The sequence below is a fragment of the Ambystoma mexicanum genome, chromosome 2q, assembly GCF_040938575.1.
Source record: "Ambystoma mexicanum isolate Mex_15411 chromosome 2q, UKY_AmexF1_1, whole genome shotgun sequence".
Taxonomy (NCBI): Eukaryota; Metazoa; Chordata; class Amphibia; order Caudata; family Ambystomatidae; genus Ambystoma; species Ambystoma mexicanum.
Genome location: NC_090924.1, coordinates 120,480,982 through 120,769,339, shown reverse-complemented (window position 1 = coordinate 120,769,339; position 288,358 = coordinate 120,480,982). Strand labels below are relative to the sequence as shown.

At 46.1% G+C, this 288,358-nt stretch overlaps 1 protein-coding gene across 2 annotated transcripts; it reads right to left on the bottom strand.

Moving 5' to 3' along the window:
* Positions 1–80,905: 80,905 nt before the first annotated feature.
* LOC138569222 (uncharacterized) lies at positions 80,906–246,898 on the bottom strand. Of its 2 annotated transcripts, XM_069647013.1 has the most exons (9): positions 246,419–246,875; positions 231,074–231,094; positions 212,518–212,565; positions 211,558–211,596; positions 187,675–187,743; positions 160,959–160,997; positions 131,861–131,902; positions 82,341–82,475; positions 80,906–81,544 (listed from the first exon to the last, which is right to left on the bottom strand). In XM_069647013.1, the coding sequence occupies exons 1-9, from the start codon at positions 246,738–246,740 to the stop codon at positions 81,318–81,320; spliced, it is 942 nt and encodes a 313-aa protein (XP_069503114.1). In that variant the 5' UTR covers positions 246,741–246,875; the 3' UTR covers positions 80,906–81,317. The 2 variants fall into 2 exon arrangements, with proteins under 2 accessions (XP_069503114.1, XP_069503115.1); XM_069647014.1 differs by lacking the exon at positions 131,861–131,902 and having other exon boundaries at positions 246,419–246,898.
* Positions 246,899–288,358: the final 41,460 nt, after the last annotated feature.

The following is a 288,358-nucleotide window of genomic DNA, read 5'->3' as shown; positions in this document are numbered from 1 at the left end:
ACCGTGCTCACAGAGACCCTCCAGGAGAATGCTGCCGCCGTCTTCTCCACGCAAATGACCAGGACGGCACTTGCGAACAAGAAGGCCATATGGGCCCTGGTGGCACAGCGGGTAAGTGCGGTGGGGACCGCACCCCGCAACCCACAGCAATGCAGAAAGCGATGGGACGACCTGCGGATATGCGTCCGTAGCATACTTTCTGCCAACCGCAACATTGCCACAGCCACCGGGGGAGGATCGGAATCACCCATCAAGTTGACCCCCTGGGAAGAAATCTGTGCCTCCACCATAGGAATGGAGAGCATAGAGGGAGTCGGAGGGATGGAGAAAGGAGTGCAGACATCCGAAGAATCAGGTAGGTGGCCCAAATAAAACAATGCCAAAACCACAATGTCCAATCATGTGAAGTACCACGTGCCCACATAGTGCAACAGTAACACATGTCCAGGAGAACGTCCACATACATAGGCCTGATAGCACACTTCAAAACTCACATCAAATACATAAATAATTAAAAATCCTAAAAACACCCTCTACACGTGCAGCAGGCACACCCTAACTGCAGGCTGCCAAACAACTGCACCCTCACTCCACACACAAATGAAACCACCTCCAAGGCCCCGACCCAAATCACCCTCAGGTACCACCCCAATGCATGTGATACATTGCCATTCCAATTCCCACAGACCCATTAATAACGCTCGCCCTCCTTTACTCCACCACAGGGTCCGATCCAAACGACGAGCTCCAGGACACCCCTACCAGCACACCTGCAAAGAGGGCCAAGACCAACGGCCAAAGACCCTCCACCTCAGCTGCACGCATCAAGACACGGCAGCAGCCCAAATCAAGTGGCAGCACAGAGGAGGGAACTCCAACAGGCACCCCAGCAGCCAGCATGCCCACAACACCACCACCACAGGTCCCCCCAATGGATGCCACAGTAGGCACTGCTTCTGGTGGCAGCAGCACCATAGGTGACACTGCATTAATGGCAGCATGCTCCGACACAGAAAACGGGGATGTCGAAGTCATATCCATCCATGACCTGTCCCAATCCCCCTGTCTGTTCCATCCCGTACACCATGAGGATACCACGCAGGGGCACCCACAAGACGACGACTGGCCATCCCCCACAAGCCCTGTGGCAGGGCAACATGAGGCGAACAGCCACTCTGTGACACCACCGCAAATGGCCATGGCCCAGCAGAGGCAACAGTCCCTCGACCAGTTAATCGTGCAACAGCAGCAACTGGCCACGCTCCTCAAGGACCATGCCGATGAATGTGGGGGCACTAAGGCAGACATAGAAACATCAACTGAGACACTTAGGGCAGAAATGGAGAGAAGTACAGAGACACTAAGGGCACAAATGGAGAGTAGCACCGAGAGCCTGAGAGTGCAAATGGAGAGTAGCACCGAGAGCCTGAGAGTCCAAATGGAGAGTAGCACCGAGAGCCTGAGAGTACAAATGGAGAGAAGCACCGAGAGCCTGAGGGGAGAACTGCATGCGACGTCCAAAGACGTATGTGCCGAACTTGCCGCAGTGCGCCGTGTGCTCACTGAGCTCTCACAAACCCTTAGGGACATGCATGGACGTGAGCAGGCAGAGACATCATCCGTTGCAAGTTCCGTCCAGGGCAGCCCCCAACGTAGATCTGGGAGGAACCTGCGCTCCACAGGCAGGGGTGCCCCTGATACCCGCAGAGGGGGCTTGCAATAGCGACTGCCCACTGACAATGAGCATCTTTGGACACTGGTGTTCGGGGGGGAGGTAGGAGGGTGGAGGGGGTGTGTTGGGCTCACTTGGGTGGCGGGTCGATAGGGTGTTTAACATGATATCACATATGCCATAAACAATGCACGATCAACCAATGAGATGTGTGGACATTGATCTTTGTGTACGAGGCCATTATAGGCGTACAGTCCATATTGTGCATGTACCAGACACACACAGTGCCACGAGTCCCGTGTCCATGTATCAGCCACCAGGCGTGAGTGCTAGAAGCATGCATCTATGAGATGCTGACGAATGTCACGGCCCTCCTGTGCCTCGCAGACTCCATGAGGTGCTGCCACATCCCCACCCTCATCATGACCATCTTCAGGTGCTTGCAGTTCTGCGTCAGGGGGCATGGGCACATTTCTACGTACGCACATGTTGTGTAGCATGACACATGCCATCACCATCTTTGCAACCTTCACATGGCGGTACAGGAGTGCCCCGCCAGACCTGCTGAGGCACCGGAAACGAGTCTTCAATAGGCCGAATGCCTGTTCTATGACTACACGGGTACGTGAGTGGGCATGGTTGTAGTCCTCCTCATGCTGGTCCCGTGGGTTCCGGACTGGTGTGAGGAGCCATCTCTTCAGTGGATATCCGGCATCACCTGTATGTGGACGATAAACGAATTATGTGGAATGCCATTGCTACGTACGCACCCCCCCCCCTTCCTGCCAGGTCATTGCCGCATCACAAACCCCACATCATCATGCATGAAATGAGACTCACCGAGTAGCCAGGATCTGTTCCCTGCGTGTCGCTCCATGTAGCGTGGTATTGTAGAGTTCCTCAAGACCATAGAATCATGGGTTGATCCAGGGAATCGGGCACAACAATGTGTAATGATCCTGTTGGAGTCACACACCATTTGTACATTCAGAGAATGAAATTGTTTTCGGTTGCGGTACTGGGCCTCCATGGCATGTGGGACGACCAATTCCACATGGGTGCAGTCGATGGCACCAATGCAACCCGGTATGCCGGCAAGTGCATGGAATCCCACTTTTGTGTTGGTAATTTCCTGCTCCGAGCGTGGTAGAGAGATGTAGTCGTCTGCGTGCTGCAGGAGGGCATCGAGCACTTGCAATAGTGTCCGTGAGAACAGTGGCTGTGAAATGCCATGCAACTGTCCGACTGTGTGCTGGTAGGTGCCTGTGGCCAGGAAGTGGAGTACAGACACCACCTTCAGTAGGGGTGGGATGGCGGTTGGGCTATCTATCATGCTGACAAGGTCAGCCTGTGTCATGTCCACAATGGCGGTTATGGTGTCCCGGTCCAAACGGTAGAGGGTGTGGATCTGCTCATCAGTGAGGTTGAACGGATGTGCTCGAAGGCATGGGATTGCGGGCTGCCTGCGTGGTGGTAGTGGCTGTGCTGGCGGCCCTTGCTGGCCCTGCCTTGCCCTCCTCCTCCTCCTGCGTCTCCTCCGTGCGGCCGGTTGTAGTTGGTGTTCGTCTTCTTCTTGAAGTTGGAGTACTTGCAGTGCTATCAGGTCCCCCAGGGCCAACATAGCTAGTCCTGCCGGTAGCATTTCGGAGTGGGTGTGGTTGTGGGAGGAGACTGGGTGTGCAATTTATGTGTTTTCAGGCTGTATGGCCTCCACCTGTGGTGATTCATTCCGCCTGTGCAAGCTGCTCTCCCCTTTGGGCGAGCACGTCCCGCACACAACGCTGCAATTCGACGAATGGCATCTTGCTATTACAATCATGTATTTGTACCCGATGGCAGTGTAACATTGGTTGATATGTTCATTCGGCTATGGTCCCATTGTTTCACATACTATCTTTGCAGTCGCGAACAGACTTGTGAAGGGTCAGTGGAACGTAGTACTCGAGTAACGGTGGACCCTCATGCATCACTGTACCGAGGTTCAACGACGGGCGGGGCGTCCCATTTGTGAGTGAAGGCAGTTGCCATTTTCACACACAGCCGCACTAGATGGATTAATTTGTGATTTCAAGCGGCCACAGATGCCTTTTCGACGTGATGTTGCAAATGAGGAATTCGAAGGGCGGCGCTTTCGGTTTTCAGCTAGCGGCGAGGAGATGCCCACAGGTCTGACTGCAAATATAACGTTCTATTGTTCAATGTCCTTGGGACAGGGGCCATGGCGAGGATGCAATGATTGATATGAATAGTTTGGGATGCGCAATAGCGAAGTGGACGATGAGGCCGGACGTTCCCAAATACATGTTACTTCACAACACTGGAATTACGGGCTGGGGCACAGTGGATTTTGCAGGCTGCATAACGCACAGACTCAATGGAAATTTCACATGTTATGTGAGTATGGAAACAGGCGTTTTCATTACGGGATGAGGGAATGATGAATGGATGCATGGACAGATGATTTGATACAGAGTTTGCCATGTACAGGGCTTCTTGGAATCTGTCCGCCTCCCCTGCGCTATGTGATGCAGGGCTGCCATAGTGGGACCATCGTCTATCTGGCCTTGTTGAGCCCTCCCTGTCTCGACGCGCCTTCAGACACTTGTGTCTATGCACGTTACCAATCCCATCTGATGGATTCTGTTTTAACAGACGCATGCACAGGTACACTCGTTTGTGATGGTGTTTTCACCTCGATATAGATAGTTATGATTCGCAAGTGGTTTTTGGGTGGTGATGATCCTTTGGAGTGGGCTAGCATGCATATGGCTGTGGATTTGGTGTGATCATTGAAGTGAGTAATTCAAATGTAGTTCTGATGGCCATACTATTCTTTTTCATTTCATTTGGTTGACAGGTATCTCCTCCCCTTTTGCCACTGCCATCTGTATGCCACTCCTGCAGATGGATTTTACTCCCGACACCTGCTGCTTCGTGTTAATCAGTGGAGCAGCATTACGATCTTATGGGACGATCGCCAATGGGCCACATGCCCTTACGCAGTACTAGTGGCTAGGAGCAACATTTCGGCCTTTCAGCTGGACTAGTGCCTCCCTATTGGGACGGCCCTGCGGTTCTAGGCGCTTCCATGTTGCCTTTTCGTACGAGAATGTAGCCCCTGTGTACCATGAAGGAACAGGGCGTCACACAAGAAGTAGCTGGTCATTTATTGCGGATGCAGCCCACAATGGTGAAATGTGTTTTGGAGTTCATGGCCTAATGGCTGTATGGGCTTGGTGAATTTGTTGTGCATTAAATTTCTATTCTGATATGGACCGTGTAGCGTTCTTCTTTGCAAGTGATGTGGCATATTCCTATTTGGGGAGCGATGTATTGTGAGGAGATCTGCATTGGGTTCCAGCTTCGGAGTATAGTTGCGTGGTACTGTGCTGGGCGCGTTTGCCTACGAAGCCCAGTGAGGTCAGGGATAAGGACTGCCAATATGACTGTTTTAATGATGTCATGCTCAGGGGCGGGGGATTAGCTTTTGTGTAACAGATGCCGGTCAGCCAGGTGGATTGGTGGAATGATGTGATTTTCGGAATATTGCTGGTCACAGGTGCCTGTGTTTGCGTGCGTTTCTTGGTGGGAGACTGAGGTCATGTCCATTGGAATAGCTTCTGTATTCGTGCCATCTGTGCCCTGCAGCTCCCATTGGCCCCTCTTGAGATTCATTTGTTCGTTGGCAGGCATGGATGACTAGTACATTTCACTGGTTGCATTGTGTGACTTCATTGCACCTACGGGGAGTTGTACAATGTGGCCAGGGAGCGGTGTACAGGCACTCAGTGGGGCCGTTTACGGTTGGTTCGCGATGCCGTACTTCTCACCAAGCGGGATGGTACTTTCCGCCGTGCTTGATGGCGTTAGGTGCATGTCCGCTAGGGTCAGAATTCGCGTACCGTTGCGCCATGGTGGTAATTACGGTTTGGCATGGCGCGCGCGCGCGTACTTGGTGCAGTTAGCGTTGGCATTCACTACGGTGTCGCTAATGGCATCGTACTTTGCGGTGACGGGTCATAATCGCACCGAGCGCTATTCGATGGCGGTATTGCATTTCCGCCATCGTTTTTCAATTTCCGCCAGGGTCGTAATGAGGCCCATTGTGTGCCTTATATGCTCTGCTCACCCCATTATTGCACATGTCTTGTTCATTACGACCATTCTGATACTATAACCACTGTGTCAATATTGTTATGTTTATGTTGAATCTAGCTTCAGCACTACTATGGTTATTCTGAATCTAGATTCTTAGGCATATCTTAATCCTAGTATACTGTGCTTACATTGTCCTTAGCATGCCTAGTTTACGTTGAAAGGTCCTACGCCTAGACATGTGTGACCACCTTGCAACCAGTTATTCATGCTGACTACCTATTTGTGGGCCTACCCCTACTCCACTTCTAGCCTTACGAAAGTATTATCTGCATTTAAATTTAATCTAGATACCTGGTATGCATTTAAATTGAATCTAGATACCTGTGCATTCTTCATTCTAGCTTACTGTACCCACATTGCTCATAGCATGCAATTTCTGTGAAAGGACCATATTCTGACACGAGTAAACATCTGGTAACGAGACACCTGTGAGCCCTTGCACCTATTCTGCCTCCAACCTTTGAATGTATCACCTGCACCTAATGCGAATCTAGATACCTGTACATACGTCATTCCCAGCTTACTGTGCCTACACTACTTATAGCCTGTGATCACTCTGAAAGCTCCATTCATAAACATATGTGATTATCATGCAATTAGCCACAATTGCCGACGTTGAACGTGCACTAAGCCTTTGCACCCATTTGGTCTCAGCCTAGTGAAAGTACTATCTGTGCTTGTCTCAAATCTAGATACCTGTGCACACCTGTTTCCAGCCTTATGCCCACACTGCTCATAGCCTACGACCTGTCACTACTGTGAAAGCTCTACGCCCAGACACTTGGGCACAGCTCTCCACACACTAACTATGTATATGCCCACAATTTATACTGTCCTACTAAGGACTATCCTATACTTACTTAGCACACTAGCCTCTACCATGCCACTGCCCAACATACTCCCTAGTTCTAATGTCTCCACCACAGGACCCTGTAGCCTCCTCCTAAGAAACCTTAAACTTTGCGCCAGACTGCCCAAAATCTATGAACTGCCAGCCAAATCCCTATACCCTTCACATCACTTTATCTGCAACCCTAGAGGCCGTCAACCTAACACCAAAACCTCCCTGCACAAATCCGCTAACACGCAGCACCCACTTCAACTTAACAGACGACTCACTCGAGACCGTAATACCCACCCACTACACCACCACAGCACCCAGGCATTACCTATGGAGTCCATTCAGACCAGCATAAAAGGAGCTCTTATAAATTCCCGATCTATGGTCGCCCATGTCACAGAAATAGCCGAGCTCATCTTAACAGAAAAAATGGACTTCCTTGCCATTACTGAATCCTGGCTTCACTCAGCAGCTGGCCCAGCAATCATGTTAGCCATTCCCAAGGATTATTCTCTTCTAAGATTAGATCACACTACCTCCCGAGGCAGTGGCCTTGCCATAATTGCAAAATCTAGTCTAGCTTTGAGACTCACCCCCCCACTAAAGGTAGACTCTTGCGAATCCCTCACCGCTAAACTGACCATCTCAGACACCCAGACATTCTCCATTCACCTTATTTACAGACCCCCTGGCCCACTCGGTTCTTTTGAATAAGATCTGACCAACATCCTCTCTGACAACCTCAAAAACTCCTCACTATGCCTTCTCCTAGGAGACTTTAACCTTGGATTTAAAGACCCTTCAGATACCAACGCCACACAGATCAATGAGTTCCTCGAGGAATTATGGTTCACCCAAAAGGTAACAGGTGCGACCCATACCAAAGGTAGGACCCTTGACTGGATAGCTGAGCACAACTGCCAGACTTCCATCACCTCCATAACACCGCAGCCTTGGTCCGACCATTGCCTGATCTCCTTCTCCCTAGAAGCTGCAGCTCCCTTACTCACCGATATCATAGCTCCCGCCACCCACACCAGAAACAAAAAGAACATTACAGCTGATAAACTCACTCCTCTAATTCTTCCCATCCTGAACTCTGTTCCCGCCCATGCAAACCCATTTACCTTAGTAGAAGAATACAGCAAAGTAATGCTATCTGTGCTAGATGCCATAGCACCTTTGAAAATCAGAAAGAGCAAACCGAAAAAACATGTTAATACATGGTTCTCTCCTCACCTAAAAGCAATCAGACTAGAGAAACACAAGAGTGAACAAATCGGGAGACCAGAGCTGTCTGACACTAATAAAAACAATCTTATTAAACTAGCCTCCCTCTACAAAAAAGAAATCATCCTTGCCAAGCAAGAGTCATACAACATGCGCATCTCCCAAGCCTGCTCTAACACCAAAGAATTGTTCACAATCCTCAAAGAAATAGAAACGCCCATCCAAGCTCCTGACACCTGCCTCAAGGATAAAAACTGGTGTACCAGCATACAGAGCGCCTTATCTAACAAGATAACGACCCTCTAGAACAAGAGTAACAATAAAAAAGAAATACTCCTCCTCTCCCTTTCTCCCATTAAAATCACTGTCCCTACTCCAAATAAAATACTGGCTCCCCCACCCTTGACCACCGTGCCTCCTACCCCCCCACACTACACCTACTCCCCTCTTCAACTTCAAGAAAGTATCTATCTTAGAAGTTGAAAAAGTCATCCTAACCCTCAAACCGTCCAACTGCCACGGCGACCCTTGCCCAGCACAAATTATAAAGGATGCTACACGTGACCTCTCCCCTTTCATTACTAAACTTATAAACGCTTCCTTTTCTACCGGCATCATTCCTCACAACCTGAAACAGTCGTGGGTCCTACCACTTCTCAAAAAACAAACTCTTGACCCGTCTATACCTACTAATTACCGCCCCATCACCACAGTCCCATTCCTGCTAAAAATCCTAGACAAGATGACGTATCTCCAAATCCAGCAATTTCTGGAAGGCAACCACCTTTTAGGAGTACGTCAGTCAGGTTTCAGACCTTTACACGGAATGGAAACTGCACTTATAGACCTTAAAGCACAAATAGATACCCTGAGAGACAATGGCAAGACAGCTCTACTACTGCTACTTGATCTCTCAGTGACGTTCGACTTGGTCGACCACAAGATTCTCTGCAAACACTTGGACTCCGCTGCTCACTTCTCCCAAGAAGCCATAGGTTGGATTCAATACTTCCTGGACAACAGAACAATGCAGGTCTTCTCACCCTCAGCAGCTGCTGACCCTATACCTATTACCTGCAGTGTGCCCCAGGGCTCCCTCGTCTCGCCCACATTGTACAACATCTTTACAAAGCCCCTTTTTGATGATCTAGATGGCTTGGGTATCACCTACACTAACTACGCAGATGATACACAGATCCTCATTCCATTGACGGGAGATTATAATAAGGATTTGGCTTTTGTGAACAGAGTGTACCTCATCATCCAAGCATGGATCGCATCCCATGGTCTATGCCTGAATGATGACAAAACGGAACTCCTCATCCTTGGCACCCCTGCTAACCTTAATTAATTAGGCCACTACTATTTAAACTTCAAAATTGACAATAAAATCATTACACTAGCCAAGGAAGTCAAAACTCTTGGATTCTACTTAGACTCCACCTTAACCTTCAAAAAACAAGTGAACTCCATGGCCTAAACTACTGCTTACACTTGCAAGTTAATAAGAGCTGCCAAACCATTGCTCTCATCCAATAACTGAATCACCCTAGCAAGAGCACTTGTCATATCCAAACTAGATTATTGCAATGCCTTATATGTAGGGAGGGGCGTGGCTTAAGAGCCATGTAGAAGGACGTGTTCCCGAAGGAGCTCCGCCGATCCTTCACTGATCCGGATAAAAAGAGCCCAAAGCACTGCAAGCAACACCCAGAAACATCAGACCGCGTACATGAAGAGGCCAGACCCGCCCGGAGAGTGCCTTTCCCTCACCAGGTGCTGTGACTCTGATGTACTGGAGCCCGAGAAACTAAGACGGCCTGCCACGACGAAATCCAAGATGGAGGGATGCTAAAGACAAAGGACTGGAGCGGGGCTGCATCCAGCTAGCACATCGAGACCCGTACTGCTGCCGTGCACGGACCGGGACTGGCGGAGGGGGCTTGAGGCATATCGGATGTGTTGCGCCTGCGGGGAAGCGTACAAACTGTACTGGCAGCCGTGATTGACAGCTTGAGGGCGAACACAAGCAAGGGAGAGGAATAACCATCGGAGCGCCTGCATGAAATGGAGCACCAGAGGGCTCAAAACGGAACGAAAGAGCTCTGGGATTATTCGATGGGCACACCTACACGATCACTGTGACAAAAGGTCACAGAGACACAGCCTTTGGACGTGCGGCGCAGTGAACAAAGAACCGGGCACAGACACGAAGGTACGCACAGCGCTGGATCAGGCTGGGGTCACGAGTGCATGGCCGGCCCGGGGTGATGCTCATGACATGTTACAGGTGCCCCCAAGACCATGGGTGACAAAGGGTGGACGTAAGAAAGAGCGCGTCGCCTGGATGCAGATAGGAGCAGTGAGCAACCCGGCCGCGACCACGGGTGATTCGGCAGCCTGCCTGAAGGCATAAGCCAGGACGGTGCGCAGCGCCTCCCCCGAGCCAATAGGGGGGGTGCTTGCTGCATGCCTGGAGGCGAATACACAGTGCATTACAGCGCTGGCTTGAAAGAGGCCCAACAATTAGATCCAGTTTGGAGGGCCACTGCTGGTGGAGAGAAGGGGTCCGCCTGCAACAGCGGGAAGCCCATGCACGGAGAGAACTGCAGGAGAGTAAATCCGGACCGGAAGGGGTGGATGAGGGGTCCCTGCTGCAGCCCCAAATAAAGACATTTTCAGCGCCGGAAAGGTGTGGTGCCCTGCAGTCAACCCCAAGGGGCCCACAACAGCACAGTTACACCTACAACCCCGCAGGAAGTGATAAAACAGGCCGGGAGGCTTGGTGCACGCCCAAAGGGCCCAATAGATCATTGGGCCGTGGGGACGGGTGCGACTCTACTGGCACCAGGGGACCGGTACGGATGAGCCCCCCTTGATGGAGGACTATAAGAGGCGGACATAGGTGCCGGGTGAAGACGGTACACTCTGGCCCACGCAAGTGACAGAAAGAAGGGGGAGTGGGACACACCCAGCGGATAGCAACGCAGAGCACAGCACAGGTGGGCAGGCCGCACCGGTAACCAGACGGCATTCAAGGCGGAAGAATGCCGATCCACTACGACACCCGGCAAGGCCCACAATCACTTGCGGGCGCAGCCATTGACCTACACCAGCAGGAGCTGGGGCACATAGTTGAAATAGCACTGCCAGGGCATAATCATGTGGGAGGTCACGATCCACTCCAGACACAGATCCAGCCTACCTGGGTCCCCTTGCCGACCGGGGTTTGATCCGTGGGGGTGCTCGCACACGCAAGCCCCGCAACATTAAGATGGCCAATAAACTGGCTAAAACAAAGGGCAAACAGCCCACGCTAGATGAATACACCAGAACATCGCCAGTGGCAGAGGGGGCCAGGAGGAAGGACAGAACCCCTACAGTGGGCACGGAGGCCACGGGTAGGGATCAGCAGATCCTCGTAGCAATCGCAGACCTGAAAGTGGCATGGGAGACCAAACTGGAGTCGCCCATGGTCGAGCTGAAGGCTTACCTGCAGCAGACCATGCTGCTTACTTGCCTGCCAGTTGAGCCTCTGATCCTCTTCTGTTTGGAACTACTTTTCCTGTTGGGTGGGGCAGGAGCCACTCCCTAGATTCAGAACACTGGAACTCTTCTGGAAGGCAGGAACTCTTTTCTTACCTAGGCGTGGCTGTGGAAGGAGACACGTAAGCACTACAGGAGGCTATTTAAACCACACCCGATGGATGAATCTTGCTTTGCGTTATTCTGCATCCTCTGCAGCAGAACGCTCATCGTGTCTTCTGCATCTGATCCTGGGCCTAAAGAAAAAGGCTTACCATCCTGAATCCAGTCTTCAGCAACACCTATAAAGACAAGAAAGAACAGGTTAGCATTACGGTCTTCAGTGACAGCTCTTCACTTACCTGGTCCATCGGCTGTCACCAACGCCTCGCGCTGCATTCCGGCATCTGAAAGACAAAGGCTTACCTACTCTTCGTGCGCTCCGGAGGTCTTCACACTGCATTCCGGCATCTGAAAGACAAAAGCTTACCAACTCTTCGCACGCTCCGGAGGTCTTCGGCGCTGCATCCCGCATCTGAAAGACAAAACAAGGTGCGTTTAAAGACATTGGGGAACTTTAATACTCACGTGCCATTACTCCTTTCCACATCTAACCCAGTGGGTATTCCGGCACCCTGCAGCCGCTCCGAACTTGTACCTGCAAAATAAAAAGACAGTTAGAGCGCATCGTGAAGCAGGCAACAAGCGCTTACTTACGTGCTTCCAGGCGCTTCTATTCATCACACGGGCTCCATCTTCAACTCACTTCAGCCCGTCATCCGCCATCGCCGGAACCCTGCAAAACAAGAAACATCATTACTAAAGACTTTAAAGACATTAGAATTACTCGAAACTTACCGTTCGTGCAGTAAACGACGGACAGCAGTCCTCTGAAGTCAAGAGGCCTGCTCCCCTTATCCAGTGAAGAAACTGGTTACAGCACCCTGCCCCGAGGCAGATGGAGAGCACGGCGTTCACTTACCTAAGGTGAGAGCGTTAACCTTTGGGGTTCTACAGGAGAAGAGAAAGGGAAGAAGAGAGAGACATTCAATAACCCAGTTCCTTAATCCCATATTTTCTATCTGCAGACATCTTACCCTTCAAGTCAGACATACAGTGCACAGAGGTCCAGCCCAAAGAGCCAGCCGTGTATTACACATCACCTTTGCAGATACGTATACGCCCAGTCAAGACCGGCGCCTCTACGGGAATCAGGTGAGCGTTACAGCGGAGGGATTATATCGGGGGGGACTTTAAATGGACAGGTCGGATAGCAAGCTAAGCAGGCCCACTCCCACCCCCTCTGCGAGAGCATTACAGGCCCTGCTGGGAGACTTTGGGCTGGAGGATATCTGGAGACAGCTAGACCCGGAAGACAGGCAGTACTCACATTACGCAGCCCCACATAACCTGCAAACGAGACTGGACTATATGTTTGTTGCTTTGGAGCTGGTAGGAGAAATGATAGGCTCGGAATACAAGGCCAGGGTGCTTTCGGACCATTCTCCCCTGGTGCTGGAATGGAAGCACCAGCCCCCTAGAGCGAGAATCCCGACTTGGAAGCTCAGAGCCGAGGCCCTGCAAGACTCGGGATTCCGTGAGGAGTTGAGGGAAGCGATTATCGAGTACTTCGACCTCAACACAGGAAGTGTGCAGTCAGAAGGAACCTTATGGGAGGCGTTCAAGGTGGTAGTACGGGGTGCAGCCATATCTAACACCAGAGGGCTTCAAGGGGGCATAGAGCGTGAGATGCAGGAGACAGAGAAGGAGCTGGAAGAAATAATGCACAGGGGGAGCGCCTCACAGGAGGATGCAGAACGGGTGAATTTGTTACAACAAACTAGCAGGGAGCAATGGGACAGACTATGTAACTTGAACTACAAAAAATACATCGAAAGGCAACACGTGGGGGGTGACAAACCGGGAAGGCTGCTAGCATGGCTATACAAAAATGAAACACCAAGACCAGTGGTCAGGGAGATAGAGGGGGAAGATAGCCAGACATGGGATACCCAGGAGGGAGTCAACGAGGGGTTCCTTAGATTCTATAAACGCCTCTATGAGGACACGGGGTAGGAGATGGGCCGGGAGATTCAGGAAACACTGGAAGACATAGGTTTGCCTAAACTAAACGATGAGGAACGGGAGGACCTCGATGCCCCAATCACACTAGAAGAATTAGAGACAGTGATACAGCACCTACCCACGTGTAAGGCTCTGGGGTCGGACGGGCTCGCAAGCGAATTCTACAAGACATACAAGCAGGAGGTGCTCCCCCCGCTGCTTGCCATGCTAAATGAGGCGCTTGAATGAGGGAGGCTGCCGGAGTCCCTGAGGGAGGCGGTGGTCATTCCGCTCCTGAAATCGGGCAAGCCTAGCACAGACTGTGGGTCATACAGACCCCTATCGATGCTCAACCAGGATAGCAAAATCCTTACTGCTACGCTGGCAAACAAGCTCAAACGAGTCATAGGCAAACTGATACACCCCGATCAAACAGGCTATGTCCTGGGTAGGAATATAACCGATAATCATAGAAAACTCCACCACATTATTGAACAAACAGAGAAGAACCCCGGCGAAATGGCAATAGTCTCGCTGGACGCCATCAAAGCCTTCGACAGTGCGTTGGCCGTGGTTGTTAGCGGCACTGAAAGAATACGGGATGGGGCCAGGGTATCTGAGGTGGGTCAAAATGGTATACAGCTCCCCGATCGCCAGGGTTAAAACTGGTGCAACAATCTCTGAGAAGTGGCTACTTAGCAGGGGCACTACACAGGGCTGCCCCTGGTCGCCCATGCTTTATATCATTGCTCTGGAACCACTGGCAATCTGCCTCAGACAACAGTATGGGGAGATAGGGATCCCAACGAAGGGAGGATCGCATCTCATATCATTGTTCGCCAATGACATGCTGCTATACTTGCGCTTCCCAGAGGAAAACCTACAATATGCCCTGGAGGTGATGGTACGCTATTCCACCCTCTCGGGCATAGCAGTAAACCCCAAGAAATCAAGCATGTTCCCCTTGGGTAGATACAGGGGGGCTTTGCATAGGAACCTACCAGTCTTGGCGATACCTCGGCAGACCAGGACATTCCGATATTTGGGAATCGACAAATATCACATGGCCGAGGAGGAGCACAAACACAATACGGAAAGGGCAATGGAAGGCATCAAGAACAGCATGGGGTTTTGGTCCAAACTACCTCTAGCCATGGTGGGTAGGGTGGCCTTGATCAAGATGGTGGTCCTGCCGAGATTGTTACACTATTTAATGAACATCCCGTACATGCCCCCCAAATGCTTTTTTGTGAAACTCTGTAGCTTATGTAGGGGCTTCATATGGCATAACTCCAGGAACAGGGTGGCCCTTTGGAAGTTGCAAAACTTGTGTGATAGGGGGGTATAAATCTACCTAACTTCGAGATATACTACCTGGCAGGACAGCTCCAGTATGTGGCCAGGTGGCTGTCCGAAGAAGAAACGGCCGAATCCAGGCTTTTGTGTAGGGATACCGCCCCCTTCTTCTTAAGAGAGGGGGTGTGGTTGCCCAAACCAATGTTGCAGGGATGGGCGAGACTGCTGACACTGGGCTGGGAAATATGGAGCAAAGCATGGCAAAGAGTGGGAAACCTGACCCCATGCTCCCTGCAGGTGCCGTTAGTGGCACTATGTGGGAGGACCCGTAAATCATAAAAAGGATACGCAGATACTGGGAGCCAATGGGCCTTGTGACCCTTGGAGATGTATGGCAAGAGGGGGAGGCACTGGAATTCCAGAGATTAATGGAGGATACCGGGGTGCACACAGGCCAATATATCACCCACACAAGAATTGTCAAACGGGTGCGAGAGAGGTGGCCAGGGGTAGTGCTAGAGGAGCAACATGATACGGCCATCGAGACAATGTATGCTGTATCGGAGGGTGGGCACGAAATTTCCTGCTTATATGAGTTACTGATGACTAGGGTGGGCAAGGAGTTACTCCAACTGAGGCAGGATTGGGAGGAGGAAGTGGGAGAACCGATGCTGGATGGACAATGGGATAGGTCACAAAGGTACCACAAGAAGGTATCCCGAAATGCGAGGCTGCGGCAGATCGAGTTGTATGTCACCCACAGGGCATATATGACCCCTAGCAAAATTGCCAGATTTGGAAGTTCAGTGATACAGAAGTGCCCAAGGTGCGGGGAGGTGGAAGCCGGGATGTTAGACATGTTTTGGGCTTGCCTGGAGGTAGGAAGATTCTGGATAGCGGTTAAGCTACGCCTGGCCGGAAAAGGGATTACACTGGAGGTGGAGTCAGCGTGGGCATGCATGCTGGGGAGTTTTGCCAGACCACGCTACCTTAAGCACATTAGTAAGATGAAGGACCTGGCCTACATCCTGGCTAAACAAAGAATTGCAATGGGCTGGAAGGCAGCCCAACGACCTAGAATAGAGGCGTTGTGGGCTGACCTCCTAAAGTGGGCAGATGCAAAAACAGCAGTCTGGTATGAAGCAATCAGTAGGGGAGGGGAGGAGGAAGCGGGACCCCTGATAGTGTGGAGACAACAGGTAGCCACAATGGTGGGACCCTCCCAAGCCGAACTTAGTGAGGACGACATGAGGGAGACTGATGAGGAGGATAAACCCAGTGACACGCAAGCAGTTGGCACTGAATCAGGGGCTCAAGTTAAAGGGGGTCAGAGGGGGGAGGACTGTGACGCACTACCTGTGAATTTAACGATGTGATACGAATGTCCTCATTGTTTGAAATGTTTGGTTTGTTGTTTATAAAAAATAATAAAAATTGTTTTTAAAAAAAAAATGCAGGGAGCAACAAATACATCACTAATAAGATCCAGATTCTGCAAAATAATGCCTTGAGAGCAGCCCTCAGTATTCCCAAGAAAGCCCATATCTCCAACCTCAGGAGATCCAACAATTGGCTCTCTACCAAAGACAAAATCCTCCTTAAAACAGCATCCCTGGAATACAAATGCCTACACCAAGCTGCCCCACAATACCTCATTGCCAGATTCTCGAGACAATCCTCTAACCGCCCTGCGAGAACAGTCAACGCCAATCTCCTACAGGTGCCTAGATTTAAACATACGAAGACTGGTGGAAGTAGCTTCCCAGTCAAAGCTGCCTAATATTGGAACTCGCTCCCACCTACCTTAAGGGATGACTTACCTTATCCACGCTTTAGATCCAACCTTATCCAGTGGATCAAGGAACACAACATCTAATTCTCTACCACACTTTCACCACATCCTCTCCCTTGTTTGTACATATTGTATATAACTGTCTCTCATTGTACATATTGTTTATAACTGTTTTTGATGCTTTTTGCTATAATGTGTATATAATGTATGATATTTCACAGCAATGTAACCAAAGCTGAACAACCCTCTTCATGCCTCTTGCGCCCTTATTCCCTCGGATCTGGTGCGCGTTATAAATAAATAAACAAAAAAAAAAACAAACAGTTTGGTTTCTTTATCGGTTTTCCCCTCAACTCACCGGCTGTGATGAACCGCTTAGGTTTCTTCGTATCTGGAGCCGCGGCGGTACCACAGTAGCAGAAGTCTCCCTAGGTCCTACTTATCAGCGTAGGCACGCTCCATGTACCGTTGACATTGGCTGCAACACACTTTATTTATTTGAATTCATAAAGCGTGCATGTGGCCCTGGGGCATCGTGGCGCTGTTACAGAAAATGCACTTAGATACAATGATAAAAGTACAGTACAAGAGTTGTGAAGACATTTACACAATATGAGTATGCAGGTTCCAGGGTTACATGGGAACTACCTAGAAATGTTAATGGAGGGAAGGTCTAGTTGAACAACTTGGTTTTCAGAGATCTTCAAAACACTGTGAGGGAGGTCTCCTTCCTGAGAGTGAAGGGTAGAGAGTTCCAGTTTTTTGGTGCTAGAACAGGAAAGCTTGCACCTCCAGCTCTGGCTCTTTTAAAAGTGGGCACCATGAGCTGGTAGGAGTGCTGCACCCGCTTGGGTCTATGTGAAGTTGTACAACTAATTCTTTCATATAGGTACAGAGGTGCAGTGAGGGAGAGGCACCTGTGTGTGACAGTGAGGGTCTTAAAGAGTATACGCTCTTCAACTACTGTGAGCCAGTGGACATCATGTCTAGCCTGGGAGATGTGCTCCCTTCTAGGAATGCTTAGTGCCGCTCCCAGGGCATTACTTTGGGTAATTTGCAGTTTGTTACGGTTTTTGGATGAGGTGCCTAGGAACAAAACGTTACAATAATCCAGTTTGGCCCCAATGGAGGCTCTGGCTATGGTGAGGCAGTTTTTAGATGAGAGGTATCGTCTAACTGCATTTATGATTTTAGTAGTAAGTGCTGCTGACGATGAAATGACACTGACTTGACACTTCACTGAGAGGGTGAAATCGAGGTAAACTCCCAGTGTTTTGACTGAAGCAGAGGCCGGGATTATGGTTTGGCATCTATGGCATCTACTACTGCTTTGAGGGTGGTGTTGTAGAGTTCTATCAGAGCCAGGGGATAGTTGGAGAATGGGGGCTTCAGGGCTGAGGCCTCTAGGAGTGGCAGGATCCTCTCTTTGGTGAGGAGTTGTGCAGATCTGGCCAAGGCCGAAGGCACTGGTGAGATCAGTTTGGTGAGGATTCTGGTTGGGATATGGAAGTGAAAGAGGTGATGGTCGGTCCACGGGCGTGGAGTATTACAACTGATATCTACTGCGCAGTTGTGGTCAGCTATCCAGTCTAATAAGCGACCTTTCGTATGAGTGGGGTCAGTGACTCTTTGGATGAAGCCCATGTCAAGGAGTGCTTTGGTGAAGGCCTTGCCTTGCTTGTCTTTTGGATCCTTGAAACCAAGGTCGAAATCTCCTAGAAGGATGGCTCTAGTGTTGTTTTTTAGGTTATCCCCTAGAAGGTGCAGAAGATTTCCTTGAAAATTGTGTAAAGGGCCAGGGGGGCGATAGATGATACCGAGGGTGATAGAATAATTAGGGGAGGGAGAAAGTTTAATGGATAAGGCATCTACGTTTTCACCTACTGATGATTTTATTTGTCTAGTCTCAATGGATTCCTTGATGATGAGGGCAACACCCCCTCCCTTATTGATGGTTCTGTCCTGACGTAATATGGTATATCAATGTGGGAGGGCAAGACAGATGGCTGAGCCTGAGGCTTAATGCAGCCAAGTTTCAGTAATAGCAAGAACATCCAGATCCAGGTCTGTAATCAATTCGTGAATCTCAGTGGCATGTGCTGGTAAAGAACGTGCGTTAATAAGAGCACATTGGAGTTGGATAGGTGAGATTTTAGTTATATGTTTATTTCTCGAGGGGTTTAGAGAAATATTAACCTTGTTGACATTTGGAGGAGCATTAGGCCTGGGTTTAGGTAGAGAATGGGGAAGTTGTCTTCCTTGCTTCGGTTTGGCGTAAGTTGCCGTATGTCCAGAGCAGGCTCCTAATAGTTGGTTTCTCAAGTGAGTGGGCATAGTGCATGTGAGGAACTGGGAGGGTTCTAGTGGGCCCTTTGACTTATCTGGTCTGCTAGTTGGAAGGTAGGAGGGGCTGTACAATACTGTAGGTGTCAGGACGGGTGGGGCAGGAGGAAGGCAGAAGAAGGAAGGCAGGAAGTGCGTAGGGGGAATATCTTCTGAGTTTGGAAACTTGTGGTCCATATTGGAGAGCAAGAGGCGCAACGTTCACCAGCAGGAGGGCTCAGAGGATGGGATGCTGATCCTTGGTGTTGGGAGGTGGTGAAACACAGAAAACACTTGGGAAGGTGATCATATATTAGGTTATAATGGCTAGTAGCTGTCAAAGTTGTGTGCTTGACCGGAGTTGAAAGCCTAAGTACTTTATACACAAGCAGTTAAGACATTAGGAATAGCAGTACTGACAATATGCATACTATGGCTGCTAGCTAGGCGAGTTATGACCAAACAGCGAGATAACGGTGCTTTGTAGTAGTAAATACTTTAGGCAGCACAAACAGTTATTCTACAGCGCTGCGCTGTGTATAGTCCAGTAAAGCAAGTAGTTATAAGTAGTTTTCTCAAAGGCAAAACACAATACAAAGTACTGGTATTGATTTACATGTTGAAACACATACACGTTCGCTGGATACAGTTGGTTGCATGTTTAAGCAAGGCATTCACAGTAAAAAAAATAGCAATTTGTAGAAAATCGGACGTGTTTGTAGAGTTTTGATATTCGAACGAGGGGCATGTCAGATAGCCCACATCGTTGTGTGGGCGGGCCGCCATTGTGGCCCCAGGACATAACGTTCCGGACATAACGTCAGGGGAAGGGGAGGGTCGGGGATAGTTGCGGCAGTTGCCGCCTGAACGCGGATAAAGCATGTTGTGCGTACACCTGGCTCCTGCATATCATTCAGCGCACGCTCTCCCTGGTGCCCGTGAGCCACTAGAGTGGAACACAACAATGGCGACGAGTGGGTACGTGTCCCACTAACACCGTGCAGAGCTCTGCAGCCGAGCAGTGAAGCGCGTCAGCGCGCCTCGGACACAGCATCAGCGGAAACAACGTGGTGCAGCCCCTCGAGAGACAGCAGACCCGGAAAAGAGCCCAGGTGACCCACGCCCGACGCTCCATACAGTTTGATGAGGCACCCGCATGAAGGCAGCGTGGAAGCACGGGGCCCAAGGCGAGGAGCGTTGGAGAAACCCGCCCACAACACGAGGTGAGGTGCGCTCATCCCCGGCGCGACGTGGAGTTGTGCAAGCCGCAAGGCGATAGGGGCCACACAGCAAGGCAGCACTAGCATAAGCACCACCCCTGATCGGGGCACCAGAATCTCGAGCTTGTACCGCTCCTATGCAGCAGGCATTCCGCCCCACGTGAGGATCGAGGCAACAGATAAACCTCAGAAAGCATCCCACTCCATACGTGGGCTGAGATAAATATGAATCTCAAGCAACGGGGGCCTAAATTCACGCCCCAAAGGAGCACGACTCCAGCATCGACACCATTTATCTACGCATAGAACCCTTACATATCTTCCGACATGTCGGACTCGGCGAGCACCACAGCCTCATCCTCAGGAGGGGCAGGAACGGCGGCAACAACATTACCAGGAGGAACAAATGCAGCACAGGACAACACCCAACACACGCAAAATGAAGGGGGTGCATCCCAAGTCATGCACATGCCAAACCCTTTTGAAATACGGGATATCTCGAATCTAGGTCCCCGCTGGACCATATGGCTCTGGGATTTCAAGTTCTACACCGGTGCCATAGGTCTAACAGATGACACGAGACTGAAAAATACACTATTCATGGCAGAAGGACCGGAAGTAAGAGATATCGAAGGGGAATTACTCAACGTAGACACTGTCACATATGTAGAACTGCATGCCAAACTATCAGACTATTTTGCACCGCATACCAACGTTGATTATGAACGCCACATGTTTCATACGACCAGACAGGAGAAGGGCGAGTCAATAGACAATTTTGTAATGCGCCTCCGCATCAAACGGAAACATTGCGAATTCCACAAATACTCCAATGAAGAGGCACTCAGGTCGCAAGTCATCGCAGGATGCCTCTCACAACCATTTCGTAAACAACTTCTACAGAAACAGAGGTCGCTGGAAGAAATCCTAGCACTGGCCCGTATGGAAATGGCAGTGGACTCACAACTGGACAATCTAGGAAAAGTGTCACTACAACAGCACAGTGATAACGTTGAATCAGTCAACAAATTATACTCCAACCCCACTCAAGGAAACAAACGTCACGAGGCCACGTGTTACAAATGTGGATACGAATACCCCCACACGGGGGAATGCCCCGCCATAGGACAACAATGTGCCGCACGCGGAGGAATGGATCATTACCGGGCCATGTGCAAAAATGCACCGACACACACGCCGAACAAACACCGGAATCAAGACAGGCGCTGATACATCCGCCAGAGTCTGCCCCGAGCCAGGGGGGAAGTGACAGAAAACCCATGAGAAGAGAGGACGGTGACCGCAAAAGCCGATACACCCGCGAGGACAGACGTTCGTCGGAAGACACGAGATGCTCACACAGAAGACGATTTGTACGGTACGTTGAGACCCAATCACCCACAAGCAGTGACACCCTGTCCTCAGGGAAAGATCAAAGGAGGAAAGGCTACGTGTGGGCCATAAAAGACAACACAGCAGCCACCCAACACAGCCCCATACTAACCCTCCATGTGAATGACACCCCGCTACAATTTTTGATAGACACCAGAGCGACGGTTAATATCATCAGCGAACAAGCATACGAGGCACTGGCATCGCAACCCAAGATCAGGAAAGCCGCAGTAGACATATATCCCTACGGCTCCACGATCCCCCTGCCGTGCAAAAGCATGATCACAGCCTGATGCACCCATAAGGAACACACAGCGAAAGTCCCCCGACATATTCTGAAAACTGAAGTCAACAGCGGATGCTTCCTAAGCTTCCGGACCGCCGTAGACATGGGACTAGTACACGTCTTATACCAGCTGATGGCGCATAAATACTTTGCAAAATCCGATGCAATCGAACAATCATTCCCAAAGCTATTCACCGGCCTAGGCAAGTTGAAAAACAGGAAAGTACACCTTCACATAAATCCAAACATCAAACCGGTTGCCCAACATTATCGAGGGATTCCGTTCAACATTCAAAGGCAGGTGGAAGAGGAACTTGAAAAACTCATCAAAATGAACGTCATTGAACCTGTGTCGTGTCCCACACCATGGGTATCACCCACCGTCCCGGTCCCCAAGAAATCACTGGATGGGTCCATACGCCTTTGCGTGGACATGCGCAGAGCCAACACAGCCATCGAAAGACAAAGGCACCAGGCACCCAGGATCACTGACATGATCCATCTCCTTCACGGAGCGAGGATTTTCTCAAAGCTAGACCTTACAAAAGGCTATCACCAGATCGAAATCGCGCCTGAATCCCGATATATCACCACATTCGTTACCCACCTCGGTCTTTTTCAGTACAAAAGACTCAGTTTTGGCATCTCCTCCGCCGCCGAAATCTTTCAGGAGGAGATTCACAAGGTGATAAGACACGTCCCAAACTGTTGAACTATTCAGACGATGTCTTAGTATATGGCAAATCACAAGAAGAACACGACTTGGCACTCCACAGAGTGTGTCAGGCACTTGATGAGGCAGGACTAACGTTAAACAAGTCGAAGTGTGAATTCTCAAAAAGATCTCTGAGATTTTTTGGACATATTTTCTCAGACAAAGGAATGAGACCAGATCTGGAAAAAGTCAAGGCACTCAATTCAGCCGCCCCCCTCCCCATCAACACCACAGACCTCAGGTCATTTCTGGGCCTAGCTAGTTACTGCTCCAGATACTTGAAAGATTATGCCACCGTCAGTAACCCGCTATGCCTGCTCACACGCAAGGACACACCATTTGTTTGGTCAAAAGAGTGCCAAGAGGCATTTGAGGCGATACGAGAAGCCATATCTCAAGCCGAAGACATGGCATACTTTGATGCCAGCCGCGACACTGAACTGATCGTGGATGTCAGCCCGGTGGGACTCGGCGCCATACTGACTCAAAAAGACCCTAAACACTTATACAACACCCACATAATAGCGTATGCCAGCCGAAGCCTGACAACAACGGAACAGGCATACTCACAGGCGGAAAAAAAAGCCTGGCGGTAGTATGGGCCTGTGAGTATTTCCATCTCTTCCTGTTCGGCAAGGAATTCACCATTATCACCGACCACCAGGCCCTGCTCACCATTTATGGAAGTCCGAAAACCAGAATGCCGCCGAGAATAGCCAGATGGGGTCTGCGCCTACAAGACTACAGATTCACAATACTACACAGACCGGGGAAAGAGGAGAACCCCGCAGATTACCTCTCCCGCCATCCGGTAACCACGACCGCGTCCCAACCATCCATAGCAGACGCATACATAAACTACATCATACATCACCTACAACCGCTGCCAATTGGATGGACAGAGCTGTCGGCGCAGTTGGAGTCGGACCCGGCACTCCGCATCGCAAGGCACTGCCTGCAAACCGATAAGACGACTCTCATGAGACAACAGGCCAGAGGAGAATCAGAAACCACACGTGAGGATGTCAAATGGTTCGACCAAGTCCGAGAAGAATTAACGGTGGTAGAGAACAACATACTATGAAAGGGCTGCAAAGTCATCCTCCCGAGAACCCTCCGGGAGAGAATAGTACACCTGGCCCACGAAGGACACCGAGGCATGGTCGCCACGAAGCGCCTCCTTCGTCAAAAAGTGTGGTTCCTGCAGCTCGACCGCCTGGTTGAAACCGTTGTAGGAAGCTGCCACATCTGTGCCCAAGTGGCGCCACCGCCACATCCGAACCCCTTACAGACATCATGTCTGCCGAACAAAGTGTGGGAGGAGTTAGCAGTAGATCTGTTTGGACCGCTGAGTAACAGAACACACGTGGTCGTGCTCTTGGATGAACATTCCAGATACCCCAACGCCCAGATCGTGGAGAGCAGTGCAACATCAAGCGTCATCCCAGCACTCGACAGAATGCTCTCAGCCTATGGCATTCCCAAGGTCATAAAGTCGGATAACGGTCCTACATTCACAAGCCACGACTTCCAGAAGTTTGCAAACTACATGGGGTTCCAACATCGACGAATTGGTAAGCGGGTTGGGCCGCAGTCTTTCACAGTCTTAGTAAGGTGATAGGGAAGGTGCAAATGATAGCCAGTGGTATGGTCACCACATGAGTGGGATGGATAACGACCCTTTAGTAGCTGGGTGTAGGCGAAAATGGGCAAGGCAAGATGTTGCGCATCTAGAAGTAGGTATCAATAGCAGTACTTATAGTTCTACGAGGAGATAGCGCAGGGTGATAAGGTGAGAATGCGGGCGTCTTGGATGGGCAGTGTGTCTGGCCGATGGCACGATCGGCCCGGACAGGCACAGACAGGGGGGCCTTAGTCTGAGGGGCCTTTGTCGTGGGAGATCCGGCTTCCGCCTCCGGTTATGTCTGATAGGCTAAGAGGCCTAGCATAAGCAGGTTGCCAAGCAACCAAGATAAACAAATTAGTGCGTCTTGTCAGAGTATTGACCATCTTTTTCGGGGCTAGAACACTTGCTCTCGAGCCACGGAGTGCAAGCTCCACATGGTGCAGCCAGCTGTTGTAGGCATAGCAGCGGCTGGAAAGGGCTACCTGTAAAGTAGTTGAGCGGCACTTGTAGATGGTAATCAGCCGGTCACTCGATGCTGATGATCGTGGGTAGTGCTGCTCCTGCAGCAAAGGCGATGATGGTGCTCCGGCAATGAGGCTGCTCCTGCAGCTATGGTGAAGACATTGGGGCTCCTGCCCTCGCAGAGGTGTGTGTGCACTTGTGTCATCCGCAACCGCTACCGCGGATGGCGGCTCCTTCCACGTTGGAGGCTCTCCGGCAGGTAGAGCCATTTAGTCCTTTCTTTGTATCTAGTACCTACCACCACCAATCACAGCACTGCCGGCAGTTTATCTGTCATCCAAGCCCGACAGTCGCTGCGTTTCAACCGTTGCTGGCGCTCTCTCCAGCGGCTCGTGTTTTTGCGCTCTCCAGCGTTGCCCTCTGCTAGCCTCGACTTGCAGCGGGTCTCCTTTGCTTGCTCACTCCTCATTTTTGGTATAGGAGTTCTTTTCCTCTTACCTATTTCGCTGTTTGATTACAGCGGCAGTTTTTTGCTTTTGCAGCATTTTGTACTTGCCGATCCTTCGGCTCTTCTTCGTTTTTTCTCTTTCTAGACTCGCCGCTCCGGCGGCGGGCGTGCTATTTTTATCCTTTCGCTTTGCCGCTCTTTTCTCTCGCGGCTCTCCAGTTTTCCTTTTTTCTCTGTCCATCAGTTTTCTTTTCTCTTTCTCTCACCGCTCCCAACTTATCCGTGGCCTGGTTCCTTCCACCATTCTTTGGAGCATTGGATATCCCTCCTGAGTTCTAACCAGTGGATCACGCATCAGCTTCCAGTTCGATTCGTCCCACTCCTCTTTACCAGAACTTCCTAAGGGTTTTTTCCCACTTGTGGGTTTTTCCCTTTCTTGTCCGGCCTGTTCCCGGTCAAGGGGTCCCAGGACGGCTGTCCAGTCAGCGGTCACTGTGGCTTCTCACCGAGACAGGCAAGTGCTACCTAAAAAAGAACGGGATTACCTAAGCCGGCGAAACCTACAGAACACCGGTGACTCTGAGGACTCGGGTGAGGAGAGTGTGGAGGGAAGAAAAGAGAAAGGGGAGACACAGCTTTCACAGCCACGTAAATCACAGATTGAAACGCCCTTAAGGACCAAGATGTCTGCCGAAGAACAAGTCCAAGAATTATGGAAGGCTTTTCAGGCCATGTCACTGGAATTACAGGGGGTAAAGTCGGAGAATGCCCTTCTAAAGCAAATGGTAGCGGTCCGGGAACCCTCACATCCTCCGGAATTGCCTCCTATGACTCTTTCGTCAGGAAGATTTGATGGCTCACCTAAAAGGGTGAAGGAATTCCTGGAAGCCTGCAATGTATATTTTACCTTCAGACCACACACCTTCTCTACAGATCAAGCCAGAGTAGGTTTCATGATCTCCAATATGACAGGGAATGCTTTAGCCTGGGCTACTCCGCTAGTTACGAGCAGCAATGCTATTCTACAGGATTGCTCAGGTTTCCAGAACCTATTGAAACAGACTTTCGAGCGACCTGAACTATCTTTTACTGCAGGTGAGGACCTGCTGGATGCACGACAGGGTGCACTGGATGTGCTGTCATATATTTCCTCTTTTAAGACACTGGCGGCAGGAGCAGGATGGTCCGAACAAGCACAATACGCTGTATTCCGAAGAGGGTTGAGAGAGGAGATCAAAGATGAGTTAGCCAGATCTCCACGCTCTCCCACATTTCCAGACTTACTTGCTGCCGCGCTCCACATTGAATACCGTCTCCAAGAGAGAAGGACAGAACGCAGGAAACAAAGAGGACCAGGAAATCTCATGAACCCTCCTTCACACTCTCCTTCTGGACGATTCACCTCTACTCCAAGCGAAGAACCGATGCAGATCGGAGCTACCAGAGCACCTCTATCGTCAGCGGAGAGAAGGCGAAGAAGAGAAAATGGGTTGTGCGCCTATTGTGGTTCCGATCAACATGTACTGAAGGACTGCTCTGAAGTACCGGAGAAGAAGGTGGGAAACGATTACCCTCGGCGCCAATAGGGACGGGCAGCCGGGGGTATTCAGATCTTTTTCAGCGTCCCTATGTCACACTTTCGGTATCAGCGTCAGAATCCCAAGAGGATTCCAGACTGATGGTACTATCTGTTACCTTGAATTTGAATGGAAGACTGGTAGAAACATTAGCCTTATTGGATTGTGGAGCGGCCGGAAACTTCGTGGACACTCTGTGGGCAGACAAGATGGGGCTCACACGGATAGTACGGAAGGTGGGTCAGAAGGTAGAAGGAGTGGACGGTACACCTTTGTCATCCGGATTAATCACTCATACCACTGAACAACTCTCCATGGTCATCAACCAACACACAGAAAACTTGCAGTTCGACATCATTAGAGCCGCACATTTCCCCATAATCTTAGGCATTCCCTGGCTGCGCAGGCATAATCCGTATATCGACTGGACGGAAAATCGACTAAGCTTTTGCTCTACTTACTGTTCGGTACACTGTTTTCCTCCCGATACCAGGGCGGATCAACAGTCTATCAGAGTTCTCTCCAAGGATCATATAGGTATTCACGCGCTTCCTAGTTTCTGTGCAAGATATTTCGGGGTATTTCAAGAGAACCTTCACGCTCAGCTACCTCCCCATAGACCAGAAGACTGTGCAATCGATCTCGAACCTAATGCACTGGTACCATTTGGGCGCATGTTCTCTCTCTCTCAGGCCGAGAAGAAGGCATTAAGAGTCTATCTAGATACCAACTTGGAGAACGGTCTTATTAGACCTTCGAAGTCGCCTGCTGGCGCCTCCCTGTTCTTCATTAAGAAAAAAGACTCGACTGATCTTCGACCCTGTATCGATTACCGGGGCCTCAATAAGGTTACAATCCGTGACCGGTATCCCATGCCACTCATAACCGACATTATTGAGGCAGTACAAGGGGCTCGAATATTTACAAAATTGGATCTCCGAAATGCGTATCATTTGCTTCGCATCACCGAGGGGGACGAATGGAAGACGGCTTTTCGAACTCCATTCGGTTTGTTTGAGTACAGAGTAATGCCGTTCGGCCTAGTGAATGCACCGGCTATATTCCAAAGGTTCATGGACAGGCTATTCTCTGATCTGCTGTCAGTCTCAGTCATCATCTACCTCGATGACATTCTGGTTTTCTCCCCTACCCAGGAGGAACACGTTCAACATGTCACACAAGTACTGTCTCGCCTTCAGAAAAATCAGTTGCTAGTCAAGAGCGGGAAGTGTAAATTTGCAGTATCCTCAGTTCACTATCTCGGATTCATTCTTTCAGAGGAAGGGGTGGCCATGGACCAAACCAAGGTGGATGCGATTCTGGATTGGCCAGCTCCTACTTCAGTCCGAGAAGTCCAGAGATTCCTAGGACTAGCCAACTACTACCGCAGATTCATTTCGGACTTTTCAGAGGTAGTATACCCGATTACGCGCTTACTCAAGAAGGAGGCTATTCCTTTTTTTTGGTCTGAGGAAGCAGAGAAAAGCTTCAACTTTCTCAAAAGATTGTTCTGTACTGCTCCCATTCTCCAGCATCCGGATCAATCAAAACCTTTTGTTCTGGAAACGGACGCGTCTGCGGTAGCTGTAGGAGCGGTGCTTCTCCAGTTTATCCAAGGAGCGGAACACCCCGTAGCCTACATGTCAAAGACCCTTTCTCCCAGCCAGCTCAACTATTCGGTACTGGAGAAAGAACTTCTGGCCATGAAACTAGCCTGCGAAGAGTGGCGCCATCTCCTGCTAGGAGCCAGACATCCTTTTCTGATTAGGACCGATCACAAGAACCTCAAGGTATTACAAGAATTGGAATGTTCAAATTCCAGACAGGCCAGGTGGGCACATCACTTCGCACAGTTTGAATTCCAAGTCTCGTATATCCCGGGATCCCAGAACAGTCTGGCGGATGCCTTATCCCGCAAAGACTCTACCAAGGAACACTTGGAAGTAAAGAGGGAATCCATGTTCAAACGCAACCAAATTCTGGCCTTGGTTGGTTCTTTCCTCAAAGAAGTGAAGACTGCCCTCACTCAGGAAAGACTTCAAATACCCCTACGTAACACCTCTCCTTTTCAACAAAGAGGTGACTGGTTATTCTACAAACAGAAATTTTACATCCCCACGGGTCCTCTTCGTTCGAGAATTCTAAAGTGGAGTCACGACTCTCGCTCGGCCGGCCATAGAGGACCTGAGAGTACTTTGGAACTTCTCTCTAGAACATTTCTTTGGCCAAATGCTAGAAAGGAGACATACGAGTATGTCAACACTTGTCCAATTTGTGCCAGAGCCAAGTACCGCCTAGGAAAACCATTGGGTCTGCTCACTCAGGTCGAACTTCCAACGCGCCCTTGGGGTCTTATATCGACCGATTTCATAGTTGATTTGCCTGTTTCGGAATCCTGTACCTGCATCATGGTCACAGTAGACGCTTTTTCAAAGTTGGCTCATTTTTCTCCCCTTCCTGGTCTGCCCACTGCTGCTAAGATGGCGGAGATTTTCTCTCGAGATATATTCAAGCTACATGGTCTTCCCGATAAGATAATCTCGGATCGGGGAAGTCAGTATATCTCAAAGTTTTGGACCGCCTTCTGCCACCGTTTGGGCATTGAAAGAGCTCTGTCTTCAGGTTTTCACCCAGAGACCAATGGTCAGACGGAACGCCTTAATGCAACACTGGAACAATACTTAAGGTGTTATATTTCTCAACATCAGGACAACTGGGTATCGCTGCTTCCCACAGCGGAATTCTCATACAACAATACTAGACATTCCTCGACAGAACTCTCTCCTTTCTACTGCACTTACGGGGTTCACCCTCGTGCAGTATTTCCGGAGGTTCCCAGTTATACTAACTCCCCTACAGTGGAAGAGGTATTAGGAAATATCAAGGAGGCCCAAACCTCTGCTATGCGGAGTTTAGAGATTAGCAGAAGACGGACGAAATCCAGTGCCGATCAACATCGGAAAGAATGTCCTGTTTGGAAGCCAGGGGATCAGGTGTGGTTATCCACCAAGTTTCTACCTAGATGGACAAGGCCTTCTAAACTGTCTCCTCGTTTTCTGGGACCTTTCACTATTCTCTCTAAAGTGAATCCTGTAGCTTTCCGCCTTCGGCTTCCTTCCTCTCTTCACCGCATTCACCCGGTCTTTCATTCCTCTCTTCTCAAACCTTACCATCCCGATCTTCACCAGAGAACCATCCCCAGATCTATACTAGCAAAGTCCTCGGAGCCTGAGGAATATGAGGTATCTAAGATCCGTGATTCCAGGTATTATCGTGGACGTCTTGAGTACCTTCTGTCCTGGAAGGGATACCCGGAGTCGGAGGACTCATGGGAACCGGCTTCTCAGGTTCATGCACCAAGGTTATTGGCTACTTTTCACCGCCGCTATCCGGGGAAGCCTGGGGCGGTTAGGTGGGGAGGGGGTCATACTGTCATCCGCAACCGCTACCGCGGATGGCGGCTCCTTCCACGTTGGAGGCTCTCCGGCAGGTAGAGCCATTTAGTCCTTTCTTTGTATCTAGTACCTACCACCACCAATCACAGCACTGCCGGCAGTTTATCTGTCATCCAAGCCCGACAGTCGCTGCGTTTCAACCGTTGCTGGCGCTCTCTCCAGCGGCTCGTGTTTTTGCGCTCTCCAGCGTTGCCCTCTGCTAGCCTCGACTTGCAGCGGGTCTCCTTTGCTTGCTCACTCCTCATTTTTGGTATAGGAGTTCTTTTCCTCTTACCTATTTCGCTGTTTGATTACAGCGGCAGTTTTTTGCTTTTGCAGCATTTTGTACTTGCCGATCCTTCGGCTCTTCTTCGTTTTTTCTCTTTCTAGACTCGCCGCTCCGGCGGCGGGCGTGCTATTTTTATCCTTTCGCTTTGCCGCTCTTTTCTCTCGCGGCTCTCCAGTTTTCCTTTTTTCTCTGTCCATCAGTTTTCTTTTCTCTTTCTCTCACCGCTCCCAACTTATCCGTGGCCTGGTTCCTTCCACCATTCTTTGGAGCATTGGATATCCCTCCTGAGTTCTAACCAGTGGATCACGCATCAGCTTCCAGTTCGATTCGTCCCACTCCTCTTTACCAGAACTTCCTAAGGGTTTTTTCCCACTTGTGGGTTTTTCCCTTTCTTGTCCGGCCTGTTCCCGGTCAAGGGGTCCCAGGACGGCTGTCCAGTCAGCGGTCACTGTGGCTTCTCACCGAGACAGGCAAGTGCTACCTAAAAAAGAACGGGATTACCTAAGCCGGCGAAACCTACAGAACACCGGTGACTCTGAGGACTCGGGTGAGGAGAGTGTGGAGGGAAGAAAAGAGAAAGGGGAGACACAGCTTTCACAGCCACGTAAATCACAACTTGAGCTACTGTTCACGGTCTTACAATTCCTTCTACGGAGGTCTCATGGGCCTGGCTCGGCAAGGGCAAGATCGCGTCTCTCCTTGTCACCTTCTCGGTTTGCACCGTCTTTCTCCTCCTCTTGAATTGCTGTGTCTCGATAGCTGTCTCGTTGTGCGGTCTGACTTGCTCGTATTGTGCTCGCATGCTCCACCTTTTATCCCTGTGGGGAAGGGAAAGGGCCGTCAGGTGTGTGTGGTTCTGGTCAGTTGCTGACTTTGCCTGACCCTTGTATTGAGACATGTCAGGTAAACGGCTCTGATGTTACTCCGTTGTCTTTCGTGCTCTGCGCAAGTGTTTGTGTAGGAAAAGGGGGGGGCAGTGGTTTTGAATGTCCTACGTGGTAGGATGGGGAAAAGATATTGAAAGAAGGGGATATCGCGTCTCACCCTTCGGTGTCCCACTCCCCAAGGACCCCCCATCCAGGTGATCCTCCCTCACTGGTCCACCCCCAGGAACTGGATCCAATAGTGATGGCCGTGTCCTGGCCACCTGGATGGCAGATCCCCGGGGACTAGCTAGGGAGACACCTTTTGGTTTCTCACAGTTTTCTCTCTTGTTTCCATTGGTATCTGTCATTATAGGACCTATTGAATGAGTAGCGGCTTGCAGAGTGGCCCCTGCCTCTTCCAGCCCGACCAAAAACCTGTTTGTAGAACACTTTCTTCAAAATGCTGCCCTTTGGCTGACGCAGCTGCTTCTTTCGATGTGGCCAGCTCACTGAGTTTTGGGCCTATCTTTACTAGGATCGACCTCCTCCTCTCTGTCATAGTCACACTATTAGCATTGCCCAGTAAACATGTCACTCTCTGGGCCCATCCATACAGAATTGTCTTGTCAATGGCCTCTTTCTTCTCTTTTGCCTCCTCTGCCATTTCCATAATTTTTGTTAGTGGAGCAATCACGTTCAGCATCTTGTCCTGGCATGAATGCAAAGACCTGTCCAAACCTTTCTTAATGTCTTTCACATATCTTCCCATGAATGTAACCATTCGGTCATCGATTTCCACAGTCGCTGCTATCCCCTCCTGCAGGTGTGGCCCTGGACATTCTGCCCTTAACTTATTCCTAGCTTCTTTTGCCAATGGTGTCCCGAGCCGTTTCTTTATATAAGCTGCTATTCTTGCGGGCGGTTCCCATTCTGAGGAACGTGGGTGCATTAAGGCGTCCGGGTAAAATTTGTCCCCGGCCTCCTCCTCATTGTCCTCTAGCATCTTTTTCTTGGAAGCTCTTTTACATTCCTCTTCATCAGAGGAAATTATCTCTACTTCCTCATCTGATGATTGGCTTCCCCAATCATCCTCTTCATACTCCTCTGCACTTTCAGAGGTTTCATCTTGCCATCTGAGCTCCTTTGCTTTGGAGATCACTGCTTTCCTCTTGCCCTTACCTTTTTTGTGGTGTGCCCACTGGGGGTCCTGGCCTCTCTGGCGTTAGAGGCTTTCTTTCTTCCCCCTTTCTCTCTCCCCTGTCCACTTGCTCCTCTGAGTTCCTCCATACCTCCAGAGAACTTCAACCAGTCATCCATGTAAGACAACTGGTGGGATCCATGTCCCAGACAGGTGCCCAGAGCCTGGTGTAACACCTATCCCGACTGGTGTTACTTCCTTCCTCGCTGGAGCTGGACATCTTATTATCAATGACTGGGAGGTTTGCCACTAGTATTAAAAAACAGGGTCTCTTGGGTCTGCACCCATCCAAATTATATATCTAATAGGACAGAGCAATTTATGCAGTGAATCAATATTTCTGTGTTTAGCCCTTCTATTCATGTGAGAATGTCTCACTTTCGTGTGTTCAAAAACAATCTTTTCTGCCACTGAGTGGTGCTGCAAACCACTCTCTCGAGTACGATTTGTTCATTAAGTGTTGATCCTGAAGTGAACGCGGTCCGCGTTCTATGAATCAATTAGTTTTAATACGCTCATCGACTCTCTCACTTCCTGGGGTGCTTCTATAAGGGTCACAGAAGAAGATTGTTAGCGCCGGAACTATAATTTGTCCCGTTGTGCTCCGGTCACTTCCGTGACCGCATTGCCCCCTTACAGCTAAAGTAATGTGTTGTGGCCACCGGAACCTTTGTGTCTCGTCAAGTACCACTTCCTTCTTATAAAAAAACTCTAAAATCTCACCTAATCTTGCGGATATGCTCTGCCAACTTCTAGCCTATGCTGCGCTCACATGCTACATTCTCTTGGCTGGCAAAACAATATAAATTAAACACATTTAACCTTTGAAAGAACGATAAAATGGTAAAAGCACTTGACTGGCTGCCCGAGCAGCAAAGAAAGAGGAGATGTTAAGATGGACAGAGACTATTGGTTAAAAAAGGTCACATGTTTGGAAGGACCAACAACATTAAAGACTACAAAGAGTCAAAACATATGGATTTTGTAGTTTTCTCAAATTTGTGATGTTTATTGTTATTGTTAATGATGCTGCTCGAGAAGTAAAGTTGAGAGTCAAACATAATCCTAGCCTCCGGGTCTTGACATAGAATTCAATTATATTAATCAATTGAACCGAGACAGTCTCTATTATATGGTGTCGGTAAGGACAATTCAAATACGTTCTTTAATATAGAGAAGTGTATGGTTTATTTCAAAATCATTAGAGAAATAGTTTATCTCTGCGGGTGTGCTCCAGTGCGTACCAAAAATGGAGAGTACGATGGATTGTAATGTTGCTACTGAGAAGAGGCTTAGAGAAAGAAATATATGTGAAGAAAGGACGAAAGTAAGAGGGGAATGGAAGGAAGGAGAAGGGAACCCATCTTAAGTGAACAACAAAGTGGTTCACTACTGACTCTGAAAGGTTCTTCTGAGGTGTTGATAGGGTGTGATATATAGATAGGGTCCCTGTGGTGCATTTGACTGGGTGAGTGTAGTGTTAAGTTACGGTCCTGGCCAAGCATGACACTGACACTGGTGTAAGAACAGGAAACATCTTTACCGAGTTCCAGCTCCTTGTACAAGGCATAGGGATAGATTTAGGGCACATCGGGTAAGTTACACGGACAGACATCCACCAGCATCCTCTCTCAGTCAAAAAAGCACTAAAGGCATACTTATAAAAAGAATACATTTTGTATCAATTTCTTCAGTAAGTCTGGTCCTTTATGAATATACTCAGAACAGTGGGGAGGGAATTAGAATTTACAGTAAAGTCTGTCCAATGTTTACACAGGGAATTTCTTTGTATGACAGCATCTCATGCAACAATATTATGAAGCGGTTTACTGGACAAAGGGGAATCCTGCAGCATAATACAAGAAGTTTCAAGGTGAAGAAAGTACTTACCAGTAATGTTCTATCTATGGATTCTTCTCCCACAGATTCCTCATCTTGACAGATGGCTATCCAGTTTCAGCTCCTTAGAATTTGTTTTGACAGGGGGAGTAGTGCCGCTCGATATCGTCATCGACAACTCTCTCGTATACGGGCATGCCATTTCTCGATCGGATGTGACATTGGGCATCATATAAAGGAATGTACTATACCCCCACACCTCAGTTCCCCACCTTTCCCCCCAGGCTCAGCCTGAGAGAGGAACCATGCAGTAATGGAGAAAGGCATATAAATAAGCAACACAACAACAGCAAACAACCATTGTTTGCTTAGCTTAATTTTCCATATCTCTCCCTTGGAGGCAAAACCAGAACATATAGGACAGTATTGTCAGCCAACAGCTGTGTACAGCACTCTGCTCCTCATGTCATCACCCACAGCATTTGACCGCAGAATGGGAATAAGACTAGGGACTTCCAAGCCAGGTAGGCTGGGAGGGTGAGGAGGAATCTGTGGCAGACTAATCCATAGAAAGAACATTAGTGGTAAGTCATTTCTCCTTCAATGGATTACATTCTCCCACAGAGTCCTCATCTTGATAGACTCCCAAAGCAGTAGCCATGCTGGAGGAGGTTTGGAAGTCACACCAAAAAGCTCAGGAGGACCGCCATACCAAAGTGCGTGTCTGCCCCGGCTAAGTCCAAGCTGTAATGCTTGGTAAAGGTGTGAAGAGAAGACCAAATGGCCAATGTCTCTAACTGGTACTCCCTTTGGAGAACTCAGGAGGCTGCATCACCTCTGGTAGAGTGGGCCAGAAGCCCTGCTGGAACCTCCTTACCCATTGTCTGGTAGCATTCAGAAATGCACACAACTATCCACAAGAGATATTTTGTTTGGTAACTGTGACGTTGCACAAGGTGTCGTCACTTCTCCCCAAGTAGGAGCACTTTTCCATGAGGCTAGTGAGGTTGTGCCGCTACCCAATTCTCCCCGTAGAGGTGGTTTAATGCAGGGGGACCTCATGGGGAGGATCTCCCACTCTGGGGATATGGATGACCACCTGGGATACAGCGCATTGAATGTTGGTACTCCCCAACATTCCCTAACCCTGCTTAATGTCCAGAGCCACTACATTGAAAGCAAACCTATGTATTGTATTGTTGTAACATAGGACCTAAAGCCAAACGCACATTGGGAGCTCGAATATGGATGCTGCATGTGCCGTAAAAAAGAACGTGCATTGAGCAGGAGCAGCTTCAGTGCTGACCATTAGAGCTTTAACTAATATTAGTCTCTATATCAGCCAGCCTGAAGTCCACAGGAAAGATAGTGTCTGCGGGTGCTAACTGCAGAATAGCATTGCGTGACAGCCTGTATGACCCGCCCTTAGACCGGATGGGCACAGACGTGCTTGACTTTGGCACGACTTCGACACCGGAGGCGCTCTCTTGCAGCACCCGACCGCTGCACTGTTAGCGAAGCTGTCCAGTTTAGCAGCACATGTTATTACCTCAGCCAATCAGCTGGCTCACCAAATAGGCAGTGAAAACAGACTCAGTATTAGACTGTGCGTGCAGAATGAATCGGGATGCCCTGAGACCAGGCACCCTCAGCCATGGGGGTCTGGCAATACAAGGAAATAGCAGGTATTAAAATAAAGAGCCAAAATAATAAAATATAAAGTTGTTATGCGTGCAAGTGATAGGCGCCCAGTCACGTGCCACGGCCCGGTTAGAAGCCTGGAGCCTGAAGGGAAATAAAAATGTGAAGCACAATATCAAAGAACCAAGAGAAAATCAATACAACAGTTGGAGGCTCACAAGCCGTACTGTTCATGTCCAGTGAGGCTCCCAGAGAGAGAGGAGCCTGCGCTCCATGGTAGCTAATCAGCTGGCTCACCAAATAGGCAGTAAAAACAGACATAGCATTAGTCTGTGCATGCAGAATGAAAGTAAAGTACAGCAATCCTTGAGCCGAGCCTCGGAATGTCCTGAGGCCAAGCACCCTCAGCCAGGGGGTCTGGCAGTACAAGGAAACAGCAAGAATTAAAATAAAGAGCAAAATATTAAAATATAATGTTATTATACATGGGGGTGAGAGGTGCACAGTCACGCGCCATGGCTTGGGTAGAAGCCTGGAGCCGGATAGGCAATACAAATGTGAAGTGCAATATCAAAGAACCAAGATAAAATCAATACAACAGTCAGATGCTCACAAACTGTACCGTTTCTGTTCCAGAGTTGATGTATGATGCTGTCCCGGTAGAAACTATACTCGCTCCAGACAGTTATAGGATTGGCAGATACTACTCTCACCAGGATGAAAGAGACATTGTGGATGGATTCTATTTTTTGTGTCTTCTGAACCTTCTACCATACACTTGAGCACAAGGATGGACTATATTAGGGTCATGTCTGGTTTGTACCTAGCTGTGAACTTAAGGTTTGAGCACATGTCATTATTTGACTGACTTTTAATAGGAGAGTTAAGATTACTTTAGATTTAGTTTCATAGTCTTTGTCATGGCATTTAGTTCTGTGGATATCAGCAGTTCTGTTTCCACATGTGTGTGAATGGGGACGATTAGCACATTGATGTGAGGCAAATGCATCATTCAGACTTGATCCAACAATAGCATATCTTTGGTCTTGCCAGAGTGGTTCAGGGTATGTCTGTTAGTCTCAAGGGTTGGAGGGAGTTATTTGTCTAGAATGCTGCTGGATCATTGTGCTTTCTCTGGACTGGTCAGGATATATAGATCCTTTTCTTCATTGGTCTTCCCATTCCTTCTTCACTAATTTCAACCATCACTCTCTAGCTCTCTAGCAGCTCTTGGTTTTCTGGGTGGATTTCTGGCTCAAGATGGGACAATGGGAAATCTCAACAAGTTCAAGCATTACTCTGGAGTTCCTGGTCCTTCTACAAGGTTAACTTTCCTGGCACTGGGTCATCTCCAGGTTTTCCTGGTGGGTTCTTCTCCCTCCAACTCCACTCTGTACTCCCAGTTAATGAGAGACTCTCCACTCTATTTAGTGTCACAGCCAGGGTAGCCTGAAAGGGTTCCCTTTAATCTCCAGCGGTTTCTCTTTTGGTCCTTTTCTTCTTTTCTATCCTTGGTATCTTGTTGATGAGGACCCAGTGGTTCCTTTTCCCTCCAAATTGGCTTCCTAATAGTTCCTAGACCACTCAAAACTAGGGAGTAGGCTTTCTTGTTTCCAAGAGTGTCCCTCATCATCAACAGAACTTTGTGCATCATTTACTGTTGCAATACAGTCAGACTTTACTGTTCCCATGCTTAATTTGAATGGACAAGTCAAAAAAGTTCCCAGCTGGCAAGAGTAAATCAGAACAGCAGAGACCTCAATTGCCTATGGTATCTCTACTTCGGAGTATGTCTCAATAAGGGCTTTCCTTTTTAACAGAATCCAGTGCTCATAGGTGCTTTAGATATTATACCATTTTGCCCATGGTGATATCCAGGTTGGGTCCCAATACATAACCAGAGAAGGTTTAGGACTGATTTTCAACATGTCCTTCTTTGACTCACACCCATACCAGTGTGGGTAGTGCCATCTGCACTATCAGCCAGGACCTTGGGGGATACTTTAGGTGGCATGGATCAAACATTTGTGTCAGGTTATCTGGATTCCACTTCTGACATCATGTATGACATATGTCACAGATGTCACAAGAATCACTCCCAGTATCTGAGGTGGTTACAAAGGTTTTTATTGAAGACTAGCTGTCCCCGGCGATGCATTGCTGTGGCTCAGTCTGGTTAAATGGAAAATAAAGAAAAGAGAAAGTGCAAGTTTCTAATATGTTCAATTTCACAATGCTTCTGGGTATACAATATTTTTGTTGTTCCACTGTCTGTGCAGATATAGAGATTGTCTGGTTTGCCGTGTCTAGATCTAAACCACACAATTCTAAAGATTGGCCTGGAGCTTGTTGATGGTGATTGCAAACGCAAGTTGGCATGAAAGGAGCGGTTACGATTTCTGCGCCGAATGACTTCATTTGGAAGCATGAGTTGTATTTCCTGATGTTAAACAGGAAATGCTTTGCTTGCTGTATATACCACTAAATCAAAGTTTTTAATGGCTCTGGCGGTTCTCCAAGTTGAGGCAGTTTAATCTTCCCGGCAGCGCAACACATTCCTTTTGTTTCTCCAATAAATTTCAGAGCATTGCAATAAGGACACACTTCAGTCATAGTGCCGATGAGAACATGCCGGTTCAAACTATAATCCTCAGCTGGGTTTTACTGGAATGCAACACGAGTCGTATTTGATGCTGATCTTCTGTTTCTCGTTGACGTCTTTCAGCCACTCTCAGTCTGTCGCGTTCATTCTGTTGAGAACGAAGCAGATCTGAAGCTGCAGAAGGCGATTGCCGTGCTCGCAACCGTGCATCCTGAAGTCTGGCTGCATGTCGCTCTGCTGCTTCCTTGGCACGTATTTGAGCCATTCTAAATCGGAAACATTGGGCTTCATTATAACCCTGGCGCTCCAGTAATGAAGGGGGCTGGTACGGGACCGGCCCCCTTCATTACTGGAGTGCCGATTACGAGGTTCCCTTTGCGGGACCCCGATCAGACATCTGGTAAAACCAGACATCTTTCCGGGTCCCGCGAGGAGAGGAGGGAGGTAATAATGGGACATTCGTAATGTGCCCATTATTACCTCCCTCCCCATTCCCATTGAGCCCTATGGGGGCTCAAATGGAAATGTGGAATGGTTCCTTCAAGGAGGAATTACCGGGTCCTCCAATGTTGGAATGACCCGATTATTCCTCATTGAAGGAACCCGGTAATGAAGCCCGGTTTGGAGGCAGCCATGGTGCTAATAGTATAGCATCTGTTGCTTTTACGTCCACCAGATGGCCATGTTTTTCAGTAAAATATTTAGTATAGCGTGTATTCCTTTTACGACCAACAGATGGTGCTGTTTTTCAGAAAAAGCATGTTTTTACCTGTCACATGTGTGACATCTATGTATAGTAGGTATATAAAAACACATGCCTATTCAAATTCAATGTTGTGTCAAAATTTCAAAGCAATCGGTGAAGAACTTTCGGAGATTTAAGATTTTGAACAAATGAACATTTACATTTTTATTTATATATAGATTGTGTTGGACCTATGGCCACCCCCTCTCTCTCTCATCTGGTGCATAAGGAAGTGACTCTAAGATTCCAATGTGAAAGAACAGCTTCCACGAAGAAATGAATGCACTTTGTTAGAAAAGCAAGTTTATTGCATGCTAATGTTTGGGAGGGGCTAGTCAGTTATTTGGAGCTGAAAACAAACCTGATTCTCTCATAATGACAAGGATTCAGCTTATATAGTTAAACAATTTACATAATCAGAAATATTATGTTACAAAGTCAACCCGCAACCCCCATTGGCTAACTCTAATACAACATAATTTAATCCCCCTAGCTCCAAAACCCCATTAGCTACATTCACAAAGTACAACCCCTTTGGCATGTGATTGTCTTTCAGTCAGTTATGATGTACTCCGCAAAATATATTTATCATTCACGAATAACTCAGTTTATTATCCAGAACATGGGGAAGAAACCCATTGACCCAGATGGTGATTGTGTAAGGCTTTCCATGAACACTTCAAGGCAAGGGGAGGCATAGAAATAAATAAGAACTCATTTGAAGCAGCAGTAAATCCTTATCTTCCCATATACTCCGACGTCCCATACTATGTCCCTGCATTCCTTTACAAAATCCTATTTGCGACTGCCATCTCAAGTCATACAGCCTTTGCATACATTCTACGTATTTCCCTAAAAGCCCATAAACCATTAGCTCTCAATTTAACCCTCCATGTAACTGTCATGATCCCAGTCAGTGAGCATAGTCCTCATTCAGGCATTCAGGCTAGACAGGGAAAATTATATCAGTCAGCAGTTCAGAGGTGGGTGTTAGCCTGGCACATATGGCATTTACATCATTCACAGCATATGCTTGCATAGACTCTAGTAATGTTTAACAGTAACTTTTATACACTAAACATGGCCGCTGCAAGAGCCATTCACAAATTGCAGCACGTTCTATTCATATTGCAGAGGGAGCTACTTAAGCCCCGCCCCCGCTTTATATTATTTATATTTATATTTATATTAGTTGGAAAGATAGTGGAACTCGTCAAGTGACTGAACGTCACTCTGAGCCAATGCAGTTAGGCAGTGTTCGGGGTCCCATTTCTAAAGAAGAAAGAGTCAAAACACGACAACAGAATGTATGCCTCTATTGTGGTTCACCCGGTCATCATTTGCGTAATTGTCCAGTGAAGCCGCCGTGGAAACCAGTGGGAGCCGTAGACAAGGTGGACAGGAATGTAATAAAGAATGAACTGACAGAAAACTCCAACGCCCGACAAGTGTAGAGGTCGTCTTGTGGAGCCAGAACAAGGAAATTCAGATCTCTCATTTCGTTGTTCCAGCTATCTTCAGTAGTGACCTTCAACCTTCCAAGATATATGCTCTGGAAGCATATGTGGACAGTGATGCGATTGGGAACTACATGGATTAAGAACTAGCAGGCAAGATGGGTATTGGTATACACCCAAAGGCTTTGGTAGAAAATGTCACCGCAGTGGATGGTACTCAACTGATATCCAGACCAGTGACGAAGTGTACTGAAGTTTGCCCATTGCTCTGCCAGGAGGGACATCGAGAAAAGATCTTGTTTGATCTGATTACTGATCTGCAGTTTAAAGTAATCTTACAAATTCCATGGCTAGAGAAACATAATCCACAGATTGATTGGCATGCCAGAACCTTAGTATTTACTAAGGAGTGCAAACACTCCTGCTACATTCAAGACAGAAGTTTTGGAAAAGAAGTTCGAGCGATTTCAAGAGAATAACCCACTTTAGGATTAATTGGAACCCTTCCACCAGATTATCAAGATTTTCACAAAGTTTTTGAAGAAGAACAGGCCAACGTGTTGCCTCCACATCGGCCATATGATTGTCAAATTGATTTAGTCCCTGGTTCAAAAACCCCATGCTGTAGAATATATACCTTAACCAAACAAGAAAATATTAATTTGAAAACATATTTGGATAACTACCACGCCAATGGTTTTATTCATCCCTCTAAGTCCCCCATGGCGTCTCCTCTGTTCTTCGTGCCCAAGAAGGAAGGGGACCTTTGTACGTGCATAGACTATCATGCCCTAAACCAGATCGCAGTTAAGAACCAGTACCCCCTTCCACTCATTCCAGTGTTAATGGACCAAGTTAAGTATGCCAACTTTTTTACCAACCTGAACCTTCGAGGAGCTTACCACTTAGTGAGAATCAAAGAAGGGTATAAATGGAAAACGGCCTTCCGCACCAAATACGGCTTATACGAGTACCAAGTTATGCCCTTCGGCTTATGCAACGCTCCAGAGCTTTTCAGAACTTTATGAATGATGTTTTACGCAAATTGCTAGATGTCTGTGCCGTAGTGTATTTTGATGACATTCTAATTTATTCAAGCTCGGCCCAAGAGAACATAACTCATGTAAGTACTTATGAAACTACGGCAACACAAGTTATTGTCAAGTTGGAAAAATGCTCCTTTCATGCAACCTCAGTGGAATTTCTAGGATTCATCCTGTCACCAATGGGAATTCAAATGGATAATCGAAAAGTTGAAGCAGTTCTGAATTGGCCTTCCCCTACATCAGTGAAAGGAGTCCAACGTTTTATAGGATTTGCAAATCTTTAGACGCTTTGTTGCAGGATTTTCCCAACTAGTCCATCCAATAACTTAGTTATTGCAAAAGCACAAGACATTCTCCTGGACCAAGGAAGTGGAAGAGGCTTTCCAGACCTTAAAAAAACATTTTACCACGGCTCCCATTTTGAGACATCCACAACCCGAACTACCATTTGTAGTAGAAACTGACACGTCCAGTGCTGCAATGGGGTCTGTATTATCCCAGAAAGATATAGAAACCGGACAACTGCATCCAGTGGCCTTCTGGTCAAAGAAGTTTTCAACAGCAGAATCAAATTACAGCATCACAGATAAGGAATTACTAGCATTAAAACATGCTTTCAAAGAATGGAGACACCATTTATTAGGGGCCCGGCATACTGTCACAGTTTTCACAGACCACCGAAAACTGAAATATTTACACAATGCAAAGGCTCAATCATCCTGACAGCTCCGCTGGGCGTTGTTTTTTTGTGGAATACGATTTTATTATAACTTACCGTCCAGGAGTATGTAATGGTAAGGCGGCTGCCTTGTCACGGATTGGTGAGAAAGAAGAGGTCCAAAGTACTGACCCAGTAAACATAATTCCAGAAGAAAAGGTGCTGGAAGTCACTGGATCTACCGAAGAAGACCTAAAGTCACAGATTCTCCTCAGCATGACCACTTCAGAGGTAGAGGCATGGAAGTCTAAAGGACCAAAGGTTTGCATTCAAGAAGGTTTACCTTATTTCCAGAGTCATCTTTACCTACCAAATCAGGAGCTACAAAAGAAGGTCATGGCAGATTACCATGGAGCCACACTAGAAGGCCATCCTGGAATCGCTAAACCCACAGCCAAGATCAAAAGACATTTCTGGTGGCCAATATGGCACAAGGATATTATAGATTTCATTCAAACTTGTGGTATTTGTGCTCAAAACAAAAGCTCAAAGCAGAGACCTGCAGGACTACTTTAACCATTACCTGTCCCACCAGCACCATGGCATACCATTTCTATGGCCTTTATTACTGTGTTACCCCCTTGTTTGGGTTATAATACAATCCTTGTAGTGGTGGACTTGTTTTCCAAAATAGCTCATTTCATTGCCCTCAAGGGACTTCCCATGTCATCAGTCTTAGCAAAGGTGTTCCTAGAACAAATTGTGTGGCTTCATGTATTTCCATCTACAGTGATCTCCAATAGAGGGAGTCAATTTGTCTCTCAATTCTGGAGGAAATGTTGTGAGCTGGCTAAAGTTGAAGTACGTTTATCTACAAGCCACCACCCACAAACTGGCGATCAAACTGAGAGAACCAATCAGACCCTAGAACAATACCTTCAATGTCTTCTCCACCAGATAGATTGTTCTTGGGTGGATGTCCTTTGGGTAGCAGAGTATGCTTATAATAACTCTGAACATGCCTTCCACAGGTTACACCCCTTTCTACATCCTTAATGGTTCACATCCTCGAACCTCTACCTTCGATCCAACCGAATCCTTAGAGATGCCAGCAGTACAGAATCTTCACGAGAACATTACCCAGGTACAGAGAGAGGCTCTGAGACATTTAACTATAGCAAAGGAAAGCCAAATGAAATTTGCAGATACACTTTGAAGAAAATCTCCAGAGTATAAAGTGGGAGACAAGGTATGGTTGTCTTCTAAACACATCGCACTTAAGGGCCCACGTAAATTCCAGCCTAGGTTTCTGGGCCCGTTCTCTGTGAAAACCATCGTCAACCCTGTAGCAGTAAGATTGACCCACCATCTCACATGCAAATTCATCCTGTATTCCATGTTTCTTTGTTAAAACCAATGAATCCAAGGACCAGACTACAACCATCACCAAAACCCCTAATCATAGAAGGTGAACCAGAATTCTTAGTGAAAGAAATCTTAGATTCCGAGATTGTCAAAAGGAAATTATTCTACCCAGTGGATTGGAAAGGGTTTGGTCAACAGGACAGGACTCGGGAGCCTAGTTCAAATATGCATGCCCACAAATTGCTTCAGAGGTTTCATCAGAACCACCCCTCTAAGCCAGGATGGGAGGGACCATCCTTGGCACGGTTATTGGGGGTGGGGTGAACTGTCATGATCCCAGTCAGTGAGCATAGTCTTCATTCAGGCATTAAGGCTAGACAGGGAACATTATATCAGTCAGCAGGTCAGTATGAAGTATGCATCTCTCCCCCCCATGTCAGTCAGGTAAAGTATGCATTGGTACGTCAATCACCTACCCACTTCACATTTCCATGGCCATGACATGAGACTCACTGAGTAGCCACCCCACCATAGACTCCATACCCTGGGACTGACTACTGTCTCCCAAGGCATGTAAAGTCACCATTGGCTTTACTAGTCCCAAATTATGAACAGAAACCAGTACAAACCATCTTATTGTGGACGTACTGGTCGGGGCAATTCGATTGCCCCGGAGTCTGTTAGTCGAGGGGGCACGTCTCTGTCCCCCCTGATCGGGTTTTGGCTGGTGGCAGCGGATACTACTTTTTATATTCGACCGCAAATATATCTCTATGGGATTTTCCCATTGTTCGAGGCTACCAACTTTAATTATTTAATTCTCATAGCCTCAAACATACCGCCAGTTTATTTATTTAATATTAATTCGCCGGTTGGTATTTTTTGCCAGAACTCGATTCTAAAATGGCGTTTGTGTTCTCTTCTGTGACTCCAACCCAAGTCGAGCCCTTTGTTCCACTTTTTGGCGGGCTTCTCCACAGAAGCCTCCAAAAGTGGTGCCACTCTGTCTGGGTACCACAGAGGGTGTGGGAGGGGGTTTAGGCACCCTGGACTGAGTTACCTTGGTAACTCAAGTCGCACTCTTGTGTGATTGGCCCAAGTGGTGAGCCGGCCGGCTCACCACTTAGCATGTTTGATTGACAGCTAGGCTGAGTGAATGGGGGTGTGCTGCATAAAAGCAGGGCTTTTGGGACTGGAACTTTAGAAGTAGCCACAGGACCTGAAAATCCGACGAGGTAAAAGCTGAGCTGACCTGCTACGACGATACCACCGGTGGAGCCCTGCGGAACCGACTCACCACTTCCCGATGACAGAGAAGATCTCCCGGCTGGAGAGTCTTCTTCCCCTGACTGGGGGCACAACCAGTTTACCTTCTTTTCCTCGCATCCCAGGACGTATTGTGGTCGAATTGCCCGTGCCAAGCACCCCGGCAACCGGATAGCCACTTACCACTGGACCGCGAATAAAAGGACCGCTCCTTTTAACTGAGAACTCCGCGGCTGGTTTCTTCCCTGGCAGTGCAATGGACTCCTGTCTTCCTCCCTGACGAGATCCTCTCTTCCCCCGGATGAAGCACCGACTTGCATCCGCTGCCAGGAACAACTGCCCCCGCTAGAGTATTCTCACCACTTTAAGGTACTGTGTCCGCCAGGCCTCCCTTTCTAAAGATTGCTACAAGGTAATAATAATCCCTTAACCTTCTGGACTGGGCTGGCCGCCTTGACCGTCTAACTGGTCCCTTTCTTTTGGCCCAACACTTTCTGAACTGATTGCGAGACTTTTGGGCACTTTGAACCGTGTGACCTTTGACACATTTCGACCGGAGCCTCTTAAAGTGGGTCTGGCCTTGTTAACTTTAACTTGACGGTTTTAACCTGCCTTCTTCTCCTACTGTGTTCTTCCGAAAGTGTTGGGATCTGTTTCTATCTTTGCTCTGCCTTTCTCTCCCTTTTAAACCAATTGATTAGAGTGCCATCTTCGTTAAGCGCTCACCCCTGTCTGAAAATAAGTGTTGCTTTACTTAAGACTTGTCTAACTAATCGTTGAAGGGAGTGTGTATCTTTTAGTGGCCGTGTTTTTGAACTGCTTGATATTAGTGCCAGTGTGTTTTATTAGATGTGGTTTTAAATAAATAATTATATCTCTTCTACACCAAGCTCTGGTCGGTGTTTGTTTGTTCTACTGTGTTCTTTTGACCTATTGTGAATACTCTGTATACTGCCTAACTCTTCTTGAGGGAAGTCTGACTGCTCAGCCACAGCTACCAAGTGAATCTGTGTGGTACAGACTGCTACCAAGTGAGTTTACTGCCAAACACCTATAGTCTTAAATCTTTTGCAGTGGTCCTAGAGGGAACTGCACAGGTTTCTGCCTAACACTTACAGTTGCGGTACGCTACCTCCATGGCATGTGGGACCACCAATTCCACATGGGTGCAGTCGATGGCACCAATGCAACCAGGTATGCTGGCCAGCGCATGGAAACCCACTTTGGTGTTTGCGATCTCCTGGGCAGACCGTGGTAATGAAATGTGGTCGTCTGTGTGCTTGACGAGGGCATGGAGCACTTGGTTCAGCGTACATGAGAATAATGGTTGTGAAATGCCATGAAAGTGCCCCACTGTGTGCTGGTAGGTGCCTGTGGCCAGGAAGTGGAGCACGCACACTACCTTCAGTGGGGGGGGGTGGCGGTGGGTGTTTCAATCATGCTGACAATGTCGTTGTGTATCATGTCCACGATGGTGGTGATGGTGTCCCGGTCCAAACGGTACAGGGTGTGGATCTGCTCAGCTGTGAGGTTGAATGGACTGGCTCTGATGCGTGCGATTGGGGGCTGCCTGCGTGGTGCCACTGGCTGTGCTGGTGGGGCTTGCTGGCCCTGCCTTGCCCTCCTTCTCCTCCTGCATCTCCTCTGTGCTGCCTGTTGTTGTAGTTGTTGTTGTTGTTGCTGTAGCACTTCCATTGCAATCAGGTCCTCCAGCCCCAACATTGCTAGTCGTATTGGAATCTTTGTGGAGTGTGACTGGGTGTGGGAAGGGGTGGGGTGTGCTCCTTTTGTACTTGGCCAGTCTGTATTGCCTCCACCTGTGCTGATTGTGTGCACCTGTGGCAGCTGGGAACACTGCACATGGCCATTTACGGTTGGTCCGTGATGGCGGTATTAGCCCCATGGCGGTAAGGTACTTTATGGCCTTCACAAGGGCGTTGAGAGCATGTCCGCTTGACTTGTGATATTCCCCACTTTGCGCCATGCCGGTATTTACGGCATGGGAGGTCGCGTGCCCGCGCGCTTGGTGCTGTTAGTGGCACCGTTAACTACGGTGCCGCTAATTGCACTTTCTCGGGTCATAATCGGACCTAGCGGTAAGCGATGCCGGTAATCCTTTACCGGCATCGTTTTTCACTTACCGGCAGGGTCGTAATGAGGGCCTATGCCTCTAAAATGCCCCGAATCTCGTAGAGTTAAGCGGAAGAAAGCTCTTACCCTGTGAGAGCGGCTATCACAGGGAATAAGCTGCCTACAGATCTACTTTACCATTAAAAAAACATGAAAACTATTATTTTCTCATAAAATTAAATCTGCCTAATCTTCCAGACTACATTGCTATGTGACCCAAGACCTTTCTCCGCGCCCTGACGCCTGTGGGCTTTGGCGCTTTAGAAACAGATAAATAAAAAAATAAAAAATATTCCTCACTCACACCACAAAAAACTTGTCATTAATCCACATTAAGCATTCTTACACAGAAGATAGCATATTAATAATAATAAAATAATAAAATGCAATACCATGGTTCCTTATCAACGACTTTCCTATGCTTGGGCACTGAAGGACTGTGGTGTTTTGCACTACACCACTTTTCTCTCTCTCTCTAGTACAGGAATTTCAACTAGAACACTGGCTACAGGAAGGCTTCTTTTCACTACTTTAACTACCAAAAATAATAAACAAAGAAAGAAAGATGGAAAAAAAGGACTTACAACATGGAACAATTCATCCTACCGTCATACCCATAAGTCAAAATCTCTCACGTTCATTCAATTTCAATTAACTTCCTGACTCCAAAAATACTCAACAGCCCCTCTGGCTCCATACCCCTCTTGTACAATATAAAAATACTTTTTTTACTTCTCCCTAATTGGTTTTCTCAAAAGAATGCAATCGTGTAAAATAGAAGTCCTCCAAAGCTTTCTCAAGTAGTGCCCTTTCAAAGAATATGCATGACTGGACCGCGGCAGCTCCAGCTGAGTGAGCACACAGATCTTCAATTCAATTGGTGCCTGCAGCACATTTCTTTGTTGTGCCCCGAAACTGATCACTCATAGATAAGAGCCGCAGTCGAGGGTGTGCAGCGGGGCATCTCACAGCAGAAAAGCCTGGAAATCACATCGGCCGGTCACCAAATGTAAGGAAGTGACTCAAAGATTCAAATGTGAAAGAACAGCTTCCATGAAGATGAATGCACTTTGTCAGAAAAGCATGTTTATTGCATGCTAATGATCAGGACAGGCTAGTTAGTTCCTTGGAGCTGAAAACTAACCTGATTCTCTCTGAATGACAAGGTTTCTTCTTATATACGCAGTAAGACAATTGACATTATCACACATATTTTGTTACAAAGCCATTCTCTAACTCCTATTGGCTAACTCTAATACAAAATAATTTAATTCCCCTAGCTCTAAACCCCCATTGGATACATTCACAATGTATAACCCCTTTGACATGTGATCTTCTTTCATAGTCAGTTATGACGTACTCCACATAATACATTTATCATTCATGAATAACTCAGTTTATTATTCAGACCATGTGACAGAAACCCATTAACCCAGATGGTTATTGTGCAAGGCTTTCCATAAACACTGCAAGGGGAGGGAGATAAATAAATAAACACTCCTTTAAAGCAGCAGTAAATCCTTATCTTCCCAGATCCTCCAGCATCCCATACTATTTTCCCTGCATTCCTGCACATATTCCTATTTGCAACTGCTATCTCAAGGCAGATAGCCTTCGGCATACATTCTACTTATTTCCCTCAAAGCCCATTAACCATCAGCTCTCAATTTAACCATCCATGTAACCAGACCTTTCTGGCCATCAAAAAGCAAGCCTTTGTGCTCCCAGGGAGATTACACTTTACATCTAAGAACTCAATCTGGCCATACAATTCTAACAAATAGCTTTCCATTCCATTCTCACCTTCAGCCCTTTGCAGTGTTATCAAAACTGACCATATGTGGTTTGCTTCCTACCCCCATCCATGACCTTGGTTATCCATCTCTCCAAACAAGGCAAAAACACATTCTTGCGAATCCAGGTGCTCTCTGGCCAACAAAAACTCCAAGCAGATGAAACCTGCATTCTGTGATGTCTCTATCTACCCACAATGAACCCATATTTCCCAGTGCCCTAAATATGTCTGCAATCTAAACCATTGTTGAATTCCCACGTTAGTTTCTCCTTCAATTAACTCCTCTATCGCATGCATAAAGCGCCTCACTATATATTTCTCAGCACTACGAATTGTGCAATGCAAAATACATTGTATCCATGCTACAGCTACTCATGTTGCTGCCAACTGTGACTCTAAAATGTCTCCAACTAAAACACAAAGTTTACACTCATTTCAGCTCTTCTAACTACAATGAACACATCTAACCCAGCCCACCATGGCCTAGTACAAGGTACTTATTGTGAACCTCTTTCCTGTGTTAGGACCTAAAACATCTACCACAACAGGTCTAGAAGCTCCACCCTAACACAGGCATCTCTGACACAATGTAAAAGATACAGAAGATTGACCCCCTATAGTCCAGTTCTATGTTCTGCTGGCGGTTAGGATCTAATAGTCAAATGCCTTATCTCAATAAACTACTGCAGGAAATTTCAAGCTATCCCTATGCTATCCTGCTGTTAGTGTCATAATCAGATTTGGGATGGTGCCTTACCAATATCCTGTTGGTTTCAGGCTCTGTGTAACACGCTAAGTTGCTCCCTTTCCTACTCTTCTTCGCTAAGCCTCACTCCAGCCACTAATCTCCTGGCCCTTCGCTGTTTGCGCTCCTTTGTCTTGCCTCCACCCTTTGATATTATCCCTTTATCCACTACTTTCTACTCCCATCTCCACACTATCGATCCCTCCTCAAACCCACTACTCCTCCATCCTAATACAACTCCTACCTCCAAACTACTACTACTTCCTGTTCCCACTGCTCCCTCAAAACCACTACTCCTCCACACACAACTTCTCCTACCTCCTACTACTCAAGCACCCTCTTTTCATTCAGTACCATCTGTTTAACAACCACTCCTTACAGTATTCGTTGTACACACTCTTTAAACAAACACACACACTCACACTGGAGTATTACTGCCACACTCTAGCCAATACATCACCTGCTCAACAAATCATCTGCACGGTCTCCACTCCTTCCTCCCTCTTTCCTGCTGGTCTCTTGGTCGTCCTCCACCTTCAACCTCAACCAAATAGCCCACACATCCTCCTTCCATCCCCCTTTCTTTGCCAGGATTGGATTGCTTTCCCTGGCTAATCTGGCCTGGTCTTCCCCACCCGGGGAGTGTGTGTAGAGTTAATAAAAAAGTAGCTAAGCTCCTGCCACTTTTTCCGAACGGGTTTGCTGCGTCCTGGAGAGAGCAGCCTGGTAAGGCAAGTGTTCATGTTCATATTCCAGACCTTGTTTTGAGTCGTCCCAATGATATGATATGATAGATTATTCATAATATGCTTAATACCCAGAGGTTTCTAAGCGCAGACCCGGGGATCGAACCTATGGTGCTCTGCGTCGTCTTGCTTCCAAGGTGAGCTTGTTGCCCCTGAACTATCCTCCCGAGACTCAAATCCCAAGTTAAGTTCTTTGGGGGAGGAGGAGTATTGATCCCTTTTGGTTCCCTGTGGTCTAGGGGCCTTCTGTGTGAAATGCGGGCGTGACAGTGTTGCTCGCCAGCCCCCTGAGGTCCTCTCCTTTGCCATGTAAGGAAGCGGTGTCCCTATATGGCTTTCTTTCTCGCTATCAAGGGACACTGCACCCTCTGGTCAGTGATTATACCAGCATCTCTGCTTCTCTTCTTGTTTACGACACACTAGGCCTCATTACGAGTTTTGAGGTAGCCATGCCCTTCACAAGGGCATGGCTACCCCCAAACTCGGGTCCGGGTCCCGCAAAAGGGGACTTATCGGGCCATTCCGACCTTGGAGGGCACGGTAATTCCCATTCGCGGGACCCAGACCCGGTACGTCCCCATTCCCATTTGAGCCCGCATAGGGCTCAATGGGAATGGGGAGGATGGTAGCAACGGTACCATTAATAACGGTACAGCTACCATCGTAGACTGCTCGTGGATGTCGCTCTGCACGCCTGTTCTGACCAGGCGTCCAGAGCGGCCCCCGTGAGCAAACTCGGAATGTTGCGGCGAGGTAACAATGGCACTGGTAACACTACCGGCGCCGCTGTTGCCTTACCGCAACACTCCTAATGAGGCCCACTCTCTCTCTCTCTCTTTGCAGCCAATCACTCCAGTGGTCTGGCAACAATTCAGATCTCTGTTTGATGGTTACTTTTGCTTCCTGTTTCGTGTGATGCAGCTATGAGAGCAACAGAAGGACACTGGCTAGTATCAGACATTTGAAGGTGAGGCTGGAGACAACAGTGATCTGCGTCAAAACATATTGGCAACGGGGGACAGGAATTGGTGCACTCTCAAATGCCACCATCCATCTCGGGTAGGATTGGCTCTGAATTTCTCTCTGATAGGCCTCCCGCCCCTAGCTGAGGAGGGTTCTCATCCACTCGTGACAAGGCCAGATTACTGGCCTTGTCACGCATAGGATCAGAGAATGCATATGAGCCAAAAGTACAAATTATTTACTTTCCTTGTCAGGATGAGGATAAGAAGAACTATAGGTATTAGGAGTTTCAAACTAGAAATGAGACGCACCGTGGGTTAATTCAAAGTGTCTCAAGAGTCTAACTATGGCAAATCCGGACCTTCCCTACGGTTCCCTAAACCAAACAACAGTCACGGAATACAGCGCCCAGCACAGTTCTTGTTTCATTCAATCTCAGGTTTATATTACTCAGTTTGCTTCTTGGTAACCTCAGTCCTGCGGTTATAGCGCTCTAGTTGCTTTTTTAGCAACAATCACCTGTGTGAAAGTACTTTCTGCTTGCTTTATATTGTCATGGATAGATCTTCTTACCCTCTAGCCGCAGATATTTCTCCTGAGTCAAGTGTCTCTCTTGGTCTGTCTCGCCAAATCTTTGAGGTACAGCTCCTAGCACTCTCTCCTGGTCTAGCCTCACACAGTTCCTGAGGTACAACTCTCCGAAAGCATTTCAGTGTGCACCCCTCCTCTCTACAGCCTCTACCCTGATCTGTCACAGTTCCTGTGGAGCAATGATCTCTTTTGTAATACTCTTGATCAATATGATTATTGCATAAGGTTTCTTAATGATGGTTCCCTGATTGCTCTAATTTCCTACAACATGACTGTTTTTTTTCCATCTCTTCACTTGCTTCCTCTTAGCTGTTTTCCTAACTCTCGAACTGCTGCTCAGATCTTGGGCTCATTTTTTCCCTGTTGGTGAATGAAACTAAATAGGGGTGATGTAGCAGTGGCCGAAGACTTAAAAACCCATTTGCCATTAGTGAGGCAGAAGAAAAATGTCTGCCCCACAGTTCTGCAGCACTGTGCAGATCTCCACTGTTCGATGTCAGCTGGTAATATAGGCGAGTAAGGAGTCTAACTGCATTAATTCCACAATTGATATTCAACCTGAAAGAAAAGGCTGTACTTGCGCGCTGGGATACTGACTTAGCAGGTATGCGCCGACACCAGCACACGTTCTAAGCAGCTGTATGTATACAAGAGAACAGAGGAGAAATTCTGCTTAGTAAATGGAAAAAAAGGACTCACTCTAACCAACATGTGCATGCATAGGCTAATGGTTTTGAACAATATTTATCCTCAGGAGCCAAAACAAGATGGGCTAGGAACCGAGGACAGCCTCTGGGGAATCCCCCATTTAGTGATCTTAGGTAGAAGACCACAGTGTGGGTAGACATCCCTGATCTCAAGAGCCCCATTAAACCCAAAAAGAGTATTACCAAAATTGACTGTCACAAGGAGTTGAGATGAGGGTACTCTAAATGCCCAGCGGACCATAAACAGAATAGGTCCCGGGACATGTTTTTCGAGTGTGCTTGATGAAGAGCTTCTCAGCCACCTACAGGAACAGGCCAGGAAACATTGATGTGGGTCGGAAGAGGGACGACTGAGCTCGAGAGCCTCTTCTGGGTCTGCTGTTATGTAGTGTTACTAACTAGGGGAAGAAATTGGGCTAGCGTTCTTATTTATCATGAAAGCCCAAAAAACAGAAAGGGTCTGCCCTTTGTCAGGCCTGGGCTAATACTGTGATTAATGTTCACTTGGACGAAGCAATTTAAGTGACTTGGTGCTTTGTTTGGAGTTTTTTTTGTCAGATATTCATTGGCTGATGTATGGAATAGGTAGACTTCCTCAAAAGGAAGATCCTGGATGTTGTTGTGCGCATCCTCCGAGAATTGTGCCACCCTCATCCAAGCTTGTTACATAGTTTCCAGGATGATGCCCACTTCTATTACTGCTGCAATCTGTATGTTGGACTGTACTTTCCATCATGTCAGAAGCCATCAGCCTTGCCCCCAACAGAGGGATGTCAGACTTGAAATCAGAGAGATGCTTCCATAATCTGATTTGTGCGGCATTGGCCTGCCTTAGATTGAGGGAGATGTTCTGATACATTTCTTTTCAATTATGTCTTGTAGATTTTCTTCCTTGCTTACATAGTGAGTGCCTCATTTCAAAGGATAGTGATAGCCACACTGGCTATTTTGCCTGAAGATGTGAAACCAGCCTGTACTATGTTTGCTAACACGTAGGGAGGGCTGGTCTTTTCAAAGTAGCATAACACCAAACTCTGTGAAGCCAGGTTGTCCTAAACACCCAAGGTCAGAAACTGGGTCTATGCAAGATAACCATGCAGCTGTGAGCATTGAAAACTCTTTCTCACCGGTAGCATGAAAACAGCCCATTAGTAAACTCATATAATTTGGCAATGAAAAACATTCTTCTAAAATATGAATGCTAGCAAAGCAAATTCAAACTTGCGGTAAATGCTTCATTATTATATTTGCCATTCCATTTTGTTTTCTTCTCCAGCACATATGAGCATTTCTTGACGGAGTCAAGGCCTAATAGGTCAAACAAACACACGCCACTGTGACAAGATCTGCCAGGTGAGGGAAGGAGCCCATCCCCAACACCCTTCCATGGTGCCGGTGTGTGGGTAGACCCCCTAACAGCCCCACCTTACCTGGATCAATGGCGGTGCTGCCGCCGAAGAGGGCATCTGTCTCGGGAACCTGCAGGTATCGGCGGTGGGGCTTTGTGGAGCCCTGCTGCAATGCAGAAGATACCATGAGTGGACGTCACAGGAAACAGGCAGCCAGCCCTACACCGGCTGCCTGAGGAACAGGGGCAGGATGCGCCGCTCAACGGAGCGGTGGATCGAGTGGCACCAGGGGTGCCACAAAGAGCAACATCGGCCCGGCCTCCACTGGAGCCTGCATGCGAGGAACCAACTACATCACCAAAGATGGCATTTTTCCAAATATTTCCTCCAGAAGGCCTTTTCATATGCAACCCTTCTAGCCAACTAGGTGGCATATTATTGCAGAAAGCCCTGCAAGGAGGACAGACAGTTCCCTGAAAACTATGGCCACCTTTATGTTATAAACGCAGAAAACAGTAGGAGGCAAGAAGGGGGTGGGGTATTTAAGTGAGTGTGTGTGAATGTTTGAGTGTGGGTTAGTTGAGTGAGGAGAGGAGGTTGTGTAGGACATCAGAGACCAGAGGAGGTGAGAAGGACAGGAGAGCGGAGGCTATTGGAGAGAGGGGGTCTGCAGAGTGGTAGTGTGTGAGAGTGGAGAGTGCGAGGAGTAGAGATAGAGTAGGAGTAGCAGAGTGTAGTAGGGGCAGAGATAAGTAGCAGTTTGAAGTAGAGACCATAGTTAGCGGTGTAGCGATTGAGAGAAACAGGCAGTAGAGTGGTAGTTGGTAGTAGAGGGCGATAGTGCGCACTAGTGAGTAGAAAGATAAACAGATTGCCAGTAGTGGTACGAGGTAAAGGTAGTAAAGGGAGCGTGTTAATAACGGAGTAATTACAGTAGTAGAGGGAAAGTAAAAGAGTGACAAGGAATGGGAGAATAGGAGTTGCTAGTGGTAAGAGCAGAGAGAGAACTATTTCAACAGAAGAATAGCAGGAGGCAAGGTAGCAGAGTGGGAGGAAGGAAGAGAAGATAACAGAGGTAGAGGGGTAGTTGGTGGTATGAGCGATAGTAAGAACAGGAGTAAGAAAAGAAGATCAAAGGGTGGAGGTGGAAAGGTGGAGTGAGAGAGCTGAGGGGCAGTGACATGGTAGGAGAACATAAGCGACCAGTATAGTGAAGGGTCAGGTACCAGTGGGTGTGAGAGAAGCGAGAGTGACACCGGGAAGAAGGCCCCACCCCCAACTCCCTAAGACTACTAACCGGGCTAGGTTAGGGAAGCCTAGAAAATCCCCAGGGAGTTAGTAAGCCGATGTTTTAGGGGAACCACCACTAGGCTAAGGCAGCAAAAGACAGCCAGGTGCTACTGTTGCCAAGCACTAAAATCCCTGTTAAGGACGCCCGGGCTAGAGACGTGGGAAAGAACAGGGAGGACGAGACAGACAGGGCGGCCCTAGCACCAAATCTCACAAGAACATCTGGTACACCCACAAGACACCTTTTAAGAATGTACAGCCTATCTATGTGTAAGTCATCAATAAAGACTTACAATTACATTCCTATCTAAATTCCTAATGTAAATTGTTGCTCCATTCAGTCTCACCTTTGACTGTTAGCCTATGCAGGTCACCATTGCTGGCTGCTGTGAAAAAAGGCACAATTAACCTTCCAGTCTTGTATGACAAATAAATACTGTGAGGAGGAGTTTGGTGAACATGTACCTACCAGCACCAATCTATCCTCTAAAGAGAAGACCAAAGGAACATTGCTCTGGGAACAGCATTGACACTAATAATCTGACCTCAGGCCCTTGAGGGTCAGACCTGGGTAACTGCCTGTCTAAAGACCTGCAGAAGCAATAACGAGTATCCGAGGCCTAAGCAGGTGGAAAAGGCCTGCATGAGGACAAAAATAAATAAGTAAACAAAATGGGCAAGCAGCATAAAAAACTGAAAGAGAACATCGAACGCACAGAGAAGGACTGAAGCGCTGTTACATTGTTCCATGTAAAAAAAAAGAACAAAATAATGGGGCTCTGCCATTTTGGCTCTGGCCCCATTCAAAGGAAAGGGAACGGGCCCTAGTGTATGAGGAGTTTGATCTTACTCAAAATTGGGAGCCGTGTATAGGGAGACCGATGTGGTTGGTGATAGGCCTTAGCATCTCATATTTTATGCCGAACTGTACCTGCTGAGATCATATGTGTATAGGCAGCCTCCAGACAGCACTCAGTGGATTGGGGAGAGGGTTAGCAGTACAGTGGCCTGCCTTTGCATCACTTTCCCCGATAAAGCTGCGGCTCACAGCGAAGGGTATAGGCTCCCATGCCTTTGCATCAGAACCCGCAGAGAGCTCGGACGTGTTACGGCCAGCATGGTGCTCAAGGGAGTCCAGGCCATCTTGGTGTTTCAATGAGTAATGGCCAGCATGGCACTGGGGCCGAGGAGGGTGTTGGAAGTTTATGCTGTGCTTGGGCCAGGGCGCCAAGTTACTTTCTCCCCTGTACGGCGGCATGGGGTCTTGGGACCATATTAAGTGTAGTGGTTTTGGATGGCGTGTGTTCCCTCTTATTAGGCATGTGTTTTTTTAGTCACAGCATTGACCAACATTCACTTCATGGTGAATGGTATCGAATGCAGCAAAGAGGTTGAATGTGGATCTTTTTCCAGGATTGTAGAGGGCCATTGTTAACTTGGATTGTGGCAGTCACTGTGCTGCATTGCAGTCAGAAACCAGATTGGTAACCCTGTAGGAAATTGTTCAGTGATCCTTGTGTGCAACTGGATGGTGACAGTCTTCCAAACACTTTGCCAAGGAAGAATGAATGCATGATGGGACGAGAGTTGGCCAGGACATCGGGATCAAGTATGCGTTTCTTATACTGGCGGTAGTGTCAGTCCTATTTCCAGTAAACCTAGGAATGTGGCTTGTGTGAGGGATGCATTGATGTTGAGAAGTGGTTAGGTGTTTTACTTGTGATGACCTTCACAATGGAAGGAGGATGTTGCCTCCCTAGACGGTGGGTTTGAGGGCTGTGAGAGAATTGGTTAGGTCTTTTGGAAAAATTGTCCAGAATACGGTCCATCTTGATATTCTGTGGGTAAGACATTTGTGGTGTGTTTGGAGCTGCCACCAAATGTCCTTATCTTGTCTATGATTACTTTTTTGATGGTGGTGCAATTATCAGTGGATTATGCAATGGCAGGAGGCTGATAAGGTGCTTCACAGCATGAAAGATGGCTCTACTCTTTTTGCTTTGGCGGCAGTGAGGAACTTGCCTGCTGCAATGAGGGTTCTCAGCGAGGTGAGGTCTTCTTATTGGTGGGATTCTTTACAGCACTTTGCTTGTTTGCATATGGCACGATAACAGTCAATGAGTTTCAGTATGCACCAACGTTTGGAGGGCATATGCTTTATGAGTCTGAGTTGCACTAGTGCTTAGGTGTTGGTCTCTGGTATGGGGTCATTTAGTGTGCTGAGCTGGGTGTTAACATTCTCCGAGGTGTCAGACGTGCAGAGCAAGCTGATGAGGTTTCATTCCGGTGCATCCATAGGGAAGTTCCTGAAAGAGCAGTTGTGTGTCTTGGTGGGATTGTCTCTGCACTGGTGGGGTGGAGGTGTGTGTGCTGGACCAGGATGGTTCTGACTGCATGGTCTGTCAAGTCCAAAAGGTAGGGTAGGTGGTGAATACAAAGTCAAGAAGGTTGCCCTTCTTGTGGATGGTTTTTGATGTTGTGGCTCCCAGGCAGGCTGGAGAGTAAGAGAATGATGTGAGTTGTGTTGTTGATGGATTCTTTTGTGATGAGGTCCCATTTCATCGGGAAAGGTCTGGTTGGTTTGGTGTGGTTGAAGATCAGTTGGAAAGCAGCTGTCTGAGCGCGAGTGAGCAGGAAGCGGCAAGTGAGCACACTGTTGGACGCCCTGCTGATCATGTTAGTGCACCATCCCGGAACTAGAGCGACCCTTGTGCCGCCCGGGTTAGCTTCCTTACTAACCTTCCCCTTTTATTATTTTACGATTTTCGTTTGATCTTGTCTACTATGAAATGAACGTCCTCTGTCCTAAGAGGAACTAGTTACCAAGGCCTCAACTCTTGTCCCTACACCACTTCGTCAGTTTCCACGCCTTCTTGTTCTGAAGATACTCGCCTCATGGTGGTTTCTGTTCAGCTGCATCTTCAAGACCGAAAGATAGAACCCCGGCTATTTCTACCTATTATAAGATTCCGCAGATCAGCTCTTCAGTGGTGTCACGATTCTCTAACAGCTGGTCACAGGGGATGTGCTGGTACGGTGGAATTCCTCAAAAGGACATTTTATTGGCCAAAGATGCTCCAAGACACAGAAAGCTGCGTTAGGACCCTCCTGGTGTGTATCCACAGCAAAAACCAAATTCAATGACCCCTGGGTCTTTTGGAACAGAGCCCTATACCGCTGGGTCCCTGGACCCACATCTCCACTGACTTTGTGGTAGAACTTCCTCTTTCACAAGGCTGCTCTTGTATTATGGTCACCATTGATTTCTACACCAAAATGGCACACTTCTCTCCATTGCCCAGCCTTACTTCTGCACCTGAGATGGCTGAGGTCTTTCTTAGAGACATCTTCCGTTAACATGGTCTTCCTCAGAAAGTAGTGTCTGACTGAGGAAGCCAGTACACCTCCCGTTTTTGGAAGGTGCTTTGTGGTCGGTTAGGGATCGAACAGGCTTTGTCCTCTGGCTTTCATCCACAAACCAACTGCCAAACAGAACGTTTGAATGGGACTATGGAGCAATACCTCCGCTGCTTTATAAACCAACAGCAAGACAACTGGGGATCTATGTTGCCTACCGCAGAATACGCGTAAAACAATGCTAAACATTCTGCTCTGGGAATGAGTCCTTTTTTTGTTACCTATGGAGTACATCCCCGATCTGTAGTTCCTTTGTTACCACCCTCTTCCAACATTCCATCTTTGGAGGAACATCTTATGGAAATCTCCAAGGCTCACTCATTAGCCACACAAAACCTACAGGAAGTCCACAAAGTACCTTCCCCGTTGGTTTAGGCCCTCCAAGCTCTCTCCGAGATTCATTGGGCCCTTTGAAATAATCTCTCAGGTTAACCCGGTGGCTTTTCGTTTACGGCTACCCAGTTGTCTTGGTCGCATTCATCCTGTTTTTCATTCCTCATTGTTGCGTACTTATTAACATGTCTAAACGTCAGATTCCTACTCATGGATCTTCCACGAACATACCTCCAGATGAATATGAGGTCTCTCAGATTTGTGACTCGCAATACCGTAGAGGAAGGCTGGAGTATCTGGTGAGGTGGAAAGTCTATCCCATTTCAGAAAATTCCTGGGAACCTGTCTCCTTTGTTCATGCCGCTCTCTTAATGCGTAGGTTCCACCGGGCCCCTCCCGGTAAGCCGGGGTGGTGCAGTTTAGGAGAGGGCATACTGTCACGAGACCTGGGGGTTGGAGGCTTTGAAATCGCTGGCGAGACGTCCGCCATGGGATGGTGCCATTACGTTTTGGCGCAGTCTAGTCTTTTTCCATTGTGGCTGCCGCCGGTTCCTTTATCAGGTGTGCTTCCTGGGGGCTTGTGCGTTGCAACTTTAGGTGTTATTTTTCTCCTGCTTGTTGCCTGCGCTTTGTTGTTTTTCTCCTTGCCAGTGCTCTGCCCTTGCTATTCTTTGCAATCCACTCTTTTCTGTTTCCTCTTTTGCTAGAGCGCTCTCGCATTCTGCCTTTGTGCTGTTTTTTTTCTTTCTTTCCTTGCTCCGCGCTCCTCGCCTTCGTGAAACCATCTTCCACTGAGCGCATTGCTTTCCAGCTCCCACATCCTTGTGCTCTCCTCGTCTTTCTTTCATTATCGTTACCTTCCTTCTATTGTTTGCTGCTCCTTCCTTTCGGATACCTTTTCCGGTTCCGGGAAAGTGTTTCCCGATGTTCAGCATTCTCGAATGACCGCTGCTCAGCGCGGTTTGCTCACGGGCGGCTGCCCGTGTGCTTCCTGAAGTCTTCCCTTCTTTTTGCCGTTTCGTGGCCAGACTTGGCCTTTACCCTGTTCTTTCTCTTTCTTGGTAATTACTCCTGTGTCATACTCACGAACAGACTTCAACTACCAGCCTTCCTTGCGGATTAGAAGTCGAGATCTCCTACCAGGGTTTTTTTTATGCCTAACAGCTTTTTCCCCTTTTTTGGCTGCTCTGGGAACGGAGTCCCTGCTCTGCTTGAAAGGCGGTCAATGTGGCTTATTTTCGTGGTAGGCTGTATCTTATAACAAAAAAGGGAGATTCCATCAAGAAGAAAAAAGAGAACCAGAAACCGTAACTTCAGGTGAGGAGAAGGAGGAAGAAGGGGAATGTCTTACTGTTTCTACCTCTACCGAAGAAGGGAAGGGAGAACCCATAGACAATCGTGACAGTGTATTCCATTCCAGGGAGGTTGAATTCCTGGGATATGGTTTGATGCCAAATGGAATCAGGATGTGCCGCTCTAAAGTCAGGGCAAACCTTGATTGGCCTATACCTGATTCGGTCAAGTCCCTACAGTCTTTTCTTGGTTTCTCAAATTTTTATCGCTGGTTCATCCATTTATTCTCTGCAGTAGCAGCCCCGTTGATCGGACTAACCAGTGCCAAACGATCCTTACATTGGACTCCTGAAGCTCAAGGCGCATTTGAGACCTTGAAAAAGACATTTTCTTCTGCTCCTGCACTACAACAACCCGACCTGGATCTCCCGTTCTTGGTGGAGGCTGACGCTTCCAGTTTCCTGTAGGGGCCATCATCTCTCAGAGGTGTCCCGGCTCCAACGAAGTTCCTCCTGTGGCCTTCTATTCTAGGAAGCTGGCTCCCTATGAATGTAATTATACGGTGACAGAGCGTGAACTATTGGACATAAAGGACACCTTCACTGAATGGTGACACCATTTATTGGGGGCTAAACACAATGTCACCGTTTATTCAGACCATCGCAGCCTGTTGGCTTTCAGGACCATGAAGTGTATCTCCGCCCGACAGGCTCATTGGCATATCTTTTTTTCTCAGTTCGATTTCCTGATCACTTACCGTCCGCGCCTTTGCCACATGGGCGCTGACGCGCTTTCCTGTTCGTGCTCAGACACCCGCGTTGTTGAAGGCAATGCTCCCTTGCTTCTACCTAGTAGGGTGGCCTGTGCTTGTACTCCTCAACCTCCCCTCAAGAAACTGCTTCAGGAATGGGTGTCTGCCAACACTGACGAAGTGTCGGGAATGAACCTGGACATCGTTGAAGGCCTGCCCGACATTCAAGGGAGAATCTACATACTGCCTGCGGAGGCGTGGTCCCGTGCTCTGCTATGGTCGCATGATTCCCCGATTGCAGCACACCCTGGCAAACAAAAGACATTGGAGCTCTTGCATCGCTGGTCCTGGTAGCCTTCTATGTCCAGGGACATCATCAATCACATCTCTTTTTGTGCTGTTTGTGCTCAGTGTAAATCCACCCATGGCAAACCCGCGGGACTACTACATCCTCTTCCCGTACCGCACAAATCCTGGTACATGATCTCAATGGACTTTATTGTGGAGTTGCCACGGGTCCAGGGGATTGGTATGGTATGGGTGGTTTTAGACTATTTCACCAAGCTAGCACTGTTCGTCCCGTTGAGGTCTACCGTCGGCTCCAGTCCTGGCCAATTTATTTCTCAAACATGTTTATCGCTCCTATGAACTACCTTCAGTCATTGTCATGGATAGGGGCACTCAAATTACATTGCACTTCTGGCTGGCCCTATGCTTTTCTTTTTCAATTGCTGATCGGTATTCAACTGCCTATCATCCACAAACCGACGTGCAGACCGAACGCTTGAATGCTACACTTATCCAATATTTACAGTGTCTGTGCCAGAGTTATCCAAAGACATGGTTGTCTGTTCTACACTCTGCGGAATTTGCCTACAACAACTCTGTGTATTCCACTATGGGTGTTGCTCCGTTTCTTGCATTATATGGGTGTCATCCTCGCTCGCTGCCCCTGGAGCCTGACATACCTGCGGATAACCTTGCCGCTCTTGCCTGCATCAGAGACTTTGCATCCCTGCACAAGGATATCCGTGAACACCTTCTGCAGGCTCAGGATCTAGCCAAACGCTTCGCCGACATGCACCATTCACCGGCGCCCGTCTACAAGGTGGGTATGCGCGTCTGACTATCGACCCGGAATCTCCGGATACCAGGGAAGAGGTTGCTCATCCCATGCTATGTTGGACCATATTTTATCACATCCCTGATCAATCCTGTTGCAGTGCACCTGGCCCTTCCTTCCTCCTGGCGGGTGCACCCGGTCATTCACATATCATTGCTCAAGCTGTGCCCACCTGGTACGCGCCTACCTTCCCATCCGGCCCCTGTTGTGGTGGATGCAGCCAAGGAATATGAAGTGGCAGCTATCTTGGTCATGCGCATGCGAGATGGCACTCTGTATGCCTTTCATGCCCCTAGTGGGATGCCTCTGCCTTTGGGGGTGAATACTGTTAGAAATCTGGGTTCTCGCAGGCCCAGCACCTGTTCCCAATCTCCACCGTCTAATCCCCATGCACTTGTTTCATCGCGCCGACACAATGTTGCTGCTCCTTTCCTTTAGCGTTGGTGGTTGTCCTGGAGATGGGCATTCGCCGTTCTACACTCGCTGAAGCGTTATGCCATGAAACTGCGCTGGGCGCTCATCTGACTGCAGCAGCAGTTTTTCATAGAAGAAAACGCCTCTAGCATTTGTATAAGAGGTGTTCCCACACGGAGCCAGCTACTTCTGATTGACTTGTGCTTTCCGGTAGCGTCTTGCAAATTTTCATTGATCTCCTGATAACCTTGCCTGTTTTCCCAGACTCCCTTGCCTCCTGATTTATTGCTTGAATTCCATGCCCGCTGCTGAAACCCTGCCTGTTCCATCGGACTGCCTCCTGCTTACTGTTTTGTTCTTGGTTGCGCCGCCCGTTATCAAAACTTGCCTTTATTTGAATTGCCTTCCCCTCATTGTTTGAATTCTGGTTGCTGTTTGCACTCCTTGACACGCCTGTGCTGCTTTGAGGATACAGACTTCTCTCCTCAAAAACAGGAGGTACCAGTGCTTTTTTTACCGCATTTCGTAGGACTGTCTGTTTACTAAACCCGGTCTGGGTTACTCAGTATTTTCTCACAGTCTCCACAGGGACTTGCTCTTTCCCATATCACTCCTCTCTGCTAGAAGTGGCTCTCCTCTGGATATTGTGCACACTGTTGGACGCCCTGCTGATCATGTTAGTGCACCATCCCGGAACTAGAGCGACCCTTGTGCCGCCGGGGTTAGCTTCCTTACTAACCTTCCCCTTTTATTATTTTACACTTTTCATCTGATCTTGTCTACTGGATAATAACACCATTGTCTTCAGCAGTCAACTCCAGTGACCTTGTCTTGTATTACACTGGTAAGAAACACTCTGTTTATCCTAAACCACAGTTCCTCATGATAGGGCTTTTCCATTAATAATATCCTTGTGTCCTTACTTGGGTACTTGAACCTTGAGTCAGCTGCCCTATTATTCCGTAATCGCTAAGCAACATAGCTACATTGTGAGAGTATTGTCAGCCTTATCCTTGGCATTCATTAACCGCTTTGTTTTTCCTTTACAGCTTGATATTATAAGTGGTGTGTGCTCCCCGTCCTTTCGTTTGATCCACACCTCTGTCTGGCCTTATTCAGAATATAGCTGTTACTCACCACCCAGAGAATGAGTGTAAGGCAGGAGACCACATCTGTATTGCTGCGGGTTTGATTGAAGGAGCTTGGTTGGGGCCTCCAACCGAGCCTCCTCTCTGTGAGGGTAGAGATCTTTTTAATGATATGACCCTCTACTGAGTATCACAGTAAAAAGAGTCTGATCACTCAAAAGAGCGGGGAGAACGCACCACCATGAACCCAGCTGAAAATAAAGAAGTGATAAGTATGATGTAAATAAACATGCATAGAATGAAGTTCAAGACAATGCTGAGTATACCTGGGTCTCTATCAAACTGGCTGCTAGTGGCACAGGTTTACTACCTATGAAACAAAATATGAATATAAGACCTGCTTGGGCAAACCTACAGATATGAGAGGAAATTAAGCTTCTCTTACCACTGGGTGTTTTAGGCTTTGTCCAAAGAAGACAACGACAGTGCAAAACAACAAACAGGTAGGTTAGGGAGGGTTCTATTCCCGATCGGCACGAGGAGCTCACTAAGTACGGGTTGGTGCACACCCTGCGCAGCGTCCACTTGTGCACTTTGAGAAAGTCAGAGAAAACAAGTACCAATGGTAGGTAGGTGGTGTAGGTTAGTAAGACACAGAGGAGTCCCCAGCTAGTAGGGTAGGCAGGAGTGGCTAACAGTAAATGGAGGAGCCCCAGGTGAATCACCAGGCTAATTGCAGAACATCACAGATTAATGTGGACACGTACACTCACTGAGAGAAAACACTGTTCAGACGTGCCCTGTCTGAGGATGTGATGGAGGAGCCCCAGGAAAAGACAGGTACTGCACGTAATGACAGAGAGGAGTATCTGTGTGCAGCTACACAAGGAGAAGGCAGGCACAACGTCAGGCAAAAGCAATCCAGTAAACAGGTAAAAAGTCTTGGCAACGGGCTGGCAGCTATGGATCCGAATGTGAGGCAAGAGTAACCAGTGGGCACGCTGAAGGGTCTTGGTACACAAAAGACGCACTTCTCCAAACTGACTCTTCTTCCTGGAGCATGTGAACGGTGAAGCGCGACAGCAGCAGAGGGGTGTAGAGAGAGGAAAAGCTCTCTCATGTGAGGAGGCCTGGGTTAAGGAATAACCCAGGCTCTTCAATCAAGCTGATCAGGCCGGAATTCATACTCACCTCTTGTTTCCGCATCAATCCCAGTCGGTGAGTAACAGAATGGGGATTTGAGGGGGCCAGGTCTCTGTAGTAAAGAGTGAGACTAGGTCGTGAGTGGTGATGAGATCAGCAATGTATGCTGTATATAGTATCACAGAAATAGTAAGATAAGTATGAGGTTGCGTGTATGTTTTGGAGGTGGAGTGTGGGTATTGATCATTGGGATGTGGATAAGGTTTTGGGGTTCAAAGTGCAAGGGAGCGGGTTGCCGGCTGGGTGTTTGCATGTCAGCATGAATATGTGAAGGGGTGAGTCATGTGTGATGCACATGCTGCTGGTTTAGCTGGGAATGAGTAGAGCAGGGTTTCTGGCCCTTTCTAGGTTTCAAGAGGGCCAATAGCAGTTGCCCTAGTCGGATCTACGTGATCTGACCGCGGCTGATTTTCCTGCAGCCGGAAAGTTTGCATGAGAAATGTGGGAACCACCAAAGGTTCGCACATTTCCCATGCGAACACACGTACACAACACCTACATACCCATACCCTCTACCCACACCCACAACACACCCACAACCCCCCCACCCACACCCTCAATACACCCCCACCCACAACATAAACATACCCTACTTACCTTTTTCTTCAGGTCTAGTCCCAGCAGCATCAGTTACCTTTCACTTCCATGATCGGGAACCGGCGCCGGAGGGTCCTTTTCTTTTCTTTTTTTTTTTTTTTACAGCAGGGGCTACAGGGGTTTCCCCTGCAATCAATGTTCCCTCTAAGCTGTGCGCATGTGCGCTTGCCGAGCTACCTTCTGGGTGCCGCTCAGAAGATTTTTATCAGCGCACACAAGCAATTATCACCTACGCAAAAAGATGCAATAAGGCACAAGCCACAGCAATTACCTGACATTTGCTTTCTCCTAAAATAACTAACTAGTCATGATAATCTGGTGTAGCTCATTTGCATTACCCTACTATCCAAGCGTAACCTTAAAAACCTAAAAACAGAATGCAGCCATAAGACGTAAAAACGAATATGAAAAAGTGGCACCATGAACAGAAAAATCTAAAGATATGCTTGCACACATTAACCAACTACGGTTGCCTCCCTACCCATAAATCCTATGCTTTAGTCCACCACGCACTTACTCTAACTTCTACCCCAAAACATATATAGATATTACCAGATAACCTTGACTCTTCCTCTCTTGGCTCTGCAAAAGGTTACCAGACATGCACCTACATCCACTTATTTTATGTTTGTTGTAATTAGCATTCAAGTACCAGAACAGCTGTTATTCATTGTGCCTTATAAAAAGTCCCTTTATGGAAGTATTTCCAGCGACTACCCTGGCACCCCTGAGATGTGTCCTGCATGCTGCAACATGACTCATGAAAGGACTCTGGAAATTCAACCCTGAACCGCCTCTAACAGCACTAGCTCCCGCTGTAAGTCTGTATCATCTTCAAATCCTGTTGCATCATCTACAAGGCTGTCACCCTGAAGTCCCCAAGCTACCTCAGTGAGAAACTCAGCATCTCCAGAGGTCTACGATCCACCAGAAGTAAGCAAATATGCAGACTTTAATTACGATGGAGCAGGAAGGAAAAAACAAGAAGAACAGCCGACACTGACTATGCTCCTAGACTCTCGAACCTCCTACCATCAACATCAGGCTTAGCCCATTGCTGCTACAGTTCAGGAAAGAGTTCAAGACCTTCCTCTTCAAGGAATGGCTCCTCTGTAACACATGATATGATATGATCATTTATTTATATGGCGCCTATACACAATGTGTTTCAAGCACAAGGGACATGGGTCCACACACCCTCCACTCCCCTTTGTACCTGAGACTCTGATCTTCCCCCCACCGTCTCCTCCCCTGGTTGCTTGTAGATCTCTGGCTGCAAATTGGCCGTCGTTGCCCTCCCCTGTTAGCTCCCACTCCCTTGTCTCGGTTTCCCTCACTCTGCAAATATCCCAGTGAGTGTTTCACTTCTACACTCTCATGTTTTACAGTGCCCTGTCAACTAGTATTGGAGGTGAGCACAGGAGCTGGGAAAGGGTACGGGTGAAAGGGCAGAGGAGAACACTCCTTGTGGGTGATGAACAAATCAGTAACTTTCAAAAACCAAGTCAGTTGTTTTGGCAGTAAAGTACAGTGTAGAAAATGTGTTTGTTTGCTGAAGGAAAGGAAACTAGTAACAGTCCAGAGAACTGCACTCTGTTTCTTTCTATGCTCAGCTGCTGAGGGCATTTCAATTTAAACATGTGTTCTGTGTTTACTTACTGTACCATCCCCCTGCATCTTGTTTAACTGATAACAATTAATTACAGAGGGACGCCTAGTTACAGAAGAAGGCTCTGAAGCTGTTGTACATCTGAACATTGATGCTATTAACCTAAAAGGCATAAATATGTGATTTACTTCAACAGCGCTCTATAAGAAACCTCAGTAGGTCTTGTTGAATTTTGTCTAGGCAGTTGTGGGAATGGGTGAGCACCACTATAGGCTGTATGTGCGCAGTCATTTAACTTCCTATGTCATGGTTACAAGCAAGGCTCTTATAAGAATTTGCTTCCTACTTAGAGTGGAGCTTTGTGGGCAGAAGCTAGGGGTTGGTACCTATGTGTTCATAGTGTTCATTGTTTCCCCTTTTTGTTGGGCACATTTTTCTTTTTTTAGGGATTAGAAATGGATGGTGTATAGGTCTATTAGCTGTAAGGCTCGTTTTCAGTAACTCACAGGACAACATAATGTGGGTAGTAAGTAGAAGCAAGGGAATTTTCACCATCATATACTGTGGTGCTGTTATTCTGATGGAATTATCATCCTTACACAAATTATGAGAAGCATGTTCTCATGTGGGCCTTGAATTACTTCATTAAATGTGCCACATGAACTATTGGCATGTGTTCTGACACATTCCTTTTAGTTGCCTTTATTCCATCTGCAAATATTGTATCCGGTCTGATTTTTGATATCCACATCAATTATGAAAAGCAATATTTGTTTTTTTGTAATACACATGAGTGTTTTTCCAGTGACATAAAGCACCCATTTCTGTCTGCACAGGAGTACTTTTGCTAGCTACTGTAGCACATCGTGAGGTCTTGAACTTGTTGACGAGTTCTCTTTATTATCAGATATATATATATTTTTTACCTATTTGTTCGGAAAAAGTGTTGTAAAATGCACCTTTTATGCAGATTAGTAAAGAATTGCAATGGTTTGGAGGGGGCAATTCCTTTATAAATTCTCTTCGGCGATGGTAGCTCGCTAACTACGCATGCTCACAAAGTGGCTTACATCGTGAATCAAATGCGCACATGGAAAATAAAGTGCGCACGAAAAGGCAACCAGTTCCGCACATAGAGAAAAATAATTAGAGGGAACATTGCCTACAATCCCTTGCTCAGTATAGTGTAAAGTATGTGTGTGGGGATTGTGTGTGCCTATAATCTAAGACCAAGCTCTTTGGACAGCTGAGACCTGCCCGACCATTCTTTAAGAGGGACGTTGTTGGCAGGATATCCTATCCCTTGGAGTCGTATTTACATTGGCAAAAGGGAAAACTAGCACCCAAAGGGCTGCACATATGCCTCTTCCAAGAACAGAGAGCAATCAATGGAACTAAAAGGATATGTTCTGAGTGTCAAATGGACTCTCAAAAGGGAAGACAAACTGGTGCTTGCAATGACAACTCAAGAACTTTCCACCAGCATGCTAATGGATAGAAAAGCACTTGGTTATGTGTCCACCTTAAACGTCAGAGTGCTTATGCAGGAAGAGGTGTCAGTCACACGAGAAAGGTAATAACAAGATGCCATATTTAGTACCAATGACTCCCTATATTCACTGCATATATACCGCTCTCCTGCTCTGACCATTATGCGATTGTTTCTTCTACAGTTAACAACAAAGATGGTGTAACCCAATACAATACTCAGATTCTCTTATAATCATCCACAGACCACCTTTATCCATGCACAAATTGATACATCTATTATTTGATAACAATATGCAGCACCTAACCTAGGTGGTCGACCTTCATAGTGGTTTCGTTAAGGCCTGGGGGTATCTGGAGAAGGTGGATGCTGGACAACTCTCTCTCTCCCTAAATGGTGAAAAGACTGAGGGTCTGTCTCTGGATTTCTCTCCAGGCACTCCCTCTTGCAGTGCTGAATCCACCTTGGTTCTCAGCCCTGGTCGAGGCGGTCAGGAATCTGGGGGTTATCAACAGCTGGTCGTCCTTCTCCCCCCTCTGGCTGATGCAGTTGTCATACCTGCACATTATCACCTACTGAATATCAGGACGTGTAGCGGGCTGCTTGCTGAAAGCCATTGTAGATTGCCAGTGGAATTAGTGGCTCAGTGTACGCTCCAACATTGTCTGTGTCTTTATTAGGGACTGTGTAAAAAAATAAACATTTGGAAAGACTGCAAGCTGTATAAAGTATGGCCACACAGTTTGCATTTCTGATGAGGAATCATGAACCTGCAAGCCAAGCATTATGGGCTAGCTTCCAAAGGAGGATCACATTTGTGCCCAGGTTACAATTCAAAGTTGAAAAATTCCAAATTGTATTGCTACTATTTGCCAGATTTGGTTGAACATTTTGTCTGAAACAAAGTGTTTCGTTCAAGCACTTCCAAATTGCTATGAGGGATTTTCAGAGATCTCGCTTAAAAGGCAAATCTCCAAAGCTTCTATGATGTTGCCTTTGGAGTTTACTTCCTATTGGTAATAGGAACAGTTCTTGGTTGGATATTTTTAAAATGAAATTAAAGCACCATTCATTGGCCCAACGGGTACTGGTTTTATGCTTGGCGACATATGGTTAATTCTCGATAACGTTAGGTTGTTTTTTGTCTGAGTTTGTTATTTTTGTTTTAATGTTTCATATTTTATGTTTTGTCATAATAATTTTGTACTGCACCTTGAAACTGGAAAATTAGTGCACAAGTCCGGAGCCGGTACTAGGACGATGGACCACACTGGTTAAATGCTGAAGCCATCATTACAAAACATCTCAGCCCGCGTTGGCGCGCATGATGAGGCTTTCAGTTGATGAAGGTAAGCTGGGGGTTGGTGGCTTAGGTGAAAAGTGCCAGGTAAAAGTGGAGCAGTGGCTGGGCAAGAAGCGGCTTTTGACTGTATACTGGATTTTGCTGACCATTGTTGAAAATGTACAACATCCTGGCTATAACCCCCACTCCTCTTTTTCACTTGGGACACGCGCCACCGTTATTAGGCACCTGTTACATTTATTACATTGATTCCAATAAACTGCCTGCTGTAAAGGGCATTTGATTGCTGAAACAATTTCAGCAGGTTAGTAGGGCACCGGAGTTTGAACAGTGGGTGTACGATTGGTGAAGTGAGGTTAAAGGATGAAGGCAAGCATGGTCAAGTGGAAGGAGGATGTGGCGCTGTCCCCTGCACATACACACAAGATCAAAGATAAAGCCCTCATTCAAAAAGCAAATAACCTAAACACAATTAGGTTATTTGCTTTTTGAAAAGAAACACTGTTGTTTTAACTTGTAAGTAAATAACCATTGACTCTTGAAGATGAATCTGGTGAAGGGCACAGAGAGAAGCCCGTTCAAATGAGCTGATGTTTTTTAAAGTTAAACTGGTGAGAACGTTGCTGTTGTTTTAAAAATAAAATACAGATGCATGAGCTAGCCCCCTTCAAAATATGTTGTGTGGTTCCAGACGCACACCTCACAACTCTTACGTGCCTCCCTTCAGTTGTACTAATGAAGGGTCGCCTATCGAATGCCAAGTGGTTCCCATCCTAGTTTAATGACAATCGTGGTGTATTTGTGGACTTGGGAGAAGAACAGGAGAACTTGGAAGATTCTCCACCAAAAGTATGTGATGTGCCCTGGCAAAGGGAGATTAGGGGTACATGATATTCAAAGTGAGAAATTTGAAACCATGAAACTGGGTTGCCAGTGCACCCACATTATTCAAGTCGGTTTCAACAGAGAAGTTGTTACACAAATGTGGGGAGGGCTGAAAGTGCTTAATATAGGAGTACACTATCGAAGTGTGGCAGAGAAGAAGAGAATGAGCAAAGAGAGGAATTTTGCATAGGTTGTCCCTGTACACTCAGCATATTGACAAAGGTACCACTAATCAGACTGCCTGTCAGGAGAGTGGGTGTGCAGAATGTGCCCCAGCCCAGGAACCTAGTCTGTGGGAGGTTTGGAACATTTTATTAAATATGTGATGCGGAGGTAGTGCAGTCTGTTGCAGTCCACTCTGCTTGAGCTCCTGAGTCTATCTACAGTTCCTGTCTTTTGTGGGAGGACCCATAAATACTGTCTGAAGCCGCGGAGCGGCCGCGGAGCTAGCTGCAGAGGAAGTGCAGTCTGTTGCAGTCCGTGGTAGGACTGTCGGACTGCCCTACAATGGAGGCCCGCGATGCTGAAGAGACTTTTTCACTTGAGACCACATTAGCTGTTGGAGACGATGAGAAGAGGCGTTGTCTACGTAACTCACGGCAGGGTCAGCCTAGTCAAGCTGTCTTCCCTGCCCGTCAGGCTCCGAGACATCGCCTTCCATTGGCACCAGGTCTCTGCAGAGACGCTTTGCACCGGCAGGAGCCGTGCGTGGTGGCAAACCCATAAACAACAAGTTCAATCAAACTATCTGCAAAGGATTGCTCAACTGAAATCGAACAGTGCCCTATTTCATCAATAGCCACAATCATCTCTAATCCTACGTCCATGCCCCACTTCCAACTGGCGGCTAAAACTGTCTCAGGAGGTTTGCTTGATCGACTTGCTGCTAGCAGCCGCCCAGTGCTGCCTGCCGAAGGGCGGCCGGCGAGGGAAATGGCTGCCGCGACCCAAGGCGCTGTGAGCGCAAATCCCGAGGCGCCAAAGAAATGGCCATGCACTGAAATGCTTGCTACAACAATCCCTACCTTGGGGAAGACGCTCGCTCCTCGAGCCCCGGCGACCCCAGGTTTGGATGATCCTTCTTCGGGCGGCGGGCTACCAAGACCCATCCCGCCTCCCTCCCCTCACCAGGGGGAGAGCCCGTGAGGTGTGGGTGCGGCTCCAACTGCATCATCGGAGCACTTAGTGGTGGCGGCTTTAGTTCACGCTGCCCAGAATGAGGCTCTATTTCCACCTCTAGATGACGCAGAGCAAAATAAAGGCGGAAAGAACGTCTGCCCTGACGCTGGCAGTGCAGGAGGCACGCTCCACCCAGAGGACTCTGCCGAACAACTGTAGAGGAAGTCACGCATCTCCCCAGCCAGAGCCAACTGTAGAGGAAGTAAAGACACAACGAACACCAACATTAAAAAACAAAAACAAAAATGTGGGCAGAAATAAAAAGTATACACACTCAAAAAAGAAAAGATCTGCAAATCCACCAGTATGCAATCATAAGAAAACATCAGAAAATTCCACTTCCAAAACATCGATATGCAGTTCCTTAAAAGATTATTTTTTACAGACAAGGAAAGAGAAAATATGACATTTTAGAAGAACTAACAGACGCAGAGATTCTAGACGCCATAGTGGATCCTTCACTGGGGCCAAAAGCACTCAAAACACCCTTTATCCCTAGCAAAGGCATTACACCAGAAACTGCACACCTTCTGGAAGTCTTCCCGGCACCACCGACTTGTCCCTCAAAGGAACCCAAAACGAAGTCGACTTCTGCTTTAAACGATGCCACTGGCCTGACTACCGAAGAAGCCCAGGTGTCGCCTGAGCCGGTGCCTTCAACCCTTCATTCTGTAGCAACCATAGTGATCTCTTCACTGCCATTGCAAACAGACAAATTGGAGTCGATGTCTCCGATCAAAGTGGCATCACTGAGCCTCCGCCCGTAAGCTCCTATACCTGAGGAACTCACCCTCCTACCAGCTCAAGAGGAACATGGTCAAGCCTATCCTGTGCCACATAAAGTTCAAAGCAGAGCCTATGTCTCCTTAGCTAGGCCATGAATATCATTCTCCAAAGAAGCTGCCACCTCCTCAGCAGTGCCTTGACCCTGCCCAATTTACGCCCCGCCGAAAAAGCCGGGCTGGAGAAACTTCATATACAGCATCAAAAGAAACACTGACAAAGAAGCCTGACATGATAACAATAATGTCAGCCATCACAATAGCTTTAGCGCCATTTTGAAAATTGTATGAGGCTCTAAATGACACCTTGAAGGACCAGACTACCTTAATTGCTATGATGCACACCAAACTGACTTACCTTGAAGGCTATATTACAGCCAAAGAAAAGGCTCACAGAGAGCTCTATGAAAAATCACTGACCGCTCCAATTCCTTGCTCATCTATTACAATCGAAACTCTGCCCGCAGGTATTGCCATCAAAGAGTCAGCAGACTCAGCGACACAAACGGATCCCAAAATGCTCCAAAAAAAGTCTCAAAATCTCTTACAGCCAGGCGCCAATTATTTTTGTCCACCCACTGCAAACATTTTCAATTTTATAAAAAACAGCATAATAAGGAAAGCACAGAAGAACCTCGACTCTTCAGATTTGCAGGAAAGCTCCATGGTTGCCAATAGTCCCGAAATCACCAAAAGGAGTCAAAGCAGAACAGCTCCAAAAACCAGATCAAGCAGACCAACCACCCATTCTCATCGAATCTCCAATAAAAAAGATCTGAACTCAAAGAAGGCCCCAGCATCAAAGAAATTGCCAGAAGCTACTCATCTAACAACTGGAAGATGGGAGACCTCTGACAATACATGGGCGGCTATAACGAAAAAGACTATTGAGAAATCTGCCGCGGCCCCGCTATCTAGGCTTCACAAACAAACAATACGTACATCTTCGCAGCACTTAGAACAAAAACCTCCAATCACAGTCGAAGACTTTTTGACGGATGACAATCTTGCTACATCGAACACTGGATAGGGCTGGCCAGGGGAAAGTCTTGACAAGAAAAACAGACGTTGATTTAAAAAAGGCCGGCGTTCTGGCTTCCAAAAAATGCAGGCACAACAGTGACAACATACTGCAATCTCCCCTGGAGGAGAACACTAGATCTCCAAGAGGACCACATTTCTTCAAAAAACAGCAACCTCCGCAAAGTCGCGACTGCAACGGAGTTGACTTAACCCGAAAAGATAGAGAAGAGAAGCCTAGAAGCCCTAATAAACTAATTAAGAATCACTCTCATTATCCTCACCAACTACACTCAGTCCATAGGGGTGAGCGGCTTGCAGGAAAGGAGGTCACAGCTAGTAACCCCCCGCTTCCGTCAGCCCCCTCTGACAAAAATCTTTAAGTTAGAACAGATTCCGAGGAACTCTGAAGCTCTAACTTTAAATCGGGGGACTGTTCTGAAAGTCCTGAAAAACATCTGAGAATTCAAAAAGCTGAAGACAGATGACCTCATCCTAGTTGAGCCATACCATAAAGCACAGAAGGCAAAGGCCTATCTTCATATAAGAGCTAATGCTCTGGGACCGCGGATCAAAGAAGGAGTGGAAGACCTCCTTAAAAGAGGCTACTACGTCACTGAGCTGGAAGGGAACGCATATGAGCCACCAGAAAAAACTTGGTAGCCTTCTCCTGACCCAGTGTCCACATTATAGGCCCAAAACTGAGGCCTACAACAGGAGCAGTACTCAGCTCCAAAAAGCTTATGGGAGCAACCTGCCCAAACACAACAACAACGTCACTGGAAATGCCTCTCCAAAGTCAACAGACCCTCAGAAAGCAGCGAGGCCTTCAAGAAAAAGTCTGGCAAGGCAAAGGTTCGACCAACCAACAAATAATAATAATAATAATAATAATTTGGCATTTATATAGCGCTACAAACCCTCAGGTATCTGAGCGCTACTTACACCCACGGTGTATGGTGCTCATTTATCGACCTCGGAAGGATGAAAGGCTGAGTTTAGCCTTGCCGGGATTCGAACCTGCGTTAGCAAGCTCTGCACGGGTGTCAAAGCGAGCGCTCTACTCGCTGTGCCACTTGACCGGCTAAAAATGAAGGCAGTCCCTTCCCAGAATCCTCAATCAAGATGAGGGGTCAGAGACCGACAGACGAGGCCGACCGCAAATTTCCACCGCCGTTTCCTTCAACTACACAAAATAATTCCTCAATATTCGCCCCGATTAAACAACTCTGTGCCCGGCTTCCAAAAGCTATGATAAACACCTCAAGTAAATAGCAACCAACATCATCCCGCAAAAGCAAGATGTCCATTACAGAAGTCCCTGAGCTAGAAGGACCTTATGTCGGAGGAAACTCAGTGATTACTCCTTTAAAAATGGTGTTGTGGAACCCCAGGGGACATAACCATCTGACAAAAGTGGAAGACATACATTTTGGTGAATAGGACATCTTAACCTTCCAAGAAGCTTGGCTTTTAGACACACCATCTATGGGCGGTTTCGCTACAGTAGCCTCAACGGCAATCAAAGGTCGCCTGGGCCGTCCATCGGCATGCCTTTTAGTGGCGGTTTGCTCAGGCAGTGGCCCTTCCATTCAAAAACGTCTCTCGCCCACTCAGAGTCACTTATCAGTCCTGGTGAAGTGGGAGCGCTCCGTCTCCCCTCTTGGAAACTGCAATCACCTGGCTCGTTATAAGTACAACATACTGGAACTCTCAGACTATCACAGACAAGAAGTTTCTAAGTATTATAGAAACGGAAATAGATGGAATCTATGCTGGTTCCGAAGCAGCACTTAAAATAATAAGTGGAGACCTAAATGCCAAATGCCCGAGACTTCAACTAACTCCTGAACCAACACGTTCAAAAACTCTGGTGGATTTGCGCGGATAACAATGGCAAAAGCTAATCAACTCCAGAAACCTCCACAACATTGAACAGTCGTTCCCTTCAGCTGACCAAATTCCAACATGGGAAAGAGGTGCCCAAAAGGCTACAATTGACTACATCTTCGCCTCGGATGCCATGCTTAACTTGATAAAATCATTTGAGATCATACAATCTGAGGCAAGCGATCACAACATCCTCAAAATAACATGGCTTACAGAGAGCCCTACCAGACTGAAGATGTCTGAAGAAGTGGAACCCACAACCCAAGGAAATCGCCTGAGATTAACGGTTGAAAGAATAGAAGAACTTTCAGCAAACTACGCAAGCCAACTTTCCATGAAAGAGCGGGGGACTGCGGCACAAATCGACTACCAACCACTATTAATACCGTACCAGTGCCGTTTTCCTAAAACGACACAGTCAAATCAAACACCTCTCCACCAGTATGACAAACTGCTGGTGGTCAAACGCACAACTATTAGGAAACTGAAGAGACAGGCAGCAAATTCCAGCTCTGATTTCCTGCAGAGAAAACTGCAGGAAAAACTAAAGAAGAATAAATCTTGGTTGAGATTCTATCGAGGATTTCTCTACCAGCAAGACTCAGAGGAGATGCTGAAGAAACTGTCAGGCAGGAATTCTCGAGACTTCTGGTCGTTGGTTAAAATGGTGGATCGTACACCAGACCTCATGTTGTCAAACAGTGTGTTTGAGGAGAGTTGGAAGTTTCATTTCACCGCCCTATTTCAACTTTCACCTCATACAACCAGCTCCCCAGTGAACTATCGGAATACAGACTGGGAAGACTTTTCAAACAAAGACACCATCGAGGAGGTCATAAGGAAACTCAAACCTTCCAGAGCCCCAGGCCCAGATGGGGTTACCAACGTTGACTTAAGGAATCACCCGGCAGAATGGGCATCTTTTATCAGTCAGGTGTTCAAAGAATGCTGCCAGTCAAGATCCATCCCGAGGTCCTGGACCTCTTCCGTGGTAGTCCACATTTTAAAAAAGGGAGACAGGTCTGATCCTTGCAACTATCGGCCAATAGCCCTGCTGGACACGAGTGGAAAGATCTACTGTTCCCTCCTCCTGAGAAGTTTTCAACAATGGGTAAAAACCTTGCCGAGCGTCGACCCCTTTCAAGCAGGGTTCATGAAAAACTCTGGTACCACGGTCAACATTATGATGCTAAGCATCATAAAAAATAAGATCATGATCGGAAAAGCGAGAGTGTTCCTTGCTTTTATTGACCTCACCCAGGCTTTTGACCAGATCGACAGAGCGATGCTGTGGTCAAAAGTGGAACAGTGGAACTGCCCAAGGCAAATCCAACAGCCAATTAAAGCCCTACATTCTTCGACCTCAATGAGAGTTAAGCTAAACCAAAAAGGCCTCTTGTCCGATGAAGTACTAACATACAGAGGGGTAAAACAGGGATGCCCCCTCGCCCCGGCATTGTTCATCTCTTTTCTGGGCGACTACAAAGAAGAGAGTAGTACCATCAGAGCCTTCCCGCCTAAAATTGGGCAGACATTGGTGTCCCGTTTACTTTACGCTGATGACATCATCCTCTTACACCAGACCTCGATCGGCCTCCAGAGGCAACTGAACAACTTGAACTACTATATACCTAAGAACAATCTCGAGATAAACAAAGATAACATGAAGATAATGATCTTAGAAAAACCATCAACAAAAAAAAAACAAGACACCCCGCTGGAACCTCGAAAGCATCAACATCGAAGCGGTGAAGGACTTCAAGTATTTTGGCTTAATGGTGGACAGTTCAAAATGCGAGGTAACAATGCAGAACCATCTATGGGAGAAGACGTAAAAATTAACCACGCAAGCTTGCTTAATGGACACAAAATATGGTTGCTTCTCTTTGACACCAGTCTTAAAGTTCTACAAGGCTAAAGTCGTCACAAGCTTTTGGAAGGCCTTTTTGGCGCAAGGTCCTTCAATTTCCAAACTCTACTTCAGTTCCAGCAATCAGGAGAGAACTGGGGCTCCTATCCCTAAAAGCAGTAATCGAACAAGTGAAATAGCCCTGTTCAGGAAAGTGTTAATACCTGACTCACCCCCTCATTATAACATGATAAACAATGAAATGAACGGCGGTGGTTGCAAGATGCTAACAACATGGGCAGAAAGGAATAGATTGCAATTAGACCATATTGCGTGCTCGGAAGAAGACCTGGTGCAGAATCCAACAAAAATAAAGCGGAAAATGGATCAGGCGGATTGGATTAAAACACAAGAACTGGCCGTGAAAAATAGGCTACTCGGCCATCTTCCTTTGCAGTCCAAAAAACTACACACCTGTCCAAATTGTCAAAAAGTTTCCAGACAAATCGCTGAGGCACTTTTTCTTAAGGGCTAGCTTAAATTTACTCCCCACAAACGAAATCTGCGCCCTGAGAGGTTTATTGCCAACCAACTTATGTTGTCTCTCCAAGGACGAGTCTGCAATCGAATCAGTGAGGCACCTTTTGATGACATGCCCGGGGACCCAGAAACTCAGAAAAGCTTACCTTGGGCAGTTACTAGAACCATGTATTCTACGTGAAGAAGTTTGGTGGAGTAGTCTAATAAGCGGTGAAAAAACTTCCTGGTCAATGGCCACGGCAAAAATCCTGAAAGAAGCTCTAGTTGAATGCACTAAACTGGACCTCTCTCAACCCCTCTGTGATGAAAGAAGATAAGAGGATCAAGTAGTAAACAAGAAAGAACTAAACAAGAAAGAAACACGCAAGAAATAAGAAATATGAAAGTAGAAGATGCACAAGCAACTTAATCTTCAATCTTGTAAAATCATTGATTAGATCAAACAAATAAAAATAAAAAATAAAAAATATGTGATGCCTGCTATCCCTTAGATTACAGGCTCCCAATGACCACAGGCCTGGCATGATGAAACCCATCATTTCACACGAGTTTAATCAAATGAACACCACAATAACAGCCTATTTAGGAAGAGTTTTAGTGAATGGATCCGCATGCATTCCACCCGTGGTCCAAGATAGTGACAGTAACATCTTCAAAACATGGAAAGGTTACAGACGCTCATAACCAGGCACTGATGACATTCGACTTTAGCGCATATTGGCACACAACAGAATTGAATCATTGAGATGAACCGATTTGTCCAAAATCTAACCATTTCATTCAAGCAGGGAAGCCAAAATTCCAGGCCTGATACCACGCTAAGACCACAATGGTGCTGCTCTTCATCCAGTAGGACCAGCCCTCTGACATGCCTCTAAAAGGGAGGTATTTCACAGTGAATTATAGTTTGTAGGAAATCTTTTGCTTGATGGAAGATTTTGCAGCACTGCAGAAAGGTATCGTGAGTGGAGCTCCGGGGCCTGGTGGAATGACACTTTCGGAATATAGGCATGATATTGTTAACAGAGTGCGCAATGAGAATGAATTTCCAGGACCGCAACCCCCAGAGAATCTTGAAGATTATAAAGTTTATTAATTATTGCTTCTATCACCTTTGCTCCCCTTTAGATTTGTATGGAACATATCTATACAGTTATTGTATTGCAGTTGAGTTTTATTGATTTGGAAAGTGTGGAAGCGGGTGTACCAGCGGCGTCTTGCTGATCAATCTGTCGTATCCACAGAATTCCTTCCATGCCACTTAAAGTTTAAAGCTGGTAGGGAGTGTGCTAGGGCTTCAGAACACACCAACTTGTGATCAAAAAAGTTTGTTGAAGATGATTTAAGTGGGGTACAGGGAGGTTTGCATAGTTCAACTAATCTCACAATAACGCTGTACAAATGCCATTATTTTGCATCCTGCGAGTCACATCCTTGAGCCCGCGCGGTAGCAGCACATTGAAACCCAAGCATCCTATGTGAGCGCAGAGCGGTGGGAACTATTTTCCCAAAGAATTAGAAAAAGGATGGATCTGACAGACGTCTCTGCATGTTGTCCACGCCTCTGCATGTGAAACATCAAGATTAGGATAACCTGGTGGAAACACGTGCAGACACATTTTCTGTAACAAAGGTTTCCAAAAAGTGCAGGTAAGTGGAACATTTGGTCTAAAAAGGCAGTGTAAAACTTTCAACCATTATTTGATCAGATGGACTATTTGGTTCCCATGCATGAGCATGTGGATTTCTTATATATTTTTGAAATTGTAGTAACAAGCAAGGTCAAACAGTCTGCAAAACCTGGATACATTCTAGCCCGGAACTAAACACTCCCTAGCTCAACCATCACTCAGGACACCTAAACCACCCTTGAGGTTCATATAGGTTTTGGCACAGCAAATACTGGACAGAATATTTACACATGTAGATGCAGACAATGGGTGCAGACACAGCCAAAACAACAAAGCCAAGTATTTACAGCTGGCTGTAATGTTGGAAGTCGCTCCGCCTGATACAAGACCAGTAAATTCAAAATGGCCGCAGAAAAGCAGCGGAAAATCACATTGATAAAAAAAATAGTTTTTGTTTAAGTAACTCTCGATGGCAATATTTAGCAGGTACAATATAGAGTAATAGTCACTTATCGATCAGTTTAAATAGCAAAGGAAATGTAACATTTGACTTTTTGGGGGAACCTCTGATACACTTTGTTGTTGCAGCAGTCCTTCAAGAGCCGAACCCACATCAGCAGACAAGTGTCACTATCTAATTCATTGTGCCCCATTACAGCGGACATTCACAAGGATTGTGAGAATTCTTGACAAGCATGCAGTGATTTCAAGATATTTGGGGAATGAAAAGGCATTTGAATATACACAAAAGCCAGGACTCTAATTGTGTTACTACAGAAGAGCCTGTTGTTTCACCAGCCAATCCTGCAATGTCGAAAGTTCCATAATCTAAACCGATCCAATATCAGCACGGCTGAATGCCAGACAGCAGCAGTGCAATTCCTGACAATGTAGCAAATCACACTCGTTCAACTGACTCACGCAAAGCTGCACGGTTTCTTTACATTCCTCAATGGAGAACCCTTTCCAACATCAAATGGTATTTTATTTTCAGAGGAATTCTCCTGGAAAATGCTCAGGGAGGCAGGGGCTGGCAGAACAAAATACCTCCCAGACCATGTTTTGCATTGAAATAAAACATTTTCCTAAACAGCTGAGGAGGAAACAATGGTAATGCTGGAGAAGGGCAATGTATTGTTGAAAAAATGACTTGCATGGCATTCACCTCACCAAGTATTTATTCCGCAAGACATAGGTCAACCAGTGATAAATCCAAAATTGCAGTGGCAGAAAAGTGGATAGTGCAACATGCTTCTTCTTTCTTCGACTGCCAAACATTTTAGTGCACCGTTCTCTCTCAGTGCCTGCTGAAAGATTGGCTACTCCATGATCACGGTGCACTATCCGAATGAGGGGCCCTGGGATTGGCTACTGTGTCCCATGCTCTGAACAAAGGGCTATCGGATTGGCTACTCCTGGTCCAAGGCATAGTATGTGAATAAGAAGCTTTGGACAGTATGCTCTTAGTTCATGGCGCACAGCTCATATGAGTCCACGACTAGCAGCTCTTAGCACCTGAAGCATGGTCACCAACCAACGCACCCAGCTGTTAGAAGTATGAGGCTTTTTGTTTTAGGATTGGGTGTTTCTAGCCCCAAAGGCACTGTCCCGGATTTGTGTCAGAAGTGATACAATTTGTTGCTGCTGCTGTTCCTGCCGGTGCTCCAAGCGTAGAACACTGTTCGTCAGGTCCTGCAGTGTCTGCTGCATTTGCATCAGGGCGTGGCTCATGAGCTCAGAGTTGTGGGCAGAGATCTCAGCTGAGCCCATGCACTGGTGAGGCGTGGATGAGCTGTGGCCTGTTGAATAAGCAATAGCGGAGGATGGGGTTAAAACATTGCATGTTAAAAGAATAATATTGATTGTTGAAAGGGTAAGGATCAGCATGCATTGATGAGGAGAGCAGTGGGTGTTACGAAAAATGTGTCCATCCCGCAAATTGATCATTCTAAAACAAAGGCAACTAAGCTTGTCAATGCCAAATTATATCTATAATCGAGATCCAGCTGTCGGTCATTAGCCGTTTGAACAAGATGCACAACAAGGCCATCGCAGCCTATTCAACTATTGGTTGAAAGGCAAGCATTTAAAGGACAGGTCACTCAGAGCCTCCACATTTAGACCAGTGCTCCCTGGATTCACAGGCTTTGGTTTAAGATGTACCAACATATAGTATGTGGCATATTGCTATTAATAAGGAGTTTATCATCTTGGGGTTTTTGCAGGATGCTACCAACCTGTAATATTTTATATTGCCATGATAAAGAGCACCCGGATACCTGTAGTTTGTTTCTGGTCTCCTCTGCATGCAAACCATAAAAAAGCAGAATAAATATACCAATGACTCCTATTTCAAAAGAGGGGAGTAAAGAATCAGAAAATAGGCAATTGAACCGTGACTCTTTACAGATAGTTCAACCGCTCTCAAGAGATTGCACGTGGCTTTGTATTTAAAAAAAAATAATTTCCTCATAACATCTGAGCTAACCTGTCATTGATGTGAACTATTAAAGTGCTGGCAGCTTGACACCAGTTGAATATTCCCTTTTTTCAGAAATGGTACATTGCTAACTCTCCTGAAAGAGAACAACTGACCTCTCAGGAGAAACGTCTGCGGTCCTGCATGGATATCCTGGATTAGAGGGAATGGAGATGCGGGCCCGGAGCAGTCCTGCATAGAGAGCGGCATTCTTCGGTCTGCAGACATTACGTTGGAGAAACTCCCATTGTCTGCAATGGAAAATATATATATATATTAATACATGGAATATCAATACAAAATCGATTCACTGAGTTGCTCAGTACAGATGAGAACACCTTTGGTAGCCACCAAGGGACGGTACCTCTGTCCACGTGCCTCCAAAGCAAAAACATGCAAACCATTAGGTCTACACTGGTACTAAACAACATGCCATTCTTGATCCTGCCTGGATGGTAGGGGGGCATGGAGAGATGAGGATTGCCTCATTGACTCCTGCTTCCTGAATGGAGATCAAATGTCACCTGCAATCCCCACAAGAGTTGATCAGGGCTCTGCTTAACCACTCACTCTGACCAGAGTGCCTCCTTAGCAGTTGTTGACCGGGGGCCAAGGACGGGATTCTGGGCATTCATTTCTACTGCTTATTTTAGAAGTCGATCAGGTGAAGGTCGGGCTTTGGGGGCCAGGGGTGGGGGAAGAATTGCATGTATATGGAGTGCCAGAAACACATAGATCACACTTACTGTATGAAAAAGACTCTCCTCTGCTGCTTTCAACCCTTTCAAACAATAGAAAGTCCCAAGTGCAAGGGGTGGGGGGTGAGGGGCAGGAGTATATAAAATGGGCTCGCATTCCGTTCTGCTCACCAGAACAGCCCTCTATGCTTTTACTCTTGCAACTGAATCTGTACTCAATGTTCTGAACCAGACCTGGGTTCTGCGGGTGAACCTAGCACTCTCATTACAAAATTATACAGAAGATGTGTGACATTTTTGTTGTAAAGTGTCTTTTGCTCTTGAGTGGAATTCTACCTCGTAGAATTCCACTCTTTCTCTGATGTCATGTTTACTTCTGTTCAGAGGGGAGATTCCATTAAGAGCCCTTAGAAGCTGAGTGAAGAGGTGCTGTGTAGGCTGGCTCAGGCTGGTTACCAATAAAGGATCTTCACTCACCTGCAGTGTATGCCTCCTTATTACACTGGCGACGAGAGTACCCAGCCTCTGACCCATGTTGCCTTTGCAGCCGCCAGCAGTTGCCTACATTCCTCTTTTCGCCCTTGGGAGAGTGCCTGCCCCGGAGGAGGAGCGGGGGCCGTGTGGAGGTGAGCCCTCCCGCCGACGCTGTCCGCGTCGAGTACTGCCTGGAATCAGCTGGGAGCAGCAGCATATCCCAGCCCCTGCCAGTTCGTCCGTAGGCTGCAGCGCCTGTTGTCCCGTGGAAGGGAGGCCCTCCGCGCATGTCGGCACCAGGACAGCCGATGTACTTCCAGCCTGTGCTCCCCAGCCGGGGTTGAGCGCGGTGCCTCCTCGGACAGCAGGTGAGAGGGGAAGGAATCCCTGCTTTCCGGCGCGTGTCGGCTCTGCGCGGCAAGCGGGGCTGGGGGCCAGGGCGAGCCCGTATCTGCCGCCCCGTTCCCTTAGTGGATATCGACGCCGGCTGGAGGAGGGCGGGACTAAACGCAAGACGCCTCCCTTCTCCTTCCTGCCTTGGGGGCGTTCCCTCCAGCCGCTCAGAGAGAGAATTAACCCTGTGAGGGTCTTCCAAGTGTTTCGTGACTGTATCCTGGCCACATCTCTGTCTTTGCTCAGGCACGTTGTATTGTACAGTGACACTCCAGCATTGGTTGCTCTGCCAGGCACACGAGGAGGTTGCACAGAGGATACTAATTGATTACAAAGTTGCGCAGTGCATATTGGTTCATTACAAGCCTGTCTGACTTCCCCCTTCTCGACATGCAGTACAATAATGCACGTCCGCCACCTGCATTCTTGGCCAGTCCGGGGGAGCCGCCTATTGAGTGGGACTTGTGGGTGGACACCTTCAAAGTGTACATCAGAGCCACAGGTGGTGCCAAATTCACGGATGATGAGAAGGAGGCAGCATTGCTCAATTGCTTGGGAACTGAGGGCCTCAGGTTATTCAGGCACCTACCCAGCCCCAATGTGCACGCTACCCCCGCTGCCCAGGCAGAAGGCAGTGAGGGTGGTGATGTAGTACCACCAGTGGTGCTCGCTTATGAGACAGCTGTGGGCAAGTTGGAAGCGCGGTTTGGCAAGAGAGCCAATGTTGTTCTTGAGAGTTACCATTTCTTCTCGAGGGCTCAAGGTTCCTGTGAGGGTATAGATGCTTATGTGACTGCCTTACGCACTTTGATTGCAACATGCAAGTTCACTGGTACCGTCGATGAGTACATCCGTGACCAAGTATTGATGCGCACGTGTGATGTACGTGTCGGGAGAGACTATGGATTGAAAAAGACCCACCCCTAGAAAAAGTCATAGAGATTGCCCGCGCAATTGAAGAATCTAGGAAGAGTGTGAGGGAAATGGCTGATAAAGGGGAAACTGTACATGCAGTGATCCCCCGCAGGACTGTCGAGGCCAAAGTGAGGAACAAGGATGGCAGAGCAGGACCCTCATCGAAGGAACAGTGCAGGCGATGTGGTTGGCAGGGGCATGCAGCGGGTGCAAAGGAATGTCCTGCTACCAATGTGGACTGTAGGAAATGCAAAGCCAAGGGACATTATGCCCGCATGTGCAGGGGCGTTGCCTCCGCTAAGGAGTCCGTGAAGATGCTGGATGATGATGATGATAATGATGATGTGACGATAGTGGGCTACATGGGTTGTTCCGACGGGGGTGAAGGAGGTGTGCCTGAAGGGACATTGTTGAGTGTGGGGAGCTGCAAGAAGAGAGCATGGGCAATGCTCATGGTCAATGGCGTTCCGTTAGAGATGATGGTGGACACAGGTTCTCCATACACTATGATATCCCCTGAACTATACGAGTCCAAGTTCCACAAGAAGGTGTCTGAACTCTCCTCTTCTGATATAAACCCGTGTGCCTATGGGCGAGTGCCCATCCAAGTTTTAGGGTTTGAATGGGTTGACATAGAGTTTGAAGGCAGAATGACTAGGGGTAAGTTGTATGTGGCTCACAAAGGTGACCCTGTACTGGGTTGGGACGAACAAGCTGCCCTGGAGCTGCAAATTAGACTGGGGAAACCTGTCCCTGTGATCAGTGTATGTGAAGGGAATGACTGTGCCATGTTGCCTGTGGGAATCACAGCAGAAGTTTTGGAGAGCAAATTTCCCTCGGTTTTTACTTCAAAGTTGGGCAAATTGAAGGGTTTTGCACACAAGATAGTTCTCAATAAAGGTTCCGTGCCTGTTGTACACAAAGTCAGAAGAGTTTCGATCATGGCTCGTGATGCCTTAAAGGAAGAGTTGCACAAACTCAAGGAGTCTGGGGTCATAGAGGAAGTAGAGTGCTCAGAATGGTTGGCCCCGGTAGTATTGGCACGCAAGGGTGATGGAGGAATGAGGATGTGCGTAGATCTCAGGGATCTAAACTCAAGTATTTGGATTGACAGACACCCCCTGCCCAACATCAATGAGATGCTTTCCCGGGTGTCTGGGGCTTCCTGCTTTTCTACTTTTGATCTTTCCTCTGCATATCATCAGATAGATCTGCATGTGGAATCTCGCCCGCTTACATCCTTTGTCACCCCTTTTGGTGCCTTCCGTTTTTGTAGGATGCCCTTCGGCTTGGCCTCCGCAGCTGCGGTGTTCCAGAGGACAACGCAGAAACTTTTTGGGGGCATTCGGGGTGTAGAATGTTTCCAGGATGACATTTTGGTATGGGGTAAGCCGTGAGCTGAACAAGATGTTAGGGTTCTTGAGGTGATGTGTGTCTTGAGGGATTGTGGTCTCACTCTCAAACTTAGCAAGTGCAAGGTGGGTGTTCTCAGTGTGACTTATTTGGGACATTCGTTAGATGCCCAAGGTATTCATCCTAGGGCAGAGTTGGTAAAAGCGTTGAAGGATGCACCGGCCCCAGCAAACAAAGATCAGTTGAGATCCTTCATGGGTCTCGCAGAGTACTACAGCAGATTTGTCCCGTCGTATGCCGACAAGACTGTTGGTATGAGGTCGTTGCTGAAGAAGGGTGTGCATTTTGCATGTTCAGACCATTGCCAAACAGAATTTCTCAGGTTGAAGGAGGAGATTGAGCAAGCCCCGTCCTTGGGTTCCTTTTTACCAGCCAGGAAAACATATCTCACTGTGGATGCGAGTGAGTATGGCATAGGTGCTGTCTTGGAGCAGAGGGTGAAGGGCGAGCTTCGGACTATCGCCTTTGCATCCAGAGTGCTCAGAGAGGCTGAAGGCAGGTATGCTGTCATAGAAAGAGAGGCACTGGCTGCTGTGTGGGCCTCTAAATATTTTAGGACCTTCCTGTGGGGAATTGAATACACCTTGCGCACTGACCACAAACCTTTGGTGCACGTATTGACGACCAAGCGCTTTTCCCATGCGTCTTCAAGGATTATGAGGTGGATGGCTGATATGGCAGAGTTCAATTTCAAGGTTGAATATGTCCCGGGAGCGAGGAACGCAGTAGCGGATTGCCTGTCGCGGTTTCCGAGGTCGGATTATGTTGATGTAATCCAGGATGTAGTGGGGTATGATTGCACCTTGGTTGCGAGTGTGGTGCCGGCTGTGTCAGAGTTGGAATGGGGTGCAGAATGTTGTGCTGATCCTGAATTTATCGAAATAAAGACTGAGCTCAGTAGTGGGGTTGTTGGTACTGCGTTGTCTAAATTGTATGGTCACGTATGGGAGGAATTGTCTGTGGGTCCATGGGGTGTGGCCAGGGGCCTGAGGTTAGTTCCTCCTTGTTCCCTTAGGGGGAAGCACATTGATTTGGCACACGAGGGGCATGTAGGAAGGTCCATGACCAAGAGGAGGCTCAGAGAAGAATATTGGTGGCCCCGAATGGACGCTGATGTGGAGGACGTAGTGAAGGATTGTGCGGCCTTTTCCATTAGTGACAAGAGCAAAGTTCCAACTCCCCAACCCATTTATCCTGTGGAAGTGCCCCGTGAAGTGTGGTCCAAGGTGGCGCTTGACATAATGGGCCTCATAGATTCATTGGGGGGGCCTAAGATTTATTGTGGTCTTAGTGGATTACACGTCCCGATGGGTTGAAGCCACAGCTTTGGCTACGGCTACTGCCCAGAAAGTGGTGGAGTTCCTCTCTGCGGTGTTCGACAGGGAAGGCGTGCCTGCGGGGCTGGTGACCGATAATGGTGCCCAGTTTGTGTCGGACTACATGCAAAATTATTTGCATGATCTTGGTATACGTCATCATAGGGTTGCGTTGTATAACCCACAGGCTAATGGTCTAGTAGAACGCATGAATCGTTTTGTTAAGGGTGCGGTTCAGTTGGCCCTTGCCAATGGCCTTCCCTGGGGGAGAGTGGTATCAGAGTCACTGAAAGCATACAGACTTACTGCTTCTGTTTACACTGGTCATTCTCCCTTCGAGTTGATGCGAGGGAGGAAACCTGGCTCCAAATTGAGAATCCCTGCCCTGGGTGGTGGGGTTCAATCACAAGTGGATATGCAAGAAGTCTTAGATCGATTACGGTGCAGGCAACAGCGTTTTCTGCAGGAACAACTGGCCCGCAGGATGCCCTTGCCGGTCAAGGTGGGTGATTGGGTCCAGATCAAGAATCCCAGGTTTGCAGCAAAGGCACTCAGCAAGTATATGAAACCACGTTTAGGTGTCAAGTGTGGTCGTGGTTACATCAAGCTTGAAGATGGCTCCAGATGGAGTCTCAGGCGTGTGGTAGACAAGGTCAAAATGGATTCTGCTGGTGGTGTGTAGGGGGAGCCTGATTGCGCTGTAGGCGATGCTGCGGCGATGGTCGAGTGTCCCTTGCCATGCCATTCTACATATGGGGAGGCTGCTGATAAGGTGCCTTCTATGCTGGCCCCTTCTTACGATGGTGAAACTGCTCTTGTTCCGGTGTGTGAACGTGATGAGGAGGCATCCTCCCTTACTGGGCCGTCTGTCTCTGTCCAGGGTCATGCTCATCCTGTCAGAGTGAGGAAGGTTCCTTCTAAGTACAATGATTATGTTGTGGGTGCCATAGTTCGTTAGCACTTTTCTAGTTCATATGTTTTCCCTCTATTGAGCTACATTAAGGTCCTTGTTCTGGTCCTTATCTTTCTTTTCCCCCTTTAGCTGCATTTTGGCTCCCATTATGTGTTGTGGTGAATGTGTGTCTTGCCTGTTGGGTGTGTTGCGGTAGCGTGTGTAGCTGTGTGTGTGTAGTTGTTTGCCGTCAGTTGTGGGTAAAGGGCGGAGAAGTGTTGTAAAGTGTCTTTTGCTCTTGAGTGGAATTCTACCTTGTAGAATTCCACTCTTTTTCTGATGTCATGTTTACTTCTGTTCAGAGGGGAGATGCCATTAAGAGCCGTTAGAAGCTGAGTGAAGAGGTGCTGTGTAGGCTGAGTACTGCTGGCTCAGGCTGGTTACCAATAAAGGATCTTCAGTCACCTGCAGTGTATGCCTCCTTATTACAATTTTCACTAATGATCTAGATGGCTTACTTCTAACAAAAATCACAGTTGTATGCTCCCTCACTAAGATATGCACAACCCGAGTCTCTTCATGTGTGGGTTCCATTTCCCTGCTACCGTCGTTCTGATGAAGATTAATATAGCATGGACCTAGTGGTACCAGGCTGTATTAATTCACACAGCTGCAGGCTCCCGTGTGCCACTCCCCTTCCCCCCACACCTCATAAAAGCTTAAACAGAAATGTGCTTAGGCTTACTGCCTACCATCCCTGGCTGGGTAATCTTACTGGTATAGATATTTTGCTGAATTAACGCGTGCCGCTTCCTAACATAGATAAAGTTAATCAATTCAATATCAATGTTTTATTTTGACACAATTTGTCTTAAAAGAACAGCAATTCAATGATGAAACAGAAAACAAATCCTCTAATTAGCAATACATTCCAAAGAAGGACCATTAAAATAACCAATGCAAATAAATAGGATATAAAAAAAGATCTTCTATTCCATCCTTTCAGGTGGTACTGGGCTTAGAGTGAAAATCACGTCTTTTTTGCTGAGGACCTACATAGAGTGAGAGAAAATGTTGTGCCGTCTCCTTTGGATAGTGGCAGTAGGGTAGATGATTCTGAATTCCATTTGTTTGTAAAAGCTGCCAGTTGTAAGATACCGAAGCAGAATTTTAGATAAAGACTGTAACCCCACAAGCAGTTCACTAGTAAAGATACTTTTCATAAAATCCAAGCTCCTTAACAGAAGGATAGAATCGAGTTAAGTAACTTCTCTGGCTATTAACAATATTCTGCAGCACCCATAGAGGAAATGCTGTATTGATCCTGGTTTGTGATTCTTAGTTTCTACTCAGTAGGTTTTCCCATACATGTGCAAAATCTAGGGTTTAGCACATGAGCTTGACTTGCTTACCTCAAGGAAATGCGAGGCCACCATTGAGCATCAAAACATCTAATGGAGAATCTTTATACTTTACCAGTTCTAGATTTGGCCAAAGGCTAAGCCAATAATAAAGTGGCTGCTGTGAGGGGTCATAAATGAAAGCCAGACACAAAGGGCCTAATTCACAGAGCGTTTTATAATGGCAACACACCATTGGAAAATGTTCTGTGAATTAGGCACAAAGTTGTTATGTTTTTGGTTAAAGACTTTCATTAACACAAATGGGTTGGGAAAATGCCTCGCTGACCCGGCTCTAAGAGGAATTTCCGTATCGATAACCAAAAACAAAGGATCTGTCTTAGTCAGGATGCCAGAAATTAAACCGTCCTTGTGTCCTAAACATTCTAGCCTGACACTCACACTAAAATGAAACAAAGTGAAAAGGGAAAAGTTTTTAACCTCCTGATATTTGCTAAAAGTGTTCTTAAATAAAAATATAACAGATGTTGCAGCCAATGTCAGCTTGAGTTCCTATCTAGAGCGAAGCCTTTGTGCCTCTCTGGTTCCTTTCTCAGATGGCCAAGGGTCTGCACCAGGGGTGCCTGTATTGTGGCTGCAGCAATATATGTACAATTCCGAGAAATAAAGTTGGTACCCTTTAGTGCGCTCCTTGGGAAGAATTACTCAATCACTTGGTTATGTTAATTCCAATTTGTTTATTCAGTATAGGTTCTGGATACTCCATACACTTAAAGTTTCAATAAACAAACTTTGTCTCCCAAATTGTCTCCCAACACGTGTTTCCCCATGACTTTAGCCACGGTTCCTCAGGGGAGATTCCTTGTCATGTTTCTCATAATTCTGATTCAGTATTGATTGGTATTCAATTTTCTCTCTCATCGGCTCTCTATTTGTCTTCCTTTTGTTCTTTTTCCCTTTTTTTTCCCCTTTTTTTCTTTTTTTCTTTTTTTCCCTTGTGTGTAGATTCTTGTGGATTCAAAGATGTTCCTTTCTCTCGGTACGATTGCCTCTTTGAATCCACAAGAATCTACACACAAGGGAAAAAAAAAAAAAAAAAAAAAAGGGGAAAAAGAACAAAAGGAAGACAAATAGAGAGCCGATGAGAGAGAAAATTGAATACCAATCAATACTGAATCAGAATTATGAGAAACATGACAAGGAATCTCCCCTGAGGAACCGTGGCTAAAGTCATGGGGAAACACGTGTTGGGAGACAATTTGGGAGACAAAGTTTGTTTATTGAAACTTTAAGTGTATGGAGTATCCAGAACCTATACTGAATAAACAAATTGGAATTAACATAACCAAGTGATTGATTAATTCTTCCCAAGGAGCGCACTAAAGGGTACCAACTTTATTTCTCGGAAAAATATAACAGCTCCAACACAAACGTTCTCCAAGGTAACAGAGCCTTGGTTGCAGAGGGTGGCACCCTATCCCTGGATTCTTAAATGGGATGGCAATGTCTCTTGATCTAATGGTTCTTTTTGTTTTTAGTTGATTCACGCGATTCTGTTAGGTACAAAGCTGTTTAGCCTTGTAATCTTCTTTAAAAATGCCTTCTTAATACAATAATCACCAAGAATGACAAGCCTTGATTTGAGAGGTGTACTCCCTTCACCAGTCTTAATGATTCTTGTGATCCTTCTCCAACCTTTATGCTTATTGTGGTTGCCTGGTCTACTTCTTTATCACGATTTCCTACATTCAATCGCAACAGTTCTTTCTTTACTTCCACAATCTTTATTTTAACAGATACAGTCTTTTCTTGGGATCTTGTGCAGGTCTGCAATTGCCTGGTATCTCCTCTTCCAGAACTTCCCATGCACTTCCAACTCGCTGTTGTATTCCCTTGCCAGGACATCTTATGCATAGGTTCCTTCTTTGTTTAATCAAAAAACTGTCCTTTTTTGGGACTTCTCTGTAGGTTTGCAATTTGCTTGTTATACTCCCCTCCCAGAACTTCTCTTGCACTTTCAATTTGCTGGTGTACTCTCGTGCCAGGACTTCCGATATACTTGTAGCTGCCTTTTTACTCGCCTGCAAGTACTTCTAATTTCGACACGTGTATTCGTTCCTTTCACAATTTTATATCTCTCTCTCAATTCAGTATTTCTGATTTCTTAAATGTTCACTTTTAGTTTGCCTCATAATAGCATTTCATGCACTCATCCATTGTTAGGGACTGCCTTTGTATTCCGCCTGTTTAGCTCATAAAAAATCTTCTTATCGTTTCCCTCACTAGCGTTACAAAATGAAAATGGTGTTTGGTGCAGTCCTTGAAATGCCCCGGGGTCCCCACTTCGCTAGGGCTAACACACCGGCTCTTTGTGGCGTCTTCGGGTCAGTTCGCGCTTATGTAGCACAGATCTTCAGCTTGCCTTCCACTCTGGACTGTCGTGACGTCTGCCCGGCCTCTCTCACGACACTGCTCCTGCACTCCTGCTCGCTTTCAGGTCCCCATGAGGGTAACCCTGCTTCCTCCAGCTGCCGAACGCCCAGGAATTGTCTCTTGGTTCCTGGTGTTTCAGCAGCCCAGCTTCCTCGTGCAGTACACCTTCCCTCTATGCTGGCAAGCCCCTTACTCTGCCACACAATCTCGTGCCTCCAGCTGCGACATGCCTCCAAGGGAGATACGTCTTCTCCTGAGCTCCTTCTCACAAACTGGTTTCCATTTTTAAAAGTCCCGTGCACAGGTGCTTCCACAAAACAACTAGCAGGGTCACTGAGCTTGAGGCTTTCATTGCTCTCCATTCTTGCCTTCATCCTCCTTGTCTCAGTACTTAGGTGGTTGTGGGACTTGTAATCCATTGATGTCATTTGTTGCATAGTACTTGGAGAGTCTCTCTCAAAGGTCCCATTCTTCTTTCTATATGGAAGATCAGTTCTAAATGAAGTGGAATTAGAACTAAAAAAAGGTTTTCTTGGGCCTTTTACATTTTAGGGTGCCATACAGCACCATCTGCTTGATAGTAACCTATTTGCCATTGAGTGAGAGGACATCTGATGAGAGAGATGCACGTTCAAGTCAACCATCCCATCCTCATAAAACAACTGACACCCATAAACCATCACTGACTTGCACTGGATTGGCTGACCTCTTTTCTCACTAACCGCCCTTCCCCGTTGCGATTGGGCCCTTTCTCCTCCACCACCTCACTCTCTACCTAGGGCATCCCTCAGGGCTCTATCCTATTGCCTTGGCTCTTCAATATCCACCTTACCCCTCTTGCTCACCTGATTTCCTCCTTCCCTCCTCATTTCCAGCATTATGCCAATGTCACACAGCTTTCCTTCAAACTTCCCTCTACTACCTCCTCTCTGATCCCAGACTGTCTGTCCGCCATCAGGCATGATGTGCAGCTAACAATCTCTGCCTTAATACCAGTAAGATAACGATCCTCCTGACTGGGACATCTGCGCCCTCTTTTCCTCCTCTCCTCTGGCCACCCTCTTTGGGCCTTCTACTCCCACCATTTTGTGAGGCCAAAAACTTCAGGGTCCTCTTCGCTTCCGCTCTCTCCTTCATCCCTCACATCATGGACGATAATCAGAAGTCCCACTTGCATCGCCACCTCCTCAGAGGTATTCTTCCTTTCCTCACCTTCCCGCTGAAGCTCAATGTCTCCAGTGCTCTGGTCCTCTCCAGGCTGGACTAGTGCAACAACCTCTTTCTAAATCTCCTTATTTCCTCTGTACGTCCCCTCCAGCTAGTCCAAAATAGGGCTGCAAGACTTATCCTTGGCCTCAAGCTCAGGGACTGTATCTCTCCATCCCTAAAATATCTCCACTGGCTCCCGGTGGCTGCAAGGATCAAATTGAAGACCCTTTGCATCATCCACAAGCCCTTCCGAGGCCTGGGACACTGCTATCTCTAATTTTCCCTCCCCAAATACTACCCTGCTAGAGCCTGATGCTCTTCTAACTCCAACTCTATGACTGTCAAAAGCTTTTCCTATCAGAGAGTGGGGGGCAGGTCTCTCTCCTTGGCTTGCGCCTCACTTTGGAACAGCCTCCCTGCCCCTTTCACACTTGAGCCGGTCCTCCTCAAGTTCCGGAAACTGCTCAAAACTCTGCTGTTCCCTACCTCTTTCCCTTCCCTGCTAATCAACCCACTGTGTCTGTGACTGCTGGCCTGATCCTCACGAACCTCACAGGATTCGAGGCACTTCTCCCCAGTTAATAGCAGCACCTCCACCTCTACTGCACTGCCCTTGCGGGCCACTGTTTGGCAGATCTGCATCCCACACTTGGGAGTTGCCTGGACTAGCACTTAGCCTGAGATTCTACTCATTAGCTACCCTTAGCACTTCCCTCCCAGGTCCTCCACCAGCACGTACCCACTCCTCTGTTCCCCTCCTCCGTCCCTATCTCCTACACTTCTCCTCACTGCACTTGCACGTCCGAATGTCACAAGGCCTAGTAGGACCCTGACTGCTTTTTACTGTTTGGGCCATTGTTATTTTTCCCCTGTTCCCTTCCCATTTAGCTTTGTGGCACTTTGAAACACTATTTAGTTGTGTAAGCGCCTAACAAATGCTCAGTAAAATAAAAAAGTGCTATTTCTTTGGTGTATAGACAAAATAGTGGCAGGCATGATCAGTCAAACCGGTCTAACCCGTTTTCCACTACAAAGAAGGGGAGCACCTGATTGCGACAGAATTGTCACTAAGTGAAGTGAATTTTGCTGTTAGCAGAGAATCTGGAAAGTTTTGATTTCTTAAGGATTCCCAGAGTTGGGATCGAGAACATCCTCAAATTGTGCATAAAGAGGTATTCATGTAGTGGAATATTTTTTCTGAATAGGGTGGCTATGAAAAGATTGTCACACAATATTCTGATATTGTCTGAATCAAGATTTGTTATATATCGTACTGAGCCCGCCCCGATTTTACTCTGGATTGTCCATTATTGATTAATTTGGCACTGGATACGCAGCTATCCTCCCACTGAAGCTATATTCCTCTGAGATTTACACAATCCGACCTTCCTAACTGCACTGCTGTGCATGAGCGATTCCCACCTTGGCTTTTTCTATCAAGAGAGGAGAAGCCAAGCCTGTACCCTATTAATACCCCCATCCCACACTCCCAGAGATGAACCGAGGAGGCGAGTCACTAAGCAACACCTCTGCATTTTTCATGCCAATTTCCAATGCTAATTCCCTTAGGTCCCAAAAGGTGGCAAGTAATTTACAAACACCACACCGATGTTGCTGACATTTTCTATGCCAGTCTTTACTGCCTTCATAAGACACCTATAAATATGATTTTGCTGAGTTTACATCCTACTTAAATGTATTGAAGAGAATCCTGAGAACATTTCTACCCAAGAAAGAAGCACTTCTATTGGGTTGGGAGGGTCCACTGTATAAACAACTAGGGGTTCAGTAGTTATGCTGAAATACTATCTAGTAGCAAGACAGGGCTGTATGTGCGGGCCTAACACTGAAGTAAGACAGCCATTATAAGGGCAGGTAAGAGGAGGGGGTAAATATGAAGGTTTCAGGGCCACCTACTGCCGGAATGTAGATACTGACTAAGTGGTGCAATAGTGGTTGCTATATATTTTTATTAAATAATAAATCAAACCTATCTATCCCCAACTGTAAGGGGATTTCCCTACCTAAACTGAAGAAACTCGGGTGCTGTGGGAGTTAAACCAAAAAGGCACTGTTCTGGTCACAAAGGCTCCTAGCCTACCCCTGTTACTGCAACAAAATACCATAAAGTCCAGCTACTGTTCGTAATCCAGGAGAATTACTTCCTTTCTTCTGGATGTAAAGTGTCAAAACCACCTCTCAGGCTGTTCAAAACAAAAGTTCCACAATAGGTTCTGGGTTCTCCGCAAACCAACAGAAAGAAAACAGTTGCATAAAGTTCTTCAGTTCCCCTGTGTCTTTCTCAATAAGGCGTGTAGCTCCCTTCGGGAGGTTTTCACATCCTTCCTCCATGGTTTTGCATAATACTTGATTTGCCCCACTGGGATGATGAAGCTGATCCTTGAGTTCCTCTTGGCTCCCCAGTACCACCTTCCTGTGTGACTGGCTGAGGAACTGTACCACACAAATGGTTTACTGTCCTATCTGTTTTATGACTTAAATACTCAAAAGCTTCTTGACTCTTTCTGGGTTTCTCAAGGGTGAGGAAAATAATAATGGTAAATGTTGTATTTGTGTCTTGAGGAAGGCAAGGTTAAGGCTTGGGCTGCAAAGACAAGACTTGGCAGGACCTAGCATTGACCAACCATCAACGTGCAACAGTCTGACAACAGAAGATGATTGGGTTTTGGCTCAGTAGTCCAGCCCCAGACGATTTTGGGGGGTGTACTGTGATTCTCTTTCCCCAGCTATTCGATGTTTGGGAAGAGAAGGAGAGCATAAAGTATCCCCGGGCCTCCATGCTTTTAGGCCCCTCGGCTGTATTTTCCTGGGATGATAAGAAAATCCCCTTTTATGGTGTTTCGGGGAGTCTGGGTCTCAGGTTCATGGACAATGTGTTTTCTAATCAGTAATGAAGGTGCTCTCAGATCATACTATTCACTGTTCACCCTTGTTGCATTAAGTTTCATGGAATGTCTAAGTCTCTTAAACAGCTCGTCCACTCCCTCCCGGACTTACATTACCTGTACTGGGGTGGGGATGCTTCACTGGGTCAGTATGATCTCGGATGATGCGGTCAGCCTTCTCTGTTGCAGGGCGCCAGTACTAGGAGCCTTACGCTGCTCATTTTTCTGATATCAACAATGGTTTGGACCATCCTTCTCATGTGGGCCCGGGTGCCACAAGTACTCTGCAGTTTACCCCGGCTCATTCTCCTCACTTCTCTGTGGCAAGCCTGAGTAGCAGTTTTGGCATAGATGTCGGACCAGACGTCCACCCACTGCAGGACACACAACCACCGCACACACTGTCCTTCCATCAGGCCTTCTGCCGGCCCTCTGAGGAGATTCTTTTGATTCGTCTCACCGAGTCCAAAGGCCACTCGTTCTTGGTTGTAGTCTTATTTTCACCTGCCGGTCACCAAGTGCAAGTCTGATAATGTTTGGCGTTCTGTCTTGGTTTAGAACACGTGCTCCAGTCTCTGCTTCTACTTCTCCTCCCAACACCGGAGCTGCCTACTGGGCGTCCTTGAGCATTCTCCTGAACCACACCCTCCACGCCCCTCTCTCGGGCTGCCCGGTTCTTCCTTCCGGGATATGCTTGGTCTCAATTGCAAAGCCCTCCTTGTTCTTTCTCAATCTCTCGACCTCGGCCTCCACCTCGGTCTCTGTTCTCACCCACGAGTTGGTCTCTCCAGTCTCGACTCGCTCTCCCTTTTCCTCCTCTTCCTTCTTCTGTACTCTCTATAGTACTGGTAGTCTTATTGGTACTCTTCTGTCTTCGTTTGTTTCTGATGCCCTGTTATAATAGGGCCCGCCATAACGTACCGTCCATTTCATGGACTACAGCTGCGCTGGTGTTTTTCCAGGTCGCTTGTAGCATTCGAGAGTTTCTTCTTCTCAGTACCTAAACCGTCAGGGCAGTTCGATGTTTCACAGTAACACATTATTTTTTTCATAAACTTAGACCCATAAGGTTTTGGTCCTGATGTCAGCCTACTGAATTGGAGTCTAAAGGGGTTGTGCCACTCAATTGCATACTTTTCCCCAGGAGAGGAGTCTCTGTCCATGAGATGCTCCTGCATGTTACCAACGCTAGTTGGAACCATTGGTTAGCCGCAGCACCTCCCTAGCCTTATGGAGAGGGCTTCTCCCCTGGGGGGGGGAGTAACTACATCTGAAGGATCGTCACAAAAGGGAGCAGGCCTTCAAATCTCATGATAGGCCTGATCACATCAGCGCAGCCTTCAACAAGTTTTATTCAGCAAATAATCAGAAAACAATTGAAAAAACAGTAATTCCATACTGATCTCAAAACATGAGGAGAGCCAGTTTGGATAAGGACATGCCAAATCAGCATTAGCACAGGCCTCACAGTTATCTGAACACAAGCAGGGGTGTTTAATATTTTAAAAGAACACTATATTTTTTTTCTCCAACCTTTATTTATAGGACAGCAATGAAACAAGCGGTTTACAGAATGTCCAACCAGTATTCTCTACGAGGACATTTCAAAGAAGTCATCTCAAGACAACATATATACCCTGCAACAATCAAAGACATATATTGTGGCATATGGGGGTATCAATATCAAACAGTGGGTTATTAATCTCTGAGTGCAGAATCTTTAATCTCTGCAGCCGCGCCCCCATCATTGGCATGCGCCAGATACAGCCCGAGTGGTCTACAAATGTCTTTGGGTCGGCTTACAGGAGCAACAGCGATAACATATGTCTCCTCTACATTCTTAACATCCACCAATTCTCACAACCATTCCTCGCTGCTTGGGAAAGATTTAGATTTCCAGCATTTAAGAATAGATAGCTTTGCTACTACACATGCAATGTTGAAAAAGTGACGTGTGACCACAGACAATTTACCCAAGTCTCCCAGCAAATACTTGATGGGTGCAAGGGTCGCTGGGATTCCCAGTCTAGTCTTTCTGCCACCTTACCCCAAAATGCTGATATCGGAGAGCAAGACTAGTACATGAGAAAAGAGTTGGCTTGCGTCATCCCACATTTCGTACAGGCGCTCATTGCATCTAGAGAAAACCAGACTACCCTGGTAGGAGTGTAATGTACATGGTTTAACATTTTGAATTAGATGAAACAAAGGCCTGCATTAAGGGAGACCGTCTTGGTTAGTTGACAACATCTGAGCCATTGTCCATCATCCAATATCATCCCCAGGTCCCTCTCCCAGGCAACTTTCAAAGTGTTCCTCTGCGGGAGGTGTGTCAGCAGGCGAGTATAAAGTTTGAACACTCCATGATGCACCCCGTCTCCTTGCACAATCTGGTCTACGGACTCATGGGATTCTGGCTCTTTAGGGCAGGAGAGCCACCTTTCGCGAAAGGCGACGTGCATCAGACTATATTCCAGAATTTGGAGGGTGCCAACAACCAATCTGTAAGATAAGTTTTCGAATGATGCAAAGCATCCCACCGGAAACATATCCCCCATCGTCATTTGACCCGATGAATCCCAGGCCCTCCTAAGCTCTCTATCGAATGTGGAGGAAATGCTCGGGAAGTTCCATTAGGGGACCGTCCTATAACAAGGTGCCTGGATCTCCAGTTTGCTAAAAATTCTCAACCAGGCGTTAACCGTAGTTCGAACTCGGTCAAAGGTATCAATGTGTCGATCGCTAAATATTACTGATTTGAGGTTTTTGGGTGATGCACTATACCACTCAAGTGGAAGGTGCGTTATGGTATGATCCCCAGCATACAGTGCCCCTGAACGGCCACATAATGCATATCAAAATCTGGTGCCACGAGACCCCCCCGCTCATAAGTCTCAGTCAGCTTCCCCCAGTTCATCCTGGCTGGTCACCCCCACCCCAGACAAACGCTGTTGCCAACGAATGAAGCTTGGTGAAAAAGGCCCTTCCCGGCCATACAGGGATGTTGCAAAACAAATAAAGCAGTTTCGGTTGGAGCAACATCTTAGGCAGTGTGACTCGGCCATACATCGAAATCGTGAATCCCGCCCATAAAGACAGCTTTGCAGTTAACTGATGCAGGTATGATTCAGTGTTATCCGCGTATAGTGAGCGGTGATTTTGTGAAACCAAAATCCCCAGATACGTAAAGCGAAGGGGGTCCAACGAAACCTTCCAAGCCGGACCACTTGCCCAGTAGCAGGTGTAAGGGGGAAAAGTTCTGATTTAGCATTGTTAATCTTAAACCCTGAGATTTGCGCAGGGCCATGTATATCTGACATGATCGGACTCACATTTTGTTTAGGGTCACAAACGTAAAGTAATGCATTGTCTGCGTATAATGAGATTATTTGGGGTGGACCTGCAATCTTAATCCCTCTATGCCCATGGGCTTTCCGAATCAACGCTGCCAGCGGCTCAATCGTGAGCGTGAATAACAGGGGAGAGAGAGGGCATCCTTCTCTGGTGCCTCAGCCTAGTGGAAATGAGTCCCACGTGGTTAGATTAGTACAAACACTTGCCATTGGGTCGGAGTACAAAAACTTTAAACATCGATAATAATAGGAGCCAATACCACAGAGGCGAAGAACCTGGAACAAGTAACGGCAAGAGACTGAATCTAAAGCTTTTTTCAATGTCTAAGGACACCGCCACAGCTCTAGCCCATGGGTTTATCTGCGCCATTACGCAGAATAATCGTCTCAGATTATAGGCAGCGGATCTTCTGGGGATGAAACCGGACTGGTCTGGGTGTACTAAAAGAGGCATGTGCGGGAGCAATTGGATGGCCAAGACCCAGGCAAATATTTTAACGTCAGAATTAATCAAGGACAGTGACCTATATGAAGCCACGTCCTGGGCACGTCTACTGAGTTTCAACAATACATCTATAATGGCATCACGCGTAGATTGGGGAAATACACCCGTTGTCAAGGACTCTTCCCAAACCTTTAGTAAAAGGAGGGATGGGGGGGGCAAGGTCCTGTATAAATTCCTTGTAAAACTTGATCCCCAACCCGTCTGCACCGGGAGCTTTATCTGATGCCAGTGATTTCACGGCCTCCATCGCCTCCTAAATTGTAATAGGCTGTTCCAAGCCCATGGTCCCCTCCGCCGGTAATACAGGCAGGGTAATGCCTGCTAGGTATCGGGTAATATCAGCGTCTGACACACTATCACAATTAGAATATAATTTTGAGTAGAAATTAGTAAATGTGTCATTAATATCTTCTTCCTTAACAAGTACCGAGCCCTCCTGTCCAACTATATTGGTACTAGGCTGTTGAGCGCTCTTCGCTCTAGACATCCTGACTTGTTTCCCCTCCCCATACTGCCTGGCCCTGATGGGGAAAGTCATGTGTAGGACCTCCCGGTCCACCAATTTGTAGAATTGCATCAGCAGTGCCCGAATTTAACCCAAAGCTGCCCCATCTTGAGTTCTGCCATGCTCATTCTCAAGGCCCCACAGCTTACCCTCTACTATGTTTAATTCCCTCCTGATAGCTCTAAGAGCCCCATTAGAGACTGATTGGATAACCCCCTCGTATCCACATCTAAATTACTCCCAGAGTGTAGAATGTAATGCTACTGACTCCTCATTTAGTTTTAAAAAACTCAGCTATGTCCTTGTGTAGCCCATCAACTACACATGAGTCCTTCAACACCGCCGCTGGCATCCTCAAAAGTGGATGTGCACTATTGCTCTGCCTAAGCACTAAGGATAAAGTCACTGGGGAGTATCTGAGAGCGTTTGGGGGTGAATGTCACATTTCTGGACCATTGAGAGCAACTCCGAGGTGATCAACCAAAAATCAATATGTGACCCTGAGTCATGGACTGAGGAATAGAGGGTAAATTCCTTCCCCTATCTCATGTGACACTTGGTGATACAACTCTAGGCCATCTATTTTTGGTCCACAGGTATTAACCAAGACGTATAGGTTACCTGCTAAAGCACCTTGTACTATGACATAGCGGCCCATCGGGTCAACAATGCTCCCAGAGTAAGGACAACCCACAACTGTGAGGAGCCCCAGTTGTGTGCAAATGCCTCATGCACTTTCTCCATTGCATGCATTTCTTGTAGCATTAAGACCTTAGGTCTATGACGATCAATGTACGAGAGGATTTTCCTGGCCTTGACAGGGTTATTCAACCCCAGGGACATTTTATGTCAATAGTTTCAGCAAGAGCCCACCCCATTTGTTCTGTCACCTGCTGTATACAGTTGTCCATCTTGTCAAATAGCAAATATCCCTCAGTTTCACACATTTTGCCGCTTGCTAAGTGACCATCCACATTATAACTTTTAAACCCCCTACTCTTAACCCCACCAGCCTCCCACTCCATCCATCCCACCTTAACAGTGTATTCCCCAGCATCTTCCCTCAACATGACCGTCAAACTTTTGTCGTGCCTTGAAACACTTGTGTATAGGCGCACTATAAACAAAATATCATATCATAAACTTTAAACCCTTCCTCCAAACCAGCCTCCCCCACACGCACCATCCACCCCAACATGACAGTGTACCGCAAATAACCCTGCTTGCGCTATGTGGGACGCATTCAAAGGCCCTAAACTGAAGTCCCTTTCAATGAAAAGCAGGATTTTTCAACAGTGCCACATAAACGGCTTCTCAGTTTAAATGTGAACATGTACCACTGATAACAGAAAAATGTCAGTAAAAAGACATGGTGCGGGTTGACAAAAAGTAACGTATATTATGTTTCACATGTAAAAATACCAGCAGACATATGAAAGGAAAAGCAACTTTGTTTTCATGAAAAAGTGTCTCTAAGCCACAGGCAAATCCTTGCTGGCTGTGGGACACTTGTCCTGCTAAAGATGTGGAAAACCCAGTGTTCCCCAGACTTGCTGGCCCTGAAGGCAGTTACTGCAGGGAAAGTTCTCCTTGGTTGGAGCATGACTAAAAGGTGTGAAGATTGTGGGCTACAACTTCAAAAAGGCAAACAGCTTCAAAGAACAAGCTGCAAACACAAAGAGAATAATACAAACTCTGGTTACAGGCTTACCCATTGAGACCATATGGCCTCAAGGCAGGAGAATTGCCATTTGTCCCACATGAAGATTTACAATTAATTTAAAAAGAATGATCAATTGATCTTTTTTCCCAGCAACCATAGGGCGGATTATTCTTCATTTATGTACAATTTGTTAGGTAATTTCCAGGCAATTTTGGAGATATACAATTCATGCACCTACAAGCGATGGAACTGTAATGCCCATCTAAGTTGTGTTTCTGGCTGGTCTGAAAATATTCCAAATATGAGAGTTGGTGAATGGCTGGAGGATAAAATTAGAAATATGGGTAACAAATTACATATTCAAAACTGTTATGCTTTTTACGGAAATGCCATAAAATTGTCACATGGCGTGTGGACCTGGCTGTCATCTTATTTAATTCCCCCATTAGAAAATATGTATATTATGGCAGTTATTAGTAAAAAGTTTTGCCAAAGAACTTTGTTTTGCCAAAAATGTGACAGGATTACAAATGGGGCTTGTAAATTAAGCTGCCATAGGTCCGCTCCAGACTCAAACAAATCAGTAGAGAGGGGCTGGGGTGGGGGGAGAGAGAGAGTACTCTGGCAGGGTACTTCCCCGAAGATTGTAAAATTGGTGGGGTCATTGCTGCTACATAAGGGGGACTGCACTAGGAGAGAGGGCGGGACAGAGCTGCCAAATTTACCATCAAAAGAGTGCTGCTGCAGCTTACCATCTGACAACTGCAAGGGAATACCAGAGGTGATTGCCGAGAGTGCATCTTGATGGACCTGTCAATTGCTTGAAAGGCCTAAAAGCTGACGGGGTCCAATGGTGGAGAGCAGGAGGCCACCCTTGAAAGTGGAGTGAACAGACTCCCACCCTATCTTTCCAGAGTGTCCCGAAACACAGCTGTCTTTCTTGAAATTTAAACAGAGGCTTTCTATGTAAGTAGAACTAAGCCCTGGGAAACCAAAAGGTGGGGGAATCTGCTTGCCTTAAATCGTTTCCCTTCATAGTGGGCAGGGGGGGGCACTGTGTAGATCGTTAGCCTACTTAACTAAAATATTAATTTAATGAATTCCCCATTTGGTGAACACTACAGGGAGATTTTTGTTAAAATTTAAAATTAACAAAGCTCACTTTCCAGTGTGCATTAAAATACTATAGCCTATAATTTAATTGAGTAATCATTTTTGTCCTGTTGATCCTGACTTGTTTAAGGAAGAGGGGTGTGGTTGTTCTTAAAATCAGTCCAATCTTTCGGTCCAGCTTCCCCTAACACAGGCCTTTCAGAGGAGGGGGGTCGGAAATCCAAAATTGCCCAAATCATTCCCATTTTTCTGTCGGACTTCCCCAACACAGACCAAAGTAGGGGGGGGGGGGGTCTGAAAAACAAACCGCTAAATCACCCTGTGTTTATTTGTAGCAATCTTGAAACCCTACTGCTGGCCTTTTAAGCCCACAGGAAAATCAAATTTGAACAGCACTATATTTAAAATTGTTTTGATTATTGATCAGTTTAATTATTTCTTGAAGTGAAATTTGTAGTAAGTAAAGAACTGTGATTTGTGTTTTTATTTTCTAACTAATTTGTATAATTGATTTGTGTAACAAGAGGTTAATGGTAAACCACAAATAAGGTGGCGTGTGTAGTTGTGTGATTTCCATTACTGTTCATTTAAATAAATACAAATATATTTCCTGTACACCGGCCTGGTTCTTGGCTCATCGGTAGCTCAGGCGGAGGGAACCAAGGGGCATGATATGTGTCTGAAATAGGGCTGAATAAAAGAATCTGTTACACAGTTTGTTGCATAACACCTTGAATGGGGATGGAAGGAACTCCCTGTGTTAAGGTTGGCTTTTCAAACTGTTACAAATATTCCAGGGAGCGCATTGCTAGCACCAGCCAGAAGAGTATTTGTTGTAATGTCAGCAATGTGTCCATTGCGGCACAGCAGTAGGCCGAATTAGACATTGTAAATTAACATGTCAGACACAGCAAGGTATATGTCAATCTCCCAAGACAGCCTGCGGCGAGGCCCGGTCCCTTCGATCAAAGCTGGGACCACGATCCACCAGAAATGGTATGAACCTCTCGATGTATGCCATCGCTTCCTCAGGGGATTCAAAAAAGTGTGCTCTGCCCCCATGCTGGATTCTCAGCTTGGCTGGATACATCATGGCGCATTGGACCTGTCTGTGACGTAGCAGGCACTTCACGTGGTCAAAGGATCTCCTCGCTTCCTGAACTACAGCTGAAAGAACAAGTTTCTCTCTTACCTGGTTACGTTCTTTCGATGGGATAGTCCGACAACGTATTCCATATCTATGACAGTAATCACCACAGCTGTGCTGCTTCGGAAAATCCTTCGGCGTCTGCGTCATGCGTCGATGACATCGATACGCCGTCCTCGAGGGCCTCCGTCGAGCCGACATCACCGGATGTTATAAGTAGGACGCACAACGCCCGTAGCCTCAGTTGTAGTTTTTTTCCCAGAACGTGTGGCACCGATCAACTGCCAGTATGACCACAGAACGCCTTGTGGAAACGTAAGCTGCAATCGCATAAGAAATTCTGTAGTGGGGAAGGCAGGGAGGGAGCGATATGGAATACGTTGTCGGACCATCCCATCGAAAGAACGTTACCAGGTTAGAGAGTAACTTGTTCTTCGAGGGGATTGGGACCTCCGACGTATTCCATATCTATGACAGACTCCCAAAGCAGTACCAAGTTAAGGAGGTGGGAAAAGAATTTAGAATACACAAATTTAGAGTGTCCAATCAAATTGCAAATTAAAGGAACGGCTTGCCAAAGGCCAGATCCTGCCCACAGATAGAATCTAGGTAGTAGTGACGTACAAAAATATGGACCGAAGCCCAAGTGGCTGCATCACAGATGTTACGAATAGGAACACCCCTCTCTGCAGGGCAGTAGAGGAAGCCATACCTCTAGTCGAATGAGCCCGTAAACCTACCGGAGGGTTCTTACCCGCCAGGCGGTAACATTCAGAAATTGCCAAGATAATCCATATGCACAAAGTCTGCTTAGACACAGCTTGTCCCAAACGCCTTCCAGCGTAACCAATAAAGAGATGATTGTCCACTCTGAGCCAGGACATGCAAGAAATGTAGAAGCTTAAAGCTCTCCTAGGATCCAACCTATGGAGCCTCTCCTCCTCCTTACCAGGATGTGGGGGAGGATAAAACGCTGGAAGAATAACCATTTGGCCTAAATGAAATTCCGACACCACCTTCGGAAGAAAGGAAGGACGAACTCCAAGGACAGCCCTGTCCTTATGAAACACAGTGAAGGGTGGCTTAACTGAAAGTCCCTGTAACTCACTCACTCTGCGAGCGGAAGTGACCGCAACTAAAAATACAGTTTTAAGAGCTAACAGAATGTAAAGGGCAAGAATGTAAAGGCTCAAATGGAGCACCCATTAGAAACTTGAGAACCAGGTTCAAATCCCAACCGGGCACCTGGAAAGGTGACGGAGGGAACACATTAGTGAGCCCTTTTAGAAACTGAGAAATTAAAGGAATTTTAAAATAAGAACACTCCTCAGACGAGCGCATAAATATGGACAGCGCCGCCAGGTAACCTTTAATGGTACCCACTTGCAAGCCCCTGTGGGCTAAAGAAAGCAAAAAAGACAGAATCACAGGAATGTCACATGAAAAAGGATCCACATTCTTAACCCTGCACCAGTCGCAGAACTTTCTCCAACGGCAACGGTACAGGGACTTTGTTGCCGGCCGTCTGGCCGAAAGCAACACCTCCATCACGTCTTCAGGGAGGTCCCAATCCTTATACCTCAACCTTTCAGAAGCCAAGATTGAAGGTTGAGGGACCTGACCTCTGGATGGAGAACCTGACCCCCCTCCCGTGAGAGCAGATCGTCTCGGTAGGGAAGACGACGTGGAGGGCAGATGGACAAGTTGAGAAGGTCCGGGTACCACGTCCTCCTGGCCCAGGCTGAAGCAATTAGGATCATCTGGGAACCGAACCTCCGTAACCTCCGCAGCGCATGCGGGATGACGGGGACTGGAGGAAACGCGTACAGCAGTGGGAATGACCACTCCACCACAAACGCGTCTCCTAAGGCTCCTCTTGGAGGAAATTCCCACGAGCAGAACCTTTCGCACTTCCGGTTGACATTGGAGGCGAAGAGATCCACTTGAGGGGTCCCCCAAAGGGCGAAGATCTCCAGGAGAATCTCCTGAGCCAACTCCCACTCGTGAGAGATCGCGCTCTGCCTGCTCAGAGCATCCGCCGTCTCGTTTTCGTCTCCGGCCAGATGAACTGCCGAGATCAAAATCTCCTGCTGGATTGCCCAGAACCAGAGCTGCATCGCCTCCCTGCACAGAGGAAGTGACCCTGCCCCCCCTTTTTTGTTGAGGTAGTGCATGGCCACTGTGTTGTCCATCAGAATCAGGACATTCTTTCCTCGCACAATCGGCAGAAAAGCCTTCAGGGCAAGCCTGACGGCCCTCAGCTCCAACAGATTCATATGGAGTCTGGACTCCGATGGATACCAACGACCACTGACTGTCAGCTCGTTGGCATGAGCTCCCCATCCCGTGAGGGACGCGTCCCTCACATTCGTCATCTCCGGCCAGGGCAGCCAAAACAGAGCCCCCCTTCATCAGATTGCTTTTGACGGCCCACCACAGAAGGTCCTGGGCGACCGAGGGCGGCACCTGAACGGGGTCCGACATCCTGCTGGAGGACTGAGACCACTGGAGCTTGAGTGCCCATTGCAAAGATCTCATCCGCAACCTGCCCTCTGGCACCAGAAGAATGCAGGATGCCGTGAGGCTGAGCAATCTCAAGAACTCGAACGCAGGGAGACTCTGAGCATGTTGAAACTTGTGCACCATCTGCTGAATGTGATGAGCCCTCACTTGGGGAGGAAAGCACAGCCCCAGGGACGTGTCGAGCACTGCTCCGATGTACTGGAGCCTCTGAGTTGGCGTCAAGTGGGTCTTCATTAAGTTGAGGGAGAAGCCCAGCTTGTGAAGGGAGTGGCAGGTGACGGACAGATGATCCAGGACTTGCTCGGGAGAGCGCGCCCTGATCAGCCAATCGTCCAGGTAGGGGTAGACGTGAATCCCCCTTTCCTGAGATATGCTGCCACAACCACCATGAGCTTGGTGAAGACCCTCGGGGCAGAGGTCAATCCGAACGGCAGGACCCAAAACTGAAAAGTGCGAGTCGCCAACCTGCGAACCTCAGGTACTTCTTGTGCTTGGGATGGATCGGCACATGAAAATAAGCGTCCTTGAGGTCTAGAGACACAAACCAGTCCTGAAGTGAAGGGCCTGGAAGACTTAAGAAAGAGTAATCATCTTGAACTTGTCCTTCCGAAGGAGCTTGTTCAAACCGCGCAAGTCCATGATGGGTCTCAATCCCCAGTCTTTCTTCGAAATCAAAAAATAAGGGGAATACTATCCCTTGTTCCTCTCTGCTACAGGCACCAGTTCTATGGTGCCTTTCTCCAGCAGGGATTGAATTTCCTGCGCAAGGAGCGGATCCAGACTCTTCAAAGAGAGATACCCTGGTGGACTGTGGTGAGGCCTCTGCCGGAAAGGAAGACAGTAGCCGTGGGTTATGATCTCCAGAACCCACACATCTGAAGTAATGGCATGCCACTCTACAAGATGCTGCGTCAGCCTTCCCCCAACCGGCGACGCATGGTCCTCATGACTGAGCTGACGCGGCTGCGGCAGTGCCTGAGGGCAAAGAGGCAACTGCTTGCGCGGCCTTAGCACCTCGAGTACCTTGTTTTCCACCTCTGGCACTCCTATGGTTGCCCCTTTGACTTGCAGCTCCTCTCGCTCTACTAAAGGATGAGTATTAATGAAAGGAACCTCGCCTCCATTGCTGTCCCCTAGAACGAAAAGGCGGAGGTTGGCGGACTGCAGCGCCCAACGACTTTGCTGCAGCTTTCGAGGTCTCAAACCTCTCAAGACTCTCTTCAGCCTTGCTGCCAAAAAGATGTTCACCATCAAAGGGCATGTTGAGGAGCCCGCTTTGCACATCCGGAGCAAAACCCGAGTTCCGTAACCATGCAAACCTGCGCATTACGGTGCTCGCCGCCATGGACCGGCTGACACAATCAACCATGTCCAGACCCGACTGAACGGATTCACACATGGTGTCCTTGCCATCCTGCACGATAGCAAGGAAACCATCCCGTTCCTCCCCTTTGGGGATATGATCAGCCGCTAAGGAAATGCAGTTCCACAGAGTGTGTGTGAAACAAGACAAGGCACAAACGGAGTTGGCAGCCTGAAGCGCCATACCCCCAGAAGAAAATACCTTCTTCGCCCAGCCGTCAAAACGTTTGTCGTCCCTATCAGGAGGGATGGCAGGATATGACGCCTCCTTTGCGGGGGCCGTAGCCGCCTGCAGCACCCAACTCTCCGGAGTAGGGTGCGTTGTCAAGTAGCAGGGGTCGCCACTGGCTGGGCGATATTTCTTCGGCAAGGACTTGCTCACTGCCGGGAGACTCTCCGGGGAAGTCCAAGCCGCAGCCACCCTTCTCTGCAAGGCCATATGGAATGGCAGCACCGGGTCAGTTGGAGGACCTTGGTCCAAGATATCAGTCAGGTCATCCTGCTGAAAATCACCAGGGGGGGCAGACCAACCCAAGTATTCAGTGACCCTCGACATGAGGCGCCGATATGAAGATTCGGCATGCGTGTCAGGCTCTGGCCTACCAAACTCCACCTCTGGAGAGGTGTCAAGACCACTGGCATTGTGCAGTGACTGACGCAGGTCCTCAAGTTGACTGTGACCAGAAACAATGTCATCAGGAACCAATGCAGGAACCCACCTTCCTCAGACCCCCATCCACCTCAGAAATATAATCCACAGGCTGGAAAGAGGGTACAGAAAAAGGCACAAAGACATGTTTAGCCTTAGCCATCGCCTTTCTGGGGGGTGCCACCGTGCCACGGGGTACCTGTAGTGATAAACAGTACCCGCACCTCACTGGGATCCAGCCCTTTGTGCAAAGTAAATCACTCCTAATTACCTTCCCACACAAATAAGGTTTAAGAAGCACGATGAACTCAGTCTGGAAAAAAGCCAATCACACAGAATATGATGCTTGCATTTATTATCTACAATGACTAATGAAAACTAAGCAGCAATTTATAATAATGTGGAAATAGAGAGTGCAAGCTATATAATGCCAATTATCAATCACAGATGAATATGCAATTATTTGGTCTTACGCTCCTAATGAAATGTAGATGAAGGTACGATCTGATCACACCCAGGACCCTCGCCGCTGCAGGTGCCCGGCACTCCTCAGCAGAGGAGGGGAGGACTGGTCAAGCCCCCACAGTCCTACACCAGAGCGGGGATGTGATGTTAGGAGCCTCGGCCCTGATAGCGCACAGCTGGTCGTCCAGGCACTGTCCTTGATACGCGCGTCTTTCCAACAGTCCAGGATGAGTCCCCCCTCCCAGGTCCAAGTATAGTTCTCTTATTAGGAGCTGCACGTCAATCATCATGACGTGTCAGCTCTTCGAGAAGCTTCTAGGCTCTCCGCTCCTGGCAGTAAACATGTTTTTTGCTTGGAAAGTTACAAGACTGGAAACAGCCAGCCTTGGCTCCCAGGCTTCGGGCACTGTGTTTTGCATTCTTGCCTTATCAGTGCACCTGACTCGCAGAGCGAAGACGAGCAAAGCTATGCCTGACTCCCAAGGGCTGCACAGAGCCTCTTGTGCTAGATGTTTTATGTCTTCAGAAAAGGCCTTTGCAATTAACCCCTTGCAAGCATGCAGGCTCACCCAGTTCGAGAGTCCTAGTTGATGTCAGCATTTTCCTCCACGCTTCGAATAGGCTCTAGTACACACAAGATAGCTCAGTGGGTTAGTGCAAATGCAGGTTACTGCAAGCGCCTAGCAGCTTATCACGACAGTACCTCCGACAAGGCTGCCTCGAAAGGTGTTGAGGGCGTCGACGGAATGGGCGTCGACGTCAAGCGCGGCGCCGACAGCTTTCAACGGCGTCGACACAGGCCTCGAGGGCAGAGCCCCGAGCGTGTCTCTCAACAGCCTGGGTGCCGATGACGTCGACAACTCCCTCAGAGGCGGGGCCACGAGAGAGTCAGTCGACGACCTCGGCGCTGCTGGCGTCGATGTCTTCTTCGAAGACTTCACAGAGTCTCGCGGTCTCGATGGTGTCGAGGACCGGGACCTGGAACGGGCATGCCTAGAGCGACCATCCTTGTCCGACCGGGACCTCGAAGGTGCCCAGTGGTCGCGACGACTGCTCGAGCCCGAAGGCGGATGAGCGGTGTCTCTAGCGCGGCCTCGACCGGCGTCCTCAGACGGCGCGGCTGGACCGGAGCCCTGCGATTGAAAAATCGCCAACATCTCCTTTCGGAACGAATCCCATTCCTCAGGAGTTGAATGCTTGTTGGGTCAAGCTACCCGCCGATGAGTGGAGTCCTCGGAAGAGGACGGGGAAGGCGACCTGTGATGGCGCTTCCTGGAGTGCCTCAAAGAGGCAGAGGAATGGCGGGACCAACTCCCAGACCGAGAACCCCCAGACTCACGACGATGCAGAGAGTCGCCCCTCGAATCGTCCGTCGAAAGACCAGTGGAACGCGACTTCCGGGGCTTGGCCACCTTACCGACCGACAGCTTCTTCTTACGCTCCCGCAAGGCCTTCGAAGTGAGCGATTGGCAGTCGACTCAGTCGTCCGTATCATGGTCCTCCCTGAGGCACCAGAGGCAAGCGTCGTGCGTATCCGTCAGGGATATCTTGGACCCGCATACCCGACACTTCTTAAACTAAGACCGCGGGGTGGAAGAAGCTGAAGACATCATATTCGATAGCAATGAAGCAACAGGTTCGAAGAACCGAAAGAACAGGATTCAGTGGAATCGAGGCACGCCGAGATCTCTGAAGCGAACACATTCGCGGAAAAAACGGAACTGAGGCTACGGGCGTCGTGTGTCCTACTTATAACATCCAGTGACGTCGGCTCGACAGAGGCCCTCGAGGACAGCGTATCGACGTCATCGACGCAGACGCTGAAAGATTTTCTGAAGCAGCACAGCTGTGGTGATTACGGTCATAGATATGGATTACGTCGGAGGACCCAATCCCCTCGAAATTCAGGTTAGATGTGAATCTCCGCTGAATCGTATTGAAGGGTTCCTTTTTCCCTCACAGCTCAAGGACTTGTACATGATCGCAATAATTTAGTAAACTGCTGATGATTGTGCATGGATGGGCCCCAGCTTTAGGGCCGGGGCCAGTGAGCGATGCATCCAATCAATCAAGAACTGTGCCGAAAATTGCGCCTCACCAAAAATGGGCTGCAGGATATTTTCCACAAATGGCTCCATTGGACCCCAGAGTGCATTCTTGGGGACCCCCACTATTCAGATGTTGTTTTTGGCGGGAGCACGACTCCAGATCCTCACGCCTTGAGCTCTTTCCTGAATGCCTGTAGGTCCTGGTCATGCCTCCCACCGTATCTTCCAAATCCACCATACGCATTTCAGCAGCGGTGATGCGTCCCCACTCCTTATCTAGCTTGGTTTTAAGGGATTCAATAGTGGAAACTATGTTATCCAGCTAATTGTTAACAGACGCGAAGCCTGCCTGCATTGCCGTCGTGTAGGGGTCCATATTGGGAGTTTTCAGGGGGCCCTCGCCAATGTTATCCATTGGAGCATCGCCAGGCACAGCCTCCCTATGGGGAGTACTTGTAAAAGAGTCCATAGGGCCCGGTTTCTCTTTCCCACTACTGCATCATCAGGGCAGGGGTCTATTGAAAAATTAGACCGAGCCGTGGAGTATTAGAAGCAGGTAATTGCCTGTGCAGCACTAACCCTCAGGGTGCAGCACCTTCACCAATAAAATGGGATTCAGATTTCAATCCAGTAGTGACTCTCTCCAGGCCCAAAAACAATGCACATTCACAATATGCGATCAACATAGGTGCAGGGAATGCAAGCAGACCACGAGGGCAGCCCTCTCAACCACTCCCGTAGCCTATGTTCAAGCCGTCGTCTAGCGTGAGCAAAGCAGTCAGAGCTTCTCTTTATAGATTAGCGCTGCTCCAGAATGCAGCTTCAGGGCCCCTTGAGCACTGCCAGATCTGTCACCGCAGTGTACCTTTAATGTGAGCCCCTGTCGCACGTCTCTCAACACTGAAAGCAATATGGCTGCCGTGGGCCGCAGCAAATGTAGAGCTCCTCCGCCGGGCTACGGTCCCTATATTAGCACGATGCAAGGTCGGATGTAGTAAGTGAGGCACAGCGTGCAGACGTCTCCTCCGACAGCAGCTCCCACCTCCGTGCCACTCCCACTCACCGGTGCACCGTTGTCATAGCGGGCCAGAGCAGGCTAAACCTAGCACAATCTTCCTACACAAGATTATTTCTCACTATTATTTTCATATTTCCAATGTGATCCTTAATGCAAAATAAGACCACCAATCTGACAAGCCATCTACAAATAAGTCCATATTCCTTAAAACCTTAACTCACAGCCATTTCAGGGGCCAGGACTGGCAGAAACGTAAGGATTCCCAATGGCAATTAGTCTGTACACGTACGTACAGAGGCTAAATGTGGCTATTTTATTCAGGCAGTGTGGGAGGTTTCATCTGCAGTATGGGCCCTCTTCGTGATTTTTGCATTTTTTTGAATGTTTCTGCACGTGGTTAGGGCTTAACTGAGAAATGAGTCGTGAAAAAGAGGCCACAGCTCTGCATGTTTTTGTAAAATGACAATCCCTGCTTCAAGACACAAGTTACTCCAGTACCACGGGGGAAAGGGTACTGAATCTAAAACCCTGCAATGTGTAACTGAAGGCTGCTTTCACATACAAATGCACACTTCTTTATCACAGGCAACATGATTTTGGGTCTTCAGTGGCCGGCCTATGGAAAAGAGAGGTAGCATTTTTACTGCGCCATTTGCTCGTCATTAGAAAGAAGCCTTGGGTACTGCACCTAGCCCTAAAACCAAAACTTAAATAACTAGAGAAATGAAACACATTCCTTTTTCTGATGGATTATGGAATGTGTGGGTAATTAAAATCAATCTGGAGTCAAATTAACAAAGCTATTATTTAGGATCAGATTAGAATGAAAGTCTTAAACTGCTGCCTTACAAAATGTCAGATTTTGCCAACTCTTCTATCACATTCATGATGTTAGGGTTTATCACAGGACTCAAGTGTAGTTTGTGAAAAATACTCGAGGAACCTATGTTCTGCCGGAACACCATTATTTAAAACCTGGCTTCCAAAGCCAGAGGGAGTCGTGGGGCGCTGGAAATCGAACCCACCAACTTTCTCTGATAAATATGCCAAATGCGATACAAAGCAGTACAAACCCCACTTCCCCAGATTTCGCTGCCATGCAAGATGGAAGAATAAACCTTTACTTCCAGCACTTAAATGCATTTATCGAAAACGGAAGCCGTCATATTTTTGATAACATCTTTTTAAACTGCCCAGGCTAGTCTGTAAGCGATTTTCTTATAACACTAATTGAGCAGACGACAAGCAATTAATCGAAAACGTTGCTAGAAGATCTCTCTGTTTCACGGAAAAAGTTTCTGCTCCGTGGTGCTAGTATGGGCAAGAAACTAGTTCTGAGGGGCTGGAAAACACAGATTGTACCTATTGTGGAGGACTGGATTGAGGGGATGTCTGGGCTTGCGACCATGGAGAGGGTGATTTATAAGTGACAAGGGAAGTTGAGATTACATGCAAAGATTTGGGATGATTTTCTGAGCTTGTACTATTTCTTTGATGGTTATTTGTAAATTGTATTCTGCGTGTACTTAAATGCTTTGTTTTATATGTATTAATTGATTTGATTGTTTATCTTTGTGTAAATCTTATAAATAAATAAATAAATAAAAAGAAAACGTGACACTCAGATAGCAATATGATTCCACCACATTTAGATTCACATTGACTATGGACCAATTGAGCTTACTTTTATTAGTTGCGAACACCACTATCTTGGTTTTCTCCAAATTACATTTTAAGCCATTAGCTTTGAAATACCCAGATGCATAGTTCAAGCTGTTGGCAAGTCCCTTTAGTGTCAAATCCACTAGGATGGTGTTGTCTGCATATAAAAGAGTAGGGTACATGACCCCATTCAGGTGCGGAGGAATTGTACCTGTCTGAAGTGGGCCAGACATGAAATCTGATAGAAAGATGATAAACAACAGCAGAGCCAGTGGCTAACCCTGGCATACGCTTTTATTAGTTGAAAACCCAGTAGTGGGCCCGGCTCTAGAGTGACCACTAGCAGAGGCCCTAGTATTAGAGTATAGTCAAGCAATCAGTTGGAGAAGGCGGATCAAGACGCCAATTCTCTGGAGTATATTCCAGAGAAGGGGACGATCAATAGAATCAAAGGCCTTTGCGAAGTCCACAATCCCTGCATATACTACACCCATTCTTAGCATCACATATTTATCTATGATGGTCGAAAGCACAAAGACATGGCAAGATGTAGTAGAGCCTTTTCTGAACCCAGCCTGATAGATGGGAAGTATATTATATTCCCCTGCCCATGTCTGTAGCCTAACCAGCAGGCAGTTAGTAAACATTTTTGACGTACTGTTGAGTAATTATATAAGGTGGTAACAGTAAGGATCCGACCGTGAGCCCTTTTTAAAAATCGGTTTCATTATATTCAAAGTCCAGAACCACGGAATGATCAGAGATGCAGCAATCAAATTAAACACCCTTAACAAAACCGACGTCCACCATTCACGAAACCACTTGTATATTTCTGGTCTAATGCGGTCCTGACTTGGTGTCTTGCCTGGCCTAGCACCTGTAATAGCCCTCAGCACCTCGTCTGCTGAGAAAATAAGGCTTGTGTTATCATTAAAGGAATACTTGTGTAAAAAAGTGGAAGGTGCACCATCTTCAAACAATATGGACATAAAATGCTGCACCCACTCAGGATCTAATATAGGGCAGATGACGTCCTGTGCACCCTGCAGGAATCCGCTTGCTACCAAATTCCAAAAGCCTTTTACATCTCCATCCTGTACAAGCTCTTCTAGCCTTTCCCACTGTGATTCAAAGAACAGTCTTCTCTTCAACCTCAGGAGTTTTTTTTATAGCGTAAACATATGCCTGAACCCATATGTATTATTTTTTGTCCTGGGAGAAAATACCAAACCTAGCTCTGTGACATTCCACGTCGCAACAAAGGGCATCATTTCCCGCCCTTGTACAACTACCGAAAAAAGGGGTACAGGGATGCCTGCACCTTTTTGGAGATGAAACCAGTTAGTTTCTCACTTGCCAGATAGACACTGGGTCTTCTACAAGTGCCTGTGACAAAAGGTTTGCTCTCACAGTCTGTGCGTTTGGCCACATTTCTACCAGCTTATCTTTAGGCAATTTTCTCGGGTGGGGTGGCATAAGCGATTTGCCACCATTAGGAAAAGGAGTTAAACCAGTATGTGAAAACGCTGTATTCCCTAAAATTATTAAAGGGTTATGATCGCTTTCAGGGCAAGGGCATACCTAGAAATGTTGCACCCTCCACAAGGAATAACAATTGACCAAACAATAGTCGATCAAGAACTTTCTGCCAGCTAGGCTATAGGTGTATTTTGGAGGATCGTCTCCCAAACATATCCCATTCAATTCAACAAGAGAAGTAGGGTGCAGAAAGGAATCCAGTAGAGCCCAGCATGGATCACCAATAAGCACATTTTGATTTCTCTTGTGACTCCCACAAGCTGCTTCTAGAAGGAGCCTATCTGAGGGCACCCTCAGGCCTGACAATTTAGCATTGTAGTCACCCACAGTGGCTATGCTTGTATCGCTCTCAGATATTAGAAGATCCGCCAGCCACATTTGGAGTTCATTTTTTTTTTAATCCTCCTTCGGGTGCAGGTAAATAGTGCCTAGAAGGAGCCTGCCATCTACCTTATTACCCTGAGTGATAGACGTTAACAGAATTTGGTCTGAGAGGACAGGGATATCGAATAGGCTCCAATCACAAGTCCTGCGGACCAAAGTAGCAAGACCCTTGTGTGGCCTACCCACCCCGTCCCGGATAGCCAGGCAAATAGTTACCCAATATTCGGGGAAGAATTTCACCAGCAGAGAGTCCTCACAAAGCCACGCCTCTTGAAAACACAATATATCAAAATGTAACCAATCAGGATCGTTTAATTTATTAGCACTGCCAGCCAAATTTCAGTTGAGCAATTGTGCTATGGGCGGACAGAGGCTAGACAGGTCTTTTTTCTTGCAAAGTACATTGCAGTTGTCCTGCTAATACTAGCACTGGGCTCTGCAAGGTTCAACACATCCTTGGTGGTGCAGCTCACTGATTTTGCCGCAGCTATAAAGTGAAGCAGCAGGCATACTATGTTGTGCAAAGCTGTACACTTTCTCCGTAGCTTGTTTAAATATATTGATCTTTAGAGAAGATGTATTAGCCAGTCTGTGCTCTAATTCTTCCCTTGTCAGTTCTATAATTAGACCATTCCGGCAGTTGGAATGTACTAAAGTACGTGGCCCTAGGGAAGTGGAGCTGCCAACGGTTTTTGACAGGTCGCTAAAAGTATGCCAAGTGTTGTTGAGGTGGCATACTAAGGCCCTTTCATCTTTATGAACCTCGATCCCTGTATCTGTCAGCACCACATGACAATTTAGGATACATGAACGAAGGTATGTATTTGCAAAGGAGAAACAAACATTACAACCCTTGCAATACATACAATTGGAGAGAATTCGAACACAGTGAAACAATTTGAAAGAGATGTAATTTACTCCTAGAACATCTGACAGGACTCTGACTAACATTCTCTTAAAGGAGTTTTTGTTTCCATGAGTAAGACCCTGGAAGCAAAATATTAGATTATTCTCTCTCTGTCCCTCCAAAGGGGGCTTCAGCGTGTAAAGTTCCACTTGTATACGATGCACAATTAGACTTGGAAAAATGGGTCCTGGTACTCCTGAGGGCCACCTCCAGCACTGGGGTTTCTGCCAGCTGAGAGACAAAATCTAACTGGTTTTTCCAAACACAATAATCGGAGGGGGGCAGAGCAACGGCATGCTTATGCACTGAACGTGTGGCTTGGATACAGTAAACTGGTCACCAGAAGAGCCGGCATGCAGGCCTGGTACAATGGATCCTGCTCCCTCAGACCTGCCATTTTGCCGTACTTTGTTCGTAGATCTAGCCCCTGCAGCTTGGTCACAGGCACAATCTGCCCCACGGCACCGGGTGCTGTCTGGTTACAAAATCCCTTCAACGTTTTAGTCAAAGAGCAAATTATGTCAAAACATTTATTCATATAGGCAACATCGTTCACTCTCTAATCAACCAGCGTTCGTAAAGAGATATTCATCTCAGAGTAGGTGTTCGTTAAGCAATTGACACAGTCTACCAGAAAGCTGGAATGGCCCAAGACCCTTTCCTGGCCACTATAATTGCCAAAGTCAGATAGCTCATCGTGCACATCCTGTATCATTGGCAAAAACTGTGCTTCAGAATTATCAGTACAAAGGTACAGGTGCTTTGATTGGACTAGGAAAGAGCGGTTCATTTTGTCACAAAGAGAGAGAGGCATTGAGCATTAGGGGATGAGCGGAATCTAGAGCAGCTGACACATTTTGAGGCTTGTTATGGTTACTCACAGACAGTGCCGCAATCTGGTCCACAATGACGTTGGAGAAAGTAGGGCTAGATGGAAAACAATTGCCTCACTTACAGTGGGGCCACCGATGAGAGGAGGGGAGCTCGGAGATGCATCGTTGCTGGTAGTTGTTAATGTAGATTTGTCAGCTGACTCCAAACCCAGAATTGACAGCTCATCCCCTACTCTGCATACATTCTTGCTAAAGTCTCTGGACTGCCTGCACACACAATTCTCTTAGTTGCGATCAACTGTTGCCTCCAATGCCTCAAGAACAGCTCTATCCGACAGTTCTGAGGTAGGAGGTGGGAATATAACTGAAATATTTAAACATTCGAGGGGATTGGACACACCCCAATTTGCATGTCGCCCAGGCTGCTGCCTGATCACTCACCTACAAGGTGCTGGGCCCGGTCTGCATATGGGGCATTGCATTGGGCCACGGATGAGCACGGGGGTTCTTGAGTACAGGATTCACTACGTGCTCGAATATAAGAGGCGGTTCAGCCGTTGGCATCAGAGGCATAGTTGTGACCATCAGAACGGAAAGCCTTTGATGGCTTGGGGGAGGATTAATTACCGACTTGCTCTGTAAGGCCCATTTGATTACTGACTGCTTTAAAATATCACTTTGTTTGCCTATCTGGCTAAGGGCACTCCTTACATGCCTAGGAAATGTTTCACTCCTGGAGGGTAGCAAGACCTTATTTGTTCCAGTAAAATCGCTTGTTTTGGCCATCATTACCAATGGATTGCATGAATACTCTACTGCCTTATTTTGCTGCTTGATGTTGCTAGAATAATAGCGGGTCAGGTAATATTTCAACTCAAGCAGGAAATCAAAACAGCAGTGGGTTCAGTGACGAAACTACTTTTAAACTGAAATGAAACTGCCGCCCGCGTTGTAAACTTAAGCAGGCTGTGCAGCCCCTATGTGCTAAAATGAACAAGAGGGATAGGAGTTAGCTGTAGAAACATTTCCTCAAGACTCTGGTAGCTGTCGGAGTCTCAGTTTACAGAGGGATCTAGGACCAGTCAGAAGGCACCAAGAAGACCTTAGACGTGGGCAAGTGCTTGGAAGCACACTGCAGGAGCAGAAGACTGCTTTGAGAAACCAGAGGGTGTTCTCACTTGTCGACCCCGGGATCCTTTGTTAAGGTGGCCAGGGGAGGGCCATTGCGCTTGGGCCATGAACATGGGGCAGACAAGCGAGGGAGGATCACCTGGGGAAGGGGCCCTTGGGGACCACGGAAGGAACGCCCTTGGGTGAGACGCAGTATTCCCTTTTCTGTGATACAGCCCTACCCGACAACCCCTCAGTCTTTACAGGGTATTGCCACCACACTCCCATCCTAACCCAGTGCTTTCCTTTAAGAAAAGGCAGGAGAAAACCCATTCATCCACAATGACACATCTGTTCCCCCTTTCTGACAATAACCTGCTCTCTTCTTCAGTTGAACACTACAAACCCCATAATCCCTGTCTGTTCTTTTGTTGACAACCCCTTTTTAAAATATTCAGAAGATTTTCTTCCAAAATCTGCAACTCACTACATTTCTCAGAATACCCTTCATTCACTCTGTCCTTCAAATACTGCAAAGAAGAGGAAGCATCAAGGCGGAATAACGGATTACCCATGGGAATTCCATGTCCATTAACTCCTATGGACGGCCGCCATGTTGTCCCGCTAACGACGACAGGCATGGTCAGGCATTCCTTTTCAACCACTCACACCTGGATCCAATTACTACTCCCAGGAAGTATAAAAGGTGGAGCAGGAGAGCACACTTTGAGTGAGTTGGGGATGCTGGAAGGTGCATGAAGCCAGAGGAAGACCAGAAAAGCTGCAGAGACCTGGAGGAAGAGAAACCACACTGGCCCTGTGAGTCCAGAGGAGACTACACTGTGGAGAGGGAGCTGTACCACCAGAAGGCAACACCAGGGGCAGCTGTGTTGCCTAGCAGCACTCACACTAAGACTCCTTCCCTGGGCCAGTCAGGTGAACCCAGGTCTCTGAGGGTCAGCGGAAGAGACCCTGACCCCAGCACAATATCCTGCAGCTCCCAATGCCAAATGCCGTTTTGGGGAGCTGAGAAGTGGGAGTGAATTCCTGACAGTGCATTCTGGGACTGGAAGTCCCAAAACCCTTTTTGAAGATGGTGAACTTTCTGGGAGGGGTCCGAGCCCAGCAGAGGGAGACCCTTGAGAAGCTTGTGAGAGGGGTCTGAGCCTGGCAGAGGGAGACCCTGTGAACTTTGTGAGAGAGGGTCCATACCTGGTGGAGGGAGACCTTGAAAGATTGAACTTTTGGGAGCATTGTTTGAGCCTGGAAGAGGGAGGCCCTGTGTGATCCCTAAGAGGAATCTGAGCCCGGCAGAGAGAGACCCTTGGGAACATTGTGAGTAAAACCGGTACCAGAGCTAGAGTGGTCCGACGCCACGTGGGCACTCATTTGAAGGTCTCTGGTTGGTACCCCTCTCCTGAAAAAAGAGTGTATCAAACTAAGATTGTGAAAACTAAATGAACTTTGTGAAGCCTGACTGGGAGCTTTAGAGAAAGCCTGACTGGGGGCTCAGATCCGGATTTAGGAAAAGAGAAGAACCTGAAGGGTCTAGAATGACTTTTTGTTGACTGGGGAACTGTGGAAAATGTGAACCCGACTGAGGGAATTGTGAAACAGGCGTTTGCGCCCGGCTGAGGGGAACGCCGTGCAAACTGTGAGATTATGAAAGACGCACTTGCCATAGAATAACAGAATGACCGAGTGAGACATGATCGCCCGTCGGACACCTCTGTTCAAGTTAGCAACTTTTTCGAGAGGCTAACGCTGAAAGAAGGATCAGAGTTTGGCTGAGGGGGATCCTAGGGTAAGAGTAATCACCCGACATGAAGGTTGCCAGAAGGAAGCATTTGTTTTGTTGTTTTTGGCATCTCAGGCCCTCTGAAACAAGAGACTTTGCATGAGAAGAGACTTGGACACAGAAGGCCCTGATATAGAGAAAAAAAGGAACTGTAAGCTCGTACCAGAGAAGCCAGGAGTGTGCTGTGCCCCAGAGTCCCGCCTTGTCCCGTGCTAAAAACGTGGGGAAGGGAGACCCCGGCCATAACATCCTGACTTACATTTGGTGAACAGTTCTTTCTTTTCTTGTGAACATTATCCCTCACTATTTTGTAGCATAGCGGTAAGGATTGGCAATAGGTTTTTTTAGTATAGGCCCTTTTTATTTGACTTGTCTCTGGAGGATAGCTCAGGGGCAACGTGCTCGCCTTCGAAGCAAGATGACACAGAGCAACACAGGTTCGATCCCCGGTTCCACGCTTAGAAACCTCAGGGTATTAAGCTTGTTATAAATAACCTATCATATCATACCTGACTACACACTTCTAGGACTGTGTTATTATTTGATGGTTATAGCTTACTCGCATCTTAGATTTAGGTTCAGATTAGGCGTTTATCTCACCCATTTTACAGTTTAATAAACACCCTTGAACTGTGATCACTTGTGTCTGTCTTGCTTTGATACCATGCCTTCCTTACATGGCCTTGGTGCACTTAACAAATTCCAAATGCCTTTCACCTCTTTTCGTGAGTTCTGGACTGGACCCTGCCCAACATTAGGAATTTGTAAAATATTTTAAATGTTTCTTAAGGGCCAAGAAAAACAAGGAGACGAGTTCTGATGCAGTACAGATGTAACTTGGCTATCTCACTCAAAGGCCTTACTCCCTTCTCCTGGCTGGGACTTTGTCATTTGCAGTTGTACCTTTACCAATTACATTTCGGTTGGCCACACTTGTGTTTATCTCCTGGCCTGGAGATCCAGATTGACATTTAGTCATTTTTCAATGTTTTCACTTTTCCATTGATTAACATTTATTCCCAAAATAACCAATTTTTTTTTATCATAAATGTTATTTTTCTTGAGATCCAACTATTAGGAAACTAAGGCACTTTTTAACAAATGTATTTGTTCACCCCTTCATTTTATTCTTTGGGCCGAAATTCCGGTTTTGTTTTACAAGTGGACTTAGTCCTGTTCATTCAGGTTTATATGAAGTTTCACTATATTATTTCACATTAATGCCAAATGCCAAGTGCTGTAAAGCTGCCATAGGGTGTCGGGTAGCACTTTACAAAACACCCAAATAAATAAAAACCTGGAGAGGTACCAAGAGCAAGAAAAGTGCCATTACGCCCAAAGTAGGCCTGCAAATCTAAGCTGATAAGCAGAATCTACATTGCTACTGGACCTAATAGCTCAATGCTGCCCTCTATTAACAGGCCAAGGTAACTGCAGCCCAGACTGAGAAGGGTAAATAAGGTTGAATTATACAGATTAACTCCAAGAAGAACCCAGCCTTCAGCTAAGAGGAATCCTGACTCCCACACAACTACAACCATCCCCCAGTGAAGTGCCCAGCATGCCTCGGGCCTGAAGAACTCTCAAGAAGGCCGGTTCAGGACTTTGCTTCCAGAGGAATCATAGTGAAAAACCCATCCTCCATTCAAAAGTTCCCAATAGCTTTTCAGACATGAACCTGGGCATTCGGGCCTGAGGGAGCAAACAGAAATGCATGTGTGTTGCCTCAACAGAGGAAGAAGAGGAGGAAGAAGAATAACAGGACATGGATCAAACTATTAGAAATACCTTTTTTGACATCAAGGTGCCAAGCTTTTCAATGTTACTATGTCAGTTTGGCCATTCCATTCCCTTACTTTCTGTTGCAAACAACATTTACCTTTACACAAAGTCTATTTATGATTAGGCCACTGTTGGCTCAGCATGGTTAGTCCCAGAATAAACATTCTGGAGTACAACATATAGCCAAGCCTAGGAAAAAGGCCACCAAGCTTCTAGGATTGCCTTAGCACTCAGGAGAATTGGGCCCCTCATGCATCCAGCATTACATTGTGTACTAACTTACAATTTTCTAAATCTGCCTTGGAAACATAACCCAATTACCACAACACTAAACAATTATGGTCCACCTAACAGGACTGACCTGCTGCCATGCTACCACAAAGTAGTTCCCCTGTCGAATCCTTCCCTCCCTTTATTTGTAGCATCTATTTCACATGTTCTCATCTTCCACTTGATAATTTGCTTTCCTCTGGCAGAGGCACCGTTCACCACTCCAATGACATACCTAGGCATGCTGAAAATATTACAGTGGTGGTTTGGTGCAGCAAAATCGCAATCGGAGGCTGGGATTCAAACCCATGTAGCCAGAAGTGAGAAGCTTGTAACTATGCCAATTCCTGCTGAGCTTCCAAATTGCCCAGGCATCCTCAATTTTTTCTGTGCTGTAAGGAAGGCATGGTATCAAACAGTAAAACAGACAAGTGATCACAGTTCAAGGGTGTTTATTGGACTTCAACTGGGTTTGAAGAACGCCAATCTGATACTAAATCTAAAAATGGGAGAAAGCTACGACCATCAAATAATAATAACGCTGTCCTAGTGGTGCCTTGTTAAAATAAAAGGACCTATATTAATAAACCTATTGCCAATCCTTACTTCTAAATACAAATAGTGTGGCAAACAACGTTATGCAAAACAGTCACTGGCTTCTGCAGCACGAGGATGCAGTTCAAAACTCAGTATCAGGGCCTTCTATGTCAAAGTCTCTTTGCCATTCAAAGTCTCTTATTTCAGAGGGCCTGATGCAACACACATTCAAAAGTTCCTTTCTCCTCAGGATTCTCATTTACAACTTCTTGGATGATTTTCGATTCACCCCGGTTCCCCCTCTGTCGGGTTCAGACCCACTTTAATACAAAACTTTCTTGGGTGATTCAATTTCCCGCCCCTTCCCCACAACCCCCAGGGTCTCTGGGGCTCAGACCCACCTTGATACAAAATCTTCATTTGGTCTCCCTCTGTCAGGCTCAGACCAGATCAGTTTATTTTTCAAACTTTCTCTATTTTATTGAAGACATTCCACAGTGCGCAAGATTTTGCTTGACCCGTCGCAGGACCCCTTCGATTCGCATTTATTAGTTTACTTTCAAATGATCTCCCTCTGCCAGGCTCAGAGCATAATTTATCTACTTTCATTACTCCTCAGCCGGATACCTTACAGAGACCTTCGATTGAGCACCCACACAGTGCTGGACCACTGTTGTCAAAGGTATTTAGCTTGTCTAAAGTTCAATCACTCAGCAGCAGTTTAACTTGCGTCTCTTATCACACGCGTTTTAACAATGTTTGTTCCAGCGCTCGCCATATAAGGTTGCTGCTTGCAACCTTGGCTTCAACACAGAGCAGTCTTGTATCGGTCTCCCCAACCCACAGACTGTGTTTTCACTGAAGCGGCTTTGTTCTTGGAGCCAAGGACAGTACCACAGTGGCTGATGATTCTCTCTACCTTGATTATTGACGCGGGAGGACCCTGGGTATCTTCGACACACAAGGCAGGATTCTTCAGCCGGTTTTCCTGGTCTTATGCTTCCAATCTCGTGGACCCATGAAAGCAACTTTCTCGCCCAAAAGGTCAAGGGTACTTCCCTCCTCGTGATCCCTTTCTGTTTCGCCGTCTTTCTCCTCTCGTTAAACTGCCATCTTGGAACCGCTGTTCCCTTTTGTGTTTTGCCTCGTTCAAAGTGTGCTTTCGTGCTCTGCTTTTTATCTGTGTGGGGAAGTGTAGTGGAAGTCAGGTGTGTGTGATGGTCAGTAATTGCCTGACCATTGTTTTGGAACACGTCAGGGATACGGCTCGGTGTTAGTCTGTTTTCCCTTAGAGCGGGCTGTCAGTGCGAAAGTGTTTCTGTTGGAAAAGGGAGGGGTGTACAGTTCCTACATATCCTACTTGGTAGGATGGGTTAAAGGTGTTATAGGACAGGGGATACCGCGTCTCACCATCCGGTGTCCCACTACCACTCGTAGAAAACCCCTCACCCAGGTGATCCTCCCGTACTGGTCCACCCCCAAGAACTGGATCAAAAAGCGATGGCCGTGTCCTGGCCACCTGAATGACAAACCCCCGGGACTAGTGGGTAAGGCACCTTCTGGTTTCTCACAGTGTCCAGGCGGTTTTTCAAATATACAAGCATCAATAAAATAGTCAGATCTTTCCCCTTACAAGGTTTACAAAACCCTTGCCCTGGTTCTGGAAACCACCAAGGTGGTGACACAATGGGCTGGCGCCACACCGAGACAGTGAATACAGGGCTTGATGGTTGTATGAGAAGAATCCCCTTGTCACCTTACACTGGTCCCAGGGGACAATGGAACGGTACAATCACAGTGGCCCAGCAGAACCCAGTATTGAGCTCAGGCCACCTTCTACACCACTAGTGCATCAGGGGAGGTGAGACCTAGAGGTTTAGATACTGCTCAAAATTCCCATAATGAGAAAGCCTAAAGGTCCCACTAAGCAGATCCGAAGCTCCAACAGGGAAATATAAGTGATTTCTCTTTATTTAGAAATGATAGCAAGTGTCTTGTTAGAGTTGCAGGTTCACTTAGTACATCACAGGAGTCATTTCACAAGGTTCGCGGAACCATTGCAGAAGTCTGTGGCACCTCAGATACAGTGCTGCAAGATCAGAACTCACAAAATGTTGAAGTCTCAGCTCAGAAAATAAAGTTACTTAAGGATTGTTACCGAGCAAGAGTTTCTCAAGCTGGGGACACAATGGTTTAATTTCACCAAAATGACAAGTAAAGTTAAAGGAAGACTTCAAAAAAGCTTACCCAGAGTGTTCCCCGTTTTTAATTCACACGTTGGAAATACTGAAGGCTCCAGCTCCGCGTAGGCAGCTACAGGGAATATCAGAGTCGGTCATCTGGCATTCAATATGGCGGTCTGGGCAGACCTATGTCTGGTCCAGCCGCTTGAGCCCAAAGAAGTGTATGGTGCCCTCAGCAAGAACAACCGATCCCAGCCCTCACCCAATTACAAGTCAAACGTGCAGACACTCACTTAAAGTCCCACTCAGGTGGGAGAGGGAACACAGAATAAAAGCATTCAGCCCCCAGTTGCTCAGGATGGTTTGCAGGAACAGAAGGCTTGCATTTGAAGAAGGCTGGAGATGGAAGAGCACTAGAAGGAGTAATGGCTGGAGAGATGGATGAGAGTGGAGAGGTGTGTAAGGGTGTTGAAGACTGAAGCTGACACAAAGGTGGCACGGTTTTGGTTATAGACTTTTATTTTATATTAAAAGAAAAGATTCTAACTATCCCCAACTTCTAAGAGGGGTTGCCGTGCCTCAAAAATAATACTAAGTGGTCATTTCAGAAAGTCCGTCAAAGTAATTTCCACCATCCTGTGTCACAACCTACTTCTATCCCTCATACTACAACTAAAAGGTTAACTAAAAGAAAGTTCCTTCTTTAAGGAGAATGGCTTCCTTCGCCTGCTTCTTTGGTGGTGTTAAAAAATAATGTACTCTCACAACATAAATACTAGGGGGAATGACTCCCTTCCTTTGGCTTACAGGTTTCATCCAGTCTTTGCACAATGTTATGTCCAGGAGAAGGAGTACCTTCTCCTGGTATGGATCTGCACAACTGCCAGTAAAACCAGCGGGAATGACTCCCTTCCCCTGATGGTTCTCCTTTCCGGACCAAGAGAATGCTCTCTTGGTATGACTTTGCAGAGTTCACAAGGCCAGGGGGAAAGGATCCCTTCCCCTGGCGTCTTTATACAAAATCCACATTTTCTACCAGGAGAATGACTGCCTTCTCCTGATATTGCTGGATACAGTGCTTTCTCACGACTTTCCTTTTTGATGCACACTTTGCTAACAATAGGTCCAAGTGGCAAAGTCCCAAGTCTTGTTGTGGGACCCACACCCCTCTTTGGTGGAGAGTGGTTTTCCCTTTCCCATTGTTATGAGGAAGATTTCCTCTGATGACGTCAGTATATATTCTTGGGTACAAGACACTTCTCTGGTTCGTGGTAATGTCCCCAACCCTTCCCTGGTGGTCAGTTGGTTTCTTTCTGCCACTGACACAAGGCAGATGCTGCTGGAGGGACGACTGGCATTGGTAAGATCCAATAACTGCTTAGTTCTCAATGGGCTGACTGAAAACTGCTCAAGCGTCTCGCCCGCCCGCTCATGCATCCCTTCCGGGTCTCACATACCTCCCTTTACCTCCTCACAGCTCTAGGTACATCATTGGGGCTTCCTGAGACTGGGATCGGCTTATTTGGCTCTTTGGGCTTCTCTACGTGTCGGGATCCGTGGCTTGGCGTCTCCCTGCAAAGCTTGCTGTCTTTCTTCTTTTCCTCAGTTGTGAACTTGGGCCTGAGCCGACAGACCCAATGGAGAATTCCCACAGCTGCTCACCGGCGTTCTTCACTTCCCTCTCCTGCTCGACTGCCAGAAAGATTCAATTCTCCCGTGCTGGAGATTGCCTGCACCTGCGTCCGCTGACAGCTGCACTTGTCTCTGCAGCTGGTTTATCAGTCCTTTAACTATGTTGACGATTAGATCTTTCTGCCTCCAGAGGGCAACCTCGTACCAGTATATCTACAGTCAATGATCTCTATGTCTCCTATGTTCGTCTTCGTCCTAACACGTTTGGTGCTATGTTCTAGGTCACAGTAATACCTGAAGAGGAGGCGAGAGAGAACATGGTCACAGGGGAGGTAACAGATGAGGGTGAGCACGAACAGAAGAAGGAAGGGGAGTTATGAAGCTGAAGAAGGAGGTGGAAAATTCAGACTGAGAGAAGACAGAGGGAGGTGGTGAGAATTAAAGGATTGACAGAGGTGGCATCATTAGGAAGACAACTCCAAGTGAAGTTGTAACATCAGGACCTGGGAGTAGAAGCCAAAAGAAGGTGGTAGGAATGAGGGTATAGTAAGAGGTGGTGAAACCCAAGGAGAAGTAGGAGGTCCTATATCATACCCTTCTCTTTCTAGATCTCCTTTCAGTGATATCACGGTATAGAAATGCCTCTAACATAACATAACAATAGTGGTGCGCAGGAGGGAATAGGGGTGCGGAGAAGGGAGAAGTAGTGCAGAGGAGGGAGGAGTATTAGTCAGGATGACTATTGCTTGAGAAGATCCTACTTTCGTTTGAGTTGCCCATTCTTGTAATATTCCCCCAATAAATGTGTGAACTACATCATATGGTCTCAGAGTTTCTTCTTGGTCGCAGACAGAACACTGCCAACATACATACACATTGTAATCTAGAGGAAATGAGGCAGAATTATCAATGTCCCTGTCACCCCCAAGTGTTGGTGGCAAAGTTTATTCATCTATTTTTTTTAACCCTTGGAATAGGGATCACAGCAGCCACAAGGTTAACTAATAATCCATGTGTCAGTGAACACATTACAAACACCCTCTATGAGGATCACTGTGTAACAATGTCAAATAAAATAAAACGCCTACCAATGATGTCTGGCATCTTTGGTCAGTGCATGGCAAATTGCACAGGAAACTGCCTATGTAGGTACATTTCTGGCCATTACTTAAATCCTTTACATTTGCCACAGAGTATCTTTGGCAATCAGAGGCACTACACACCTCCTATATCATTGGATTCTCTGACCTTGCTAACAACCTTAGCCACATGAAAAGACAGATGAAGTTAATCAGCAGCTTGATTTTGTTAGGCGAATACCAGTTATTAGCATATATGTGCCATCAGGTCCAGAACAAAGTTTGGGATCCATTTTATCCCCTCTGACTGCCTACAAAAGTGCATATAAAAAAGTCAGTTGAGTTTTGATGACTGCTATAATCAGTTTTGCACAGCAGGACAGTCTCGCTCATCATAATTGGCAACTTCCACTATGAAATGAGTATTTCTCTGCTGGAGTACAGCGATGAGCAGTGGCTAAACTGCCTACTTAGAGCACCACACTACTAATAAACACAGCAGTGATCCAAATCAAAGGTTAACCAGGCATAGCCCAACATGTATACCTTCTTTGCCACTTTTGGTACTGTGGGGTGAATGAAGGCTATACTCTTCTGGAGGGGTGTGAGCTGATACAGTTGCAAAAGACATATTACAATGGTACCAAAATAAAAGAATGTCCAACCCAGGTTCTATAAAAAATAGCAACTTTAATAACAAATGATCACTGCACACAACTAATATACACACATAAAACCCACCCCCATAAAGGAAACACTAAGAATGCAAGTAAAGGTGTACTCCGAGTGAAGAAAGGGTTGCAAGGAAATGATTTGAGCAGCCAATATCAATGTTCAAGGACATGTCTTCGGTCTTTTAAAGTGGACCGGGGGCTGGCAGGGCTTCTTCAAAATACTATTTTTTTGGGGCTTGATGTTGTTGAGTCAGGCTTCTTATTGTTTTACTGGGTAGAGTTGGGATTGAAATGTTTCAAAATTGGTGATGCCAATAGATTGTGGGCGCTGAGATAGGTCGAATCGGTTCGAAGCAATCCAAAATGTGTGGTGCAGTCTCTGCAGCAGATGCTAAGATGAGAGAACCCCTTTCCAGTCCTAAGCCTCTGCTTTGCCACTCTATTTGAACCCCTTCCCATGTCTGACTGATTCTTGTGGACTCCAATGAGCAGCACCCTAGTGTGAGAGTTTGCCTGAAGCACTCTTTCCTAGGAAACCCCATGGGGAGAGGTCCTGTTCTCTGCAAGAAGAGGTTGCCTTTCTCAGGGGGATTTAAAGGGTAGGTTCTTGGGGCATTGTTCTGCATGGCTACTGTGGAGACACCGAGGCCAGACAACTAATGCACACCAGCCCTGTCACGACTAGAGCAGTATTCACCAAGCCGACAAAAATGCGACATCCAAATGTTATGGCTGTATAATTGTGTCACCCGCTGGAGCCACCATGCGATGACCAGACATAGCTTATATTTACAGTTGAAGATGCCACCAGGCTGACTAGGATACACAATTATTATAATTCAAATGCCAGCTCTGCCTGATGGATATTTGTGTTCCAGCAGCAGCTGTCAGGAATGCACATGTGAACTGTTAGACCCCTGTGCATCAGACCCATAATCACAGCAGTGCAACACAACCTGCCTTTTCTTTCCCAGAATGTGCTGAAATCACTCATCATCGCAGCCAACTTCACTGTCACTGGGGTTCTCTCCAACCCTTTTCCTCACCTAAATCAGAGATCGCTGCATGTTAGAGAAATTGACTTCTGCTGTGCGCATGGATGTGGCACCGGTTGGTGAGGAGGATGACGTCATCATAGGTGCCTCAGCCTCCGAATAGCACAGAGTTCAGAATGAAAACCCAGTTAGCCACAGAGATCACTACCAAGTCTTCCGGACCTGCAAAAGGGAAACACACTCCACACGTCCCCTGGCGATCCGGTCGACTGGACTGCATACTTACTGTCCTCTGGCAACCCCGCCAGGTGTACACCGCTCCTCCTTACACTCAGCTCTGGGAAAGTCCCAAGAGGCTCCGAGACGGCACACTCAAATCAGTGTAAAGCGTGCTGCAGGGAAACCCGCTCTGAGATGGGGCGAACGAAAAGAACAACTGGCAGTGTTACCATGCTACACAGGGGACCTGCTACACTGGACTAAATTGCTGGCCAATCTTAGTGCAGAATTGCATCGTCCGACACCTTGTACACTCCTCAGTCTCTCCCAGGCACCCAGCGCATCATAATCACACTTGGGCTCTCCCTGCTGATAAACCCTTCTCTCTGATGCTTAGGTGCCACTTCGTTAAGCCACTCCCAGGGCTTGTGGCCACCTTGGCTATTCTCTCCCAAGCTTCATTAGCCACCGGCACTCCGTCACACAGGGCCCAAATTAGAAGTCTCTTCCGGGCCTCGCAGCCGTCTCAGTGGTCTCTCCCAAGACCAACAACTGCCTTTTGAGTATCCCTCTCACAGGCTGGGGTAGCAAGCTGTGCCAGCCACCTAAATATGTCCTGAAACTGCAGGACGGCCCAACTGCTAGCAGGGCCCTCTAGCTGCTCCGAGCACCCTCGATCCGCCCCAAACTGCCCCTCCCAGTCCTTACAAAGCTACTTTGATGCAATTGGTCAGCTCACCTTTATTGGGGGGGGGTGGATATTTCCTCTCCCCGGTCTCACTCTTCCTTTGCCTTTAATTAGATGCAGCTGCAGGTTCCTGGCCCTTCCCAGCAGGCCAGCTTGTCGCCAGTGAAAAGATGTACAAGGAAAAGTCCAGACACCTCAGTTGGGGAAGTGAAGTACTTTACTTGGGATCCAGGTTAACAAGGTGAACAAGAGGTAAGTCCATAGGCAAGTATCAAGGAAGATGAGGGAAACATCCACCGGCTCCCATTCAACCAGTGTCTCAGCCACCAACTGACATTCAGGGAACTCTCAGGCACTCATACAGCAACATTCCACACAGGAGTGTTCCATCGAGGCATCCCACTGGGCTACAAGCATACAGGACCAGGGCAGGGGAGAGGCACAGGACACAACATAGGCTATTAAGCCTGCCTTTCTTTGATGAGGCAGCTTCAACTCCTTTTTAGGTGGAAGAGTATCTAGCTTACATAGTGAATGAACAAAGGATTACACAGAGTGGTGCAATACCAACTACGTAATCATGTCTGCCTGAGGATTTCTCCCCCAAAGACTTAAACCACTTGGTCTTAGACTTTCGAATACTCACTAAAGTTCCGGCCTCAGTGTCAAAACATTTACACCATCAAATAATGCATCGATAGCATGCACAGATGACTGAGCCCACATGACCCCGCTCTCCATAATTGACCCTGTCCAAACTCCATCAAGGTAGTTTTAAAGATTATGCCCAAGAGGGTGCACATGTCCATATCTATAAGTGCCAGCTGTGTGTAGTTCATTTTGTTAATGCCAATTTCTCACCTGGGATTGAAGCAGAGTGAAAGGTTCCTTTAAGCGAGTCAGAGAGGCCCTTACAAACAAGCCAGCATTGAAACCTTTGTAGTATAGACAAAAGTATTTAAACAAAACACAGAGTAATTTACCTGTAGCAGCTGTCGTTGGAACGGGACTGAAAAGATATGCCTCTGTCAAAACAATAAGACAGGAGTTACGAATTCCTGAGTTGAGATTTGCTTTTTTTTTGGGTTATATTCATTGAGATTCTAACTTTCCAAAAACATTTCTACTTTATAGTTGAACATTTACTTTAAGTTGCATTTAAATGTTAACATATGTGGCAGCCGGGGCAGAAGTTAATCAGAACCAGTTCTGTAGATCCCATGACAAAATCAGACAGAACATGGACAGTAAATAAAATAGGAGAATGGCCAGTGATCAAACATACCACAGAGATAAGTAAAGAATACTTGGGGTGAAAAAGAGAAAAGGACACAAATGACTGTCAGTGGAGGCAAGACTATAAAACAATTCGAGCACCAGTGTCAGGAAGTGGGCTGGGGGGCGGCAAGACTATAAAACAAATCGAGCACCAGTGGCAGGAAGCGGGCGCGGGAGGCAGGACTATAAAACAAAATCGAGCACCAGTGGCAGGAAGTGGGCTGGGGGTGGCAAGACTAGAAAACAAATCGAGCACCAGTGGCAGGAAGCGAGCTAGGGGCGGCATGACTAGAAAACAAAATCGAGCACCAGTGGCAGGAAGCGGGCGGGGGAGGCAGGACTATAAAACAAAATTGAGCACCAGTGGCAGGAAGTGGGCTGGGGGTGGCAAGACTAGAAAACAAATCAAGCACCAATGGCAGGAAGCGGGCTGGGGGAGGCAAGACTAGAAAACAAATCGAGCACCAATGGCTGGAAGCGGGCTGGGGGAGGCAAGACTAGAAAACAAATCGAGCACCAATGGCTGGAAGCGGGCTGGGGGAGGCAAGACTAGAAAACAAATCGAGCACCAGTGGCAGGAAGTGGGAGGGGGAGGCAAGACTATAAAACAAAATCGAGCACCAGTGGCAGGAAGTGGGCTGGGGGTGGCAAGACTAGAAAAGAAATCGAGCACCAATGGCAGGAAGCGGGCTGGGGGAGGCAAGACTAGAAAACAAATCGAGCACCAGTGGCAGGAAGCGGGCTGGGGGCGGCAAGACTAGAAAACAAAATCGAGCACCAGTGGCAGGAAGTGGGCGGGGGAGGCAAGACTATAAAACAAAATCGAGCACTAGTGGCAGGAAGTGGGCTGGGGGAGGCAAGACTAGAAAACAAATCGAGCACCAGTGGCAGGAAGCGGGCCGGGGGAGTTGATGTAAGATGAAGAGACCCACATTTAGGAACGTCAAATGCTAGCACAGCTACATTCAGGGTATTGGACTACTGTTAAGGGCACAAACATGTGTACAATAGGACATTTCTTAGGAGTTAGTGACTTTTCTCTGAAGGCTGAAATTCCTTCTTTGGTGCCTTTCATCACAGTCCCAAACTTCTCTTCGCAACAAGGTAGTGAAAGAAGGATAAGAGGAAATGGGAGAAAGTGCAAGGGAGATGCAAGCAGATTATATATATTTGCACGGACACACACACACACACACAATTGTAGGCTGAAAGGAACTTGTGTTTTACATCTCAACATTGTGAAACATTACCCTGTATGTCTGGAACTGAGAACTTACATTAATTTCTGTCACTGCATGTGCACAACTTGCAACTCTAAACTCTGAGCAGTGCTTCACCAACAAACTGCAGAAAAACGAATATCAGCATGGTGCCCAATATTTGGGAAATTGTCAAGAAAGCATGTACATCGTATGTCCTGCCATTTAGCTCATTTATGACTTTGCATGTACATATATATATTTTTTTTTTATTGGTTTTACATGTGAAACAAACAAATATGCTATATGCCACATCATTGTTCCATCAGATCTCATTCACAGTGAATAATGAAAATCTGAGCACAGATAAGGCAGACAGTCTCGCTCTTCAAACTGCAAACGACTTTTCAGACATTATTCAACATATATTACATTCCATCCCAAGGAACGAACACAATAAAACAGAATACTTTTTACTTAACCATTAAATCCCCTCTCCTCCCTTCCTCAATACCTCCCCTCTCGCATGGGAAAACCAGAGTTCCATCTTCCACCCAAGTAGCACACCCATCTTGACCACCTGCATGGTACACCAGGGCTTCACAGTGTGTTTATTGTGGCTCCAGGCCTCATTGCAACCATGTACGGCTTTAACCATAATCAGTCAGGGATCCTCTGCTTTTTGGCTATGTTGTGTTTCACTTAAGAGGTTAGCTGTCTCTCGAGCTGTACTTTCATAAGAACAAATCCCATTCCTATTCCCTTGAATGTGGGGACTCATCTAACATAGCCGTAACATTCTCCATGTCAAATATGTCCCCTGTTTTAAGTGCCCATTCTTGATCGTTCGGCAGAGACTCATTTTTCCATTGTGCCGCCAAGCTTGCCATGGCAGCAAACAAAGAAAGATGGTCCATGTGCGAGAGAGGAACCTAATTACCCTTGCGTGTTTCCAAACCAAATAGAAACAACATTGAGTTAATTTCCCTAGGGATCCCGTCCAGCTCCCTGATCCAACTCAAGACTTCCTTCCAAAAGCAGGGACCACCACATATGCAGTAAGTGGCTTTCGCCCCACATTTGTTCTCGAAGGGAACATCCTCGAGATTTTGACCGGGTAATAGTGCCATCTGTGGAGTAATTTAATACCATTTAACTTATACTTGCAAGCTATTGACATCTTATGGGCTCTCTCACACAAATTACCCCACAGCCTATCTACTATTTCCATCCCCAGATCCACTGCCCATGTATCCTTCACATGCTCTGTTCCCCCAACTTTAGCAGTGACTAATGAGGTGTACAGGCCCGAAATCAAACCTCTCGAAACTGGTATATGTGTTCAACATCTTTTAGGGTGTTAATTCTTACTGTATATCCACCTTCCATTTGTTCACTGTGATCACTCCATTTAGTTGCAAGTGGCTAAATATGGGCAGATTCCCTATGTGGAGATCCTCATCTAGCTGCTGGATAGAGATAACATTGTTCAGTGACCATAGCTGTCCCACACTCTCCAAACCAATCTCTAACCATGATTTAAAGCACTGTGGATCACAGGTTGAGCCCATATTTCGCTACGTACAAAGGGCCACATTGTAATCTTGTTCATGTCTTTCTTCTTCCTCCAAATGTCCCAAATCATTCCTAGTATGACACGGCTTCCAATATTTTGTGGGATTTTCCCATCCGGCACCCAGAGCCACTCCCCACTGTAATTGGGTCTGATGAAGTGGTTTTCTAGATAAACCCACTGATTTTCTTTATCCATTTGTAGGTTATTGACTACAGCTCTCATTTGGGAGACTCGGTGGTAACATTCCAAATCTGATAACCCCACCCCTCCTAAGCTCTTCGGGAGAATCAGAGTCTCGTGAGATATCCTCTGCGTCCTACCCCTGTAACCTTGGCTTCCATAAGTAATGACTCTAGAACCCTGACCAACAACATCTGAAACACACATAGGATCCTTGGTAATATATTCATTTTGAGCAAGTTCTATCTGCCCATCCACGATAATGTTATTTTCCTCCAAGGAGCTAAATCCCCAAACAACTTCTTCATTAATAGAGGGAGGTTTACCTCAACTAAACCCCCCAGTATCCTAGTACTACCCCAGACATCTGATGTGGTTTCTCTGGATCTTCACCTGCAACACCTCTAAGTCACTTATCTCTTCCCAGGGTTCCCTGTCAAACAGGAACAATTCAGATTTTATGATATTTTCTTTAAAACCAGAAAATGTTCCATAATCCTTGATCGTCATCAGTGGTTCTAGGATAGAGGCATGGAGGTCAACCACGTCAAGCCTAATGTCATCTGCATACAGAGTTTAAATTCCCTTTCACCTACTCCTATGCCATTTACCCCTGAATTAAGTCAAATTTTCTATGCCAAGGGCTCCAATAATAATACAAAAAGCAGAGGACATGGGTGAAGCCATGCCTGGCGGTACCCCTCTGTAAACCAAACTGAGGCAACTTCCCCTCATTTACTGCCACCCATACATTAGGGTCAGAGTATAGGGCTGCTATCCCATTTAGGGTCATCCTCCCGAATACACATTTTTTTGATACCTCATAGGAACACCCAGCCCACCCGGTGGAAGATTTTCTCCGTGTGAAGAAGCGCCAGGAGCAACGGCATGCCGCCATTCCCCCTGAGAATTACATCAGGTTGAGAGTTTTGATCACTGTGTCAGCACTTTGTCTCTCGGGGATAAAACCAACCTGATCAGAGTTAATAAACCTGGGCATCAACCCCTTGACCCTGGAGGCCAAAATTCTCTTTTTTTTGCACCCACATTTAAGAGGGACATTGGTTGGTAAAATATGCCCCTGTCAATGATATTGGTGAACAATTTCGTCAGGTAAGGTGTCACTGGATCTGCATATTTTGTGTAAAATCCTATCCTAAATTAATCCTCCCCCAGGGCTTTCCCTTCTGGCCTCCTTCTGATGACTGCTTTGATTTCCTATCCTGTGATCTGCGATTCCAATTGGGACTCTTCTTCCACCGTTAACTAAGGGAGAGAAATTCTGTTTAAACATTCCCTTACGTCTTCAATAAACACACCTTCTCCCTTCTCATAAAGAATTGTGTAGAACCTTGCAAAGCTTTTGGCAATTTAGACGGGTGTGGTGTGGACGGTCCCGTCCTCTTCTATTATCTCAGCCACCCACATCTTTGCTCTCCAAGTCGTGGTGGAAGCCTCATCCCCCTTTTCGTAAAACTTTTGTTTAAAGAATCAGAGTTTCCTCAAAGTCTCACCCATCACCAACAATTTTAATTCCTGCCTCTTGCGTTTCAATTGTGCAAGATTGTCCTGCAGGCATTCCCCTCTCCTCTGCGCTCTTTTCTCCAACGCAATTATTGCGCCCCTCAGGTTTCTTTCTTGCAGGGCGCTCTCCCTTAGTTTCCTTGCTCCTTCCCGTATAAGCAGGCCCTGCCATGTCACCTTTGCCGCTTCCCATACTGTGTCTACATCCACCTCCCCTGTGTCATTTAGCTTGAAGTACTCCCTTATCCCCTTTCCCAATTCTCCTGCAAATACCTGATCCTTCCAAAGGGTATTGCTACAACTCCATTCATGGTCCCTCTTATACAGGCTGGCCATATGTACCTCCACCGTGAGTAGATCATAGTCCATCCATCCCACAGGCTATATTGCACAACTCAGAAATCTAACCTCTGTGCCTTAGCCATCAATATGTAATCGATTCTAGTGTATTTGTCACGTGGGGGTGAGAAGGAGAATCTCCTCAATTCCAGGTTCTTAAACCTCCAAATGTCCACCAATCCCGAGTGCACAGGATCTGTGCTAATTCCCCATTTCCCTGAGGTGCATGAGATTCTCCTTAATTCCTTAGGGATAATCTCTCTCTGCTTGTGTCTGCCCACATATTAAACCTGCCCCTTTGATAAGTAAACCATCTGCTACCCCCATTATGAGGTCTATCGCTTTTTGGCAGAAGGCTATTTGACCTTTGTTCGGGCAATACAATAATACTACCAAATTCTTATCTGACCACTCCCCCAACAACCCTTGCAATAGAGGAACTAGACCTTCCATGGCTCTGATTATTTTGGACACCTGGAAAGCCAACGCTCTGTGTAAGATGATCTCAAGCCCAACCCCATTTTGAGATTCCTGAGGACTAGAAAGTCTGACCCACTTGAGAACCTTTAATTCTGTGTTCTTCACCTTTCTTTTGTGGGTTTCTTGTAAAAGTATAACATCTAGTGCCATTTTATTGAACTCCCTAACCAACAAGGACCTTTTCATTGAAGAGTTCAACCCTTTCACACTTATGTTACCCACCTTAATCTACCATTTCCGCATATCCAAAACGTTATCCTACCACTACATGTAATACCCCTCTCTGCTTGCTCAGATATCACATTTTGTCTTTCGGGTGACTCAAGTGTTCGCTGGCAACTCGACTCCCCCAACAAATCTCAGAACATGAAACAAAAAATACCTGTAACTTGAGAAGCCCATTTGAATCTGGATCACTAGGATCGGCTCCCATCGCTGTACCTTGGTAGCACCTACCCCTCTACAGAATTGTTCCTGCAATGCGGCTATCTTCCCGTCACGTGTAAGTTGTTTTGTTTGCCTTAAAGTTTTCCAGAGCTATATAAACGTGTCCTAGGAGAAGGTTTATCTAGTCTAAAAAATATTCTGCCCCCTAGTACTTTTTTCCTTGGTCTGGGACCTCTTAAGAGGTCCCGCCTCCATGCGTGAACCTCATCGGCATCCGGGTTCCCTTCTCCATCATTAGCATCCAATAAGTATCGGAGCACGTTTGAGGCCTCGTCCCCCGATGTTATTCGGAAGTCTTCCTTCCCATATTCATAAATGAGTGCAAAGGGGTATGCCCATCTGTATTTGATCCCCCTTGGCCGTCAACCAGAGCGTGAGCTAGCAGCGTTCCCTTCTCCTGTTGAGCACAAGACTCGACAAGTCTTGATCGACAATAGGTCTTCCTTGTAATGGAATGCCTTGGACAGTACCTCCGCATTGTCCGCCTAATGGTTAAACTTCACTATTAATGATCTAGGCCCTCCATTTCGGCCCACACCTCCCCCTGAGAGATATGTCAATCATGATGTTTTTGGCGTTAGCATCTTCGGATAGGGCATTCACAATCTCTTTCACTTTCCTCTCGCCGTCCTTCAGTGTCTCAACCATTGTTTCCTTCAGTCCCAGTGTACTCAGATTATTTCTTCTTTCTCTGTTTTCTAGATCATCAACTTTCAGAAGCATCTCTGCTTCTCTAGTTTCCAGGTCCGGCCATCATGCATCATACCTCATTACTAGCATGGCAGCATTCAATTAATTACTCTCCAGCCCTTCAAACATATTTTCCAGAACGTCAACGCTGCCTTTCAAGTCCACTATTGAGGAATGGATATCCTCCCCGAGTGCCTCGATTTCTTGCAATATTCCAACTATATCATCATTAATGGCTAGAAGAGAATATTCAATGTTGCTCACCTTGGAGTGACGATCAGCGTTTATTCCAGACACCATATTGAAGTTGCGTCTTTAACGTTCCAGTGCCCCTGTCTGACTCTTTGCACACCCCTGGCATACAGTGTCTGGAACGCATGGCCTTTTAGCCTCCTTATTGGAGGCCTGCGCTTCCCTCTCCCTTTCAGCAGCTGGTGGGCCGCACCGACTTCAGGGGACACACACAGCAAGACCTTGCCTCTCAGTAACCTCACAGCTGCTCATCATCGCACACAGCCCCCAGCCATTAATGGCATGTCTGGGCTTCCACCCCCTGTTGGCCTTCAGAGTTTTTACACCAACCACATGTGAACTGACTCCATGCCCCATAAGTAAAGGCCCTCCAACAAGTTTTCTGTACATGTCCTTCCCACAAATGCCTCCTTCAGATTCTTTCAGGCACATCTGTGTTTTACACGCAAGACCCCACAGCATCGGCACATGACTCTTCAGGCCGGTGCACAGCCCTGACTCAGGTGTCGTGGCTTTCTGCTCCTCAGCAACACTCTGCGCGGCCCTCTGTAGGCTGCACTGTCACAACTACCAACTGCTCATTTGTGATCAGTGGATAGGGTGCTCGAGCAGACCCTTGCTCCAAGGTTTTGCCAGCCTCTGCTCTGTCTCCTTCTGAGCCGTGCACTCTGTTCTGGGGCCTGGGTGTCACGTTCCCCTTAGTGTCATTGCTCCCTCTGCCACTCAATTTGCTTGTTATACTGCAAGACACCCTGGCTCCTGTTTTGGCTGATTTCTGCAACCACTCCTTCCTTGGCCACAGGAGTCTTCCTCTCCCCCCGAAACACTCCCTTGTGTACCCTCTTCTTAAGAAACCCTCTGCCGACCCTTCCTGCCCAGCTACCTATCGTCCAATCTCCATCACTCCTATCCTAGGAAAACTCCTGGAAAAGCTGGCCATCTCCCAGCTTAATCTTCACTCTGAATCTGTTGGTTGTCTCCATGACCATCAGTCTGGCTTCAGAGCTGCCAGAAGCACAGAAACTGCTCTCCTGAACATCATTGAAGACCTATCCTCCAACCTTGATTCCAACACCCCCTGTGTCCTCATCCTACTTGATCTCTCTTCTGCCTTTGACACGGTCAACCATACCATCCTGCTCAACCGTCTCCGTGATAACCTGGGTATCACCGATTAGGCCCTGGCTTGGCTGACCTCCTTCCTCTCTGATCGACCTTCCCAGGTCCAACTTGGGTCCTTCCTCTCCTCTATCTCTACCTGTGGTGTTCCCCAGAGGTGTAACCTCTCTCCCTGGCTGTTCAATCAATACCTGGCACTTCTTGCCCACCGTATTGCCACTCTCTGCCCCAACTTTCAGTGCTATGCAGATGTCACTCAACTCATTTTCAGGCTCCCTTCTGCCACCTCTTCTCCTTCTCTCATCTCTCACTGTCTGTCCGCCATCCAGGAGTGGTGTGCCACCAATGATCTCTGCCTTAATGTCCATGCCAGTAAGACCGAGATTCTCCTCATCGGCACACCTGCTCTCTCCTTTTCTGTCACTCTCTGGCCGGCCTCTCTTGGCCCTATTCCTGCTTCCACCTGTGAGGCTAAAAACCTCAGGGTCATCTTCGACTCCACACTCTCCTTCTCTCCTCCCATCTCTGACGTCTCTAAGAAGTCACACTACCAGCTGCACCTCCTCAGAGGTATTCTTCTTTTCCTCCCCTTCCCCCAGAAGCTCACTGTCTCCAGAGCTCTGGTTATCTCTGGGTTGGACTACTGCAACACCCTCTTTCAAAATCTGCCTGCCTCTACTTTCTGCCCTCTGCAACTCATCCAAAACAGGACTGCGAGACTTGTCCTTGGCCTCAAGCCCAGGGATCATATCTCTCCAGGACTGAAATCTCTGCACTGGCTCCCAGTGGCGGCAAGGATTAAGTTTAAAACCCTCTGCATTGACCACAAGGCCTTCTGGGGCCTGAGGCCTCAATACCTTCAACTCTCTCTTCCTAAATATCTTCCTTTGCGAGCTCTTCGCTCATCCGCCTCCAACGCCCTCAGGGATAGTTGCTTCTCCAAGCGCGAGTTGGTGGTAGATCTCTTTCTTCTGCTGGGGCCTCCCTCTGGAACAGCCTCCCTGCCTCTCTGAAACTTGAGGAGAACCATCTCCGGTTCCAGGAGCAACTCAAGACCTTCCTCTTTAATTCTGCTTTCTCTCCTCCTCTCCCCTGTTGATCTCCTGCCTGAATCTAAAACTGCACTGGTTACCCGGCTACCCTCTGATCTAGGGCCGAGGTCCCCTCCCCGCCAGTTGCACACCTGCACTGACCCCCTGGCATCTGTTGCATTCAAAGACTGTGTCTGTATCCCTACAGCCCCTACTAGCACTTGACACCTGATGTCTGCACTTACCCTTGCCACCAGCTGGCTGCACTTTTATTTATTATTTATTCTCTTTATTTATTTTACTGTTATCCTATGTACTGCACTGCCCCCCAGCTTTCCCCCTCCCCTGCGCTTGCGCGATCTCAATGTCACCTGGCCTAGTAGGATCGCTGTCTCTGTATTCCCTCTGTTTCCCTTCCCTTGCCTCGTCGCGCCTTGAAACACTTGTGTATAGGCGCATTATAAATGCCATATCATGGCAATGGCTCACCGGATGTTATCCAGCCAGGAGCCTGTTTTGACACTGCTTTTGCCGGACGAACGTCTTCCATGCTGGTGTCACTGCATCAAAGTACCTCATCAGCTCCCTTTGCCAGACTTTCACCCCCGAACACACGGGAGCCTGCTTGGCAAATCGACGCTCCTGATGCAGCAAACAGCCTTTTTCTTGGGGTGCCTCCTACTGTCATGCTAAATATTAGGCAGAGCGATGCAGAGCTAGTGATTACGCTGCCATCTTGGTCCATGCCCCCTAGCAGTCTCCCTGTACATATATTTTTATTCCCACAAAAGACCTTGAGTTGAATGGACAGTATTTCTAGGTTACAAAACGTAGCAGGCACGATTCCCGACACAACTATAATCTGCCTGTGCCACACAATTCTGATCAAATCAAACAAATGTCATGCATCATTACTGATGGCATTATAAATTACAACATATTTGTCTTAAGTGAAGGTGATTGAGGTTATTATGAATAGAGATAGTGTGCCTAGAGCATAGACACATATCATAGCCAGTGTGTGATACCTACATGGCATTTTTTGGAAATGTGTGAAGTTTTATTTTGTAAAGCCTATCTTCTGGTTAAAGTTTCTATATAATAGTAACTGGTAACAATGACATGTCTTTACTGAAGCTTATTAAGTATTTTTTACAATATACTATTGACCTGGCACCCCTAACAGCAGTCAGTAGGGCATGGTTGCATATCTCAGTGCTAAGCTCCTACTCACACCTCCTCTACTCATAGTGCTGATATATGACCTGCAGGCACTGTTCCGAGGATTAGTTTGAAAACATGCTCCAGGCACTACTGTGCATCTAAGTGGTTTGTCCAGCCAACACCTTTCTAAATTACATCTAGCAAGGGCTTTGGTCACTCCCCATGGAGAGTGCCACTTGTGCAGAACAACCACAACACACCTCGGCATAGTCTGCGGCAATGCCCTGCAGGCAATGTGCCACAATGTTTGGACTGCCCCTACTCATGGAGAAAGAACTGAAGTTTTACTGCAGGCATGCCTGGGCATAGTGCACACACCACGAAACCCAGCGGGAACAGTAACCTTAGATGTCCTCTGGCCATGCCTCAAGCTATTGTTCCGTAGTGTCTGAGCACAGTGGCCCTACTCAGTGTCCGAAGGTCAAGAGCTACGGTCAAGGCCCAGCCATAATGTTCCATGCTGCAGTGCCTGCGGGGCACTGCTGCAGGCCATGTCCTATGTATACCGCCCCAGTCATGGCTTGTGGCTTGGCCAAAGTAATCATCATAGTAACCCTAGGACGCAACCTGTGGGCAACACTCCTGGGCATGGCTTGCTGCCATGCTGGGTGCAGTGCACCTACCCTTATCACTAATAGAGCCTGGCGGGCATCAGGATGCCAGGGCCATGCCTGTGCACAGTGCCCCTAGTTGCCATGTCTGCCAGGGTGTCTGCAGTATTCCCAAGACCATAGATATGGAGGTCACAGTAAACCACAAGTATAGGTAGGACGGCGCTCCCCATCTTCCCCTAATTCACTTTACTGGTAGAGTGGTTGAGCAATCAATGGAAAATCCCCAGGAGAGGAGTGAGGTGGATGAGAAACTAGAGAACACAGTTTTGACTTTGAATAAAGAAATGTCCACACAGATGGAGGTATTTAACATTTTGGGTCTTAAAAAGTTAGGTAATTGTTATGTGCAGTTACCTGTACCTTTTGCAGTTGAATGATCCAAGTCTTAGTGTGGAAGAGCTTGTTAAGTGGCAAAATGCAGGGTTAGGCTCAACCACAGGGTCAAGATCAACAATAGACTGTATGGAGCTTGGAAAAGTCCTCAGGTCGACGGCAGGTGCTTCGAGAAGGATGCTAGACCACTCTCTGCGCAACTGCAGTACAAAGCTCTCATAGGAAACTGTGATCTAACACAGAAATGTTCTGATTGATCAAGTGGGAGATGGCTCGGATGCTATGCTAAATATTGGGTGAATGAAGCACTGAGGTTGGAATAACCCCATGCTCTTTGAATGAACGGTGAGCTGCCCAGGTCCTCTGCATTCAGGAGATCCTCTGGACCCTTTGGAAGAACAGTCATATGTTCTCGTCCTTTGTGGGTGGGAGGGTAGTGTTTCAGATGATTAGATCCACATAAGGTTAACAGGCTTTCAGCTCCTAAAATCACAAGACTCCAGTGGCATGGGATCTGTGGGTGGTGTTTCCTTCATGATGGTGGAGCAGCTGGAAATAAAGTAAGAAGTTCACAAATGCTAATATATTGCAGACCATTCCAGTCTTGCAGAAGCCCACTCCAGCAGCACAGGCACAATTTAACTCCAGCGACCATAAAAACAGGCAAGGACACTTTTTAAGGAGTGTTGGCACCATCGGTAGTTGGTTTGGCATTAGGTCTTCTACCTGCAATCTGTAGATTGCAGACAACAAAATTGAATACCAACGCTGCCAGCCCACCAAGCACCACCCCATGCCGCCACAAGTGCATGCATGATTTTACAGGCGTGGCTCTGTAGAGGGTTGTCAAACAGGTGGGAGCGTGTGTGTGTCTGTCTGTGTGTGTGTGAGAGAGAGAGAGAGAAAGAGAGAGAAAGAGAGAGAGAGAGAGAGAGAGAGAGAGAGAGAGAGAGAGAGAGAGAGAGAGAGAGAGAGAGAGAGAGAGAGAGAGAGAGAGAGAGAGAGAGAGAGAGAGAGAGAGAGAGAGATTTGGGTTGCTGGGTGCAATATTTGTGAAAGGGAGGGGCGGGGGAGCAGAAGGGGATTCTGGGTGTGAAACTCACCAGATTGAAAAAGGTGGGTGTGGAAGCCGCTGCATGCAGGGTTGGGGGCGTGAAACCCAATGAAATAGTCATAATCCCACCCATTGAAGGCCTGTAAAAAAACAGCCTCTTTTAGGTGTAGAATTCAAGTGGCGGAATTATGACATAGAACAGTGGTTTGGTTCTATGAATGATTGTTGACTTTTGGTTGCTGACCTCCACTTTCGCCACTTTTTTTCAACTGGTTTTTCCACTTTTTGTAACCCGAAAATGCACGCGTTGGGGAGATTACCCCCAACCCCAGCTTCCATTACACTCCCTGCCTCCACCCTCGTATATACACACTTTATCCCAATTTATAATCTGCATTTTGCAATTGAAAAAAAAGAAATTTGTAAAAAGGGATTTGGTGAAAGTGTAGGTCGGCAAGAACCCCACAGTGGCTAGACCGGTGGTTCAGGTGTCAGTCTCACAGGACCATGGGGTGAGCTCCATCCATCTCTCACTCTGGTAGATGGGTTTTGCATTTCTCCAAGTGTCAAAGTTTCATTTTCAGTGTGGATCTTGATAGGTTGCAGGTTCCAGCCGAGCATCCTAAAGCCCAGTCTTCAGGTTAGCATCTTCTTGCGATCATAGTTATTCTGGAAGTAACCAAGAAGGACTCTCCACTTTGTGGAAAATAAGTGTGAGGACAAAGGTTGCAAATTCCTACTACAGGACTGTATTTATTTAAACATGATGGTAGCCACACAATCTGTGTAGGCCACCACATTGAAAATCTGTGTGTTTTATCTAGGGAAAAGTGACCTTTGCGGAATAAATGTTGAGTCCTGATGGATTAATTAAAAACTGCTACGACGTGTTCTTGGCCTTTGGCAGCATGGAACTCCCATAGTGGAAGCGCCATTATGATATGAGGCTACATATGCATCACATTCATTATTCCATAGTCACAATCAGAACTCAGGACTGGACTGTACCTTAGAGCATGTAGGATCTTCCCAGGAGTATAGTGAAACTGCAGTCATTGAAATTGATTAAAAAGGCCACCACAAGATAATGCAGTTCTCACACCCAGCTGTAATGTGATGTGTGCCTGGATTACTGTGTCCGGTGGGCCTGGGTATGCTAGATGCTTGAATGAAAGGTAGAATGTGTGAACGTGTGCATGTGTAGGTTCTAGGAACTTGGACTTGGTAGCCGTCTCATAAGAAGCCTCTTGCTTAACTTCACTGATATATCTGGAAGTACAATAAAACTGCACCTTTCTATTTCAGACATGCCCTTTATGCCTCATTAGCCTAATTCGGATAGTGAAGGCCAGATACTACATTTTGTTGATGATTTGGCTTTAAAAGACCTTCTGGGTAGGGGGACCGCAGCTGCTGACAAAAGGCCCCCATTACCCCAAACACATTCACCCACCTATTACTACCATTGATAGCATCCATCAAGCAGCAATTTGGGGGTAAAGGGCTTGCTTGTAGCTTACCTGGCCAAATGGTGAGATGCAGTGATTCAGGACACGATGGTGATGTACAATGTTTCTAGACGTCCCAGTCGAGGTGCCACAACTCTGGGATTTAGTGTCCCACTAATCCCTTGTGGTCAGGGGGGAAGGGCAGGCGACGAGAAGCGAAACAGAAGTGGAATTGGGTGGCTTGCAGTGTTCCTGGCTTCTTCTGAAGCTTTATGCTGTGCCCTTCACTAGATCCAATGCCATTTGTGCCAAAGGTTGGGCTGACAATGTGGAGGGTGGACTGCACATCCACTGTACGCTATGTCGAGCCGCTGTTGAGGTCTGAATTATGTGGGATATTTCAAGTCTGTACCTGTGGATTCAAAAGCTGCATGGACAAGCCTTTTTATGTCTCTCTCCTGGGCAGCATCCTCTCTACGCCATATTGTATTAGCGGGCCACATTGGTTACCTATGGTCTTGTGCAGTGTGATGCTTCTTCCTCATGTGCAGATCCTCAATAATGCTCGGGGATTAAAGGGCTGGGATATTTTCTCTAGGGAACACTTCTGGTCATGCAGCTAAGGCTCACTAGCACTCAATTTTGGGTTTTTCCCTAGGCACACAACATCCTGTGCAAAGGTACTTTTATTTATGAGCTTTGCATTCTGGGAATTGTGGATAAATGGAGCAAACAATGTATTCTTGTCATTGGCTTCTGTGCTATCCAGTGATACTATAGCAGTATTTAAGCTTTCACGCAGATGTTATTTCAGGCTGTCTTATATTTTTGACAACTGCTAAGGTCACAAGCTGATTCTATGTCAAGACCGGAGGAGAGCATTATGCTTAAACTCTTTAATGCTACTCCTCATAGCAGTTTCTTCAAATCTTATTTTTTTTCTGTTTAACAATTCTTTTTTGTAAACAGTAAAACTATTCAAACCAAAACTTCTAACACCTGGGACCACCAATGCCCATAAGTCCTCAGTGTCTCTGTAGTTTTGTGTTCTGTCCAACAACCAATCCTGGGCCAGCACAGCCCTTGCATCCTGTCCTGCCTGTACTTCCTCCTCTCTTTCTTTGCTGCGCTTCAAACAGACAAGTCACCCTTTATTTGCTTTGTGTGTTTCTATTGAGAAAGGGAAAGCAGATAAGGGGGCTCAAGTAGGAATATGGTAGTAGCGTGATTGCTAGAGTATAAGTATACCATTTTAGAGGCGACATGTGGAGACGGTGTCAGTCTAGAAATACGGATACCTCTACTTTGAGACCGCAAACGCATTTTGGTGGCCGTGGACCAACCGTCTCATGCACGATATGACAGAATATAGGTTTTCAAGTTTGCCAATGAACGGCCATTTTGATGTAGCAAGAATCGCCATTTTGTTTTCTAACCATTGCTCATTGCTTTCTGTTCCTATTGCTTCGCAGTATATTTTCCGCTTACACTGCTCGACTGTGGAACATTGTTGTCTGTATGTGAAAAGGACAAGGCCGCAGGGCCGTGAGGATAACAAGAGTTCGCTGAAACACAAACGTAAGCAGCGCCAGGAAGAATGCCCGGCTCCCTCCCGAATGTAGCCTTGAAGCAGAGCTGCAGGGCATTTAATCATTTCACAGCTGCCAGCCAGTCTCGTTATATGGTAGAATATGTTAGAATAATACAGCTAAAGGCTTGAATTATGCTGTTCTAATGGCCCCCCCTTTGCTGAGCCCGCTAGAGCATGTCAGCTCCCAGGACGCGAAAAGCACCTGATAGATCCGGAATGCAACTCCCCCCTGTATGTAGTTCGCTTCCAAGAACAGAAGCGCGTGTTCTATTCAATAACCGAAAGATGCCTTCGCACTCACAAATTGCAAATTATTACTAGCATAGATGTTTGAAGGTTTCATAGTGGTCGGAGATGTCCATCATCACACCAAGTTCAAAGAAACCCAATAAAGGGGGGGTGTTAACCATGTCATAGCTGATTGTTTGATATGCATTTTGTATATATGTAACTGATGTACGTAATTCGCTCTCTTGCGTCCCTCGAGGTCTATAGATACACGTCACGGGGCGTGAGACCGAGTTGACCAACTGAGACTTTTGCTTTGCAATAAAACCCTAGCTTTGGGAATACAACCTCGTGTCTGGCGTCTCTATCGTGTGTGGTGACCTGCCTTGTTTCCATAGACGTCAGGGTCCACTAGGGGCCCCTTTCAAGATGGTGCCTGAATAGGGACCCCCCCCACTTGTTCCTTCGCGTAACGTTGTAATTGAGAAAGGCAGAGAACGGCGAGGACGGGACGATCGAGCCGGGATCAAGAGGAGTTCGGGGCGCCCTGTAAAAGTGATGAGAGACTCCTTTGCAGATCTGCACACATCTGATCCCTGATCGACGTGCCTGGCTAGAGAACAAGGAGGCAAGAGTCCCGAAATGAGGCGGAAGCCAAGAAACGCAGACACAACGTCCTTTGGTGCGTCAGTATACAGACGACTTGATTTATCAGGTGAGTCATTCCCCGATTCAAAGCATCCTGATATTGGTTGAGAGTTGACTTTGCAAAATCAAATGCCCTAGGTAAGGTTGATTAACCAGGGAGAAGGTTGAAACATGCCTGGGGTATTGTCCACCCTAGCGGGGTTTTTCCGCTGTGGTAGACAATCTTTGGAAGATGGCCAAATTGTACCACCTGGGGGAACGCCGGCGTATGAGATGTATGTGAAGTATGGAGTGGGTGCGATAATATTCTGTGAGACTTGGCATAGGCAAACCAGAAAGCAACAAGACCATCAGTGGCCGATTAATGGTAGTTTTGAGATGGCGAGGATAGATAACTTGGAAATAAGAAAGAAAGCGCGTCCTGCAGAATTTGAGACTATTAAAGACTGGAGAAAGGAAGCAATGCTCCGATTTAAAAGCAGAGCAAAGCATGCGCGCAGGCATAAATCAAAAGGTGAGGTATAGCGGAAGAAAAAGAAGAGGAGGAGTGGACTGAGAGTCTAAGAAGTCAGGCAGTCGTGACCAGTTGAATATAGAATAGATATACCCACAGCGAGAATTACACATAGCAGATGAATTGATAGAAAATATATTGACCCATACAAAACAAGGCCCAAGATCAGAGGTAAGACCAGACACGTCAGTAGCTATTGCCCAGATCCCGCCCGTAGCCCAAGCTACGGGCTTGGCTACGTAGCTCAAGCCCTCCCACAGCCACAGACCGCGCACGTAACACTTCCTATTAGCCAACCAGGCCCACAACAGACACTCCCTGTTCCCATTGTCCCATCCGCACCTCCCGCCTTAGACACAGACTCTGTACCGTCCGTTCCTCCCGGGGTTGAAGTTGAAACCACGGGGGCAAGAGGCGGGACTGACCAAAGGGAGTGCACGAGGGTAACCCGCAGCGCAATCAGCAAAGAAAGGAAGGTGGAATTGCAGCAACAGGCAGAGATGTATATAGACGGGAATGATGGGACGGCAACATTGGCTTCGATATATGACTTTCATAGAAGCAACGAAAGACAGGTAGTGTTGGAATGCATGGGTGAATATTTGGTGGAGAAATGGAAACAGCTAATTGGGAAATTACCACCGCATCGATTGTTAGATTTGAATGCATTAGCACGCTGTAGGGAGAGGGATGAAGAAGTGAGAGAACATGTGTATAGACTTTTTGAGCTTAAAGATGAATTAGATAATGACTATGCCGAAATGTTTACTGCACCTGGGTACAGGAGTAGAGATATCGGGAGAAATAGGAAGGAAACTGTAGAGCCATATATACAACGACGACATTCGATGTCGTCAGTACAAAGGGGTGACAAGTTAAAAGTATGTATGCAAGAAGCGTTTAGATGGATGTCAGATCCTAGTATTCCCACAATGAAGATACACGAGAAATTTGATGAATATTCCATGCCTTTGAAAAGAAAAGCGCTACAATCGATGGTTGAACATTTATTAGATAAAGATATAAAAAACGATAAGGCCAGCCCGCCCGAAATAATGGCAGTATATAGAAGAGCACTAGAGCGAGGGACAGGAGAAACAGCCCTATCATTGGATCTGGGAATATTGTTACATCTAAGAGAAGGGGGAGGGACGGTAAGTGGGGCATTTCCTATGAGAGGTCCCACCTACCTTTGTGCCCAAAGTGGAGGTTCCCGCAGTGGGCGGTGCAGCAGCGCAGGTGATACCAGCCCATTACACCGCCCAATATGTGCATGTCCCCTTTTCCAGACAGGAGGTGAACAACATAAAGCAGACGATTCCTGATATAAGAAAGAATCCTGCAGGGTTTTACAAGGTAGTAGAGTCCTGCCTACAATAATCCGTGCTTACCATGGGTGATATAGACCTAATATTCCCGGTGATCCTGCCAGCAGACATATGGAAACAAATAAGGAAGGTAGATGACACAACGGCCTTTGGCGCCACATGGGCGGACTTGATAATAGAAGATAGAAATAAAGCGGTTCAAGGGACACCAGGAGCGAACCTGGCGGCGTTCCCAGCACGTATAGTACAGAAGTTAAAAACAATTGTCCCAGAGAAAAGAATCCAATGGGACAAATTGACTGCATGTGTACAAGGCAAAGATGAGTTGGCTACAGATTATTTTAATAGATTTGAAGAAGTATTCACAGACTTCAGCGGGCAGGATGTGGGTTCAGAAGCAGGAAAGAGGTTATTTTTTGACAAATATGTGAGGGGGTTAAAACTTCCAATTCAGGATCTAATAATGACATCAGAGAGTGCATGGCAAGCAAAAACGTTGGGCGAAGTACTGCATATGGCCCAATATTATGAGCGCAGAGTGACTGCAGGAAAAGAAAAAGAAGAGAGGGATAAGGTAAATCTAAAGACACTAGTATTAATGCAGCAAGTAGTAGGACATAATAGAGGACGAGGGAACGCACAAGGAAGGAGTAGTTTGAATATGCATGGGGGAACAGTGGGGCCGAATCAGTGTGCATATTGTAAAGAGGAAGGACATTGGCGAGCGCAATGCCCGCATCTACAGAATAGAAATGGGTTTGGTCAGAGGAGACAGCATAGAGGACACCCAGGAGCGAATGGACCAAATAGGAATAGTATGCAGCAGCATCATAATAACGGAGGTAATCAAAACCAAGGCCAAAACCAAAATGCCCCAAACCAGAGCCAGGGACAGCAAAATCAACAATATGGAAATCAGAGTGGGGGAAATAGAGGGAAGAGTGGAAATGTTTTCGATACACAGCCAAACACGTATTACAGTAATAGTAATGATTACACATCGGACGATGTGTTATTTCCCCAATAGGACAGCCCAGTACAGGGGTCGGAACCAGTGTTTATTCCCGTGAATCAGAGAGGACCCTACGTAGAAATGAGAGTCGGGAATGAGGAGCACCGCTTTCTTGTAGATACAGGAGCACAGAAGTGTTCAATAGACCATCACTTGGTTCCGAATATACCACTGTCAGGGCAAAAGAATATTTCCGTAGGGTTCGCAGGTACACCAGTCATAAACCCAGTGTCCAAACCAGTCCCAGTTACCATAGGATCATTTACCGAACATTGTCCTTTCCTTCTAACAGAAAATTGTGGAGAAAATTTGTTGGGATTAAATTTGTTGAAAAAACTAGGTTCTGTTATACATTGCACGGCAGATGGAGTGTTTCTAACGATATGGCTACACAATGCCCCTGTGTCAGAATTCATGTCCGAAGCGTTACCAGGGGAACTAAGTAAAGTACCAACCTGTATATGGGCAATGCATGACAACGATGTGGGATGTTTAAAGATAGAGCCAGTAAAGATTATTTTAAAAGAAGGTGTTACCCTACCGCGAATACCCAAATACAAAATTTCGGTTGAAGGTGAGAAAGGATTGAAGTGTATTGTTACCGATTTGGTGAAATTAGGGGTAATAGAGGAAATCACAGGAAGTGCATGCAACAGCCCGATTCTTCCGGTTTATAAAAAAGGAGGTAATGAGGTACCATACCGTTTCATAATTGATCTACGCGCATTGAATACGGTAGTAGATCCGCAATTTCCTCTAGTGCCAGACGTCACTACAATATTGACAATGATACCTGTTTCAGCAGAATATTTTAGCGTAATTGATTTGAAAAACGCATTCTTTAGTATTCCAGTGGACAAGGACAGTAGATATTTGTTCGGGTTCACATTAGGAGGATGATCATTTACATTTACGCAGATTCCGCAGGGTTATATGGAAAGTCCAAGTATTTACAGTAGAGCATTAAAAGAACAGCTAAACATGCTGGAACTACCCGTGGGTTGTGTACTCTTGCAATACATAGACGATCTATTGTTAGCTGCAGACACAAAGGAGATTTGTAAAGAAAGCACTGTATTACTACTGTCACACCTAGCGGCACATGGCCATAAAGCTAGTTTGAAGAAATTTCAGTATAATCGAAAGGAGGTGGCTTATTTGGGCTACCCACTTTCGAAAGGAGGGAGAAGATTAACGCCAGAACGCATAGAAAGTATTTCTTGTATGCCTATTCCAAAGACACAAAAAGGAGTCAGAGCCATAATAGGCATGGCTTCATATTGCCGACAATGAATTGGTAATTTTGCATTAATTGTGAAACCATTAGTGAATTTAACTAGAAAAGATGCGGTTATGCCTTTGCAGTGGGACGAGGAATGTCAGAGAGCATTTGATGGATTGAAAACTGCATTATGCTTGGCTCCAGTTTTAGGTACGCCAAACTATGAGAACATTTTTAGACTATTTGTGTGTGAAGGTGAAGGATGTGCATTGGCGGTTTTGACACAGGAACAAGGTGAAAGAAATAGGCCGTGCGGCTATTTTTCTTCTGCGCTGGACCCTGTAGCGCGCGCACTACCACGATGTTTGCGATCTGTCGCGGCGGCTGCTGCGTCAGTGAAACAAACGGAAGGGATGGAATTGGGGCACAATTTAATTCTGATGGTGCCACATGCCATAGACTTTCTATTAAATAGGACACAGACGCATCACCTCACCTCTGCTAGATTGGCAAAATATGAGATTATCTTGTTCGCACCCCATATCCAAATTATGAGGTGTAGCGCTTTGAATCCTGCAGAATTAATGCCACTAACCATAAAAGAAATTGGGAAGAATGAACCACCCCCCCACAATTGCTTAATGGTCACTGAGGAAGAAACCAAGGGAAGAATTGATTTAAGTGATATTCCACAGAAAGAGCCGGATGGAGAGTTATTTTGTGACGGCTCATGTTTTAAATTACCAGCTGGCACGACAACTGCCGCATACGCTATCACTATCCTAGAGAGTGTTGTAGAAAGTAAAAGAATCCACTATAATTCAGCACAAGCCGCAGAAATAATGGCATTAACCAGAGCCTGCGAGATTTCTGAAAATTTGAATGTGAATATATACTGATAGTCAGTATGCTTTTGGAGTGGTTCATAACTTTGGTCGACTCTGGGCTGAGAGAGGGTTTCTGATATCAAATGGTGCCAGAATTCAACATGGCCCTTTGATTGTACGATTGCTGTCTGCACTCACGTTTCCAAAGCGCCTAGCAATAGTGAAATGCGAGGCACATAAAAAAGTAACATGCAAAATAGGAGAGGGAAACGCGTTTGCAGACAGAATTGCGAAACAAACTGCCACTGATTTGAATACCAAGATGATGACGGTTCAGACAGAGGAAGTACCCTGTATGATAGAAGATGGAGTTGCGACTGTCAAAGAAATGCAGGCAGAGGCTGCGGCCGATGAAATACAGGGATGGGCAGAGGGATCTGCTGATTTGGATTTGGAGGATTGTTGGGTGGACAAGGGAACTAGAAACTGGATGTTGCCAAATTTGTATGTGACTGCAATGGTCACAATGGCCCACAGCCCTACGCACATCTGTGCCAAGAAAATGATACAGCACCTTTCTACAGTATGGCAGAATGTAAACATAAAAAAGAATGCAGAGAGGTTGGTGCAGAACTGTATCATGTGTTTACAACACAATGGAGGAAAGGGAACAGTGACTCCAACAGGCAGTTTTGGCCCGCCCTCCATGCCGTTTGAGGTAGTTCATTTTGATTTTATAGAGATGGAGAGGTGCCAAAACTTAAAATACGTCTTGGTGGTAATCTGTGCATTCAGTAAGTGGGTGGAGGCATATCCTTTGAAAGATTGCAGAGCAATGTGTACGGCAAAAGTAATGTTGAAGGAGTATTTTTCCAGATTTGGCTTGCCCCGGGTCCTATGGTCTGATAATGGACCGCATTTTGTGGGTGCAGTGGTATTACAGATATGTGCTGGTCTCCAGATTGATAAGAGATTCCATAGTTCAAGGCATCAGAGTTCTGCCGGTCTTGTGGAGAGGCACAACGGGATTCTTAAATCAAAGATTAGCAAGATTTGTGCGGGAAGGAATTTGAGTTGGGTGGATGCATTACCAATAGCACTATTATGCATGCGTACGTCTGTACAGGCTAAAACTGGGCTCTCCCCGTACGAAATCGTAATGGGGAGACCGGCAAATGTTTGGTGCGCACCTCAGCCAAAACGACTTAGTGAGATAGAACATCCTGTGCTTAGTACTTATTGTGGCCTTTTAATGCAGAAATTGCGTTTGATTCATCAGCAGGTGCAGGAGGCATTACCAGTAAGGTACACCAGTCCGGGGCACGCGCTGGAGCCAGGAGACTGGGTGCTGCTAAAAAACTTTGAAAGAAAGTCATCATTAGCACCCAGGTGGCGCGGGCCCCATCAAGTACTTTTGGCGACGCAGACGGCAATACGGGTGGATGGAAGGAAGTCGTGGATCCATGCCACCCATGCCAAAAAGATTCCAACTGCACTGAAAGTCTTGCCTGACACTGATGACCGGAAAGAGACAGCGGTCCCAGAAACGAAAGAAACTGTTGCCAGTGAGCAGCCACCTAATATGCCAAAACGAGAAGTGAAACTCGAAACAAAGCCTGAGATGTTTGCCAAAAGGGGGGAAGGGCAAAGAGTGCCCCAACGTTGCCCAGCAGAATTGACATCACTGCTGACGGACGTGAAATCTGCCTTGCAGATACCAGCAAAACCAAATCGTGTACCCCTTTGGCGCCCACCGGCACTTGCCAGCACGCCAAAAAACGGATCTGCATCATTGGCGCGGTGCCACCTGCAGTAGCGCCACAGGCTGACTTCAAGCCTGAATCTGAAAGTGCACCGGCACTGTTCACGGATCATACGATACCAGGAGCAAGGCGATACAACCTGCGGCTTCGGAAGACAAAGTGATCCGCATTCTTTTTTTTGGTGTTTATGTCAACCTCTGGTTCAGATCATGGACAGAGAAGGAACCAGGGGTGTAGAGGAGAGAATCGTGAGAATTGTGCAAATCGGACAATTCAAGACTCGCGGGTCCTCGGTGCGATCATAAAAAGTACATGTGTCCGGAACCAGAGCGGACAAGCTGGGCGCACATGGTACTATGGAAAGTGAGATAATTGATTAACAGTACATGTGTCCGGAACCAGAGCGGACGAGCTGGGCGCACATGATACTGAGGCGATAACTGATCAAAGGTCCTATGAACAGTATAAGAAGGGACAAGTGATCTCGCCTAAAAACAAATAATCGAATCCAGGCTAAAAAGGACAGGCAAAACTGAACTGTGAGAATTCCATTGAATTTATAGACATCAGAGCAAGCGTGATGAAGAGAGATATCCACAACAAACTGTGGTAAGGGAGAAGAAGGACGACGAGAAACATGCCGGGACCGGTTCCAGCCTCCTCCTGCACCACCACCGCTGAGAATGAGTTATAAAGACTATAAGTTTAAGAAAAACGCATGGTAAAACAAATTGTATGCTGGCACTAACGATAATAATGTGCTTTATGAGCGTGGTAGCACCAATATCGACAGCCCTAATATTATGGTGGGTAGAAACAATACACCCATTAGAAATGTTTTTACCAATAATTAATATATCCACTACCGAAAGCCTGGTTCAGGTGATCACTTATACCCTACCCCCAATGGAAGAACCTGTAGTGCAAGTTCTGAATTTCTTAGCAGAGCTGTCCGAGAGCGGGCGAGCGTTTCGCACGCTCGGAGTGTATAGGTCAGCAATTTCCGCAGGTCACGAGAAGTGTGAAGGCCGACCAGTTGGGGAACACCCAGCAGTAGTCAGATTATTGCGAGGGGTGAAAGTGCGCAAGCCGCCAACTCCCAAGAATTCCATATTGTGGGATGTCGAGGTGCTTTTCTGCCTCTTTAAAAAGTGCCCTGAGAATGAGCAGTTATCAGTACAGCGGTTGTCTGGCAAGTTAGCTATGCTGTTGTGTTTAGCTTCATGCAGGAGAGTCTCTGACGTCAAGGCTTTAGAGATTAACAGGAAAGTATTTTACCCTGAAGGGGTAGCTTTCCAGATTCTTCAGAGGACAAATTGTGCGTCCACAGTCATTTCATATCCTTATTTCCCAGACAAGCCCAAGCTGTACGTGGCTCGTTGCATTAAGGAATATGAGAAAGTGACGGGAGATTTTAGGCCAGTGGCCGTGCAGCAGTTGCTGATAGCGCGTAGGAAACCTTTTCATGCAGTAGCTTCAGCCACCATAGCCAGGTGCGTTAGAGAGGACATGTGCTGGTCAGGCATAGACTTGAACATCTAGGGCCCACTTCATCAGGGGAGCAATGGCGTCCAAAGCATTTGCAACAAGGGCCTCTTTTCACGATATATTAAAGTCTGCCGATTGGTCTTCAAAAGCTATGTTTAAGACCTTTTATTTTAAGCCAGTCTCTACTGTAGCTAATGTGGTGTTGGAGAGCTTTGAATAAGCATAATGCTCGCATTCTGTCTTGACAAAGAATGAAGATAAACCGGGCTATTAGCGCCAGGAGTCTTGTTTCTATTAAAGACACATAGGCAAGCATTATCCTGCCCTTATATGCAGGGTGGGATAATTGCATGACACACTGTTGATATATTTCTTGTCATGAATGTTGCTATTTCTGCTGTGATGTGATTACATTTTCAGTGGCTGCGTATTCCCACGCTAATTGTGTGCTTTGATTGGATACTAGGTGACGAGACCAAAAGTAGCTGAGCCGAGTGATGGCGGATAGCGTGAGGCGTCTGGAGAGACGGGTCATCTGATGGTCGGAAGGAAGACCCAGAGTTGGTGAAGTTTCATGTTAAGGATGTCGATAACTGACATTTTCGGTTGTACTGTTACTGCAAGTTCATCAAAGTAAGAGGAGGAAGTACAGGCAGGACATGATGGAAGAGCTGTGCTGGCCCAGGATTAGTTGTTAGACAGGACACAAAAGTACAGAGACACTGAGGACTTTTGGGGATTGGTAGTAGCAGGTGCTAGAAGTTTTGGTTTGAATGGTTTTACTGTTTAAAAAAACAAAAAATATGTTAAACAGACAAAAGTTAAGATTTGAAGAAGCTGCTATGAGGAGTAGCATTAAAGAGTTTAAGCATAATGCTCGCCTCCGTGTCTTTAATAGAATCAAGACTCCAGCGCTAATACCTTTGGTAATCTTCATTACTACTGTCTGGTTGGAAAAACATGCGCATGGGTGAGCTCTGGTTGTGCATTCTTTGTGATTTAGTGCTAGATTACACTTATTACTGAGTTACTTCGGTAACATAATGTACTACTTTTTCAGGATTACAGTACATTTATCATTAATGCTTCTTACTTTGTTTTGAGAGCACCATAACCTACTGTCTATGTTAGGTGAACATGTAGGCCTACATGATGCATCTTGTGTGTGTGTGTAGGATAACAAACCTATATCGTTGACATTTCTCCCCTGCAGGTTTTTGTTAACTTTATTTCTATTTCCAAAAGAGAAGTACAACTTTTCTCCTTTATTTGTAGGTGGATTATAATATTGTTCAAGATGTACATAGCAACAGTTTTCAAATGTTTTGGAGGTTTATTTAATCAGCTTGGCTAGAATTGTAATTCTAGATGCTGGTCTGTATGTTTCAAGCATTATGTCTTTCTTATCTTCTACATTGCCATGAATGTTCACACATATTGGAGCACGATCACCAATAACATTTATTCCAGAATAGATTCCATAAAACAGAACATACAACATGGCTATAGTCACACATCGCAATGTCAGTGCATAAAACAATTTATTATGTGGCAACTCTTTCAATGTTTCATCCTTATTAGCCAAGATTTCATTAAATAAGAGGCTACACCAAACATGACAGTCAAATTCCATTTGACTTTCGACAGTGCACTTCCTTCTTTCAGTGGCAATGGCAGAGGAACACATTAAAGGGAAAAGCCAGCTCCCACTAAACCCATCATATAATGGACAAAATAATAAAAAATGGCATGAATCGTCAATAGTTCCTCTGTAAAGAGTACTGTTCATTGGAATCCCCTCATTCTATTACCCCGCAAATGCAAACTAGGGTAATGTCGCTACACAAAACATACAGGACGAAGACTTGGTATTCAAATGTTCAATGCAATCTAAATGAGTTTTAAAATGTACACTATTCTTCATGGTTGGGCAGTGACTTTTCCAGGGCATTGATGTCTCATCTTATTGCACAAGAACCAATCTTTAAAGACTACTTTAACAAGCACTTTGAAGCAAAGCCAATTGAAGAGGGATTTTCCCACAGGTTACCCAAATGGAGTTCATAGCACACCTCATTGATGTACTTGAACCAAGTCAGAGAAAATACCTGTTGCTGGGTCTATACAACACGCAAAGCATCCCTATAAACCGCCAAATCATCAGAGCTCCATATTCAAACAAATATAAGAGCAGTCTAATTTTGGCCTCATAATTTAAAGCAAGAACGTGCAAAGGGCTTAGTGACATACTGCCTGGGGCAACAAACATCCTTTTGACAGTCTTATTTTTTAAACATTTCAAGACTAAGCAATAAAAAAGCACCAAACTTCAGTCCCATAAATAGCTGTGGATCTAGCCTGAGTCTCATAATTTAACAGATTTGGATTCCGCCCTACCACCAATTTGCTTAGAAAACCTTAGCACGTTTTCCCCTACTCTGTCAGAAAATAAACCATTTGTCAATGTATTATTTACAGGAGGTCATCCTATCCAAACAAATGCCCAAATAATCACGCTTTACCTCATATCAATGTTGGGGAACATGGTTTTATGATTTATTTTTCTATGTAAAGATTAGGAGTGAATGTCTATTTGAGATTTGCACATGTGCATGTTTGTGAGCTCATGCAATTATGTGCATCTGTAGGGTTTAATACTATTCATTAGCTAGTTATCGTTGTCCTTATTTCAACTTTGTGTACGTAAGGATGCAATTACACCAAGTCTACATGTTATTTCAATGTACCGCTGCGAACTGGTTTTCTTTGTTTGCATGTGATATTCTGTGCAGTTAGGAGATTTCCTGTTTGCTTTTTGTTTTGGAAGGTAATATGTTAGTTAGGATTGTGGTTGGCTCAGATAGTGGACATTTGTGGCTGGTTTCTTTCAATTGGATGGGTTCCTCAGTGACTGTTGAGCGTGGTTTCATACTTGGCCTGCATTCTTGGTTTTAGTTGAGATTTCTATTGTTTAGTTGGTTGCAAGAGTTTTATTGTGGCAAGTGTGACCGCATTTGTATGTGCTCTTACTGCACACCTTGGGGGTGGGAGGCATCCTCACATTATACGCAGTTGAAATACATGACACTCAAATAACCTTATGGTTTTAGAAGGATTGTGTTGGGTTGCGGCACGTGTACTATGTTTTTATTTTTGAGGAAGGGAGGTGTGTAGCATTCCGTGTGCCTGAGTTGCTGTGTCCTCTGTGCTTGGGAATTGTGGGTGGAATATTGAATGGAATGTAGAATGTGTGAAAGGAGAGACTATAGGGTTGACCGTTTGGGGTCATTCAGGATGAGAACATATGCCTGGTGGCTGTCTCCTATTCAGCCTTATGCTTGACTTCATTGCAGGTCCTGGTTCGTAATGATGCGTCCTGCTTCGTATCAGACTAGCCTATTTCTGTTACTGAAGGCCAGATACCGGGCCAACTATGTAAGGTTCTCGCCTAGAGGAGCCAGGCTACCTAGAGTAACTGGACACTGGTGGGCTGAGTCTCTCTCGACAGTGGAGATGTGAATGAACAGCTACTGAATCCTTCACACCTGGAACTTGGTGATTTTCATTGTGTAGTGATGCGTTTTATATCTTTTGCAGCAATGTGTTTTATATCTTTTGTATAGTGCCCATACCACCAGTGATACTTCAAAACACAGACAGCGAGAGAGACAATTATTTGTGGGGGGCAAATGCGGAGTGGATCAGGTAAGTCGTCTGAGCCCCTGGGATGTAGATACAGGCCAGTGACAGACATAAATGCAACAGCAGAGCTACAAAAGGAGACGACTTAACATTTTATGGCTTTACCCGAAAATGTATGTCCTTTAGTTTGCAGGTGGCTAACATGTTGCTGGAGGCCAGCCTTAGCAGTCTGCTTGGCTACGAGTGCAAGAATACTTTGAGAAGCTTGAGAGGTCACTATGGATGAAGAGCTTAATGTATTAGGCTCATCATCTTGACATCCATATGTTGTTTGGTCAGCAACACATTTTTATTGCCTGGGTGATGTATCCGTTTTCTTTAGGCTGGAGATAAGGTGAGCAGCATATCTGTGAGCTTGCTGCAGACATTGGGCAACATTTCTGCAAAGAACCCTATACGAAAAAACCTACAGTGCTGCTGAAATGCTACCAATATTACCTCCATAGTTTACTTCCGGGTGTCTTAAAACACACCACAGTTATAGGTACATTGAACTCCCTTTTAAACCTAGAAGCATTCAAGCCACAGGGACTCTCTGGGAATACAGCCAGGCACATTGTTTAAGAATATGCCCCAAATTATTTGTTGTAATATGGATTGTTTGCTGGTTGAGGGCACAAACTGCTTGGCAGCTATTTGACAGTGCTCCCTTTGGTGCCCTTGGGTGAAAATCCGATGGTCTATGAGGAGAACTCTTTACCACCTCTGTGCAAAAACACGCACACACATACACACACAAATCCCCACTCAATCCCTCTAATCCCTCTGTCTCCTGAGCCAACCATGAAGGATAGTAACATCACTCCACTGCTGCTGTGTAACTGGCTGACAGGAACCTCATACAATGAACTACAAATGAAACTGCTGAGGATGAACTGCTATGACTTGAGTAGCGGCTCCAGATAACATGACAAACAGCACAAAAGGATGACAGAACCGTGAACCCATGGTTAACATGAAAACAACTCACCGGTGGAAGATGTGGGGAATCCTGAAAAATCCTCAGCTTCTGAAAAAAAAAAGACAAGTTGGATGACAACTTCTGCATAATTACAGCAGGAAGTCATACCCAAAGTGTAATGAATTAGCATTTTTACAATACAACACACCCCAAAATGGATTGCTATTGTTATGAGAATGTATCTGTAATGCCAAATGCAGTGTAAAATGGTGCTTTGGTGCAACCTTAATATGTGTAACAGTACCGCAAGGTGCATGACTCATGGATGTTGCCATTTGGAGTTATATGCCCAAAAGGCCAGCTATGAGGAGGATGTCACTTGTGGAGTTCTGGCTGGAACAGCATGCACGCTGCCCACTTTACTAAAATTACCAACGCTCTCCAAAACAGACAACAACATGCTGGCCACAGTGGCAATTGTGTGTTTAGTAAGAGAGTCTGATTTTGCAAGGCCCCCAAGCAGAATCGTCCATGGACTGCCTTATTGGCAATCTATTAGCAACGTCGCCGGAGAAAGTCATCTGTTAATGACTAGAAAAACATTGAGTTGCCAATTATGGATGCACAAGTACAGCCATTGCATAATGGAGTCCTCTTGTTGAAATACTAAAGACACCTTGGAGCCATATTAGGGCTTGCAAAAGCCACTTGACCACTAGCATATTAGAGAAATCCAGAGCCAGTCCTACCCCGCAGGAATGCGGGGATAGTTGAGAATGCAACAATGACTGCCTGGCCACCAGCTTATACATGTGCAGTACTGATTTCTCTCACGAAATGCTTCTGGAACAAAGTTCTCGCCAGACTCTCTCTGGCTTTTCCAGAATAAGTGCACCTGAGATAAACAGAACTGAGCAACAATTTAGAACTAGCAGCACTTCCACGCCACATGAGGTCTGCAACACTTTCCAGACTTGTCTCAGCGAGAACAACATGCCTGTGTCCCTCACAAGTTGCTTTCTCCCACCAGAAACAAGAAGAGAGACCCAGCAATGGAACACTTCTGTGGAATGGGGGAAAGCTGCACCAAAGTTCGGATCATCTGCAGCACTTTCCCACAGCCACTGACAGAGTGCCAAGACCACCAGCGAGTCATCGGGGGAACACCAGCCTCTGAACACACCTCACTTATCATAGGGATGTTGGTCCCAAGGCACACTGACATGAACTCAGGCATTCAGCTTCCCAGGCAGCCATTCTCATTGCACAGTTCACCCGTGTGGAGAAAGTGGAATGCACTTAACCTTCTATTTGGGAACTTTTCTGCTTCTTACACCTCCGGGCATGGAAGGCAGGGCCACATTGGCCAGGGTCAGTAATCCAATGGAGAGAAGAGGGGGAGCAGGGAAAGGACAGCAGGAAAAAGAAAGGTGTGGGTAGTTAAGTGAGGTCAGAGGAGGAGGAGGGTGCAGACCAAGAGATCAGCAGGAGGAAGGAAGGAGCAGTGGAGTGTGGGGGAAATGTCTTGAGAAGGTGAGGAATTGGTTATTGAGTGAAAGTGGTAATGCATTGAAAGTAAGCATGAAAGCTTGACAGGTGTGGTTAGGAGAAGGAGGGTAGAGAGTGAATGTGAACAGATTGTGTGAGTGAAGGGATGGTGTTTGAGTTGGAGGAAGGTGGAGTTATAGTGTGGAGGAAGGAGCAGCAGTAAGAGGGAGTAACAGTGTAGTAGAAAAGGTAATAACATCAAAGGGTGGGGTTGAAGCTCAGAAGGAGTGAGAAGTATTGGAGGGACAGCAGAGGAAGAGAAAGAGAGTAGATGGAGCAAGGTGGGTGGAGTTGGAGTTGGAGCTGCAGAGTAGTGAGGAAAGACCATCAGGAAGGAGAGAGGGAGAGGAGTAGGTGAGCGTTAAAGGAAGGAGACAGAATCGGGCCGAGTGTCTGTATGGCACATCACAGTAACCGCTTTAGATTACTAATAACTAGATAGTGTATGTTTGGAAGCCCTGAATTAGTTAAGATAGAGAAGGAAAATGTTGAAGGTAGAAAGGTTGAGAAACACAGTCAGAGTCCCTAAAGAGTAACACCTGAAGCATTACTCAATGGATTCAGGCCATGGGTCAGACAGATTTCTGAATTTCAGTTGCTCCAAAATCTCAGTTGGCCCATAAGCCCGCTATTGAAATTGGAGCAGGAGTGATTGACCGGGACTACCGGGGAGAAATAAGAGTAGTCATGCTGAATCTGGAAAACCGTACTTATATTTTAAGACCCGACAAACCCACAGCTCAACTCATCTGTGCAAGACTCCTGGCACCAGTGATCGAAGAGATTGGAGTGCTGGAGCCCAATGGAAGAGACGGTGCAGGATTTTGCCAGATGGCAGAGGTGCAGGAGGACCGAGTCCAATCACAGGTACTCCCGGGATCATCTTCCATAGGATTTGCTGACGCACAGACGACGGATCTACTTCTAGACAAGCTAGAAAGAACCTGATATTAGAAGCCAAACTCTGATGATACTACACTTCATCGATAAAAAATGCACTTTTATACAGAGTGGATGTAAACCCACTATTAGAAGGTACCAACTATCATTAACTGCTGTACCAAAGCAATCCTGCATGGCCATATTGGAGTTGGCCCACTGCAACCTGATAGCAGGACATCTCAGACTAAAGAAAAACCTACTCAGCCAATTCAACTGGCCTGTGCTCTATGCCAAGATTAAACAGTTTTGTGCCTACTGTCCCATCTGCCAAAAGACCTCACCAGATGTACCCTGAGCGCCTCTACAGCTTCTACCCATTATAGCGGTTTCATTCTTCAGGATCATTATGGACAATGTCAGCCTCTTTGAACCTCCTAAGTCTAGTAATTGAAATATCCTCGTAACTGTCAACTATGTGACCCAACACCCTGAAGGATTCTCCATACAAAGCAACACCACCAAAAGGTATCCTGAAGGTGCGCATATCTTTCTTTGCTCAAGTTGGTTTCCCAGCTGAGATTCTTACAGACCAGGGGAGGGAAAACACATTTTCTAGATGAAGACATTGATGAACATTAAGACCCTCTGAATTTCCATCTACAACCCCCAAGCTGATGGCCTAGTGGAATGGGTCAATCAAGCCCTAGCATGTTTCCTTAGAAGGTTGGTCTCTGAGGATGGAAGCAACTGGGATGACTGAATACCCTGGACGCTGTTTGCAGTACAGAAAATGCCACAATCCTCTACCGGCTTCTCCCAGTTTGAGTTGGTCTACTGCCGGAACACTGTGATGTACTGGACATCATGGGAGAGGAGAGCAAAGCTCTATAGAGCCACCAGACTAATGATCATCCAATGGAAAGGGATACCCAGGACTACATGGAAAACATGTGCCAACTAATAAAGATCTATCTGCAAAGTGTCTACTCTGTGTACTTTCCAAGTAGGTGATAAAGTAATGGTCAAGCTCCCAACTACCCAGAACAAGCTCTTAGTGAAATTGCATTGACCCTATGTCCTCATGGAAGTGGTCTTAAACCATTAAACTATAAAGTACAGCAAGCAGACCGACGGGAATCGTCTCAGCGGTATCACATCAATAAGTTAAAGAGTTGGAGGGAAAACAGGAATCCCATATGGCAACACCACAATGGAAATGCCATTACCAATTGAGGTCCAAGGATTGGTTATGCTGGTGTGACTATCCACAAGCCAGCATCATGAATTGGTCGAGTTAATTGACAATTATTCCGATGTATTCTCCCTGAAGTCTGGTTGAGTAAGGAGGTAGTTCACAAGAGCCAAACTCCCCAGAAATAGTAATATTTCTCAAACTATACAGAATACCGGAGGCTCAGAAAAACAGAATCAGAGAGGAATTGAAGAAGATGCTTGACCCGAGGGTCATTGAAAAGTCACGTAAAGAGTGGTCTGACAACACATGGCGACTTTGTATTGACTTTCAATACATAAATGAAATCTCCAGGTTCCATACTTATCCCAGACTGTGGATTAATGAACTGGTGGAGACCTAGGCAAGTCCAGACTTCACTTAACGAAAGGATACTGCAAGTACCCCTAAATAAGGAAGCCAAGCCAAAGACTGCCTTCTCAACACTGGAGGATTTATTCTAGTTCACCATCCTACAATTTGGCTTGCATGGAGCACCAGCAACATTCCAGAGGTTAATGGATAATGTCCTGGATCCATCCTGTGTTGCCAGAGCCTACCTCAATTACATTAGCATCTAGAGTACACCCTGCAGAGAAGATCTAAAACATCTATCAGAGATCTGTGAACAACTCTGAGAGGCTCACCTAAATGCCAATCTGCTAAGTGTTACCTCGCCGATGCAATGTCAGTCAGTCATTCAATATGTTTATTTGGATCAAATAATCCATCAAACACATACAAGACACAAAACATAACATTTCCGTCCCCTCTTAGGATCCTAAGTTTTTTTTGAAAATCAGTACACAATTCACAGTAAAGATAAAAGGATGGTAGCAAAATACAAACAGTTCTGCGGGTCCAAAGTCCCAAGTAAAAATATCAATCTAAGTATAATTCTCTAAAAGAAAGATACAGATTGTTATGACAAAATACAAATAGTTCATTAAATCCTGTACAAATTCATTTGTGTAAAGTCAATAATAGCGAAGTCCTCGATTGAAGACATTCATAAAATTCATGGCTAACGGAGAAAGGGAATGAAAAGATACCCCTGTTTCATTAGAGCCAATACTACGTCTACATTTGTAATGACTGGCTATTCATTTCCGATCGATTAGGTTAGCAGCCTCTTTCTAAAATGCATGTCTCTGTTTAAAAAAATGATAATAAGGCCGACACTGTTAAGACGGAGTCAGCAGTCAGAAGGAGCAGAACTGCCGGCCTGTAGGAGCGGATGTTAGCTGATGGAAGAACCAGAAGTAAAGTTGACCGTCTGATACTGTTGTAGCCTGGGCAAAACAGTAAAAAGTTAACCATATCCCCTTTAGCACCACCACGCTGGGCAACCCGCCAAATCAGCTATAGACAGTCAAATCTAGCACGTGTGATTAGCCAGCAATCTCTCTTTGTAGACCCTCAGATTAAGTAGGGCTGAATTTCTTTCACCCGGCTAATCACAGCGTGTACTTGATCAGAATTCGTAGCAAACTCCATAAAGGCCCTTTTGAATTGATTTCCTCTCCCACGATACATTTATAGGATCTCATCTGGGATTTGGTCAACAGGTTGTCTGAGGGAGACAGAACCCGGATGTTTCCACGGGACAAAGCTTTAACAATATACTCAAGATACATGATTTTGTCCAACCATCCCTAGCCATTAATTACCTAATTATGAAGTGGCAAAGGGTAGCACATTAATTCGCCCAAAGTCGGTTCCAGAATGTTATTGGTGCCAGAGCCCACAGGTCCTCCCAGAATTCCATTCCCAGTTCCTTATGAATAGAGATACGGGGGGGATCCTGGGAGTCCTAGTAGCCTTCTGGATAATATGTTCTCCTTCACCTGGATATCGTGTGCTGACTGGAAACCCCACAATGGTGCTCCATATAAGGCCACAGCTTTCGTCTGGGCGGAATAGATTTTAAAGACTACATCTAGCGGTTGTCTGTGGCAACGGGACAGAAAGTGTGAAACCACCCCCCCCCCCCTCACTTGTAGACTCAGCTTTGCTGATGGTTTTTTGATATGGGCGTTACCTGTGAATGACTCTCAGTACCTAACCCCCAGATAGTCAAATTACTTGACTGTGGGGATTTTCTCCCCATTGTAGAGCATTGGGCGCATCTTCGCCGGCCTCTTTCGTCCCACACAACTTATTACTGAAGATTTCTTGGTGTTAATTTTGAGCCCCAGATATTCCATTAAGGCCGCAGAGATCAGAATCTGGAGGGCCCTCAGAGTCCTGGCTATTAACACAGTATCATCCGCATACACCAGGACTGGGAAGGCCCAGACCCCCAGATACGGGTAATCCACATGCATATCCACCAGAGCCTTAGAGAGCCCATTAATGTAGAGGGTGAAAAGAATTGGGGCCAGGACACACCCTTGCCGGACCTCACACCCGACATTAAAGAGCGCAGTGCAATATCCCCCAGGACCACTGCACACACAAGCCTCATTCTCCGGCAGTTCCCCTAGCACTACTAAAAAGGCCCCCGGGCACCCAGTGGAGCTGAGCACGGTCCACAGCTTTGATCTATCTACTTTGTCGAAGGCTGTGCTCAGATCCATGAAGGCAAGATAACTCCCTTCCTCCTACAAACAACTGAGTTGGAAACGAGTAGGTACAGATTAAGACTCTGTCCAATAGTATCCACCCTGGGACTAAAGCCAAACTGGATATCGGAGAGGACCGCCCTCTCAGATAACAAGGCCTCAATATGCCCCAAAAGAACCCTAACAAAGATCTTAAAGGAGGTGTCTAACAGCGAGATGGGTCTGTGGGACATAGGGCTCGATGGGTCCCCTTTCTTTAAAATGGGAAAGACAATGTCAGTTTTCCACAATGGTGGATAGGAGCGTGTCTCCATGCAAGCATTAAACACTGATGTCAGCAAAGGGGCCCGAAGATCCAAAGGGTCCTGAAAGAGGTCTGAGAGGATCGCATCAGGATCCGGTGCTCGATTGAGAGCCTGTTGAGCAATGGTCTAGGAGACATCCTCTAACTTAAACTTTAAAGATGGGCAACTTCTCCCAGGGCTTTCCACTTGAACCCCTCCACCAAACAGATTTCCAAAATACCCCACCCATGCTGCTTCTTCCACGTGTGTGCCGCTAGATCTTTCCATTGGGTCCGGGGTAGTGCCCCCTTTCACATATTCCCAAAAGGCTTTCTGGTCATTACGCCTTGAGGCATCCAAAAAGCCCTCCCAAGCTTCACCTTCAATTTCCATTTCCCTTCTCTGTAACTCCCTGGGGTAGTTCGCTCTGGCTTGAGCAATCTCCCTCCTTGTGCGAATCGATGCTTTCAGGGCCCTCAGGAGTGCTTTCTTGCATTAGTACAGGCCCCATCAAAACACCCACTTTTGTGAGGCTTCCCTTTCGTCTTACAATGTATCGTGAAGCCTTTGGCCAAAGCACTCTGTACCTTTGTACACTGTTCTACTACCAGCCCAGGGTTTGCAGAGCTGTCCAAAATGTCGTAAATAAGGAATACATTCTCTAATATGGTGTGTATGTGCAAGTTGGACTCCCATATTTTTCCCCATTGGATTCTCCTAGAAGAGGTAGCATTCACATTAGCCAAGCACACAGGGGAGTCTCGGGGGCCTACCCCCTCACCACACGCTTCACTTTCAGAAAGATTGGGTGATGATCACTACTAACGTCCAGCAGCACTTCAAAGCCCACTACCCTATCCCAACGATCTAGGGAAATACAAAAATAATCAATTGTCGAGGAACCTTGGTGATTTTTGAAGGTGAGGTTATCCGGGATGTCGGGTACTATGCGTCTGTTAAATGAACGCAACCCCCATTCTATGAGCCATAGACACATTTGAAGACCCTTTGCACACACCGACCCATCTTTCATCACAGGCAGGGGGATGTTCAGTGACCAGTCCTCCAATGGGTCTAGTAGATCCTTGGATAAGCCTACACCCATTTTGAGGTTAAAGTCTCCTCCCCATATACATTGCTCATTGCGATTCCTCCGGTTTAATAGTAGCTCATCAATAAAAACCTTGACCATTGCTAACCTGTCCGCCTCATCCTTATTGGGGCTATTATAAAGGTTCAAGATTAATACTGGGACCCCCCTAGAAGGAAAGATACGGAGCACCTGTAGGTAGTCCATGTTAGTCTCCACTAGCCTTTCCCTACAGTTAAGAGATGTCTTGATAAGAATTGCCAGGCCCCATAGCATCTTCCCTTAGCATTTATTTTTTGCTGGAATCCGAATGATAAAAAAAGTCTAACAACGGGGCCTCCATGGCCCAAGTCTACTGGAAGAGAATGACATGGGCTTTTAAAAACTCAACAGTATCTTCCCGGTCGAATTTCCCCCTGGCCCGGCTATATTCCATCATAGCAAACTGGACACCGTAGGGGCTACTTTGGTTTGCATTGGTTGCCCACTAAGTTCCGGACCAGAGGCCCCCCCCCGATCCCTTCGAAGCCCTCCTGGTCAACTGGGTAGGCCTGTTCAACCATGCTCCAATCCAGATCTTCACAAGAGGTTGATCTCATACCGGTTAGCTATTTAAACTCCAGTAGTGGATGCCCCTTCCCTCTCTGTGTTCAACCTTTCAAGATTTGGATTAATCCTCTGACCCGCATACACTCTATGAACAAAAGATAAATAAAGAAGCCCCCGTACGTAGGCAACACTCGGGGCTTCCCTCCCCCTGGTAGGTTCAGACAAGTCATTCCCTCCATCAGCCGCCCTCTTTTTGCAGGAGTAGAAAAAAATCTAACAAGAGCAACCTGCTATGGAGGCTGTAGCCATTTGGTTTTAAGCCTCTAGAGAGGTTGGAGTTAACTAAATAGCTAACCACCGTTGGGTCCGGGAAGGACACCACTACACAGTCCCTCTCCATTTGTTTGGGCTTTTGGCCGACCCAACCTACCCTTCTTGCCATTAATATAAGGCTTGGATCAATGTTCAGACCAATCAGGTTAGTGTTTATCCAATGGGTCGATTTGTTCATTAGAGAAATAGCCCATTAGAGAATAGCCCCGGTACACCCATAATAATCCTCACAAAAGGGGCTGCTGCAGGTGGTAGATTCAAAATGCTCTTTTCCGACAAACCTGTGGATACATCAGCACCAGAGTCCCCTGTCAGAGACCTAGAGCTTAACTCAGTCCAGCCAGGCCTTGTGAAATTGAGGTTAACTTAGGGGTTGCTTCCTTTTCATTTCCTGCACCACCGACCCACCCACTTCTATGCCCTGACCAAGACGCTCACCACTCACCCCACCCCCTGGAGATATCTTGCCGTTTAACTCAATCCCTCCCCCAACTCCAGCCCCACCATAGCCAAGTCTGCCACTCTTTTTGTTAAAACTTTAATCAAGTCATCCATGATAGCCAGTGTGTTATTAATGCCAGACTTAAATGCCTGCAATGAGTCAAGTACGGTCTGGAGGGGCTTGAGCTTTACATCTCAAAGTGATTCCAGCCAAAGCTTTTCATCCTCCCCAGAGGACGAATTAAGATCTTGACTCAGTTCTCCTTCTAGGCTCCCAACCATGGGGCTGCTCACCAAAGGAGCCATTCCTACCCCCCTTCTTGCATCCCTCACACCACTCCCTAAACCTATCCCCTCCACTTCCCCTTCTGCACCTACTTCCTTGACTACCTCCCTTCCAAGCTGCAAGTCCTGAGCCATACAAACCCCCTCACCCGCTCCTGAGGAGCAATTGCATCAGTCAACCCACACCCCGAAGCCCCCATCCCATCAATACAGCCGATCTGGTCAGTGTTGTCGACTGTGGGATCCCCTCCTAAACCCGAAGCAGCATCCAGTGTGGTTTTGTTCAGTGATATTAATATGTTTCACTATTTTACTGCGCATATCTTCCACATATGAATCAAAGGAGCGTTGTAAAAGATTGGGCTTACCTTTGGCAAGATCATGGCCCATTTTTAGTTGTTTGGGTTTTTTGCACTTTTTGCCAGCAACCCGGGCTCCAATCATCCTGCGCTTTCATTTTCCCCATAGAGATAATAGGGATAAAATCAATGCAACACAATACACAATGAGTACCTAACAAGTGCCCAATGAGTGCCACACACAAAATTATTTAAAATATTTTTTAATCCTAACGTGCTTCAAGACGATAAAAGAAGTAGATATTTTTTTTTATTGTAAAACTTCAGTTCAATATACAATATCAAACTTTTGTTACATTGATTCAGCAACGACCTGAGTCTACAAAAAATTCCAAACACCTTTGTCAACTTTTGAATTTTCAAAGAAAAGAAAAAATAATTTCCAAGAGTTACAGACTTCCGTGGAACTTAAACAGATTTCTTCGCGTTTAAATCTAAAACCTTAAGAAAAAAAAAGGACAGCTCAAATTGGCTCGGTCAGCAAGATCATGTCATGAAAGTTAATTAAGTTGCATGTAAGATTGGTATTTCTGCCGGCCAAAACAAGTTCCCACCAATCGTCCGCATTGTAGAAAGATGGTTTAAAGTTGCCCAAATGGAGTTCACGTTGAGCAGTCAGCATTGGACACTCGGTTACAAGATGCTTTAATGACTCGACCTCTGATGCAGCACAAAATCGACAATTATTGTCGCTGATTTCCTTATTGTGCCGTATCCATTGCATTTCTCTAGTTTGTAGGGCGTTTAAGCAAAATCTTAGGAACTGACTCCTATGATGGCGTGAGGGGCAGTTCGTGAGGTAGTTTGGTGGATTATGCAGTTTCATTGTGCCTCGAGACAGAGGCAAGGTTGATTTGAGAGAAGCTCGCGCTTCGTAGGTTCAGATGCAGTCCCATGTTTCTAGCTTTCTTTTGGCGTATTGAGGACGGGTGAGAAGTTTGGACTTACTGATATTTGCGACTTCCATTATAGCTTTTAGTTTATTCACCCATGATGTCAAGATTGATGTATGTGAACAGTTGTTATCGTTGATAAAGATTTGGTAGGCAGGAATTTCAGAGCCGAGATACATTTTTCGTAGGGTAGATAACGATTTCCAAATGATCGTCATATATAATGAGTTGAGAGCCAATTCGTATCGCAAAGCGACAATCGAGATGTAATTGGGAAGGCCCAGGACACGTCGCCAGAACTTTCCTTCGAGTCTCTGCCAAAGGCTGTGATCCAGATTCCGCCCTGCTTCTCCACCGAAGGTGAGTGTAGGTATTACTTTCTGCAGATAGAACAGTTTTACAGGTGCAATTGAGAATTTTCCATATTCTTTATTGATTTTAGCACCTTGTAGGACTAGGATATCGGTTCTATCAATTAGATCTGAAGTCCACACGGCTTCACAGATTGAGTCGTTTATCAGTACACCCAGATATCGGATTGACTTCACAGTGTTTAAACGGTTGTTTCCAATGGCCCATCAAAATTTTTTGTCTTTTCTTGAGATGGTATGCCCAATACACATGATATTGTTTTTTTCGGTGTTTAAAGACAAGTCATTTGCAGTCAGATAATCATTTAGCCTCTGCACAAGACGTTGTAACCCGATCTGTGTTTGGTCGATTAAGACAATGTCGTCCACATAAACCAGATATTTCAGATGAGACCCGTTGACCTTTGGTGGAAAACAATGGACTTTATCCAACCATTCTGGGAGGTCAGCAAGGAATAATTTGAAAAGGACCGCCGCAAGTGGGCAGCCCTTTTTTCACACCTTTATGTGTCGGTATTGGTGGAGTAAGGTCGCCTTGGGAATTCAATCTGATTTGGATTGTAGTATCCGTATGTAGGGCGATAATTTGATCCAGGAGCTGTTTTGGGCACTTCCATGATCGTAATTTATCCCATAATTTCTGGTGATTGATTGCGTCAAATGCTTGTCGTAAATCGACAAAGGCAAAGACTTCTTTTTTCCTGGATTCCAAAGCAGTCTATTTCAAGAGTGTGATAAGAGTAAGATTGATGTGCACGCCTACTTGGCTCGTGAAGCCAGTTTGACGACAGTCAGATTTGCTGGCTTTGGATGCCCATTGCACCAATCTTTGACGCAAGAAAGAGCCAAATATTTTCCCAATTGTATCGAGAAGGGCAATAGGCCGATAGTTTTCAGGATCAGCTCTACTGCCCTTCTTATAAATTGGAACCACTATTGCTTTACACCATGAGGATGGTATTTTGTTGGTAACCGAAATCTTCAAAAATAGGCCTTGAATAAATTTAGCCCAATATGTCTTGTGTTTTTTTAGCATTAGGTTTGAGATTTGATCAGGCCCATCAGCTCTCGAGTTCTTAAGCTTTCCGATGGAGAGTTCAAGCTCTTGGGACGAAGGTGTGATCTCCCAGGCAATTGCTTGAGACTCTGAAGGTACGTTTGAAATAACCATGGGCTTTTTATAAATTGATGTAAAGTAATGAAACCATGTGTCACTACAGATTTAATTTGAGATGGTATGTATGGATTTGGTGTTTCCTTTATTCAAAATAGCCCAAATTTCACATGTGTTCTTTGTTATTAGTAGTGATAGCATGATTTCTGCACGATGTTGATCGATTAGAGTCTTATGAGATCTCAACCAGTTGCGATAGATTTGTCGCCGTTTTTTGATTTTCAGTATTTTGACAACCTGATCTAGGCATCTTTTCTTAATAATGCGTAAGTCTTTCCTTAAACTTTTTTTTGCCACAGCTAGATCATGACAATATAAATGATTTGGGGTAGATCCAACTGATCTTGAATTTACAACCTTCAAAGTGAAGTCTGCCAGCAGTGGTGTGTATTCCACATTCTGTGATTGATAGAATCTATGGGTTAGGGTTGCAATTAAGGGGCCGGTTGTTGAAAGCCTGTTTCCTGCGGCATTTATTGATAGATTTGGTGCATATTTTTCAGTGGAGATACAACCTTCTTCTGTCCAAACAAGCCGTAGCATGTCGTGGTCGCTTTGCTTCATCTGCATCACATTATGGGGAACCAATTTTGCAAAAATGTTGTCCGAAGCCCAAATGTAGTCTAGAGTTTTATAACATTGCATACCCTTCCATGTCGGTCCGGGGGGTTGGTCACCTTTGATAGACCCGTTGACCATCTGACAACGTCGTTGAATGAGGGCATTCGACCAAGCTTGTCCTCTTGGGAGAACTGCATTGTCCATCAATCGAGTATTTGTCTTCGTAAACGGGTCATATTTAAACCAACTACAATTGAAGTCACCACATACCAGAATGGAAAGGTTGTTATAATTGAGAAAGGTGTCATCAATTAAAGTCGTTATGGTATGAATAAACGACATGGCAGAGATCATGGCAGGATTCCAATATCCGTTGATTATAAGTAAATTAGACTTGGATCAAAGTGCTTTGTACAAACGGATTTGGATTGGAGGAAGCAAGGAGTGACCACCAGTTTTGGATTTTCAATAGCGTTTTTAAACCTGAGTAGGGACGTCCTTTGGTATTTTTTCTTGCCGGGTTTATAAAGGTGGTGAACCCATCACAGGTCTGAGGGTCGCAGAGTCATGTTTCCTGGAGACAAATTACGAAGACGTGCTCAAAAGATTCAGTGAAGTTGTTGAACAAATGTGTGAATCCTCGAGTGTTCCATGAGAGCAAGGTTAGCTCGCTGTATGAGCTAGATGCTCATTGTTACTTTCGCAAGCCTTTTGCTACTTTGGAAACTTGACCACTTTTTCCTTTGCTTTCCGGTTGATTGGAAAGATGACTGTTTGCCTGTAGAAGTGATAGTGATTTTTGCAAGGCAGTGCGCCGATCACCACTTAGGGAATTATCTCCATTTAAGTTATTTGCTGGATTTGTAGCTTGAGAGTTGAAGTCAGGTTCGACACTAAGATCAAAGCCATACAGCAGAAGATCCTCTGTTGCTTGAAGAAGGAGCTTTTTCACAGCAGCAGATGGAATGTGAAGTAGGACTTGGTCAGGGGTCAGTTCAGTTGTATATCCCACGATCTTGATGTCGTCTGATGAAATTGATCGAAGTTATGGAATGCAGGCAAATAGTTTTAAAACATTTCTTCGATTTAGATTGACTTCTTTTTCATCTTGTTGTATATTTTGTAACCGAAGTTTCCAAGAACAGGAGTTTTTTTTGAGGAGATAAATTTCCATGTACTCTGGATGAGTAGTGGATACCCGGTTTCCTCTGGTTCATGGTTTGTTTTGGATTCAGCCTGGAAGTGCAAGTCGAGGGTTTGGCTTTTATGACGTTAGCACCATTCGACTCCACTGCATGCCCGGAGTGGCTAATTCCAACATTGACAATTGCGGGCACCGATCTCACATTAGAGGAGACAGATGAGTCAACTTCTTTAGCCTCGGGTGACCGATCTAAAGAGTCACCAGTCTTAATGGAGTATGTTGATAGATTGCATAAGTCATCCGAAGTAGAACTGGAAACACTATGAGAGCCAGAGTCCACACGTCGGCGTTTGGCTAAATTCTTTGATGGATGCGTTGCACCTCTTGCATTTCCTGTTGGAGTAGGAACCTCTAGAGAGTCGACCTGTACGGAAGAAGAAGTGAGCTTCCGATCAAAAAGACTTGTTTTTTTAGGCGTAGTTAAATTTCTTATACATTTTTTGACATTCTGTCGAACAAGTCTTTGTTGCTTGTTTTTGGATCCACACGTTGCTCTTTCTTGTGGTCGCTTGTTGTTATGGTTTTAGCAGCTCCATTAAAAATGTTGAAAGTATTTGCAGAGGTGCTTTCCTGGACGTGTATATTCTCCAATGCAAGAGGAGGTTGTAATGGAGGAGCAGCCTCTTGTAGGAGGGGGACATCATTAGTCGATTGACTTCGATCGCCTTCGGCACTTTCAACTGTGTTCGTTCGAGAAAGAAGAGCCGGGGGGCTGACATGCGCTGTTCATACCAAGGGAGCCAAGATGTTTGAGAAGAGAGTTCCTTTGGTGGAAGAAACTAGTTCAGGTTGGCTTCTGTGATCGTTAAAGTCCTTTTTGCGCATCCATTTTACCGCTTCCAGCAGACCTTCACTTAATGAATCATTTTGGCAGTGGTGACGAGCTGCCAGGTCGCTTAGTCTATCTTGCCACTTCATTGATTTTTCCGCCTCTTTCTCCATCTGATGTTGTAGATAACTAGTGAAGCAATCTAATTTGTATAAGTTTGTTGTCAAGTTTGACAGCACCGCTCCTTGATCACAAATTGTCCCATTTAATGCTTCAAGTAGTTTTGTGAAATGGGCAAGAGCAACCCCAGAGGCTGCTAGGACGTTGTTATGAATCTGGGTTAGAGCTTCAACAGAAATGCTCAGGGGGGAGCAATCCTGGATCTTGGGATGTTAACGAGGATTGTGAACTCTCTGAATTGAATTGAGGATTAGTTAAAGAGGTATTTCTAGTTTGGATTGAGGCAATAACCTCATCACTAGGACGGCTAGATTTTCCATGGGGTGTGCTTGCATTCAAGATTGTTTTGTCAATCAACGTTGGTGTCGGCAAGTTAACTTTAGATTTGAGCTCGACAATGCGTTGAATACGACGTGTCCTCGCAATAGAGCTTGAATCTAGATTATTTTGGATGGAGAGCAGGCTAAAAGTGCTAGCAGGAACTCCCGTTAGCAATGGATCAGCCGCAAGCGCTCCAGGATTGTCCTTAAGACAGTGCAAGAGCCCTTCAGGGGCTTGACATGCAAGTGCGTTTTCGCTTCCAGATTCAGTAATTTCAGGGACTGGTCTCGGCAAGCTTCTGTCACAGAAAGTCATGGCTCGAGCTTCGCTGGTGATCACCTGAAGACTAATTGAAGTCAAGATGGTCTGAACACGTTCATGGTCCCCCGTTTGTTTTTGCTGACCAAGCGGGGCAGTAGGTTGCATGGAAAAGTGAGACAGTGGAAGCGAAGTTCTCAAGGGCGCCTGCATGCATATCTGATGGTCAAGGGTTTGGTATTTATCCGTCGAAGGCCAGACTGTCTCAGCATGTGAGCCATTTTCTGAAAATGACCAGGTTGAAGTATTTGGTAGAGTTGGCTTTGTGGTTTTTAGAGAGGGAGCATGAGGTACTGGATGGTGAAGAGTCAACAGAGATCCGTCAGCATTCGAGATCTTCAATAGCTCTTTGTCGCTAACCAAAAATGATGATAGCCTTTTTTCGGTGAGAGCCCCGTTTGATTGTATGGGTGTATTTAACTTTCCAGAACTTGATGATAAAGGCAGTTTGCAGTCTTTTCCAGCGGGACCTATCATTGCAATTGAGGCTGAGCTAGTGACAGAAGGGATTTTATCGCAGCTTGTGCCTAGAGGGGCACCAGTATTTAATTCACTGGAAGCAGGGGGCACATCAAATGTGCGAAAAGCAAAGTCATTACCAGCTGGGACCCTTTCACAGGCAGATACAGGTACGGTTTCAATGTCGGATGAAATTTCATGTGCGGTCACATACTTGTCGTGACAGGGTTTATGAAGTTGATTTATCAGCTGACTCACGGCTACGTCAGTGAGTCCTTCCAATTGTGGTTCAACCAGAAGGAAAGGGGCGTTAGAGACGCTGCACGAAGTAACATGCTATGAAGACATTGATATTGACAGGGCTATTGGAGCTGTTGGTAAGGCTGCAGGTAGCGTTAAGGGGGCGAGAAGTGCTCGGCCAGTAGATTTGCTTACCTTTTCACCTGTGGCTGCTTTCAGCGCCGTCCACGGATTCAGCATACAACAATGCTGGAGGGTTTCCCTTCGTGTTTGCGGTCCCTCGGCGGATAAAGTCATTTACACGACGTGGGGAGCGCAAGCCTAGGGAGGCTGGGGGCGACTTGAGCACGTAGTGCAGCTCCTCTTCAAAACTCTAGTTGAGCCGCGTCCCGCGCACAGCAAACAGCCAAACAGCGTCCACAATAGCGCGCCCTTGACTTGCGCAGGCTTCACGCCGCAAGGGCGTTGATGTTGGAGTTTTATCCGCTTCCTGGTAGAAAAGTGGGCGGAGCTACAATGACCGTCGCTCTTAAGGCAACAGTGCCTTTTTTCTTCAGTAGAAGTCCGTGAAAAACACGAGGATCTGTGCCTCGAAGGTCTCATGTAGGCAGAGGAGTCAGGAACAGAGCCAGTTACAGCAGATGCACAGTAGATGCACAGCACAGCCAAACAGTGTCCACAATAGCGCGCCCTTGACTTGCGTAGATATAAAAATTGCTGGAGAGGGAACGAACCACTAGACCACTGAACCATCAAGGTCTGGTATTAAATGTGCAACTGAACCTTCCGACATACAAACAGTGCAAGATGCCTGAGTAGCAGATGGCAGATATCAATTGCCCACAGGGGACCACAACAATCCGCCCCCTAAATTAAATACTGAGTAGGGGCGACAGAACCACAAGCTCGCACAAAACCCACACATACACACTGATGGCCACCAACAGCCACCAACGGCCAGTCCTCGAAATGCTCCTCCGGGAGAGTACCAGAGACCCGTGGAGGAGGGACAGGGAACGCCTGACGGCTCAAGGAGCAGCCTCAGTCTCTCCCCCTTTAGTCCCCCCTCCTCTTCTGGACACAAAACTTGAGTCTGTCGAAGGCGCTGGAGGGCATTGACGTTCCATGGAGATCAATGGGCTCAGTAGACAGTCAGTAGCCAATTGGTGGCGCTGGCTCGCAAAAGGGATTGTGGCCAGACACCCTCCTCCTTGTTTGGCAAAATAAATAAATACACAAACTAGGTTTCCCCGACCCGCTCACACAACTGGTCATACAGTGGCAGGCGTAAAACGGGGAGGCAATAAACCTTATATACAAATTTGCAGATATTGCAGAACTGCCGCGATCCCGCTTTACAATTAACGTAGTTCCATCGGACTAGATCCGAAGTGAAGGTGCAGTCTTAGCCCCATTGCTTTTATCAGGCCTCCTTCACGCTCCCCAAAAGGCTCACCCTCCGAGACCAGACCACAGAGGCACGGAGACAGGCAAAACCGGAGACAACAACAGTGCCAACAGCGCCAACAGCAATGGCAACAGTGAGCAGGACGGTATCGAGGGACACTGCTTGGGACACTGCTGCACCGAGTGCCGAATGCCGCTCTGGAAGGAAAAGCAAGAGGAAATGATCTAGCGACGTGTCAAGCCACACCACCAGCTATCCTGAGTCTGCTTCTGACAAGTCAACAATCCAATCCAAAGAATGAGAGTAACATTGAATTTCAATGTAAAGTACCTAAGCTTTCAAGTGGGTAACAGACAGGTACTCTCTCAACAGCCCATGGTCGAAGCCATTTTAAAAAAAGAAAACTAATCACAAAAAAGGTCATAAGAGCTTTCCTCTGGTTAGTTGGCTACTATTACGGATGCTTCATACCACACTTTTCTGAGAAGACTGGACAATTAACTGACTGATTAGGGAATAGCCATCAAATATTGTCAGGTGGGACAGTTCTAGACAAGCCACCTTTGACCAACTTAAGGAAGCCCTGTGCCAAAGCCCAGTCTTGACTGTGTCAGACTTCTCTTGAGAGTTTATCTTACAAACCAATGCTTCTACTATTGGACTTGGGGCAGCATTATCATAAATACAGGACGAGGAGGAGGAAAACCCACCATGTATATCAGCCAGAAACCTTTACTGGGGCAGAGGAACTATCTCATAGTGGAATTAGAATACCATGCCATATAATAGGTTGTGCCCAATGTCTGGTACTACCTCACAGGTCGACAATTTAAATCGAGCAGCAGGCCATGCTTCCCTTGTATTGATCACCAGAAACAAGGACACAAACCCTCACATCTTGATATGGTTCTTGGCACTACAACCTAATTCTTTCAAAGTGGAACATCAGTCGAGTGCCAAGCAAGATAATTTTGATTTGATTTCCTGGTACTGCCAATCAGACAGTGGAAGGGAGAGGCTGGAAATCGGAAGAAAGGGTAGAGGTGTGTGACACAAGAGGGGGTAATAACCCCTCTGACCCTCAGAGTCGGGGGTGGGAGGCGCTACTAGGAAACATCCAGAGCCAGTCCTACCCCTGAGTGAGGAGGATAGTGGCATTTGAGAGGGCATCAATTCCCTCCTCTACCTTGTGTCAGCTTTTACATGTGAAGTATTGCTTTGTCTCACACAATGCCTCTGGAAAAAAAAGGATTGCCAGACTCTATTATTCTCAGGTATGTGGATTCTGGATAGAGACAAAGATGAGCTACAACAGGGAAGCACTTCCACGCCACACAAGGTCTGTGACACTGTCAGGACCAAACTCAGCGAGAACAGCCCACCTGTGTCCCTCACAAGTAGGGTTCTCCCACTAGAAACAAAGCGAGTGAGAGTAAGTGAGTGAGAGGGAGAGACCTGGCTACTGGATACGTATGTAGCAGTAGAGGAAGCTGGGGTGCACTCTGATGCATCTAAAGCAACTCCCCGCAACCACTGACAAGAGTCCCTAGACCACCAGGGAGTCAACAGGGGAACAAAGACACCTGAACACCTCTCTCTTAGCGTAGGCATGCCGACCTTGAGGCACCCCAACATGAACATGAATATTCAGTTTACCGAGCTAACATTCCTGCTCCACGTCATACCAGCGCAGAGAAAGTGGGTGGGACTTAACCTATTTGTGAACTGAGTAATGAAAGAGGGATGTTCGTCCTTTCCTGTCTTGCTGCTTTTTTTTTTGTTGTAAATCTACTTTATTAGTTTTTCAACATGAATACGCAGCACATCAAATTTAAACAACTTTGGGCTCATGCCCCCAACACTGACCCCTGAGGGCCCCGATTCTCTACCATCCGCCCTCCCCCACCCTTCCCACTTCTTATCTTGAAGCACAGATTCAGTTCAATCGTTCAGGAACGTCTCTAGGCAGCACCCCCCCCCCCCCCCGAGTTCACGATCCTCGATGATAGGCTGACCCCCTTGAGTCAAGTCCCAAGAGTTCTAAGCTCCAGTAGGTTCTGCGGGGCCAGGTCAGGCGCCCATGAGGTCATGGGGTCCCTTTGCCCAAGTCGCCAAACGCCGCCATGAATTGTAGCCACTCGGAGTCTGTATGCGAGCTCGAGCCTTGCATTGCTTTCATTAGTTTCTCCATGTAGTAGATGTCCTTGGCTACTGCTACCCATTCTTTCCTCCCGGGGAGGGCCGCTCTCTTCCAAGTCCTGGCTCGGGCAGCTCTAGCCGCTAGTAATAGGGAGTGCGTTAGATCCGGAAGCCTTTCCCAGTGTTCGTCTTTTTGTTGATACCCAAAGATCAGTAGCATGGGGTCTAATGGGTATGGTCCCTCCCCTGCCTCCTTCAGCCAACTGAGGACCTCCATCCAGAATGTTTGGACCCTCTCACATGACCACCACATGTGCCAGTAGTTCGCTCTTTCTCCACAGCCATGCCAGCACATGGGGACAACATCCAGGAACATCCTAGAGAGTTTGATTGGGTCAAACTGCCACCTGTGGAGCAATTTCACAGCGTGTGTCTTATACTGGCAGGAGATTGAGGTCTTGTATGCCCTACTACAGAGGCGTCCCCAGAGTTTATCACCAATTTTAATGTTCAGGTCAGCCTCCCATTTTCTCCAGAGACTTTTGGTTGTACCTTCTCGAGTAGTCAGGAGGGCACCATAAAGGAGAGATACGAGTCCCTTCATTTCTGTGTGGGTGTCCAGGATCCCTTCAACCAGGGTGAGCTTTCGTTGTACACATGGTTTTAGGGCGGGTTTCATTAGGACTCCCTTAAGTCGTAGATATAGGAGGGGGGAGAGGGTACCAATTCCCAATGCCTCTTCCAGTTCCTGGATACCTATGAACTTCTCCCTCACGAGTTGTCCGACCCTGCAAAGTCCAGCATCGAACAAGGATGGTAGTGTTCATGACCCGGTATTTCTTCCAATACTGGAGTAGACCAAATATGGCTCAAAGGGGAGGGCCATGTGGTTATTTTGTTTCTCTGACCCTTTCCTGCCAATGCTTTCCACATAGTGCCCAGAATCGGATGGTTCTTTATTCTGTTAGGTAGCTTTTTCAGGGGGACCCATAACCACTCTCCCACTGTGACAGGGCACAGGTAGAAGTTCTCCAGATATATCCATTGTTTGTTGGGGTCCTCTCTAAGATAAAGGGCTAACGCTCTGAGCTGGGCCGCTCTATGATAGGTCTAGAGGTCCGGGAGGGCCAGTCCTCCTCTTTCCTTGGGGAGAGTGAGGGTTTCATATCCCACTCTGGGTTTTTGGCCTTGCCATATACATTTCAGCATTCGTTGTTTAGCTTCTACCAGGTGTGACTCCGGGGCCTCTAATGGAAGCATCTGGAAGACGTATAGCACCCTGGGGAGAAGGTTCATTTTTATGGCATTTATCCGACCCATCCAGGACATTTGGCTTTTCTCCCATCTCTCCATGTCTTTAAATATTTTGTCGAACAGGGTAGGGTAATTGGTAGGGTAATTAGCCTGGTTTAGATCTTCGTGGGGTCTAACAATATTAATACCCAGATATTTTATCCCTTCCGTGCAAATATGTAGGCCCAGGGGGTACAGTTCTACCAGGTTTCTGTCCGTGTCTGATGCGAAGGGGAAGATCATCGATTTGCCTATGTTTATCTTAAAGCCGAATAGCTACCAAACCTCTCGATCACCTGTAGAGCAGCTGGGACTGACCTAGTGGGGTCTCTCAAATGTAGCAAGATGTCATCAGCATAGAGTCCCAGTTTGAAGGTGCGGTTCCCGACCTCTATGCCCTGAACCCCAACTGAGCTTCTAATGTATTCTGCGAGTACTTCCATAGTCATGGCAAACAGAAGCGGGGAGAGGGGGCAGCCCTGCCTAGTCCCCCTCTGGAGATCGAAGGCACGCGACAGGCGTCCATTCACTGTGACTCTAGCCGATGGAAACACATAGAGGGCCTTAATCGCCTGACGGATACCTTCCCCAAAACCCAGTTTTTGGAGCACACCATGAAGGAATCCCCAGTCTACCCGGTCAAATGCTTTTTCGGCGTCGATTGACACTAGTACAGGATTATTCCCCCCTGGCGCTGCCTCTCTCATAAGATGTAGGGTCTTCCTAAGGGTGTCCGCCCCCTGTCTCCCCTGTATGAAACCCACCTGATCAGAATGTATGAGCCCGGGCATATGGCCATCGAGCCTCGTGGCAATAATTCTAGTGAATAGTTTGGCATCCACGTTCAAGAGTGAGATTGGTCTATGTGACCGGCAGTCTGCCGGGTTCTTCCCCTCCTTCGGAATCACTGTGATTAGGGCTTTACCAAAAGATGGGGGGGGCTTTCAAACCCGCCAGGTGTCCCTAGAAAGCTTGTAAAAACCTGCAGTGAGCCCATCCTCACCCGGGGCTCTACCAAGCTTCAAACCCGAAATCGCCTCGAGTACCTCCGTTATAGGGGCGTCCAGGGCTGACGCTAAGCGCTTCCTGGTCCATGTTCCCTTCCCTTGCGTACAGATTCTCATAGAATCCTGCAAACTGTTCGGGAATACTCTCTGGGTCAGACACCTCCCCCTCATCTCCACCTGTTATCTTTGAGACCCACCTACATGCTCTCTGACCCCTGAGTTTGGGCACGAGCATCGTGTCGGCCTTGTCTCCTTTCTCATAGTATCTTTGGTGGAGATGTTGTAGGCCAGCTACCACTTTGCCCATCTCCAGTTCCCTTAATTCCCTTCTATTCCCTCTGGCATCATCCAGGTCCCTCTCCCTCATGTCTCCCTCCTATCCATCCGATTGCTCCAGTCGGAGTATCTCTGACCTCAACTTATGTGCCCGTAAGGTCCTGAGTCTTTTCTTGGAGGCCCCCCTCTCTAATCAGCCTGCCCCTCCAGATAGCCTTAGCCGCTTCCCATACTATTTCATGGCTAACTTCTCCCGTATCATTGAGTTCAAAGAACACAGTGATCGCTGTTGTCATCTCCTCTTTAAACACAGCGTCCCTAAGGAGGAAGTCATTGCATTTCCATAGGGATTCCCTGGGTTTCAGGCCCGATATACTGATGTCTGACCAGACCAGGTCGTGATCCGACCAGCTAACTGGTCTTATTTCACTGGATTCTATCCTACTCATGTGCTGATGCCCCTTGTGCAGATAGTCAATTCTGGTTCTCGTGCCATGGGCCGCAGAGAAAAAAGTGTACCTTTTTCTGGTTGGGTGTAGTTCCCTCCACAAGTCCACCAGCCCGTACTCCCACATCAGATCCCGAAAGCCCCCCTGTGGCCACCTCCCTTTGCCGATTAGGGGGCGGCTTTCCCACTATGATCCTGGTCCTGATCGGCCCAGATATTGAAATCCCCCCCCATAAATAGGAGTCCCTCGGCCTTTGACATCACCTCTCCCAGGGCTTCTCGGAGGAAATCCATCTGGCCAACGTTGGGACAGTATATTGCCGCCAGAGAGATTCTTGAGCCATGTAGATTGCCTGTCACCACCAGGGCTCTCCCGTCCTCCCTTTCCCATCTAGACACTTCAGTGAACTTTTGGTTTTTATGCAAAATGATGCCTGTGCCCCCTTTTTTAGCGTGGCCGGATGCCCAGAAAGTCTGACCCACATGCACTCCCGGGATGGCCCTCTCCTGACCTTTTATCGTCCTCGTTTCCTGCACCAGGTGAACGTCCACTCTTGCATTTTTCATCTCCCTCCCCAGCAGGGAGCGCTTTGCTGGCGAGTTAAGCCCCTTCACATTGAGGGAACCCAACCTAAGCGTCTCGACCCGGCCTCTGTTCTCATTGTCCAACATTGGGGGTTCGCCTTGCTATCCTCACACATCCAACGTCACGGGGGCTGCTCTGGTCCCGATTTTGGTTGAATCTGTGCTGACTCTGATCGTGGAAAACTCCAATCCCCTTCTTTCCCCCTTCCCCATCCCTCCTAAGTTCAGGACGCCTGCCAACGGACAAGCCATTGTGTGGGAATTATGCTCCCCAACGCAGTTCCCTTAGTTAACTCTGTGTCCCCGGCCGGGGAAATACAACTTTTACCTTTGCTACCATCTGAGTGGTTCTCCGCTCTTAGACATCTCCTTCATTCCTCGTCGGGGTATTTGGTTTCTGGAATTTTCTTCTGCCCTTTGCTTTTTTCTTAGTGGACCTGGGACCCTCTGGTTCCCTACTGTCGTGCGGCGTTGCACGATTCTCCTCTTCATTGCTCTCTGTCTGGATGTCCCCTTTTAGCACCTGAAGGACTTGCAAGGCCTCCTTACCGTTGATCACTCTATAGTCCACCCCGGTTCTCTCAAAGGAAAGCGCAAACGGGAACGACCATCTGTATCGTATAACCTGACTTGTTAGCCACTGTGTAAGTGGGCGACAGTCACGTCTGCGGGTGAGTGTTAGTGAAGACAAGTCCTGAAAGATCTTAATTGTGTCCCCTTCGAAGGGGAAGCTTCCAAGTCTCTTAGCTTTTTCCAAAACCTCCATCTTTTCTCTGTAATGGAGAAAACGCACCACAATCGACCTGGGGCCTCCCCCTCCGCCGCCACCTCCACGATCGTCTTTTTCCAGCTGGACTTCCTTACCCCTTCCAACGCGAAGAGCTGGGTTATCAGACCCTGTACCTTCCGCCCCACATCGGCTGCTGTCTCTCCTTTCTGCTGGGTCACCCCATAAATACGGAGATTGTTCCGGCGTTCCCTATTTTCGAGGTTGTCCATCTTCAGGACCATATCCTCCTCCCTCATTTCCAAGTCTGTCAGCCTCGCATCGTATTTCATATCTAGTAGATCCGTCTGGAGGTGATTGTTCGATTGTTCTCCATCCCCTCCATTTTCTCTTCGAGGGTGTCTACTCTCTCCCTAAGGTCCACCACGGAGGCCTGAATGTCAGTACGTATTGCCTTGATCTCTTGGAGGATATCTTTAAGGTCCTCTCTGGTGAGCGCCACAGATGGGGGGGCGTCTTCTGCCGGCATGGTAGGTCTGGGGATCCTGCTCTGTGGTGAAGGAGTCCAGCGGAAACGCTGAAGCGAGAGAATTGCACTGTTGAGCGAGGCTTGCTCCAGGATCGCTATCCTCAAGTGGGGGTATGTCCAGCTGGGCCCCCCTGGCGGTGTTCCGTGGGCCCTTCCAACAATTGCGCCACCTCTTCGCTCTATGGGCCCAACACTCAGGCCTAGGGCTCCCCAGCTGCTCAGGGATAAGTTGGGAGTGTCGGTGGCACGCGCCGGGGGTCTCCGTCTCTGGCCTCTTCTCTGTAGCTCATGTGGGTGTGGTCACCCACGCCCCGTCCCCCCACTGGTGCCGGAGGAACGGGACCGGGGGCCCCGTCACTCTGGGTCTCCTCCGACGTCCTCTCACCTCTCTCCCTCTGGGGCCTCCCGCTCCCCGTATGTCTGGCGCAGTTTCCCAGGCTCCGGCCTGCTTCCGATGGTGCCTCAAGGGAGGGTCCCGAGTGAGGTCCGGCGGGCGTCTGTTGCGCCGGAGGGCGCCTCCTTCGCTTCCGCTGGTTCGACTTTCCGCTCCTCGTCGCAGCACGCAGGCCAGCCGCCGCCACCCTCCTTGTAATACGCGTCAGCTGGGATGTCCCACACGGTCTTCCCGCTTCTCCTGTGGGCACCGAGGTGGGCTCCCACACCTCCTGTTTCCACCCGTCTTCACCCGGGGATTCCCGGTGTCGGGGTGCAGGTCACTCCCCCGATCCGAGGCAGGTGGCGCCGGCAGCTGGAAATAGCCCCGCTATTATCTCCCTTTTGAGTCGCTCACCCGAGCGTATCATTGCGGGTAATTTTCGCAGGAGGGTGTCTCCGCACCGGTGTCTCATGCTGAGCAGACCGCTCTGGGGCCGATCACGCCTGGATCCGCTCTGAAATCCCGGCCGGGGATTAGTACGGCAGACTAGGCCCTGCGGTGGTGATGGAGCGTGAGCTTTAGAGGACCGTCATGGTCCGCGCCCCCTAGTGGTCTCCTTGCTGCTTTTTAAAGAGTAAAAAAAGTTTGTAATAAACTATAACACTATTAATACAAATATATATTTGTGAACTTTGCTGCTTCTACAACCTCCCGGGTAGGGCAGGCAGGGCCAGATTGGCCAGGGCAAGTAATCCAATGGAGGGAGGAGGGAGTACATAAAACGGACAGCAGGAAACGGGAATATGTGGTTAGCTAGAGTGAGATTAGAGGAGGAGGAGGCGGCAGACCAAGAGTCCAGCAGGAGGAAGGAAGAAGCAGTGGAGTGTGGATGCGATTTCTTGAGAAGGCGAGGCATTGGTTAGTGCAGGGTTGTCTACCACCAGGCCTCGAGGGCCAGAAACATGTTGGATTTTCAGGGCACCCCTCATTAATATTCATGAGATAAATGTACATACCAAGTTTCAAAAAAGCATGGACATTTTTTTTCTCTCCTGAATAATGATTAGGGCTATCCTGAAAACCCATCACGTTTACAGCCCTCGAGGCCTGGAGTTGGACACCTCTGGGTTAGTGAGCGCAAGTGGTAATACGCTGTGAGTGTTTGTGAAAGTGTGGCAGTTGTGATTTAAAGGAGACTGTAGAGTAAATGCTAAATCATTGTGTGAGTGAAAGAAGGGTGTCTGAGTAGGAGGAGCCTTGAGTGGTAGTTGTAGGTAGAGGCGAACCTCAGGTGGAGTGGGCGGTATCGGAGGGACAAAGGGAGTAAACAGAGTAAGGTGGGTGGAGGTGGAGAGGAGTGAGGAAGGACCATCAGGAAACAGAGGGGGAGAGGATCGTATTGGCATGAAAGGAAGGAGATTGAATCAGACAAAATGTTTGTACAGCACATCCGAGTTTAGAACACTAACCACTGGAGGATGTACTTTAGGGAGTTCATATACAGAAGGCAAACCGCCTTCAGGTCTCCACATCCAGAATAAGAACCTGCAGAGTAACCTAGGGTGTAGGGACGTCTGGGGTAGGGAGGAGGGTGCTTTTTGGGGGTTGGAGATAAAAGAGGAAGAGCGGAGGAGGAGAGAAAGAGAGGAAGAGAGAAGGAGGAGAGCAGGAGAGGGAAAGGGAAAGAGACAGAGGGGAGACAGAGAGGAGAGGGAAAGGTGTTGAGGGGGAGAGTGGGAGGGAAAGATGGAGGGAGAGTGGCAGGGGAGAGATATGAGTGTATATTGAGTGACAGTAGGCATTGATCTATAGCCCCTTTTGAGCGCATATGCCACTATTGTTGTGCAATAAGACGCTGAACAGTGGAAACACAAACAATAAAATAAAGAACCTGAATTTTTAAAAAAACTATTGAAAAAACATGTACTTTGCAGCACTTACCTTCTACTTTGATCCTTTTTGGTGCTTCATTCTTCTGCTCCCCTTTAATTTTCTCCCCTGTAGCATGTTCTGTAAGAAGAAGAGAGAAAGCATAGTAAGCATGTGAAGGCAGATAGTGAGGCACATAGAAAGATTCTGAATCTATTGCCAGGTACACACCTACTACTTATGGTGCAAATGATCGCCATGACCTTTTGTTGCTTCTGCTGCAGTTCTACTCTACAATACAATGTAACAGGCCCTTTAGGTCTCCAACACAACTAACCCCTGCACTTCTCATTCCTTTATCCATAACGAGAGCCACCTCACCTGGTCTACCGCTGTATAGAGCCCACGTGGGTGAGTTTCTCATGTCCTGACTACCCATAACACAATGTCGACCACCATTCATAACAAAATTTTAGGAATAGTGGTTAAAAGGTGATCTCAGCTTCCATTTAACATTATTGCTTGAATCCATGGTGCCCGTAAGTCTGCGCTTTACCATTATGTGATATGCCCTCTCTCAAGTTCCTGGTTGTCCTTACATGGCTAAAACCCTCCTAAACAAGTCAGCATCCACAACTGGCAGGACGCACGCCAGTTAACCATTCTTTCATCCCTCTCAGTTCCAGGCTTAGTCAGAGAAAACTTTCAGGGGAAGTAGGGAATAGAGAGAGGGGACGGATGGAGAGATAGAGCAAGTTTGCAGGCGAGAGGGTGGGAGAGACAGAAGAGAAAAAATCAAAGAAATTAGACTACGCATAAGGGAACAGAATGAAAAGAGAAAGAAGAAAAGAGAAAGAAGACGAGTGAAAAAAGAAATGGGAGAAAGACAAGCAGAGAAGATGTGAGAGACTAGTAGGCGCTGTGAAGTATGACTGTACACGAGTTGAGTGAGGGCAGAGGTTATTTCCCTTTCATGGTGATAGGAGTGCTCTCACAGTGAAACCTCTGGAGGAATACCTCGAGATGAGTCGTCTCACTCCACTTAGTTCCTCTGCCTTGTCAAAGTCTTTATCGCAAGAGGGGAGAGTTATGTCCAGGAAGCAGTTAACTGGGTTAGCACTTAAAATGTAAAAAAAACAACAGTTTTAGCCTCTTTCTGTGGTTGGTTTTCTCTGATGTAGTGGCTGGATGCTGCTCTGTATCTAGCCATCCCTTTTGGTTTAAATTGATTACTGATAGTCTATGGAGATATCTGCCTTTGCTGTCCTCTTATAGCCTAGACATGCAGTCTGCTACCCTAGAGGACTCTAGGACAGTTCCCCGTTGGGGTTTATTTGGGGAAAGTGGACATGGCTCGTGGAGTGTGATAGACAAAATAACTCTTTGGTTTCCTTATTAGGAAATATGACTGAAGGTGTGTTTTTTCTGTTTCCAGCTCGGACCTGGCTATCCAACTTTCATCACCGACCTCCCTCTCACCCTGCTGCCTAGTATTAGCCCAATCCCGAGGTTTGTGGGTTGGAGAGGGGGCTACATTCTTGATAACTCTGGCCCATTTCTAAAATGTCCTTCGGTGTGTAGTAAGAAAGTAGGTGTGACAGCTTTGGCCATCTCTTTGACCAGGAGAGCCATTTGGGATGATTAAGCAGCATGCAGACATCAGGGTCTTCTGAGTGGAATAGGTTCTGCTTCACTGATGGAGGATATTCTGGGGACAGACTTTCTGAAGTTAGCCACTTATTAATATTTACTTAAGAATGCAGTACTATTTCTGACCCCTCCCTTTGGTAGGTGTTTAATCAACTATAATGCAGTTTTAAGTTAACAGAAAAGAAAACAGTGTGGGCAACTTAATTTTTCTTAAAATATGGACTGGGATATCACATGTTCACAGTTATTTCCCTCTCCCCCCCCCCCTAAGTAACACTTGAGCATTCTCCCTGCACAGATGGGACTGAATTTGTGAACATCCGGCCTGAAGACCTACCTGCTTTATTTGTGGCAGCACCCGATTTCGCTTGTTGTCCGTGTGCCTTTTCGCCTCCTCCAAGTTTGATGAGTTGCCTGTGGCTGGGAATTTGTATCTTGGTTTACACTAATCGATGGAGGGCACTGGTGTTGTGGCTACCCCATTAGTGCTTCTGGGAGTACTATTTCGATAATTGCTGAGTGATTTATGGCCTGTCACCTTTTGGAACTTCCTATCTATCATGCCTGTTGAAAGAGATTTGCTCAGCTACCGAGTGGGGTCCCTCGCAGACTGGTCTCTCCATGGTATATCCTCATACGAGAAGGCCTGTGATGAGGAGAAAGATTAAGTGCTAATGTTCGGATTGCACCCCAGTAATTTTCCTTATGCAACTCTCTATCCTTCCTCATCACAATACTAGCTTTCGCCCCTATCACCCAACTGCGTGACCTGTGTCTTCAACTGTTTGGGGTCGTTCTTGGATAGACAAAGTCAATTATGGGCAATATCCCATGTGATTTATACCTAGGACAGGGGGACAGAGTAGAAATAGTGTTTGTACAATTTAATCGGCTAATGTAGTTGCCCCTTCTTCTGGACATTAATCGCCTTCATCTAATAAGTACTGTGACTAGTGAAATAGGGCTCAGTGTAATTAATATTACTGGTTAGTAAGACTAGCAATAACAAACTAGATATAAAACAAGAGGCATTATCTGCAAGGGTCTCTAGTGAAAATATGTTGATACATGGTGGGCTTGTAGTTTCCATTCTAACAGTTGCTACTATGCCCAGTGCCAGGTGGCTCACAAGGCTGCACTAACTAGCACAGGGCCTGAAACCTTGGGCCAAAACTACACACATGCTGAACTTAGCAGATCCACCATCTGTCAGCCATCGCCACGTGCAGCCACAAATAGAAAAACATACTGCCGAGCCCTACAGAGTGAGGTTTTGCTATGTGTTCAGCAAATATAATCTGTTAGCCTTACTTTAATGGCTTAGCATAACATTTGCATTTAAACAGAATTGAGATGACCATGTAGACCTACTCCCTGATTTGATTGAGACATTTGGCACAACTTCAAAAATGTGTATGCAAATGATGTGTGGAGAGGGAACTATCCATGGCTATATATGCACACACATATGAGAAAGACAACAATACTCTGCACCTACCTCCATTATCACTGCTTTCTTTTTGGCTCCCTTAATTATCTAACTTTTATCTTCAAGGCGGACTGCTGAAGAAATTGTATTGGATTTGTTTTGTCCTACCTCATTAGGATTATATGTTATTTGCAATGAGTGTTGAATTACTGTTGTTTGTGGGCCAAGAAAGTGGTTTTACGGTTACGATTTTGAATTGGAGCTTGGAGACCAGAGTTAGAATGCAGTCTTCCCCACCTAATCATATTGCGCGGTCACCCAATAGTTCCATGTCCCTCTCATCCTGCATTTGAGAAACATAGATTCTAGAAATGGGCTACTAAAATTATTAAGTGTTGGACAAAAAAAGTTTACATTAGGTGAAAAGAAACAAGAGGTGGTGGTGCAGGATTGCACCTTCTGCTCTTTGCAGTTAGAAAATGAAACATGAATGCACGGATATTGTGTTTTTTACAGCGTGCACTTTTCTTTGCACTATGGAAATTTAAATGTATATTTTCATATAAAAATAAGTCATTTCCTGGCTCTATGGCTGGTACAACTTTCTGATGTAGAGTGGATTGCACATAAAAATTCATACATAGGGTGACGTCTAGGCCAGATAAAAACGGTGTCGCCTAGAAAATAGTGGTGCCTGTTTAATTAATTGATTTCAATACCTTTATTTGACTTTTAGTCTTCAGGTACGGTTTAATTAATTTCCATAGATTGCAGAAAATTGTTGATCAGGAATGCAAGACTCAAAGAGAAAGTTAAGACCAAGGAAAATCCAATACTACAAGGCAAGACACACTCGATAAGCATTTCAAGTGAAACATAAAACAAGAAAAGGCAAATTGAGAAAAACAATGGTGAAAATGATATGGGCAAAATGTATACACAGGCCAACCTATTTTAAATTGAGGTACATATGTTTCTAAAAAATTCCTACCATTGTTGTTTTAAAAATTAGGTTTGTAGGTAGGTGTAAAGACTATATAGATAGTAACAATTCCATGTGGGTTAGGGCAAATTACCTTTGCTCCATGTTCAGGGTACCTTCCTAAACCTAAGGAGACAGTTGTTCCTTAAGCATCCCTTGGATCATCACCTAATGGCAGTGGCCGGGAAAATCAAGGTTAATGAGAAGAGCAGGGTAGACATGAATGCATGGTAGCACACGGTATGTCTTTCAATAAAGTAAACGTTGGCATACAGGTACTTTATAATGAAAACAACTTTACATCTCTTAGAATGCAAGTTCATCATTTGGTGGCAGTTACAAGTTAAGGGTACAGCGCAGAAAAGTACCAGAGTGTCATTTGGTTCTGAATCACCTTGTTTGCGTGAACCATGACATTGATGGCCAAACAGAACCTTTTGGTACAAAGTGTGAGGGGTCAGTAATGCGAGGCAGAAAGCTGCTTGTGTTTTTCTCAAAAATAAGCATTTTATTAAAGAAAAAAGTTTTCAAATAAATCCGTGCTAAACCTACTTTATCAGGGAATTCCCTACATTGTCTAAAGACTAAGGGAATAACTCCTAACATAAGCAAACTGGCCCTCACACTAAACAACTAATACTTTAAAGTGAATTATAAACAACATAAAAGAGTAAACAACAAATAATCAGTACTTTGGAGAGACCATCAGCTGTCCTGGGTAAATCCCTTCCCCAGGATTGTTCAAAGTCAATTTCCCCAAATGTTCAAAAAGAAATTTACATTCTTGAACCTGTGCTTGTAAGTTCCAAATGAAGCAAAGGTTCACCAAACAAAAATCCACTGGTACAGTTCTGCAACTTTCAGTTTAAAAAAAGACCCCCTTCCAATTCCAGCCAGGAAAATAGCACCAATGGTAATCCTGGGTATCCTCTTTGCCAGATTGTTTTGCTACAGTTCAAATAATGGATTAGAGGCTTCACTGTCTCCAACTCTACAAGTGTTCATAACCTCTGCAGTACATTTGGTATAATTGTCAGGATGCTTCTTCTTGGGAGGTTGCTTTCCTCTTGACGAGCACCCTTCTACTACTGTTACTATGGGAACAGACTCCTTTGTTCCATAGTATGCCACTACTTCAACCAACTGCTATGTAACATCCACTGACAGTATTATACACAACCACAGTTCTGGTATTTCTGCTTCAACTTTGTACATCAAGACTTGTTAGACATTAAGGACAAGACTCTTCGGCCTCTACAGGTAGGTAAGGCACTCTTCTTTCCTATGCTCCAAGAAAAGGGCAGCCTCTTTGCCTCTTCTGCCTATCTTACTGCCACCAGTATAATCTGCCTCTACTTCCAGAATGGATTTCTCTCAACTTCAACAGTCTCAGCATTTCAGATTATTTGCTGAATCGTCTTACAAGCACCCAGTTCCCTTACCCAGCGTATTCACAACTTCTTGGTTCCAGTAGCTACCTTGAAGCTGTTTTGCCACACTTCCAACTTCAGTTAACAATGTCACACTTGTATCAGAGGACACTGGACTTTTAACAACTTCACAAATGAGGTGGATAGATTTAAACAAGGCTTGCTTCACTATAGGAAAGGTTTGCCTCTTGGCTTTGGTAATGTATGTTCTTCCTGTTAATACAAGAACTTCTAGGTTTAAAGAATACTACTTCTTAATCTAACAAGGTGCACTCTTTAAAGGAGAACCAGATGTAGGCACATGCAACCACTCTAAGGTAGATCTTTAACCTTAAATAACTGAGGGGGTCATCACGAGTTTGGCGGTAACCCTTAAATGCGGCGGTAACGCTATTACCGCTGCATTTAAGGGTCTGCCAAATCACAGGTTTGACAGGATTTACCCCCAGCTCTATGCTGGGGGTAAATCCATTGCAAATTTGCCAATTTTTGGTGCAATTACCGCTGCAGCAATACCGCTGATGGTAGTCACGCTGAATATTCCCCATTGGGCCCAGTGGGGAATGAGGAATTCCCAAATGGGCCCAATGGGGAATGGGGAATTCCCGTTCTGCCAAAACCCGTGATCCAGCACTAACAGTGCCGGACCCGTTGGCAGTAGCGCTATTAGCACAGGCAGTATCCCGGCAGGAATACCGCCGGGATACCGCCCAACTCGTGATGAGGCCCTGAGTGTTTGTATTCCCACATATTAACACAGAGACACTTTTTAACAATGGTCGGGAATCATAATTGGCTACACACGATCTTCCTTTAATGTTGTAAAGACTTGTAACAATTGTGAAAGTCAACGTTAGGGTTTCGGAGTGATTTAGAAAGTGGCTCCCCTTTTTTAGAGACATGCAACCTCCCTGGAAACATTAATTGTCCAACAACGGGTAATAAAATGCTTTTCATCATGAGCGAGCATTCTTACTAGAAGTGCGCATGACACATTTCCACTGTCATCAAGACTCTTCACAATGAGGGACAGTTTATACTTGCTTCTACTTTTATACAAGTCAGTTTAGAGCTGGTAACTGTTACCGGCAAGGTTTTCAGAGTGAACCTTAACGGCATGCTTCATTCACCGTTTCCAGAAACACTGCGGTTGCGGGCTGCTTCACCTTCCCGACTTCTTCCTCTTCTATTACGGCTTTGAGCACACTTGGGACCCATACCCTCCTGCAGCATGGGTGTCTCAGGTCCGGCACCGCCAAAGGGCAGCCTCCTTCACTGCTCTGTCCCTTGGCTTGCTTTTTTCTACGGACCTCAGGTCTCAGCATGGTCGCAACTCTGCAATTACAGCCACTAGGCGCACCTCAGCACGTCTCTCTCAGTGCAGCCACGGCAAGGCAGGGTTTGTGAACACAGGTCCCGCTCACAACTTGCAGGTGAAATCTTCTTTCTCCACGTCCCGGCGTCCCTTAAGTGATCACACTTTCTCATGAACTGGCAGCCTTGTGCTCTTCTGTTTCAGCTTCTACTACCAGCCTTCCAGCTTCTGCTCCAGCTCCTACACGAGCTTCTCTTCTCTTCCTGCTCCTGCTACAGCCTTGTATGCCTCTTAAGTGGGGCAATTAGTTTCAGGTGCAAGCTATTACTGTCAACTGCCTGACTATGGCAAAGGCTGTTAGGCCTAATTGCGGGTCCTCCACTTCTACATGTCTCTTCAGCCCTCTTCTTCATCTCAGTCCCTATGGGATTCTGGGACAGGTAGTATTTTCTCAAAGTTAGGTTTTTCTGCTTCGTGTGTATTTTTAAGGGTAGATTTAATTCCCTTAATGATTTTGACAGAGGGGCTGTAGGTTTTAACTTTATAAGAGAAAGTATAGAGAAGGCAACACTTTCACTATTCCCTGTAGTGTACCCATGGTAGTGAGGAGGGCACTTGATTTTAGAGCTAAAAAATACTCTTTCTTTAGGTATAATATGCTTTGGTGTTACAACTTTAGGTTTTAACACCTTAGATTTGACAAGGTTGGGAGATATTAAAATGACAATAAGCCATGACCTCTTCTGGCATAGTAGTAAGAATATCCCCTTCAGAGGAATAATAGTGTGTCTCATCCCACAGAGTCTCCTCACTACACATGGCTGTCTCCACTCGGTTGATCCTCCCGCAGTACACCACCCCCAGGGTTGGGATCAGGAAGCATCTTCCCTCCCCTGGCCACTTGGGAGGCGACTTTAAGCAGGGCTTCAGTGAGGGATCTGCAGGATTCTTCACAAAGGGTTACCAGTTCTCTCCCAAGGGCTACTTTTGGACTTGTATTAGTTCATGCTGGATTCATTCCCTCATAGAAAACAACCTGAGAGATGGATTGGTTTCTAATTGGCTGAAAGTGATTGTTATTTTTTTCTCTCAGAACCTCTCTGAGGAGGGGTTAAGAAAATCAAACCAGTATTGTAATAACAGATTGTCCACTAGGTCTGTCCAAAATTCTCTCAAAGGTGGTGTTGTAGCGCAGGCTGGTACACATCCAACCTCGCTCTGCTAAAGGAACACTGTTCTACACGCAGACGATTTATCACCACTGCCAAGGCGAACTACTACCAAAATAATATAGCCAAAGCCAACAATGAATGCAGTGCCCTCTTCAAAGCTAACAGGCTTTACATCAACAATTGCCACCATTGGTCTATCGAAAAATCCACTGCCATCAATTCCTTCTTCATCAACAAGATAACCTTGATCTGCCAACACAGACAACAACGCCACAACTCACAACATACTACACATCCCAACTCGCAAAACCACCACTACCTGAACCACTATCAAGTGGGAGTAATTTACTCCCTATTTTTTAAAGTTGGGAGTAAAATGATTTTGAGGGAGTAAAAATGTAAGTCCAATTCCCAATGGGAGTATTTTTTAAGCGAGTAAAAATATATTTTCACTGGAAAACAGAAATGTTTTCACAATAATAATTCCATTGCACCTAGTTATTCATACACAATAAAAGATACACATTTACTTCTTCAATCAGGCAGTTATGATAGTAGTTTCGTCCTGTGGCACTATGTGCACTACTGGTCCACTAGTATGGGTGAAAGCAGGGACATAAAATTCTACGTGTCTCTTTCCTATTATTTGTTGACCGTTTTTATACTCTGCAATTTAATTTTTTTGAGAGTATTTGCCTATGTTTAGCGAGTAAAAGTGACCGACACACCCCTTACCTGTAAGGCTGCTCACTATGGAAGACCGCACTTCCACCTTCGCCTCCCTCAAGGCCACATCATACATGGACAACTTCCTCCCTGCCTCATTCATAAGACCCTTTTGACTGAATCACACCTCCCTTACCAACAGTCATCAACAGCTCTCTCACTCAAGGCACCTTACCCTCAACTCTCAAAACTGGACAAATCCTCTGAGTTCTCAAGAAACCAACACTGGACCCTGACGACCTCAGCAACTACCGCCCCATCAACCATCTTCCCTTCCTAGGGAAGATCCTTGAGAAAGTAATAGGCATGCAACTCGCCCAACACATTAAAGCCACAATCTCCTTCAGCCCTACCCATCTAGGTTTGAACCCAGATGCAGCACGTAAACCATCAAGGCGCTCAATGATACACTTACTATAGTGGACGAAGGCTATCCTGGTCTCCTGGGTCCTCAATGACTTCAAAGCAACTTTCAACACAGTAGATCACCACACACTTACTGACATTCTACATTGCTGCATGGGGATCAGCACGATCTTCCACAGTTAGTTCAAATCCTACCTTGCTAACTGCCACCAATACATCCAAATGGATTACTCCAGATCACCAACTTGACCAATTACCTGTGGAGGTGCCTCCTCCCCCCAAGGATCCATCCTCTCCCTCTTGATTTTGAGCCGTTACGTGAAAATGCTTGGAACGCTCCTGGCTCCACACAATATCCACATTCACCAATATGCAGATTACACGCAGCTCAACCTCAATCGAAGACATCCACAGGCTCAAGGCCTGCCTTACATTGATTGATTCCTGGATGTCCAGTGCTTACCTGAAGCTCAACCCCTCCAAGACCAAATTCCTACTGCTGACCAAAACCCTAATTTCCAGATTGGGCTCTCTGCTATGCAGCTGGAGGGCATCACACCCCAGGAGGCCAACTCTGCCAAGTCCCTTAGGTTTGACATTGACAGACACCTTTCCTTCATGCAGCACATAGCAAGGAAGACACAAATCACTTGATACATTTTTCTCCTGTGTTAAATCAAGCCTTTTACCTCAGAAACCAACTGCAGATTTACTGTCTGTGAAGGCATCATGAAGCAAGACACAAACAACAGATTCAAATGTGTACTCAAAGTATATTTATTGACTTAAAAGGGAGGGTGGAGTAAGGCCTAACTTGCCCTATGCTAAAGTGGTATTTTCCTGCCTAAAGAAAACAAAGGATAGTCTGTGTCAGGATGTCCAACTTAAGTCTCTGTCTGTGTCCAAAACATATCATTGCCCTAAACATGTACTGTATACAATGTGTAGGGATGTCAGTCTCAAAAGAATAGAGTTAAAAATAAAGTTCAGAGCTTCTTCCAGCTGTTGGCTTAGAATTACCTTCCCTTTCCCCAAGTTCAATATAGTTCTGAAAGTCTTGGGATTCCCTTCCCCACGGGTACCAACCATCTTGCTTCCAAAACAACACAGTTCCTTGGAAAACTTTCCAAGTCAGGGCTTTCTTTCTCCAAGAGTTCAAACTTCCGGCTTTCAAAAACACAGTTCCTTGGGACACCTCCCAAATCAGAGTTTCCTTCCCCAAGAGTTCAAAACCTTCAACTTTCAAAATTGACACAATCCCCTGGGACTCTTCCCAGTCTGAGACTTCTTTTGTCAGAAGCTCAAAAAGTACACAGCTTTCAAAGATGCTACACTTCTATTTCTCTTCTTCAGTTTCTTTGGCAAAGATATCGCAACCTATAAGCTGGTCTTTAGTTATGCTTTCCTTGGTTTTTCACAATCGACACAGTTCTGTTTCTTACTTTCAGTTTCTCAAACCAAGATGTAGCAACACATGAGCTTAACTTCAAATATGCTTTCCTTGGATTTTTCCAAACTGGGTACTAGGTCTAGGCGCAGTTGTAGGACCACATGGTCCACCCATTACAGGTCACGCAACCGATACCCTGTCTTCCTGTTTCCATCAGCACTTCTCTGACAGTGATGCTTATTTGATTCCTCATTGTCACAGGATCTAGACACGGTCCTGTGGCTGCTTTAGCCACCATGCACTTTATTATTCTTGGTTATATTCCTCTGGTTCTTGCCATCACAAGTCAGGCTCTTACCAACACAACTCTCTCTTACTTTGTCATGCCTGGGCCCCCTCTGGACTTTGGGTCAGATTTAAGTTTCCATCTTCGTACCTCTTTAGTACTCTCTGGACTTTGCCTTTATATATTTCACTTGTACATTTCTACTCTTTTCTTTCGCTCCTCTCATGAGCATTTATCTAGCTTTGTTTCGGCATTCACAAGTGTTTTCAATACCTTTTTTACTCTGTGCAGTATTCACAATTGCTTTCCATTCATTTTTACTCTTTTTGGTATTCACAAGTGCCTTCAATTGGTTGCACTTCATTCGATTTGTAACAATGTTTGTTTCAGCATTCAACAGTACTTTAACTTACTTCACCTTTCACTTGTGTGAAGGGTGGAATTATAGTCGGAGACAGGCAAGTGCTAAAACAATATTTATTCTGGCTTAAGGTAGCAAATGCTGAAAGAATAACTATTAAGTCCTCCCGGTTAGCTTCACCGGTGTCTTGTCCTCCTGTAGTACAACGGCGTTGGGTCTGGCTTGGTCCTATCTCGAGCCGCTGTCCGGATAGGCCCACCACTCTGGCTCGCTCTCCTCTCTCCTCCCCGTGTCCTGTGGAATGAGAACAACCCATTAGTCTCCCTGGGCGCTCTTTTATCACAGCCGGAGGTATCAAGCCCCCACCAATCACTGAGGGGTTGAGTTAACCCCCTTCTCATTGGTTCCCGGGACATGGTCCCACCTCTCTTAAGGGTTGCCATCCCAGCGTGTCGTTCTTCCCGATCCCCTGGTGGCGGAGGGCGGTGGTGTTGGTCCCGTTCCCCTGGTGGTGGAGGGCGGTAGTGTTGGCCATGCGGTTGTGGCCGTGACGTGTAGGGACGCATCCTGACGCTGGGCCTTCCCCCCCTGCAACGTGTAGCTCCGGCAGCGCCATGAGCAGCACGGGGCCGGCGAGCCGGGCGCTGCACCCCCGTATCCCGGCGCCGTCGTGAACGCTGCATCCCCCCCCCCCTGGACTGGGGCGAACAGGTGAGTGCCGAGCGGCTTCTTCCGCGGCCCTGCCGTGGCCACCCGTAGCGGTATTAGCCGCGTGGCTAACCACCGCGGGTTTCCCTTTCCCCTCTCCTGCCGCAGACATGGCAGCGCCTCCCGACTCGTGTGGGCCGGCTACATGCCGCGGCCGCCGCGGCACCAGCCGAGGCGCTGCTGCTTCACAACTTGGCAGAGGCAAAGGACTTTACTAAATGTTACCGAAGCACCCCGGTCAGAGTGTATATTGGTTCTGCACTCACAAGTCGCATACGGCAGCGTTCTTACTTCTGGCGTCCTTTGCAACAGGCTTTTCAAGGATTGAGCCACTTCCCGGCTTCTACGAGCTCTGCCTTTCACTTGTGGTCTGCACTGCACGTACCACCCGCTTTCCTCAACTGCTCTCAGCGGCAGCTGCGGTCACAGGGAGCTCCACTGCTTCTCCCCTCTAGACCGGCTTTGGCGGATGGCAGGACCTCCAGACCCTCACACAGCCGAGCACATCTACGGCTTCCTCTTCTTCTGCGCAGCACTGCTCCAGCCTCCTGAGTCTCCAGCTTCCTCTCCTCCAGCCTGTTCCTTTTCCTCCTGAACGGCGAACATTTGTATATAGTTCAGGTGTGTTAAGTGAACCCAGGTGTGGGTCGTTGAGTTCTCTTGCCTGACTTTGGAGGACTCCATTATGCAGACATGCCTTGTTGTTTCTCTGGTATGCCTCCATAGTCCTCTTCCTCTTCTCAGTACCAGGGTCGTGTTTGAAATTGTCTGATTTAACAAACAGGGCCTTTGTATCTGTCTTGTCTCTGATGTACGTGTGTTTCCATGAAATGAGGATGTGTCCTCCTAGTTGGTCTTTTCCTCGTCCAAGTACTAAAATATTGTTTCTGGGAAACAGATTGAAAGGAGGAGAGGGGAAGGGGTTGACAATATCCCACAAAGTCTTTAGGGATAGAGGGCTCATTGTGAAAGGGAAAGGGGAGATAACATGTCTCACTTGATGACATCTTCTCCCCATTCCCCAAGTTCCCTCCACCCAGGTGATCCTCCCTAGCATATCCACCCCCAGGGCCGGGATCCAAAAGCGATGGCCTTTTCCTGGCCACCTGAGAGGGGGAATTTGGGGGAAAAAGAAGTAAGGATGCCCTCAGGCTTCTCACACGTCTTAGAGTTGGTCTTCGCCCTCATGGATGGTGGAAATGCCCTTCTGCAAGGCCTTACAGTGACTACCCTGGTACCCCTGAGATGTGTGCTATATGCTGCAGCACGATTCATCAAAGGACTCAGCGAATTCGAGCACATCACCCTGGACCTCACCAAACTTCACTGGCGCCTGCTGCAAGTACTTATCTTCAAATCCTGCTTCATCATTTACAAAGCTGTCACCCTGAAGTCCCCAATATACCTCACTGAGAAACTCTGCATTTCCGGAGGCCTACAATCCACCAGAAGTAAGGACTTGTGCAGACTTAAAGTGTGCTGTTGCAGGAAGGAAAGAACCTAAAGTCAGGCTTCCTCCGTCTATGCCCCCAGTCTCTAGAACCACCTCCATGTCAACAACAGACCCTCCCCCTAACTTCACCATTTCAGGAAAAAGCACAAGACCCTCTTCTTCAAGGAATGGCTCCTCCCTAACACCGAGGTTGACGCAGCCTCCACTTCCCACCTTACCTGAGACTGGGTGATCTGCTCCTCCCAGTTTCCTCCCCTGGTTGTTTGTAGAACCCTTATGCTGCCAAATTGCCCTCCCTCCCACTCCCCCATTCTTGGCTCCCCACTCCCTTGCATCTTTGCTTTCCTTACTGTGTCTTTCCCTCTAGGACTTGTAAAGCACTTTTGAAGCTAGGTCTGTGCTAAAATAATAACCTGCAAATGATAAACAGACTAAGCGTTCATACACAGAGAATATAGAATCCATACACATTAGTAATGGGTCTATGAGAACCCAACTCCATCCAAAACCTAGTCTAAAAGGAAGTCACTGGAAATGAAATACTACACACTTTGCAAGTTAAATTAGGAGAGAGGAATGGGGTTAAAACTGTTTGGAAGACCCCAATAGTCAATCAATCAAATAGCATTAAGTAAATGCAGTACTAGGTCTAACAAAGGTCTAACAGACAATTGAAAATACAAGGGTGTTGGCTTTTGTATAGGTACGGTATACACATTTGCCAGGCATTACCATAATGGTATTTCCTAGACCTAAGAGTGCAGGAGTTAGAAAATAGTCCGAGCATGGCAGTGCCTTTATATTAGCAATACACAAACCAAACAAGTCAACTTTGCCAATGCCTGTTTATCAGGATTCCAAATCCATTCATAGATGCAAGGAAGCACAGATTGTATGATGAATCAAGTGGCTGAAGGCCCACTTGGTTAAGACAGTGTTATTACACCAGGAGCTGACTTACATCTCTAATTAAGCCATTAACTCTCATAGGACTGTTTAGATTTACCAATGGCAAGCCCCAATGCTTCTGCACGATCGAGCTAGCTCAAAGAGATCCCACAAAAGTATGTTCTTTGGAGAGACAAGTGGGAATGGCTGTAGGGATTACCATGGCCAAAGCAAAAGCTTTGGGATCCCTTGGGCACCTTTCCAAAGGCAATCAGAGTGCGTGGAAGCTGGCAGTTTGGTTAGCTTGAGAATATTTCTTACTGATGGCCAACAATGCTTGGTAAGAGGTCAGTAGTAGCAGGTCTAGTGATGCAGCCAGTGCTCATGTGGAAGTTAAAAGGATCCTTAATCAAGGACTGCTGTGCAGTCACTGGTGATGCAGCTGACCCGAAAAGCCAAATTACAGGACATGAGTTTCGATGCAGCTATCCAGTTTGTTGAATTCACACCTCAACAGGAAAGTGACTGGACAGTAACCGGAGCAGTCAGTTCAATCAACAGATAAAACAAATCCAGGTCCCACTGTTTCTTTTAAGTTCAATTATGCTTTACTTGCTTTTTGTTGATTCTTTGTTTTGGCTAGCAAGGGCACAGGCTCAGTTAGTTAATGGTGGTCCCTGTATGCAGTGATTCCACCTCTTCTAGTCAGTCTGGTGGTGACTGCGCAGCAAACCTCTCTATGGAACAGGGAATAAGGTTTCATGGGGCACCATAACATTGTAACCTGGGAAAACGTGGGTCTCTCCGGAGGAACAGTCAGGCTTTGATGAGGGCCCATCAGCGAAAAGCCTGGAAATCTATGTCGGGGAAAACAAAAATAATATGGATACCATGCCAGTTTCAAAATGTTGCTACCTGCTTCTAGTATTAAAGGAAGCTTACACGGCTGTTGACAATGTTGCTTGGGGGGAATGCTGAGAGGCATAGGGCATGTGTGTCTTGCCCTTATGCTGTCCCATTTGGCAAATAAAGGATAGTTGAGGTGGGTGATGTGTTATTGCTGTAATTAGTCACTGTGCAAAGGGTACAGTCACTGATGGTCTGCAGTTCAGAAAGTGTGTCTGCTCACACTATCATGTTCATGTTATGGCTGAGCTCTAAGGGGTAGCTCTGATGGTGCTTCTGTGAGCAACAGCTGTAAATACTTCAAGATGATGATGTTATTCTCTGAGTGGTGGTTTTGTGTGTGTGCTTGTGCTGCTGCAAATTGTACTTAAGCATTGGGTCTACTGATTTATTGTTCCGAGAGTTAACAATGGGCAGCGAGCTTGGCTATGGAGGTTAGGTTTTCTTCTGTGCATACTTGCTATGTTGTTATAGCTGCGAGTTCTTTCCGTGCTCGTGGTGCTTTTCCGGGTGTATTGCCTATTAAAACCTAGGTCAGCTGACAGTCCTAGTTTTAGTGGGCTGTTTAGGGAGCAGCAAACTTTTGTTCAACAATACAATTATTTAGCAAATGTTATCCCTGCCTTTCTCTTGCTCACTCCCTATGCCAATATGTCAATAACTGGGTAGACTGGGAGCCACGGGCATAGCCCGTACAGCCATCACCAACCAAAGAGACAATCTACACCATCTTTCTGGAATTTCCAGGGCAGATAGCTGCTCTATCTACTCAAACAATCCACCAATTCACCCAATAACTCACCACACCCAGATCAATAACAAATTATAGGTACATTGATTTATCATCAATCGCATTGCACACATACACAATTTAAAACATTCCAAATATTTTGCATCCAACAATAATGGATCAATTGGAAAGTGTATAGCCAGGATCTGCGCATGTGCCCTGCATACACATCATTTGAATGTACCTAGAAAATGTGGAGTCGTGAACAAAGTGCAAGATAACGCAGTTGATTGGCTGACAAATATCAGGCATGGCTGACAAACAAAGGTAATTCAATTAGAAACAAAATGCTAGTTTTGTTACAGCCTACATTCCCTCTTATTATTACACACTTCTGAGTCTCGATCTTAATCCGAAAGTCCTGTGCTCACTACCACCAAACGCAGCTTGCCCAAGATTTTCCTTTTCCTTCTCATTGGTTAGGGCTTGCCATGATGTTTCCAGCTATACCACCAATGGTGTGGCCTTTAGAGGCCAACTTGTAGTAGGCCTGCACAGCTTCTACCAAGTTAGACCAAACGTCCACTAATAAACATGACTTGACAGTAAGGGTTCACTCTCAGGCGGGGCAGAGACTGGCCTGTGGTAACGGTCATACACCAAGGTTGAGAAGTAAACCAAACAATTAAGTTCTGAAAATGTATACCAGGTGTACTAACAATATATGTACATGAAAGACAAATCAACTATGAGCAAAGCACTCTAAATATACATACACAAAACAGTAATAGTATTGCAATGGAACAGCAGTCTTTGGATGATATTTATTAAGGGGGGGGGTCTTGCTTTAAATCCAACACAATGTTATTACACTTTGGAATAGAAATGTGAATAGTCACAGTTTAAAGTGGAGATGAAAATGGGTTAGAAGCTCATCACGGGGTTTAGAATATAGAAGGCCCTTATGGAAAACTCTTACTACTAGCTTAAAACTAGCTTAAAAAGTTAAACCCCAGTCCCTGATCAAATGCTCAACAAAAAAGTATAGGTAAGAAACTGTTTAAATTACTTAAGAGTGTTCAAGTGTCATACAACAAACTCCCACAGGATGCAGCACAAAGCTGATAAGTACAATGAGATTATAGTGGCACGGTTGCTAAATATGCACTTACATGTTTCTGTAAGAAAGCAAATGCTGCCTCCTATCTGTGGAGTCAGAGGAATCCCTCCCTAGATTGCCACATCCATTTCACCACAGAAGATAAGGCACAGAATGGCTGCTGGTGAGGACTTCATGCACTATGGAGATTGCTGTCATCAGAGGGGGCCAGCAGAAATGTATGCAAGCACTAGGTAAAAATACTTCAGAAAGTTCTTACTTTCCTTCCGAGACAGTTTCATGCACCGGAGGTAGCCTCACTGGTAATAAGCCGCCTGGATTACTGTAACTCACAATTAGCACATCCTCTGTATCCCATCAACTGCCTTCAGGGACTTCAGAAATGAGCGGCATGCATACTACACCTATTTTAAAGAACCTCCATTGGCTCCCAGTGACAAAACACATCGAGTTTAAATCACTTTGTGTCATTCATCGCGCCATACATGGATCGGGAGCTGAATACCTTCAGGCTAAATTCCAACTTTATGTTCCTACCCGGGCTCTCTGTTCTCAGGATGGTTGTCTCCTAGTGATTCCATGCTACAAACTAGTTAGAACTGGCAGCCGTACATTTTTGGTAGTCGGTGCCAAGCTGTGGACGCACTGCCACGAGATGCCAGAATTATAGGGAATCACCTTATCTTTAGGCGCGCCCTGAAAACACTTATTTTAGCTCTACTTGGATTGATATTAGCGCAAGCTGCCTTTGGCGAATGTGCACTCTATAAATTCTATAACATAGGTAAGCCCAAGAGGAAGACCAGTATCTCAAGTTAAGTCAGAAGAATTTGCAAGACTGCTCACACCGAAGGTTGCCATTGTGATGGAAAAATCTATGTTATAAACAAGAGAAAGATGACAATACAATAAATGTAATGAGCTGCAGACTGTATTAAAGCGGTTATATTATTCTAGAATAATCCACATGTATGGGGATGTCTGTGGTCTCGTGCAGAAGGGATGTGGCCAAGCAGATCCTCTGGCTGGACTGCCCACTTGGGGATCGGACCAAGCCTGATTTGCATATGGTCTTTCCCCTTTTGTAATGGCTTGTCAGGTAAAGAACAATGGTCTGGAGGGTTGCCCAGAGCAATGCCAGAGGTGAAGATGTATTCCAAACCTTCCAGTCATCACCACTTTTGTTTTGCTAGAACAGCAACAAGGTAGCCATTTTGGCTACTACACTAGTCAAAGGGGTATCATTGCATAAAAGAAAATAAAGGTGCTAAATCGTGCATCAATAAAACAAAGTGAGGAATGCCATCAGCCTGTCAGGAATTCACTGCCTTGGTGGAAAAAGACCCCAGGGTAAAAAATAAGTGTCCCCCTGCACTAGTAGGCAAAAGATACTAGTAGTGCTGCAACAGGGGATCAAGGCAGAAGAAATGTATGCCCTGGCTCACTTGTGCAAGGGTTCAGGTTTACTGAGGATGGTGAACAGAGTGTTTTCCTGGAGCTGTGTGAGGTAGACCGGAGCAGGCGGGACTCCCTGCAGGAGCTGAGCTTGGCAAGAACGAACTTGCTGTAGAGGATGCTAGGTGCTGGACCGTAGTGCCAGTCAACCATCTGTGAAAGAAGGGTGTTTGTGCATTCTCCGCTGACCACCCCTTGAACAAGAGCACCTGCATTGTGAGGCCTGAAAGTGGAACAATTCGGATGAGCACAGAGACCCTGCAAGGGGAAAAAAAAACGGATTGGCTATTCCAGAGGGAAAAACAGCCTTGTGGCAGAGGGGTAGTCTCAAGTGAACCAGCACAATGACATGTGACCTGACCACAGAATGAGAGTGAGGGTCCACTGATGGTGGTGCAAGCCTGAGAGTGATCATGGCATTTGGTGTTTCACAACTTTTATATTGGTCAGTGCTTTCTAGAACTGCCCTTATTGGGTGCTGGAGGGAGTGAACATCTCCGAGATATCAATTCCTTCGGGAGACCTTCAGAAGGGCAGCTCTCTATCTCTGGTGTACACAGTTCAACAGGCAAGAACAATGACAGGAGACACAGTACTCACAGTGGTGGGTTTTTGAAGCAGCCATGCAGTAATTGAAGAATGACTGGAAGGACAAGTTGTCATCGAAATGTAGCCTTAAGAGAGGAAATCAGTGGCCATATTTTACAGCAGAAAGGATATCAAAGCCCTGGGAGAAGATTAGGTAGGAATGAAAATGATCTAAGCAGCGAACAGAGGGTGACTGCAGTTTTGGTCTCTGTAGTAGATTCATTTAGCAAGGTGGGAGATACAAATTAAATGCGATAACTAAGAAAACATTTTCGCAGGGAGAAAAAAAAATCTGAACTAAATTCATCAAAGAACGTTCTGATCCTGGCTTGGCACAGAGTTTATTTGCTCAGATTCTAGAACAAGACCTGACCGACCCAGTAAGAAAAGATAGAGCACAGGATTGGAAAACCTAGGACTCACCAGGAGCTAAACCCAGAGATGTTTTGGTGAAATTGCAGGATTACAAAACAAAAGAACAGATTATGGAGAAAGCAAAGAAGATGAAAAGAATCAATTTCCCTGACAGCAAGATTTGGTTATTCAATGGTATGTCGCCTTGTCTTTTAGCAAGACGCCCAAAGCTTAAGCCAATCACAAGTGCCTTGATCCAGGAGAATATAAGATATTGATGAATTACTATTCCTCTTAACAACAGGGAAGAGACAATCAGAGCACTGGAAGAAGGTGATTTGCTTCTGAAGTCATACAATCTGTACCTTAATAAATCAGGCGGATCAGATGCACATTGGAGTTTTTCTTCTTCTCCTTATAATGGGAGATTATGTTACACAGTTGGTGGGGGAGGGGCAGAAAAGCAGAGTTGAAGGGTGTGGCTAGTGCCAAAAGGCAACCAGGGAATGGTCCCATTAATTTTAGAGTACAGACTGGGTTGTTTAGGGTACATGGGATGTTGAATATAAAGAAGGGAACTGAAAAATACTTTAGAGGAGGGAAGGGTTATACACATATATTTCCTGCATTACTTGCTATTTGGTTGGCCTTGGAAGAGGAACACAGCTGCGGGACGACATGGATATTGAAATTGAGGTTTTCATGTATATGAACAATAATTAAAATATGGTGACTTAATGTATGGTCCTCAACTCGCCCAATAAACCACCCAAATTCTTTGTAGAGTTACTAAACAATTCCTCCGGGATGGTATGTTTACAAGAGACACACCTGAAGTTATCAGACCTGGGTGGGCTAAAAATTAAGCATTATCCATTGCAACTGTGTGCAGAGGTTACCCTCAAGAGGGTGGGAATGTCTATTCTTTTACACAGATTTATTTATAATAAAGCTATCTATTAGTGATAGACAGAGAAAATACTGTATTGGGTGGGTAAGGTCATGGAGAAGCTGCTCACAATAGCTACTGTTTATGCTCCAAATGGACAAGAGGCTTTTTTTTTTAGGTATCTCACAGAGGATTTGACAGAAAGGGGTGCAAGTATGTGCTGAAGATTTTAATCTGGTAGCAGACACTCAAAGTATGCAATTGGGGTCGGTGGGGGCCATGTTGGGGTCCTCAAGAGATCTGGTTGTCTATGGGTTTGGTTGATTCCTTCAGGTACACCATACCTATACCAGGATAAATTATATATTTCTATCCCCACACAAAAGGCCTTCACAAGACGGGTGGGGGAAGCATAGCTTTTTCAGATCACGCCCCATTGATATTAGCTCTGGAAAATAGGACTAAGAAGAAGCCATGGGATATGGAGACTTAAGGAATATCTCAGGGACCAAATAAACCACCAGAATGTATCCTAAATCATAACAGACAATTGAAACGATAACACCACCGCAGACGCAAATATTTCCATGCAATGGGATGCAATGAAAGTGTTAGAGATGTGTAAAATAATTAAAATGGCAGCTCAGGCCAAGAGTCTGTGAGATCTAACAGAGAAATAAATTAGGGAGAAAATGAATTGGAGGCCTAACAGGTCACTGATGGCTTGAGATCCTGTTATAGGCATTTGGTGGCTACCAGAGGATAACTAAATACTATTTCTACGAATAGGGCCAAGGGTGCTGTCCTCCGTTCCAGAGCGTTGTTCTGCGAACACAGAAATAAATGAAAAGCTATGCTTGCAAGGCATCTTCGGATACAGTTTAGCAAAGCTTTTACTGGGTCAGTGAAGGCACCTAGTGGGGAGGAGATATAATGGGAGTATGACAAGAGTAAAGTCTTCTGCAATAATTTTAGCGACTTGTACAAAGCCAAACTTGATCTGGTGGAGCAGACTAGATATTTGGAGTAATGCCAAGAGCCACAGATTTCGATGGCTGCATACGAAAGGCTGGAGAGGCCTAGAGAAGAAGAGGAAGTATTGGCAGCAATTGAAAGACACAAGAGTTCTGGTCCAGATGGCTATATGACGTATTTCTATAAGCACTTCTCACTCAAGCTAATAGAATCAGATGTGAAGATAGGCTGGTGGATGTGATGAATATGTCTGACATTGTTGTTCCACCTAAACCTGGAAAGCGTCACACGCGCTGCTCCACCTACAGGCCCATTAACTATCAGGATGGCAATTCTATTCAAGAATACAGGTGGATAGGTGTGTGCCTCTTCTGGCAAATCTTATATACCCTGACCTGTAAGGAATTATATTACAAAGCAATGCTTGGGCTAACATTAGGAGACTGCTGCATCTGTCCAACAAAGCCCTGCGGTCGGGATAAAAGCTGCCCTTCTCTCTTTTTATGCAGACGGTGATTGACACTAGGTGGGTTAAGGATTCCTGACACGCATTGTGAGGCGATTTGGAATGGGAGATGCCATAATAAATAGGCATACAGGAGTCTTCATGTCCCCTAGGGCATGAGTGACGGTAAATAGTGGATTCTCTGAACCATTGCCCACTTTCGCAACAAATCCTTTCTCTGATTATGGAGCACTTTGCTACCCCATTGATACATGGCATTCTGTGGGCAGGGACACATCACAAAATCACACTCTTTGCCAATGATATTATAGTTACCCTGTCAGAGCTGGAGCAATCTCGTCTGGCAATTTTGAATTAAATTAAATTGCTTCTCAAGAGTGTCAGAATCTAAGGTTAAGAATTCTACATTGGAGCTTCATAACATCTCAGTTCCCAGAGAGGAAGAGTGGCTCTTCAATAACATGTTCTGTTAAAATGAGCCAAGAAATAGATGTGTGTTCTTGACTCCCAAGTAAGCATCAACATGTACAGCAAACTTCCCAGGAAAGTATTAATAAATACAGAAAGACCTTGATCGTTGGGGCACATTAGCAAAGTCAAGGCTAGGGAGAATTTCAATTCCTAAATGAATATCCTTCAAAGATTGTTATACCTAGTTCAAGCTCTCCCCAGTGGGGAGACCAAGAACTGACTTCAAATTATTGAAAAAATACTCTTACGTTTCACCTGTAGGGGGAACAGATCCATGGTAGCAATGACAATGTTGATAAGACATAAAACCCAGGGTGGGTTGGGCTACCCCCATATTTATAGGCATTATGAGGCCACCCAGATGCATGTGGTTGCAGAATGGATGAGGAGGCGGATCAAGTCTGGAAATAGCACAAACACCTATACTGGAACAGTCATGGCAAGTGCACAACAAGAGGCAACCATCACTATATAACAATCAAATTAAACAGCTGATATTTGGGATAAAGCCAGGCATAGTTTATCAACCTTCCTTTCTCTCCCTTTAACTCTATATGTAACAACCCAGAATGTACCCCTGGGATGTTACCTTCAAGCATATTAAGCCTGGTGGGATAGTGGATGTAGGAAAATGGGAGATATGTTTAATGGTGGAAGTATTACAAGCTTTGAACAATGTAAATCTGAAGTGAGCAAGAACTCTGCTGTTACTTCCAGATTAGGCACTAGATTAGGCACTAGTTGGTACATTCGACAAACAGAGAACATAGTGGCAGAGAACTGTACGTTTTGAAGAAACACTGCAGATGGGCTCCACAGCTATGAGGTTTAATTTCCATGATAAAGAAACCCCTTTTGAGGGTTAGAAATGGTATATTGGATAGTTATTTAAGAGGGTGGGGGGGGGGGGGGGGCAGAAGACACCTATACACGCTTGCAGGGAAGAATTTCCTAAACATTTCGCAGCTACCATAAGTGCAATACAAAATAATGTTTAGGTGGCATCCCAACCCGCACAAGACTACACTCTTTTTCAGATAGGAAGACCTGTGCACTGTTTAAGGGTTGGAACTGGAAGGGCTGCATGCACATATTCTGTGGAGATGTCCTCAGCTCCAGCTCAAGTATTTTTGGTTGGAGGTATGTTCAATGGTGGCTAGCATTCTAGGAGCGAAAACTCAAATGGAGCAGGTCTGTTGATTTTGGGTTCTGCAGACCATCTTTAGGGAGCAGAGTTTGGTCCATATAGAGCATCTGTCCAACACTTAATGTTAGCCGCGAGATGGAGCATCTTAATTATGTGAAAGAAAATGGACCCACATCGTGTTTCAATGTGGCTACTGGGTAATGCTCAGTATGGAGAGAGTTAACTTGTCTTTGAGGGGGGTAAATTGGGCAATTTCAAGAGTGAGGGGACCCTTCCTAGATAAAGCAGAGATCCAGGGATGTCCTAGTAGGCTTGCAGTGCTTGGATACCTGGCTCTGCATGAAAAAGGGTGAGTTGAAGGTATTGGTGACCTGGGGTTTCTGAGACCGCATAGAACATGCCGTTTTTATCGGTTGTTGAGAATAGTCTTGCCTGTATTGGACCTGCATTCCCTGGCTGCTTGGATTGCAGAGGGGGAGTGTTTGAGCAACTAAATGACAGAACTAAGTGAGTAGGAAGCTATGGGATTACAATTTGTATTGACATAAGGAAGTCTAAGAAGCAACCCAAACGATGTGTTCATACGATGTAACACTTTCAGATGTTTTCCTTTTTTGGCTGTTTCACTATGCAACGTAAAATGAAAACCTCTTGAAGAAATGAAAGCTCTGCACCTTAATCTGATGTTTTGCACTTACTGTAGGTGGTCTTCTGGTGGAGGTGCCTTCTTGGCGGAGCTGTTGGAGAAAGAGTGTGGATTCAGTCATTAAAGCAATAAGTGGTATCATGTAACACATTAAGGTAATGCCAAATACTATGTTCAATGACTGCTTCTACAACTGAATACCACTGGTTACCAGATGCCCTCAGTGTATTGTGATATCTGCAGTCACGCCATGCTCTAAAAAACAATTCTATTGCTCCTGCTAGCATGGTGTTGTCATGTCTTACTTATGGAAAGCCTATGCATGCTGCCAACTTCCAGATACACCAGTAAAGTACTGCGCTCCTCCCTGAGGTCTAGTCGTAAAATCCTAGCAATTTACCTTTAGTCTACCCATCCAGGTTACCGTTGGCACTGTAACAGAATAGGAATTATATAACTTTTTTATACAAGACTTCACGCCGGATCTTTCACGCTTCTGCGCACTGTAATGATGGATGTTACCCAATTTAATGGTAATCAATTTACAGACCACAGAAAGATGAAGAACAGAGTTGGCTGCAGTGGGATTGTGTCCTCCTCCTGGTTGAAAATAAATGTTTGGGGCAAATGATTAACTCGCTAACCTATGAAAGGTGACTAAAATAACTTAGTTTCTCAGGAATTAACTTTCCACCATCTATCAAGGATTTTTATACTGCACCAACCAGCACCTTAGTGATCTTACAGTGCCAGAAACTGCGTTATTATAGCACCGGCCCAGGTCTTTGTGAAAGAGGGAGAACGACTGGCCTGTGGCATCAGAAAATACAGAGAGAAGTAAGGGCACCATGAAAAGGCTGTACTATAAATCTTTTCAGGGAGTTCAATATTTTGTAAAAAAGGTGAAATATTAGTGCGAAAGAACCAGCTACCAATCATCATTCCTTCCAACGTCCTGCAATAGAATAGGTTTGACAATTATTGTACAAGGAATGTATAGAGAATGACTTACATGCTGGAGACTCCTCTGGCTTGTACTCAGAAAGTGGTAACTCGGCCGCTGTAACGAGAAGGTTTTTTTACATATATATTTGTCAATGAGATTAAAAAAAAGAAGCTTCATGAAATTCTTGCTCCTTTCTAAGAATGCCTACAGCTGAGCAGCATACAAAGGGCTCTACTAATAGATGTGCATATAAGCCACCACTTGCTGATTTCCTTTCCCCATTTTAGAAAGTCACTGCGTCTGAGCCTGTTGTGATAGTGTACTGCTGTGGAGGATCCAACTGTATTATTACATGCACATTTAAACAGTGTCTCCAACTTCAATAGTGATCAGGTGTGTACTCCCAACTCACTTTCTCACATTTTCAAAGAATACATTTTATATTATGCATGTGTCAGGAAGTATTGCTACCTCTGTTGAATGAATGACTGGTGTGTTAGGGGTAAGAACTGGATTTGGTAGCTAAGCGTTCAATTATTGGGCTACATTGCTTGCTTGTAATGTAAACGTATAGAAGGCACGTTGAGCTCTGTATTGATTATCACATTCCAACTCTAGCTTTTATCACAGTTTTTATCTAACCGAGTGTGATAGATCTACAGGTAGTTGTCAAAGATGCTATACATCTCATTGTGTCGTGTTTGAGGTCACACTTGACGACAGACTCCATCCATGAACGGGTTGCCTGTGAATGGAAATGTGGTCATGGTGTGTGCTAGACTAAAGTGTCTGATTAGAAGGTTTTTATCTATATTAGCGTGGGCACTGAAGGCCAAGTTTCATCTTTCCTCTCCTACAGGCAACAAGCTGGCCATATGTCAACCTAAACTCGACCTACCTTCACCCTATATGAAAATGCCCAGTAGATACAAAACAAGACACCCAAAAAAGAACATTCTTGGCCTTCTCTATTAAAGGCATAAGCCCTCTTCTCTTAAAATGGGACTTCAAACCGACCTCCAGCAAACATCTGGACTAACAATGGAAATATCGCCTCACTCCCTTGATACCAGAGCAAACCATAGTTAGGAAGATTTATTAAAACAAGGATTCCCTTGATTGTATCTATTGTAGTATAGAATTTGCCCATTTCCACGTATACCTGCCACTCTATCCTCACTCAGTCGAATATTGTACTGTGAAGTATGGGACCCTACTGTTGTAGAAAAGAAAGAAGTTAGAAGTTGGCTGGTATCCCGCCGGTAAATCTGGCGGGATACCAGCAAATGGTAATACTGTTACCGGCACATAGAATGCAAGAAATACCGGTATATTACAAGTGCCTGTAAGTGTATGTAATTCCCCATTCAATGGAGTCCATAGGACTCCATGGGGGGGAATTGTCGGTATTACCAGCATTTCTTGATGGGGTGCCAGAATTACTGGCAGCTCAGAGCTGCAGGTAATTCCAGCCACCCCACCACCAAAATTGTAGTTTGGCGGTTCAGGAAAAGTGGCAGTAACGGAATTACCGTCACTTTTTCATTTTTCCCACACCGCCAACCTTGTTATGAGGCCCATAGTCAATATATCACCATGTCAGTAGCTTGATGGGTGAATTTTTGGGGTTGCTCAGGTTTGCATAGGACACACAGGCATGGGCGTAATTTTAGTGGGGGACGGGGGTGTTTGTCCCCCCCAACTTTCATGGAACACCACTTTGTCCACATTCATTTGACTGGGTCACATTTTTCTTCAGATGTCATGTCCCCCCCCAACATTTTCAACAAAGTTACTCCTCTGCACACAGGTGAACATATACTTTGAGTCACCCGTCTGTTTTAGGATCTAGGAACTAAGCATGTAAAACTATACCCAGCGGGGCGTGGCTTGGAGCCGGAGCGTGAGTCCCAGACCCGACGACTGAAAGAGATAAGGCAGCAGAAAGCACGCAGTTTGCCTGAAAACGCTCATCAGGCTGGGGGAAAGTGCTGCACCCAGCTGGCCGGAGTGAATAAGCCCCTACATTCCAGATCGCTGAGGAACTGTCCTTGGCAGCAGGTTGCGGCACGGCCCGACGAAAATCCAGGATGGCGCCCGGGGCTGACGCACTGAGAGCTCCGAACAACTGAGATCACGGGGGAAGTGGTGGGTGTTGAGAAGCCCCTTGCACTGCTCCACAGCGGCCGCATACAGACCCCTCCGACCCGTGGAATGGCTCTGCATATGCCAGGGTAGCCCCTGCGCTCCGTGGGGTAGTCACGCCCACACCAGGAGCCGTAGCAGAGGAGCTCCTCTGGGACAGACCGTGATAGCACCACGTTGCACAGATGGCTCAACAATGGGGGGAAACTACTCAAACGACAAGTTAACAGCCTCTGGTCCTGACGCACAAGCAGGCTACTGGAAGCGGTACCAGCTACCCCTGCAGAGGCTCCCCAACGCCAGTGCCCAGCAGGCTAAGGAGGAGCATTTGCCACGCCATAAGCCAGATGACACACCAGCCCAAGAAGCCACAAGGAGGCTGGGCCCGGGACCCGCGCAACAATAAGGTAAATCCTTCCACCATCACTGCCTCAGGGGGCCAGCCCACTCTCCACAATTGCCGTATAGGAGCGGGGCTACAATGGGGGCACCCACTGAGGATCTGGGTGACTGGGATACCAGCCAATACCCACAAGGGTCGTCCCAAATGAACAGAGACTTGCAGCGCACCAAAATCTAGCCCCTGCCACAACAGATCTCCATCTAAGTGGCCGGCAAGAAGCAGGAATACGCAAGGAAAGCAAGTAAAAGGAGCTCAACGCTACTGCAGGCCCCGCACGACCTACCTCACCACAAGGTACTCAGGGCCTTAGCGGGAAAAACACACCTAACTGCACAGAGCCACGTGAACGAAGGATCTCCTCTCTAAGCACCAAGGGGAGTAATGGCAAAAACACCCAAAACAAGTTGACATCTCTACGTTGCTCTCGGCGCCAACCGTAGATAAAGGGAGAAAAGGGGAGTGAACTGTAGCAATGTCACAAGAAAGACTAAGAGTTGCCCCCACCATGCCACTAACCCAAGGGGTCACCAAAACAGAACTGCAAGACCTCTAGCAGCCAGGACTAAGGAATACCAGAGAGGTTCGGAAGAGCTCATGAAAAGAATATCGTGTCTAGACAAGTGCATGGACGAGGAGGAAAGAAGAACGGCAGAGATGAGTCAACGCTATGCAAACAATCCTAAAAAATTGGGGAGGGAGCGGATAGAATCACTGCACTGGAGGCCAGATGTGAAGCTCTGGAAACTAAGCAAGAGGACTCCAAAAACCGCTCCCGTCGCAATAACATCCAAATATGCGGAATCCCAACCTCCATTACGGACGCAGAGCTGGGCAATTTCACCCAGGGCCTCAGGTTCATCCTAACACTCCCAGACAGCACCCCGCTGGAGCTGGACAGAGTGCACCGAACCAGAGCTAGATAAGCACCAACCATGCCAACCACTCCACCAGACGTACTGGGAAGAGTCCACTTCTACAGGGTCAAGGAGGAAAACATGCAGGAAGCGAGGAATTCCACAGGTATACAATTCAGAGACGCTTCAATCTCCCTATATCAAGACCTTGCAGCAGCCACATTACTGAAAAGGAAAATGTGAGACAAAAAGGTGCTCTACCGCTGGGGCTTCCCTACCGCACTGGTGTTCAACCTGGAGGGTGAGTAATGGCAAATACGCACAATGAAGGAGGCTGAACAGCTACTGAACCCGGCAGGAGCAAACAACAATGACAAGGAGGGTACAGCACTCAAAGAGGACTCATTGAAGGAGGTTACGCAGCCATGGACGCGGTTGGAGAGGAGAAGGTGGCTCAAAAGCCCAGCACAAAGGGGCAAGAAAGGTGCCATGTTTTGAGAGGGAATATTCCGCTGGCAAAGAAGAACTACCCAATCTGAACACCTGCAGGCACCCCAGGTGCTTCTGACTGAACAATGGCAGCATGTAACCCAGAACCGGGCAAATGGATCTCTGGAAGGGAAAACTAGGGGGCGCGGGGGAAGGTTTTTCACGGTTATACTATTTGGGGGGAATGTTTATCAGGAAAGGGGTAAAAGCAGAGACACATCGAGGCAGCAACACAGGAGGAGAAACAGCATGGGGCCCAGAGCTCACGCACATGGGACAGAGGTCGGAAGCTAGAAGCTGGAAGGAAATGGCACAAACATGGCGGTAGACACGACTACGGAACTTTACATGGTAACCTGGAATGTACAGGGCCTTAATTTTCCAGGGAAATGTAAATCGGTGGAGCGTAAATTAACGGAACTTTCCGCCAGCGTAGCCTCCTTGCAGAAAACACACCTTCTAGCGAAAGATTAAAAGCGCATCCACTTTAGGTGATTGAACAAATGTTACTTTGCTACAGCGGGAGAGAAGAAGAGGGAAGTGGCGCTGCTTTTTAGCCGGGAAGTACCACTGACGCAGGTGACGGTGAAACAAGACCCAATGGGGAGATTCTTACTGGTTAATGGTTACCTACTTGAGCAAGCCCTAACTTTTGCCTCCATCTATTGCCCGAATAGTGCCCAAGACCGGTTTCTCCACACCATCCTACCGGACATAGTCACATTTACGGCAGGCGACTCCACATAGAAGGGGACTTCAACCTGGTCCCTAACCCAATTTAGAGACAAAACCCTGCCACCATCAAGAGAGGATTTTTCTCGAGCAATAGGATTTGCAGAATTGTTTAGGGAAACGGGGTCAGTAGATGTTTGGCGACTCTCCAACGAGGGAGCATGCGCCAATACATTTTATTCCCATATCCATAAATACCTCTTCAGAATAGATCAGTGTCCAGTGAGTTATTCCCCTGCCTGGAAGAAGTTCCTATACATACGAGGGTGAACTCACATCACGCCCCAGTGCAGGCCCGGGTTAGAGTATGCAGTCTTCCAAGGCCACCGCAATGGCACTGGAAAATGCAAGACTTACTATTGCAGGATGCAGTAATCAAAGAGGAAATATCTAACGCACTCACCTGCTACTTTGGGGAAAACTCCTCAGTGGGATGCTTGGAAGAAGTAGTCTGGGATGCCATGAAGCCAGTGATCAGGGGAGTGATAATAAGGTGTGCCACAGCACAATAAAGGGCAGGACAACTGCAGCAGGCTAGGCTGGAGGAGAAGGTAGAGGCCATGGAAGGGGCACATAAAAAAGAACCAATCTGTGTAGACAAGTAGAGAGCTCAAAAAGGCTAAAGCCGCCCAGGAATTGATTCTGGCAGACAGATCCGCCAGAGCATTGGCATACACCAAACAGTTCTATTACATAAACAGCAATATGGCGTATAGGCTATTAGTATACAAATTAAAAAAGGTCCACACCCGAAATGATATTCTCACGCTGAGAGGCAAAGACGGGACCTTACTGTCCTCGGAGGATGACAAAAGGAGCGCAATGATAATGCATCATAGCTAGGTAATGACGGGGAGCCCGATTGACGAGCTGTTGCAAACTAACTATCTAGCCACCTCACCGGGAGGGCCTGAGCCAACCCAGCTAGAGCTCCTTGAACTCCCATAAGGAAGAAGCCATAAAAACTCTGAGAAAATGCAGCCCCAGGCCCGACGGATTATCTGCGAGGTTCTACAGGGTATACGCTCACATTCTAGCCCCTCAAACCGCTATGCTTTTAAAATCTTTCCTAGCCACAGGGAGCATCACACCATCTATGGAAGAATCCCTCACAATACTCATCCCCAAACCGGACAAAGACCCAGAGGACGGTACATCCTATCGCCCATAACACTGATGAATAACGATGCAAAGATCTTCTCCAAGATCCTTGCAACTAGACTCGCTTGGGTCCTTCCAGACCTAATTCATCTGGACCAAAAAGGATTTATCCTGGGTCGCACTACCTACGATAATATCAGCCGCGCCCTGAACCTGGTTGAAAGTGCCTCCGGAATGAAAATAGAAATGGCCGTGATCTCACTTGATGCTCACAAGGCATTTGACCTATTAGACTGGGGTTACATACAGAAGACACTAACCCACTCTGGGTTTGGCCCGAAGTTTATTAAATGGGTCATGGCCAACTATCAGCATCCCTCCACCTCGCTAAGAATTAACAGGATTCGATCCCCTACGCTCCATATCTCTCGAAGCACTTGCCAGGGCTGCCCCATATGACAACTGATATTTGCTCTCTCTATGGAACCATTTGCAACTAAAATCCGGGATAATGCACGAATACAGAGGCTACAGCTGGGGGGGGAACCAGTAGAAAGTCTCCATGTATGCTGATGACGTCCTCCTTTCCCTAACACAGATTGAGAGTTTGCTGGAAGCACTTGGCAGGAGGTTCTCAGCATTTGGGGAGGCCTCGGGCTTCAGGGTTAATTACGGGAAGTCGAGGGCCTTGGGAATAAACATTACCCAGGAGCACAGAAAAGCGCTAACAAACATTAGCCCCATCCCATGGCCCAAATCACGAATCGTCTACCTGGGGGTCAATATACGAAACAGAACTGAGAGAGTATACCGGGCCAACTTCCCCCAGCTGCTCCGGAACCTATTAAAAGACATGGAGCATTGGCACAAACAATAGGTATCATGGCTGGGGAGAATTGTAGCACTGAAAATGAACTTAGTCCCGAGGCTGCTCTACCAGTGCCTAGCGCTACCGGTAACCGTACACCCAGGAGAGCTCCAAAGATTACAAAAGGGGGTCTTGGACTATATCTGGGGCAGGAAAAAGTCAAGAATTACTAAAAGAGTGATGCTCAGAGCGGCGGGTGTGGGAGGCCTGGGGGTCCCAGACGTTTCTAGATATAGTTTGGCAGAACAACTATCACACACTTTCACATGACAGGCCAACACCAATCTACCCCGGTGGAAACAAATAGAAGAACATTGGTGTGTGACACCTTTATGCACCCTATCACATGCCACGACATCTCACAGGGCCCCGAAACTGGGCCGCTAACAGCCACTAGAAACACAGTCCAGTGCTGGAAAAGGGTGGCAAGCCAATGGGACCGTAGAGGATCACTGGGGCCACTTAACCCCCAGTATGGAATGATCCAGACTTCACTTGTGGGCTCGAACAAGCAGGGATCAACAATTGGCGTGAGCGGGGTTTGAGGCAAATTAAGGACTTCTACATCAATGGGGCACAACTCTCCTTCAACGAAAGCAAAATTAAATTCCAAATCCCAGAAACTGAAAGATTCCGCTATGCCCAACTCCGGCACTGGGTATCACAACATAACATTGGAACGCAATGGAGCAGAGAACTTAACCCGCTGGAACGGACATTAACATCAACGGCCCGAGGGGGAAAACATCGACCCTATACAAGCTCAGAGAGAAAGGTGACCCCAACAAGAAGGAGAACTACATGCTCAAAAGGGAGAGGGACCTAGGGAGAGAACTGGAAATGAAAGAATGGGGCGTATCTGGACCTGTATGCACAAATCTTCAAAATGTGTTACGAATAAGGAGGGGGTTGTGAAAGTATGTTGCAGGTGGTATGTCACCCCAGAAATCCTGAACAAATGCAATCCAGGGCAGTCCCCACTTTGTTGGAGAGGATGTACAGTAACAGGGATCACTATTCCATCTTTTATTGTCCTGCCCAAAGTCAATGCTATTTTGGAAAGAGGTTTTGAACCAGATTAAGCTAATCACAGGATTGACAATACTATGGGACCCCGAGATTGTGTTATTGTGCGATACGGGCGGGGGGACATTCCCACTCACTGGACACTTGGTGGACTGAATTGCCCACCTTCTCACTGCAGCCAAAATCACTATTGCCCGGCTATGAAAGCAACCTGAAGGTCCGGCAATCACCATGTGGTGGGGAAAATGCTAAAATGCAGCAGTTGCACAGAAAATATCGGCCTCTCGACTGGGTGTCACGGGGAGATTTCACAACACCTGGGCCCCCTTTCTCGACTATGCAGAACATTTACTGGGGATAGTGCGACAGCCACCAGTATTTCGATGGTGTACGAAACATTGAATCCTTAATCTCTTCCCTATCAACCGAACCCTGACAATGGGACTGTGCAATATCCAAACTCAGTAAATGCATTGCCCCGTTATTGATGTTGTTTCACATTACTAAGTCTTACATGCACTTGTACCCTGATTTTACCCAAATTTTATATTCAACAAATATATTGTTGAAAAAAAATGTATATACCCAGCAAGTTCTCTTCTGCAAGTTCCTGGCTAAGGGAAGTAACCGGGGAAGACCTTCCTCTGGTTTACTGGTATTGCTAAAAAAATTGACGAAATCTCAAGATGGTGCAATCAAGGAACCCAAATCCATATATACAGATGATTAAGATCCAAAAACAAAAAAGAAATAAGACAGAGGAGGACTTACTCATCATGAATCTATATTGAAACCCGGAAGTTCAAGAAGGCGGCACATTTGTTGAGATAGACATGGAGATGATTGATCACAATTTAGAGAAACATGCAAATCTTCTAATAGTGATCTGTGGAGATCTAAATTGAAAATGCCTTGAAGCGAAAGTAGACATTGATCCAAAAAGAAGTGGAAAAAGGAACCTGAAAAATCGATGGGCTGCAGAGTGGATGGAGGAAATGAAGTTAAGAGATTTGCACCTCCTAAACGTAAACATCAAGAGAGATACCCGGGTGGCTGCAACGTGGACAAATTGGAATAGCCGGGCTGCCCTTGATTATTGCTTCGTCTCAGGAAGACTCCTCCCTGAGGTTATAAGTATAGTGGTGGAGAAGACGATACACAGCGACCATGACCCACTTATAGTAACACTAAAGGGAACGACCTGTGAAAATCAACAGAGATGGAAACATAGAGTAGAGGTAGAGAGAGGGATGAATAGACTTTGTATTAAATCACAAGATTACCCGAAATATCGAAAGACTTAAAAGACAGGTTGACACAGGAACCGGATGAATTGAGTATTGCCAGACGTTATTAGCATTCAGAGAATTAAGAAAGGGAACACTGAAACCCAAATTCAAGCAGGCACACATCTGTAATAAAGAAATAATAGCACTGAAGAAGCAATTAGGGAAAATAGCTACGAGATCTAATGAAATCAAAGTTACAAAACAAGAAAGAGCTCATAAGAAAAAGAAGGCAAAGGTATAGAACTGGTTAAAAATCCAGTAAATGTACATGCTTCAGAGGGATACAGAATGCATGCTGAGGGCCCTTGCTGATTCAATAAGCAGGAACCTTTGCCAACTCATGAAGGAAAAAGGAAAATCCATAGGTTCTCACCTGTCATACCCAATAGCAGAGGATGTTTGGGTGTCCCAGTTCAGGAAGCTATTTGAGAATCTCAATATGACACCGAAATTGATAGGGAAAGACAAACTCAAATCAAAAAGCTGGAACATATTAAGCACGAGAGAAGAGATTCTGATAAAAAACGCTAGTCGGACGAGAGCCCCTGGACCTGACGTGATATCTAATGTGATCATGAAAGGGGCTCCCAAACAGTGTGCGGAATTCTGTGAAATCCTATTCAATAGGATTTTCGAGACAGGCAAAATACCGAATCCTGGAAGTCAGCGAAAGTGGTCCCCATTTTCAAGCAAGGGGACCGACTGTTACCAACGAATTATAGGCCAATCGCTCTAATGGATGTGGTAGGAAAATGTTTTGCTATGATCATCCTAAAGCGACTAAAAGAATGGATCAAAGAAACAAACACCTTAGATAAACGACATACAGGGTTTGTGAAAGAAGTTGGTTGTAATTTAAATCTATTGATCTTAAACCTTCTCAAATCGCGTTCCGAGCATAAAAATGAAAAAATCTACATGGCCAGCATTGACCCAAGACAAGCTTTCGATAGCATAGATCGTAAGCTACTATGGGAAAAAAATGAAAAGCAAAGGATGCCTGAACGACCTGCTAGAAATCACTCAAGAGCTATATTCAAACACAAGTATGCAGGTCAAATTAGATCAACAAGGGAAATTATCACAGAAGATCGATACGTCCATAGGACTGATACAAGGATGCCCCCTTAGCCGCAACCCTGTTTAATTTCTTCATTGAAGATGTGAAAGAGGTTCTGAAAGACAAAACATTTTTTCCTCCTCGAACCATGGGTACAGAAGTAGGCTGGCTACTATATGCAGATGGCTTGGTCCTATTGGAGATTACCAAGATGGGACTGCAAAGAAAATTGAACATCTTGCAGAAATATGTTGATAGAAACCATCTGGAAATTAATGCTGGCAAATCTTAGATCATGGTGTTTGGGGAGTTGAGAGGAAGAGAAAGACTAAAGGAAAGCTGGGTATTGGACGAGAATTCACTATACCCAGTTAAAGAACTGAAATACCTGGGTGTAATTGTAAATGTATACAAAGGATAGAGGCCATGGGTAGAGAACCTGGAAAAAAAAGCACAAGGAAGAGCAATAGATCGAAGGTTTGGAAAATTTTCATTGCTACCTATCCTGAACCATTATAAGAAAAAAGTGACACAAGTGCTTATCTTTAGTGGGGAGGCTTGTTTGGAAAAAGGGGGCGTGGCTAAGGCGGACATGTAGAGGGACGTGCTCGGGGGAGGGGCTCCTGTGATCCTGTGTCGATCAGTTGGAATAAGAGTGTGTGCGGATCCCTGCCGGCGTTGAAAAACAACATCCCTGCCTGTGCTAGTAGGGAGCACACTCGCTGATCATTTTGGACATGTGCGTTGCACTGCTACGAAGATCCAGGCGTTTGATTTTATGAGCGCCGGCGTGGATTGAGATGCAAAATGGCGGCGCAAACAAAGGGAGCTTCGGGACATCTGTAGATGTCGCTGCAATAACGGAGCGTGAGCCCCACTGACCGATACAGCACCCTAGGACGTGTGCACCCCGAGCGGGCGCACACACAGCTGGAGCCTAACAAGATCTGCGGATCGAAAAATCAAACTGATGGCGGGCGCCGACCCGCAGTGAAGCCGCTGATGGAAGCCGCCTGAGACACATTTTATCAACATCTCCGAAGAGACGAGCGAACGAGCGCTGCGCCTGGAGAATGGTGCCGGCAAGCAGGCTGGCTACAAAGTAGCAGTGGCCCCTGGGATTGGAGTAAGGGGAAGTGTAGCAGTGGCAGCACACTGGGACACTGGAGACCTGATTCGAACACTAAAGGGGCTACCTACAGCTCCGCACAGAAGCCCCACACGACCCATAATGCAGTAAGCTGTGCTGCCCGTGGGAAGTGTGGTGGCCAGTGCTGTGAGGCGTGCCAGTACACTAGAAACCAGGCACACTTTGGAGGGCCATATCCTAGAAGTACAGGTGGCATTGCACCCAGAAGCTAGACAACAGAAGAGACCAATCTGGGGCAATTGCTGTTCCCCAGACACAACATAAGGCTGACTCCCCAGCTGAGGACTGCGAAGCCAACATTTTCGGGCGGGACTGTGGACTGGACAGCCCCGGGGCCGACAAGAGTGTCGAAAGGGGAGTGCGCTGGGCCACTGGGTGTACATGAACACTGGCCACTGAAGGATTACAGAAAAGACAAGTGGTGCTGCACGGAGGGTGCGCAGATACGTGGGAGGACGCAGCCCATTCTGGAAGGGGGGCAAACAAAAGGCCACACCAGAATACAGCTGTAACAGCCCCTGCAACGCCAAGAGTGGCCCGACGCCACGCAGACTTTTTGCACGAAGGGTGGCACAGCTGGCTCACACCCGCACAATATAGCATGGCGTCTTCTAAAGTGGTCAGACCCAGGAACAAACAACCCACGCTGGAGGCCTATGCTAAATCGACCCCCGGTGCTGAGGGGAGCAAAAGCAAGGATACCACTACGGCAGTAGCGGAGACACCGGGCCCGATTCAGGAAGTGCTGGCGCCGATAGCGGATCTGAAAATTGCCTGGGAAACCAAACTGGGCCTGGCAATGACCGAACTGAAAGAGGGCCTGGACCTAAAGATCGGAGCAGTCCAAGAGGAAGTTAATTTGCTGAGACAGGACGTGCGGACGCTTGCTGAGCGTACTGGAAACTTGGAAAAGGAAGTGGCCCCGAACACAGCGGCATGTGCCGCCCACGGGTCGGAACTCCATGCCCTTGTGCAGAGGGTAGGCAACTTGGAAAGCAGGGCGGAGGAGGCAGAAGGGCGCGCCCGGTGCAATAACATTCGTATTGTTGGCCTGCCGGAAGGAATAGAGGGTCCTAATCCGACAGAATATGTGGAAACCATGCTCCTGCAGGAGATAACTGGCGGTGCATTGACCCAGGGGTTTGCAGTTGAGAGGGCTCATAGGGCCTTGACGAGGAGACCGCCCCCAGGAACTCCCCCGCGGCCGCTGATTGCTAAGATTCTGAATTACCGAGACCGGGAGAAGATACTTGAATTTTTCCGGAGGGGAGGGAAGATCGAAAGAGGGTCGGCGACAATCACGGCGTACCCGGATTATACTTTGCACGTGCAGCGCAGCAGGATGAACTACGGGGCGGTGAAAAGGAGGTTGAAAGAGACAGGCCACCGTTACATGTTGCTCTACCCAGCCAAATTGAAAGTGTTCTACAAGAACAAAACCCTGTTTTTTGAAACGCCGAGAGATGCAATGGACTGGCTGGACATGCAGGGTCACCCCCAAGAACCGGATGTCCAGACGGGAATCGCAGGAGATAAGTAGTGCGCAAATGGGCCATCTCTAGTGACGTGGCTCAGACATTGGGACTTGAATATAGCGTTTTAAAATAAAGCTTGTGGGAATGTGTTGTAACAAATATGGGCCGGTGGGACCCGTGAAATGCAATAATCCTAGTTCAGGTGAGCGGGAGCTCCTGGAGGGCAATCCTTATACCCCTTAGTAGTATATTTAGTTAGGTCACTGGTAGTACGGTGACGACCCGCGGGATCCTAGTCCTCGTTTACGGGATAGGAACAGACGCGGGTGGGCCTGAGATCCAGGGATGGAGCTGGGCATTTGTTGGGGCCGGGTAGGGTGGGGAAAGGGGGAGGGTTGTGTGCAGTGGGGCGGAATTGGGGACAGGGGAGGGGGAGAGTTGTTGAGGTTGGGAGGGAAATGAGTCGGACAACGGGCCATTGGGGAAGATATTGGAGGGAGAGGTGGGGGGGAGCACATCGAGTAGATGGCATCGGGTAATCTCAGAGTGGTGACCTGGAATGTGCGGGGCCTCAATAATTACTTAAAACGTAACAAAGTGATGATGTATCTAAGAAGAATGCGTATTGATATAGCCTTGCTACAGGAGACTCACCTCACCAGGGAGAGGTTGGAGGTGGTCAGGAGAAAATGGAAGGGTAAAGTCATAGGTGCCACATACTCGGCATATGCAAGAGGGGTGATCACTTGGGTGACACCGCACGTGGCGTTCCAGCTGCTTAGCTCGACAATAGATCCAGAGGGCAGAACGGTGGCGGTGGCAGGTCTCCTGGAGAGTAGGGAGGTGAACATTATAAATTTGTATGCCCCTAATTTTGATACGGCTGCATATTTTAGATCTCTGGTAAAATTAGCCCCCTGGTGGGTGGCGCGATGGTGTGGGGAGGAGACTTCAATTGTACCCTGAACCCTGGGTTAGACAGGTCGGACGAAAAATTAGTAAAGCCGGCACCAGCAGCTAAAGCGCTGAGGGCATTGTTGACGGACCTCGGTCTGGTGGATGTGTGGAGACGGCTACACCCAATGGATAGGCAATACTCGCACTATGCAGCACAACATGACCTGCACACGAGGCTGGACTATGTGTTCGCCACTGCCGAGATAGTCAGAGAATTGGTGGGCGCGGATTATAAAGCCCGGGTATTATCTGACCATTCGCCTTTGGTAGTGGAGTGGCTACAGCAACCCGCCAGAGCGCGAATCCGGACATGGAGGCTCAGATCCGAGGCGGTACAGGATGCAGGATTCCGAGAGGATCTGAGGGAGGCCATCGAGGAATATTTTGAAATTAATATGGGCAATGTACGCTCTGTGGGAATGGTATGGGAGGCATTTAAGGTGATGATACGTGGGGTAGCTATATCTAAATCCAAAGGACTCCAAGGGGGTATTGAACGGGAAATACAAGAAACAGAAATAAAGCTAGAGCGCCTGATACAAAGTGAGGGGACCATCCGAGAGAATAATGTTAAGATAAGGGACTTGCAGATGACTTGTGGTGAACTCTGGGACAGACTATGTAAACTAAATTATAAGAAATATACAGAGAGGCTACATGCAGGGGGGGATAAGACGGGTAGACTACTGGCCTGGTTATATATAAATGAGGCCCCCCGCTCGGTGATCAGAGAGGTTAGGAACGCGGAAGGGCAAATCTGTAATACCCAGGAAGGGGTAAGTGAGGAGTTTCTTAAGTATTACAGACGATTATATGAGGACACAGGAGAGGATATGAATCACGAAATATTGGAAACAATAGAGGATCTAGGGCTGCCCACCTTAAATGACCTAGAACGCGCAGATCTTGATGCCCCCATTACTTCAGATGAACTGGAGGAGGTGATCCAACACCTGCCCACATGTAAAGCGCCCGGGTAAGATGGGCTACCCAGTGAGTTTTATAAAAACGTATAAGAGGGAGTTACTCCAGCTGCTATTGGCCATGTTGAATGAAGGCTATGAGCAGGGGGAGCTGGCGGCGTCCCTCCGTGAGGCAGTGATCATCCCGCTCCTGAAACCAGGCAAGCCAGATGTGGAATATGGGTCCTATAGGCCCTTGTCCATGCTCAACCAGGATAGTAAAATACTCACGGCAGTGCTGGCCAATAGGCTAAAGAGGGTAATAGGCAAGTTGATACACCCAGACCAAACAGGCTATGTCCCCGGTAGAAATATCACCGACAATCACAGGAGGCTGCACCATATCATTGACCAAACTGAGGGGGACTCGGGCGAGTTGGCTACCGTGTCACTGGACGCGGTTAAAGCCTTTGATTCGGTGCGGTGGCCATGGTTGAAAGCGACCCTGAAAGGATATGGAATGGGACCAGGATATATCAGATGGGTCCAGTTGTTATATAGCTCCCCGACTGCTAGAGTGAAAACAGGAACCATAATTTCAGACAAATGGCAGCTCAGTGGGGGGACCAGACAGGGATGCCCTGGTCACCCATGTTATATATCCTGGCATTAGAGCCACTGGCAATATGCTTGCGGCAACAATACGGGGAGGAGGGGATCCGTACAATAGGGGGCACACACCTGATATCATTGTATGCAGATGATATGCTCCTTTACTTGCGCTACCCGGAGGAGAACCTGCAATATGTGCGAGAGGTGATGGACCGTTATGCCACCCTCTCGGGCATATCGGTGAATCCCGGGAAGTCTAGCTTCTTCTCTTTGGGAAGGTATAAGAGTACCCCGCTGGAGAGGCTACCCATCCTGCAGATACCCTGGCAGACTGTGACATTCAGGTATCTGGGCGTAAACATTTACCATAGGATAGCGACAGAGCACAAACATAACACAGAGAAAGCAATTGAGGGAATTAAGAATAGCATGGTGTTCTGGTCTAGATTACCCCTAGCCATGATGGGGAGAGCAGCTCTGCTCAAAATAGTGGTCTTGCCCAGGCTCTTGCATTTTTTGGTGAATATTCCGTACTTAATCCCCAGACGATTTTTTGTGAAACTTCATAGCATGTGCAGGGGCTTCATATGGGGCAACTCCAGGAATAGGGTGGCCTGTGGAAACTACAAAACACATTTGATAAGGGGGGCATAAACCTGCCGAACTTTGAGCTGTATTACTTGGCGGGACAGTTGTTGTATGTGGCTAGGTGGTTGTCTGCAGAGGACTCGGCAGAAGCTAGGCTCCTACAAGGTGATTCGGCTCCATACTTTTTGAAAGAGACAGTGTGGCTGCATAAATCTAAATTTGCGGGGATGGGGAGACTATTGGAGTTGGGCTGGGAAGTTTGGCGCAGAGCATGGAGAACGGTGGGTGACTCAGATCCACTCTCCCAGCAGTTCCCGCTGGTGGTGCTATGCGGGGATGACCCCCAACTGTTCAAAGCGGTCCGTAGATGCTGGGAACCGGTGAGCTTAGCCACCCTTGGAGATATATGGCAGGAAGGGGAGGCACTGGAATTTCAGAGGATTCAGGAGGAGACAGGGGTGCATAGGGGCCAATACATCACTTCTATCAGGCTCATGAAACGGGTGAGGGAGAGGTGGCCTGAGACGGCGTTAGCGGAAGAACCTGATGTCACCCTGGAAATGATGTATGATGTCTCAGAGGGGGGGCATGAGATATCTAGGATATATGAGCTCCTGAGGGCCAAGGTAGAGAAGGAGCTGTTCCAGCTCAGGCATGACTGGGAGGAAGAGGTAGGAGAACCCATGACAGAGGGACAGTGGGATAGAGCTCAGAGGTATAAAAAAGTGTCTCGGAATGCGAGACTCCAGCAGATCCAGCTGTATGTCACCCACTGAGCTTATTTGACCCCTGGAAGAATAGCCGGGTTTGGAGGCTCGGCTATACAGAAATGCCCTAGGTGCGGGGAGGTGGAAACGGGGCTGTTGCACATGTTCTGGGCCTGCCCTGAGGTGCAGAGAATCTGGGAAGAAATAAGGATGAAAATGGCCAGTAGAGGAGTGGTGCTTGACGTGGGATCTGCTTGGGCATATATGCTAGGGAGTTTCCCCAGGCCCCGTACTTCAAAGCACATCAGTAGAATGAAGGACCTGGCCTATATCCTGGCCAAGCGTAGAATTGCTATGTGCTGGAAAGCAGCCCACAGGCCTAGGGTGGAGATATGGTGGGCGGACCTCCTGAAATGGGCAGATGCAGAAACTGCAGTATGGTTTGAAGCTGTCACCAAGGGGGGAGAAGAGGAAGTGGGCCCCCTGATTGCCTGGAGGCAGCTGGTGACCTCAATGACAAACCCCCACCGGGTCGATCAAGAAATAGCAGAGGAGTTGACAAATACTGAGATTCCTGAAAACGATCATGTAGATGGCACGGATGAGACGGCTCGAGTTTATGGGGAGGGTGGGGGTGGGGGGACGAAGGAAAACACTGTATAATGTGATTATAATGTGATGCTTAAATACTGATTATGAACGTCCTAAAATGTTTGGTGTGTTGGTTATATAAAATAATAGAAATTGTTTAAAAAAAAATAAAAAGCTTGTTTGGGAATTACAAGAAGAAGTGTAGGACGCCTGGAAGGCTATTTTTGGAAAATAATTTTACAGCTGCCACAGGTGGTCCCCCTAGCTATGATCCGCCACGAGTTAGGTTTAACCACCCTACAAGCAACAGTTCAATGGAATAAACTCTCATTGTTCAGAAAAACAATCCTAGAGGAGTGTCCCCCACAATTTGAAGTGCTTAAGAGCAGAGAGAAGGGTGGAGATGAATGGGCTCTTAAGCAATGGAAGAAGGACTGTGAAAACTACCTCCTAAACTTGGGTACATCTTTGGAAACCCTTTGTAAAAACCCAATGCTGGTCAAGAGGATAATATGGGCAGATGATTGGAGAATTACAGAGGAGAAAAGAGCGGCGTCGAGAACTCATACTCTTTCAAGAAGCAATATTGGACATTTAGGTTTAGACTGAACCTATTGCACAATAAAACTACATTGAGGAGGTATGATAAACGAGAATCAGACAAATGTCGATAATGTGGTACCCAGAGCGAAACATTAAAACATCTTAAGTTTATTCTGCCCAAAGCTGAAAGACTTAATATCAATTCACCTCCTTGGAGAAATATATAAGAAAGCTGGACTAGATGCTGTAAAATGGTGGGAGCCGATGTATGGAGCAGAAGATGAAAGAGTCAACTGTGCCACAGTGAATTTCTTAGAAGCCACCTTGAACAAACTGAAAGAGAATCATTGGGACTTAGAGGAAATGAATACAATTTAAGGAAATGAAGAGAGAGTTTGCAGCAGAGAAAGGATGAACATTTTTATATTGAAACCAAAAGGGAATAATGTGATTTTTTAGGGGGTGTGGAGGGAAGGAGGAACATTTGATGCGAAGTGTGAACACGTTTGTAACAAACTAAATGCACAAAAATAAAAAAATAAAAAAAATAAAAAACATACAGATGGTGTCAAATGGGAGGCTGAGTGTAGTGCTCTAGCTGGTTCCATGTGTTAATATCCCCGCAAAAATATCACCCCCGCTCCCACAAAATATCCTCCCCAAAAATATCGCTATGGCGAGACAAATGGCCATATGTATGGCGATATTTTTGGTGAGGAGATTTTGTAGGGATACCCTTTAGCTGAATGAAGTCTCTGTTTTCCCAGAACAACCAGCTGATAAAAGAACGTTTTCTACTTCATTGTAGCAGGGCCGTTGTCATATATTATCAAGTGATAGCACATTGTTTAAATAGTAGGTGGCCTCTGCCCTTGAAGGGAATTTATATAGCTGGAGTCTTTGATCTCACTGTGGTGCAATGCTAAATCTGTGTCACACACTATAATGTTTCTACTAAGAATGCATGTGAAGCATTCATTCTACTGCCAAGCATTTCTAACATTGAAGGGACAATGACATATTGGAACGTTCTGTTGGTATAATTCACTATTTTGTATTTAATGATAAAGCCCAGATCAACAAGGATAACCAACAACAGTATACAAATATATTGAACAAGTCACACTTACTAGATGTTATCGGCTCTTCTGCTGCAATTGACAAAAAAAAAAAGAAAAAGTGTAAGTAGTTGCTTCACGATTTTGTAGCGTGTGAAGGACAAAGGCAGAAGGAAGGCAATGGGGCACAATACAAAGCTGCACTAACCGCCTTTAAAAGAGCAAGCGCTTTTGAGTCACTTCGCCACAACAACATGCAGTCTGTCTGCAACAAATTTAAATATACAGATATCGGTACACATATAAAACTATAACACAAAAATGTGTATGCAGAGCCTATTCTTGACTATGTGTGAAGCTGCAACTTTGCGACAAAATTTAAGGAAACATAGTTAATGTCCCCCCTGTGTTAAGTACAGCAAGGCAGCATCAATACACTAGTAGGTACAGCGCACTTCAGTTGTGAGGGATCCAAATTCCTCTCAAACAAGGTCTTCAGCCCTTTCCAACAACTCCACCGGTTATTTATTGGCAGTGAAGTCTGACCGAAGCCTGCACTGGTTTTAAAACAGACTATTTTTAATACAAAGCTATCCACCCAGGACAGCCTAAAAAACTGAGGAGCTCATGTTCTATGAGCACGTAGCGTAAATAAATTACATAAAAGCCTTGTGTATGACTTTTACGCCATTCGTTTACCTTACGGCTCATATTCAATTTTTGTATGGTGGAGAGAAGGGGCAGGACATAACTTGCGTTTCCGCAGATCCTTCCTCTCTGTTAGGCAGAACTGCATGCAGTACCCTCTGGGATCACCACATACAATTAGGACTACAGGTGTAAGCAAAAACCAACCTTTGGTATAAGTCTGTACCACACAGTTTTGTGGTAGTGAGCTGAGCAGCCAGGCTTATCTCAAGAGAGAATGTGAGCAGTACAAGAAGTTACACAGAGGTCTTGCAATCACAGTGGTTAAAGTAGACACTTATACATTTATTACACAATCATTTAGAAAACATTCACTAGAAGGAGGCAACTTAATATTATACACAATTATATTTCAACACAAAACCAATAAGTTTCTGAACAATTTAAGCTCCCCTGAAATAGGAGCCAAAGGGCATTTCAGTCACTTTGAATGGGAAGGCAAAGGCACAAGTTAATAGAATAGATCACAAATACTTTCCTATGCAGCGCGAATAGTTAAAGTTCACCAGAGTACTCAATTCAGTTCAATAGGCCTAGGCCAAAGTCAATGGACTAGTGTCTTGGATAGGAAAGAGCAGTTCTTGAAGTAAACGGTAAAGTCTTCACCAAAGTTCTCAAAAGTAATTTGTATGAAAAAGAATCATACGTTGGGTCACAAGCTGATTAGACCTGTAAGTTGGGAAAGTTCCATGAACTTTCACTGTGAGAGAAGCGTTCTCTCAGTCGGGTTAGCACAGTACCTTAGTATGAAGCAAAAAGATGCAGCTGAAGATGTTGGTTCCTGGCAGTTCCTGCAGATCTCAATGTTCCTGAGCCTGCGTCGTGGGGACAAGAGGGAGGACAAGCGCACAAGCTGGTGTCCTTCCCTCTGGTTAATCCTAACCAGCTTCGAGAATGGTATCCAGGTGGCTTACGAGTTGATTGGACTGACCAACTCAAAGGAAGAAGTTGTCCTTGAAGGGGCTTCTCTGTCAAAAGGGGCTTCGGTGATCCAGACCTGCAGCAGGGCTTCACCGGGCAAACCAACAGTCTAGGAGTTGCAGCAGCCGTCCTCTTCCAGCTCGTCTTCGGTTCTTTCGTTCCAGTGGTCAACTCTGCTTACCAGTCCAAGAGACTCGCCTTTTAAACAGTTTTCTCCCATTCATTCCAGCCTAGCTGCCACTCACCCAGCAGGGTGGCTGTCCTTGCCGGACAGTCAGCCAGCCAATCTCGCCAGAGTGCATTTGGGTATCCTAGGAGACTAAGCACAGGGCGTTTCGGGCACCTCCCTCACTTCCTGCCCACCCCAGACACTCAGACACCAGAGGCGGTCTTCAGTCCTGAAGCCTGCCAAAGGCATGGAAACAAAGGGACCAAACCTGGTTTGGCACATAGAGACAAACACTAGAAGGACCTTTCCGAAAAGAAATGGCGAAAAAAGAATACCGGGACCCGTTTAAACAAAGAGGCTTGAGGCGCCATATTGAAAAACATGGCTCATGCGATTTATAGCTACCGGTGTTCGCGGTGAGGAAAAATCATGGTAGTTTGGTCTAAAACCATTGCCACCAGCCATTTTGATAGAAAAGGGTAGCATTTGACTGCTACATGAGTTTCTAGACACAGAGGATACTAGGTAACCCCTGCAGCACTCTTTAGGAAGATAACGTGTGCTGGGTCCAGGAATTTAAAAATACTAGTAAAGTCAATTTAACTTTACATTCTCTGGGAAACAGTAGTTTATCCCAGAGAAGGTATTTAAACCTTTGGGAAGTCTAAAAAAAGACATCCCTGTGTCACTGCACTGAGGGTGCTGTGTAACACACATGAAAAGATGCCTATGGAGTTATCTTAAAACTCCATAATCAAAGAACACAAGAGTAAAACACACATCAAAATACATTATAGAGTGGGCAAAAGGGCTCACACTCTTTCCAGGTAAAACAATCGAGTCCTCAAAATCCAGCAAAGTTGCTGGGGGTCTCTAAGGTGAAGGGAATTAGCACATTAATGAGAAGTCTCCCTAACACTCTCTGCCATACACAGGGCTGGCCTTGGGGCAGGGCCGCCCGGGCGACTGCCCAGGGCGCGCTGCCATTTGCCCCCGCCATGTCAGCTCGGGTGGGGCATCTTTCAAGTGCTCCCTCGAGCTGGCGCGGTGTGAGAAGGCACGGTAGGCATCCTATTGAAATTAAATGCACTCTGCTCTCGGGAGTGGAGCGCATTTAATAACAATAGGTCGCCTGCCGTGCCTATTGAAAAATGTGTGCTCTGCCCCATCCCCTCACGCATTACCAGGGGCGCCCAGTAGTAGGGTCGCCTGCTGTGCCTATTGAAAAATGTGGTGCTCTGCCCCACCCCCTCCCGCATTACCAGGGGCGCACGGTAGTAGGGGCACCACATTTTTGTTTTGCTACCTGGGCGCTGCAGCGTCTAAGGCCGGCCTTGAACATACAAATGCTCCAACATTTCCGCTGGCATGGATTTTCATGCCAAAGAAATGCTTGCGATTCCTATTGGGTCCGCCTGCTTTATGCTAGAGCATCCATCCTCACTCTCCCTGCCAACGCGAGCATGACAGAGAGCATGTACAATTGAAATGAAACCCTCCCCAACATGCTCTCATTTGTGAGCGCGGCTTATATGGAAAGCAGCGCTCACAAAAGTAAACGCTGCCTGGCATGCCAGCATGCCAGGCAGTGTTCACTGACTTTGCACTGCGGAGTGCAAATGCGAAGTGCAAAAGGCGGCGTACACGCTTGTACACCACCTTTTTCCCGTTACATTTGGACCCGCAGTCATAGGCATTCATTTGGGGTGGCAAATAGTTTTTGCCCTCCACATTAAATTGTGCCTTGCACCCCTCCCACCCCAATTATTTTTAGGATTTGTCAGCAAAACCCTTTGAGTTTTATGGCAGGGTATAAGTCAAAAGCGCTTATTTGTTTGTCAAACTGCTCAATTGAAAGTAAATGATTCGATTACACTGATGGCAATTATTAAGAAAATGACTTCTGGGTTCATGGGCGTTAACTTTCACTATGGGGGACGACTTCCCCCAGCCCTGCCCTGAATAGGAGCAAGTAGCCAGCCCAACCAATCTCCTGGCCGAACAGTGCATTTTACAACACCTACATTTATAAGACTTACAAAGGGTTGTCGGAACCCCTCTACTGAGAACGAAAATGGGTCAAGTACCCTGGTCTATGGAATATCTTCCAGTCAGCAGGGCCTTCAAGCACGTTTTACCCTAACAGTGCTAGAAAAATCTAATAGCCCACTAGCATTGGCGAGTAGTTTTTATGAAGGGTGAGTACAGTTTGCATGATACTCAACCTGCTGAGGAGAATGGGGATGTTTGAAACATTATTTTTCATTTACTGCAAACAAAATTTGTTTGCAGTAAATGGCAAAAACAAGTTCCACTGTGCATGCTTGACATCATAGCACCAAATATGAAGTGTGCTTATGGCGACATGCACAATTTTACAAAATAAACGGGTAAATATTTTGTCACCAGTCACCTTGGGGCAAGTGCATTTTCTCTTAGGTAGAGTATGTAAACTAAGGAGGTAGAGTATGTAAACTAAGGAACACGCCGTGCAGGTATAGTGGGATTTTTAAGAATATGCAAGGCCTGCCTAAATTACTCAGGGTAATCCAGACGTGGACCCCTTGCAGGCTGTGCTCAGAGAAGCACAGCTTCAACTAATTGATGAGGCCCAACAAGACCGAAACAATGGATATGTCTTCTCTGTGAAAGGTACAGTGAGCTAAAACATGGTTGTAGACCGTCCCGGGTGGAAACCTACCCATGGAACAGTTTATTTGGATGTATTTGCTCTCAGTTGAGGGGCTCCCGGACCTTTGTATATATATTTATAAGGAATTGCAAAACACGCTCACATTTGCAGCTAGCTTTAAATGTATTTTTTGCTTTCTACTTTAGGACACGTCACTCTGCCTTCCAAGAATTCAACATCAGATTTGGATCACTTATTGTGCTCAAAACCACTTTATTACCAACATGAAGTCAATGGGGTTTCATCTCCAGCCAGACAAACATCACGCAGAGCCATTTGAGATGTCCATTCAGAAATGTGGAAACTGGGAACATCGCTATGAGGATACAAAATGGTGTCTAAGTAATCTCGGGCACTCCCGTCCCCTGCACACCTTTGTGCTGAAAATCAGCCAGTTAACGGTTCTCCAACTGCACCGTGCAAAAATGGTGTCAGCGCAACTTCCAGTCACTTCAAAGGTTTATCCGTCAGTGGTTGAACAAAATTCGCCCCATCCAGGTCGGTCTAACAAGATGTGCCCATACCGTAGGTTTGATCAGTTTGGCAGAAATTGTCTATCTTGTTAGGCTGATGTTGTAATGCACACCTGTCCAATAGTTCTGCTCATCGGCAAAAATCTGCAAAGTTGTTGCACTGATTTAACTTACGAGTGATGTTCTCCTTGACATGGGTGGAGTGATCGACCTGTACATCCACCGTGCCCCAGACTTCTAAAGAGACTGTGACGCTGAAACCAATATGACTTTTCCACCCTTTCCATGGAGGCTTATATGGGCATGGACCTTGACGATGTTTGACGATAGGTACTTGCCGGTTGGATATTCAGACTTGACTTGGTCCTGCCTCTGTTCCAAGAGTTTAAATACGCCAACCTCCTAAAACGTTTCAGTCCTTCCAATCTTCTGATCCCTAAGGCGCGTTTGCGCTTGGCGCTCAGCGCAAGCACCTCAGACAAGCAATTCCCTTTAAGAGAGAAAATAGTTTAGGGGATACCGGGCTCCAGTGGAACAGGGTTAGGCTCCTTGGTATTAAACATGCATCCTGTGAGGGGTCTACATTTGGCAGTCTCAGATGAGTAATGTATTTGGCAGATGCATTATTGCATGACATCCCAACGCATACCAGAGGTGACTCTAAATGCTGGAACCTCGTGAAGGGTATTGCTGCTAAACCCTTATCTCCCATGGAGAAGTTACCTACTAAGAGATAGCCACAAATATAACGAAGGCAGCTCGCTGAAGCTTCAACCAGCAAGTTAACCCAAGTTGCGCTGAATATGAATTTACTCATCACTAGCCTTACTTAAATATAAAAACAGGCACAGGCAAAGATTGCTAACATAAATTGCATATATATAACTTACAGGGTGCCTCTTACCTCCTACCCTTATGAGGCGTTTTTGGGGGATGAGTGGGGAGCTGGGGGGTGAGTGGGCTATTGCCCCGGGTCTTTTGGTTGTAGCCCCAGATAGAAGCTCAGGGGCTACAACCAAAAGGCTAGCTAGCCCCGAGTCACGACACTCCAGACATTAGTGTAGCCCCAGATCTTTTCCAGACCTAGCAATACATCACAGGGAGAATTATATGATATGATAGTTTATTTGTATTGCGCTTATACACATGGGTTTCAAAGCGCTTCAAGGCAGGAGAGGGAGCAAGGGAAAATACAATAACATTCTTACAAGGGCTTAAGACATCAAGAATGGGTGATTAACTATTGTACTAGGCCTGACAGCATTTCTGATTGACAATTATTTCGGGAAGGGAGGGGGTTGTGGGGGGCAGAGGCATTGACAATAAGTCAATTGTCAGGAGCACCCTCCCAGTATGTGGGCCCACTCTTGATGGCATCCTTGGGTAGTGAGTCCTCTCCTCTTTGGGCACAGCAAACCGTGTGTCCAATTCCCTCTCTTCAGAGTAACAAGTGTCTCCAGCGCATTGTGGCCCAGTTTCATGTCGTGCTCATCGCCATCTTGAATCCTTGCTTGCATTTCTTCTCTGCAACATTGTATTTTCTGACCTCTGCAACTGTTTTCTCTTTCCCCTCTGTCTCCTCCTCTCACTGTTTTTTTTTATTCCCTGCTCCTTCCCCACCCTCCCTTCTTATTTTTTCTATGCACTTTATTAGAATTGTCCCTGGAATTAATATGATTGCAACAATTGTCTGTCTCCTCCCCTTTCCCTCTTAGCACTATCTGAAATGTCGTCAGGCCTAGTACAATAGTCGCTTGCTTTGTTCCTCTCCCCCTTCTTTTCCCCCCCATCTCCCTCGCCTCTTGTTATCTCGGGCTCTACCAGAAATGTCGTCAGGCCTAGTACGGTAGTCGCCTGTCTGTTTCCTTTTCCCCTCCCACCCCCTTCCTTCCTCCTCTGTGTTTTAGCTCTTGCGCTATCTGAAATGTCGCGAGGCCGAGTACGATAGTTAATTTCACATTCTTGTTGATCATGGCCATATTGAATGTCTTTGTATTTTTCCCTTGTTCCCTCCCTTGCTGTGAAGTGCTTTGAAACACATTGTGTATAGGCGCTATATAAATAAACTATCATATCAAGTGAGGGAAGGGAGGGAGGGTGGAGGAAGGAGAGGAACAAACAGTGACTATCGTACTAGTCACTGTTTTTGTCGTATAGTACTAGAGAAGAACAGTGTGTGTAAAAAGCCTTTCAACCCAGTCTCAGCCTGACCCCCCATGCGTCCCCCCGGACATGACAAGTCCATCGCTTCATGCAAGAACACCCCGCTGCAAACAGGGCATGGCAAAGTGACACCCAGCCGCCAGCGCCTGAAACAGGCAGGAAACAGAGAACACTGGCACAGGGTATATAGGCCAGATCTGGCACCCATGGACTAAAGCCCTCCCACCACAGCACAGACACAGGACGCAGCACTGACCAGGGCCGTCACAAGGGTGTTGCAGGGGGGGGCAAACTGCCCCAGGCCTCGCGCTTGTGGGGGCTTCACATCACCCTCTCCCTAGTAGAAAGCAGCACAGTCCACCCGTGTCCTTTAGTCACACGTGGGACTGTGCTGTCTGTTCTCTGCCCCTGCAAAGATTTTGCTGTTTGTTGCAAAGCCGTTTGGCTCCAACAAACAGCAAAATAATGGGAGACAGCAGGGCTCAGAAGTGAGCTCTGCTGCCTCCCTTTATTCAGCTGACAACGTAGACATGCTGAATGACAAGAGAGGACTCCTCTCCTGTCAGTCAGGTCTGTTCACGTTGCTCAGCGTGAACATACTGACTGATAGAGGAGTTCTCTCCTGTCAGGCAGCATGTCTACGTGTCGGAGTGCCGTGGCTGCCTGGGTGCTTTTGAAGGATGCATGGAGGAAAGGTACGTGTTTTTTATTTTAAATTGAATGTGTATATATGTCTATTTAAATTAAGTGAGTATGTATATGTGTATGAATGCGTGCGTGCATGTTGGTGTTTATGTTTTTGTCAATGCTGTGTTTGGTTTTATGTATGCGTGCATGCAAGTTGTGTGACTGGTGGATGAATGCATGGGTGAAAGTGTTAAATGTGAGGTTGTGTGCCAGCCCACCCCTAAAGCAGGCCACTTAATTAAGGGGTGGGGTCATGGCATCAGAGGTGCACATAGGCTAACATTTTGAGGGGCCGAAAGGGGGGCGGTTGGGTGTGACTAACACTTCAAATGTTGGGAGGGACGCAAACTTCAGAGGCTGGGGGAGGGGCAAACTTACTTGTGTGGGGACATCTAACATCTTTTCACATTTGAAAGAGAATATTCTGGGCTAGCTTCAATGTTAGAAGCAACTACCTCTCTCCTTTATTTCTGAAACGTCACACTTAAGAGTTGCTGTGAGAATGAGATTTATCATGTCACCACTTCCCTTCTAAACACTCCCCTGGCATGCAAGTGCTAACCCCACATCACAGTTTCATTTACCTAAAAATGTATGCATATGAATGCAGGTGCTAAATGTGAAATGTTTTATGTTAGTAAGGGCACAGGGCCTTTGTTAACAGCGAATCCCAGGCACTGTTTAATGTCTGTGTCCTGTTCCGTCTGACCACGGCTCTGTTGGTCAGCCCGGCAGGGGGTGGATGACAGTTTAGAAAGCGGATAGTGAGTGGGGCCAATGTCGGGCCAATAACCCCATTGTGCTGTCAGTCTCCCGACTGAGGGATGGAGTCTGGGTCTTTCAGCGTTTGCAGTTGAAATGGGACCCCAAGCAGCTGCCCCCATGCTGGCAGTCTTATGACACAGAAACCTACTGATAATCTGCAGCTTTTACCCACCTTGCTGCATTTTTTTGACTTCATTATGGATTTAAGCACTCCACAGTTGCCCTGGCCTATTTTTCCAATCTGTAAGGCCAGGGGTTCCCCCCAAAAATCACAAAGAAATGGGCCCCCACCAGCCCTGACACATCTTCAACCAGCCCTGCTCCCACCTCCCTCCCAATTCCCTAAACCCAGCTGGAGAGCTGACTAGCTATTCACCTTCCCTTTGGCCAGTACTCTTCACTTTCACCCCAATTCAGAGGTGGTTTACTTTCATAATGCTATGCTAATATCTGGAGAGGTGAGCTATCTAAAAGCTGAGACCAGAAGTTAATTGTATGTTAATATCACATGGTTAGGTTTTTGCACTCTGAATGTTAGATTCTGATGCTGCTCCTTAACGAGTGCTATGGGCTGGCGACATATCGAAAGAGGTCTTCTGCCTCAAAGTGGCCAGAGGCTGCAGCCAGGTCGAGTCAACAAAGCCCAACATTTCGGGAGGGGGCTAGAGCCTGATCTGCTCAATGGTGTTGTACCCTGCTCGTCTTTCACTGGAGTCCTGATAAAAACAAACATTAGCAAAGCCAACAGTTTTGGCTTGTGCGTCAGTATTAGGCATTTGCCAGGCACTGCTACTAGATGATCAGGTACTCGAACCAGTTTGCACCTGCTACCATCAACAGCCAGTTAATACCAATACAGCATTGCCTTTCCCATGCCTACATGAAAGCCCAAACTGTTAGCATTGCCAATGCTTGTTTTGCCTTACACTTGATGCACAGGACTATGCATCGTGGTTAAAGCAAACAAAATACTTGGCTAAATTGGCCCACTTTGAATTTAGGCCAATCTAGCTAGTAATATCACTTATGATGCACAGTCAGCCTCGACATACTTTCTGTGGCATGGCATTTTTACTGGCTCAGAGTCTGTACATGGTAATAATGGCATATATTTGTGCAGCCTGCATGGACATACATGGGAACAATCAGCATGGATATCTTTTTATACTAGCATATGTTGTGTACAAAGGCGGAATGAAATGTTTTGGAAAATGTTCGTGTGCACGGTTAGTGACTTGCAACTAATGGATTTTTCCATGTGCTTCCATACAAAACCAATTGCAAACTGTATGGATTTCTACCCAGTTTTGCAAAGAAAGTGCTGTCAAATGCATAATTTTAACCCAATGTTTCAGAAATGTTCTTGGGAGTGAGAAACCCCCTCAAGCAACCCTTGTTTGGTTTGGGCTCCCTCACTGTGCTCGGTCGATCCTGCATGGCACAAACATTTAAGCCTCTTCAGCTCAGGAATTCACCAGCCTCCACTGTACATCATCTATCTGTCACTGTGTATGGTGTGTGTTTTAATGCACAGGCAGGGGCGGGGTGCTCCTTAATGCTGGCATCACACACCACATACCGTCATGCCATCCTATATATATTATACAACCTTTCTTCAGTAGAGAAAAACAACTTTGCCATAGTTGATTGGCAGTTGTAGTAATAAACCATAATTGGGTTCCTCCACACAAACTCAATGGGAGATTTCTTGACTCCTGTTTGTGGAGGTGCTGCTGCTGGTCCCAGTGCAGCAAATCGTAAGAGGGCCTCACCAAATATTTTGCCCCGGGCCTCACCACATCGTATGACAGCCCTGGCACTGACAGCCAAAACTGGACGCTGGAAAGCCATCGGTCTTTATTTTGGGCTACCAGTAAAACCAATCATGCATAACAGCTATGGTAAAATGGCTGAGCGTGTTATGCGCTCTCTGCTGAGAAGTCCAACTCAGCCTTTCATCCATTGGAGGTCATTAAATGAGTTCCAATTTTGGTTGGTGAAAAATTATTGTATGTACAGATATTCCATGTACAGCAATTTGAAACAAAAATGTGTTATACATGAATTACTGTTATTATCAGAATGCAGCAAAGAGCAGTGACAATTCCACCATCAGGGGAAGGTGGAAAAAACAAGAGGAGTCCTCAGTAAGAAAATCAAATAGACAACCGAGGGGCCCGCCCTCGAGATCGGGCAGAAGGGAATCAGAAACGCGAATCGATCGAGAAGGGCCAACGACTTTAAAGCACGATGACATGGTGAAAAAAGATCTCAAAAAATGGGCATGGATACCGTCCGTACTGACACGCTATGTGAAGAAATAGCAATTAAATCGCCCTTCGGCGAGGACTGGAGGAGCTTCACTAGAGCAACCGCGAGATGTAAGGAAGATGAATCAAGTGATCACCATTGGCTCTTGGAACACAAGAGGCCATTCCCATTTGACCAAGCCCGGGGAAATAAACCTTGGCCAATATGACCTAATAAGTTTGCAAGAAACTTGGCTGCTTGACCCACCCAGCTTTGACGGCTACGAAGTCCTTTTATCTCCTGCCCAAAAAGGAGATAAAGGCCGACCTGTATCAGGCCTTTTAACAGCAGTCCGATCAGGGGGGCCCTTACGAATAGTCCACAATCTGAGATCGTCCTTGGCAATCCAGGCAACACTACTAAAATGGGAAAAAGAGGAATCCTCCCAAGGAAAACTCAGACACGACCTCCTTCTCCTCTTGAACATCTACTGGAACCCGTTAGAAGCTAAAACAAACGATTTTCTAAATACCGTAGAAAAAATACTGACCGATGTCACGGAAATCTATGAAGTGGACCACATTCTGATAAGTGGAGATCTGAACGCCACATGTCCAGGGCACAAAGCACCAAAGCCACTGCAAACTACAACCAATTCATGTTCAATCGCCCGAGGCTGCGCTTGGTCGGCGTTGATGAAATCCAGAGACATGTATAACTTGAACTCTTTAGAAGTAGCCAGTACTACCACCCCTACATGGGAAAGCGAAGGAAAGAAGAGTGTCATCGACTATATCTTCGCTTCTAAAGAGCTATACTGTATAATCTCGAGCTTTATGGTAGTGAAAACCACCAGCAGTGACCATAACTTATTATCCGCAACGTGGCCAACAAAAACACACGCGATCACAGCAATGCCTTACAAGCTCGAAACAAAAGTACAAGGGAACCGGCTGAAAATGACATCAGATGTCCTAATCGACATTACAGCATCCTATTATAGACAAGGGTCTGTTAAAGCTACCCCTGAAAACTTGGACTACTATCCTCTTCTCATTCCATATTTTCGCCCAATGCAAAAGAGAAGATCGGAAACAACTCATCTGCACAAACATAATGAAGAGCTGAGGATAAAGAAAGCCTTCTTACGGAAGGTAATACGACAAGCAAAACGATACCCAACACAAAAAAACTTAAAATTGGCAAATATACAAAAAAAAGGATATAAAGCCTGGCTCCAATCGTCCCGCTGGAAATTATATCAAGAAGATGCTGAGTCCATGTTGAGAGCAATGTGCAAAAAGAACTCACAAGAATTCTGGAAACTAATAAAGTCCAATCAGGCTACTACAGATATGACTATCACCAATAGTGTCCCAGAAGAGAAATGGGTAGAACACTTCACCGCACTATTTAAAGAACCTACAACACCAGAAACTGTAGTGGAAAAACAAAATACATCGCAATGGATAACCTGCTCTGAGCAGGCCATTCTGGAAAAGATCTCCAAGCTAAACAATTCTCGCGCACCCGGCCCAGATGGAATATCCAACATTCATCTAAAACAGGATGCAAAAGCCTGGGCACCATTAATAACAGAAATTTTTCGTAGATGTAGAAACACAAGACAAATTCCTGATTCGTGGAGATCAGCAAACATCGTTCCCATTTACAAGAAGGGCCTGAGAGACGATCCGACAAACTACAGGCCAATAGCACTTCTAGATGTATTCGGAAAACTCTTCGGCTCCTTGGTGCTAGATGAATTTCAGACATGGCAAAAGGAGGCAAAAACAGCAGACCCATTTCAAACAGGTTTTGAAAAGAACCTAGGCACCTCCGTCAACATCATGCTGATCAGCATCCTGAAGTCTAAAGTCCTAGAAGGTCAACCGAAAATCTTTATTGCTACGATCGACTTGGTCCAGGCCTTCGATCGCGTCAATAGAGGCAAGTTATGGATGAAACTTGAAAAACAAAACTGCCCACTATTCATCCTAGAACCAATGAAGGCCTTACATAGTGACACCTCGGTCAGAGTATGTCTTAATGCAGCAGGCTCCTTGTCTAAAAGTACAAAGACAGCGAGAGGAGTCAAACAAGGGTGCCCTCTGGCACCAGCACTATATAAAGCATATATGGCGGACATAGTGGACGCAGAAAATGACACTCGATCATTTCCTCCTCAAATAGGTAAGCAGAAAGTGACACGTCTGCTTTATGCGGACGACATTCTCCTATTTGATCAAACGCCCATTGGGCTCCAGAGACAATTGAATAGCCTATCCTGCTACCTAAAGAAAAATGACTTGGAACTCAACACTTCGAAGACCAAAATAATGATTATGGAAAGAGGATCCAAACAGAATAAACGCCCCCAGTGGTTTGCGAATTCAGAAAAACTAAACACCGTAAAGAGTTTCACATATCTGGGGGTTAAGTTATCATGCAGTCGAATTGAAATAACAATGCAAGAACATCTATTCTCCAAGGCAAAAACACTAGCAGCACAAGCCTTATCCTTGGAACGTAAATTCGGCAAATTTTCAATTCTACCGATAATAAGATTCTTTAAAGCAAAAGTTACGCCAACTTTAACCTACGGAGCAGAGGCAATGCCTTATCTTCCGAAAACATTGTGGGCAAAACTGGAAGGATCATTTTGGCGGAGAGTGCTCCGGTTGCCAAACTCGACTCCAGTAGCAAACATTCGTTTGGAATTAAGTCTGCAATCATTGAAATCAGTGGTGGAAAGAAACAGCTTACTATTCCTGGGAAAGATTTTAAGGCACCCACGCCCAAAAATCTTGGAAATTATTTTCGCAGAAATGACGAGCGGCCAAAACCCCATGCTAACAACATGGTATAACAACCTCCTAAATCGTGCTGCATATATTGGTTGCTCTGAATGGGAAATCGAACACATTCCTGGGAAAATAAAGAAAAAACTAAAGTTACAAGATTGGATTGAAACACTTGAAACAGCTGATGACCACACAACTTCGGCCCATCATACAACCAATACACAAAAGTTGGACGAAGTAAGAAATTATTTAAAAAAGTTCCCAGATAAAAGACTGCGTACAATCTTTCTGAGAGCACGCCTGAACATCTTGAAGACAAATGAGATCTTATGCATCAGGAAACAATCAGTGTCTAACAAGTGCCGGTTCTGCGGAAGTGGGGACATCCAAACCCTTAGACATCTACTCCTTCACTGTTCTGGTACGAGCGACATCAGACAAACTTATCTTCATCCTCACGAATTAAAGTTCCAGACCATAAGGGAAGAGGATTGGTGGAACAAGCTAATGAGTGGAGATTCAATCTCCCTGACTATAGCAACTGCAAAATTTCTGGACAGTTTGAAACTAGAAGAAAAAGACTCTCGTAATCTAATAGGAACCAGTTTCTCCTAACTCAGATGAAACAGAATCCTAAAGAAAACCACAAAGAACAAACAGAACAAATGACGATCTTAGGAAGCACCCCAAAACAGAGCGAAGGAAAAGATCTTGTAAAAATTGAAATTCAATTAAACACAAGTAAAAAAAAAAAAAATGTGTTATACATGAATTACTGTTATTATCAGAATGCAGCAAGACTGTTACTGATGAACAATACTAAGTTTAGATCTGATATCACTAAATATGTTGTACTGGCTGTCAGTGAGATCATGAGTAATCTTCAAATCAACGTGCTTACCACACAAAGCCATTGATGGCACGAAACCAAATATTGTAGGTCACTCATTGTCCCACTACATACAAAAAACGAATGCTTACTGACTATTCCTAAATTTAAATAAGTGCGAAAGCATTTGTTGTCCAGGCCACTTAATGTAAATCTGTAATTCCCTCCATTTGGAGCTTAGTATAGCACCAACCTACTGAGCGTTAGAACACAAATTGAGAAATGGCTCTTTGGGAATAAGATATAACGTACACTGCCTGAAAGCAATATAACTCTTGGGCCACCTCTCTGCAACTGCTTACAATGCCAAGGTGGCCAGGGGCGAAAATCCGCGCTTTAGAAAACCAAAAACTTACCGTAGAAAATGCTACCAAAAACCACTCGTCTGCACACCAAAAAAGACTGCCCCGCATGCAACGAGTACAGAGAGAAACACGACAAGAACGGTAAAGCTAGCAAGCATTAACAAGATGTGGACAGATACGCACACATGACAACAAAACGCAGGAAACAACAGCATAGCTCTCAACTCACACGCTTTTGGCGGGTGTCACCCGCCTTGTAAAGAGTGGACTCACCCGCCAAGCCTCCTGCAGCCCCATTCATTTCAATGGGCCTCTCACCCGCCAAAAACAAAATCGGGTGTTTTCACCCGCTTTTGCGACTCAAATGGTTGAGAGCTATGCAACAGCGGGTGCACACCTGTATAGTACCACAATACAACATACGTCACAAGCGCCTCAGATCATACAGTGCAAAGAGATGAACGCAGACAGCAACCCATGCCTGCACTACACCACGCACACGTGTGCACTGCTTCGATGAAAAGGAAAACATGAGAACGCTGCATATAAACAAGAATGCACACCCCCACGAGAAGGGACAGACAAACTCACGGGACTTGTTGGCCTCGGGCCGACCCGCCTTGTTCCACATCTGGAGCAGCTTCTCGTAGAGGCAGGAGGGCATCTTGACCATCCACGCGCTGCCGTGCTGGGTGAGGTCTTTGAAGAAGTAGTGCTTGAGGTCCCGCCAGGTGACCCTGCACTGCGAGGCCGAGAACTGCACGCCCTTGCCCTCCAGCTGCTGGCTGATGACGCTCCAGACGGCGCGCGTCGTCTGCATGCGGGGCGACATGAAGCGCTGGATGTTGCCCATGCCGTCGATCTCCTCCAGCAGCTTCATTTTCTCGTCCACGGTGCTGCGGTGCCGGACCATCTTGCCTCTTCTGCTCTGCAGCAGCAGCAGCTGTCAGCAGTCCCGGAAGTGAAAAGCAATGCACTGGGGAGTAGAGTCAGCTGGCAACCCGGAGGCAGACTTCTTCGCGTCGCCTTCGCCTTGCTCCTGCTGCTGGTGTTCTTAACCCGGAAGTCGGCTCGGTGTGCCAGTCTGTACCTTAGGTTTAGGCTTCTCCTGCGACACTTGGGGGGGGTTTGTTCTGCGAGCCTGTCGCCGCACAGTAGCATTGACAGTTGTTGCCATTTTAAAAATGCTGTGCTGATGATTTCAAATAATACTTTAGTACGTGGTTGGTGGGAGGTACTTGAAAATTATTGCAAAATGAAAGGCAATATGGGTCCGATAGCCTGAAGCTGGCCATCTTAATCACCAGCTATCTAGTCTCACACTTAGTTGTTGGGTTCTTATTCTCTAAGTAGCTTTGAATGTTTGAACCAGTGGTGTATTTAGGCTTTCTGCTGCCCATGGACCAAATAAGTGTACGTGCACCTCCCCCACTAACTTTACTCCACCTCTGTCAGGCTCTGCGCCTTCACCAAGGTCCACCCATCAGCAAACTCTATCTGCCTTCTCCAAACTAGGCCCATTCACCCCCATGTTGTATTCCATTTGGGCTCTATAACATTGTGAGAACATTTTTAAGGTGGCAGGGATTAGAAAGTTATTGCTTCCTCTCTATTAATTCAAGCGTGTCATCTTCTGTGTTATGTTAGCTGAAAGATTGTTTTTAGATCTCTGCTGCCCAAGATTTGGTAGAAGGCAAGGGGCTTCATTACAAGGTTGCCCGTCTGGATAAAACGATACAGGTAAGCTTACTGGTACCGTTGTATCCGGACAGGTAAACTCTGAGTTGTGCTCGCGGGTGCCTTTCATTCGGCCAGGTCTGCCCTGGCGGAATGAAAGGCACCTGCAAGCACACCAAGCCTGTAGCACCGGCACCGTTATGAATGGTGCCGGTGCTACAGGCATCCCCATCCCCATTGACCCCTATGGGGAATGGGGATATACCGGCACCCGCGAAAGGGCAATTACCGGGTCCGGCGAGGCCAGAATACCCCGGTAATTGCCCATTCGCGCCTGCCAGATTTTCTTGCCGGTATGAAGGTAGCCATGCCGGTAAAACCAGCAAGGCTACCTCCAACCTCGTAATGAGGCCCAATGTCTTCTACAATTGAGTGCACTAGAGGTAATTGTTACGGCTAATTGTCTACTTTCGGTTAGGTCTGAAAACAATCTTTTAGAGGAAGTGATAGCTGTCTAAAACTGAACACAAGTGAGAGAAGGTCAGAATAAGGAATTTTGGTTTCAGTGCTAGTATCTGGTTTCTCTAACAAATTGCCTACTGTCACTCTATGAGAATCGTCTAAACTGGTCTGTAATATTGATGCAATATAACAAAATGTCTACATCCGGTCTTGTCAAATGGTAAAGTGTACATATGAAATATATGCAAGTGGTACAAGCACATCTTATTAAAATGTTGAATAAAAATAACTCAACCCCATTCACAGCTCTGGTGTTAGCAGTAGGCAAAATGGAAATCAGGCAAGTTACCTGCTGCAGCCGATGTACCTCCAAATCCCTTGGGCTGGAATGCCATTAAAATATGGCAAAATCACAAGTGAAATTTGACATCTCTGCCCGGGCATAAACACCTCAGTAGAGTAAAGACAGTTGAAGAAGGTTCTTGCAATCTTTAGCTCTGCATTCTCATGGTGTAGTAATGGGTAACGGCGACCCTGAACATTCATGTGTGGGAAGCAACAGCATTCCTCGTAGCTGCACAATACAGTCACCTTTTACAACAAATGAAGTGGTACATACTGTTTACATCATTACTGTTTGTGCAATTGTTCAAAATACCCAACACTCCAAGAGTAAAACCGACCAATAGATCAGGTGTTCCAGCACAATATTACCTTTGTGGGTGTGGTTTAGGCTATGGGTCATGCCAGCTTGCGCTTTAAGGTAATTAAAAATGTTTGTTAACTCAGTAGAGTTGGTTGGACTGTACAATACATGGGACTATTTTGAGATGTGTTTGTATAGATGTCATGCTGTTGTTTGCATTGTGTGACATACTTTGCAGATGGTTCTCCTGGTTGTACTGAGCCTGCAGCAGAATCTCATCAAAGACACATGATAAACCCAGCAGGGATGACATTTGCTTGCTTAGCACCGAGCAGCTTCTGTAAAGATGGCTGAATGGATATCTTAATGGGACACCTTTACAACTGTGAAACAGTGTGTACCTTTGGCACACAGTTTTTGTTCTCACCCTTCTATGGCTTTGAGTATCCTTTCACTGGTTTCTTGATGTGTTTGTGCATTCAGATTTGCTCTTCACTATTTTAACTTTGCTATGATCTATTTCATGTTTGCACCTTTTGGGCGGCCACAGACCTCTGAAGTGTGGGGCGGGCTGGGTGGGATATGGGCTTGATCCTGAACATTATTTTAGTGTCACGTGTGGGAACTCTGTGCTTGACTTAAGCACTGGCATGAAGCTTAATATTGTAAAATGATGCATCATTATTAACCTTTACTTTTGTGAAGGGGAAACCCCTAATTTTTGCAACGGTTTAAAAAATGCATGTCATGTATTTGAATATAAAAGTGATTGCTTAACACAGTGTATGTGTGTATTGGTTAGAAAGAACTCCAAAGATAATGTGAAGTGGCACCAATAACACCAATGAGGTTTTGGCTGCTTTGCATATTAAAGAGCATTTTGAGAAGATAAGAATGATCAAAGAGCTTTAGATCTGTCATATATGTCTGTAAGAGTTGAATGACTGAAACACTAAATACCTAAAGCACGCTGGATTTGACATGTGTTTCCTTTTTTGATTGTTTTTTTAACAAATGCCACCCGACCAATAAAGGTTTTGCAAATATCAATCATATATACAAACTTGGTCATCAAAGACTTTAGCTGTCAGAGTGCAATGACTGTTAACAGTTCAAAATTACCTGCATTGTTGTGGATCAGCCTGACTCAGAGAAAAAAATAATTGGCTCTATATATGAAAAATGATAACTAGTAAATCGAAAATAAACTGCAATAAAATGCAGCTGCTCTGGCAATCTGTCGCACCTAGACCTGGGTCTAGTCAGCCTTGTTGTGAATACGTCTATGGTCCCAGGTGCTTACGTACTTCATTAACAGTCTGTAAATATTCCTTGTTGAACAACCACTTCCTCTTCTTTGCTACTGCCACGCTAGAGATAAGTGCTTGTGTGTCACTGTTGATTTTGTGAATGTGACGAGGAAAAAATAAAAGAAAGAAGAATAGTATACAATATTGAGAATATTTAATTGCCGGTTTAGCACAAGGCACTGGCGACAGTGATTATACTTCAATATTATTTATACTACCATACTATCACAACCTGCCTTTTTGCGCAGGTAGGTGCATCACTGTGAGGCTATGAATCTGCTTGCTGCTGCTGTTTAGAGCTCAGGGCGCCGAGTGGGGTGAGGAATGTTGAGGTGCAGCGTGTGACCTCCAGAGTGCTGTTTTTTGAGGATGTGCTCTTTTTTTGCGCACACACACTGCATATTGGAAACGGAGGTTGCAGGTGCATGACCCCCAAAGCAGAGACCCTTAGCACTGGACATGCGCTCCTATTACAGCACTGCGTGTTGAGGCATTGCACATTCTGTTCGTGGGACACATTGTCCCCTTTCTATGACTTATTGTTGTTTTTTTCTCTCACACAAACCCTGACAGATACTTTGTATCTAGAGTCACATTACCAAGGGGTGTTATTATTGCCTTTTAAAGTGTCACTCCTGCTAGGTGTTTGGTATTCTATTATTAATTTGGAAGTGGTGCTAGATTCTAGCCCTCCAGTAAAGACCTCTGGGATGACTTGTGCCCAGTTTGAGAATTCGTCCCAGCTCAATTCCTCTCTTTTAGGGCCATACAATCCTTGTCTAATCCTATGACATAGCCCTAAGCATGACTGATGAAAAATCTGATTCCTCTGACCTGATGTGGGCCCCAGAGAGCTTAACTGGAGTACATATGACTAGGCACTCTGTATAGGTGATTAACATGTTTACCCATCCGTTGAGGCACCTGAGGCTATACAATGAGTATTAGATTCCTGCGGCACTCCTTTGTTGGATCTATCAGAGTCACACACCCTAGGCCTAAGGAATGGACGCCTTTGTCCCATGTGGCAAAATATTTGGATGTTACAATGCGGAAACCTCTTGAGAGAGAGAGGAGACAAACAAATTAAGGTCAGAATGTCCCAGACCTTCCACTTTCCAGAAAGCCACGGTCGCAACCGAATTTGACCATCAGCTGGTCACTTGTCTGGCTGGGTCGGGGGACAAACCTAAAAAAGGCTTGGATAGGACCTTTGAATTTTGTCAGGACATAGGTTTAGATATTTCTGGTCCTCTAACAAAAATGTTTGATTTGGTAGTGGGCCCGGTTCCCTGCAGTGAGTGGACTCGAAGAACAATTTGCTTCCTGGGTGATGCTGATACAGCTACTGCTGTGGAACACAGAAAAGGGGTTAATTAAAGAAATGCAGACATAATACACACATTCATTCACTCATTGAGAGATTGTTGTGATCAAACAAGCTGTCTCTGGATGGCCCCTTAAATTGTGTCTGCTCAATATCTTAAAAAGATTCTTATGGAGTAACAGGGCTGAATCTCTGCGCCAGCTAATACAATTTTCTGCGTGGGTGTGTGATTTTGGTGTTGGACCAAAGAAGAAAGAGAAATAAGGGACTTCAAATTGTAGTGTATTATGCCACTCTTAGTTTTAATTGCAATGTTTCCAGATGAGACATGTGATTTCTCTTAATTGTTTCTAAGTGCTGTCTGAATTGTATTAATTCAGAGTTTATACATCTAGTTTCCAAAAAAGTTCTTGATGCTATCTGAAATTGTCTACATTCAAAATTGATACACTTGTCCTCCAAAATAGTTTTTGGCGAAGTCGGAATTGTCTTCATACAGGTGGTAAAGTTGTCCTTCTCACATGTTGGTACATAATATCCTCTTAATGTCCTTTAATATCATCTTGATGTCCTCTCTTAATGTCCTCTACATGTGTTTCACCACTGCTATTGGGTGGCTCATCAGGAGGAATTATCTTGGCTAATTAGGAGGTAGTGCTTCTGAAATTACTCACCTTCATGTATACCCACAAGGGTTCTTCTAAACAGTACTGATAAGGTGGAATGCCACAAGTAGGATCTGGAAGCTGGATTCCGTTCTGTCCAGCTTGTTGAGAACGTAGAGTGCTGATCCTGGTGGATGAAAAGGGTTTCCTTTTTGTTCATACCCCAAGTTAGCAGAATTGGCTTCTAAGGAGCGGGTGTTGAGGCTGGATCACTTTTGTTTGGAGAGCATTTTATCTTAGACATTTCTAAATATGTGGTCCTATATACCTCCTGAGATATGGCTCAGACTACCCATAAGAGAGTTTTGGGGGGGGTTGTGTTTCTCAGAGACAGGTGCGTCCCACACCACACTTGCACAGGGACTTCCAGTCTTCTGCTTTTTTCCCCCAGAGAGAAAGGGGATGGCAATCCAGATTCAAGAACAGCAGGGGTTTAACAATTACAAATAATTAATTTTATGTTTTTTGATTTAGCTGTTAAATCAACTTTTCAATTTATAAATTCCTAAATACAAAATTTCTCACAAGTACATACAATTCCTCTAATTTGCAGTTTAAAATCCAAAAATCAAACAAGTAGAATTTTGCATGTGCACACAGTATGTAATAGTCAACCTCTAATTAAATATAATTTGTGCAGCTCTGTTAAGACAATAAGTTAGGGTTGGTATTTTTCTATTTATAGAGTGTTTAATAGGAATACTACACTAACGTGCTACCTTGTGGTTACGTCCTTACAGTGAGCCAATTATTTGTAACCTACACCAGGTTTGCCTGGCTGCCTTATCTTTTCTACTCTCTACTCTTTCTTCCTTTACTATTATTCTTGTATAACCATAATTACTTTTGTGAGAACCAAATCAAGATCAGCAACATGAATGCCAGAACTGTGAATCATCTCAATATCATCTCTTGGAATGTAAATGGACTAAAAACTGTGGTGAAGCGAAGCAAAATGTTGTCTTACTTGAGATCCAACTCATGCGATATTTCCCTTCTACAAGAGACACACTTAGATAATCTTGAGGCTGAAAAACTGAAACGGGGTTAGGTTGGCTAAACGTTCTTCTCGGCCTTTACATCCAGCAAAAGGGGAGTTTCAATTCTTGTAAAAAGTAAAAAAAATTATGCCAATATCAATCCTTTCAAGTAAATCGGATAAAGAAGGGAGAGTTGTATGTGTTCTAATCAAAGTGAAAGATACGAAAATGCTTTAGTGTAATGTGTATGCACCAAATCTGGATGACCCACTTTTCTTTCATGAGCTGGCTGAGTTGCTTCAAAGCTACAATCTGGATTCACTTCTGGCAAGTGATTTCAACCAGGTGCTAGATCCGGCCCTAGATCTCTCAAATGGAGACTGCTCTCGAAATCCTAAAAAAAGCAAAAGATCTTAAGAGCATCTGATGAGGGAGTTCAACCTGACAGACATATGGAGATTAGAACATCCGTGTGATAGAGACTATACTTTTCACTCACAGTGTCATGACACATACTCCCGCATTGATTTTTTCTTGACTTCGGGACAGGTGACTTCAAGTTGCTATGACTCAAGCATCGGGACCATGCTTCTGTATCCTTGCGTCTTTCATGGCAACATACTTTGATAAAATCATCAAGATGGAGAATTAACTCAAATATTCTAAATAATGAACAAATTAGAGATGAGGTTGTAGAAGAAATTGTAAACTTTATTCAAATAAATAAGACTGATGATGTTAAAATTTCAACTGTTTGGGAAGCATTGTAATGTTTTGTCCGTGGTGTGCTAATATCTAAAACCGGCAAGCAAAGAAAATTAAGAGCTAATGAAATCTGAAGACTGTCCGCTGAAGCTAAGCGACTAGATAGCCAATTTGCAGCTAGCAAGGATGAAGGGACAAAGACTGAGCTGAGGAGAGCAAAATATGAATTGAACAAACTATTCTCCAGCCAAATAGATTACGCCCTTTTCAGGCAGAAAATGAACTACTTTGAAAACAGAGAGAAAGCAGGAAAGTTGTTGGCACACAGATTAAAGGTTGCTGAGAGTGAACGCTTCATTGCTGCAATTGAGGGTCTGAATAATACTCTGGAAACTCAACAAAAAGTGTTAAACTTATTATTTCGTGACTTTTATGCAAAGCTTTATGAATCTGAACTGACATGTGATATGACAGGGATTGAAAACTTTCTTAAATCTTATGACCAACCTCAACTGTCAGAAGATCAAGCGGCAAGTCTTCAAGGAGAGTTTACAACTGAGGATATACGACAGGCAATTTCAAAGCTTTCCGTGGGAAAATCACCTGGTATGGACGGACTAACAAGCACATTTTACAAAATTCTACCTGATTCAGCTTTACAACTTTTGTGCAATGTTTACAGACACTTTTGAATCCGGCTCATTACCAGAATCAATGCAGCATGCATTAATAACAGTTCTGAGAAAAAAAGATAAATCCGCCACAAGATGTGAGAACTACAGGCCGATAAGTCTTATCAATTGTGACTGTAAAATTCTGGCGAAAATGTTAGCTGTACGTTTGGAAACAGTAATAACAACTTTGGTCCATGGAAACCACGTCGGATTTGTCACTGGTAGGATGGTAGCAGACAACATGAGACGCCTGTTGTTAACGATTGACAAAGGACATAAACAGCCAGTAGTCAATGCAGTGATCTAGCTGGACGCCGAGAAGGCATTTGATCGTGTGGAGTGGGCCTTCTTGTTCTCGTGCCTGAATAGAATTACATTTGGTCAGGACTTTCAGCATTGGGTGCATTTATTGTACAGGAACCCGTCTGCTAGTGTACTCACGAATGGCCTAATTTCTGATGCTTTCAAACTTCATAGAGGTACGAGACAGGGCTGCCCGCTCTCACCTCTATTATTCATTCTGTCTATGGAACCGTTGGCAAAATGTTTGAGAGCGGATGTCAATCTTTAACCAATAATTGGTAGTGATCATAAAAACCTGATGTGGCTCTACGCAGGTGATCTACTGGTTGCCCTCCAGGATCCGGCTAATTGTATATCACACATGATGCGAGATATTCAACAGTTTTCAGTAGTTTCCGGCTATAAGATTCATTGGAGTAAATCCGAAATTCTCCCACTCAACAATCTGTGTCAGCAAAACACATGTGATCGTTTTCAGTTCAGATGGTGTATAGAAAAGATGAGGTATCTGGGCATCTGGGTTGGTGCAGAGGTGGTCAAGTTACCAACGGTACATTTTGGAATGCTCCTCCCGAAGCTGAAATCTGACCTGGAGAGATGGGGACTTCTGAAATTGACCACATGGGGAAAGATTTATTGTATAAAGATGAACTTGGCTCCACGAGTAAATTATATTTCTGTCAATGCTTCCAATCAAGATACCAGGTCATTTATTTAAAGAGCTAGACATAATTATGCAAAAGTTCATGTGGGATGGAAAACCCCCAAGGCTTTCAATTTGGAAACTACAACTCCCGTTGAAACAGGAAGGGATGAACTTGCCAAACTTCATTGACTACAATCTGTCATTTTCTGCTTGTCATCTATGCAAGTTCATTAACGCAGATAATGAGCAATCACATTATTTGGAATGGGATTGTGGTGCTGTATCACAGTTGGATCCTGAGTCTCTGCTGACAATTAAGAAAGGTCACATGCCCCTGTCATCTTAGATACATAGGTATGACAACTAGGACAGTCCGCACACGCATGAGCGAACATCGGTCATGCAAACATACTAACAAGCTCACCGCCCCCCTAGTCCAACATTTTGCAGCCGAAGGACACACTGCAGACTCTTTCAAATGGACCATAATAGAAAGGGTCACACCACCCGCGAGAGGGGGCAACTTTAACAACATCCTGTTTAGAAGGGAACAGCAGTGGATCTTTAGGCTAAACACGTGCTCCAAAGGCCTAAACGAAAATATCCAGTGGCATGACTTAGCAGTGCTGCCTTAGGTTTCCCGGAGGCCAGTTATTGCCCTTTGCCTTTTGAGTATTTTTCTTGCCTCTCTTGGGCTCCCACCATTGGGCCCTTGCCCCCCACTGCACCACTCTGCTGTGCCTCTGGGCCTGACATGCACTCTTCCCTCTCTCTCCCCCCTTGTTTTTCCCCCCTTTTTTCCCTTCCCCCCTCTTCCTTCCCCCCCTTCCTCCTACCCCACTCCCCCCACCCTCTATCCCTTCCATGGACCACATGCTGCCCCACTGGTCTTTTAACACACAAGTCCGGCTAACCTTCGGATACCCGCAATCCCCTGATCAGCTGTTCACCATGAACATCATAGCTCCCGTGTCAACAGCTGTTTTCACATGTTTTTTTCATCCTCTCTAGAGGCGATCGGGCACGCTGCACATATGCAGGCTCATACTGCTCTGTGCAGACGTTGCCTTGACGTCCACCTACGTCATCCTGACGCTAGGCGGGCACGCGCTGCCTATCTGTTTTTATAGGCGATCGGCCTTTTTTTACCATCGCGCTCATTTAGAGCAGTACACACCAGCAGAGCAGACGTTTCGCTCGTAGATGCAGCAACATTGCTTATCAGGTACAGATACTCTTTTTTCACTGCCCCTACATGCAGCACGCCCCAGTTGACATCTATTTTGATACAAATTCTTGTTTGTTCTAGAGTTGCCTGCCATCAATGGGACAGACCTCCCTCAGCACACTTTATGTGTAAAGAGGTAACCATGTGTTTGGTTTTTGGAATTGTTTTGAGCCACTCAGCATGCACCCATGAGGGATTGGGCTCCCCACACTCCCTCCCCCCCTCCACCCACCTCTGATGATGAGACTTGGTCACCGGTGTTCAGGCACCTTTACTCCCCTGCAATTTTAGTTAACCACTTGATTTGGTGAAAGTATCTCTCTATTCTCATACTCTTGTAGAAGGGTTAAGAATGTCCTGCCCTCCCTCCTTTTTTGAGGCCAGATTTGTTCAGCCCTTGCCCTCATTGTAATTTTCATTGGTTCCCCCCCCGTCCGCCCCTCCCCACCTTCTGTATCCCTGCAGGAGGTGCCTGACCCAGTTCAGACATTCTGAACTTTTTTGGATTCATTCTCCACATGGAATCACGGTCCTGAGGAAGATGGCTTTATTTCTGTATGTCATTGAAACCAGTCGACCCTATATGTCATGAGGGCTCTCATGACCTACATCAAATATCTCTATTAAAAGGAAGAAGATATTGTGATACAACAACTGTTCCTGCGCACACCCAGATGGAAAGAGTGTGCATTTTTTAGAAGAGCCTGTCCTTACCCCACGGCCCCACTGCCTTTTTTATTGTGCATTTTCACTTTTTGAACTCCAAGTATCTCCTACTTTCTGTGACCTACGTGAAAGATTAAAGATTGACACATGAAAAGGAATACGAACAGTTGACCTGCCCCCAGGTCATTCCAATTACAACAAGACAGCTACAGAATCTAATCCCCAGTTCTGGACAGCACTGTACTAACAAAAGTGGATCTGCCACCCCCCTCACCTCCCTCCACCCAACGCGATTACTAACCACAATTTTCTACAATACAAGGAGATTAAGCCCAATTCGTAACAAATCCACACAACTGGAACACAATTTGGCAGACTCAACAAGCGCCTCCAATATTGACCTTCAAGTTTCTGTAATGTCATTTCAGAAAATATGGGCTTTGTTTCTGCCCCATACAGCAATACCGGTGTGACTTTTTGTATATAAAAAGTTATTGCAGGACTAAGTGAAAATGTCACATATTTTGTTTGAATAGCAAATGATTGCGATATTCCTGTGGATAGTTTTATCTCAAGGTCCGCTAGATAAGGATGATCATTCCTGACATTACTCAGTAATACGCCCAAATATTTATACTCTTGTACGATCTCCAGAGTTGTATTCTGTAATACCCAATCTCTATGTCTTCCTGATCCCTGTTTATTGTTATATATTAAAACTTTCATTTTAGTCAGGTTGATAGTCAACAATTTCTGTCCACCATATAACGACAAGGCATCTAAAATACGCTGGAGACCTTGCAGTGTCTTTGACATTAACACAAGGTCATCTGTATAAAATAATGCTGGAATTTGATGTACATTTAAAGGATAGTTCCGGGACTTTTTTTGTATTGTCCCTACGGTTCAGCCATGTGTTTTTAAGCATAAATCGGTAGATCGTAGAAAACTTTCCTATGGACCTTACCCGACTTTTCGTCCATTAACGCACTCGAAATCAGCCGCCATTTTGTGATAATCCTATCATTTCCCCCCATCGACCTGGCTCACCTGCGTTTGCGGCACTAAATCAAATCCCCTGCCCCTCAGCCTGACATCAGCAGACGCGTACCGCCCATTTCCCAACGCCAAAGCACGTTTTGTGTCAACAATCGCTGCGCCTCAGCTAATGAAGTGTCGCCATGGAAATGGCAGGACGCCTCTTTCTTCAATAAGTATAAACACACCGTTTCACAACACACAGCAGCAGATTTTCGATTCCATTCCTCTCTCTGTGCTACATTGAGTATTCTGTGACTCGTTTATGTGCTCTGGTCAGCTACCTTCGCCGCTTCTAGGCCTTGTGAACACCTGTACCATCTCTGTAAATTATTTTACTTTCTTTACCACACAATGGCTACAATAATGCCGTATATGTACGAGCCCGAGTACACCGAGGAGGAACTACTGGAAAGGCAAGCACGCGAAAACGATGGGGATTCGGACGGCAGTTGGGAGGACCAGTCAACGGATGAAGAGCCTGGACCATGTCGCATGGACGGCGTCTCCACCTGGTGCACGTGCAATCGGTGCGAGCTAATGCCAACTGAGGAGGAGAACTGCTGCTGCCGTGAAAATTCCGGGTGCTTGGCCTACATTTCGGAAGGCGAGCCAAGTCCGCAATGCATCACCGAGCTGCCAGAGTTCAGGGAAGCCTGCCTCTCACGGACCGTGTTGAGGATGATGATGGTGCTTATGCACGAACTTCGCGGCACTCTTCGTCCGCGTAATCCGAGTAACGAGTAAGTATACTCTGGTTGTGATGTCAGTGATGCCACTACTATTTCATGGTCGTCTCCCACATATAAAATTACATCTACATATCATTCGAACGCATGTAAATTGGTTCCATATTGTGCATTTTCTAGATAGAATTTTTTTCAAAGCAGAATGACATTTTTTACCTGAATCGACATTGATAATAAAGTTTTGTCATTTTAATACAGTTTGCATCTTTCTTTTTCACAGGTGGTACAGGCTGGTGGCCTATCGTTGCTTCACTTGGTGGCTTCACGGGAGGCTCGGACACCGCGTTCGGAGAGTAATACCTGCCTGTGCGGTACTTGCCACTAGACAACATTTCCCCAGCGACAGTGGACAATACCGCGGATTTTCCCTGGATGTGCTGCAACCAGAACTTTACAATGTGTAATGTTTATTATTTATGTTCAATTGAAATTAAGATCTAAAATAAAACCCAACATATATTTTAACAATGGTTGTTTTGATTTTTTAAATGAATCTAGTGTGTCTCCATTGAATAGTCTTCCTGTGCCTTGTCTTGTCACCCCACATGTCTCCGGCCAGCATCCTCCCTCACTCTGGCCGCCCACCTTCAATCCACATAAGTGTGTCTCCATTCACGAGTCTTCCTGTGTCTTGTCTGCACGACCACCGCCCCAATCCACCCCCCGCCCTATCAAAGGCAGTTCGCACCGGGGTACTTGCGCCGGCAAGTGGAGCTGTCAAGGAGCGATAAAGGCCAAGAGGTTCCAAAGACCATGTACACTTCAAAGTGGTCTATAGAGCATGGGTTGTTGTTCCCATGTCTACCTCCAGACCCCGTGTCTCCTGCCAAGCATCCTCCCTCACGCTGGCCGCCCACTTTCAATCCACATAAGTGTGTCTCCATTCACAAGTCTTCCTGTGTCTTGTCTGCACGACCACCGCCCCAATCCCCCCCCGCCCTATCAAAGGCAGTTCGCACCGGGGTACTTGCGCTGGCAAGTGGATCTGTCAGGGAGCGATAAAGGCCAAGAGGTGCCAAAGACCATGTACACTTCAAAGTGGTCTATAGAGCATGGGTTGTTGTTCCCATGTCTACCTCCAGACCCCGTGTCTCCTGCCAAGCATCCCCCCTCACGCTGGACGCCCCCCTGCAAACCGCATAATGCCACGACATATACGCGTCATTCATTCACAAACACACCCCTGTTTCGAATTCTTTATAACCCACTTCATATTTCTAATGAGAACTTCTTTGCGCTTTGCTAGTCAACCCGTGAAGGTGCTGGTTATCTGCTCTTCGTCTCTGTGAACTTCCGTGACCACTTCGAGCAAACTCGTCAGTTTGCAACCTGTGAACTGTTCCCTGTTCTACGACAAGAAACTACTCTGATCCCTGCATCTAACTGTTTGTTCGTCAAGGTAAGGCCATGTACCATAATCATTTTGCGTCCAATTTTTTAATTTATATCTATTTGCTAGTAGTCATCAAATTGCATCCATGTTTTCTTTTCGTTCAAGACAGTACATGCAAGGAACTAGTCACATGTTCTGAGTTTAGTCAAATTATTTTTCTATTTTTTTAAAGTTATTCAAATACTTATCCGCATGTGAATAACGTGTATAGTTCCAAGAACCAAAACGAACCTTGCATTGGACCTTTTATGTGTCATTTAATTTTTTAACACATTGGTATTCATTGAGAATTGTTGATCTTTACTTTTCAGAACTTTCCACAATGCCTGCCTGTTCCATTGGCGGTTGCCCTTCGAAGACCCATAATAAATCTGAAGGTACTATAATGCATGTTTTCCCTAAGACAATAGATCAGATAAGAGAATGGGTCCGATATTGCGGATATCCACCGTCTGAGCTTGAAAGTAGAGTCCTAGAAGTCTTTGCGGACAAGAGGGGTGATCGATACCGCATCTGCAGCAGGCACTTTAGCTCAGACATGTAATCCACATCATTGCTAATAAAGAAGAAAACACCGCGAGCGACGCGAAAATTGCTCTCAACCGCTATTCCCACTCTATTCGTCCACATCCCTCCACTGGTGAGTCAAGTTTACGGATTTAGCTCTCGGCCTTGCGGTAGTGTGTAGCATTAGCTAACAATAATTTCCCCATTTATGTATCCACTCAATATGAAGGCGGAAGATTCTCCATCCGTGTCGTTATTGCAGTCATCAGCCACTTCAAGCGCCTATCGGGTAATCTTACTTAGCTATTCTGCCACTGACTTGTTTTAGGCATGTAAATCAATAGTTTTAATTTATCGTGTAATTATTTTACCTAATGGTACACCCTAGTACTCGTCCTCTAGTCTTTGTTTTCAGTTATAATTATTGTTATCCAAAATAATGCAAGTACTGTCTTTCAGGGAGATGCTGAGGAGTCCAACGCATTGACGACAACCGTTGATGTCACTCAGATGCTGGAGGTACGTTTCCGGACAGTTCCATCGATGGAGATCATCAGATCTTGCATTCTTGTAGCGTGATTGTTACACACAATGTTTCTTTCGTTTTTAGCCATTGATATGTCCTTCTGTCGTCGCCCTCCTATGTGTCGTCTTTTTTCAATATTGTGTTCATTACTAATGAAAGTCCTATGTTTCAGGGAGTCGGTGGAGCATTAGTCCAAGAAGAAGGGGGAGCATGCAGTTACGGGTCGGCGCAACAGCTTGCAGAAGTGTGCACCGCAGTTACAGCGTCCCTTGATGTTCTTATGCATTTCGAGGTATGGATACTGACAGTTCGATCAAGCGAGATCATATGACGTGATTACATCCGCTATACTTCCTTCTTTATTAAAGCAAGTACTATGTTTCAGGGAGATGACGGAGCTTCTTCTACAAGAACATCACCCCTAGTAGTTGATGCAGATCTCTGGGTGGTGACACTTCCAACGATCGAGCAAATCGAATCATATTTAGATATCCATTATTTATTTTAGACAACTGATCATTTGTGCAGGTCTATTTAGATGAGCCGTTGACGCCTGCACAAAGTTTATGTTCTTTTTAACAAAATAGAAAACCATACTAATGCAATTACTGTGTTTCAGGGAGTTGCTGAAGCGTCATCTTCAATAATATCATCAATGGAAGTCTATGCGGAGCCCGAGGTATGGATCTTGACAGTTCCATCTAACTAGATCAACAGTGCGTGAATAATTGTCGTTTGAATGTTCTACACAATGCGTTCATTCGTGTTTTGCTATTGAGATGTACGTGGGTATTGGTCCCCAAGTACATTTTGTGTTTTCAATATTATTATACATACTAATGAAAGTTCTATGTTTCAGGGACTCGATGGAGCGTCAGTGAGTGATGGATGTGCTTATCATGAAAATATAGTCGTTGCAGCGCAAGAGGAAGTGGAGACATGCACACACGAGTCGAAGCAACAGCGTCCAGATGTTGAAGTTCGAGGCAAGAAAGTTTCAAAGAAAAGAAAGCAAAAGAAGGTTAGTGTCCTGGTCACTATATTATGTTGTTTTTCACTGTTAATAGTTCAATACTGTAAGTTGTGTTTAAACTGAACATCCCTTTTCCAATCTGTCCTCTAGTTGCGAGTGGGTGTACGAGCTAGATCTACACAGACAGTGAAGCGAACGAGAGATGTTGCTTGTCAAACCTTTTGGCAGGGACTTGAGACTGGAGATGCATCGTGCCAATGGGAAGAATATGAAGTGATTGACAACGGAGCTATACCACCACCAGCCATTGATAGTGAATGTCCTCCAGGTAGTTCGGATGCAGTCGGAGATCAATTCACAGAATCCACACCCGCAAAAACTAAGACCGCGAGAAAGTTGAAGAAATTGTTTTATTCTCCCATCCCCGGAGAAGCAACAGATGTTGCAATGGAAGAGAATGAAATGGACGACAATGAAACACCATCAATATCACTGAACATAGCGGAAGACGATATCAGAGATTGTACCTTTAATGTGAGTGACATGTCCTCAACGTTACAGGCCGAACCAGCTGGGATGCAGAGTGACAGTATAAGGAAAGAGGCCAAATTCATTGTATTCGATAGTTGTTTGATTGATATTATTATTATGATGAAATGTGGGCATTCGGTTGGTGGGGAGGTATGTGGGGAGCCATTGATTAATGTGACTCGTGCAATTCGAGGCACTAACCTTAAAATACATGCCACCTGTACACAATATCATCCGTTCTCATGGTCTGCACAACCCATGCTGGGGCAACTGCCAGCAGGCAATCTACTTTGTGCAGCGGCCACACTTTTTAGTGGTTCAAGTTTTAAAAAGTTAGAGTATTTCTTTCAGTTTGTGGGAATCCATTTCATTGCGAAAACTCAGTTCTACAAATACCAAACCGATTATCTATTTCCAGCCATTAGCGAAGCTTGGAGAATGGAAAAAATGTCTATTGAAAGTACATTCGCGGGCAAACGGTTCAGGCTAGCCGGTGATGGACAGTGCGACAGCCCAGGATTTTCAGCCAAGTACTGCACCTACCACTTTCAGGACATGGAAAGTAAGAAAATTGTGAGTTCGGTGGTCGTGCAGGTGTCACAAAGTACATCCTCAGTGGCCATGGAGAAAGTTGGCTTTGTAGCATCATTGCAAGAACTACAATCGCGGGGAATGGTGATCGACCTGATAGCCACGGACAGACACGTTTCAATTGCCAAGACAATGAGAGAAGAGTACAAAAATATAAATCACCAATTTGACTTATGGCATCTTGCAAAAACAATCAATAAAAAAATGTCGGCTGCAGGTAAAAAAAAAGATATGCAAGGTATTTCACAGTGGTCCAAGTCAATCAGCAACCATCTTTGGTGGAGCTCAAAAACATGTGAAGGGTCGTTGGAAATTCTACTGGAAAAATGGCGGTCAGTAATGCTACACTGTAGCAACGTTCACCGCTGGACCACAAACCAACATTTCCACAATTGTGAACATGGCCCTTTGTCCACAGAGGAGGCACGGAAGAAGAAGTGGTTGATTCCTTCATCACCCACTCACAAAGCCATTGAAAAGATTGTATTTGATAAAACTATAACAAGAGATTTGAGGGGACTCACGGAATTCTGCCACACAGGAGATTTGGAGGTGTTCCACAATATGTGCCTAAAGTACAGGCCAAAACGATTGCATTTTGGCATGGAGGGCATGATAAATCGGACTCTTCTAGCGGTTTTAGCACATAACCATAATGTTGGCCGTCAACAAAGTAGGACGACCGGAACTTTAGGACGCTTCGCTACAATAAGGCCTTCACTAAAAGAAGTAAACAATGGGTGATCAAACCAGTGTTTGAGGATATGCAATATGAGTTTATTGAGAGACTTATTGTTGATGTCCTAGATAGGCACATACATGGAGTTGTGAACGAACCTGTGCAGGGGACAACTGCATTGCCACCCAACATTGCCTCTGTTCCATGTCCACCTAAAGCAGAGCTCATTGAGAAATACACATCACGGTTTAAATGATTGTAATTTGATTGTCTGTTCTCTCGAGTCTCCTCATGTTGCAGGCCCATTGAATATGTGTATCTATGTAATGTGTAAATAAAAGTGATTGCTCAGTGTACATGCAATGTGTCTATCCAACCTTGTTCATTTGCGCATTAAATTAAACCAAACAGTAATATAAATAATTTTTCAAAAAATATAGAATGTCTCCGTATTTATGGTTCTCTAGGGCTGAAAAGCACGCAGACAAAATGCAAAGATGGAGTGTAAATTTCAAGTCCTGTGAGATGGCCTTATACTGAATGTAGCTAACTAGGAATGTGTGCTCGTTCAAAGTGAAGGTCAGCTGCTTTGATTTTTTGCTCGGGTGCCGGAATGGCCCACAACTCAGTATAAGGTTCTATTGTTATTTGACCTTGACAGGCCGGGACCATCCCGAAAGACTTCTTTTTGGGGGTGTGGTGCAATAACGTAAGAAACGATAATGAATAAAATTTCAGAAACGATAGCCATTTAATGTTCGTTCATTAGAAGAAATAACGTCGGCATAGAAGGAGTGGTATTTCGGGGCTGCCCTACGCACAGACACAATGGAAAATGCAAATATAATGTAAGTAACTCTTTAGATGAGTTTATACTGCAATTTAATTACTATACAGTAGCTTTAAAGACGGGTTAAGTTGTACTTGTCCGTTCTATGTGGCATATTGTTTTGTACCGCACACTATCTTGAGGAGAACCATCTCCTTTTACGGAAGCACCTCAAAACCTTCCTCTTTGCTTCTGCTTTCTCTCTCCCTCTCCCCTGCTACAACTGGTCCACTGTCTGCGACCTCGGTCCTGGGCCCTTCCACTCTCCACCTGCACTGCCTCCCTGTCAACCCCTGCACTGGGGGACTGTCTCAGTATCCTACAGCCCCCCCTTCCCAGCACTTGTTCTGCACTTACCTTGCACTCGCCACCAGCTGGCCCTATGTATTTATTATTTTATGCTACTTACCTTGTACTCCACTTCCCCCCTCCCCTTCCCCTTGCACTTTTACCTTCCCCCTACCCCTGCACTTGCGCGATCTGAATGACACCTGGCCTAGTAGGATCGTTGTCTGTCTTCTCCTTGTTCCCCCCCTCCCTGCCTCGCCACGCCTTGAAACACTTGTGTATAGGCGCGTTGCAAATGCCATATTATATCATATCAGTGACGAAGTGGTCCACTGGCGCTCAGGCGGCTCTGAAAAAGGCGGAGGAGAGGGGGTGGGTTACTGGAAATGACGTATAATACCCAGTTGCACTGTCCTAGCTATGAAATAATTTCCCGACCTAATATATAAAATGAATAATTTTAATAAAGATCTGATGGTGAGACTAATTTCATTTTTTATGTTTTTAAAACAGGTACATCCTTCATTATTGTCTGTGTCACGAGTACCAGACACCGGCGGATGGCTTTTACAACCGCCAGTTGCTTCTCTGCGTGAACAACGTTACCACCCTGACCATTTTATGGGACGATCGCCAAGTACAAGTATGCCCTTACGCGGTACTAATGGCTAGATGCAAAATACATACCGTTGTGGTGGCCTAGTGCCTCGTTGTTGGAACAGCCATGCGATTATCAGTGCGACCGAAGAGCTTATTTTATCGTAAACCAACACCCTGTGCCTCAAGAACATCGCTTGCCTCAAGACGAACTATTTTGGATCGAGAGCAAAGAAAAATGCAAATCGCTGAATATTCTCTAAACATTTGATGTCCAATAAATGTACTTTGCCAAATGTACAATCTTGTCTGTGTTGGTTTCCGGGTTCTGTGTGGAGTCGCGTAGAAGACGCCTGGGCGCGTTTGCCTACGCAGCACAGTCACGGTGTGCAGTCATAATGTCGACATCAATAATGTCGACAGTCAAAATGTCGACAAATTAATGTCGAAAAACAATAATGTCGACAAACAAAAATGTCGACATTTTTCGATATTTTTTCGAAATTTAACTTAGTGTATGCATAAATAAATAAATATATATATGATGTGTTGAGTATGAGGGGTGGTTGGGGGGGTGTGGGGGGGTGGCAGGGGGGTGTTGGGTGAAGGGGGGGTTGGGGGGGGACCCCCCCATAGTAAATACAATTTTTATTTATTTAATTAGTGAATAAATAAATAAATAAATAAATAATTGGTATGTGTTGAGTATGAGGGGTGAAAGGGTGGTTGGGGGGGTGTGGGGGGGTGGCAGGGGGGTGTTGGGTGAGGGGGGGTTGGGGGGGGACCCCCCCCATAGTAAATGATCCTTTTTTAGTTTATTTATTTATTGAATAAATAAATAAATAATTGGTATGTGTTGAGTGTGAGGGGTGAAAGGGTGGTTGGGGGGTGTGGGGGGGGGGTGGCAGGGGGGTGTTGGGTGAGGGGGGGTGGGGGGGGACCCCCCATAGTAAATGATCCTTTTTTAATTTATTTATTTATTGAATAAATAAATAAATAAATAAATAAATAAATAAATAATTGGTATGTGTTGAGTGTGAGGGGTGAAAGGGTGGTTGGGGGGTGTGGGGGGGGGTGGCAGGGGGGTGTTGGGTGAGGTGTTGATAGTTTTAATGGTTTATAGTCATAATGTCAAAAAAAAAAGTCGACATTTTTTTTTCGAAAAAATGACTTTTTACATTATAAGTATAGGATGTCGACATTATTATTTTCGACATTTTTTTTCGACATTTTTGTCTGTCGACATTTTTTTTCGACATTATGACTATAAACCCACAGTCACGTCACGGATAGAGGCGGGGAATATGAATGTTTTGATAAAGTCTGTTTCAGGGGCGGGGGATATGATTTAGTGCCGCAAACGCAGGTGAGCCAGGTCGATGGGGGGAAATGATAGGACTATCACAAAATGGCAGCTGATTTCGAGTGCGTTAATGGACGAAAAGTCGGGTAAGGTCCATGGGAAAGTTTTCTACGATCTACCGATTTATGCTTAAAAACAGATGGCCGAACCGTAGGGACAATAAAAAAAAAGTCCCGGAACTATCCTTTAACTTGGAGCCAGGGCCAGTCTTTGCGTCAGGCAGCTCAGGCGGCTGCCTGACTTCAGTCAGCCTCTAGGGGGCGCTGCACCAGCGTGGCGCTAGTTCATTTGTTATAGCTCGACTTGCCTGAACCTTGAGCTGGTGCCCCTGCAAAGTTGTATTGCTAGTAGCAAACAGCAGCCGCAGCCGCCCTCGGCCATCAGGCAAGGCAGCAATTTGCAAATGAGCAACATTTGTTGCTTTGTTGACTGTGTGCAGCTGTGTTTGGATTTTTTTGCAGGTAAGTGCATGGTCCCCATGGACCGGGCAGAGAGCAGGGGAGGCAGTGAGTGCATGGTGAATCTATGGGCAGAGGGTGGTGGTGGTAGGTGTGAGCACATGAGCCTGGACTGCTTGTGGGCAGCAAGCGCCTATCACTGCAGGCAGCAGGTGCACAATCCCTGCTGGGGGGTGAGAAAGAGATGTGGGCAGTGAGTGTTTGCAGAGCCACCAGGTTTAGTGTCTGTGTCTTGTGTGTATCCATGCTGGACTATGCAACACATTAAAGAGTGTCTGGGGAACAAAAGACGTCCCTATAAAACTATTCCTACAGGATGTATATTATCATTAATTGTTAGTACTATTTATTTTTTTTTTGATCGTTAGAGTACCACTGTAGTCTATTAAACAAGGCATGGCTGAGGCTTTAGAATTGTGCACACTAAACAGTATATTATCCACTGTGATCCCAATGTTAGCAGCTTATGGAAAATAAGAAGCTGACGGGTGACGCGATTCGCCCACAACCACATCTTCTGGTCAGTGGGTCGTGAACTCGGGTTCCCTGGCTCCACTGTGTGCCAATTGGAAGAAGAGAACACCCGTTCCGGCACCACCCGCGCGTGTACCCCAAGTGTACAACTCTCCGTGCTTTGCTGTCTTTCAGAAGGATGTATGGAGGCCAGAAACGAATCGAGCCTGCTCTCGTGCCAGCGCACCCGATGACGTCAGAATCCAGACGTGCGCACTGGCAGCTTCATGGCACTTCAGGGAGGTCCGGAGTGTATGGTCAAGGCGTGACCACCGTGTGCACGGATTCCGTGGCCATTATGGGCAGTGAGCCACTGTCTGTTGGAGGTAAGTTCATGATTATGTGGCCAGAATTACAGGGACGGTGTCAGGGCCTTTCAACTTTTTCAAATGAAAGGGGCCTCGAGGCTCAGGAGGCCCCCCAGCAGCACCAGAGGAAGGACAGGCGATATCCCTCATTGCACGTTATTGTACATTACAGCACAGGAGATTGTTAACGGGTGGGAGTGGGACACCACCTTTCGCCCGTGATCTTGCAGTTAGCCATTTAGAGAGTAAAGATGCCATTGCAAGCTAGCAGTGCATCCTCGCAAGCCCACCCCAGAGATGCTGTGATGTCAAATCTCATCATCTCAGAGACTTGTTTTTGCCCAAACGCTTGAATAGGTAAGAACCCTCTGACAAGGGTAAGAATTCGGCAGCAAGCGCGTGTAGGCCGGACACTTCACCACTGCATTATATAACCTGATGAAAAATAACAAACAGCTAAAGGTGAAATGTCCCATTTCGGTAATGAAAATCCCAGGGAAAACAGAGATCTCTGATCACTGTTATAGTCCTGAAATGCTCTGTTAGTTAATGCAAAGCATACAGGAATCCTCATTGGTGCCATTTGTCCCCTTTCCCACTCTCAAAGAGGAATATTGAAAGAGTACAATAAGAGTGTACCAGACTGTCCATCTTGGAATGATAACCTACTCTCAGAAAATTATTCATATGGTTACTCTAGTATTGCCCCTTGTGAAATACTTGGTGGTACGAACCAAACACCTGCTGCAACACAGGCCCAGTGGTCAGTGGGCCCTCAGACCCCTGCAGGCTGGTCACACCGCAGTACGGACAGTTTGAAACTGCATTCAGGCAAGGCCTTCCCTAAGAGCGGGTGACAGAAACCATTTACGGGGGCAGCAACAGCTGTGTTTTCACATTAGAATTCTTCTGTAAAGTACTTGAATGACAAAACTAGCTTCATTTATATAGCAATTATTTATTCATATTGGGGAGAGGTTTTGTCGCACGACAGAGTTGTAGTTTGGGAGTAATGTGAGCCAGTCAGGGTGGGAGGGCGCTAACGATGCCTCCCGCATGGGGTGCAATCTGGTGTAAGACCGGCCCTGCTTGGAGGCATCACTATCAATATCACCAAATTATCACCCATGTCCGAAATAAAAAAATGAAAGAGAGCCAAGGCAAGTACACATCCCTGCCTCAGCCCTCGATAAGTTTCAATGAATGGAGTCAGATCGCCCATCATTAAAGTTCTGACTTGGATTTAAGTATGTGTATGAAAATCCTGGATTAATGCAATCAGACTTGAGGGGCAGCCCGCTCTTTTCAATTTATCAAATAAGATCTCCCTCAAGACCGAATCAAAAGCGGGCTGAAAATCCACAAAAGCCATGTAGAAAGGTTGTCCGCCAATAAAATGATGCTGTTGAATGGCTGAAATAGTCAATAAATCGATCGATGTACCTAGGCCTGCCACTAATTCCGTTTGAAAAGGATTTTGACGAGAGAACGTAACTGCCCACTGATTAAAGTCCCTGAGGATGAATCTAGAAAAAATCTTGCCTGGTGCATCAAGAAGGGCGATTGGCCGGTAGTTAGCAGGATACGACCGATCGTCCTTCTTGAATATGGGAACAATAATCGAATGACGCCACAAGTCAGGGATGTTTCCAGTGGAAAGGATATGTTGAAAGGTGGGTGGTCATAATTTCGAAAAAAATGTCGACAGACAAAAATGTCGACAAAAAAATGTCGAAAAAGAAAATGTCGACTTTGGTTTTTTTTAATTATATATTTATTTTAGGGGTTCGGGAGTTAAAAAAAAGGGAAAAATTAAAAAAAAAATTAAAAAAGGGGGATTGGGGGGGAACCCCCCCATTTAAAAAAAAATGCATTGAAAAAAGTCGACATTTTTTTTTTCAACATTTTTTTTTCGATATTTTGACTTTCGACATTTTTGTTGTCGAACTTATCACTGTAAACCATGTTCAAATACATTTCCCAGTATTGTAGCCCATTCCTGAGGATGTTGCCTGAACATTCTATTATGTAAGCCATCGGGCATGGGGGCTCTCGAATTACTGGATTTAATTATATAATACAAAATGTCCTCCTCTTCAACATTCATTCGATGTGTGCTCACAGAAATCAAGGGACAGCTATTAGCAGTAATCCTGGGATGAGCATACAGCTGAGTGTAATATTGAATCCACTGTTCATTTGTGACTCCATTCTTTTGTACATTGAATTGTGTGTTATGATTTGCGGCATTTCAAAATCCCCATATTAGCGCTGGATTTTTCTGATGTAAAGCTTTTAACATTGATTATCCATCTGTTTGATAGAGTTGCATTTTTTTAGTTCAATGCCGATTATTATAGCTACATTTTAAAGACCTCAACAAAGCAGGTCTTTCATGTACAGGTTTTAGCAGGAGTAGTCTTTTCTGTATCCTCAGCTCTCTTTTCTTTTCTTGTAGCTCCAAATCAAATACATGTCTCTTCTTATACCTGTGCCCTGCATTCGAAGAAGAGTGAATTTTGAATAACTGTAGTGCATTAATGTTCTTGTCGCTGGTTATATTAGTCATCAAGAATTTGTGCTTGAATTTCAGTGCTTTTTTTATTGAGAAGATTTAGAGAGATACTATTCCAGGAAAAACAAGTCCTAGCATTATTCACCTGTAAACAATTACTATATTGGCTTCGGGTGATCTGTCCAACTATCATATGCAAGTTGCATCGTAATGTAATCATCTCATGATCGCTGCTATGCTGTTTGACCACTTCAAAGTTCTCAATTATTGAATAGGTTACTGAGTCAACATAAACATACTCTATAACTGATTGACTTTTCCCTCGGCACCAGGTATAAACAGGAGGCACATCCCCTTCAATGGAACCATTTAACAAATATGACTGCCACCTGTCCATGAGGGATGTCCACTGTTTGTATGCTACATTTTTCTTGTTCTTTGTGCTAGATATACATTGCAAATTAAGATCTCCTGCAATAATAACATGTGTAATCTCAGCAGTTACACCTATTACATTAAGCAGTTCCTCAAGATCATTAACAAATCTTTGGTCGGTCAAGGCTACCAGGTTTCTGTATATATTAATTAAAGCAATAACACCACCTGGATAATAGATTTTATCAATTTGTAGATGAGAATTAGGTGAAGCCCAATGTTGTAGCTTAAGGGCTACGTTGTTTTTGGTGGCTATCAAAAGACCTGAAGTTGGACGGCCTTTATTCTTGATTAAGGGAGGAATTAGATTAATATTGTGATTTTCCCACACCGGTTGCTCGACCAACCAAGTTTCTTGTAAGACTAATATGTCAAACATATCAATTACTCTCGCACTCTCATCAAAGAGATGAATGTGTCCTTGTGTGTTCCAACTTGCTAATGTAATAATTTTATTTACATTAGTAACAACTAGCTAGCGTTTGTCACCTGTGCTCCATTACCCTGAAACAGTCATAGACTTGCCTATGTTATCCAAAGACAGTGAATGCGTGTCTTTGTTAAACCTTTGATATTTTGGCCATTCATCAGAGTCATTGCACAAACCCTTGAAAGAAGAAGGGTTAAATACAGTCGGGTCCTGTGCTAACACAAAGCCCATTCTAAAGAGATCCATTTTGGCCTGCCGTAGAGTGTTCTGCACTACACCCGATCGTAACCACAGTCTCACTGTTGCCAAGTACTCGCTATTTAAAAATTACACCAGATCAATATCAGAGGATGTTATGTCCTCTAATTGATGTAATTCACTAAATATAACCAGAAATCCAGAACGGCACAAGTCATATGACATGAACGGGGCTGGGCGACAATTTACTATCAATCGATGAAACTGATTTGAATTGTTGGTTTTGACATGGTTTATAAATTTATGTTCAGCTTTGAAATGTACTCTTGCACCTGGTACAGGCATGCAAGAGGCCCCACATTTAACAATATTATAAGCTATGGATTGTTTATGTACTTGAAGTTCTTTGTGAGTATCCCCACTTCTTGGAGTCTTTGTTAGCACAACCTATTGTGCATTAGCAGGGGTGTGGTGTTGAACCTTTTTTACCAAATAGTCTTGAATAGACTTTTGTATTTCAACTCTTATTTGCGGTAAAAAGGTTTCACTTAAGACGGTGTCTACGTCATTCTCACCTTTCCTACCTATGGATTGAACACTTTCATTTGACTTTTCGCCCATATCCAACTGAGTAACCCTGCTCGCTCTTTGATCATCTTCAATGGTAGCCACCAAATCGTTAAAAGTTTGTAAGTACTTGGTAAATTCTTTTTGAGTTTGTTAACCTCATTTGTACTGTGAGACATGTTTTTATATTTGGCAAGCACAGCTGTGCTGGCAATTTTATTTCGCGATTTCGGGACATGAATTTTCTGTATAAATTGTCTAACCTGTGATGCAGACACAGGTTTAGTTGCTCTTTCATTTTTTTTTCTTTTTAGTTGCCAGTATAGGGTTTTGCACATGCCCAGCTTTATTTGTAGCATTTTGCAAGTTAAACATTGAATGAAACACAAGCGGTGGTAGACTCTGCTCGTCAACTTGCAAGGTCATCGTATGTGCTTCGATAAATTCTACTGGACTATCTATATCCGCTCGTATTATATGAGGAATGGTGGGTAGCAATGCCTGTACATTTTGACTGGTTTAACTACACTCCTCAATGAATTACCATGATTTTTCATCAATTGCTGCCTAAAGTCATAATCATTGTGAGCTAACGTGCCCAAATCTCTCCTCTCGTTTCTCTGTAAGGCATTCATCCACTGTGTAATCTGCTCGATTCGTTCTGATTGCTTTGTAATTTTGCTGTCTAGTGTCTCAAACAGCTTAATTAAAGATTGGATAGTTGTGCGCATTGCCATTAATGTTATTTCTATAAGAGGCAACTGAGGATTAGGCAATTCATGATTAGGGTGGGGAAGAGGTAATGCGCTTGGCTGGGAACCACTCTTTCGAGGAGTAGGACGAATGAAAGACAAATAAAGGGAATCTTACTTTGATATTTCAAATATATCTGGGGACTGGGACAAGGACCGAATATTGTGAGGAGAACCAACACCACTAGTGATGGGAGGTAAATGTAAAGTATTATTGGATTCATACATATTGGCCTGTGAACAGACAGGTATTGCATCAACCACTAGATGCTCAGGATTGACTACCACAGTACTATCAGCGGTATCAAGAATACCCACTTCCCTTCCTAGAAAGGCATCAATGGCGGGGGAGTCATTTGTTAAAGGTAGTTGATTTAATTTGTGAACGGGTGCTGTTGTGATTACTTCTGTCTCACTTACCAGTAACACAGAGTCCGAGTTAGTATCAGTGCATACAATAGGAATCTGTTCGACATTCACCTGGGTCGAACAAAATGCAGGATTAGCAAATTCAGAGGGAGTAATAAAAAGTCAGTTTTCGATGATGCGGAAATTATCTTTGAACACACTTTAAAGAATTTGCAGACGTCTACGTTGGTTGGTTTGCACAATGATCTCGACTACAACCCACAGCTACCAACAGTAATATTTAGACAACAATAGCTGAAAATAATGCTTGTACAAAAATATCTGCTCGCTCTCGCTACTCACGTCGCAGCGAAGCAGCAAAGCAGCCTACCTCAGACTTCCGAATGGACTTCTCGAATGCGCGCGTGCGAATGTGCGTGCATCTAGAAGTTATAGGAAGTGAGGTATGGAAAGCGGAGCATGTTGGGGCGGGGATTCCTGCTACACTGTAGACAATTTACTTGCAAAAGTTGCAACAGCAAGCCAATAGTCACATCAATAGTCACACCCACGTTCTGTAACAAATGCAAATGAAGAAATGTCAACTTCAGCAACCATATTATCATACTCCATGTCCGGGTCCTCTGCACTACGGCAATAGTTCCGCTTTCAAGATTGACACAATCCACGCACAGAATTCAAAGCAGCAAAGCAGCCTACCTCAGACTTCCGAATGGATTTCTCGAATGCGCGTGCATCTAGAAGTTATAGGAAGTAAGATATGGAAGGCGGAGCACGCTGCAGCGGGGATTCCTGCTACACTGTAGCCAATTAACTTGCAAAAGTTCCAACAGCAAGCCAATAGTCACGTCAATAGTCACGACCACGTTATCAGACTTCCGAATAGACTTCTCGAATGCGCTTCATTACAAAGACATTACAGAGGGCAGACATCTCTCTTTCCTTCTGCCTCTTTCCTAGGAAATAAAAGGAGGCAGGATAGGTGGGTTTCCCCATTACTGGTACAACATCACACGAGACCCATGTATTTTGCAGCTCAGTCAGAGTTTGCACCAAGGTGGTGATCCAAGGACCATGTTGACTCCTGGTGCGGCATGCTGGATAATTAATTGCTGGTTGGGCTCCCATTCAATTGCTGGTTAGCTTTGTCTGGGTGTCTGAGTGGGCTTGTAGTGTATGCAGAAGCAATCAGTTGGCACCAACAGATTGCTGTGACTTCCGCTGCATACACTACAAGCCCTCTCGGGCTCCCAGACAATGCTAACCAGTAATTAATTATCCAGAACGCCACACCAGGCGCCAACATGGTCATTGGATCACCCCCTGAAAGCAGCAGCCACATAAAATCGCGATAATACCGGGACCAGATATGTAGATTGCACCCCGGGTCCACTACCACATCCTCCCATCAACAACTGGCCAACATTCCACTCGCCCATCCAAAGGTTCCTTGTCATTTTGCCGACACCTGTTTTTACGACTGGTGTTTTGACACAGGAGTTTTGCCCAAAAAGTTCACTGAAATTGTTTTTTTATTATTTTTGTGGGGTTCCCCCTTGTATTTAACTATTTTTTAATTTCCCTTCCCCCAACCCTTTATTTGCCCTTTCCCACCATCCACCCAAAACATTTCAGTGTAGTTTTTCGGCAAAACTCCAGCGGCAAAACAACCATCGAAAAAACAGGTGTCAGTGAAAGAACGCTATACCTTGAGAAAGACCCTGGAGGGTCAAAACACGTGTCGGCTGACTTCTAATAATAAATATAGCACAAACAGTGTTTTTTTTAAGACTGGCTTCTTACAACAACAATTACATATTGAACAAACCCAGCGCTCGGGGAACTGGTTTCACTCTTACATTCTAAACCTAACACTTCGAGAAGGAAGGGCACTTTCTCAACAGAACCCCATCACCAGCAGCAGGGCAACCGTATGAAGACGTACGATCTAGCACAGTGATCTACCCATTCTACTGCCCCACCCAACCGCATCACAGCCTTGTTCTGGGTAGGGCTTTGTTGTAACAATAAAGTGGTTGTTTTTTCTGACCTACTGTTTGTTGTGCATGTTTAGCTTACCTGCATTACTTTTTCCTTCACAGCCCGGAATGTTCATTGTCTCCAGTACGCTATCCTGCCTTTTCGCATAATGCCCTAGTTGAGGTGTCTGCATTCATCTAAGGCTGCAGCTTTGGGAGGAAATGCTTCTGTCTTCCTGGAAATCTATCCATTACACAAGAAGTTGTTCCCATTGGAAATAGTTCAAAGAATGATTTCCTAGTTATTTACATTCACATAAATGTGTTATTCAAGGCAATCAATCACGTTGTTATAACATTCAATTTATACTCAATATCAATTTTTTTAATTCAAGTGCAGACATAATTATATAAAGAAATTGCACAACAGAAACCTAGAGCAAAAAAGGAAAGCAAAATAGCTAAATGTCGCAAAAATGTCCAGAGGAACGTGGATAAGTCTTCCTTAATTAGAAGGAACACAGCATATGTGCTTATTCGCAATAAATCAAAAATTTAAACAACAATCAATGGATTTATCAGACTTACCCAGAAATACGGGGCCCATTTTTAAACAAACAGCAATGGATTTATCAGGCTTATCCAGAATATATTCCTGGAAACCTGGTCAAGAAGCTAACAAAAGCACTTCAGACCTCCTTCATACTCTCTTATTGTTTTTTCCCAAGAAAATATAATGCATGGGAAGGTACCAGACTTCCTCAGGAAAGGAGCCATCACACAAAGAGCCTCTGGGCTTTCTGAGCAACATCTTCTTTTTATTTTATTTTTTTTATTTTAATTTGGTTAGCTGATATCATCAACTTTTCAAATATACTGTCAATCAAAACATTATGTACACATGAAGTATATACACACACATCATGATAATTCCACATCGAACTGATTTTAAAGATAAAAATAAGAATAAAAATAAAAACACAAACAAACCATCCCATACTGTAAAAAAAGAAAAAACAAATTCACAGAAACATAATTTACAACATAATTACTTCGTAAAAGAGTAATTTACACAAAATTTAAATACTTTCTGTGCAGAAAAATCATGGGCATGGAAGAATCACTTTTAAAAAATGGACAATTGCAATATGAGTGGCTAGTTTGGTATTGACAAAAAGAAAGTACCAAATTTCATCTGGATCTCTGCAAAAATCAGACATGGTGAGAAACTTAAAATATGTTCCTCTCCTTTCCTTTAGCGCTGGGCATACTACAATGCAATGTTTAAGTGTTTCGCTCATGGCTGTGTTCTTACAGAATCGACAGAAATTTTGTTCAGAAACAATTATTTTTCCCTTAGCTAGAACATCATTCGTGGGCCAGAGGTTTAGCCTAAAGCACAGATATTGACATCTTATTTGAGGAGATGGCCACTTAACCAAATAATCTGCCATAGTACATATTCCCTTATGGCCAAACAATGTTGTATCCAAGTCTCTGTATAACAAACATTTAGAACGATTTGCAATCCAGTCGTGCTGATAGATTTTAATTTCAGCATGGTCGGGGTTGAGTAATAATAGATCCAGATCAACAAAAGCATCCGCCAAGGCATTCAGAATAAACTTTAGCCACATTTTTGGGAATGTATGTTTCGATGCTAATAAATACTGGGCTATGATTCCCAATATATTTGGAGTACTGATGTTCAACAAACACTTCCTTAAAAACGCTGACATTTTCCATAAAACATGAGCATGGATTGATGTTAAGCCGACTTCAAATCTAATTAGTGGGAGAGGAGTACATTTGGGCAAACCTAGAATTTGTTTCCAAAATCCTAATTCGATCTTGTCCCACCAACATTGTTCTTTCGGAATTTGAGCTTCCACTCCATACAATATAATGGTGATCACGTTTTGGTGGTAGTATAGCATAGTATGTTTTAATGAGAATTTGCCATATTTTCGTGTTAGGATTTTTGCTTAGGCAGTTAAGGCTTGCAATTTACTTTTAAGTTTTATTTTATCACTCTCACACTTCAGTTTCTCAGTCATTGTGACACCTAAATATTTATATTCCTGGGCTACTGTCAAAGGCACATTATTCAAATGCCACTTGTATGGCTTTTGTTTTGATTTACTACTCGGCCTACAAATCATGACCTGCATTTTTTCTGTGTTTATTACAAGGTTGTTTTGTTCAACATAGATGTCAAGGGCTTTTAGCATGTTTTGAAGGCCTACTGGTGTTTGGGAGAGTAGCACGAGATCGTCAGCATATAACAGAAAGCGTATTTTGGATTGCCCTAATTTTGGAGGGTCACTTACCACATTACAAAATGTACAACCCATATCTAGTATAAACAGGTTGAAAATTGAGGATGCCTAGACTTAGGTGTTTCTCGCTATTTGGCGCAAAATGACTCGCAAAACCTATCGGGTTCCCCAATATTGTTTGATGAGAACGACAGGCTTTTAGCTGAATCTGAGATTTCCTTCTATGCTCCTACACCGTGAAGGACAATTGCTCCCCTATTAGATCTGACAATACCGCCTCAGGTAGATTCGTCTTCTAAAATAATTGAAATAGCTCTGAGTGCTATGAACTTAACGATGTTGTCATTAAGCAAATGATATGACTCATTTAATAAAAAATTAACCCAACAATCAATTCAAATTGAAATAATCCTGACTTGGCAGGAAAAAACAGAATTGTGGCTGTGCCGAAGCGCGAGTGAACCCCGGGTGGAACCAAATGTAAGTATTGTACGCTTATCTGTTTCTTGTCAAACTGTAGTTCGAGTTGAAAATGCCCTCAATGCAAGTGATGATTTATTATTAATAGGTTCCACTAATGTAATCCCGGTAACCACTGTACCTGTAGACAGACCCATAGCTATTTCTATACAGCCACGGGACGATGTTATCCCGCCAGCCGCCTCAGTACATGTACCGCTGCTCCTTCAAAAAACTCCTATACAATTTTCGAGAACCCTAAGGAGAAAAATAGAAAAGCACAAATGTCTACCCAGATTAAGATATCAAAAAATCAAAGAAATTCGAAGCAAACCTCTTCATCAAGCACAAAACAAATTTTCAAAGCTTTTAGGCTGCCAAAGAAACATTCTACAATTGTGTCTAGTGCGGTTGCAAAGAAATATCAATTGCAAGCACAGATGAGAGCATCCCTCCACTTGGCAACCACATCCAAGGACATTATGGCATATGCTCCTTTGGATGAGTTAGTGGAATCTGTACTTAATCGCGATGTTGAGGAAAGCCGATTAACTAAAAAGTGTGAATTTGGGAAAACACATTTAGTAATAATAATTCCGGTCAATCCACTATCCTAGACCCCAATGAACTGCATCGATGAGAGACCAGACGTGCAGTTGATGCCTATATGGCTGGCCACCTTCTACTCCCCATAGGAGAAAGCTTAAAATCACCTGGACGCCCACATCCAAATGAGGAGAAGTTATTCACACACAACGTTAAACAAACCACAGTGAGTAATAACTCCCTACAGTTAGGCACAGATGTGAGGATACCAGGTGTTAACAAAGAAATTGTAAAGAATAATCGGCAAAGCCAATGCAATGTGACGAAAGAAGGGACGTTCACCTCCAATCCCTCCTTACTGCATGAAGAAAAAAGCATCAACTTCTCTACCTTTGCTCCAGAATTCATTCAACTCATCAAAAAATCAGTGCAAGTAAAAAAAAAACAACCAGCAGCGCATTACCTAAATCTTCAGTGTATACTGAGCCCGTCTACTCAGTTTGATTTAAATCGGTGATCTGTACGAGCCATTTTCTCTGACATTCCACGACTCGAAGACATCATTTCATCTGGCATTGCGATAGTGGAATTTCCCAATGCCCCTAGGTTAAGCAATGTCAGAATTTGTATGGACTCTCGAGTTATACAAAACACCATATGGTTAGCTAAAAATCAGCTATTTGCCGTGGGTTTTGAAGTCTCTACTGAGATCTCTGCAAAAAATAGTTTGGTTGACACAAAACTGACCACAACAAACAAAGGACAAGATCTCTGGCTCCTAGAAAGTAAAAATCTAATTGTGGGCAGCAAATATAGATGTATTTGCAAATCTCGTGAAGCCCCTGAATAACTAGACGTGAATACCCCAGAATTGGAAATTGCCTTGCAAGAAGTGGTGATATTTATGTTGTTATTTATTTTTGCATTTGTAAAGCACACCAAACCTGTGGGTATCAGGGCGCCGGTTACAAGAGTACAATGGACAAAATCAATGTGCGTGCACGTTCTTGCCTCATGGTACGGGAGGCTACATCAGGTATGTAAGAAAACAAGGATGACAAAGTAGGCATGAATGCACATTATAGCAAAGCCGCACCTCGTGGTGCAGGGGCTACATCAGGTATCTAAGCAAACAAGGAAGACAAAAGAAGTTATGAATGCACATTCTAGCAAAGCCTCACCACATGGTTTGGGGGCTACATCAGGAAAGTAAGCAAATAAGGATGACAAAGTTGGTATGAATTCACCATCTGGCAAAGCCTCACCTCATGGTTCGAGGGGCATCAAGTGTGCAACCATGGATGACAAAGTAGGCATGAATGCACATTCTAGCAAAGCCTAACCTAATGGTGCGGGTGCTACATCAAGTATGGGAGCCAACAAGGATGGTTGGGTAAAGTGGCAAGTAAGGGACAATACAGTTAAGTTACAGGTTTGCAGTAAGGCCAAGAGCCCCAAAATAAGGTGTGTTACAGACGTTTTGCAAGTTTAGCAGTAGGCGAGAGTCAAATCGGTAAATTTCCAGAAATTATATATGTATCGCACTTGGCTAAACAGATAAGTCAGGTGCATTTAGGGATATGTTGTTCTTCGCTTCGGTCTTTTGTCTGCCCCTTGGTCCTCTGCCAGGGGGATGGCGCCAGTAGTGACAGCTCTCGGCAAGGGGGATTGGACTCATCCTTCACCAGGAGGACATACTGTTAATGTCACAATCCCGAAACATGCTGGCCCGTTATCTACAGATCACTATAACTCTACATCAAGAATTGGGTTTTATCATCAATTGAAAGAAATCCCAAATCAAACCTTGCCAGATAACAGAATTCTTGGGTTCCCAAATAGACACTGTACAATATTTCCTAAAACTCTGTGCATCCAAGATCAAATCCATCAAGGAGGAGAACAAAGAAGTACTGGCAGCACGGCTCATCTCTCTAGGATCATTGGCTTGGGTGGTGGTGCTTTTGACTGCTTTGATCCAGGCAGTCTTTCCTGGCCCCCAGCATTATTGAGCCCTGCAGATGTTGAAGGCTCTGCACACTAGTAAGGGCCTCAGTTATGTGGATGAAGTTCACCTTTGCCAAACTTGCAATGGTGGTTATACCACATGCAAGCAGGGAACGGCAAGGCAATCTTCGTTATGACTCCAGATCTCATTGTACAGCTGGATGCCAGTTTCTTAGGGTGATGTACATGCTGCGGCTGCCAGTCCACTGAGGGAGGTGGACTTGTGAGGAGAGGAAACGTCATATAATTGTCTTGAATTGCATGTCTGCTCGTTGCTCTCAAGAGCGCGGCCAAGGACAGAATCCACTGTAGCATTTTCTTGAGAATGGACAATGTATGAACGTACAGCATGTCATCAAAAGTCCCCACTCATGCATTCTGGCGTTAATAGTAAAGGATTATTTGCAGAACAGGGAGATGGTAATCCAGGGGAATATCTTCCGGGGCTGAACAATACAGTGGCCGAATGGAATTCCAGACACACAATGGGTAATCAGTGATTTCATTGCAGGAAAAAAACAAAGGCAATATTAGAAGGGGTAATAACGAAATTTAAAAATAATAAGGGTATAAAAAATCGAAACAAGGTTTGAATCACGAAATGTAGGCAATAATGCAGTATTGCAGGTGCAATTTATAATAGAAAAAACAAACAAAAAGGTTCAGTTATAAAAACGATAAAAATTAGGGATTAAGGGAGGCTTCAGGGGGCGATGAGGAAAGAGGAAGGGGAACACCCCACCCCCTGTTAAAAGGTAATTTATAGGTCACGTGTAGGTATAATGTAAGTTAGGTTAGGTAAATGAAATTAACGAGTGTTGAAACTTTTGAAAAGATGGCATTGCAGATCCTCTCATAGGATCTGGGGTGCATTTAATGATCTTTATGCCTAGTTATTTATTCGCATTCTAGGGATCTTACTTTCTCTTGATTTTGTAATTTTGCACTTTTATTTTATTAGTTTCTTTCGCTTTCTATTACTTTAATCTGGGTTTTCTTTTTCACCTTGACTTCTGTCCTTCTATTATTCTTTTAAAGATTAGACTACTAGGTTGTATTTGAATAGTATATTTGTGTAATTGTATTAAGTTTTATTGTTTGTGTAAGGTATTACATAAATAAATAAAATCTTGAAAAGATGGCATTTTATTAACAAAAGATCCACTAGATGGTAGTGTGAGACCATAGATACTAAATAGAAGTAGATATTTGGCCTCATTACGAGTAGCGCGGTAAAAACGGGGTCATTACCGGCATGGGGGAATGAGCGGGTCCGTGCCCGTATGACCCCGCTAAAAGGAGCTCATTACGAGTGCACGAGCACGCTCGAACCCCCATGCCAGTAAGGTAATGGCCATACCGGCATGCCGCAAAAGGCCCTTCAACCCCCCGATAGCACCATCATGGGACCCACCGATACTGGCAGCGCCTAGGAGGAACCCCTAAATGCCGACCCGGTAATACCAACATGCTGGTTCGTAACACCGGACCCGGAAATAACGTCATCGCGTCGGAACGGAAAATGGGCCGGCGGCCATCTTTAAAAACACAATCCATTGCCATCCTACCTCACCACCAGTTGATACCTGTTGAGCACTGTGTCAATACTTTGAGGATGTCCAAGGCTACCCGAAGACCACCCCCCTGATGCATAAACAGCGGTTCTCCGACGCAGAATTGAATATGTTGGCAGACACTCTGGCTGCACATGCAGACCTTATAAAATCACATGATATGAAGCGTGAGGTCCAGCAGAAAAAAAAGGAAATCTGGCAGGAGGTTGCCCGCAAGGTGTCGGCTGTGGGGACTACCCCACGTACTGTCAGGGACTGCCGTAAGAGGTGGGACGACCTCCGCTTGAGGGTCCGCAACATAATGTCAAGCAACAGGAGGGTGGCCATGGCCACAGGCGGGGGTCCCCACTCTCCCGCAAAGATGAATCCCTGGGAGGAGACCGCTAGCAGCTTCATCGATCCAGAGTCAATTGAGGGATTTGAGGAGATGGAGATGTGTGCGGCATCATCCCCAGAAGGAGGTGAGTGACCCTGCACATCTCTGCAGGGGAACCATGACATAGAACAAGTGATGTGGAATAGAGACTAGGCAAGGCAATGCACGTCCCTACACCCACATCAACATATCCAAGTCCAGATTGCGGCCCAAACACTGCCACACAGAAATGCATGCTGAGTGCCAATCCCATAACCAACACATGGCCAACACACCTGGACCGTGCCCAGGTAACACGTCACACAAACCCCAAATCAACGGCATGCCACCTGCCATGCAGTGAATGCCAAAATGCCCCCTCAGAACACCCTGTGCGACACACCTGTAAGACATGAATGCATAAATGAATGAATATTGAACGGCACTATTGTATGCCTCTGGCATGTGACACCATCACTGATGCCCTGCATCTCTTGTACCCCCCAAGGTACTGATGAGGAAGATGCCAGGCAAGAGAACACCGCGAGGGCATCCACGTTCCACCAAAAGAAAAGGGCCACCGCCCCCTCCACCTCCATGGCAGACAAGCAGGCCACACCCACAGGCAGTGTGCCTGACCAAGTGGAACCACAGCCGACAACACCTGCTGCCAGTGTGCCGGACACACATCAGACCCAGCAGCCCACACCCACACCAGTTGGAGGGGTGTCCCCACATGCGCCGGCCACCACCGAGGATGACCTGGATGGCAATGTGGACCTTGCAGGAGTCACAGAAGTGACTTGTCCACCGCCCAGCCCCATATCGAGCCCTCACCCACCTACAGCAGTTGTGATCCCTGCCTACGGGACTCGGACATGAGCTCCATTGAGTAGGACAGCACCCAGAATGCAGGCCCCGTCAGTGCACCACCCACCACTGCAGCTCCCACCAACACCCTGGAGTCACGTCTGTCGAGGGTGGAGGCCAGACAGGAGGCCATGTTGGAGCTCCTGCGGCAGTACATTGCTGATGGAGAGGACACAAGGCGGGGAATCGCAACTGCCATTGCGGGGACCACAGCAGCCATTGCAGCAAGCACAGCCGCTGTGAATGCATCAGCTGTGCTTATGAGGGACTGCCTGGGGGCAGTGACACAAATACTCACTTCTATCCTGCTCCACGCGCAGCGGCCACGCCTTGGAGCAGGCGTGGAACCTGCCTCCGACTCATCTACAGCCACCACACCTGCATCTTCAGTCCCCACCAGCCCTGTGCGCCAGACCCGAAGGAGTGCAAGGCACTCCGAGATGCCACCCCCGGACAGCAAAAAGTCCCGGAAGTAGTGTGGGCAGACAATGGGAGTGGGACACATGGTTGGGGGTGAAGGGGAGCATTTCATGGAGTATATTGGGAGCGTTTTTGGGGTTTGTTGGGTGGGTTTGGGAGTTCACTGGGGGTTTTGGGGGTTTGTTGGGTGGGTTTACGAGTTCACTGGGGTTTTTTGGGGTTTGTTGGGTGGGTTTGGGAGTTCACCGGGGGTTTTTGGGGTTTGTTGGGTGGGTTTGGGAGTTCACTGGGGATTGGGGGGAGTGGTCACATTTTTCACTGTTTGAACAAATACACCCGTTGTGTGCAAATAAATTCAATGGCTGGACATTGCTCATTTTGTGTATATCCATTTAATGTGTGACAGTGTTCAGTGGCCAACTCCCAACAATCCCAGTGTGCATGTCCACATGGACCCAGTGTGTCACTGACACATGTCTATCATAGTCCCTGTGGTTCAGAAGTATTCGTGAATCAGTGCTTGGCGTACTGCATGGCCATCCCGTGCATCACATACTGGCAGGGGGGCTACTTCACCTCAGTCTCCATCCTCATCATCCTCACCCGGTGCATGCATGTCAATGTCAGGTGGCAGTGGTACATTTCTCCGGACGCACATGTTGTGCAGCATGACACAGGGCATGGTGATCTTTGCCACCTTCTCAGGACTATATAGGAGTGCCCTACCAGACCTGCTTAGGCAGCGGAAACGCGCCTTCAACAGGCCAAAGGTCTGCTCAATCACAACATGGGTATGGGTGTGCACACGATTGTACTCCTCTTCATGGCTGTTCTGCGGGTTCCGCACAGGGGTAAGTAGCCACGACCTCAAGGGATATCCTCCATCACCTGCAAGCAAATACAAATAGTTTGTGTCACTCTGAGCTGCCACCTTCAGGAAGCACAGTCATGGCAGCAGCTATTTGGTGTGGACATGCACATGTCCCTGTATGTATGCAAGATTGTTACCTAGATGCATACTATACTGCTATGAGGTGTGGTAGTCTGGATAGAATTCAATAGATGATGCAGGGTGTAATAATGCATGGTGAGGCGGATGTACTGTGGTTGTACGACAATGTTTAGCCTCCCATTTATGTTGTGTATTCTACACTGTGCATGGTCACACTAGCCACATTGGCACAGTTGCAATTCTGTTCAGTCATGCGTTGCTTGAGGTACCCATGGTGGCCTGGTCGTGCCTTTTACTTGTTGTTTTCGATATGCATAAATGGCAAAATGTGTGCCAGTGATGTGTCATGTTCTGTTTGGGAGGTTCAGGTCAGGAGTGTTTAGCTCTGCATGCATTCTCCAATCACAGACAAATGCCACCCAGGTAGAGTATGCATCCCACCCCCTTTCCCACCCAGGTGGAGTATACACCCCCCTTTTCCCACCCAGGTGGAGTATGCATCCCTACACGTCAGTACCCCAAAGCACTGCCATGGGCCAGTTGGGCAACTCACCAAGCAGCCAGGCATGTGGTCCAGCATGTCGCTCCATGTGATGGGGTAGCGTGGAGTTGCGCAGCACCATGGCATCATGTGTTGATCTGGGAAATCGGGCGCAGCAATGTGTGATGATCTTGCTGGAGTCACATACCATTTGCACATTGATGGAGTGGTATTGCTTGCGATTGCGGTACACCGCCTCTATGTCATGGGGGACTACCAATTCCACATTGGTGCAGTCCAGGGCACCAACACAATTGGGCATGCCTGCCAGTGCATGGAAGCCTACTTTGGTGTCAGCTATCTCCTGGGCAGTCTGTGGTAGGGATATGTGGGTGCTTGCGTGCTTCAGGAGGGCATCCAGCACTTGGTTCAACACGCGTGAAAATAGTGATTGTGAAATGGCATGCAGCTAACCCACTGTGTGTTGATAGGTGCCTGTGGCCAGGAAGTGGAGCACAGACACCACCTTTAGTAGCGGGGGATGGCAGTGCGTATTTCTATGAGGCTGGCAATGTCGTTGTGTATCATGTCCACTGTGGTGGTGATGGTGTCCCGGTCCAACCGGTACAGGGTGTGGATCTGCTCAAGGGTTGAATGGCCTGGGTCTGATGCGAGGGACTGGTGGCTGCCTACGAGGCACTGCTGGCTGCGCTGGTGGTAATTGCTGGGCCTGTCTCACCCTCCTTCTCCTCCTGCGTCTCCTCTGTGCTGCCTGTTGTTGTTGCTGTAGTTGTTGTTGTAGTTGGTGTTGTTGCTGTAGTTGTAGCAGTATAGGCATGTCCTCCATGGTGTAGGAAGGGGTGTGGTGTGTGGGTGTGCTCATTTAATACTGGCCCAGCCTCCATTGACTCCACCTGTGGTGATTGTGTGCACCTGTGGCAGTTGGCTTAGTTGCTGATTGCTGTTTGTGGGTGGTCCGCGATGGCTGTATGGCCGGCATCGTGCAGCCCGTGATTACTGGCTTCTGGATGCCAGTATCTGCATGTCCGCGTGGGTTGTGATGTCCTCCTATTACCAGCATGCCAGTATTTGCTCCCCGAAGGGGCGCGTGTACGTGCCCATGCCGCTATTAGAGGCACCGTTATTTAGGGTGCCGCTAATAGCGGGTTGCCGGGTCATAATACACCGGAGCGGTAAGCGATGCCGGTAATCCTTTACCGGCATCGTTTTTCCATTACCTCCAACCTCGTAATGAGGCCCATTAGGTATGGTGAACAGGACTACCAAACTCTCCATGATGAATCTGAACATGTTTGCCTGGCTTTACATGCCTCCTTTGCAAATTGAAATAGTAACTAGCCAAATAGCACTGAGGGGACAACCAAGGGTCTAAGTGCTGAGCATGGCAGTGGACTCCATGCAGTGTGGCGGTCAGGCCTGGTGACTCCCCATTGGTTTTTTTGTATGTGTCTGTTCATCCTCCATGTAAACACAATCACTGGCACTACATTATGGAGGTGCAGGTATGCCTGCGCTCATACATCTGCATGGGGTACAGTGCAGTTGTGACTCCATGTCCAATTTGAGATTTTAGACGGGTGTGGCCCAGTCTCGTGTTTTGGTTCATTTGATTACCCCTTTGCTGGCATTTGACGCGTCAACATGTTTTGGTCCATGAAACACTGGAAAGTGATTGTAGCTATATGAGTGTGGTCAGGTGTGGCCATTCGCCCACGTGACAATGTGCGGTCATCATATGCCCATGCGCACTGGCCAAGTAACAGTATTTGGCCACCGGCAAGAGTAAGGCAATAGCTGGAGCATGTCTTGGGGGTTTCAGAAACATCATAAAGGGAATCTGGATCAATAAAACCAGGCCCTTTCTATGACATACCAAAAAGAAAGGGGAAGCCCTGGTTACCCAGGAGGTCTGCCTATAAATATAAAACGAATCACATGTAAATATGTTTAAATATGTGTAATGACTATGCATGTCATAAAACAACTCCTTTACTGTTCACTAAGATATTAGAATATATTGTCAAGTAGAAAAATTCACCCAATAGTACATACAGTACTGCCTTAATTATCAAACTTCATTGACAGTAAGGTGAACACTGTTTCTATGATTACATACAAGGCTTAATTCAATCAATCAGCTACTTGTATAGCACTCTTTCAACAAAGGCATCATGGTGCTTAGACAGACGTCAGCCGAGAAAGATGGTGAAGAAACAAAAACGAGATAATAGATGGGTTTACATAAAAAGAAACATTTTGAGATTTTGTTTAAAAAATTATGAAATCCTCGATGGTCCATAGCTGAAGGGGCAAAGAGTTCCAGAGCTTGGGCCTGCCACTGAAAATGCACGGCCGCCCAAGCGTTCTTTACTGTATTTGGGTTGTCATGGTTTATAACACGGCACACGCCAGCTAGGGAACTCCTTCCACTACAATGGATGTGGCGCACAATACAATGCTTTTTATTTTTAATGTACTACGGGTTCCTTTGAGTAGGCCTCCAACCCGTCTCACACCCAACCTCCACAAACACCCTGTGTCACAATGGACTAGGAACCAGGCTGGTGTGTATCAATAAGATATTTATTAATTTATTATTTAATGAAAAAGGAAAATAATCGACTAACAGCAGCCACCAAAATTGTGGCAAAACAAATGCAATATCCTATGTAGAGCGACAAAGTAGAAAT

Coding starts and splice junctions, on each gene's coding strand:
- LOC138569222 (XM_069647013.1), bottom strand. CDS start 246,740: ATGGTCCGGCACCGCAGCACCGTGGACGAGAAAATGAAGCTGCTGGAG. Junction 160,998..187,674: donor AAAAAGGATCAAAGTAGAAG/GTAAGTGCTGCA, acceptor TTTTTTTTTCAG/AAGCTGAGGATTTTTCAGGA. Junction 131,903..160,958: donor ATTCCCCACATCTTCCACCG/GTGAGTTGTTTT, acceptor TTGTTTTGACAG/AGGCATATCTTTTCAGTCCC.